At 42.6% G+C, this 288,358-nt stretch overlaps 4 protein-coding genes across 4 annotated transcripts in view; 2 read left to right on the forward strand and 2 right to left on the reverse strand.

Annotated features, from left to right (window-relative positions):
• Positions 1-4,547: 4,547 nt before the first annotated feature.
• On the reverse strand, positions 4,548-197,837 carry DYNC1I1 (dynein cytoplasmic 1 intermediate chain 1; the record flags this gene model as incomplete). The annotated part of the gene is made up of 17 exons (XM_082327082.1): positions 197,738-197,837; positions 181,459-181,573; positions 178,807-178,921; positions 176,041-176,131; positions 157,849-157,908; positions 153,730-153,845; positions 93,009-93,098; positions 83,978-84,140; positions 82,745-82,844; positions 77,636-77,761; positions 55,345-55,491; positions 50,954-51,067; positions 48,018-48,151; positions 45,173-45,317; positions 29,799-29,939; positions 23,346-23,471; positions 4,548-4,658 (listed from the first exon to the last, which is right to left on the reverse strand). Exons 2-17 carry the CDS (start codon positions 181,564-181,566, stop codon positions 4,548-4,550), a joined length of 1,887 nt encoding a protein of 628 aa, XP_082183208.1. The 5' UTR covers positions 181,567-181,573; positions 197,738-197,837.
• A 32,769-nt stretch (positions 197,838-230,606) lies between these two features.
• On the forward strand, positions 230,607-240,444 carry PDK4 (pyruvate dehydrogenase kinase 4; the record flags this gene model as incomplete). Its single annotated transcript, XM_082319431.1, has 11 exons — positions 230,607-230,754; positions 231,591-231,732; positions 232,799-232,870; positions 233,473-233,657; positions 234,094-234,183; positions 234,714-234,791; positions 235,452-235,528; positions 236,256-236,354; positions 236,642-236,752; positions 237,462-237,575; positions 237,853-240,444. 11 exons carry the CDS (start codon positions 230,607-230,609, stop codon positions 237,994-237,996), a joined length of 1,260 nt encoding a protein of 419 aa, XP_082175557.1. The 3' UTR covers positions 237,997-240,444.
• Positions 240,445-256,460: 16,016 nt separating this feature from the next.
• On the reverse strand, positions 256,461-267,337 carry ASB4 (ankyrin repeat and SOCS box containing 4; the record flags this gene model as incomplete). Its single annotated transcript, XM_082321914.1, has 5 exons — positions 267,094-267,337; positions 263,127-263,426; positions 260,152-260,642; positions 258,370-258,483; positions 256,461-256,649 (listed from the first exon to the last, which is right to left on the reverse strand). The coding sequence occupies exons 1-5, from the start codon at positions 267,305-267,307 to the stop codon at positions 256,461-256,463; spliced, it is 1,308 nt and encodes a 435-aa protein (XP_082178040.1). The 5' UTR covers positions 267,308-267,337.
• Positions 267,338-285,254: 17,917 nt separating this feature from the next.
• LOC309589946 (serum paraoxonase/arylesterase 2) overlaps positions 285,255-288,358 on the forward strand; it is a gene marked incomplete at both ends in the record, with an annotated part of 15,176 nt that continues 12,072 nt past the window's right edge. Inside the window, one exon of the mRNA XM_082310688.1 lies at positions 285,255-285,328. Within this exon, the coding sequence (XP_082166814.1) occupies positions 285,255-285,328 (74 nt within the window). The remainder of the gene's footprint in view (positions 285,329-288,358) is intronic.

Below are 288,358 nucleotides of genomic sequence, written 5' to 3' on the forward strand. Positions count from 1 at the left end.
TCTCCACCCAGCCTGTATTTGTGCTTGGGATTGCCCCGACCTATGTGCAGGACCTTGCACTTGGCCTTGTTGAACTTCATGAGGTTCGCACGGGCCCACCTCTCAAGCCTATCAAGGTCCCTCTGGATGGCATCCCTTCCCTCCAGTGTGTTGGCCGCACCACACAGCTTGGTGTCGTCGGCAAACTTGCTCCCACTGTCCATGTCACCAACAAAGATGTTAAACAGCCAGTACCAGCCCCGAGTAATGCCACTCATCACTGGTCTCCACTTAGACATCGAGCCATTGACTGCAGCTCTTTGAGTGCGACCATCCAGCCAATTCCTTATCCACCAAGTGGTCCATCCATCAAATCCATATCTCTCCAGTTTAGAGACAAGGATGTCGCGTGGGACAGTGTCAAATCCTTCCTCACAAGTCCAGGTAGATGACGTCAGTTGCTCTTCCCTTATCCACCAACACCGTAACCCTGTTGTAGAAGGCCACCGAATTTGCCAGGCACAATTTGCCCTTAGTGAAGCCATGTTGGCTGTCACCAATCACCTCCTTATTCTCCATGTGCCTTACCATAGTTTCCAGGAGGATCTGCTCCATGATCTTGCCCAGCACGGAGGTGAGACTGACTGGCCTGTAGTTCCCTGGGTCTTCCTTTTTTCCCTTTTTAAAAATGGAGATTATGTTTCCCTTTTTCCAGTCAGTGGGAACTTCACCAGACTGCCACGACTTCTCAAATGTGATGGAGAGTGGCTTAGCAACTTCGTCCATCCATTCCCTCAGGATTTGCGGGTGCATCTCATCGGGTCCTGTGGACTTGTGCACCTTCAGGTTCCTTTAGATGCTCTCGAACCTGATCTTCTCCTGCAGTGGGTGGTTCTTCATTCTCCCAGTCCCTGCCTTTGCCTTTTGCGACTTGCGTGGTGTGGCTTGAGCACTTGCCAGCGAAGACTGAGGCAAAAAAGTCATTGAGTACCTCAGCCTTCTCCATATCCCGGGTAACCAGGTCTCCTGTTTCCTTCTGGAGAGGGCCCACATTTCCCTAGTCTTCCTTTTATCACCAACGTACCTATAGAAGATTTTCTTGTTGCCCTTGACATCCCTGGCCAGATTTAATTCTATCAAGGCTTTAGCTTTCCTAACCTGATCCCCGGCTGCTCGGACAATTTCTCGCTACTCCTCCCAGGCTACCTGTCCTTGCTCCCACCCTCTGTACGCTTCCTTTTTGTGTTTGAGTTTGTCCAGGAGCTCCTTGTTCATCCATGCAGGCCTCCTGGCGTTTTTGCCCGACTTCCGCTTTGTTGGGATGCATTGCTCCTGGGCTTGGAGGAGGTGATCCTTGAATATTAACCAGCTTTCTTGGGCCCCTCTTCCCTCCAGGGCTTTATCCCATGGTACTCTACCAAGCCGATCCCTGAAGAGGCTAAAGCCTGCTCTCCTCAAGTCCAGGGCAGTGTGTTTGCTGTGTGCCCTCCTTGGTGCTCTAAGGATCTTGAACTCCACCATTTCATGGTCATAGCAGCCAAAGCTGCCCTTGAGCTTTACATTCCCCACGAGCCCCTCCTTGTTCATGAGAACAAAGAAGTCCAGCATAGCACCTCTCCTCGTTGGCTCCTCTATCACTTGGAGAAGGGAACGTTGTCATCAACACATTCCCGGAACCTCCTGGATTGCTTACACCCTGCTGCGCTGTCCCTCCAACAGATATTACTTCCCTACCAGGCAGATTCTGAAGAACATCTTGTCATATGGGCGCTTTTGGAAAGCCAGTAAGGTGGAGCTATTTGTTTCGCAGCAGGAAAATCAATCAATCAAACAAAAACTGTTGGAGATTCCTGGAAGGGTGGCAACAAGGGCTGGTCAGAAGCTCCACCGCATGGCGGTCATGACCAGCAGAAGGGGAGGAAATGCCTCTTGTTGGGTGCTCTTCCATCTGCTTCAGCTGTGTGTAATGGCCCCTTCATGTTGTTCTGTATACACAAAGCTGGTCATTTCGGTGGAAATCTGGATCTTTTCCTTGTTCCCGCTGTGTACTGCTGAACCCCACTCAAAAAAAGGGAGGAGAGAAAAATAAAAAAAAAAAGAGGGACTTTGGTCATATTCATTTGCACACAGCAGCAGACGCTGAAGGTCTTCTGAGGCTGCTCTTAAAACCATTTTACAAGCTATTAATGCCATAAAGTAGGGAGAGCTTGGAAGGTGAACATGCAGCTTCCCCCTTTGAGGTTCCAAAAACTGACCGGTAATACGGAAAAAGTGGAAGCAAATTTGCCAGCTGTTTCCACTGCACTGGTTACGATGAATGGCAGACAACATCGATGAAACACCCTTCCCTTTACAGCAGAGCGTACTCTCCCACGGTGTCCCCACACTTTCAGATGTTGCTTTGCACTGCCGCTGCTTTGCCCACATACATAGACAACACTCACCTATGCTTTTTGAAAGGAAAACAGGGAGAAACTGGGGAAAAAAACAACCCAGGGATGATGTTTAAACCACTGCTTTACAGGTGTCTCGCCCGGTTAAGGTGTCTCCACCTTTAAGCTGCAAGAGTGCTGGGTGTGCTACGGTGGTTCTTCAGGGCAGCTCCCAAGGTGGCCCGGGGAGCAGCGGGAACACAAGGCTCCCGCGCGCGCGGAGCCCCCAGACCGACGACGGAGCCATCTGTGCAGCGTGAACTCGTTCATCTGGGGGAAGGCCCTGCTCACCACAGCCAGGGCAGGACGCTTCCGCGGGCACTGGGAGATAGCTTCAGGTTGCGTGTCCACAGGCTCTGGGACGTATCTTCAAGTCCCACCGTGAAGAAGAAACTAGCCCATGCGCCCTCCCTGGGAGTTACTTCTGACCACGAAGAGGGTAAGGGAAATCCAGCTTCTCCAAAGGATTCATTTTCTTAGCCTACTCCGGCTTTTAGCAGTGCAGAGACTTCCCAGGGGTTCTGGGCTTGCCAATAGCTCTGAAGAGCATTAGATGATACATTCCTCAACAGGACTGCCCAAAGACGAGACGTGGTTCCCTGCAAGCTTAGGTACAAAATCTTTGTTGCTGTCTGACTTTCAGCATTTCTTGCCATAATGGTTCACCTGCCTGCCCAAGTGAGTGTGAACCACTTAAACCCAGGTGCCAGAGCAGTGCTCTGGCTCAGCATAAGGTTGTCATGCGGATGTAACTAGCAGCCTCGCAACCGAGGTGAGCATTCACCAACGTCCCTCTGGGCCACAGCACTCAATGAGATCAGTCTGCACCCTGTTTCTTTGCTCAGGCCACAAGTTTGCCATAAAGGAGAATATTCCCTTGTCCCCTATCTCAACCTGTCTCTCAAGGCAGTCTGAGGAGGCCTTGTCTTTCCTACTCCTTTGCTTTGAGCGCGTATGGCAGCACGGTGCTGCTCTGTGTGTACACGTGAGTGCAAGTGAGCAGCCACAGCTAGGGCTGGAGGAAAAAAAAATAAAAATAAATCAAGCCTAGAAGCTGACACGGATTAGCGTCTGCTCATGTAACATTTGTAGCAGGATCTGATGCGTGCAAGTCCGTTACTGGCCAGTCCCCGTAGCTGAAGGTACCTATTTACATAGCAGCTGCATGAGCATTCCGCGAGTCCGGGCAGTCACATTTTCCCAGCGCCTCGCCAGTGACCGGTAATGAACACGCTGAGCACTGCTGGCAAGGAGAGATTAACCACACTGCGACAGAACGGGCTTGATATACATTTTATTGGCAGTACTAGTGTCATACTCGGGAACCACGACCCTTTGTCAGACTGTTAGTGTTAACTTGCATGACAAGTATCAGTGACCAACTGTATTTGAAATATAGTTGAAGTGCCTAGAAATAATAGGCATCTTAAAAAAAAAAAAAGGAAAGGAAACTCATTCCACCCACTCAAGCCAACCTTGGCAGATCTTACATCTTAAGCACAACTGATGTACTGTAATTGTTACGTGGACTTTAATGTAACCTCTACAGCAGCACACAGACAATGCAGTTCTCTCATTATGCACATGCTTTAGGATCGTTTATTTTAATGCTTTCAAATAAATATGTTCCATGCAGCACACCGCAATAAATAAGGAGCAGCAACTTTCGTATAGTACATCCATTCATAATGTAAGTCACCATGTGAAACACCACATCTAAAGTCTTTGGCCCAGTCCCATACAGTGAAGCACACCACATCTGCACATAATCATATCTGGCTTCATATGGATTTAATAGGACTATGCCAGAAGGGCAATGTGAGCACAAGTTTAACCAGGGGTTCCTAGCTATTAAATACAGCTACTAAGTAGTTAAAAGGCAACAACTAAACCCATAAAGGGTTGATTTGTCTTTTCTTTCTTACTTCTCAGACAGAAATATAAAGTATGAAAATGCTCTGGATATTTTCAGCCTTGTGTAAAGCAGCGTGATTAATATGGAATGCTTTGAGCAATAGTGGCACGTACACTGGCATCAAAAGCCACAGCAAGACTGACTCTGACACAGAACACCGGCGTACTCAGCGGGGGAAAGCTGCTGTTCTTGCGACGGCGGGCGCTGCTCCTTCTCTGCCTCTAGGCCGATAGCTCCACCGCCCCTTCCTCTTCGCTGTCTGCTCGGTTGGCACGGATTTCCACCAGGGTCCGAGCGAAGCGGGTCCATTCATCGTTGTGCGGAACAGCCAGCTGGGGGAGAAACCGACAGGGAATTAAGAGGCCGCGTGGGGAGACCGGTTACCTCTCCGGCCCCAAACTGAGGCACCTCCTTTGAGGAGAGCTCCTGCCGCAATCAGTGCGGTTGGGCATGGTGGAGGACAGAGGCGCGGGCCTCACCAACCCGCCACGGGTTGGTTACGCTGTAAAGTGCTGCCCAGCTCCCAGGACAGATCTGGCGGCTTCCTATTCAGTACCAGCTAGAAAGAGCTTTTGCAGTCAGTGGCAGAGAAAAAAAATCTTTATCTGCTTGATTGCAAGGAAAAGTTTCTTGCTGGAGCGTTGTTGCAAAATCTACCCCTTGGTTAAAATATTCCAGATTTTCCAAACTAAGGCAAGGCCTTGATCTCTACGAGTATATACACGTATGTTTAACTTTACACACGTGAGCTGGCCATTTGAAGTCAGCGAGGCTGTGCCCAAGTGTAATTGTTTGCAGGACCAAGGTCAATGTGCACAAGGTAACAGAGCTTTTACAACACTCTATTGAAACTATTTTCCTGAAGTTCATTAAAGCTCTTAATAGTAAAATAAATATATTGTGTTATTTTAGTTACCCTCCTCTATGTTAAGGAATTCACAATTACAAGAAATGCATTATAATGGAAATGTTATACCGACTGGATACTGCATTACTGGCCTGATTTTTTATATCATCATGCAAGATCCATTTCCATTTAATACCATTGATGTTTCTAATGAAGAGCTCTTGAACATTAGGCTTCAAGCGGGACGTGTAATCTAAATAGCTAAACTTCCAGACAAAACGCTTTAGTGCTATGGCAAAATAATACTGCAGTCATTTCCAGCTGGATCCAACGCTGCAACTTCTGGAAGATAATGCACGCTGGGATTGAGATAATTAAAAAAAAAAAAGCAGCAGCAAGCAGTTTTCTCAACCTTTGTTTTCATTAACTCGAATTCCAGAAAACAGCAACAAGCATCCAGATGAACCGCGCACATGTTTACTGCCCTCTTAAAGCCCTGTGATCATGTCCTGAATATAATATGAAAAAATAACTGTTTCAAGATATTATGCAGTGCTTGGTACTGAAGAAGGCAACTGTTTGGAAACTACGGGGCGTATAATAACCTGCTGTCCACCTTAGCAAATGGATGCCTTTAGACTAAAGAATGAGTATGACCTTAGCTAATCCAGTTTGTGGTACCCAATATTCAATCTGTACTGACTTCTTTTAAAACACCACCAAAAATGTCATGCAGATGGCTGGCTAACTACGTCCATTTGGCACTAGCAGATTATAGGTGCACATGAGGCTGTACTGGGATACAGTCAAATTATTCTCCTCTCCTTACATCCCAACAGCGATACATAGAACTAGAGACTAAGAAAAGCATCTATTACATCAACCAGCGAGCCCAGCTGGGGAAAGAGCTTGTATGCCCAACGTTAACCACGTGTGAAAGCCCCGCATATACTGCTGCAAGTTCAGTGTTCATCATACGGACAGGAATTTGCAATACTGGATCTAAAGATCTCCTCCATATCTCACTGGCACCGATGAGTTTTTCAACTATTTTGTATCTAGCTTTGCCTCTACATCCAATATTTTGGGGTAAAACATAGCGTGTGTTTTAAAGCTTCCCATGTATAGTGTGTGTATCAGTGACTCAGTTACATTATGAAGGGCTGGTGTACAAGAAGTTTGGTTTTTTGCCTGGTGAAACACTGAATATAGTACAGTTCAGCATCCACTGAGGCTACAGACTGAGAAATGCAATCTGTGTGAAACCCACCTCAGCCCTCAATAATAGGTGTTGCTGCACTCTCTAGGTTCTCCCTTCTTTGTCTTCCACTTTTTGCATTTTTCTCCTTTACTTTTCCCAGGAACGGAGACCAGAGTTACAGGAATAAATCACTTGAGACAGCTGTCTCTCAGGCTCACGTGCGCAGATGTGGATCTGTTAGGGTCTTTACTTGAAAGACAGCTATGTTCTTTCAAAAACCTTCAGCAGAAGGAAATGTAACACCAGGCTGGAGGTCAGTGCACCAACACACAAGTACCCGTAGCACAGGTTTGGTCAAAGCCACACACCTGTACAAGCTACTGTATAGTAAGTTAAGGGACAGTGCAGAGATCCTTCCATCACAGATGCAACCAAAACCAGCTGTATAGCAACTTCCCTGTTACTATTGCTTGTATCCTAAAAGATTTTATTTCTTGTGATGTGTCACTATCATTTATCAAACTCTTGAATGAAAACATGAAATGAGTCTCACTTACTTCAAATAGTAAAATCATTAAAGTGGAACAATATCCTAGGCAAAGGACTTACTGAATTTAATAAAGCCTCATTGCTTCTCGTCTTTTAAAGTCCTAAACAGCATTACATTGTATTAAATGGCTGAAGAAGACAATATACCATTCTGAAGAAAAAAAAAAGAAATATATTTATGACATTGAGATAATTTAATTTTCTTTACTCCACAGCATGGCCACAGACAAATAAAATCGAAGTCCAGCCTGTTAAAGCAACTTGGTATCTCAAACTTGAAGAGTCCCCACAAATGTATGCGTTACATGCATTACTGTTAGCTGACAGCGTTAGCAAGACCTGGGCCGTTTTTCATGACTCAGTTCACAAAACAATTAATGATTGAAGTGAATACCTTTAGCATAGAGATGAAAACATTCAGTGCCCACACACGATCTAATTACGTAGAACTTCGTCTTATTTTACTTTATTTAATCATCTCACGTATTGCATCATGCTTTCAACAAGGGGCCAATCCTGCTAATAGACTGTTAGTAGAATAAACCTCTCTAATATAAATTCCTCAGGGATGCGGAGGGAAACATTGGCAATAATCAAGTCAAAGGAAAAACTGACTTTTATTCCCCCCCACTTCTTTCTGTGAGGGCCCTAATACCAAACCACAATAGTTATACAGCAAAAGACCACAAATAAAAACAAAAGCATCCACAAACTCCAATTCAAATTCTTGTCTGAATTAATCCTCCCCTTCCAGTCATTTTCCATTCAAGTTCCTTCAGCCGGGCACACTGACACCCACAAGTGTTGGAGGCCTGGGTCTATCTGTGGAATCTCCCTTTCAGCTTCTCTGCCTAAGTTTTTTCTGTAAGTACCAGGGCAGGGGTGGAAGAAACGAGGAGATACTTCATAGAGGAAGGGCAGAGGTTTAGAGCTATCTGGGTGTTCCTCACTCGTTTGGCATTTTTGCCATTTTTTTGTCCACTTCAGTTACTACAAAGCAGCACGCGCTGAGCCCCAGCAGCCATGATGTCGATGCAGGGTCGAAATGTTCACCAAAGCATAATAACGAAATGTAATAACTTATATTAACATTTGGGTCAGAAGGTTATTTGAATGAACCGACACTAAGGTATGGGGCAGAAAAAGAAAATAAATGCTATTAAGTGTTCTCCTTTGATTCCTTCACAATGGAAGGTAAGCGCTACCCGCACCTAATTAATTGACTGAATTATTCACACTGCTTTAACTTAAATACCATGGTACATTCAGGTTGCATCAGATAGTAATTCTAATGAGGAAAACCAGTATTACCAAAGCAAGGTGGTGACTTTAGCCAACCTTTGTCTGTTAAGCTGTTGGAAGAGGGGTACTTTTTGCTTTTAAAATATCAAGTGTTCAGGCTGCAAGCCTACTGACCTGCAAGTGCAACTACAAGTTTACGCATCCAAATAAACCTGCTTTTGCTTGTGAAGTTACATGTGCTCAGCTGGTTACAGGAGTGAGAATTTAGTATTGGAAAACATCTTCAAGATGTTAGGATGACTCATTTTTAATTGGGTGAAAATATTTAACTGAGGACAACTGGGGTCTCTCATTTCTCAAAAAAAAAAAAATCAAAGTTATATCACTATTTAGATCTCCTCTCCCAATTCACTTTCATAAAATATTCTTCCAAAAGCACTTAATATCTATGAGTATCTGTAAGCACTTCCTACATGAACGTGTAACAAATAACAAAGGTATGTAACATACTAAATACTAGACACATATAAGATTTTATCATTTAAACTAGTTCACAAACTGTTTTTCTTGCTGATATTAAAAAACTGATTTATGTGATGCAAACTCTCAGCATTAATTTTTCCACCACCTCCATTACTATGATTTTAGATAAGCAGATGTGGGACAAGAAAAGATAACTCCCCAGCACACTCCTCCTGGCTGACCGGTGCCGCCCAAATAACGTGGCTGGAAAAGGAAAGCCTCCCTGGGCAGCGCCTCCCAGCCAGCTGGCTGCGGAGCCCCACGCAAAGCGAGCTCAGCTGAGCCCCCAGACTGAGACTGGCTGCGTGCTGCACACGAGGGCTGATATGCCGCAGCCACAATTACCATTAAGCACTGGAGAGGTGGACTGCTAATTTCAGCAAGCTCAGGGGCGGCCTCCAGATAGTAATACTAAATAGATTTCTGCCTATTCCTGCGAGGTGTTACGGTTATCAGTTTACCTTAGTATAGATAAATAACATTATACCTATGTCAATCTTTCCCAGCCTGTGTGTACATATACCGAGGGAAGGCACCTCTTGACTGGACAGAACCGAATACATAGGGCCTAGAAAGTGAGATGATGGGATGCCACAGCAAAAGGATTGTAAATTAGGAGCTAAGCTCTCCCTCTCTTCTTGTTCTTCCTCCCATCTGCTAGAGGTGGCTGGATCCTGGCTATCTAGAAGCCCCTTGTCTCTACTACCATTCTCACCCTCTTCTTTTTTGGGTGATAACATGTTGAGCTGCGATTTCAAGACTGGAGAGGATCTAAACAACATCTAGATTTGGAGAGAAGGGATTTGTCTAGCTGGGCCACATAGGTCAACCACAGCAGGTCCCCCCGGTTCATTTTTCAGAGTCATGGGGTTACACAAGATTTTGAAGCAACAAGGCTTGTAAAGTTTAAAGGTAAGATTGTTCCAACTTGTGCCTATTCTCCACTGTAGATAAAGGATAAAATGACCAGACTCAAAGGGAAATGAGTGCCAGGATCTTCCTGGCAAGCACCTGGCTTTGCCTTGACGATGTGTCACAATTCTACGCGATTTATGCAGTGCACGACAGAACTATATCTCACGGTGCCACCACAGAGCCTTTGGACTTCTGAACCTTCTGAAGCTGCTCTGTGTTTCCTGGGTGATCACTCCAGCCAAGCACTTCACCTCCCTGTTAGCTTTCCAGCCCTGAAGCACAAACACATGCCCTCCTCGATGCTAGTACTGACCAAGGAGATGGTTTACTTGCATCTGGTAAGAGAGTAACAGAGCCCTGTTCCCCCGAGGCTCACCAGGCCAGCTAGTTGCAGGTAGCAGCATCAACATGAGTTTCACCAGGAACAGCCTCCTCCGTCTTCTCATCAAGGCAGAGATTACCTCTGTGTGCAGACCTTCCGATCCATACACCAGACATCTTACAAACACAAACTCTGTTTTCTATGTTTTCCCAGAAACTGTGCAATTAGCAAATTCACTGAACGCTACTACTCTTAAAACTGTAAGACAGAACTCAGGAAAAGGAGATGCTCTGACCAGATGACTCTCGATGCTGCCATTTGCGTCAGCTAGTGCTGGGCTCCCCAAGCAAGCAGAAAAGCAACAAAAAAACCAGTGCCTGAACACAAATCAACATAAATTTCTTTTAATTTCAGATCATGTAACACCTTCTAGTAACATTTGCTTTTTTAAGTTAGGTCTATTAAAGAGGGGAAAAAAAAAAAAGAAAAAGTGATGATTTTGAGACAAAAAAACCCCCAACTTTGAATGTGCCTTTTAAAGGAATCTATCCATAAAGTCGAAATAAGATATTACAACGTATTTCAAGATTTTTGTATATTCCCCTCCTATCCATCTTTTTTATGGCTGAGAGTGTTTCAGCTCAATTTGTCCAAATCTCTGTATACCTTCAGTTTCCCTGAAAAACCACTTTCCAGCAAATGAATTATTCATTGAGGATATTTCACTTTATTCCTGGCTCCTCGCCTTCCCTGGAGCCTGTAAATCTTTGGGATGGGAGCAGAGAAACTCTTCCTGCCTTCATCCCTCCATGCTCTTGCCCAGCACAGCTCTCCTCTGAGGGCTGGGGACTCTCCCGAGAAGGAGATCAAACGCAATTTCAGCAGCAGCAGCAGCAGCCGCCTCCACTCTGGAGGAACCAGTGCCCCATAGGCTCAAAGGGAGCACAGTCATCCGTGTTCAACTTACTGCGGTTCCTTTTAACAACTGTACCTCATGGGTCAGTCTACCTGTCACCGAGCCACGGGTTCATAACCTGCAGCACTGATCACTGCTGAAAGTATCCTGCAATCCCAATCACCAGGTTAGTAATCACCTTTTTTTTTTTTTTTGTCTTCACCTACAGTTCAGATGCCTCAAAGCAAAAATAGCTGTGGGAAGAACTTCCTCAGCGTTGTCTCTGACTGAGGGGTTGTTCTGAAGGGGTGAATTTTTCCAACCAGAGCAGTCTATAATCGCTTCTAACACACACGTCCCGTGGACACAGGTGTAAAAGGAGAATCTGAAAATGAACCGTTACACCACGACTTGGAACGATCTGCCGAAGTATGTGGTCTGCAGCCGGCCCGCGCAACCGTATTGCCACACACTGTTTTCAATTAGACGTTTGCAGACGAGCCTGCATGGTGGTCCAAGATACACTCTAAGGGTGACAGCGGTTCCCAAGTCAAAAATCTGCGACCCATGCAAACACGTTTCGTAGAAGTACAATGCTTTCTTGTTTTTGTATATAGAAAGCCTTGTTCTGATCTAAACTGATGGGTTTCTATAGCTAGTCACCATGCTCCTAGAGATCAGAAACTTTCTGAGTAACGCGCATCTTTTATTAGTTGCATTTGGGTTTGTTGCTGTTTGGAGGCAAAGGCTGACCTTATTTTAGACAATCCTGTTTATTGTCTCCGGTTCAACACAGCCGTATTTGCAAAAAAAAAAATCTCATATCCAGCAGGGAAAATAAAAACTATATGAAAATTAATGTTCCTCTGAAAATATCTGAAAATATTCAGATTAATTTGAGTGTGTGGAAAACAGCAAGCCTGGTAAACTAACTTTAATGACTAAAATCTCAGACTTCACACTAAGTTATTTGTGTATGTGGTTTATCACCATTTTTATATTCTTTTAATTTAATAGCATCATCAAATAAATGTAGCTTCAGGCAAATATCATTTTAGCTATTTTCTCTACGCAGAGGTTTTATCAGCCTATATTGTCCATATCGCCCTCCAAAATTAAGTGTTGTATTGAAAAGAATCTGCTGCAAATACTTTGTGCAATGGATTAACATCTGAATGCAGTTACGACATTGTAGGTAAAATATTTTTAACGATGATATAATATAACCACTTCAGCTTGATGTTTTCTAAAAAGTAGAACAGACAATCGGTCTAATTTTCTGGGTAAAAGACAGCACTTACAGAATGAGGATCGTAATACTTACAAACGAAAAACAAGAATTATAGTTCCACTTTAAGCAACTGATCCCAGCTTCCGGAGTTCAACAGATGTTTTATCACTATCATTGAGGTGAAAACAGATATGTAAATGTAAATATTAAATATCTCGATACGCACACATAGAGCAAGCAGGCATGCACCTATTCTGGCCCTGGTCTTGCCCCCCAGAATCAATTACAGACCGTCTTTGATACTTTTCTCAACCTATATGGATTTTTTTTTTCCTGAAAAAGCCTATATTTTTCTAGGCAACACCCTGTGCCACACACATGGATGGAAACAAAGTGGGAGGTAATATGCAACGAAATGGCCACCAAAGTAACCAAGAGCACCCTTTTCACATAACTATAGTACCACTGTATTTAACTCTTGGGAGAGCCGAGCATCACTGTTAACAATGGATGAAACCACTGGCAGGAACTCAAACCCCACATACTCCATGCAGATGATTTTAATAAGATACAGTGTTTAGACCACAAAGGATACACTCCAGAGTAGCTCTATATATATTTGTTTACTTAATTGAAGGGGTGGAATACCATAGGCAGCCTAAATACTGCATTTATTCTATGCACAGCAGTCAGTCTAGTGTCACAGACACAGTATACACCACCCTTCTATGAAGTTAATTACTTAGCCCTCATCTAGATTAATGTCTGTTGTGATTTATTTCTTTGCAATTCACCAGCAGGGTCTGATTTAACTAGTGCTGCCATAGTAAAAAGAAGACAAAATATTAGCCTATATGACAAAAAAAAGCTTAATCTCAAACAGAAGCTGAATCCATTTTCAGCAAACTTCGACTTTTTCTCCTAAGGAGAACAGTAGCTGCTGAATTGTTACATAGTTGATGGTAAATTATGTTTTGAATACCAAGCAAACAATGGTGTTATTTTAATAATTTATATGCAATGAGCAAAGATACACTGTATAAAGGGCCTACAGAGGAACTCAAACATTTGAATGCCCATTAATTCTTTTCTAAGCTTAGTCCTCTTTGTCTGCAGCAGTCATCTCAATGCCAGTCTAACAGAACAGACTAAAATGTAGTCCATAAATTAGACATACATGACACACAAATGCATATTAACAGAACATTAAGACTGCAGACTGTAACACTTCAAAGATAGGAAATGTCAGAGTTAAGGCTAACCCCCTCGATTTGAGCATGTTATTCATGTTGCGTTGTGATACTGTCTTTAATCTTTTAAAAAAAAAAAAAAAGTAAGAAACAACAAAACCTGTGCTGGAAGCAAACACCAATTATGGAAAACTTCAGCCTGAAGGATTAAAACTTGATAGGGCATATGGAAAAGAAAACAAGGAAGTGGAAAGTATCTTTAATTGTAAACAACGCTACAGTTCCACCTACAATATCAGAGTTGGCTCAGGCTCTCCTGAATTAACCAGAATGAATGATGTCCAAGCTATCAAACAGATTATGCTTCCCTCAATTAATGTATCAAAATGCTGCACTTGATATTGACTACAGAGGATAAAATACTGAGTAATCGACAGTTATCTTGAAAGAGATGACTGAAAGTTGAAATTTAATTACTTTTGTTTCCTAGATTACCTCCTGTTTTTAAAATACAAACGTTAAGCTATAAGCTTATAGCCTGTTCTTAAGCACACCAGAGTGCTTTCACCAGTCACCTTGTGGGGATCCTCTCCTAAGGATCTCGAGTGACTTTCAATGGCAGAGACAATTGGCCAGTTTAAGTCCTTGGAAACAAAAGAGATTTAACATAATTAATCAGCTAGGGGAACAGAAAGAGCATCTGCCATGCTTCAGAAAAGCTAACAATTTTGCTTCAAAAGACGTGGTGCCTTAAGCAGCAAAGTTCTTGCAGTTCCTACCTTTCCACTACTTGTGTAATCCCATCAATTTACAGGCTGAGTAAGAAAAACAACGAGGCACGCTCCCTGCCATTCGTCTCCCATGGGGATCTCAGTCCTGCTTTGATTGCCATTTCTCAAAGTCATTGAAAACTCCTGTAATTTTTTGCATGAGTTTCGCGACATTTAATGCTTGGAGCTAAGGGAACAGGAAGATTCCTCCTCTACCAAATTATGTTACCAGTTCTCATCATTGCACTAGAAAGCCTAAAAATATCAAATGGATCAAAACTAGAAGGTAAGGAGCCTTCAACCTCTTGTTCTTTCCAATATCTACATTTTTTTTACTGACAACTACATTGATTGGAAGAACTGTCCCATCATTTTTACTTTAAATACTAGAGCTTCAGCCTGTGGGGCAGCTGCACTGGCAAAGGTGCCTCCCTGGAAGTTCAGCTGAGTGAAGGACTATCGCCTCAGGGAAGAAATAAATCATGGTGTCTTCAGCTCAGCTTGCTTCCTTTCCAAACCAAGTCGGCCATGTCCATGCCATGATTCCTGCCAGGAAATCTGGCAGAACAGGAACTGTAAAGGACTTTTGCCACAGCTTTCTGGCTCCCAGTTGGCAAATGGACTCTCACCAAAAGTAGCTTATGAACTGGTCAAAGATTTTGGTTTGCAGGAGAGTTGCTGCCTTCCCTGAGACTTTGCAAAAAGGGGTTCCATTATCTGCAAAAGCTCATCCATGAAATAGCATGGGTTTTTTTTGTTGTTGTTGGGTTTGTTTTTCATTTCAGACATAGACTTTTCCATCACTCTAGGCACTGGAGGATACATTTCACATTTAAATTAAACATTGAATAAGGAATTTGAGCCGCCAAATAGGATGTATTAAGGCCCAGAGTTATCCTCAGTTGATATTTTAGGTTTAACCATTACTTTCCAAGTCACGAATTAAATATTTTTTCATGTTCAAAATACAGAGCATTTTGCAAACCATAAAAAAAGATTGAAAACATAGTTAGGGATTCTCAAAATGAAAACTGCTACTGGATGTGACAGGTTGAAACCACAGAAGCATCATGAAGAAACTGAATTATACAAAGCAGCTCTTGTTTCAGATGTGTTTTAACACCACAATGATAACACATGAATTTCAATGAAATTTGCAAATTGCTGCACACAGAGCTTAAACTAAATTTTGCATTTGGTACTTTTCCCCTTCCATACACTCCGTTACTTAAAGCTACGAACGTTTTTCAGTAACACTTCTTTTTTTTACATCAGAAAGGGGGTAAAAGCTTTCAGAGAAAATATCACCCAACAGACTAACTAGCTATTTAAAATACCTGCTCCGTGACACTATTGGCATGCATTGACTTCAGCTCTGTCCCCCACCGGTGTTCCAGGATGCAGGGTCAGGATGGGGCAGACCAGCTAAATCACTCGCTCAGCTTCCACCGCCTCACCTACAACTACCATGGAAAGCTTGGACCCAGATTATCTTTTCCACTAAGCCTCTTGAAAGGTTTTCAGGAGTAGCAGTAACTGAGGAGCTAGCAGTGAAACCACCAGTAGTGCCGATGCGCTAAACATACGGTGGATGGGCTGCTATGCCCGATCTGGAGCCTGCCTTTCTCCTTTCTCTCTTGCCTTTTACAGTGTTTCCCAGCTCAGCAGGAAAATACCTGCAGGAAGATTGTCACATACAGCTCTCCCTTCTCCCCCTCCTGCAGGCTTTACTGTGCAGAAAGGGAATGATCTCTTCCAGCTTCTCTTCTGCCGCTCTCATCACTTCGTTATCTGAGTGCCTTCTAATAGTGCATTAAGCTACATGATTAACTCCTGTCACATGTGGCTTGTTCTCTCTGATCCTCTCTGCAGGGGGAGAATCTGGCCCTTTGCAAGGGAAAAGGAAACATACGTCGGCTTTAAAAGTAGTGTGCAAATGAATAAAAAGGACTGGAGCCAGATTTTTGTTGCTTGGTTGACTGGCTTTCTTAAGCTTTTGATTTCATGTGATGAGGAGTTGAGAAATTCTTATAAAAGATATTTGTATCATATTAGAAACTCATGTCTTTTTACCCCATGAAATTCTCCAGGGAGCTAGTAAGCTATCTCTGGAGAACTACTGAAATACTTCATCATAAGCAACTGGAAGGTAAGGATAAAGAATCAATTGACTTTTTAGGATGACTATTTAACTTCCCTTCCCCCCCCCTTTCTGTCTGTTTTCACTAATGCCCATTTAATTCCGCTGTGTAATCAACAAATACGAGAAAGGGTATCTTCATTAAAAATCTGGTACTTCCTCCTTTAGTTTTAACAAGTAACATTCTGGTAGTAAAATGAAATTGGAATTTCATGTTCATTTATATATAGAACGAAACAGAAAAAACTCTGTTGTTACCAAGAACAAGCGTACATCTCGGCATAGGTAGGAGAGTGACCCTGCATGCCAGGTGCGACCCACTGCTGCATCACACACAAGCACATCACAAAATCCTGTTGACAGGCTCCACTTTGAGAGGCTGCTTGTCCCACTGTCCCTACCTGCTCTGGAACTTCAGCCTTCCGATAGTTAAAAATATTTTTCTAATTTTTGACTCGAATACATGGCCAGCTTGCAGCCACATGCACTGGTGGCGGCATGTCCTCAGCTTCACTAGTTCTCCCTCTCTGGCCCCAAGCACTCCTATCTCTCTAAGTACATGAATCATCTATATTGCCACCAGGCTCAGACTTGGCTAGTCACACCAAGTTCTTCAGCCTCTTTCTACAGGCCACTCTCCTCTTCCAGTAGCCCAGATCCACGTCTCTCCCTGATACGTTTCAAGCATTCTTTTAAAAAATACACATTTTTAAGCAAGAGGGGAAATGATTTTGAGGTCATCTTTTAAGTAACATCGTTTTTATGAAGCTGCTTCCTAAGTCAGAAAGCCACGACAAAGGTGACTGCGAAGGGCAGAGAGGCAGTGATGCTGCATGATGTGCAAGAGGTGGCAGGGAAAGGGAAGCGCAAGGCCCTAGACTGGCACTGGAGATAAACAGCTCCAACCCTCAGCAACCAGCCTTGGGTTAAGGCAGATTAGAGCACGGCTCAGCTTTCCTTCTGGAAAAGTACTTCCCTAATAAAGATTGTTATTAGGAACACAAGCCTCCATTCCAGCTTATTTAAGTACCAAAACAGACTGAAAGAACAAGGTAACTCATATCCTTTTCCATTTCTTATCAGACTAGTACAACCATACGGACAAGCACACAGCCATGAATAGGAGTGTACAGGGGTACTTACAGGCATAAGTGTATGTATTTCTGTGTCTGGATGTAGCCAAGCCTCCTTTTAAACTGTAAAAGTATATAAATGCTTGGTTTTAACTTATCAACATAACAACATTGTTTTTCTACAGGAGAATAAACCAGCGCTTACATAAAGACCTCAAAGCATTCACAGTAACCTAAAGTAATGAATATTGTAATGAGAAACACAAGTATTTAGGGTGATAATGACTGGACTTTGCTCTACTTAGATCGGCTCACCCCCTATGGAGGCTACCAAAGCTTAAAGATTTTATCACCCTAGTAATCAGCAATGGGTAATGGCCTTCATAAAACACAGTAATTAAATTGACTGATTTCAAACTAGTGCATTTTTTTCATTAGGGAGTTCTTATTTAACCTACTTCAAAAATCCTTTTGTGAATACTGGCTGTATCAGTCAAAATTCACATGACGAGGGATGAAGAGCTTGTTCTGTTCAATATTTCAGATATTATTAAAGTAAAAAGCTGGAGTTCCTAGCATGCTGTCATTCTCTTTTTTTTTGGTCATCTCTAGGAGCTTCCAGTTTTAAAAGTCTCTCAAGAGTGAACATTATAAAACTGGGGGCGGAGGGGAAGCAAATCAAAACCTTAGCTTTTTACGTTTTCCAACAACTCTTAAGAGATTCTGCTTTGTTAAAACATGCTTTTAAAATTCTCCGAGGCCAGCGTTCCAACCTCCCTAGCAAAAATATCAATGGTGAAATTCAGGCACTGCCTCACAATCCATTTAATTATCCTTTATGCCTGGATTGTGCGTCTTGTTGTAACTACTGTATCTTACTTGATCTTTGAATGCTTTTGAATAAAACTTGGTTGTAAGCACAACCCCTTATTATTGCTCAAATTTGCCTTCACGATATGTGTGTGAGCCATTTATCTGTGTTCCAAGAATACTTGTAACTCAACACAGATTTCAAAATAAAATATTTTATGGTGAGTCTCAACTCTGCTTTTGTGGCAAAAACATTTCCTAACCGAATATACACTCTACAGGAGCTTTATGATGGCAAAAGTAAACCTACTGGAAAATCTACCTGGATAACTACATGACACAAACCCCAGTTGCATATTTCTCTCTCTGGGCTACAGCAATTTTTAACTGCATGAGAGAAATTCTGGATATGTTTTCCATATGAAATCTATAGGGAGACACAGGGATCTCAAGATAGGAGTACAAAGTACCAACCCTTCCCCACTCCCCCCAGAAAAATAAGTGACTCAGTAGCCATGCTGAAATGTGAGAGTTGGTCACAAATACACATTTCTCTCTGTCTAGAACCCTGAGAATCTCAGAGCAGCTGTTAAAGGCTGCTGAAATCAAAGGAAATTATTTTATAGGTGCCAGCGGGATATTTCTTACTGTACCACTTCATCCACGTATTTCAGGCAGTTGCCAGCTCCTCCCTCACCGGTCATGTACTTGAAAATGAGATACAGGATTAACACCAATCATGGAGAAAATGTGGTAGTACACAAACAACCTAATGCAGCAGCCCTAGCCCTAAAAGGGCCTAAGGATGTATTAACTCTGAAACCTAACAAAGTCACATGAACATCAGTATGATTCTGATTTCACTGCAAGGAAAGGAGGACAGAGGTAATAACTGTGCAAAGAATCCCAGGTAACTGCTTTCTTTGGCAGAGCCGGCTTTCCTGGATGGACTAGGGAAAGACCTTTTCTTACTTATCTCCAGTTCCACCTGTCCTACTAGTCACCCTTTAAAAGCCTGACTAGAATCAACTGTCTGAAAGACCGCCAAACAGATGCAATAGTTTGTCTTGTAACTAGTTTAACAAAATAATGTACAGTAATAAGCTCCTTGTGGTTACAGTTTCAAACTCGCCAATCCTGTGCTGCAAACTTACTTTATATTTTCTTACAATCAAATAATAAATCATTGATTTACCGTTTCTATCTATTTATTCCCAGTGCAAGCAGAATATGACCTGGAAGAGATTAATGGAAAAAAAAAAAAAGAAATAATGGAAGGTGGATGAGAAGCTGCTTCTTTCACGACCAAAGGTGCAAAGAGCATTCTCAATAAGCCAGGTAAGCAACAAACATGGTTGTTAGAGAATATTTATGACAGCGGCAACTGTGTAACATCACTGAAGCATGCACAATGGGAGCAAGCTTTCTAGAAAATATATCTACAAAAGAGACATGCAGTTAGGTCTAACTATCAATCATCTGGACATGTGAATAAATCTATAGTCAGTGGTCCATGTTCTGTTAGAATCAGCTTCTACCATACAGAAAACTTGCTGCCCAGTAAATAAGCCATAAGGCCACAGAAGCTAAAATACGTTATACATACTATCACATAGTAATATCTCAACTACTAGACCAGCAGAGGTTGGAATATTTAGATGTTACAGAGAGTAAAGTGTATTTACAATGACCGGTTATATTTTCTGGTTAAGTTATATAGGTTTAAGATCCCATCACACTGAAACAATCAGATTTTTGTGTGTTTGTTTGGGTTTTTATTTCGTTTTATAATTCACATTCTTTAAATCAGTGGTTACTGATCCACAAGAGCACATCTATATGGACTATTTAAGTCTCCTCTTCCCTGGAAGTGTGTGTATAACTCCCATTAATGCTAATGGGCATAAAGCACATGCATTGAGGACAAAATAGACCCCTCACTGTGAAAATAAATGTGTTCAGTTATTTTCAGACACGATGCCGAAATCAAACAACTAAAAGTACATACTCTAAGGAGATAACATTATATAGCCTAGCTGAAAATGCCACCATTTTTTTTAACTCCCTGGTCGTGGGCCCTGCGACGTTCTTCGTGTTTCTGCCATTTCTTGTGTCATAAAGACTATGACTGGATAAACATATCTAAAAGGGCCAAATCCTAAATTCTTACACAAGCGAAAACAGCCCTGATCTCACACTCCTTGCCTTCACAAAGGATGCAAGGTTAGGCCTCGTGTCTTATGTTTTCACTTAGGCCACATAATGTTTTCTCTTTACACCATATGGGTTAACAGCAGCAGTAAACTTTACTGTTCTCTAGAATAGTTCCTTAAAACTGTGATGAATCTACCAAAGTAAAAATTCCTATCATTTAAATTTTTCCCTTAATGATGTGGTATCTTGATGTTTTCTGCTCTGATCAAAATTCAAGGAGTCAGTTCTGTCCAAATGGGTAAGAAAAATTGTTTATATAGTAAAAAAGACACTGTGCTTTATTATAATACAATCACAATTTTTTTCTGATGGAACCAATGTTTTATGAATTTACAGCTGATGTAATGTGATATTTGGAACAGTCATGAGAAAAGAAAGGTTTTAAAAAGGGTGCAGTATAAGTGGAGCGTTAATGTTTTTGGTGAGCGTATTTAGGGTCTTTGCAAAGCGGCCTGCTGACTTTCTAATGTGAGTAATCACACCCATCTTCCCAAATCAGAGAGATGCACCTTCAAATAAGTGGATGCTACTGAGTTACCAGTCAGGCAGGGATGAGTTCTTCCAGTGATAAGGCCTTTTCAGAAGTTGATGCTGCAGGAGACGGGTAGAGTGGTATTGCTGAAAGGTCAACTGTTGCAGCTTAGTGTCAGGCTTTGCAGTACTGCTGGGTCAAATATGAAAGCCAGGTCCTGCCAAGTCCAGTTCCCAGCTCCCTGCCCCTTGCCCCCAGCCATGTGCTCACTCATCTGTTCTCACACTGAGTCAGTTCATGGAGAAAAATACCCCAAGGAAAACAAAACGAAACAAAAAAATCAATACTTCTCTGTTGATCTATCTCCCTCCCCACAATGTGGGTGGTGACAAGCACTGCTACCAGCACAAAAACTGGGCAGCAAGGGATATGGCTGGGGATGGCTGGCTGGCAGTGGGAGAAGGACTGCCCCTTTTTCAACTGTCAGACCAGCCCCGTCATATCCCAGAATCAAACCCATACAAAAGGACCCCAGCTGAGCCAAGGAACTGAAGTAAAGACAGAGCCTTAAAGGCTGCCATATTTCTGCCAGACACTTCTAAAAGCGCATGTGCATGCTGTGTATCTCCCGTGCGTCATGCCTGAGGACAGCTAAGCACGGAATAACTCATCAGAGAGCTCTTTATGGACTGGCACAGAGGGTTAAAGACTGAAGAGGCTGTTACTCACTGTACAAGCCCTCAGTTCCAGGCTCTTGAGCGGCAGAGTATTTCTGCATCTCACTTAAGGCTTTATGGTGAGAAGTGTTGTGCTGCAGAATATATGAGCACTCTTCTTTTTTAAACCAGAAAAAGCCACTAACAACACAGCAGCCCTGGTAGTATCTGAAGCTGCTGCAGCCCAGACCACCTCTCCTAAATTTGGTACAGGAATTACTGCCGAGACTGATACTGCCAAAATGAACCAGGCAACAAATTAATGAGCTCCTTCATTCATTACGGCAATGGCACATGACCTGTCAGCGACCATGTGCACGGACATCCATCTGTTGGCCTAAGTGTGTATGGAGCTGAGCTGGAGACGCTGGGGCTCTGTACAGGCAGGGCATGCAACATCCGTGAAGCAGAACACTTTATGTAACGCTGAGCTGGACTCACACAAATAAATACTGTTGAATGACTCTCTTTTCTTTTTCCTTTTCAAGTAATAGAAGCTATCTTTCTTTTTGATCTGAGTGTATCACTGTGACTCATTTGCAAGTTGAAGTCTGATTATACAAAGGAAAGGCCAAAAACTTAAATATTACTTCTTCTGCATAGAACACTACATCTATTTTCTCCTGGGTGAGCTTGCATGGACAAACAATCCTATGAATGATTTGGTGTATGATGTGCAAAAAGAGACATTTCTACAGCCCTTCTAGACTCCCAGACAAGATCAGACTGTGCTGTCATCAAAGGCATTTCCATAGCCTGTTGTATCACTTGGAAGACACAAAAACCACCTTTTCGGAACAGTCATGCAAAAATGAAAAATAAATAAAAACAGCCTGACCTGCCAGTGTCATAGTGGAAATCTGAACGCAGTAACCTTAGACAATTTAGAAATTATGCTAACAATACGGCAAGAAGTTTCAGCAAACATTTGTGAGGAAAGGCAACTCCTGCACAAGTGAATGCAATCCAAAAATATGAGTCATGCACAAGCAATTTTGCTATGGGCCATAAAATCACTTTATGAGAGTTACAGATAATTCTGTATGTATTCTATAATGTTTCCCTACTGTGTAGAGATGGATATCTCAGTATCCTATCACAGATAATGATGGAAAACAAATTCTCTACATAAAAGCTGATTGCTCAGAGATTCACCCTTAACTGTTCCAAGGGATTGTAATGCCGACAGAACACTTTATACTGCATTCATCAACAAAGAGGTAGATTCCATCAGTGCCAAACACACTGCAGTTTAGATGTTTTTTATAAGATGTAGCAGGGTGAATTGAGAGCAGCCTTAGACACAGAACACGCATCCTGCTATTTCTCAGCACCTACATACTCTTTAACACACATGCACCTACCATCCTCCACAATGACACCTCTCATTTCCTCCTGTTAGTACTTTTGCACATATTCAGACATATTCGGCATTATTCAGTATTAAAAGAACAGCTGTATTCTGTACATGTCATGCTGAGAAAAATCTACAGCAGTAAGCCAGTCATGAAATAAGAGATACTGGAGTATAAAAGGTGAACCCTTCAGGACCAACTGCAGAACAGCACAGCTTCTTTTTGCATCTCTATTTTCCTCTTTATGTTCCTTTGTAACTTTTTCCAACTGTACCCATAGAACCTTTTAAAAAAAAAGTTTTAAAAACACTGAAAACTTTCAAAAAAGACTCTCTCATGAGACTTTAACTAGTTAATTCTTTTGCAAGGTAGCTTTACGACTATTACACTGTTGGCAACCCAAAATCAGTGGGGACTCCACTGAAAGAAATCTGGCTTATTCTGTGGAGGTATCCTACTCATGTGTTACGATACATCATCTTTTCTTATACTTGGATACGGCATTCTCCAGGAGCCAAGCTTTAAAAAAAAAACAAAAAAACCCAATAATAATACCTCTCCAACATCATAGATCCATATGCGGCCTTCTGAATCACCAACTGCTACCTCCTTCCCAGCCTGGGCCCAGCGGACACGGTTGAGGGCAGAAGCTCCTTCTATGGTGACGCTGGCTGTGGGAACCTGTCGAAACAATAGGAACAGGAAGGACAATAAAATCACGCTGCCTGCGAACCCGGGGATCAGTTTTGAATGTCCTGCTTAGCTGTGTGAGTCACAAGTCCTTTGGCATCGCTGGAAGTAACATACAACCATCATCGGGGAAGAAAAAAAAAAGGGTTCATTGTTTCTTTGATCACATGTGCTAAAAAGAGGAAAGAGTAAGAGATTTCTTGGAATGAGCAGGGAAGACTTTTCCACAGAAAAGGGCAGTAAATGAAACAGTTTTTTCCCCTTAACCTCGGAGACACACAAAACCACATCTGCTTTCTTCTCAGTAGTCACTGACTTATGACCAAGAACCAAATGAGGGTAGGACTTGGCCTCAGTCCCGCCCTGGCTTCTGGCCTCTGACTTGCACCCAGATAACCTGACAGTCAGCAGACACATCCCTGTATTCATGCTGACACATCCTTTAAATCCATATTCACCTCTGCGGCTAGATGCAGAGGTCGAAACTTAGGTATTACATCAGAAAAGTCCTGAGCTAATCACTTCAGAGCAACGACACAGCAGAAGTGAGAACAGCTGACCTGACGTTTAGGAACTCCTACAGTATATTCCCACAATTCTCTTTTACATCCCCAGGAGACGACTTCTGCTTTAAATACACCTGGATGCTGTCTAATTTCCAACCCCCCTCCCTGCCCCAAGTCAACTGACTAAACAGGTGATCCACAAGAATACATAAAGATTCTGGTTAATGCATGGGATGAATAAAGCAATGAACACGATCTTAAGAGAAGTATTGGTAATCTATGCTGGAATGAGGGCATCAAAAGATGCTGCAGGAGGAAGGAACTGTGTGGGTGTTTGTCCCAGATAGATAGATCGCTCAGTTGATTTAGGTCACCTCATAAGACAAATGACGGTAACCTGCAAGTCTGCTAATGCTCCACCCAGCTGCCTTTAATAGGAGAACCTGCTTGAGCAAGGAGCCTGTAGCTTGGCATGATGGTCTTCCAAACAAGGCCTTTTAGTTTTACTGCTTTTTAGGTCTGGGCAAACAGGATAGGGTAGCTGCAAAAGCAGCTCCTCCACCAGATCCATCTGTGGGAACAGGCCTCAGTCACACGGTGAGATGGGGACAAGGGGGTGTCCTGCGATCTATAAATGGACATAGAAGCCCAGGCAAGAAGAGGTAGTTGGACAGGAACCAGAGTCCGGGCTACCTCTGGAGGAGTGACAGGTACTCCTTCTGTCCTCGTTGTCGGCACAATGCAGCAGAAGCAGGAAGAAAGCTTGAAGATGGTATTAAAGCCTGGTCTGAACATTAACAAACTGACAAGATTAACAAAAACAGTATTTTGCTGACTTCATCTCGGTTCTCTGGCTGTAGCTTTATATTGTAGTTGTGAGATAGGTCCAAAGATCCAGGAGAAAAATAATTTTAAAACAAACATTGTGTAGCTCCCATGCCAATCTCCTTCTCCTCAGCTCTAACGCCTTCCTTGTGTCACACAAGATGAGTGACAGCAGGAAGCTGAACCTTTGCAGACTACCCCAGACTCTCATTATGGCCCCAGCCCGTGCGCAGCCACGGCAGCAGCAGGACAAGGACTCGGCAGCAGGGCTGCTTGCCTTGCCCCTCTCCCCTCGGAGACTCCCCGCTCATCCTCCTCCTCACCCACCCTGACACAGGGCTGCAAAACCAAACTGGCACCTCGAGCGCAACGAGCCTGCCAAGCTAAAGCGTCACCTCTGCAAAGGACCTCGCGGTACTGTCCTGAGCCCCACATGTGAAATGCAAGAGGATTTTGTTTCCAGAATGATGTAGAAATAATGCTGGATAGCAATCAGAAAGCAGATACCATCCTCCCCCCCCCCCCCCCTTAAGAAGTCATTCAAATGCAAATAAGCTACTGGACTCATCTCCCCATTGTGCAAGGCCTAGGTCCTGTCCAAGGCAGTGTTGCCCAAAAACGCTGGCACACTCTAGCTTCTGGTCCCAAGTCTGTTACTGCTTACTGGGCGAGAGTCAATGGCCTAAATCTGACATAGGGTCATTGATCCATGATAAAATCACAGTAGAAAACGAGCAAGTTTTACTCCTGTGATCACTTTTTTTTTTTTTTTTTAAAAAAAAAGCTATTTTAATTCCAGCCAAAATTAATTTCATAACATTTGGAAATGGGTTTATTCAAACAACAACTAAATGCCGCATTCTAGAGGACTAATCCACTAACCAGCTATGTTTCTCAGAAAACTGTAGATCAAAGATATTTGTTTCATATACAAATATACATAGTGTACATTTAAGGCACTGAATTTTCACAAACTCTTTCAGAAGGCTGAAATACCTAACTCTAGAGCTGGGCTTTTTCTGTTAATACAGCATTCTTTTGAGTGTTCCACATAAAAATAAGCAGCATGCATGCTGCAGACACAAGACACAACCCATGCTTTTTTTCCAAAACCCGATGGTTTTGTAAAATCCTGTTACTATTCCACAAAGCTATCTAACGAAATAAAAAGTAATAATGAAACAGTCTTTAAAAATCTAAATAAAAAGGCTTTTCTCCAGTGATATGGAGAGAAATAGTCAAACCATAGTATCTTAAAATAGATTCGTCTGCTCTCAATAGTGATAGGTTAAATTACTGTGCCTATTTTAGATTTCAAAGATAAGAGTTTATTTTATAATGGTAGCATTATGTTTTTAAAATCACATTTGAAACACTTTATAAATTCTCTGAAGTTGGTGCTTGTCAGATTTTTAACAATTTTGAAAGGAGATTTTAACAGAAAGATGCAGTCAGAAAAACCTGCATGATAAGAATATACCTTTTTTTACTTTTATTGCTTATGTAGTGTCAAAACCTGCTTGCAAATACATCTGTTACCTGTTTCTAGAAATAGACACCATCTTCACACTTTCAAAACTAAGGTACGGCATGCAAAAAAACCCAACAAATATTTGAATGGGATATAACACAGCAGAAATAAGCAATTTTGTAAGTTGGTATAATATCAGTTCATAGATAAATAAGACTCATCAATAACCTAGAGACCTCCAATCTTGATCAAAAAAGAAATGTTACATTCACAGAGGTAGGAAATCGGCATTTGGTGTCCTGAAACTATCTGCAAACCTCCATATACTGATCCATAAAAATAATACTCACTTTGCAAAAGAATGAAGGAGTGGGTAAGGATTTTTTGCTTCTTAAGTTTTTTTAATATTCATTTATCAAATATAAAATAAAATATGATGACTTTCATTGCTATTACAAAAACAATTTCTGGTATCCACAGATCAACATGAAGCACACAAATGCCCCTGTTAGTTTACACTGAGCTTTTGAGAATAATTAGATTGATTAAATCCGTGGTACAGTCAAATGATTTTAGTTATTTCGATCAGAAAGCACCTAGCTCTCAGGAGAAATGTTTTTAATAAATACAGGGAGTAACACTAGTGGAAACTGTGTTACAGTTCAAAAATTTGAAGGCAGCATATTGTAACTAAAACCAGGTAATTTCTTAATTGGTTTACAAAATAATACCTAAATAATAACGTATCATTTCCTAAATTAAACAAAACCAGGTCTCATCAATAACAATCATACCTAATTCTTACACAGAGATTTTTATCAGTAGCTAGCAGTTAAACACATTAATATACTTGTCATTTTCTACTGTCTTCACAAATACCTGGACATCACATATCTGATATCTAAAAGTAATAATGATCTAAAAAATAGGTGTTTCAAGATTTCTTATTACAAAGGCAAAAGTGCTGACAAAGACGACTTCTTAGCAAACAGCAGTGCAGGCTTAAAGGGTGTAATCAACTACAGAAATCTTGAAAATTATAAACTAATTATGACCTACCAGATAGAGGGTAAAAGCAAACAACGATCACTTTCAGTTACGATGTTTAAAAGAACTGCTTACAGTTCTCTCTTTCAGTGGTACTTCTGCTGCTTCTCCCGCATAACAAAACCTCCCATCTATTCAGAATCTGCCAGTTTATCATTTATAAAGATTTTTTTAATTTGTTTCATCAGTGCTCAGTAAGGAAAGCAAATGCTATTTCTGCCTCCAGAGACCCAAATTTGATTCTCATAAAAATACAAAGCACGGATACCATGGAAATAATTCCAGTCTGATCCTTACATGAGAGCTGATTTTGACCTCTCAGAATGGAAATCATTTGTGAAATCAGGGGTGGCCTTGCATGCAGAAGAAAAGCAGGATCGAGCTTGAAATTAATTTTTTTTCTGATGTTCCTATGTATTTATATGTAAACACACTGAAAATATATCAGCAGTTTTCTACATACAGCCTTATGGGAATGGGATCAAGCGGTCCATACTAATTTTTTGGAAAGAAATTATGGTCTCATTGAGTTAAATGGCAAAACATCAGTTGATTTCAAGCAGAGCAGGATTTCAGCCCTGGTATTTGGGGGGAAAGGGTTATTTTTTTTTTTTTCTTCTGAAAATGCTGGGGTTTACGCTCTGTGTTTAAGCCTGCATTAATGAGAACACCTGAAGGATATGTCCCTCCCTTCCCAAAATAAATTCTGAGGAGACTCCTCCTGTATATCCTCCAGCTGTATGTGCTCTAATTAAAAAGGCTGCGCTGCTTCCTGCTCAGAGCACTTCAAAAGGCCTCGCTGCTCCCCTTGACAACGCAGTGCCCGGTGCTGGTTCCTCTTACCTGTCCATGCTTATTTATGGCAAGCACCACTCACTGGAAGCCATAAACTGCGCCTGTATTTTACTCTGTCTGAAATGTATAGCATGTTTATGTGAAAGGCGTATTAATGATCAAACTAATCTTAAAAAAAAAATTTGTAAAAAATAGAGTGTATGGGGGAAATACTACCACTTACTCTTCAGTCTTACCTTTTTTTGGAAATAAAAAGAAACTGTCACTTAATAGGTGATTTCTTTTTTTTTTTTTTTACTGTCTGTTTGTTCTTAGGTTTACATGGCATTAAGTAAAAATATGCAAGACTTCAGTTGCGGAAAAATATTTCGATTGTTGTGCTGAATACTAATTGCTGGCCATCCAAGACTGACCTCAAGCGACATGACAGGTTTTCTCAGAACCATTTTTGGGGCAAACTCAAATCCAGAAAAAATAGTATTAATATGAGTCTGCAGCATTTTTTAAAATCTGAAATAACAGAAGGAAAAAGGGGTGTTCGGCATGTTTAGAAAAGGACTTTTTATAAAATACAGTATTTAGCATTCTCATTTTTGCAAAAATCTCTCCGATTAATCCTTTCTTGTCTGTGAAATTTAAAGGTGCATCACTTCCTCCCCGATGGTCCCCGCTATTTAGTTAATCGTGATGGAAACAAAACTTGTTTTTATTTTTAATTTGCACTTGTGCTTTTAAGTTTCACAGCAAATTTTAAAGAGGAAAAAAAGGTGAGCGTATAAAATCACAAATAACATGCGCGAGAGATGCCCTGCGCTTAAAAAACTCGAGCAGAGGAGCCAGCGGCTGGGAACGGCGGGAGGCGAGGGCAGGGGCAGGGGCAGGGGCAGGGGCAGGGGCAGGCTGGGTTTCTGTCAGGTTTCTGAGGCACTGGTGCGGGGCTTGCACGCTGTGATCCCCGGGGCTTTGGAGCAGAGGGTAAGTGCGGAGGGAAGCGAAGCCTCCTACCGAAGAGGCAGCAGCCCCCGGGCGCGGGCGGCTGGCGGAGGGCGGCCCGGCGCCTGGGCCCACGCCGCCGGCGGCAGCGCTGGCAGGCGGCGGCGGCCGGGCTGCCGAGGTGTGACCGCCCGGTGCGGGCCGGCATCGAAAGCGTGGCGTGTGAGGCGCCTGGCCCAGCCGCGGTGTGCCAGAAACGGGGGGGTGTGTGTATATAAAAAAAAAAAACCTACGAAACGGGCGCGGTGTAAAAGTGCACCTTAAAATAACAGAGCGGGGCGGCAGGCTGCTTCCCGAGCCGGCACCGCGGCTGTTTATTTGTGTTGGCTTTCTGCCGGGGGTGCCGGAGCCGGGCCTCCCCACCCCCGACAGGTACCCGAGAGCAGCGGCCCCGCCGCGGGGAAGGGAGGGAGGCGGCAGGGCGGGGGGGGAGGGCGGCGAGGCGCCCCCGGCAGCGGGACCTGCCCTCCCCGCCGCGCCCCGGGGCGCGGGCGGCGGCCGACGCCGGGCTCCCCGCGCCCTGAGGGGGCCCGGCGCCCCCGCAGGCCCCCGGCGGGGGGTGGAGGGGCGAGGGGGTGCTCGGCAGCGCCGCCGGCCCTCACAGGGTTAAGGTCTCGCCCGGCGCCCCGCCGCCCGCCCGCCCTCGCCTTCCCGCCACCGGCCGCCGCCGCGCCGCCTCACCTCGGTGTCGTTATTCAGGTTCCACAGATCCAGGCGCCCCATCCCGTCCACGCAGGCGAAGAGCGCGGGATGCACTGGCGACCACATGACATCGTAGACATAGTCGGCATTGTCTTCAAAGGAGTAGAGCGGCTTGTTGTGCTGTAAAGCAGAGAGAAGCATGAAGACTTCGTGGCGCTAGTGCTGCCTGGGGCTGTCTGGCGAGTCTAATTAAAAACTTTGCACATTTACAAAGTGTCATAAAACTTCCCCAGATGAAAGGTCCTCGCGAAGGGTGGGACCGCGCTTTAATGGGGCAACAACTGTCCGGTGGGATAAATGAGATGCCCGGCCGGAGGGGTGTGGGACGCGCGGGTGACGGGGCGGGGGGAGCGCCCGCCGCCTCTCCCGCTCCCGGCCGGCACCCCGGCGGCGGGGGGCGGTGGGTGTGCGGGGCGGGCGGGCAGGCAGGCAGGCAGGCAGGCAGGCACCGCCGAGCCAGCCGCGCTTGCGGTGGCACTCGGTAAGGACCGTGGGACCGGCGGCAGCGGCGCGGCGCGGCGCCCTCCGCGGCCCTCCGCGCACCGCGGGCGGCGCCTGCCACCTAGCGGCGGGCGGGGCCCGCGCCCGCAGCCCGGCCGGCCCCGCGTCCCGCCCGAGGGCCCGGCTCCCCGCCGCCGCGCCGGCAGCCGTGCCCGGCCGGGCCGGGAGGGAAGGCCGCCGCCTCCGGCAGGCGGGAAGTCGGAGGGAAGTTAGGAAGTGCAGCGGGAATAACGTGTAATTGTCCGTCATGAATTATTCATCGCATCTGGCTTGTCTAATTTCTGCATAATGGCTTCGCTAATCCCCGATCAATTAATGGAAAATGAAATTTGAATGATAATGAAAACTCCAGAGATGAAAGAAATTAAGTATTCCATGGCTTGTGACAGAAATCTAAACAATGGGGCTTCTCCGAGGGTCTCCCCCCCGCCCCCGGCAGCTGCCTGCGGCGGCCCGGCCGCCTCCCGGGCCAGCGCGGCGCGGCGGGGGCCAGCGCCCGCGGCCCCACCCGGCCCTCGCCAGGGCGGCCGCGTCGGGCGCCCCTGCAGATCGCGCTCTGTCCCTAGCGTACCTCGGCCAGGTCCCTCCCGAGCGCGTCCCCCTTCCCTTTACAAAGGAAACAATATCGGGAGCGCCTGCAGCGCGTCGCCGAGCATCGTTTTTCCGAAAAGCGGAGCGACCGATCGCAATTATTATATCGCTTTTCTTGCCTATGTTATTCATTTCGAACGACAGAGCAACCCGTTTAATCCCCCCGGTTTTGCTCCCGGTCCTCCCGCGCTCCGTGGTGCTTCGCGCCCCGGCGGGGCTGCGGGCGCCGCGGCCCAGCACGCGGACGGGCGCGCGCGCGCACGCGGTTCTCCGTGCTGCCATCTTTGTGAGCGTCCCCGTGGCACGCTGCTGCTGCAGTGCTGTACTGCAAATCATTTAGGTGTATTTCTGCTCATCTCGGGTATTACGAAAAACTATAAAAAGCATCCAGCGATTTAATTGCACGACTTTGAAAAAAATGCTGAAGGTACAAAGGGGTCAGGTTCTACAGGCCAGTTTTTGCTCTACTTGAATTGGCGGAAGACGCTTCGAATGATTACAGGATCAGGTCCCAAGTTTTCATAACCGGCCTGATGTTTTTTGTGCATTTCCTAAGAATAGAAAACATTTTCTTTTGTGCGACAATAAAATGAAATTAGAGCTTGAGCTTATTACCTCAAATTTATATAACATTTTTATTTCTTTTCCAAAGCTGGAGTTTTGCAAAGGCAAAGGAAAAAAAATTACAAGAATATTTTCTTACCTAAACAAGGTCTTGTTCTCCAAACATATGTATCTGCTTAGTATATTATCAGTACCAGTGGAGTTACTTACACGTGTTAATGGAATTACTTACATGCCTGTGCTAAAGCATTTGCAGGGTTGAGGGCCTAAGCTTGTGAAGAGGCAGAGGTATTTAATAGGAAATTTCAAAGTGAGTCTCTTCAGCTGTTAGCCAGGAAATAGTATTTAGAGAGGACCGTACAGATCCACTATGCCTATCTGCCGTATTGTGTGTTTATTTTCACTGAAAACATCTAATTTAGGTTCAAATACATCAACCATCTAAATGCTGGAAAAATGGGCACTGAACACAATAGTACACCAAAGGGAAAGGAAATCTGGTCAACTGCTAGGTGGCTGGTATTTTTCTTATTCATGGGAAATGTGCTGCACATATAGCACTTCAACATTTAATGTCATGGGAGAAGTAACAAAATTCCACGGAAGTAAGAGGACTATTAAGATATCAATCAATCCAGGGCAAATTTCAGTCAGCATTTCTTTTTTGTCAACATATCAAAACTTGTTTTGATTTTATTTATTTGGAGTGTGACCCTTTTATGCTCTTTTTAGTTCTGCCGGTTTATTTTCCAGTTCATGCCTAAAGACCAAAGCATTAGAAGGAAAGGTCAGGAGATGTGGTTCTAGTCTGTATCTTGCTGTTCACATGCTGTACAATCTCTGGCAAATAGCTTTAGCTGATGTGCCTCAGTTTCTCTGTTAGTGAAATAAAAACACTTCTGGAGTGCTGGTATTTGAGGTGAAAAGCACAGCAGATATGCAGTGCGTATTGCCTTTACCATAACAGTGGAAATATTCAGTCAGATAGGAAGTCAGAGGGAAAATCTGGACAGGAATAATACGGCTTTTGAGAAAGATCTCAGACATGCAAGGAATGACACGCAAACGAATGGAGATGAATAGGGAGCGGAGCCCTGTAAGGAAACAAGAAATTGCAGCCGTGTGAGCGGCCGAAGCAAAAGGCAAGATCAGCTGCAGCGTGGCTGGGAAAACAGGGAGAAATCATTCGGCACCACCAGGCAGTGGTAGTGGAGCTGAGCCTTCACAGTGCCCCCAGTATCTCTTCCCTCCCAGCTTGACTAGCCTGCAGTGGAAAAATAAAGTATTTCCCATGCTATGTCTTGTTGTCTTGCACCATTTAACTAGAGAAGAACGTAACAACTGCATCAGGTCAGGCTGGAGGTCCCTCTTGCTTAGCATCCTGTCTTCAGTAGTAAGAGCGAGTGACTTTTCTTAAAAGGTGGCATTTCATCCTGGTCTGATGTCGCCCACTGAGAGCAGTTATGTTGATTTCGTTGTGAAGACTCGATTTGTAAGGTTAAGTGTGTATATAAATGCTTGCAGGACTTCCTTACTGTAAGCCTGTTAACTAAGGGCCCAGGCCTGCAGATTCTTTTAATGTAAGGATTTATGAGTAAGGACCAATACCGACCACTTTTAGAAAATGTTGAAATGTGGAACCATGTAAAGGTCACTTTAAAGCAGTTTTAAATTACCAAAACTTCAGACTTACACAATCTATAACTAACATATGGCTATTATTATAAAACAACTGAAATTTAAACTTGATGAGCTTTCATTCTTAAATATCAACCCACTCTGTTATTCAGTAGAACAGAAGAAATAGTTTAAAGCGGTATCTTCAGACAAACTTGGGCCAAATCTACTTATTACTGTAAAAGAGAGTTTGGAGTGAAAATGTGGCCCTACTGAATCGATGGAGTTTTGCCATTGATCTCAATAGGATAGGATTTGAGCGTTTAGCAGAAAAAGTGAAAAAGCCAATTCCAAGACACGAGGTTTTGTCTCATTTATTTAAGCATGTCGTCAAAACCTATTGTTCATCCTCAGTGTTTGTATACGGGCATTGTTGAAAAGAACAATGCAGAGTGAACATTTTAAATACATGGGAGCTGTCTAGGAATTAGCACTTGTCTATGAAATAAGAAACTCACCTAAATAAATACTACATATTTATATAAAAGAGGTCTTTTTTTTTCCACATATAAATTTGACCAATGTATTCCACTTCTTATTTGCATAGAAGAATTTTCTTTAATCCAGGAGGCGCCACACATAAAGTAGCTAATTATCCATATAAAGGAATGTATACATATCCACAGGTTTTAACTAGCATCTGACTTCTGAAAAGCCATGGAAAAAGCTATTGGCTTTGCCTGTTTCATGAAAGGAGCGTTTTACACATTGGCACAATTTCTGTGGGTGTCAGCTCCACCTAAAGGTCCTTCCCTAGACTGTACCTCCAGCAGTACAGATGTGTGGTGGCACCTCACACTCTGTTGTCTCCCCTTCTTTCTTTCTACTCCATTCTCTTCCGTTCTAAAGACAATAAGCCAAGCCCGTACTTCTGGCTCACGCTGTATTAACAACAGCCATGAGTGTTGTGCCGTATTGTAAGTTGATTCAAGCTAATTTGATTTTTCCAGGTGTGCAGCAAAGATGACAGATTCATTAGTCCTTGGCATAGGAACTTTCCGAAGAAGGTGATGTGTTTGTTTAGGCCCAAGCTCCGGCTCTTGGGCACTTGGAAAGAGCAGAGCCAGAGCGGTCCTGAGCAGAGTGGCTGCTCTTGTGTCTGGCCCTTGAAGAAACCAGGGAATAAAGGGCTGAAGCTAGATGGTCCCTTCCAACCCAAATCATTCTATGATTCTATGAATTTGGCCCCTATGGGACCAAATATTGTATAAATAGCCTTTATTCATTAAGAACAAAAAAAACCTTACAAAATGGTGTCTCTTACATCTCTTCTGGCATAGGTAACACATACGGAAGCGAAACTCTGCTGTCTTTATTTAAAGCAAGTTTTACAGTGTCACACTGACCAGAGGGATGCAAAAGAAACCAGGATAGGGCACAGCTTGTGGGACTTCCACTCAGCTTAGGATCTCGGCTCTTTCACTCTTTCTAGCTGCTAGGCCCAGTCTTCTCCACCTTGAGAGAGACATCTTACTACTTCGCTGAATCCAGGCTCACTTTTCCTTTCTGACCCTGCCAATTAGCCAGGCCAACCCAAAAGATGCAGACAGTATAAGCAGAAACTAAAAGCTGCTGGGAATTTTGAGGCAAATACTCCTCAAATCATCTTTACCCTGGTTTTGACCTTTCATCCTTCAACAGTCTCCTTCGTGAGTCACCAAATGTTAGCTGGTTGGGGTTACTTGTGCATGCCTCTTCTGGTGGGGAGTAAGTCCTCTGCTGTGTATAAGGCTCTACTACTTGTGTAAGCCTTCACGTTCTCCGTTTGTGTGGAGTCAAAGAGGCCCTGGTTTTTATTCAGACTGATTGATCTCCACGGGAATCTTGCCAGTTCTGGACTGCCATGTCTCTCCCAAATCTGTTTTCTAATAGTTATGATAATTTAGGATAATCCAATAGCTCCTGCTTTAACATTATACTTGTGGGACTTGACTTAGTTCAGATTATGCTAGCTTTTAAAAGCTGCAGCAATCCCAGGAACTGTCACGAGATGCCATAAATCAGAGGCGCTAGTTACAGGTACATCCCTGATGGCTCAGCAAAGCCTGTCTGCATTCTCCCCGAAGGGTATCATTATCCCACAGACCCCGATACCATACAACTCACAACTTGCAGTCTGCTCCACCTTTTCCAGGACTAGCCAGACCTTCAAGGATGGCAATGGGAAAGCAAAAGGGGGATGTTTACGGTCTTCAGCTTCAGCCACCCAACATCACTGGCTAACTGAGGTGTCCTAAATTGAGTTACATGAGTCATAGCTCCTTTACCTGTCTTTAAATTTCTCCTGGCAGTCAGATTCAGTGCTGAATCACAGATGAGCCTCTGGGGCTCAATGGACATTTCGCTGGGCTATGACCCATGTACATGTTGTGTCATCTCACTGTCAGGTGATTATTAGGTCACTGAATCAAGTCTAAACTGGATTTTTGGACAAGGGAACAGGCTTCACTTTCAAATTCAGTAGCAACAGGGGGAGAGAAATGAGCATGGATACGATCCCTACACTATTCACAGCCCTGTTTTATTTAAGTACTGTAGTGTTACTACGCTGATTGGTTTTTGGCATCCTAAAAGTTGCAGACAGTCAAGGCAGAAAACTTCACTTTTAGAAATGATTGTTCTTGCAGAGATGCTGAAACTGTTGCCTCTCTTAATTGCCAATAATAAAAGAAAGTCCAATATTTTTGCATAAACATGTGGGAATTATTATGGATGGAGGAGGGGACAAGGGTGAGACCGAAAGGAAAGGGGCTATGAGAGCAGACCAAGTCTGGAGATAACATGATGATTACATTTTTGTGGTTTTCTTCAAAGTCAAAGTGTCACGGGTGAGCATACAAGAAGGAAGCAAAGGAAAAAAGGTTTGATGATTGGCACAGGCGGTTTTAATGAGAACCGATCTTAATGTCTAATACTGTGGCATGGAGAAAAAAAAATAAAAGAACTGGGGAAGTCAGACATCACCCGACTTTTAGGAGCGTCAGAAAGTCAGATAGCAGAGCTTTCGGGGTTTGTGGAGATAGTCTGGAAGCTATACTGACAGGTAAACTGCTAATTTGGTTAATCCTCCTTAACTGTTTTAAGTCCTCTGCAGAGATGCGACACCTTCAGGCTGTGCTGCTAGACTTCACTTCTTTGCTTTGGTCTTCCAGCTCTCTTCTACCCTGCCTTTCCACTTACTCAATGGAAAAAGACCTTTTTATTTTCTGAAGAAAAAAAGCAGAAAGTATGGCATTCCTCCTCACCACTGCAGATTAGCTGAGGAACTATTTTCAGTGAGTTTGATATAAATGTGTATTACTTGATGTTTAATGTAAATTTAAATGAATTAATGATATCTGCTTGCCATGGGTGAACTTTACAAACATTAGAAGGTATATAAGGCCTTGAAACTCTGCAAAACAGGCTTAGGAAAGATTTTATGAAGACGCTAATATGCAGAGTGGGTTATAGTTGAGGCACCAGGGAGGACAGTGTTCCCCAGCTCACTTTTCTCCTCAGTTCCTACTGGTCAGGCTGGTGTATGCTTGTTTCTGCGTTTTAGATCATCCAGTTTCATTCCCAGGCTGGAGCCCCTCTTACTCCACACTTGCGAGAGTCATGCCTACAGGTTTCCACTGCTTGAGGTTTAATACCTTCTGCTCCACTCACCCACATCAAGCTGGATGCAGTGTGGATGGCAACAGTGGAGAAGCCTGTACAGGTATTTGCCATTTGTTCTGTGTTTCCTCAGACTGCTGACTCCATCGCTAAATGTTAATCAAGTTTTCCACCTTTTATTTAAAACATGGTTTAAGCAAGCCAGCACTTCTTCCTATCCTACTAACTATGCATTTCAGTCACGAGATTTCTTTAGAAATACTATAATTTTCTTTTGGAATTTCTACCTGCTTCTAAAGATGGCTCAATTTCTTCTTTTAAGAAGCTCAAAACACTATAGAAGCTGTAATTGTCCCTGCCTAGCGAACTGATTCACAGTTTCTGTAGCTCATACTCCTGCCTTTATATTACTATATTCCTGGATTTTTTTCAGAGAAGCACTTGGGGGACTTGCTGAGAAATACGAGCCGGGTATGGTTTTGCTAGACTGATGGAAGAATCACCAAATCCTGGTCAGAGGAAACACTGAAGACAGAGTGAAATACTGAAGAAGGGCAGATTTGGTCTTCTACCTCCACTTGTCACTCCGTTTATATCCCACATAGGTGGGATCAGGAAGCAGAGCTAGAGAGTGAGTGGGATGCTTTGGGAGAAGCTGGATCACTATGCTAGTGCTCTCCCATCATGCAGGAGAGGCAGCGGCATGCACTTACGTCCTGAGCCTACTCCTGTTGGAGTCAATGGGACTGGTCTCCCTGCTTTGGGCCTCAGGTTCTTAAAGAGAGGTAAATTAACTCAAATTGTGAGGCAAGGAGGGGAGAGGGATAATGTAGCTGTGGTTTCAGGGGCTTGTTTCCCACCCCTGTGACTCTGACAGGAGCATTCAGTATGAGGCCCCTGAAAATTCAGTTTTTCTTTTTAATGGAAAATGCTGCTTCATCATGGCCCGGCATTGCATGTGGACTCGGCGAATTATCAGGCTTTCAAGCGACTCTGCTGCTGCAGTTCCAGCTGCCAGGAAGCGCAGGCAGGAGCATGGAGAACATTGCCGGACGGCTGACACGGCCTGATGTTACAGCACTGTCTGCTGAACAGTCGAGATTAGTATTTGTAGCTGCTGCCACCGGGATGCCCGCGAAGCTTTCATGGGTCAGCAAGCAATGATTTTGAGGCTAATTATTATTGAAGAGAACTCCATCTTGTAGGATTTTGAATACAGTTCCTTTTTTTTACTGATAACAAAAGTCCCTCACATAGCAGAGAAAGGATGGCTGCATGAAGCAGGTGGGAGAAAATTTCCATTAGGGAAGAAGTCCTGGGCTTTATATATTGATAATTTTCCTGAAATGTTTCACTATTACATGTGAGCCCAATCCTCCAGCGTAATTCTGCAACAGAACAGTCAGTGGGAGGTTTGCATTTTGATTTCAGGGGAAAAAGGAATCACGACTTTGTTTTGTACAGATTATATGAGCTCCTGAAATCCAGTTCTGCTTTCCATGTGCAAATAAAGCTTTCACTGGCTACAGCTGGATATATGTTAGGGTTTTCTGAAATAGAGTTTAGCCCACTGAGTTTTTCAGAACAGCCTTGATATTTTAGATGACTGTTTTATTTTTATGTGTGTGTGTGCCATTCTTCACGAAGCATTTCACAAAGCAGCAGCACGGTTCGCGTGAGTAACTGAAGTATGTTGGCCAGCTGAAGAATATTTTCCTATCACTTTTCAAATATGGCTACACCAAAAACCAAAATCATGAGAAACATTTCATGTGAAGAACTTGGGGCTGATTTCAAGCCACCTGACTTCACTTTGGTTTTGCTCTTTAAAATTACCTAGAAAATACCATAATCTTCTTTTTTGTACAGCTGGATGAGAGCCAGACCTCTGGCTCCAGAGGTAAAGGGCAAAAACTAAAAAAATCCTGTCTGAACAGGCAACTCCACCCTCTTCCCCAAGTCAGCTTGGCCTTTTGACAGAAAGTGAGCTCTGAAGCAAATTCATTCATTGCCTTGTTTTTGGACAAAACTCAAAATTCTGAACTCACACCACAGAAAGACCGTTTCCATGAAATCCAGCAAGCTATTTTATCACACTTTGTCTCTTCCTATAATCAGATAAAATTAGCATTTGGACAGTGGTTAATCAGATTAATCATTTTAATTGCTTTTATGAAAGAGAAAAGCCTGCCCTGGAAATGCAGTGTTGTCAAAGGAAGGTGATTGCCTTATGAGCAGAGTCAAGAAGGAGCTCCCCGTTGTGATGCAGCAGCGGGGGGGACCGTTCTAGCCAGGTATCCAAAATAAGAGGGGTTAAATCATCCCCTAAGCTAGATGTTTGAGCCCCACCAAAATCAATGGGAGGGAGGGACTAGTAAAGGAATCCACAGAGAGAAGAAAATAGGGAGAACTGTCTGTATTCAGTCCACCTACTCCCAAAATAGACTAAAGTTTTGGTCTGCCTCACAGTACATTGTTTCTTTTCTTCTCTTTTGTCTTGATGTTATTTCTTATGCCTCCCTAAACTTTCTGGGCCCTTTTGCGATCACCCACCATGGCACTAGAGACAGATGCAGATTGCATCCAGATTCGGTGGGGTGGTAGGTCCAGAAAGACAGAGGTCCTGACACCCCTATAATTTGATTTAGCATCTGGTCAGAGCACACCCTGGCTTTTTTCTGCTTGTATCTTAGCTCTTCTGGCTGCAGAATCAAGGTATGGCTCTGCGTGTGTGTGTGGTGTGGGATACAGAGGCTGATTCCCTCCTGGTAGTGGTTTGGGAGAAGCCAGAATAAGAAGACAGACCCAGGAGCTCAGAAGTGCTGCCACATCTGCCAGTTTAGATACGACCTGAGGCTGTCCAGATGCAAGAAAGCCATCAAAAGCTACAACAACTGATTGATTATCTGCCAGGCTTGGGCTCCTGTATAGTCAGTGGTGGGAAATAATGGTGGTACCTCCAAGAGATGCCTAATATATGCATTGCAATTACTTCTTTCCAGTGGCTGCATAAGAAACCAAGGTATGGAAGCCCTAAATAATAAAGGATCCAGGAGGATCCAGCTTCATCCGCAGTAAGAATCATCTACAATGCCTCATGTGCTAATGTGAGAAGACTGAAAATGGCCCAAAGGATTTAGGAAAGCTTAGAAAATAACATTGAGAATAAACAAGTTCAAGACTGAAAGTAGCGATACTTTTGAAATTTCACTAGGTCCAGGTCTCATCTACACTTAAGTGTATGCAAGATAAGGTACATGAGTAACCTCTGCATTTCACCAGTCCATTTCACTGTCAGAGACCAGTCTGATCCCGTTACAAACTGGAGAAGTAGAACTGGCCCCAAGTGGACAAAACTGGTTTTCATCAGGAAGCGTCAGCACATTGAAATCAAAGCTTTGCTCTGAGAAGATCCTACTTTCAGTGAAACCAGAGTTGTTCATAAGCACAAGATACAGCTCGGGGCAAAATGGCAAGATCATCACAGCACTTCCTCCCCTTAGGGAAGACACGTGCTCCAGTCCTACTCAGGCAGACCTTGGCAGCGTGGCTTGGTGCCCAAACCACTGGCTTACAGGATACTCTCGTGGCGCTCCTACACTCTTCGTAAATAACTAACTGCATATTCACTGGAATAGGAACGTCTTCCATAAGGCAGGGGAATGCTATATACCATTAACCTCTAACACCAGTGTCGCTCATCTGTTTTCCACTCTGATCACCTGCCGTGGGAGTTCACTAAATCAAGTCATTGACTCCAGCTTTTCCAATTACAGTTTACAATTTTCATGAGGGAGAATTCACCGAGTTGTTGTAATAGTCCTTTTATCATGACTACATGATTGACTATGTTTCTATGTGGATCTTTAACTTCAGGCAATGCTATCTGTAACACAAGAGGCTCTCACCCACTTAACGTGATTGAAATTATATTAGAAGAAATCTGAGCCAGTAACCAGATATCTTGATACATGGTATTTGTAATGTAAAAAATAGTGAGTTCTTAATCTTAAAAAAGTGACAACCTGACCCTGTTATTTTAGTAAACTTTAAAAATTGCCCATTTGTGAGTGCGTTGTTTTCTTGGTGACTAATCCACACAATCATGTAATGCTCTGCTTCATTCCGCTACACCATTTTCCATCACAGTAAGTTTTGTCTATCATCAAGCTGATCCTATCGGATCCTATCAGCCAGGCTTTTGGGGAAGGGGATTGGGGGAGTAGAGGTACCTGTCTTTAGCAACACCAACACCACCGCATGCTGCTTTGCATTGTTCTAGTGATAGGCTTCAGTTTGACCTCTGAGGAGACAGTGTTCAACCTCTAGACCAAATTAAAACCAGTGGAGTTTGAAGTTATTTACTGATATGAAGGTATGAAAGTGCAAAGTAAAATAATTTACTCCAGGAGTCAGGAGAACTGGGTCATACCACGATAATCAGCAAACAGATGGGCATAAGATATTGAAGGTACAGAAATGTACGTGAAGGCACATAGCATAGAAATGTGAATTTTTGCTGTTTAAAATGGGATTTCTCAAAAAGCACAACAGAATGCAGACTGGAACAACACAGGACACTAAAAGAGAAGAGCAGCATGTGAAGAGCATAAGAAAGAAAAGACAAAGGAGAGGGACTAGGAAGGAGCTACCGTTGATGCACATGCTAGTAAGGCAAAACTGAGCATGGGCACAAAAGTAGGTAGTCTGTCACTGAAGGCTCACATGTTCTCTGGCTCAATTAGTCCTTGCTAATGGTTATGTGGTGGTCCTACTACCAGTCTGCTCATCTCTGTCCCTCCTTCTCGTTATGGCACTCACCACCATTACTTAAACATTAGGCAAAGATGGAGATAAGTACGGATGGGGATACAGCAACGCTGTTATGGTTATTCCAGTCTCTCTTCTAGTCAACTCCCCACCTGAGCATGACTTAGGCATAGATGCAAAAGGAGAAAAACAGTCATTAGCACCTCCCCACAATGGAAGGATAAGAGATAAAGGAGACCCGAAGGATAAAAGAGCTAACAAAACCCAGCTCTCTATCCAGACCTTTATTAACTCCCTCAGCGGCAAACAAGCCATCTTCTAGGCTTTAGCTGAAACTAGCTAATGTTTTGCTACGCTTTAACAATTCCAAGCTAGCTCCTGTCCCTTGACACAATATCTAAAAATTCGCACTCCAAACAGCAATTGCTGTAATAATAACAATACTTACATTTCATTATTTAACCTCATGCTATTTGTTCATGAGGATTAGTGCTTAATTAATTAACAACACTTAGCAGTTCCACTTAGCGCTTTACCTCTTCAAAGTATCGTACAGACAATAGCTAATTAAGGGCAGAGCTCCGCAGACACTTCACATCAGGATTCCCTTCGACAGCTCTGCATCCAAGACTTGCTCACATGGTGTAGTATGAATTCAAGTTGAAAGCCCTATTGACTTCATCAGCAACCAGGTAATGCCCCGGCTATCAAGTGACTATCTTTGCAAATTCCTTTTTCTTTTCCTCTTGCTTCTGGTTGCTTACTATTCATCCGTGGATCTAATTATTGGCTAATGTGATGGGTGATAATGTGAACCTTGTATTAGTGTTATCTACAAAACCGTCATTCTTCCGTTAGTGAAAACCTTATTCTCAGTCACCTGGTTGAACTGCCTTTGGATAGAAAATGTGTTAACCACAAAAACAGATTATAAAATGTCAAGCCAGAGTTTTTAAGGGAGATGGTGCTTTCAATCCATCAGTCAAATGCCTGCTATGAAAGTGCCTTTCTTGTAAGCACCCCAGGGTGCTGAGCAACATCAATAGACAATACAAACACAGAGCTTTTATGGTTCACTTTACAATTGGACATTGACTCTGAACCTGTGAAACAGAAAGGAATTGAATTTCATGACCAAAGAGGATAATGTGCACAGGATTAAGTAGGCAATGCTGGTAGAAGCAGGAAAGCAATATGGCATTGGGTGCTGATAAAAAGATTAAATTTACAAATAAGAAGCCAAAGGAATAAAACAATTCTGAGTAAACTCTCATACACCAGCAGTAGCACTCAATGTTTCATATCAATCCACTGTTTTTTTCAGAGATTCAAACATGCTGATGGGCTTATTCGAAGCCCACTGATTGACCAGGCCCTGACTATGGGAACTGAACAAAGAGAGCCCTAAATATGTAATAGCTCCAGCCAAGAGAATTATCCACACAGTATGGAAAGAAACTTCTGCCGGAGTCAAACTGGAAGAAAACATTCATCACAGTTCAAGAACTTGTCTAATGTCTCAGAGGATGTTTTCCCAGGGCAGTGGCTGGCAGTGCTCAAACCTGCTCGAGAAGAAAGCAAGTGATCCAATACAGCAACGCAGCTTCCAGCTCCGAGTGGTGCTGTAGTGTGTCACGTGCACGTCACAGCTCACATCAGCTAGGTCAGACAGCCTTCTCAGGAAGCCCCTCTTGCCAGATGAGCCACAGCTTGATAGATATTAGAAATTTAAATGGTTTGGTTCTTTGAAAACTTACTGTATTGAACAGAATCTGACCTAACCGTTCTGACACTGAGTTCTTCCACAAAGATAGCTGTATACTGCTAACTGCAGTGTCTTTGTGCCCAAAATACGCTGTGCTAGTGTTACTGCTAACTTCTAAAATCCCAGGAGTTTAAAATAAAAAACAGGCCTTATTATCCCTTAACATAATTTCATTTAAGCTGCAGATGGATGAGACTCTTATTGCCATAATCAACCTCAAGCTGATGGTCAGATTCAGATACTCATCCTAGACTTTTCTGGACATGTATGTTTGGAATTCAGTACCTGCCTTTCATCTGCCCCCCAGTTCCCACAAATTCTTTTCCTCTTACTCAGCTTCAACTTCAACCCTCCAATATTCCCTTGCCACCAGTTACCACTGTCCAGGATTCCCCTATCTCAGACACCGAACAGCCCAGCCAGCCCCAACCAGCTAACACCTAAGGTCTCCATCACTTGGTTATCCTGCAGCCCTTTCTAACGTTTACAACCTAGGACCCATCCCAGACCCATTCCAGCCGGCCCATGACCCCTCCCCTGGGCCCCTTCTGCATTGGTTAAGGCTGGGTCCACTGACGTGTATGGTTACATGCGAATTAGGTAAATCATGCACCTTTCTTATAACGAGTTTCCTAAAATGCAATGCTCAAGACAAAACCGTCAGCTGTGGTCACTGTTGATCAGGAAAAGATTCCTGTTAAATTAGCATGCACATGGGATCAGGCCATTAACAAATGCATTGTGAAGCTACTGTGGAAGCTGGTTCTAGTTATTATCTAGGTAACTGTGCTTCTGTTTCCAGCACAAGGCTGTCACATGAGCCCTTCTGATCACTTTTGTATTTACATTTGCTGTGCATCTGTCCTAGCATCTCCAAGCCCTGATGTCTTGGAGGAACACACGCTGAGACGCTTCCTGACTGGGGTCAGCTTCCAGTACTGGAACTCGGCCAGGTGCAGCTCAAGATGTGAACCAGACGCAGGCATAAAAACACGGTTAAGACAAAAGCCTGGCATTTGGAAGGCAGTTCTCAGCTCTGCTGTATGACAAAAATAACTGTTCAGATGGCTTATATAATTAGGATCTTACCTCTCATTCTCCTGTTTTACTCGGCCTGTACAATGAAACAGGTTGATCTGTTTAGTCTGTCCCACAGTGTTCACTCATGCTATCATTACCCTATATTCATACAGTTCTATGGGGTGTTGGAGTTTCAAAGCTTCACGGGACTGTGTATTCGTTTCTGCTGTTGATGGTGCTCTCCCCATAAGAGGTCACGGGGACATGGCCACAGAGTAGTCAGCAACAGATCCATGGTGGTCATGAATGTAAATTCCAGCATGTATTTCCTCCCTGCTTCCAGCCATCAGTGTCTAATGTCGTTGGGAGAATTTATACTTTTTGGCTATCACAGCCTCCTACAGCAATGAATTTCAGGAGCGATATTGATTGCATTAAGTTGTATGTGTGCCTCCCCTGTTGCTTCATCAGAAGAAAGTGTTCCTGCTGCTGCACCACCATGGTGCATAGTATTAGCCTTGCAATTTAGCCTGCACAGGGAGTGCTGGATGGATTGTTTGATGACTTGCAGTACAAGACATCCTAATCTCTTTGCCTAGTGAAATTGCTTAGCACTAGGGTTAATACTGAAGTGCAGGCCAGCTGAAGCTACCTTTAAAGAGCAGGGTACGCTCCAGGGTGAATGTGGTTGACACGGTTACACTAGGTATGTATTTTACTTATAATTTTATTACTATGCCTATTCTAAGCACAGCCTTTCAATTAATTGATTCTTAGGACTTGATACAGACAAGATGGAAATATTTCTGACAATGCCATTTTCACAAGTAGCATTACCCATCCCACCCCAGCTCAGATTTCTCACCTTTGTGGTCCACAACTTGACTGTCCAGTCAAATGATGATGTGACAAAGAGATGGGAAAAGTCAATTGGACCCACTGCCATGTGACAATTGATTCCTGTGACAGGTCCTTGGTGGCCTTCAAAAATTTCACCAATGCCAGCTTTACTGCAGGAAGAAGAGACACATTCAGAGAGTGATTTAGCTTCTGGTGATTTAACATCATCTTTCTTTACTCTTAGGTTCCTGTTTCCTTTTAAAGTCCCATTTAATCTGTAAATCTCCCTCCTTTCAGTAAGGCTTTTGCCTGCAGAGGTTTACTGCTGTGGGTACAATTAATGCTCGGGATCTAGCACAAGAAGACTTTCTCTTACTTCTGAAGACTTGCCTTACTCACTTTTACATATGCTGTCTACTACTGTAGCTTGAAATAACATTTATGTATAATTATAAAATAATTCTAAATGATAATTATACTATAGCTTATGCCTCTGAGTAAGCCATTATCACAAGGGATAACCATTAAAATAAAAATGCAAATATGTTAATGACTTATCATGAGCAATTCTTTTTCTCTTAAGTATCTAAAATAACTTTCCACAGCAGTCAATCAAGTCACTAGGAAGCAAATCCTTTTTCACAAAAAGTGAAGGAACTGTTCCTGTGATCAGGTGTCATACAGTCATTACTTTGAACAAGAGGAGATGTGCATTTCATCAGCCTGGGGCTAGAATAGCTATTAGGAAGGAAAAATACAACGCTGTGTTAGAGAGAATGTGCGCAGTTTTCTTCTTCCTGGAAGCAAATGATGCCAGATCAGTTGTCAGTGCTGTCTCACAGTGTATACAGAAAGCGGAATCATGAAATTACCCTTTTAGTTATATTATAGACAAATTGCCAATGGAAGAAAATACGTTAAAAATAGCCACAGCTCTGACAAGGCTGTCAGCCCTGCGCCAGTGTGACTAGAGCGTACTCAAAGAGATGAGGAGCTGCACTGGAGGAAATTGGTCCCTCACGTTGCTAGCGCGGTGTCCCCTCACCTCTCCTGCGGACCCTGGCAACGTGGCCTCACTTGGGCTCCCCTGCCAGACCTCGCAGCGGGTGCTGGGGCAGCGGCTGAGTTCTGCAGTGCCGCTGCAGGGCTGGGTACAAAGCACACCTCTTATTTTATCCCCATCTGTCTGCCATGTAGTCAGCGGGATAAGGGGAGTTCTGGAGCACTGAAAACACCTTGTGTATCATCTGCTGTGCTTTGACACACCTTTTTCCAGAATAACATAGGGCTCTCCACTGGGCTGGGCTGCAGGACACAGGAGCCTCTGGAAATAAAACGGGGATGATAGCAAAAGGCTCTAGGAAAGACAGGCAGGAGCAGAAAAGGAGTGTGTTTGTCGATGGTCAGCAGAAGGTTTGCTAAAACGGTGGGCTAACAAGAGGATCTGGCACTTTCTTCCTCTTGTGAGGAACAAACCAGGCATGTCTAAAAGATCAGAAGTGAGAAATGCCCTTGGGCATGCTTCATTCATCCTAGCAGCCTAAGACTAATTCAAACCATCAGCCACCACACAGCCTATCAGTATAATGCCTAAATAGACACGATTTTGCAATACTGTCAGCAGTCAGGCTAAAATAAAAGTACTTTAAAATAAAAATTATATTGAACAAAATATATGTAAAACAGTACTTATACAACATTAGGAATGTGTAATAGAAGCCTTACAATCTTAAACCAGTGTATCAATGTCTATTCGGTCAACAGAAACACAGAATATGATAAAATGTGAATTCAGAGAATATTGTGAACTATTGAAGTGTGGGGGTGAGCTTTAAATTTATCAGTGAAAAAAGTTTGTTCTTTCCAAAAGCCTTTCAGGCATCCCAGGGGATGAAACTACTGCCAGAAGCTAACAGAGCATGCTAGCATCATGCAGATTTACAGTGTGCAAAATAAGGAATTTTCAGTATTAAACTACAGCCTGGGTTATGCGAGGAAGGGATACGACCACCGTGTGTGAGAGAGCACAGGGTACCAGTCTTGGGAGTGGGTCAGCCAGAGCTTGCATACCCACATGGCACACTGTGGCTCTGTCTGTGTTAGCAAATAAACAGCCCAGACTGAGGGCAAATGGTGTGGCCTGGCTCCTGGCTGTACAACAAAACCCTCTCGTCCTCCTGGAGAGGGTGGGCATGTCCAAACTGCCCCCCGAGAGCGGGGACAGGCAGGGCTCAGTCTCTAGCCTGGCTGGGCAGAGGCAGCCTGCAGTGCTGTGCGGGAATACCCAGCGCTGGGCGGCTGTGCATTGGGATATGCACGCTCTATTTCTCACATGCACGTGTGCCCATGGTGGCTCTTCCCTGATATATGCCTGTGGAGACCGAAGATGGAGCTGAGGATGGTGAAAAATAAAGCAGATATTACCATCTCTTATGAGTGGTTTAGGCCTGATTACCCTGCAACAATACTGTTTCCTAGGGCCTGATTCAACCTGCCCAGACATAGATACCTACATCTCAGCTAGCTGTCTAGACCTCCATCTCACCTCACGGGTGAGAAAGAGGCATTTCTGAGGTCCCAGTCATCTCTTCTTCAGGCAGATGTCTGAAAAAGGTAAAGGAAATCAAACCCGAGGAGCAGTCGTTGCTCCCCACCACCTACGCAGGGAGCCTGGGACAACCACCCCAGTATAACAGGCTGTAGCACAGATGCTCAAAGTCAGGCGACTCCTGTCCTAGCTGTGCAAAGTAGAACAGTACAGACACCGTTGATCCAAGAGAAAAAACACGAAACACTCTCCACACACACTTGGCTACCTCACGCCAACACTGGTACACAAAGTTATTTAAGTACAAAATGCTGAACATCACCTTCCATGACGACAGGCTGTGTAGACTGTTCCCTCTTCACTGCCAACGACAAAGTTATTGACATCTCCGGTTGGGAAAGCCATTCCTGTAACCGCCACTGGTTTGGACTTATTGTACACCAGCTCCATGCTCTCCTACCAAAACAGTTCTTCGTTATTATTCTGCTGTCATCCTTTTGTTTGGCTGGTGGTTTTTTTTTTTTTTTTTTTTTCTAATTAATTTCTAAATGTTACACAGGGTAGCAGGAGGGGAAGAAGAAATCATTTCACCCAGACACAGGACTTTGGTTTCTACATAGGACGTTGCAAGAAGATGCAATGTCACCAACTAGAATGCACTGCTCCTGCCATCCCCGCCGCTGTCTGTCACACGTTTGAGAGAGGCTGGAAGGCACTGGTCTTTGCTACATCATCTTAAATCAGGCAGAGATGACAGCTGAGAATTTAAAATTTAATGGTGCAGAAACTAAAGATAATACCTTAATGGTTACACTTGCCAGCCCCAGGCTCTAATAAAACATGCAATACCCTTCTATTTACAAACATTTTTGAAATCAGTTGTTTGTCAGGAAACACGTGTAATATCGTGTGCACCTGAGGCATTTATCAGACTGTGACATTTGTCCCTTTGCAGAACAAAATTTAAAAGTTGGGGTCCTGTCACTACCACCATGAGCATTGCTTTTCAGGGATTTTTTGAGGTAACCATAAACATTCCCTCTAGACTCCACCATCAAGCAACAAACCAGCAAGCATGTTTTCTTTTTTCATTTGGTAGCTATATTTCAAAGTAAATCAGCATGCCCATTTTTGCTATTGCAAGTACAACCAGCATGAACAGTTTGTGGCCTTTGCAAGATGTGTATGCTTTGAGCAGATTTTGCACAACTTTTTGGTTGTTCAGCCTAAATGGTGTAACCCAAGAAACCACAAAGGGGCTGAATGATTTAGCAATTTTCATTTTTAGCTATTTAAGTGGGTATGTTTTTTATGTTTAAAATGTTTAAGCTGCTATTCTTCTAGGGCCAAAGCCTGTAGCATTTTTCTCAGAAGGGCTTTTTGCTGTAGCTAAAGAAAGTGGGCATCCCTGTGAGAGGAGAGGGCTGCAAATCCATAAAGAAATACTTTCGCTTGGTTTATACTTTTCTTTGAAATGCATTTGGTTCTACTAAAAAGGTAAAAGACGACCTGGAAAATGCATTGGCAGAGCACCTGTGGACCATATATTTCTGTGAAAATCTTCTGGGGTGAGATCATCATTTAGTGTCTCTGTGGAGACATGGCCAGATACTGTGGTGGACTCTCTCCTCTCAGCACCTACACCATGGCTGTACATGAGTGCTCTGGATCTGTGTCTTCAGAAAGTTTCAGACTGACACATATCAGCAACCCTCCTTCCAATTTAAAGCTATGGGATGTAGCTTGACGTCAAGTCCTGTGCCTTTCTTTTCTAGATCATCATGAGCCACATGCCAAAATTCAGTGTAATGTGGGGTGTGTTCCCGTCCTTGTTGAAAGCCAGTTTTGGAGCAGGGAAATTCCATCTGAGTGATGAAGTACTGGAACTGAGATGTTCACAAATCTCTGCTGCAAAATTTAGTATTCCAGTAAGTGAATACATAAGGGTGGATTTATCTTCTTGATGTTTAAGTGAGAAACTGGGGAAGGGATTCAGGTGCCTAAATGTAGAGGTCTGGGCCATTTTAGATGCTTCCACTTCTACTCCAGAAGAGTTATTGGTTTCTCATAGTCCCAGGACGCAACTACCAGACCCATACTGTTGCCTTAGATGAGCATGAGCAACATGATCTAACTTTGAAGTTGGCCTCACTTTGAGTAGGGGAGTAGATGGGATGACTTCTAGAAGCCCCTTCCATCTTAAGATTTGACAGTTCTCTACCCCAGGGTGGGTATCTGAAATGGTTATTTCACACTGATGAAGTGTGGATGAGTTGTCCTCCAGAAGTGCCCAGTCTCTCTCTACATTGACTGTAAAGGAAACTCAAATTACTAGCTTAGACTTGATACGGATCTAAATTTTATATGGCTAAGGTTAGGATAGAGGAGTCCCACCTCTTGTGTCAACACTGAAAAGCAAATAATTCAATAATAATTGCATGTCGATGCATGATTAATGGATGATTAATGGAATCATTAAGAGGAGTTTCTATGCAGCATTTTGAAACAAGATCAGATCCCATGATGCTTAGTAAAAATGATATTAAATTATTTTTTTCTAAGAAATTATGTATAAAAAATGAGTGATGCGTTGGAATAGAAAATGTATTACTCCAGAAGATAACACTTAAAAGATGCTTTCCATAGACCTTTTTCAGCATCAGATTCTTTGTTTAGTTTCCATTATTATAATCGCTAGTGGTTTGGACAATATTCCTGGGCTTCCTTTCATTTCTGATACAAAGGAAGGGGCGGGGGGAGACAATGGTAGCAAACATTCCAGAGGGGGGAAATTAGTTCTAAAACTTTTGATTTGCATTGTTTGTTCCTTTGGCTACTGAAAGCAGGCAGCAAAGTAAGCTTCCTGACTGTGTGCCTTGGAAACCCATAGTGCCTAGGGTGTGTTCAGCAGCAGTGCAATCTAGTCCATATTTGTTAAACAATGCTGTAGAGTAAGTACAATTTATACCACAGGCGACTTCTGTAATTACCATGCTTTAAAATGGATTATTTCATTTTCACTTGAAACTGACCTATGTATTAACGTATTACAATAATTACATGATTTGCGGTAAAGGAAATGGGTTTTGGCTCTTAGCAGAGACTGCTGGAAGCAAGCTGTACTCTTTCAAGTGCATCCATTGGTTTTAGTTTGTATAGGATGGGAGATTTTGGCTTTTAGGAGCTACGTTCCATTAAGCAGGTATCCTGCTCTACCGAAGGTGCTTTTTTTCCCTGTATAGGTGAAGACAAACGCACCTGTGGAGTTGAGAGCATGTCCAGGCTCCAGGAGCACATTTTGCCATCCGTCGAGACGGTAATGAGATTGTGCGCATTCTGTGTTCCAACTACATTCACACAATACACAGGATGCTGAAAACACATTAACACTGGAAATCAGAGAGCCATTCTCACATCTGCACGGACAAAGTTCTAATGTCTCATATGTTATTTTAAAGAATGATTAAGTAGCCACATAATGCCTGGAAAATACAGGACTCGTCTTTTGACAGATAGGAATTGTTTTGGGTTTTTTTAATTTAAATTTTAAGAGGTACATTATGGAGGTGGAAATGTTTTCAAAGTTTCATTTTCCTCATAATAAAACAACCCAGCTGAGTAATGCTGTGAAAATACTGAATTATGTGGATGAGATTTCACCCACAGGGGCATGTAACATTCTGCTGATGGCTTTTGACACTGAAAATAACCGGCAGAAAGAGGCAAATTGTCCAAATGGAATCCAAATGAAAACTTATTAAAGAAAATAGCTGCATAAAACTCGAACTTTTCCAGAATTTGGCTTGCATGCTAAATATTTGCAAACATATTCCAGTTGAAAAACATGAACAAGTCCATCAGCGTTCTCCAGCACTGGCCAATATACTTTTTTAAATCTGTCATTATAAATGTGGAGTGACTAAATTTAGGGTGTTACACCTGGTTCACCATAGCATAGTCATTCCATGGAGGCTAAATTCCACTTAGTATGCAATAATGAAACTTGGCCTATTCCTTTTCCAAGGAACCTGGTAACATTTTGAGCCTAAAGTGTCATCTGATATCTGATGGTGACATATGAGGGATGGTTCATGTTCAGCAGTCTCCAGAGTGAAAAATCAGTTAGACTGAACAATAAGATTTAATTTCCTTTGACCAGTACAAGTGATACTGCTGAATTAAGGGTAAGACATGTACACAAGTCAAGCAAAGAAAAATTCTATTTCTCTGCCTCTTTTGCCAATGAATAGAAGACCCGCGTCTCGAGGAAGAAAAAATACTTTTCACTAATGCTTTCCTTATTTAAAAAAAATCAGGACCAACTTACAAGAAATCCCTATAGAGCTTCTAAGCCAACTCCATGTAGGGTTAGAAATGTAGCATTTGTCCTGCTGAAATGAATGGCAGACTTACTTTAAACTTATTTTAAACTACTGTAAGATCCAGCTGTAGGTCACCTACCCGGTCAGTAGGGAAGGGCAGAAATCTTCAGAGCACTGGCTAGCTCTCAGGATCGATACCTGAGCGGGCCCAGTAAATGCCCCCTCCCTAAGTGCAAAAAGGGCAGCACCTGAATGCACCGTCTGTGTGTGCACACACGGAAGACGGACTTGGCAATTGCTGCTGAAATGGTACCTTGTGCTTGGAGGCCAGCTGTACACACCAGTAAGTTGCAAGGGCCATTCTGATGCTGATTTTTCTCTTTCTCTCAAGATCGTCAGGCACCTGGTTTTGCCCAGATCATCAGGTGGACCCCAATCTGTCCCTCACATGTGTCTCACACTATTACCCTTGTATGATGGACCTTCTTGCTGCTTAGTGGTGAGCTAATGACCCCAGTGCTAAACATGATTAGCACATACTGATGTGTGAAATAAGCATAGACCTATTTTTTCACGGGTGTTTGACCTCTAGTAGTCCAAACAGACAGGGACAGAGTGGGTGGGAGGAACTAAAGCAAGCAGCGGAGTATCTAGAATATTTAGGGGGGAGGGAAAGAGAGAACCATGTCTTTCCAGCAGCACCTCAGTGTGCCAGGTCTGGCTTTAATCAGGGCTACCAGCCATCAATTTCATGCACAATAAAACTCGTGGCAGAAATGAAAAGACATAAGGAAAAAGGATGAAAAAGACAACCAACTGTATGTAACAGAAAGTCTAAACGGGCTCCTTCCTTTCAAAGGGTCGCTGCCAGCTTGCTTTTATTTATTTTGGAAATGAAATCATCATGCAAAAGGGTTTTGTCTTAATTAAAATTTCCTGTTGTCCCAAGTGCAGATGTGTGGTGGGTGTGAAAGGAAATTAGTGAATAAGCTGCGGGTAGAATCCTCTTTCCTGGTGAATCCAGGCGGCCATCAGTGATACTAAACTTCGGGAAAGTTTGTCAGTGATAACAACACACTCTGTTTCAAATAAACAAAGCGAGAGAAAGAAAAGAGAAAAATCCTTTTTTCACATATGACAGAAGTTCAAATTAAAAAATGACTATTCAGCTCACGTATCTAGCAGTACATAAAGTAACATTGCTCCAGCAGAGTTGTCTTAATTTAATCCTTTTTTTTTTTTTCTTGGCAGCTAGGATTCAAGCCAGCCTTTTGCAACCAAGGCTTCATTTACAGTTTATGTAAGTGATTCCTATATATGAACATAAAGTAAGCACTCTTTTGTAAAATCTGATCAGTCCTTAAAAACATCATGCTTCCTCATGTTAAACTGTGTAAACACTTATTTATACCAATCCATGACAGCACATAAAGTGCCCATCCACAACTGAGAGTCATTTATTTATATTTGTCAAAAGCAAAACATCACATATTCTTCTATTTGCAATAATAAAACTAGCTTAATGTATAATTCCAGGAGGTACAATTTTGTCTTAAACGTTTTTTGAGTGTAAACAAATTACTTCCCATTAATCTTTTCTTTTCCACTAGATTTTGAGTCCCAGTTGTTCAATTTTCAGTGATAGTCAGCTTCTTGCCACTAGTTTTCTGGTCTGCTACATCTCTAAATTGCACTTCCAGGAGAGACTGTTTTTTTTCATGCAGATTGAACAACATTACTGGTGACAAAATGAGCAAAAACATTAGGGAAATGAAAAGCAATGTTGAAGTTGCAACCCGTGGCACAGATCATTAGATTATTACATCAACATTCATGATAGCGGAAATTTAGGGAACAATATTTGTACTGCCTGGCCACTAAGCGTGTCTGTGCACACCTGCCATTTTTTAATATAAGAGACTTGCCATCATAATACTGGCCCCACGCTGAATCTTTTTTTTGCATTAATTCACGTGGCATGGCTTCTGGAGTTGTCTTTTAACTCCAGGGATTATGTTGTCACAGTCAACTAAAAGCTGAACCTTGATCTGCAAGTTCCAAAGATAGGAATCGCAGAACTGTAAAAGCTGGAGGTGCAAAAGACCTATCACTTTGTCTGATCCTTCGCTCTGCTAGAACAAGATTATTATCTTATCTCTCAGAGAGCTTTGTGTAGTTCCGTTTCTTACGTTTCAGGAAGTCTGCATTTTTCTGCATTCTTATATGCTACTATTACATTTTTCTCCTCCTTTCAGCCTGTAGTTTCTTCTCTGCTTCCCAGTCAGGAATGGTCCCAAGCCCACTGCCAAGATGAGATATGTTTACCATCCACAGAGTACACCTTCCAGCTCTTGCGAAGAGGCTGCCTGAGCCCAAACTGTGGAAGAGAAGAGCTCAAGAATGCACAACATCTTAGTGCAGGATGGACTGGAGGTCAGCGCCGTAGCAGAGTGAGGACACTTTAGCAGGCAATCCAGGCTTGTCTCTTCCTCCAGCACAATACGAGTACTTTGCAATGTGAGAGAGTCTTCTACCACAGACATCATCTTTGTATCACAGAGAAACTCTCTTCCTTCTCAGGCATTTTGTGCTACTGCTCTGCCTGTGTATCTCCCAGCCACCACCAGAGCCCTGTGCCCCCATCACTGTATCTGCAGGTATCTGTGTGTATCGGCAAAATGCTCTTCCACATCATGCTATTGAAACAAAGCCCCTCACTGTGCAAGCTCTGCCCTATGGCCCTGTCTGGAGTAGGAGACCATGACAGGCATTTATGTATTGCTCTACTGGAAAACAGAAGCAAACTGCCTCACTCTCTTCAAGGGCACCAGTACTCCACAGGACTCCATTGAGATGACCGTAGGTGCCTAATCTGGTTCAAAAGAGAAACTTGTGTATAACAAGACAACAATACAATTCAAATTGTACAAATTGTACAAATTGTACAAAGACAATTCAAATTGTCTGCCATGCTGGACTGACAGACACACACAGTCCCTATAGTGACCTGGCTCTCTTTACAGGCAATGGAGAGCAAGAGTCACAGTGACACCATGTTGGCACAAAGGTGCCTCACTCAAGTGTTGTAATTGATCCTGCCCTCTTCCTTGGAAAGGAGGATAATCTCCTGACCTGGCCATACGAAGTGCGATGGTTAAGCACTTACAGGAGGTGGTTGTACATCTCTCTTATCTATTTCTTTCCCTTCAAGGGCCACACTTGTGCTTTCATCTGTGTGGCAACCAGCATTGTAGACACAACTAGGCAGCTCCATTTCCCTGCTGACCATTTCCTCTAAGGAAAGGAGGAGGTGATTTTTATCCTTACCGTGTGAGCAGCAGCAGATAAGGGAGTTCTCTGAACCGGAGTGCGCCTGTGACTGCGATTATCCCACAAGACAATTTGGCCAGAGTATGTTCCACCAACGACCAGGTTTGGGTGAAAGCGGGCAAAACAGACAGACATCACAGAGGACTGCAGTAGAACAGGTAGAGAAGAAGAGAGGGGTTACACGGTCAGTCATCTTCAATCCTCTCCTTAAGGAATTATATTGTAATTAGCATTTTGTATTTTAGAAATCACTTTATGAGCTCTATTCATATTCCTTGCACACCAGTAATTCTGCTAAAGCCAACAGGACACATGCAAAGAGCTAATTTTGACCCTAAAATGTGTACTTCCATTGGTCCTAGGGAAAATGTGCACCACAGGATGAGTCTTAGCATGATGCTAAAAACCTGAGATAACCTCCCCATGACAGTGATGGGAAAGTGCTTAATTTCATTTCCAAAAGTGAAAACTTCAAGTAACCAGATGCCAACCCAACAGAGGTTGGCATCCTGGCCCATGATTTCCCATCAGAGAGAGCTCTTCCCCTATTGCTCCTCTAGCTTTTAACTCTCAAAGAATTTGAGATGAGTTTGTGAGAGACCCTCCAAACTTCACCTCAAGGTGCGCTGCCTTAAGAGCATCAGCTGACAAGCCACATCTCATTGTTGGAACAATTATTTCTCTGCTACAGAGAGGTCCTCTTCTAATAGCAGCGGGAATCACATTCTCCCTTACACTGTTTGAGCAGAAACGAGTTTTTCCTCATTTTAATGACAGCTGAGTTGCCTTTGTACGTTTTCTTTAGCTGGGGATGCTGAGGAGCCAGACTGGTGTAACAGTTACCCTGGCTATCGGGTAGAGTGCCCCACAAGCCAGCATGGAGATGGGTATCTATCCCAACTACTGCCTTCCAGTCTCTTTAAAAATAACATACAACATCTGAAGTCCTCAAAGGAACAGTCCCCAGAACCTTCATGTGCCAACAAGCTACAGCTAAGAGCAACAAGCTGTAACTCCTTCAAGTCCTCCATCCTCTTTCTAAGGAATTATTTCCCATTTTTATACAATTGGTCCTGGATGTTATGTCTTTGTTTTATGTAAATTGGAAAGCAAAGGTTACAGCATTCATGTAATTTCCTGAGAATTCACATACTAATAAAGACGGTTTGCAAACAGAAGCAAATGTCATTTTTTCATGGGCAGTTTTAGTGATGCTTACAAGCCACAGAGCAAGAATTGAACTGCTGCGGCAATTACAGTCAGAAAGTTAACTTCACTGTTAGTGGTCACATTCTTACAAATTCATTTTCTGGCTGTTTCCAACAAGTTTTGGTAACAAATCTTTGTTATAGTTTAATGACTGGATAGTTTGAAGTGGTGACATTCCTATGTGTGAACCCATTTTACTCAATGACGAAGGGTTAACTAAATTACCATATTTCAGTTGCATAAAAAGCATTGCAGACATTTAAGTCAACTTTGTTGAACTGGGAACATAGGAGCTGCCAAGCTGAACTAGACCCAATGTCTATCTAGCTGACAACCCTGCCTCTGGCAGGAGTGGATGGAGCTGTAAAAACTTTGACGTGGGCAGATGTGTTGTCTTCTTTCCTTACTGCACCTCATCCTGATTTCTAGTGGCTAGAGACTGGTTTGAACTCTTATACCAGAGATTTAAAACCCCTTCTGACAGGGCTAGAATTAATTATGCTAACTCTTGATGTCTATAACTAGGTTAATAAGAGTAAAGCAAAATGTGCAGTTTAAATAGTTTTTACTGAATTCATATGGCTGTGTGATATCTATTGTTTAAAGCCAGATTATATGCTAAATTAACTTAGTAGACATACTTATAGCATACAGCACTATACTCAATACTGTTTTTTTGACCTAATAAGATCTCCAAGACAATGAAATAAGCTGCCACTACCTTTTTTCTTCCCCATTCTCTCTGGATCCTCGTGGCTGTTCACGTGACATCTTCGGTCCCTTCCCTTCTTGACTAAAGCTTTTGCATATGTTTCTCTGATGTTATATAGTCTAGTATCTAATGACTAGATGATTAGTATATATAATTGCCTATTTTAGTCCATATCTATCTAAGCGCTTGAGCATAGTAATTACACTATGGTCAGTCGTAGCAACAAAAGGTAGCTTCCAAACACCATTTCCAAAGGACCTATTAGCTTTACAGATAAGAAAACCTACCTCTGAGTAACAGGACTTTGGTACTGCTAAGACAGTATTAAAACTCAGCTACAACGCAGCTGCCATCCAGTTTCCACAGATCCCCCATACATTATAACTAAAACGACCCTACAGCACATGTTCTACATTTTATCTCTTTGTTTAATGGCTTTGTGAGTTGTTTTAATCAACCCCTCTCATTCCTTATAACTAAGCTGACAGATATTCTTACATGAAGTAAAATAGCCAGATGATTTTAAAATAGTACAGCTCCACCACTGTGTACACCCCACAGCAGCTACAAGGCTCCACATGTATTTTAAGAAACCCCAACTCAAACAGTCATTCCACAACAAAGTTCTCAGTTTGTCCGAAACAAACTTGGGAGACTCTGAAGCAGGGCAAAGAAGCCAAGTGGACAGTGTATTTTTAAATGTTGTGTTTTCATGGTTAGCATGTTTTTGAATTCAGAATCCCAGAATACAGTTGAATGGTCAGGATATAAACTGACCATGTGTGTTTTTCATAAAGTTCAAAAATAACCTACAGACATGACACAGACTTAAGCCCTCTGCACTGCTTCTAGTTTTACGTATCACTCCAAAGTAACTTGCATTCTTCAACTGATGAAATGTTCACATCCTTTTAATTATGTCAATATTATTTTTCTACCGAGGAAAAACTTCTGTCAAATATTAGAATTTAACAATTTAAGGACTCCACTTCATAGCACTTAATATAGTGATTATTTTCTTAAAGTTAATGGCAGTGCTCAGATGAGTAAGGGCTGTAAGATCCAGCCCATTCATTTAACAACTTTAAAAGTATTCATTTCTTAGCCTTAATGGGAGAGAGCAGCAGACAGGTCTCCAGTCTGTCTGAACAGCTCTGTGCTCAAGGAGAGCAGCAGAAACCATTCCCTGTAAGCCTCTTCTGCCTCCAGGCTGCCTTGTTTGCCGATTCAAGCAGTCTTGCTTCTCTAAAACAGAGTTTTGCCACTGACTTCAAAGGGGGAGGAACCAGTGTGTGGTCAGGTTTTAAAATAACAGCGTACCCCTCTTTGCACTTTTACAACACCTTTCTAGGGAACTCTCACGGCACTTTCCAATAACGACAGTAAAGCTTCCCAGTTTTTCAGTCAGGCATATTTTATATGCTGTCGGTGCTTAGTTACCCATTGCAGAGGACAGAAGCAGCTAGTTTCATAGCATATGGCAACAGTGCATAAAGAAATGCAAGAGGGATCATGTCAGCAGGCAATTCCACAGGGAGTTTAGTGTCCACAGTATAAAAGCAGCATTTAGAACAGGAGGTTCCCAGCGTTATCTTTTTATGGGTGCCACAGAGCATCTGTGTCTGCAAGTTGTTGGGACCCGCAAGAGACAGGCAAACCCCAGTGTTCGGTCACCTTCATTTCTCTGAATTGCTCTGTGCAGTGAATCATTTCATTATTCACCTTAGCTTAATGCTTTGGTCATTTTTCCCTCTGTGCAAATACAGTCTACTGGATTTAGCTTTCTGTGTCTCTCTTTAGCTTTCTCAGCAACCCTACTAAAGTATTTCTGGTACTTCTGGCTTTGTGATCTTCCACCCAGATGTTCTACTCCTGTATCTTGGTGGCGGCTTTCTGGTGGGTGCCACCACGCTGGTGCTGCTGCCTCGCCCCCGCGCATGCTCTTGTCATGGCAAAGAGAGGGCTGGCCTCAGAAACCCAAGCGTTGCCCAGCCCTTGGAGAGGCCTGCAGTTGGAGGGACGGAGGCAGCGCGCCCCAGCCCCCTGTTTTGGCAGCCGTCAGGTCGTCTCAGCCCGTGCGTAGGGAGAGAAGCGCTGCAGGGGCGAGGGGGTGGTGACTTGCTCAGCCGCCTCTGCCTCCTCCCTCCCCGCTGATGCACTCGATTCAAACAGGCCCCGAGCCCTCTTCAAGTGGCTGGCAGAGCTGGTTTTTATTTTAGAAGCTTAATCCGGCCCAGATTTGGATTAATGATGGCATATCCCTCCAACCACAGATACACATGCTCGGGACAGACAGTCATTTAGATTCTCCTTACTGAGAAGCCTGACCTCAGTACCCACATCTGATGTGTGTAAGGCCCCAGAGACTCAGCTGTCTGTGCTCATGTCCGTAGATTCGGATGGCACTCTGCCCAGCCACCAGTTGAACAAGTTCACAAAGACCTGGGTGCTAAACAATAATGACTTTCAATAGGCAACGACTACTGCATTCAGCGAGACCTCTTCTGCAGGAAACCACCCCCGTAGGCTGTGCTGCCATACTGGTGCCATATGCCTGCACTTGACACCAGATGGATCTCGAAACAATACTTCGTCAGTGGGAAGAAGCAATCTGAGGAGTTCACAGGCGTCTCTAGACTCCAAAATACCAGGTTACATTGCAGCAAGCACTCAGGAAACTCCTGGATAGATTTTCTAGCTGAGCAAACACATGTGAAAAAGCACTACAGTCTGTGGCATGCTACTATAGGTCAGTCTAACACAGACAACAGCGGGCAATAAAATTAACTGCAGCTGAGATGAAGAGGCAGATCCTTTTCCATGCTTGAGGGAATTGACTTAGAGGGACTGAGAGCAGAGGGACAAAGCTGTGGTACTGTTTCTTAGCTAGAATCACAAAAAGGTGCCAAACTCATAGTCCTTTATCCATAGGAACTGAAGAATAGGGACCGGACCTCTGATCACATATGCCTGCCCTCCTGAGGAATAAATAAATAAAGACAAAGGCCAAAAGTACACGTACAATTTACTTATAACCTTTTGCGCTTGCCCCTGCTCATCAGGAACAGCATTTAAAGAGTCTAAGCACTCCCAGTCCCTCTGAGAGCTGCCCTACTTTCTTCTGGCCAGGCAATCAGGAGACCATCTCCTCACGCTTGCATTGCTACACACACTTACATATGGCCCCAGAACAGATACGGACGATACACCTCAACTGCAAAGGTGGATTAAAATCATCATCTAGAAACAAAACGGCAACTGAGTTAGTTACTAAATAAAGCCCTTTTTTCCTGCCAGGCCAAGGACTGAGAATCAGCATGGAAAGCAGTGGTATCAGATCTGAACACTGGTTTGTCTGGTTTAGTGCCCTATTACATCCTTTTTGCACCACAGAAGGTGTGAGATACCTTAAAAGAGGCAATTCTATGGTGACTTTGCCCTGGCTACTGAGATACCTGGATTTGTACACTGAAATAGAGACTATGTTCCTTCCAAGACTCTCACTTATTTTTAGTATCACCTATTATGAATCTGGATATTTCTGTTTTTCACATAAATGTCTACGTATAATTAATAGCAATAAGCAAATGGCAGAGAGGATAGCAACAGAATTACAACTGTTTTTTGCAATTAAATTTGAAAAGGTACCTAAAACGTGATTTATGTGTACGGAAACCTTTACCAAAGAGGTTAACTCTTAATTCTAAAAGCTTTAAATGCCAAGACTTCTGTATTGCTCCCCCCAGCTCTCTTCCTATTCAACTACGAAATAGCATCTGAAATATTTTGTGCTAGAGATGATTTGTGGTACCATACAAAATTCGTCTTCTACTAAAAATAAAATAAAAGCAGTTGACATCCTTCACATATTTAAAAAAATAAATAAAACCAAACAAACACTTCTTCAAACCAAATGTCTGAATCCTGTTTAATTAAAAAAAGGAAGTTTATACTTGGTTATGGTGTGTGTCGACATCTATCCCTTTGATTTACAAGAGTATGGACTGGAAAGAACAGATTGCTTTATTCAAGAGAAAGAAAGGAGGGAGGGGGGCCCAGTGTGACAGGAAAGAGTGTAGGCTGTATTAACTTCAGTGCTTGTTAAAACATGAAGGATTAATGGTAGAAAGGGAGGGAAGAATTGTGAATGTCTCCAGTTTAGGATCTTCAAAAATGTTTGGGGATTCTAAGAATGTCTCACCCGACCACATGAAAGCTGCACAGAGAGACTCAGCCACACGACTGCTCTAAATCCAAAGCTGGTATTGCTCCACTTATACCGTCAAACCAATGGAGCTGAAATGTAGCCACAAATTAAATTTATTTTTATTGAAAAAGTACTAAGTCCTTAAAAAGAAGGAAAAGAGTATGTCAGGAAATGCAGCTCTTTCTTAGTCAAGTTTACAGGGTAGGTAACTGACATCTAACCTCAGTGCTGACATCTGAGCATTGCAGCAGAATCAGAGAGCTCTGCCCAAGTCTGCAGGAAGGCAATATCCAGCCTCATGCCTTCATTTTAAGCAGGGCAGAAAGCTGAAGCTTTCTACTTTTATCTCTGTAACTGCAGGTTCAGCCTGTATAACTACAAGAATAAAATAATCAAAAGAAAGTCCACAAGCTGCCCTGCTGAAAGGGAATCTGCACTTCAGCCTTCTTGGGGAGTGTATTTGCTAATATTACTCATTCGGTGGTGTTGCGATGACACAGAAAAGCAGCAAAACTGTTGGCTGTATTGCAAAAGCAGATAAACATGGTACTTCTCAAATGCGATACAGGGAGATCCTGCCTGCCTTTATCCACAACTGCAACAACAAATCCATTTGGTAACCCTGAATTACTAACCCTGAATTACTACACATACGTGCAAGCCTAAGAATACAATCTTTGCTGAATGTCCTACTTTGTTTGTTAGACTGAGGATGAGAGAATTAAAGCCTGGACAAATAAGGAGCAACTTCATAACAAGAGCACATCAAAATCAAGTTTTCTCTCCACCCAACTGCTTACATGCTAAGTACCCAGATTCATCTGTTTTCTCTGATTAGGACCTGGCTGCTTATCAAATTGCAGGGTCAAATCCTTAATGTCCAGGTGCCTGCGTGTTGGAGAAGCAAGCACTTCCTTGGTTTGTCTGTTTTATTTAGATCATGAGACTCTAACAGTTATACAGGAGTACTCTTAATTGTTTTGATGAAATTATTCACAAGCCTGAAGTGACGGGTCCGCACCACCCTTGCAGACCTGGAGCCCTGGGGCATGTGTCTGCAGATGGAGAGCAGAGACCTTCTGCCATTCCCACTCATACTGCAGGCTGGCCAGAATTTGGAGCAGATGGTAGGTGTCAGACTGAGCATGGCGCTCTGGCACTCCGCTTGCATGCAGCAGGGCTCACGAGTTTCAGCACAGTATTAGCCAAAGGTTTCTGGACCAGAGCTTCTACAGATGCAGCCAGCTCAGGGTCACTGCCTGCCACCGCTCCTAACTACAGCTGCAAGTTCTTCAGGACAGAGACTGCGTTGTTACGATGGGTTTGTAACAAATTTCTTTCAAAGGCATCTCAGTCTGGTTGAGGCCTCTAGGATCGACCAAATAATAACATTACATGAAAAATGTACTTGGCACACAGGTCAGAAATGGCATTAGGTAAGAAGTAGTTCTTACACTGAAGAGCGTTCACTTGCTTTCTGAAAATATGGAGCCGGTGGCAGAATGTTCCCATCAACTACCAGCAATCCTTTAGAAATAAGTCATCACCAACATGGGACATGACAAAACAGAAGTTGTCTTGCGTGTTTCTACTGACACTTTTGATTCTGTTAACTCATGGTTGCTGTTTTCATACAGAGGGAAATTCCAAGAGATTTTAGAAGTTAAAATCTTCGGTGAATTGCAGCCTGAATAATTTTCTACTGATGAAACCTCCATAACGTTCTGCACACATTCACATTTACTCACTTTGATTTCTGTTTTAAAAAGTATCTCAAACACAAAAGGTGTCCATCCACACACTGGCTGGTCGGTGAGACAAAGGTATTTAGGTGCTGCAAAGTGCATTGGCAAATCCTGTTGTCTGCTTTTCATCTTCAGGCACCTAACCACATTTATAAATCTAGCTCAACATCATTGGAACATAAATTAATGTCTTAACACTTTTGGTCTGCAAACAGCCAAAATTCAGATTCAGCAACAATCAATTCCCAACTGTATTTCATTGATAATTCAGGGTAAGGTGCGAATCTTCTATTTTCAGCTTGCGCACTGTTTGCTATGGAGAATGTATACAGTTTTTCTTTCAACAGTAAGTAATGTCAGGTTGTAACTGTCACCCTTTTATTTTTTTTTTTTTGTCAGAAAAGGGCTTATGGGACTGGACTTCTAATATTAAAGGGATGTTTAACACAGATAGTTACCCCAAATAAAGAACCTCAACCAAACCACGACCTCCATCTCTCTGTAGTGTGACCACCCTTCCGTGGAAGCGGTAATGCAATCTGCATGTTAGCTTAGTTGTGTTTGGGTTTCATCTGGGCTCAGAAAATCAGTAAGATAAGTTACAATGAACTGTCTGCAGTAATTAATGAAGGGACAATAACTGAAGAGAAACAAAAGATTTTACATTCAACTTTTCAGCTCCATTGAAATGCTTAATTCTCCATTCCCTACAGACTCTAAAGAAATATGCTTAAGGACACAGTCTTTGCAGAATTTTAGGGACAGTTTAACTAAGACACCAACAATTGCTGTGGCAAATGCTAATGCTATGCACTAAGTCTTGAAAACTATACCCTATGCATAGTCTGCTGTGTATATATTAAATCTACTGTAAGTACATGCTGGTAATATAATAAAGAATAAAAGAATAAAACCTGATGCTTCCCTAATCCTTTTTCAGTCTCTTTAGCACTTATTTTGGCAAGCAAGGCAGAGATTGCAGCGTTCAGTGCCAGAAGGTCCTGAAAGAGGCCGAGTATTTAGTATAGGACAAGTTTTCAAAAGCTGTCTCCATCTGCATAGCCTTTAAGCACTGTTTACATCTCCATGAATTATTATCCACATGTGTGGATGGCAGAATAGAGATAACAAGATTAGAGTCCATAGTAAAAAAAAGAGGAAGAGTTCAGTTTAACTTGTTTTGGTCAATCTATTCGTCATCATATCTCTGCATTCCTATAGGTTTTTGGGGGGGAGGAATACTTTAAGCAGTGCAAAATGAAAGATAGGGCTTGAGAAGCACATATGCAAAACATCACACAAACCAAAGCCCCCTCTAAGCGTTGCAGTCAGGCAAGTCCAGGCAAAAGCATCTATGAAGGTGAAGCCAGTTCTGTCTAGCAAATGCCTGCAGAACCTGGCTGGGATGGACAAGTCCAGGAGTTCTGGTCACTTTTTCTGAATTACTTCTGCATATTCTCTGATATTATCTAATATAAAATACAGATATAGTCTTGGCAGCTCAGCCCTGTGCTCACAAAGTGCCCCAGCCACCGGGCTAAGGATTTAAGCTTCTTGTTGCTGCACATCTCTTCTCCCAGCAGAGTCTGCTTTCTGCTGGAACCACAACCTGGCCTCAGGAGTGAGGCCCGAGAGTCCCTGTCCAGGGTGGTCCCCATCTAGCACTATGCAAAAGCAGAAGAGATCCCCCAGAGAGTGAGGTATGGGCTAGGCTTGCCTGGCATCCTGGTGTCCTGGACTCTTCTCCTCAGAGAAAAAGCAAACCAGATGATCACTTGATGGCAAATTTTGGAAATATCAGAGTTGGGCTTTACAGAGCACGTAGAGATAGCAAATTCCAGGCTTGGAGAGCAGGAATAGAAACATGAGTTGTTCTTCAGCTGTGGTGGTAGCTTGGTGGTTTCTATGGCAGCAGTTCCCCAGACCACGCATTTAATCAATCAAACTACATGAAGCCAGAGATGAATTAGAAGCCAGTACAGATGCTGCAAGAACAATTATCTACAACTCAGCCTGTGAAGTTGGGCATAGTAGTCACAGCTGCTTATAAGGGAGTTGCAGATAAATCTCAAGTGTGGCACTCAGTCAAAACCCCGCCAATAAATGCACAGGCCTTGAGAACCCAGGCATAGTCAGAAGATTGAACATATTGGACCAAGAACACTTTAAGACCCCAGCTGAGGAAGGTATTTATCTATATACTTAAGTCCATCTTTTCTCAGAAGGATGTTTGTCCGTGAACTTAATTGTAGGTAATTCATCTAAGAAGTCCCCCATGACCTCAGTGATTCAAGAGCCTGCTTACAGCCAAGCAAATTGGTAAGCGCTTTCCTTAACATGATTTCTTGTTGTAGGACTTCTGAGAGCCAGTGACCTCCTTCCAGAGACAAAGGAAGGAGGCCCTCATGTTCAGCTGATCTTGGGAAGACTCTTGTAGAATTGGAGACAGTCATGGCACAGCTGGGTTCTGCATAACCTCAGAATTACAGGGAAGGGAAAAGGAGCATGAAGTGTCAGACTCACTGAATCGCCAAGGTTGGAAGGCACCTCTGGAGATTGTCTAGTCTAACCCATTGCTCAGAGCTGGCTCAGCTGGAGCAGGCTGCTCAGGACTGTGTCCAGTTGGGATTTGAGTATCTCCATGGATGGAGACCCCATGACCTGTCTGGGCAACCTGTGCCAGTGCTCAATCACCCTCACAGTAAAAGAGGTTTTTTCTCATGTTTAAATGCGATTTCCTGTATTTCTAATTTTGCCCATTGCCTCTTGTCCTGTCACTGGGTGCCACTGAGAAGAGCCTGGCTCCATCCTCTTTCCTCCCCCATCAGATATTTGTACACATTGACAAGATGCCCCTGAGTCTTCCCTGGGCTGAGCAATCCCAGCCCTCTCAGCCTCTCCTCATATGAGAGATGATCCAATCCCTAAATCATCTTAGACGCCCTTTGCTGGACTCGCTCCAGTATGTCCAAGTCTCTCTTGCACTGGGGAGCCCAGAACTGAACGAATCTCTACTTACTGGACCCCTCGTTACTTATCAAGGACCCTACAAGTCTTTGAATAGAGCTTTGCCTGACCCTGGAGATAGGTCACTTGATTTTCCAGATTAAGGCTATGACGTGACTTCTGCAGGAAGTCCTATGGGAGCAAAGGGACAATGGTGTATCTTATTTTACTTGTTTCTAAGCAATTGGCATTTTGTACTCTGTAGTCTGTGTCACTTGGGCAAACTACTATCAGTTCACTGTCAAAATAATTACAGTAATCTTTTCTTATCTTTTTGATTTAATTGCAGCTTCTAGTGAAGACTGACAGGCTATTATATTTGCCCAAATCCATCACTTTTACTGATGTATCATTTATACGTAGTGTCACTACATCATTGGAAATAATTGAAAATTAATTAAACATTGCACATAGATATGAGGATTGAGAGAATGAGAGGCACAGATAAACAGCTATCTAGTGGAAACGCAGAAGATACCACAGGCAAGTCTGTATTTAAGAATGAGGGCAGGAACACGAGTTGCCTTTGCACTGTTCATGTCTCCTACAGTGAATGACTGTACAAATTCTGGTATGAGTAGCCTGGCTCTGCACCCATACAGCATTAGGGAACAGCTACGATCATGCAGGAATAGATGACTACTTCCCATTATAGACCCAATTTTTAATCCCCCTTTCTGCAAACAAACCTTAGTTTCCTGAAATTTCACATCCCACTTTCCTCACCTGCAAGGTTCTGCTGTTTGGTTTCTGCTATTTTTTTCCATGAGTAGTCTTGGAGAGGAGGAAGGAATGAGATAAGTGTTTTTCCAGTCTCAAGGTCAAAGCCTTAGTTACAATAAATCAGCACAGTTATGCCATCTTACATTTGCCTACTCCTGGGGTAACAGAGGACCACATCTTGCTCAAAGCCAGCTCACCTGGGTCATCCACTCTCACCAGTGATGGGGCATTTTATAATGCATCACTATACTGCCAGGAAGAATGGATTTACCCCAGACAGCTCATGGCAAACAACAATTCTGCACAACTCCTGTACATTATTAACTCAGTCCAAATTGAGCTTAGTCTGTTTACAGATGTAAACGTGAGAGAGCAAATGTTAAGCATGTTCTTCTCCACATGAAACGACTGGTGATTCAGTGTATGTTCATGAACAACATGGAACTGAAGTGGAATTGATATTTATCTTAGCTACAAAACCACTAAATGTTGTTATAAGAGCAATCCAAATGAATTAATTATAGATCATAACGTATCCTGGCACATTTTGTTGTAGAGATAATGAAAACACTCTGATCTCTCCAGTATGACAAGTTTTTAAAAGCATATCGCTTCTTGCACGTAGGACATTTGCTTGTCATCTTACACTAAAATAAATGTACTTTAACTTTTCTTCTCTGATACTTTTCATGAGAAAGACAATCCTGTTTTAATAAAATTTCATGAGAAAGTTTTGCTTTGTGAAAGTTAAATCTATGGTATTTGTCATCATTCGTATTCTGTTATTATGGTTATATAATGGATTGTGAAATTTTTGCAAAACACTGTGAATGACTTCATATGGGCACTTATTACTAACAAAGGCTCACTTTTTATAATCATCATTATAGTGACAGCAAACGTGATATCAGTATGCAGAGTCGCGCTCGTACCGTAAGAATTCCTGGGCAGCCTCTAAGCGGGCTGACAGAGACTCCCCTTTTTGCCGCTTTCCAGAAGACTTTCTGCCCCACACGGGAAACGTCTTCCAAGGATAATATCAGTATCTCAGGCAGTCAGCACGTGCTTCGGCTTTCCCTTTGTGGGAAGCAGGGAGTGTTAATCATCATTAAATCAATGTTGCCTGTATACAAAAGTTCTTTTCAGGGAAGTACTTGTCAGTCATCCAGCCGTGGGGGCAGAGGGTGGAAAACTGTTGATTTTAGACCTAAGGCAGAGGACAGTTGTATCCCAGGCTGTAATGATGAATTCCTTGGTTTCTGGGGCCTTTTACAGCACTTTAGAAGAGTAACTGTTTTATATTTTGTGCCAGGTAACGCAGAAAGAGGCTTCACTCCTCACATAGAGCTCCCACAGAGACAAAAATCATGAGGTGAAAATAATTTTCTCGAATTTGGACCAAATGTAGTCTCCATTGCAAGTAGCTTGCACTGAGAACAGTTACATAACCCAAACAGAAAAGTCATGCTTATGGCTGTTTATCCATCATTTGCAGTGCAGCTAGGGAATTGCATGGTATTTTATATCCTTTATGGAAAAAAATTCCGTGGAAGGATCCCAATGACTTATTGATTTCACATCTGATCCCGCATTTCTTGTTCACCCAAAACCCTTTTAGCACTGGGAGTTTCAGATATACAAGAAAAACTTTAAAACTTAATGTTCACATCAACAAAGGAAAGTTATGCTCTTTTTTCCCTTCCTTCCTCCCTCCCTTTTTCTTAAAATATTTTACACTAGGTCATGTTGAAATGTAACCAAATCAACAACTACTAACCTATAAAACACCCTCAGGAACAATTGCAGGATTTGGTGATTTTTTTCTCTGCGATTTTGGGATAGTGTGACAAATTTGCATTTTTTATCAAGAGAGTTTTTCAAAATTCTGAGTCGAACGAATAATGTCATGTGTTTGTAAGTATCAATAATCTAAGCCATCTGCAAAGGAATGGTTTTGCAAAGGCATCTCTTTCAGGACACTCTGTGGATTTTGTCACTGGTTGAGGTTTTGGCAAACCATCAATATCACTATAATTTTCTCTTATGAAATATAGTTTTTGACTGAGATCTTTTTTTTTCCTTAGCTAGCTAAAGTTTAAAAATACTGCATGTCTAACTCTACAAATTCAAAGGTTAGGTTTGCTCCAAATTGCATTATTTGCATAGATGCCAGTAATTCAGAAAGGTACAATGCAAGTTATCAGTGAAACAAAGAAACTTAAAAAAAAAAAGAATGCCTGCTGTATCGAGTGGCCAACATATTCTTTATATTTGGTCTGAAAGGAAGAATATCTGAATGTGAAGAAGGGAAACAGCATCTTTAAGTACAGATTCATTGCAAATCACTATTTTAACACCTACAAAAAGCACAATGCTATTGCTAGTAGTGACAGCATATCATTTAAATGTATGATAATCTATCCCCTCCAAAAAAGTCTTAGAAGCAGGAACCATCTAAAATTTTCTATCCAAGACAAGCAAATTTGTCACTTCCTAATTCTTTGATTCATAATTGAAATCTCCATTTCAAATGGGGAAGATGATCTATGGTAAGCATTGCTCTAAGCAAAGGAGCATTCTGTTGCTAGCAGACTTTGTTATGTATAAACACAGTGCTCAAGTAATTCAGAATGTTAATTACTAACAGGGAAACTGCACCCACCTTTTGTATTAGCAGTCATTTCACAGACTGATGGGATATGACATACAGTTTTGCTGTTCTAGTGTACACATTGGCTTTGATGGGTGTGTTGCTCTTCAGGGTTCTGCACAAGAGAGCAATAGATCTGCATCATCATGGAAAAAGGAGCTTTGCTAAGGGCTAGGAAAGACACAGGTAGGCCCAAGGGAAGGCTCTGTGGATCCAGTTGACATCCCTTCAGTCTAAATAATAATGCTTAGTTTCTCTCCAGCCTTGCCTGGAAGAAGGTTTCCTTCTCCCAGTCCTGTTAGGAAAAATATTATGATTTGATTTTGTGTGGAAGTAAAGTCATTTTAAAGAGATTTTAGGACTGAAAGGCTATGTGGAAAGCATGGCATACTTTTTCTTGAGCTGCAGATGCTAGCAGATGCCACATTAACAGCTGTGGCATTTCAGCAATAAGGCAGGACTTCAGGCTCACTTGGGGCATTTCATATTGGTGGTTTCAGGACTGTGTAAGACACTGTAGCACCCAAGACAGAATATACATTTCCACATTTTCCGTGCCTTTTCTGTCCTCCCCCGGTGATGCCTCTGAGTTCAGTAGTATCTGGGAGACAGGAGACTCTGCCTTTTGTATATTTGGTCCTCTTTGTCCCCCTCTACAAACCTGCTGCAGGCAGCTCTCTCCTCTCAAGTAAGACACTGAAAACCATTTTCCAAATACTACATTCAGCCTTCAGATGTGTGGGTGTAACTTCTACTGACTCACACACAATCTCTCCACAAGTATTGGAGCACTAATCTTAGGCCAAATGATAGTTATTTATAATCACCAAAGGCAGAAATGGTGTAAACTCCAATAAGAGTAGCAAAAAAAGACAGTTGTCATCAACTGAGAACAGGAGGAAGAATCTAAAACAAAAGCCTAACAGACAAGACATGGGCTCTTGTTTACTGAAATCCTCACAGCGCAAATTGTGCTCTGCATTTCTATGTTCCAGCCTGGACAAACACAACAGGACAGAGGAAAAAAGTTTTAAAATAAGAACAGAATGAATAAGTCCTTCTATCACAAGCCACAGCTGAAACTGTTCTCCTCCCCCAGGAGCACAGTTGGAAATTCTTCCAAATTTTAATTCAAAATGGTCCACCTATACATCTGCATGAATTATTGAAATGTGCAAATGACCACGTAGTCACAAATGTAATAGCAGCAAAGTGTCCTGGAAAACAGGCAGGGATGAGCTCTAGGCAGCTCCACAAAGATCATCCTACCAATGATACATAGCAGGAAACGAAACAGAAATGAAAACAAAACAACCTCTGTATGTATGAAGAAGTCCTACCTGATTCATTTTACAACATTTTGGTATGTGTTACAGAAATTCTGCAACAAATTTGGGTCCCTGGGTACTGGAGCATTCCCAGTACGGGAGCTGCCCCAGCATCTTCAAAGGCAGATATTCAGAGGTCCACTTACCAGAGAACTGCCACAAAAACAGGCAGAATCTGATTCATGTCCAGGATCATAGGATTACAGGACAATTCAGGTTGGAAGAGACCTCAGGACCTCTCTAGTCCAACCTCCCATTCAAAGCAGGGCCAGCTGTGAGATTAGGCGAGGTTGCTCAGGGCTTCATCCAGCCTGTCTTGAAAAGACAATGATGGAGACTGCGCAATCTGGACAACCTGCTTCAATGCCTGACTGCCCTCATGGGGAAAAGCCTTTTCCTTCCATATAGCCTGAACTTCTCTTCTCCCATTGTCTCTCATTCTCCCACCGTGGACCAAGCTTCAGTGGTTACCCATCAAACCTACTTATCTTCTGTTGACCAGTTCTATTTTAACAACCGGACACTTTTTGATGAAAACACCTTTTCCAGAGCTGGCTTTTTTTTTTTTTTTAAATTTGCAGTGAGCTCAGAGCCACATGTCTTCTCTGAGATTTGCAGCCCTTTAAAGACTGACCACAGGTGCCCCCTCTTACTAGAAACTGAGGAACTAGACAAGTCAGCTTTGGAACTGGATATACTGCTGGTTCTTCACATTGATTTTGCTTAGGAAATTCTGGGAAGCTTGGAGGGAGTTTAGGGGCTGTCATTTCTTTTATGGCTCTGAAGAGCTGAAACCTTACTTGAAACTTAGATAATAGCAACAAAGTGAGGAAGCCTTTGTGGAAAAACACCAATATAATTATCAGAGAAAATTTTCTTTATTTTTTAAGTATTCCAAGCATACTTTCTTGACAATTAAACTTGTTGTAGTACTTTTCTTTTAAAGTTCTGGGACTGAGCTCTGTTCTGGCTTCCACAGCGAAGGAAACTCAAGGACAAGAGGAAAAGGAGGATATTAGTCATTCATGCTGTTACCTCAGCCTGCTCCGCACACAAGTCTCGTGGATTTGGGCGCTCAGCACCTTTAGAAGGCAGGCTGCTGGAGCAAAAAGCACATCTGAAGGAATTTATGTTGATTTTGAAAGAGCAGACAACAACAAAGGAACCAAACCAGGGAAAAAAAAAGGCAACTCTGGCCAATATCAGCCACTAAATATAGCCCTTCACTTACCTCAGTGCATCTAATTCTAAGATATGCATTTCTGACTCCATCCATTCAGTTGAAAAGGGAAAGACCACACCAGGATAAGCAATGAAGAGTGGTCAAACACATAACTTAATGACAGTGTATAGAAGCCACTACAAAAAAGCTAGGGGAGAATGAAACATTTTGTGGTGCGGCTGAGTGGCTGATCTCTGTACCCAATTCACCAATATTTTCCAAGCATGGACAGCTTTTCTTGAAATTAAAATAGAAAACACAAGTCCCATATCCCACAAAAAACTGACAGTTTAGTAAAGAGATGGAACCAACCAAGTAAATCTGGCTGCATGGCATTTTAGGAAAAGGACAGAAATAGCTGCAGCTATTAAAAGTGATATACTGCTGAAATCTTTTTGTCATTATGCTAAAAGTCGATCTAACTTCTTGAAAGAACTCTTAAATGGTTACTGCTTCCTCAAATAAAAGCTACTTCACATGTGCTCTCCTTCCTTAAAAATATGCTGAATGGAGTTACTTCTGTGTCAAATTTGTACTTCTCACTGCCCTTTTGAGACATTTGGAAAAGACATAGCTGAGAAAGAGGAAATTAATATATCAGGAAATAATCTATAATAAATCAAAATGCAGTCAATGTAGCAATTTTTTTTATTGCTGCTATCATTAGACTGGGTGTAGGAAAGCAGAATTCATCAAACTTTCTAAACACAATGCAGAGTCCTCCAAATCAGAAAGTAACATTCAATTTGGTTTATTTGCATGAAACTAATATCTTTAGCTGTCTTGTCCCCACCCCTCCTCTCCTGAAGCGATGAATGTTTGAAGCTGAGGTCCAGATACTTCAACCGACTTTAATAACCCCTGTTTGGTTCCAGAAGAAAGGAAATGGTTTGCAATAACCTAAAGCCTACTAGACCCACTGATTATTTCTTTCCCTTGTATCTTCCGTCTCTGTAGATCAGCTCTAACCCAAAAGCTATGAGATCTGGTATCTGGTATAAGAGCAGTGCTGTACCCATGCTAACAGGCCCTGCTGAAAGGAAGGGTATAATAGCTCAGACTTCAACTAGCCACTTTAGGGCAAAGACAGTCTGAGTTCTCATTTGCCTCAATCTACCAGATATGTTGGTGCAAAGTTTCAGATATTTCTTCAGGTCACTTTGGCTTTGAACGCTTAGATCAGCCCACCAGGAGAGAGAAACAACATCATGGGTAGAGGTGACCAGTAGTACATAAATGATGGGCATTGCATTGCAAATAATCCTCATAATTAATGGGTAATGTAGATTTTTATTTGTCTGTTCAGTGAAAAAACACATTATGGACATATAAGCACTTTCGAAGAAAAAGAGTAAGACTGAGAAATATCATTGACGCTACTCTATCAATCAATAGTACAGGAATATTCACATACAAGGCCAGCCCCATGCATTGCATAAATCAATATAGGATCGAGCTCATGTTGAGTCATATCATCAATAACCATGCCATACTATTTTCCTTTTTGTCACTCCCACCTAAAAGCAGACAATCAGTAGCTGAGAGAAGCAGTGTGAACCACTGCTTAAAATTCTCCCACCAAAATGAGGGAGAGTCAATGTGATTTCCATGTCTTTGCTGGAATTCATTCCCTCTCTGGATACTGCCAAACCAACGCAACCAGGGATGATTCATCCACAGGGCCTCATAAAGTACTTCTGAAAGGCTTGGGTTTTGCCTTTGGAATGCACTGGATTACACCAAGAGTTTGTGATGCTCCAGCGTGGGGGAAGAGGACATCCCTGACTCTTCCCTACAAGGACATTCCCAGTCTGCACTCTGCAGTATTAACTGCATGCTCTATTTATTCCTCACTACCTAAGGAAAGCATTGAGCTTTCATTCCTTTGGCAAATGATACCACTCTTCCACTTTGATTTTGCTTCTGAGACAACATTTTTTTGCTTGCATAGGAAAACAAATTAACAAATTGCCCAATCCCTCACTCTTCCTTGTTTTCCCATTTCTAACCTTGTGGTAAAGAGATGTATGATGAGCTATAGAGGAAAAAATCTGTGGGAGTCCCAGCTAAAATACTGTCAGCACATCACTGGGTAAAGTAGAAATATAAAAACCCAAAGAAGGGCAAAAATAAAACAAGTAGAAGAAAATAAATATTCCACAGGAGGAGAGAGTAGAAGTCAGGAGGACTGTTTTGTTTAGAAAGGATTTGATAGATCACATGGCAGTTCACATGAATTAATGAGTAAACAAGTCCATGTGGATGATAGTCATTTTTCCCTTAATGCATATTAACTAAAATTGAACCCACTATTTGTAGCACAACATATTGTAGAGCCGTGAAATTTACTACCACCTACACTGTATTAATGAGCCACCAACCTAATATGACTTTAAATTGGGCAAGAATTTCATAACAGTAAGATCATTAGTGACAACAGCTAAGATAAACATTTACATTACATCATCCCTCACATTTGAGGACTGAAATCAAACGTTTTGCTGATTGGAGTTAGGAAAAAACATCGTTGATGGTAGATTTTTGCCTCATTGTCTGCCATGGCTGATAGACAGCTTTAGTTGAAGCCCCTGGGTTCTGGCAACTTTCAGCAAAGGCACTGGGAAAGACTGTTGTTCTGATTATGACAATTTCAATGATCCTATGTAAGATTACAAAAAGTCATAGAAAGAGGTAAAGAAAATTAAGAAATTCATTGGTAATCATCTCACTTAAATCTGTATAATGCACCAGGAAAGACAGAAAAACATTATGGTTCCTACCTTCAGGAATTTACCAAATGTATACCAAATTCTCATATAGTTCTACCTCCTGAAGTTCAGCCAGCTCTTTAGCTGTCCAGAGATGTTTCACATATTTATTTCTATTGATGTTATCAGAACTCCTGAGGTGGAATTTCTTAGAAGTTCCTCAGAAATGGCTTCATAAACCTATTTATTGATTTGGCTTCTCAGAAGTGGCTTGCATTAGTTCCTTGACAGTCACATCTGAAATGAGTTTCTAATTGCTTGTATCTCATTCTGTGAGCCCAAAAATTGAAAGGCAAAAGGTATATTAGTCAGCACCATATAGTATTTATTAAGACCACGGTTTTACAGAAAGTCTTTGGAAAGGAAAACAGAGATCTATTCGGAAAATACACTCAAAATACTGTGTTTGTCCTATCTGGGCAACATAGCTGTAATGATAAGGTGTGTGTTCATCTCTAGCTGCTGGGCTGGTCATGTATTGCAGAAGAAAAACTGCGCCCGTCTCACAGAAGACCTAGAGAAATGACTGAATCAGGACTGAATAAGGGAATGTTTCTCTTGCAAAATGGTAATATAAATGATACAGGGCTGACTAATAATACAGTCGGTTTCCACTAACAGAATAACATGATGATCTACAGAACTGAATTCCAGACTCTGAGCTAAGATAATTTTTTTTTCTTATTTTCCATCTGAGTCAGTCAGAACAAAACCTGTGTTCAAGAGACCAAGTCCCATGCTTTTTGCTTCCCCCTTTAATCTCATGTGGGTATCCCCATCTGATCTGAGACGCAGAAGATATTCCACATGTCAGAAGCCCCATAATGGTGGTTCAAACATGGTTCCAACTCATCACGGATTTATAATGCAAATTATCTGTGGACAGTTTGACCAAGAAAATAAATATTTCTCATGGACAGAAGAACTGATTTCATTTAACTGAAAGATGATGAATCCAGGATGCATGTGAAAGCACAGTGCCATATGTGCCTCTCAATTTACAGGTTTTAAGGTTCCAGTTCTAAAAAGGGGGACATCCAGCTTAATGGGAGAATTAGAAGCTCAGCCAGGCAAAATCTCTGGCCACCACGTTGTCCTATGTTTATTTTTCTAATGGAGAGTATAGCCTGCCTCAATGCTTTCAATTTCGTGAGTGATACCTTCCCTGTTTAAGTGTACCTACTTTTAAAACTAGATAGAATTTTTAATTAATGGAGCACATCGTTGTTATGTCTGTAGTCGATCTCTCCTTTGTGTAGTCAGAAGGGCTACCCTAAATCTGGTTATTATCTTGCAAAATCAATCTATCTAGTTTAAGGATTATTCTTTCTGAAAATGCAATGGGCAATCTCTTCTCTTGAATATTTTGTTTAAAACATTAAGCTGCATGTACATCCTAGAAGAACTTGAACATGGGATCTGAGCTAAGATCTTAAGCAGTCTGAAAGAACACATCAGTCTGCCGAATATGATATCCAGAAAAATACAAGTTCTCATTTCAAAGGTAACACACACACACACATACATATATATGTATATAAATCTGTATGGCGTATTTGCTGTGCAGGCCTAGACTCCTTGTGAAGTTGTTTTTCAGTATAGCAAATTAGAAAAACATGCCCAGAATTAAAGGTTACTTAATCGGGTTGAAGCAGTAACTTCCATTCCAGCAACTCCCTCCCACTATGTTACATCTGATAATGTACCCAAGTCCAAACATAAACTTAGTTCAAAAAGATGTTTGGTCCTTGAATGTAAAATGACACTTAGCTTACACAATTAGCCAGGTAATACATATCCTTCCAAGAGAAGCAATTTTTACCGCAGAATAATCTGCATTTTACTAATCTCTGATTGTTAAGTTTTACTTGCTGAAACTTTTCCATATGGCTTTTTGAATACCACTGTCCTGTATTTAATTACCACAGAAGGATATTAATGAAGAGGTTGGAAATTTGGCCCAAGCCCTGTTCCACAATGTGGACAGTTTGATGGAGATAGAGCCAATGAGCAGAACATTTCTGTCCATACCAGGCTGTGCCATTTCACACACAAAAGCAGTGGCAAAAGAGGAGTAAACAGACCTATAGTAATACCTATAAAAGACCTATAGAAAGATCTATAAAACATCCAAATATTTTGAATTGTCCATAAACTTCTAAAACAGTATGGTCATAAAGTAGCATTGACTGAAGTGAAGCACCGGTTTGCTAACCTACAGGACAGTCAAACAGGAATTGGTGGAGTAGTCCTTTTAATCGAGACCATTTTTATCAAGCCGTAAGTAAAATGCATGCCCAGAAATGCAAAGTGTACTTCCCAATTTTAAAGGCAAAACATGATATTGAGCAGAACCACGGCAAGGGCAGGCAGCTTGGAGTGCAGAGGATGCGAGGAAGCTAACGTGGGTGGGAAAGCATATGTTGCTGCCTGGATGAGGAAGTGGTACACCACAGTTACTTCATAAGTGCAGGGGCTTTATAAACTAAATCTCCTAGGGACTGTTCTAAATAGACAAAGAATGACACGCAGCCCTGACAGGCTTTCAGTATTGTTTGAGAAGGCTGGTTGCCTTCTAAAAACATTGGACTGCTGCTTGTACTTTTTCCAAAAATGCTTATTTTTAACCTCAACCTCTTCATATAAACAGTGGGCAGATGCACCATGTAGTAAACTCTGTTTTGTCTAGCTTGAAATTAATGGCTTCCTCAGTCTTACCTGACAATGGAAAACATATTCCGGTGTGGTTTTCTTGAACTTCATGTTCCATACCAAGGCTACCCCATCAGGTTCATGTGGGGCATCTTCGTTATTGTTATAAGATGCAACCATCAACTCAGGGTACTAGAAAGGAAAAGAAAAAGTGAATGAAATAAGATGGATGATGAAGAACCTATGCAAAATCAGATGAGACAGAAATAATCTCACACTACGTGTGCAATATCTGGTTTTAATTATATTACACACTAAGTTCAATCATAGTATTCGGCTTCATTTTGGTTTTATATTTTACTTGTCCCTGACATCCTTAAAGCCCCGGCTCCTTGCTCTCTCTGAGTTATTCTCGGATACCACAAAGGCAATGTTCTTTTCTACAGGTAATTCTCTGAAAAGACAACTAGCAGGATATTCATAAAGGGAATGCAAAGCAAGGAAGAGGAAAAATCTGAAAGCTTGAGTAATTCTAATGTATTATTTGCTTAACCATTTCTTCAGGGACAAACTGTTGTCTTAATTGGTTTTGATAATAAAAAAACTATGACCATAGCGTTGACTTGCTTTTATTCCGAAATTCACATTTTTTTTTCAGCACCCCTGAAAACTATTCTTTCTTATTTCATTAGGCACTCTTCCTATTCAGTTATGTGTAGAATCAACTTGAAAGCTCTTCTTGATGATTCAAATAGCAAACGAAACATTTTCTTCACAGAAGCTCAATTTTGCAAGATGCTGAGGTCATCTTGTAAAGCACAGAGTGACCTCAAATTCCACTGACTCAGTAAGATTGATGCAATGAGCACTCTAAAATCAGATCCATATTTGCTTGTACACCCATTATCCACTGTTGTATAGAAGTAGATATGCAACACAAACATATGTATTTCCTCTGTTTATATATATATACACACACACATAGTATTATATATGAAAAATCAGATTTTCACATTCTGTTGATGACCTTCTGTTGTTTCAAAACACTATAAGAAGTAACAATTTGCCCACAAAACATCAATTACTTTCTGCCTATACAATAGCACCCAGTTCTCCACTCTCACATGTTTGACAGTAGGCACCTCTGGTAGCCTCTGTCCTTCCCTCTAAATAGTCAAAGTAAGGCAGTGGACCTTATGGCATGTCCAGAGAAAAACACGTGGCTTCTGCAGACCAATGAGCCAGCAGCCCAAGCTCTGCAGGACACACACCCTCCTCTTGTAAACTAGGAATGCTTTCCCTCAAAATTTCTCCATGATCTCCGCAAATCATTGTCACTTTTTGTCTTTCCCAGGTAAATTCCTGCCAAACCATTCACCATTTTATAGGGGAACAGCGCAGCTGGTAGATGTAAAGGAAGTGGGACAAAGAAACTGCCAATAGTACTATTGGGAGCTGTGAATTTGGTCCACACCAGGCATTTTAAAAATTAAAAAAAACCCACCACCCTTTATATCATTATTGTTGAGGTTTGAACCTCTCTGCTCTCAAAATCCATTTGGAAGAAATAATGTGCACAGCTATAACTTTTGCCTTCAGCAGCTGTTCTTTCCCACTTCCATGGATAATACATCATGGAGCTGATGATTTTTCTATTCAACCTCATCATTGCAAATGAGCCTGGACCCACGTGTGGAAGAACCAGCAATGACACGTGGCCACCATAGCTGCCTCTTTCCCATTTTGGGGCGGCTCTGACTGGGTTGTACCTACATCCCGGCAAACCCTGGCTGCTGGCAGAGCTTGTAAGGGCAATTTAGCACCCAAATCACTTGCACGGGATTTAGAGCATGCAGCAGACCAATCATCTCTTCTCCCTCCTCAAGAACCCGGGGAGACCTGAGGGTGGTTTAATCCCACACCTGAGACCCACCTCTTTGGACACAGTTGTGCCAGCCTGCCCTCCACTGCTCTCATCCATCTCACCCCCTCTTCTCTCTCTCTCCTGCGACAGAAATTACAACCACTTCTGAACAGCGAGCTCAGCTTCTCCTTTGAGCCTTTTCATCCCATGTTGGCCCAGGTCCAAGTAAACAGCGTGCACAGCAGGCTCTTGCCAGGGCATCTCGTTTTGGCTGAACAGGTTAGGTACCACTAGCGTGAGCAGCTGAGCCCGCAGTTGTGAAGGGGCAGATACCTTGGCAGGCACGAGCGACAAGCCCTTCCACCAGCATCACTGCAACCAGCTAGGGCATGCAACCAGGTGTGAAGCACCAGTTTAGAGGCACTTTGGGGTTGGGTCACACTCCTGGAAAGTTTAGCGAGCATGTTCTGGTTGGCAGCGTGTCTGGCCATAAACAAACAGTGACTCAAATCTTGCTGGTCTATATGTAGGTTTTGCAATCACAGTTTCTGCATCTGACTGGAAATAAATACAGTTTCAAGTTTACACACATGCTGGGGTCATAGCTAGCTGGGCAACACCATTATGAGGCTTTTTGACTCTTAAAAAAAGCGAGCTAAGTGCAGCACCCTAAATCTGCACTGGCATTGCACACTCGTCGCCTCATTCAATCTACTTGCATTTACAGAATTTCGGTTCTCACCAGATGCCCAGCTGTCCTGTGACTGCAGCTGAAAACAACGTGGAAATGGTGCTGTGGGAAATAGCATTCAAGGCTGCCGCCTGAGAGTCAAGAGAGACACAGCAGTACCCCTGAGACTGTGGTTTTCTTGGCTTTAGATGAGCTAAGTTACCTCCTCATGGACAGAGCAAGGTGATCCCACTCTCTATGTTTACACTGAGTCTGTTGGGCCTTTCCCTTAGATCCTTGATGAAGCATCTAAGCTGTTTTCTCTTTGCTCTGCAAAAGAATCAAGGGGCTAGCGGGTTAGCTTTAATGGTATGAATGATCCCACATGTTTGGGACCGTATTTTACATGTGACTGGGAACAGAATAACTTGTTTAATCAATGCATCAAGGTCCTTTGTTTGATTAAGCTTCTATTTGCCTCCAGGCTGTTTTGCAGCAACAGTTTTATCGCAGAAAATTGAGCAACATGTTCTGCAGTTCCCATGATTATTCAAGCTATCCTTTGGCATACTGGACACTGCTATGTCCTGGAGCGTGAGTGAGAAGCGGAGCTAGCAGTTAGGTGAAATACATCCATCCGGCTCCAGCTCCTGCCGCATGATACACCTCAAAGCAGGCAAGAGAGGAGGCAAGTCCCTCCTCCCAAGCCGGTGTGGGGTGGCGCGCAGAAGCCCCCCAGCATGGAGAAGCTGCCGGAGAGGAGAAGCCCCCGCTGGGGTGCCAGGGAGCTGAGTGTGAAGAGTTAACGGAGGGAAAGGCAGGAGGGGCCACCCTGGAACAAAGAGGTGGGAAGCAGAACATGCCTGCGAGCCCCAGGGGCTGAGCAATTACATTTGGCAGTGCTCTTCTGAGGCGGCTTTTTTTCTTGCTGCCCTGGGAATACAGTAAGAGCTGCCTGTTAGGAAAATATCAGATAAGAATTCCATGTAATTTCCAGCCCCTGAACAAGTGAACAACCTAAGATAAGTGTTTCCTCAGGCTTATATTTGATTTCTGTGGAAATCCATATGTGCTTAAAGGCCACCCACGTCACACCAGTACATACCTGTTGTTAAGCTGATATTTTGCATGAAAGCAAAGGGATAAATCCTTCATTTCACACACGGGGTGCGAGCAAGAAGCCTCTCTGCAGCTGGCTGTTGTACACCACACCTGGTCGGACAGCCAGGCCTGCACAACCTACCAGCAATGCTCGGTGAGACACTCCAGCTCCTCTCCTCCTGCTGCCTGCCACGTCCTCCCTGCAGTCAGCTGCCACCTTACCCGAGAAGTACCCGGAGGGATGGAAGCAGCCCTGCTGCCATTTCAAGGGGAAGGAGAGAAGGATGGATGCGAGAGTCACTGTGCTCCTTATCCACTGCCTCTCCCCAGCCCGCACGCACCATTTACGTACTTGGCCTTAAACACATGCCGTCTCCACACACAACACCTAACATGGTGCAGAAAGAGCAGCTACTTCTAAGATTAGGCTTGTTCTTAGCACTGGGCTGAGCTACATCTATAGCATCTTTGCTACCCACACCAGGCTGCATCAGGGCTCTGGACACACCAGGGCACGCCTGAGGCTGGATTTGGGGCCAACTAGGCAGACTGGCTTGCATTTGCATTTTTCAAGCCTATGTCCTCCTGGAGCAGTTTTGTTATATCTGTATTGTGGAGCTTGGAGCAGAGTATCCCTCGTTTCCTCCCCAGGGAAACCAACTGCTTTGCTCCAAGCTGGAAACTAGGAACAGGCTAGCAGGGACGAAGCAGAGAGAATGAGGGTGGCTGGAGTGAAACTGGGGCCGAATGAATTTGACAGGACCTGTGGTGATGTGTGTGTGTGCTAATCCCAGCTCTCCAACGGAGTAACTAATTAACCTGGTTTCTGTGCTTTGCTGATGTGGCTGTATTGGTTTTGGGAATCTTAAGCAGCTCTATCATCAGTTTTATTTTGCAATATGACAATGCTTTGCGGTGTGCAGAAACTGGATACGTTCCAGGCACGCTGCTTTAGCATGCCCCCTGGCCAGCTGCAGCCTCCTCTTCCATCGCTTTAAGAGAGGACCCAGCATTTTTTGAAAGACCTGTTTTCCATCTTTTCAAGTTGTTCAGATACTTTCACATTTTGAGTTTTAGTATATTAGAAAAATAAATTTTATTCCTCACTGTTCTTATTTTTTATTTTATATATTATTATGTATAACTATTTATTAAATCAACTGCTACATATTTAGTGAATTATTTTTAATTGGTTTAATTTTAAACCTTTTGTCCTAAAAAAATTTCCATGTGCTGAAGAAGTGGAGGGGGGGAGGAAAAGTAAAGACTCCTTCATCTTAGAAGGTTTGTTAACCTATAGTTTTAATACAACATCCTGGTTTTGAAGACCAAGTAACATAAAAAAAAAATGACAGCTTCATTATTATTGCCCACTACTCTTCCTTACAGAGAAACATGCATTTACTCATTCAGGGCCCTGCTGTTAGCTAAGAAATAACATTGTAGTCTGCAGAACAAAGGGCAAACTGAGGCTGGCCTTGTTTTTTGATGGAGAAGTTAGAAGGGATATGGAAACATATCTCCTGGCTTCACTTCTTACCTGAAGAGACCAATCCATACAGGTGACAACACGATGCTTTGACCAGTGCTCATCATAAAACTGACGGTTAAAGGAAAGGTTGGCTCCTGCTTGAACATCTCTGTGTGAATTCAAACAAAGCAACACTTTTTGAAGTACCAGCATTCCAATGCTATGAAAAGCAATGCAAAAGTTTCTGACTACTACTTCTCAAACCTCTGCTCAGCCTGGGGAAGTCTGCCACCTTGATTGCTTTCACTGAGTGTCTTGCTGATAACAAATCTGCACCAAGGAACAATTTTTACATCTGTTTCACAAAACCACATTTCTTAATATCCCACTGCCCTTCTGAATCTTCTGGGTCACCGTGGGCCACCTCTGCCACCTTTGTCTCTCAGGACCGAACCTGGATCAGGCATTCAGCTCCCCCTTTTCTAAATCTTCACCTCCAAGCTATAACCAAATCTCTGTTATTTTTGATTCCTGAAATCTTAAAGTTACAGCACCTCCTCCCAGTGATGGTGACATCAGTTGCCTTCTGGCACCATCAGGATGGGCTGAAGCTCAGTGCTGGTCCAACGCTGCCACACTGATGCATTTAGCCAGTCAGAGGGGTGATGCTCTAGACGAACCTCCAGTAAGTAACTTCAGTGCAACACAGCTACTGATTTGCCACGAGGCTTCAACAGATACGCAGCTGTTGAAATCTAAATACTTCCTCTCGTACTAACAAGTTTTGCTTCTTCTCCTCCCCTATCAGTTGCTGAATGCACAACCTGTCACCTCTCGTCTTATGTGTTTAGATTGCAGACAATTTGGGAGATCATCATTTTCATCCACACAATGCATAGCACAGCGGGATCCATTACAGACCTGAGGCAGTAGTAGAATATAAACAGCATCAGTCTGAATTTGTAAAAATATCATGATACAAGCACACTGGACCATACACATGCTCACCTACATATACATGTGTACACACACATTTCTGTATTTCTTCAGAATTTGAAATTTCATCCCAAAAAAATTAAACCACCTGCATAATACATCAAAGAAAAAAACCCAGAGCAATAAAGCATGAAGCTATTTTACAAAATAATTTAGGCTAACAAAGTGACCCAGGTCTTCAGGGAGAGGTTTTAAACTTTTCTTACCTATAGAAATGTTTAGTTTAGTTTTAAAATTAAGGCTCCCTGGCATTGGAATTATTTTTATAAAGGTTATTTTATAAAAGCAAACAAACCCCAAACTGACCCATCTTTCTCTTCTACATCTCTGCCACTGTAGTCGAAGAAGATGTCTGAATCTTCAGCCAAAGCTCGCTCAATTACACGTATTGTCCGGTCAAAAAATATCAGGAATTCTTCTGAATGGAGAACTTGCTGTTTTTCTTCTTCTGTCAGTTCTCTAGGAGGAGCTTGGAAAATGGAAAGATGTAGTTAAGAGTATGACATTTCACCCCTTTCCCAATGAATCAACATCTTCAGTGGGTTTCTTTTGACATGAAAGCTTGCCGTAGCAATGTCAGGACAAAAATCAAAGCTTTACTCTTAAAATCATGACTAAGAGGTTTTTAGTATATCTAAACATACTCCTGTATATTCCCAGAATGTAGCATTTACATAGAAGAGATCTTATATCATATATTTATTATTCTGAAATGGAAAATACTTAAACCCCCCAAATTAAATAAACGCTGTGTTCCTATTTCAGGAAATGGCTGTGACTGACGTTTAGGCGATACCTGACTCGAAGAAGCAGAACACTTATGTAACAGGGGACCTGTCAGAGGAGCCAAAGATAAAATAATTTCCTTAAGCTATACTACAGTTCTTTGTGTTAAAAGGGCTCACATAATCTCTCCCTTCACTTCTTCTCATTTCTCCTTGGTGTCACTGATAAATTCTGTCTCTGCTTTAGAGCTTTTGTGAAGCAATGAAGTAAATAACCAAAGATATTCTCTGAGGCAGCAAAATCGAAAGCAACTGACCAAACACCAGTTTCTTTAAGGCAGTTTTATTCCTTGGAGAGGAATCCTAAGAGCCAGAGCAAGAAATGCCACTGAGCTGTGGCCAAAGCTGCCCTGGGAATGGGGTAGGAGCTGCCTCCGGCTCTGGGCTGGGGAAGCTCACACCTCCTGGCACCGGTCAGGATAGCCTGGCCCCCACGAGATGAAGTTGTTTCTTTACACGTACGCAGACATGCTACATGTTTACTTCCAAACCAATATTTCCAGTATGGCCCTTCATTTGAAAAATACTATCTTTGCAGGATGCACCGATGCTACGTCTCCATCAGTTTAAATGACCTGTTGGTAAATTCCAACTCAAATGTGAGCATCAGAGGGAAAGGAAATTGGGATGCTGCTATTGCTATGGTGCAAAATTCTGTTCTCAGTTACACTAGCAGAGTCATATTGATATTGTGGCAATGCTGTATATCAATTATGCCTTTGCCCACATGTGCTTTTAAACCATCATTTTAGTTATATGTCAGAATTACTTGTATTTAAAAAAATGCCGTTAGTATCCTCACAGTTCCACCAAACCAACCTTGCAACTAGCTTAAATTCCCAGCATGAAAAGCTCTGTTGACATCACAGGAATTATGCTAACAGAGGGTTTTGTTCCAAATTTATAATTAGGTACACAAACAACATATCATAAACAGATTTATCGCAAAATTACAGAGACTCATACTTAAGAGTTTAACTGTCGATCAAAAGTCTCCTGCATTGGCTTTAGACTCAGATTTGAGGTGTTTACTTGTGAAAATGAGCTTGCAGTCTCCCTAGGCCATACTGGGTTAAAACACCAGCAGCCAAAAAAGATAATTCAGCATGGTGCCTCAGAGAACACCCAGTATACATCAAGGTTTAACTCCCAGCCCTGTCACATGTATCTTAATGTTTAATTAAACAAGGAGTGACACAGTTTAAAGTTGCCGTTTGAAATTATTTTCCAGTTGCTGTGCCATGCCACACAGCTACTTTCAGCTATCAGGGAGATGTAGCCCTCGCTTGCCATCTGATTTTCCCGTGGTTCACAGTACATTTGTGAGGTCTGGTGCCCAAGTACGATGCCACCACTGGCCCCAGGGGCTAAGATGGATTGAAAGGTGCAACAGGAGGCCGGAGTAGTGACATGGTCAGCACTACTGCAGTACTCAGCTCCCCCAGTTTTCAGCGTACTTGCTTTCAGAGCACTCCCTGTGGCTGGGAGAGGCTGTTATCACCACGCTTAGGTTTGCCTCAACTGGTCAAAGTGTTAGCTCTGAAAGACAAAATCTCTGCACTACACCTGGGCTAAATACAGAGGGCAGGAAAAATGCAAAAGGTGGGGGAGCAATTTGGCCCTCAGGAGACAAAGCAGCTAAGAAGTTAGAAACTTTAGCCTTTGATGATCTCCTACGGTCTTGGCCGTATGCCTCCTACTGCCAGGTTAGTGGTCCCTGTGGAACTCCACACATCCAGAGAATACCTACACCCCCCCGCACAGTCCCCCTGAGTAGCAGAGTAACAATTACCAAGGCAGGAGCACAATTTGCCTCTAAGTGCTTTAGACAGAAGCAATGCATATGAAAAAAAAAGAATGACTAGCAAAAAGTACAGGTTGACCTATTGCAGTGTCTGCTACTGAATAGTAATTGGCACTAAGGGAACTCATCTGGCAAGGAAGCCTGTAATGAGGCAATATCCCACTGTCACCACTAAAGCATCGCTTTCCGAGAATCAGAGACAACAAGCATGACAATGCAGCAAAATGGCATAAAAGGGGAGAAAATAACTGCAAAGGCAACTGGAAAACTCATTTTAAACTGCTCCAAATGGTAAAAATTATTTGCTAAATCAAATCCTCTCTACAGCTTGGAAATATAAATTTATTATTCGGCCATTTGCCAACTATAACTGGCAAAGAAAATACAACCAAAAATCAATAGAAAGGGAAAAGGCAAAAAATAAACAGCTTGGGAGCTGTGGAGTGTTCACAAGCAATGGAGACACACATGATTGCAGTTCTACCTCAGCAAAATCTCCCTTGCAGTTAGCAACGATCTGTGGGAGGCCAGCAGTCTATTAAACCCTCTTCAGCATCAGAAACACCTTGGCTAAAGTTTGTAGGGCATAAATCAGCTTACCTCATTCATCTGACTGACACACCAGATGCCCCCTGGTGATATTAAGCTTCATATTTTAACCTTATTTTCTTCTTTCATTCGGCTGCCTCTGAAGTTTTATTTGAGGCAATCTCTTCTTACAAGAATGTTAACATCATTACTTTTTCCAGTGTAAAACATTGCTGTAACTACTGCAAATACATGAAGCATAAGCAAAAAAAACCAAAACAGACAGGCTTGTTCTTTCAAACATAAAGATTTTCTAACCATTTATCTTTCAGAGCCACTTCCATTTCCCCTTGTTCCTTCTCCCTGTCTGTCCATTACCTCGAATAAAATAAAAAGAATCTATGTAATTTTCTGTAATTTTTCTTCCTATTTGGGAGCTTACAGTTACTTTGATCTCAGCTTTCAAGAGACACAGGCTCTCTTCAAGGAAAACTCTGAGAAACATAAGTAGCTGATCAAAGTATTTTTTGTTTTGTTTTGTCACCGACACCTATGTGATGTGACAATATCTTCAGAAATTCCCTGTAAGAATACAGCATTTGTCTTCAAGTATCTGCTTTCCCTGGCTTATAAACCAAACAAACCACATCTAACCTTCCATGTCTAACAAAGCCTAGTGCGATGCTTAGCTTACCAGTGCTAAAAGTTACATGCTTATTGCCTGGAGTGCAATAAAAGCTCCTGCAAAGGAAGACCCATACTTTGCTCTTGTTTCTATACCGTAGCTTCGTGATGAACTATTGTGCCTGTGCTTTGCTTCCCGCTTGGAGGAGCTGAACCCATCCGTGGCCCCGCACAGCTCACATCAGGAGGACCCATGGTGCAGCCACCAAGTTCTGCCCAACAGGGCCACTGGGCATCCCATCTATTCACGGACCCACTGAAACATCGATGGGATCACATACCCACAAGCAGAGCACTGTCCGGGTGGCTCTGGGGTTATGTGGTCAACAACATATATCAGAGAAGCCCTGTACTCAAGTTAATGTGTAATACTGTACAAAATAAAATAGAATTTACATTTAAAATTAAAACACTGTGCAGTTATATATGCACAGAGGACACCGCAGGGGAATAAGATGTGAGGTAAATCCATAATGAAAGACATTGTACACTTGTGCATGAGCAAAAAGGTCTAGAATATGTAACAAAAATTGAATGTGACATGAAAACAACAGATTTATTCAACACTTATTTCTGAAAAATAGCAGCATTTTTTAATTTCACACGTGATTTAACATGATCCTCAGAAATACCGTATTTCACATCAGGTCCACAAATTTCCTTGGACAAAACAGAAAAAAAAGTTGATACAAAAACATTTCCTTAGATCTTTAGGAACTAAGAGAAAAAATGCTGCAGACTTGTTCTTATCTGGCAGAAGCAGGTTTGTAGTAAATATAATGTAAATAGTTGTGATAACAGTGAAGGATCACCTTCACAAATATTTAAATTCCAGGACTCGAGTCTTCTCCCAAGGGAGCCAAACAGATATTTAAAAAAACCCCAAAAAAACAAAAAACCCAACCACCTGAAAAAAGAGCCACATTTAAATAAGTATAATAGAATATAAAAAATGTTCTTCTGGAACTTAAGCAATTGTAAAAACATGACAGAAAAAATGAAGTCCATTAAAGGCAAAAGAAAAAAAAAGAACAGAAAGAGTAAGCGAATGAAAGGGCGAACTAATAAAAACAGTAAAGCAGGAAGCAGCCTTGTTATGAGCCCAGAGATATAACGAGAGACAGAAGGAGATTAGTAAAACCCTTTTAAGAGCTGTATTATTTCTTTCAGCATGTCTTTAAACCCATGTAAACTTTAGATGTGCTGACGACCGAGGATAGTAGAAATGTACAGCGTGAGAATTGCAAGGTGCTAAAGGGCTCTCAACAGCTTTTAGTCCTTGTCTGCCGATAGCCTGCAATCCCCTTGTTGTGCTTCTCACTTTCCTGTCAGGCTTGATATGTGCCATACCCTGGTTTGATATGGGCCGTGTCCTGGTTGTGTTGAGTTTAAAACGCAAGTCCCTGCATGACACAATTGCTGACCATGTAAAGGGAGATTTTGCAGTGCATGTAAGGATTTTTCAGTTCTGGAGTAGCAGGGTCCAGAGCCTTAAATTCGAAACTGTGCCAGGCAGGGCTGTTCCCACTGATCGTGCTTCTCCAGGGGCCACGCCGAGCACCATCCCCGAGCACACCTGAGCCGGGCTCTCAGGAAGGGTCGGCACACCTGAGCTCGCTGTGGTGTTGGCGGCGGTGAAACCGTGGCGTTACAGGCTATTACAAACCTCAACGAGTTCACAGGGGCAAAGCTGGCAACCTGTCCTGCTTCTCTGATACTGAAGCCTGAGCTGATGAGAGCTAAAGCGTCTCCCCCACCACAGCCTGCTGTGTGGACACCCAAGCCCCATGCACACGGCCAGGACAAGAGGGGAGCACAGCAGGTCTTTGAAGCTGCAGATCCCAGCCTCCTCCATCACAGTCTTTCATGTAGGTTTCTGTGGATATATCCACAGCTTCAGATAAACGCAGGTTGAGGCTCACGTTCAAGACCCAGCCCATCCTGCTGTTCATGTGGTTTCTACTGACACAAAGAGGCACCTTAGGTGGCCCTCCAGAGCTCTCTGGCGGTGGAAAGCCCCAGCCCACTTGATGCCACAGTTTGGGACCAGTCTCTTGTTTACATGGTCAGGAGAGGCTGGGGACAGGCAGAGCCCAGCCCAGTTCACCAGCAGGTATCCCACACTTGGCTCTTCCAAGGACGGTGGGGAGGCCATGCACCTGAGACATGGGTGACAACAGGCAGCCCTGTGGAAGAAGCACAAAGGGGTCCCAAGGCTTTAGATGCTTCAAATGGTCAACAAGCCAGGTCTTCACCTCCCGCTCCAGAAACACTCTGGGGGGCTCAAGCTGTTCCTCTGCCCTTAGCACCTCCATGGCATTGAAGAGCTGCAAGATGTGTGGCGCCAGGCAGGCTGCCCTATTGCAGGTGCACTGCGTGCCTGCTGAATAATCCCACCAAACCCCGCAGAGCAACTCTGGGGTGTGCGGGGGGAAGATGAGGAAATTAAGCATGCAATAAATGTCTGTAGAATTAAATTGGGATACCTATAAACCACAGAGAAAAAAAAAATCACATTTCCTCTTAAAATACCATTATAAAAATAGAGCACTCCTGTCCTGCTGGCTTGGGGAGAGGGAGGCTGAACAGACTGGATCCAATCTTTATTTTTCATCCTGACCTATTTTTGAGTTGTATTAATGAAAAAATTGTCTGCCTTTCTCTCCCCACACTTCTCTCTCCCATGGTTTTTTTTCTTACGCTCCTATAACTCAAAAAAGGCCATGCTGATTTTTTTTTAATCTGTTAAAAAATGTGCTCCCTGAGCTGAAACCAAATTTCAGCCCAGAGCAAATTTTTACGGCTGGGTTATAAATCCCTGAAAAACAGGATTCATAATGGAAGTGCTGACACAGCCTTAACTACTATATAGCAGTGTGAATGGCGCCACTATAATATCTATTAGAGATTCTTTAAAAAGTTTGCAAAATATTGTCTTGCCTTGCAGAGAAAAAGAAGCCAGAGTAGTTAATGCCAACATAAACATGCTTTTAACCCATTATGTGCTAATTTGCAGAAAAGCTATTAATTCTGAGTAGGCACACAGAGTGCAGCACCGACAGGAAATGTTCTTCTAAACTCCTGTTTGACTTGTAACATGGTTTTAATCACTTCCATGAAACACAAACGATGGCTTCAAACTCTGAATGTTGCTCAGAACATGAGAAGGGTGATTACAACAGAGAGGAAAACAGGATTTTGTTGGCGAAAGGGCTAACACCAACAGGGAGAGAACGAGACCAAACGCTAAAAATGGGACTCCATTCCCTGTCAATTTGGGGATGACTGCTTCATTTGATTCACAGCATTTAATGCCAGTCATCAGCACGCCACTATTTTATCTGTCACAACATGTACTGCAGGTCAAGTTCGCTTTCTATCAGGCAATGAGCATGTTTTCTTCTTCCTTGAACCCAGTCAAATGTTAGCACCTCCCAAAGCTGGTTCTGCTAAAACAAGCTGTGCCTTGCTTTTACAGCCTGCAGTTTGTGTGTCTGAGACTAGTGCTAAAGTAGCCCAGTTGATCTACCGTTCCTGGGGGGTCTGCTAGGCAGAGAAGGGGAGCACTGCCCTGAGACTAAAACACAACAAAGAAATAAAAGAAGTTGGCAGTGGCGCTCGGTCAGCAAAGTATATAAAAGGCTAACTTGAAAGCCCACAAAAAAGTGAAACAAATCAGTTCAGGAATGTATTTAGATTTTTTCTTCTTCTCTTCATGCAGGAGTTTGTGGTTTCTCCCCAGGTATAAGCGCTAGCGTTACTTTTACATGGAAATAAATGGGGGTAGGGTCAGCTGTAAGCTGAATACTAGAGGGACATTCAGCAACTCGGGACAGTGCATAAATGTAGTGATAACTGGTTTTTATGGCTTCCTATTGTCATCAGTAAAAGAGAAGCTCTGTTAGGTCCAGTGACTGCTAGAGCCCAGGTGTGAGTTGACCCCACAGTTTTGGGAGGAAGGATAATTTTCAGGAAAAAGTAAGCTTTTCTATGTTGTCATGTTTCTTGCTCATGTCTTCAGTTCTGCCTTTGCAGGCTCTTGTGCGACTCCTGCTGCCGCTGTCACCGCTGCTCCCGCTGCTCCCCTCTGCCCACGGCAGCAGTGGCTGGGGGCAGTGAGAGAAGGAGAAGGATGAGGAGCTGGAGGAGCGAGTTCCCCCCTCCGTGCTTGTACAAGGACCTAATGAGCAATGGACGCTGCAGGATTTATGGCATGGGCGATTTCTATGATGCTTTTGAAAGGGAAGAAAGATCAATTTATAATCAAAACAGCATGGCTGGTACTGCAACTCACTTCAGTGTGTGAGGATTGCGAATGTGGGCAATGTACAGCAGACTCAGGTTTTTTGGACACTGATGTTAATCATGCTAGGCTCCCCTGGACAAGAAAGAAGCAGCCACTGCTTTATTCACAGCTAACTATTTCATGGGCTTCTCTGTAAAACGACTCCATGTTTTTCCCATAGTGAGATTATCTTGTGAAAAACAACACCAAGGTCACAGAATCATCCTGATGACCACCACAGCAAGAAGTGGCTTAGGCCCCACCTGAGGAAGTAAGTAAGTTACCTTCCAAGAGGGTAAACAGTGCTGTGAGCAGTCCTGGCGATACAGAGCTAAGAAATGCTGGAGAAGAAACTCATTTCCTCTCACACTGGAGCTGCTGCTATTTCAGCTCTTTTCCCCCACTCCACACAGAGGTGAGCATTGACTGCTCAAAGCAACACACCAGAATAGCCAATACTCTAGTAAATTCCCAGATGAGGAAGACCAAATTTCACATCTCTCTTCTAATTACAAAAGCTAGAACAGGTCCAAGAGAAGCAAATGAGACACGCAGCATATCTACCACGTCCAGTGCTGACATGCGCCACTTCAACAAGTGTCTCTTGTCTGCACCAGAAAGAAGTAGTAACCTGAATTTGTGTCTCTTGTAACCTTGGAGAGTGTCTGAATCCAGAGAAATGGATAGAAGGGCTGGACCTGCCTGGCTTCAGCTTTGACCTTAAGTTCCCTGGGGCAGCTCCTACAAAAAATTTTTATTTTGACAGTCAACATTTTCTAGTGAAATGGTTTTCTGCTAGAAGATTCCTGACCACCACCAGGTTTAAGTTTGCCCCTCTCAAGCAGGCAGTTACGGGCTCTAAGTACCTCTGAAGACCAACTAACTTTATGGAGCCGCTGGAATGCCTGGCATTCGCGTTTTAAATCTTTCATGTAAGCAGGCTATTTGAGCCAGAGGACAAGTAAGCACCAGCCCTGGAATCCAAGAATCCCTACTTTGTTCCCAAATTATGAGGACATGTTGCTTCTTCTAAACAGCTGAAGCCTTTCACAAGCTTCTCAGACCTACCAGCTGGGTCGCTGAGATACAATTTTCTGCTTTTATGCCACTCATGCGGTTCTAAATCAATAAAACTGGTGACTGTTTTGATTTCACAGTGTTCTCAATAATGGAAACTACCTATGAGAATAACTACTTGCAGGATTCAGTCCTTTAAAGCTGTAACAAAATCCTTTTCATTTTTTAAAGTACCTTCTTTCGCTTCCTGCTTCTGGTCTTGATTTTCCGTCTCCAAGTCATCCTCTGCTTTTGGCTCCACCATCTCTTCATCATCTTCATCCTCTAAAAAAAGGAAGAAAAAGATTTGTGAGATTTACCCCTTTAAGGGGGAGGGAAATAGCGTATCTTCTTTATGATTATAAAGTGATAGTAAACACAGGTAAAGCAAAACGCACAATGAATGGAAATGTCTACATTTATACTCAAAGTGACACGCTCAGAAATTTCCCCCCAGACTGCAAGATAATCTGCTAACAGAGGGCACCTGCCCCTTGTGCTCCCTGTGGCAACTTCCCATCTCAGATGTCGGCTGAATATCTCCCTGACCTCAGAGATGACTTCTTGGATGGCATAAGAACAGATGCAAACATGTTTCAGCCTGGCAGCTATTCCACGGTTGGGACACCTGCTATCCAGACACCTCATTTCCAATTCAATTCTCACCAGATTAATTTGTCTTTTGACCTACGGAAGGGGTTAAATAGAAATCTGACCTCAGGTCAGATGCCACTAGCAAGCAAACAAGCGTGGTGCAGCTCTGAAAAGTCATCACCATCAACTGAGGGAACACAGCAACCGAAAGTGGCATTTGGAGCTTAAGAACCATTCTTGCATTAATACGAATTTAATGAACACTAAAATTTGACACATGTCAGTTACTACTGCCAGATGTTTTAATGACCTTTCTTGACCTATGCAAATGCCTCTCTCCCTTCCCCTCTCTCCCCACACTCACATGTTCTCATTTTATTCAGGAGGGCAAACTATTCATTCCTTGATGTCTGTCTGAAGTTACAAGGGTTCTGACTGTCCAGACCAAAACATAATACAAGCAGAGCTGGAAAGACAGTGATGCACCAAAATAGCTCAAAGCCTACCTAACCCTCATTACTTGTTCCCAGTTGCAGCAACGTCATTCATTCTCCAGTGCCCAGGGCCGGCACCCAACCTACTCACACTTATGAGAGGGTAGGGATGCTCTGCCTTCCAGAGTCAGTGAACTATGAAGACTGAAAATAGACCTGGTCCTAAAAGAGTGAGTTACAGTAATTAACAATTAGGATCAGCAAATATGTGGGCTATGGAGGAATTATTCTGGAGTGATTGTGGAGCTTGACGCACCATCAAGGCATAGCAAGCACCACTGGTGCCCTGGGTCGGTCCCTTGCATGAGAGAACGCATGTTGTCCCAGCCCCGGGGCATTCAGCCGTCAGCAAAACCACTGGAGTTCCTTTGGGGCTTTCTCAGCAATCTGCCTGTCACCACCCGGTTCCTCGCAACATGGTGCTTCTCCAGGCACACTCCCTGCTCTAACACTGCCGTGTTAACATGGCCTGGAAGCGGGCAGGGGGCAACATGTCACACTTCTCCAACTGCTCGGCTACTGGCACCTTCTCCTGCGAAGGCTGGCTGCAATCAGTCCTGGCTTCTTGGGGAGATGTTGGTGCTGACAGGTTGTATTCAGCCAACAGTAAGACGCAGCTGTATTTTGTTTTCAATAACGTAATAGGCACCATACTATTCCCACCACGTTGCCTACCCTAGGACTTCTCCCCCCAGAAGCCCACAGAGCCGCATGTTGCTAGCTGACATCTTGGCTGGAGAGCATGGCTTAGCCACGTAGTGTAAGGAAGTGTCTCAGCTTGGACAGATATACTTTCCCTCTTGGGAAGAAGAGGAAATCTTGGCATAAGATCTGCCATCGCTCCCCTTACTGCTAGTGACTGCAGTGAGGAGAAGAGGGAAAGCTTGGCTACCCAGTCGTCAGGGAGGAGGGATAACCATGTGCTCCCCAGGCTGGGAAGGGAGGAGGAATCCAGCATGGATGGGGAGGCATTTCCAGAATTAAAAGCACTACTAACTAATGCCACCCCTTTATCAGGGATTTTTCAGACCATGAGAGGGAACAGCCACTCGGAGTGGGGTAAAGGTAGGGTATTCACAATGCCTCCCTTCGATGCCTCACTTGGCAATTACGTTTCCCTGGGTACCAAGAGCTTTTAGAGAGCAAGCCAGGGCATTTCAGTTCAGCAGGGTAAACACATTGCTCTGTCCACTGGCTGAAAGGTAGATAACATCCGACGCAGTCAGCAGAGAGTCAGTGAGAAAAGTTCACCTGCTGTACACACATAGGTGGGGTAAAAAAAGGTCCTTCTGCCATCAGTCTGCGGCACTGGCGGAGACGGGGATGTATGAAAGACAGCGGCACTCCCAGTTTCAAAGAACAGATGAGAAGTGTGAGAAGGGAGAGGAGTGACCGATGCAGCAGGGAGTGAATGCTCTGCTAACCTCAAGTACACATGCACCCACAGATAGGATCACAACGGTGTACAGATATATGCACACAGACACGCTTATGGCAGATACCTAATGAAGCCAGCTCCCACAAGAGTTCTGTGAGTCTTGCATTACAAGTTTTCATTCCCTAGAGCACCAGCTCTTGGAGCCAGCTGTTTACATATGGATTTCAGCTTCCATTTTTAACCTGTTTCCAACCTGTCTGATTGTGCAGGGAAGTTTCAAAAGGGGAATGGTTTCAGAAAACTTGCAGGAAGCAAACCAAAAATAAACCAGTATTTAATTGAAAATCTTGGGATTTTTAAGGCAGTATGCTATGCTTTTTAATGCCTGAGTTGCTAATAGATAGGGATGGAGTAGCAAATGTAAAACTTGAGATTTAGTAGCAGGTTTTCAGACTGAAGTGAAGTGAATTTATCCCTGTCCCCTAGAAGTCCTTGATCCCCTGGATTTTGGGTGCCAAATTGTTTGCCTGCCTATTGTCCGTTCCTGCTTCTAAAGCAGAGAAGGCATGAATGGCTGAGGCACAGCTGGAGCAGGGGGGGTGTACAGATACTTCAGCACCTATTAAGGGGGATCTTCTTTACTTCCCTTCCTCTGCTGGGAACAATCAAAACAAAGTTTCCCTAGCTTTCCCCAGAATTAATTGCAGCAGGAAAAATAGGTAAAGATTATTACAACACATGCCATGCCTTTTTTCCAAAGGCACACACATCAATAAATTAGCTTTACTGGGAAGGCAGTGCAAGAGTTTTTAGCAGGTTAGACACAGTTCAGATGTCGTTATTTATTTACAGAGAAATGTATACACACGCACAGAGGAACTCAGCTAAAAGAACGATATGGTTGTGAGCCAAATGCTAAAATGTTAGCAAATGCCAGAATTTGGATTGCCTGGGCACGATTAGCTCCTTCCCTCTCCCCACGTGTAGGCATGATGACATCATTCTGGAATTTCCTCCCTCTTGAGTGCTTGGCCTCATTTTCTGGGTGCTCAACAAGAGACACCTGGGGTCTGAAATGCAGAGGTGCCGAGAGCTGAAGTCAACTGGGCCTGTGCTTTGAGTGGAGAAAGTGCTAGGGAAATGCCACGCACGCGAAAGCTCCCACATCTCTCCCAGCTTTTGCTGAAAGTTGTCATTCTGACATTTTTGTCCCTTTTCTCCCTGTGCTTCAGCGTTTTTGCATGATGGCAATAGTATTGTGAACATAACAGTATTCTCAACCTGCACAGATGTGTTGCAGAGATATGTTCATCAGGATTTGAGGCATATTAACATGCTGTCATGGGAGCACCAGACAAACAAAAGCTTGGAAGGGGATTCATGTTTCCTGTGTTCAGCATAATGCTTGGACCATGTGCATTAAAGTGAGATCTGAGGCCAGAGCACCAAATGGAAGAAGATAAAAACCAGAAGGGTTAAAAAACTGACTCCTCATTGGCTGGCTGAAACAAGAATCTGTTAAGGAAAAAAAACCCTACACACTATCGTGTAATTAAAACTGTATCATCATACATATTCAAAAGGGCTAATTAAGGATGCCCAGGAAAGCAGCATTCTGGAACATCCAATGTCGCTTGGCTTTGCAGCCTGAATGTTTATTTGCCTTTTTTTTTTTTTTTGATATTGCACACTATTTAATGCCAATGTATGCATACTTAGTACATAAATTTGCTGTTGTGCCTAAGTATGGTTATGCATTTGTACATTTCACTGTGCAGATACACATACATTACAGAATAATAGGAAATGCTTTGGCATTCATTTTTCTGTGTTTTATTTAAATGTGAAAAAGATAACATTAATGGTACATTTATTGGAGAATCTGTGAGCGTCTACGTGGTTATTTGTTTCCATATGTGCCTACTCAGATTGGATGTGCCATTGCAGTAATTGTCCGGGGAGATGAAGACACTTCTGTAGTTCCTGAACACAAATAGCCTTTCCCTATTTAAGAGCATATCTGACACTGGGAAGTTTAGAGAAATAACTTTTTAATTGCTTACATCACAGTAGTAGGAGTAGGAGTCTTCTAGTCACATTTGGCAAACACAGAGCTGCTACTAGCACCAGTAGTGTTACACCCTGTTCACAAGATCTAAATCAGAACCCAACTGTCTATTAAAGGAACCACATGAAAAAGAGCTAGTAATGAAGAAGCGTATAGCTGCTGTGTAACACTTCTCCTTTGTAGATCTCAAAGGACTTTGCAAGGAGGCCAGTTTTACTATGCCCATTTACCACGCAGAAGCCGACGGATAGACCCACTCACTGTAGATCACTCAGTAGACCAGCAGCTGAGTGAAGAATAGAGGGTTGGCTTCAGAGTTTCAGCCTAGGATCGTGGCCACTAAGGCCACCCTGCCTTTTACTGTAAATAAACAATTCCTCAATGGAAATGATCATTGAATGCTTAGGTTAAAGATGTTTGTCTGCTGAAGCTGGTGGAGCCATATGTGAGATTAATATAGACTGACATAGCTGGACCAAATACCATTTCGTGTTAACTCAGAGCTTGATGACTCTCCAGGCTCTAGGAGGTGGCCAGTCAGTCCTAACAGTGCTTTGTTTAACATGATGAAGGAAAAGCAGAGCAATTGTTCTCAGCTTGTACTTAGCTTTGAACACTCCTGCCTCTGTTCCAGACCCGAAGTGGTCTTGTCTGTCTAAAAGCTTGCCTGTTTTTTCCAACTACAGAAGTTGCTCTAATAAAAAAGTATGATCTCTCCCTACAAACCTGGTTTTGTTTAACCTGCGTGTAAACTACTAATTTTCGAATGTTGCCCAACTACTAGCTCCAATGAGCCTGCTCTATGCCTGGCCTTTGCCTTGGCCTCCACAAGGACGGATCACCACTTTGCAATCGCAATAAATGGAGGGGGAAGCCCTGTAAACACATGGCTAAGCCCCTACCACCTGCAGAAGAAATGCCCAGATGTGCTGAATTGGACAAAATGTTCACAGAGAGCACAGATGATCTCAGAAAGTCAGACCCCACATTTCTACAGAGCTGGACTATTTATTACCTACTTGGACTTTCCAGGGTTTTAAATCACTGTATTTATTTTTACAGCATGGAAAAACATACCAGGCACATTTGGGACAAACTAGAATACAATAATTACATCTGAGAGGACTGCACATGACACTGGCTTAGGGTTTTAATTCTTGAGATGAATACTGTTTTGCTTGGGTCAACATTTTCTTTGTTGGTTGAGTTTTGGATTGCCAGTTTTAGGCAGTTAGCACTGGTACTGCTCAAATAGTTTACTAAACAGCCAATTTTTTTGAGGATTTATGTAATTATAGGCCTCTGCTCTGCTAATATATGTACCACCAGTTAAACAGCAGGCAGCATGTTGTGCATTCGTCTTGGGTGGAGGATTTACACCTCCTCAGACCTGCACCTCTGAGACTAGCTAAGAAATTGCAGCTTCTGTGTATTGTTTTAAGTATTGACAGCTATACTGCGTTAGACTGACAGCTCTGTTTTTAAGTCTGGGTAGGTATAAACAGTCCCTTTATTAAAGACATATCTTTAAAATAGCAATTTTATTAGCATCACAATTATATATTTTATTGCCTGAGTCACTGATATATGAGAAGCCAGTGGGTTATTATATGGGGTTTTATATCAGCATTGACATTCCTTCAGTGCATGAGAAGGATCAGCCATGCATATGACACATTCAATAAAATCAAGTGTCTTCACAAGAAGCAGACTTGATATTTGTAACTGTGAAATACCAGAAATCGTTGCATCACTTTTATACTTACAACTGTTCAAATTAATTTTGCTGTTTCTGTTAGGAAAGAATTACAAACTGAGCAAGGACAAATGCATTGTGTTTATATTCACATAAGCCTGGATCAAACAAGTTGAATGTTGTTGGCATTATCCTGAGAAGGAGTTAAAACACTATCTTTCCTTTTTGAACACATTCTTTCCATCACTAGCAAAATATGCAACAAGCAAGGAAACACATACTTTTTCAAATAGGACTGCTTGACATTTCACATTTTTAAAAATCTATGATTTGCAATCTGGCTGAATGACCTATTTTTCATATAATGTAATTTTTTGAAATATGTCCAGTTTTTCACTTTCATCTTTTGACTGCCCTTTGAAGCAAGAAGAGAATTAATTCATCAGTGGATTTTGTTTGCAGAGTGGGATGTGAGACTGGACGTACATTGGGCACATGTTAGTCATCCCAGATGGAAATATTCTTGCATGCGGGCTCTTCTTGGCAATAGGCAGCTGCCTCCTAAAATGTATTTCAGTTAGCCAAAGCAGGGAAGACTGCTCGCTGCTGAATACTGAAAAAAACAGAATTGAACAGATCTTGGCCTAAGCTCTGTGCAACAGGCAACAAATTTCAGATGAGAATTTCATGTGAGCCTGAGCTTGCAAGCATATTTGCACACAAGAATCATATGCATGCAAGGTATCTCTGCCCCCTACCCAGAAAGATACTTAAATGTGCATTGCAGGAACATCAAAAAGTTCCAGGTCATCCTTCTAGAGTTCCCCATCCCTGGTATGGCACATTCCCAACACATCATCTTGTCCTTATGAACTAGTACAGAGAAGTCGTGCTTTCTAATGGCTGTCAGATGAAAAGGGAACATTAGGAAAAGAAAGGGTAAAATCGGATGAATGAATGTGTGGAGCTATCATATGGCCAGAGCAGCTGAAGGACTTGAACAGAAGCATGTGACATTCTTCCTCCACTTTCCATCTATGCCTTTTTTAATTGTCTGAAAAAAATGGTCCGTCTGTATCTTCTTTGACTGCAGTTCTGCAAGACCAAGAATAAATCACAGCGCTACAAGAATGGACTGGCTAGCATCTTCAAACTCCCTTGATTTTTTTTTGTTATCTTGAAGTGCTGTGTTGCTCTTTTGTAAAAGAAAGGCTTCACATACTGATAAAATATAGGCTGTATGAGTCCTATTACTTTTACCAGACTCAAGTATATTCACTGAATCTTTTTGAAGAAAATATCATTTTAAAATTTAATCATAAAATAATATAGATAATGTTTGGCACTTACATATCACTTTAATCCAGAAGATTGCAGGGCACTTTCCCTGGAATTAACATATTTAGCCTAACATCTTCTACAGTGAGCAGACTAGTAATAATATACCAGTTTTAAAAGTGCAGGACTAAGAGAAAAAAACCTAAATTTTCTTGTTGCTTGCAATACGAAATACTACTCACGTATCAGTCTGTCACATCCCAAAAGGGTTTTCTGATCCTATCCCTTGTTCTGCAATGCAAATCTCTGCAAAGTTCACCCCTCATCCCATAAGGAGCAGGTGGTATTTCTGGGCATTTCAACCAGATCCCTAGAGTCCTCCTCTCAGGCTTCAGCCATCCTTGTACCAGTGCAATGAAGGAAATATATATTTCACCCTGAAAACAAACACTGTAGCCTGACTGACTGAGAGGAGTCATTTAGTTCAGAAAATTTATTTTGCCTACAGCATAGGCTGTGCCTGTACTATTGCCACTTAAAAAATTGTCCTGAAATTTACTACACTTCCCTCTTAAAACAAGCACCCTGTAAGTAATTTTTGCTCGACATTTCTTTTTAAAGCTCTCCTTAACAATTACTGCATTCAATTACTCCTGGTCAGGGGATTCTCAGGTCTCCTAGTGTATGATTTCTCATAACCATCTCCTGATCTAGGGTTTCACCACTCAGCTCCAGTCCCTATGCCTCTTCTTGACTTGTGTTTGCAGTCAGACTTCTTTTTGGTACATTATGAAGACAGATCTTATTTTTCCATTTTGTGACAAATGACAGACTATCACAGCCAAATGGCAAGAAAATGTCACAGAAAAAATTGTTCTACTGTAGCATTTCCCTAAGGTCCATATGAAACTATCCAAATCTCTTCACAGTCCTGAATGCAAACCTTTGCACCGGTTCAAGTGTTAGAATCAATGCTTCAGAATATAATAATTTCTTTACCAATTAAAATGGAAACCTGCCTCTGATTCTTCAGGGAAGCATTTCTCTAACCCAAGAAACTGATTTTCCAGTTACTTGGCCTGAGCACAGTTTTCAGTTGTGGTGAGAGTCTCAGAATTCAAAGTGTCCCTTGTTTTTAGTTTCTGGTCGGTCTAGACCAGACATGGATTTTTCTCTCCTCTTTTGGACTGTTGCAACATCACACTGGTTGAAAGCATTTTTCAGTCCCCAGAGAACTAAACTGCAGAGTATCCCACTGGAGTCATCATCTCTTCTAGCTGATTCCTTTTCTCCTCTTCCTCCCTCCCCAAAGCTCATGTTCAATTCTATTGTGCTTGAAAATATTCCAGTTGGAAGACGTAACACAAAAAGAAAAGTACAGAAGTTTCCTTTTCTTGGCCATGGTTAGGCCTTCAAATAAAAATGCCAACATGAAATAATGGTCGAACAGCAGAAGCCTTACAGAAGCATTTACAGACCTCTAGCTCCAAAACCAAATAGCATAAATTTAAAATATCTTGCTACAGTGTAACTGCAGTGGTGTTATCCTTGAGGAAGAAAGTGACGGAGACCCTTTGTTTCTGTGGATGAAGAAGGGGTTGCTAAACCATGCAGGTTTTCACAGCCTCTGAAACCTGTATGGATTTCTTCCTGCTGTGCTGCTGGAAGAAGTCACGTCGTGCCAGCAGTGTGAAACGACTCCTGCCCTGGGAAAGGGCACGGAGACACGTGGCAGACTTTGTGGATTGGGCCTGCTCAAGTCATTTTCAAACACTCAGATCATGTAATAGTGTTAAATCACAAAAGCCTAAGTATGTTAATGAAAACCAGTCCCCACAACCTATGGTACTAGCAGCAACTGTAAAACAAAAGCTGCTTTCATATTAAACACACACACACACACAGATGATGTATCTGGCATTCACACCGTGACTGATTCGGACGTCAGTCACAGAAGACCATTGCCTCAGCTGGACACTAGGTACTTAAAACCTTAAGTACAATGTAGACCAAGTAAAGTCTGTGGGATTTTTACTGCTGACATATAGGGGCTAGGACTTTATTCGTAGACTCATTTATTCCAAGTGCAAATGACTTTATACTCCACAGGCCACCTCTCCTATTTTTCACCATGCTTTTGCTTGAGCAAGATTACAAAATCTTGCTATTGTGGAAGAAATTAATTCTCCACTTCCATACTGTGTCTCCGCCTGTGAAGCCACACTAATACGCTTTAGGTCAAATTCTCCAGTCCCGACTCTGGGCTTAACTTCTCCTGCAGACGTTAGCATGAGTTCTGGCCTTTCAGACTTTCTCCTTTATTTTTTGGATATGAAATAATATTTCAGTCCAAGGCCCTGAAATTAGCTGTATGGCCACATAGTTGTTTATATGACCATGGTTTAACTTTTAACTCCACCTTTTTCACAAATCTCTCTATTCTATGGCACTTTATGAATAAAAATCAATGCTTAAGTTGTAGCATATACTTTTGTAACTGAAATAGCTGAAAGCATAAATCTCTACATTTACACACAAACCTCAACAGAGAGAAATGGAGACAAGACTGCTGATGTATTACAACTGGAAAGGATAATTGGAAAAAACAACTATATTCACAAACAATTACCACAGCAAATACACAAACGGTACCTCTCTGTCTCCCTGACACACACATGCATACGCTTTGCTCAGCGCTTTAAAAATAACCATTAGTCATATGGCAAATGCATTTTACATGAGCAAAGGTTCATTCCAACATTTGTCTTAAAAAAGTCAGGCAAAAAAATTGTTTTATTAAAAAATTAAACTACAGAAGAATGGCTGGGTCAGGGTTCGATGAGTGTGTGCTTATTACTTATACAGGCACTGAACAGACCCCACTTAATTCTGTTTCCCACTGACGCCAGTTCACCTTAGTCACTGGTGTTAGCCCTGATTTGCATCAGCATATGTGAAAAAGGAATTCCCTCTGACAGTTTTGAACTTGCCATGTTTTAATTTTAGTGTTTTTGTCCTACCGCACTGGGAGAGGAGAGGCTTCTCCTTCTAGCATCTCAGTTTTGGGGATATCAAGGTAAGCAACACCTTTTGTTGGTGGGGAAATCAAGGCGCAAGTGCATCAGCTGCTTGCCCAAAGTCACTCCTGAAATAGCTGCAGATGATGGAATAAAACCCTGGTCTCCTGATTCCTAGGCTGATCCTTCAGCCACTGCTTCCCCGGGGCATGTGATCAGGGCTGCTTTGGAGGCTGCTCAGCCTTCATTATGTCAAACCAGCTGTTAAAAAACACAGCCGTTTTCCCCCAACTGCTTGTTGCAACCTGTCCGGCGAGCACCCACCTCCCAGGGCTGCTGTCCCCGCTGCTGGGAGCCTCCCTGCCTGCACGCCCTCCTCCCTGACCCTTGCCTTCCCCTCCCTGCCTCCGCAGCCGCGGCACCCCACTGCCCGCCCCGGCTGCCCCTTGCCTCCACTCCCACCGTTCCCACCCCGGTTCTGCTCGGGGTCACACTTCAAAGTCTCCCGCCCCCCCAGGAAGGCCTCTTCCTTCCTCCTGGCCCCTCTCCAGCCTCCCTGGCATCGGTCTTCCTGAAGCAGATATCAAAAATCCCCTACTTGCAATCGGGGGTTTGTGCACGCCAAAAGCCATACCCACCTGCAGATACCTGTTTGACACAGAAACGCCCTCTGATTTGGATTCTCAGATCAACGCTTCAAGGTTTTTCTGAGAACTTGGGTTGTAAGACAGTAATTAAAAAAAAAAATATGCAAAAACCAGTCCCCACCCCCCAAGTTCCCAATTGCTATGGTTAAAACTCAGCTTATCTGCTGCAGCTTGGCAGATCAGGTATGTTATTCCGTGCTTAAGCTCAACAGACTTCAGTAGCTTTGGATGATCAAAACAGGCAGGCTGCATCTGCAGTTGGGGTACACGGGAAGATTAAACTGCACCGCAACCACTCACTGGATTATGCTTCCCTTTTCCCATTTCACAGTTCAGACTCATCAGGAAAATAATTTCTGTGGCTACTTTATACCTGTCACACTTGGGAAAATGGATGCTTTGAAGCAGGCTGCCTGTAAATCGAAATCCTCCCTTTTCTCCCAAAACACTGTAAAGACCCTCTCTTCAGCCAGCTTTCGGGAGCTCTCAGCCATAGAACAGGGGCATAAAGTCAGGAGAACCACATGAAAATGGAGATAAAATAAAGGGGGTTATACTACCTCATAGCCCTTCACTTGACAAGGCATCTCTGCATAGACTTCTTTTTAGAGGACGACAAAGGAAAGAAGTTGCTGGCTTCAGCCCCTACGTCCTTTCAGTTGTAACACAGCTCACAGCTGCGAAGTTTACATGTGTTAACTTGGGATGCCACAAGCCAGCCAGCAATGAGGTTGTCATCCTGATCTGAGGAAACACGATGTGCATACATGCCAATGAATTTACCGCAAGTGAAGCGTTTTGCTGAGATAATTCAAAGCACATTATATTTCATCAGTTGCCTGTTCCATCTACAGCCGATCACAAAAGCCAGCAACGCTGAAGCCATATTCCATCAAAAAGGTGCGGCTCCATAAAATCTTAAGTCTCTTGCAAAATGGTGCCACTTTCTTTGTGGAAGGCGGGGAGATTAAGAAAAGCAAGACGAAGAGACAGTTCTGGCAATATCAAAATGGCTTGTTTCCACATTTTCTGCATGGAGTTTTTGGGGCTTTCAATTTTTTACTTTTAGACTATGTTAAAATATGAGATGAAGCAATTCAAAATGAAAAGATTTTGGTTTTGTTACAACGTACATGTGTCGAGTGACTAGACTGGAAAATAAGGCAAAATTTTACTTAAGGTGGAGTTTCAGTACACTGGAGTCTTCTTTCAACCCGGAACAAAATTATATTTTGAAATTTGAAATTTCACAGCACTGCATGAAGACGGGATTCCTTCTGGGCCTGACTAATGCTGTCACTGCCTAAGGGATGCAGTCTTAGTTGAGGGGGATTTTCAAATCTGATATTAAAGCAACACAGAAGCACATACTGGGTTGGGGGTAAGGATGTCCTTCATCACAATAATGACAAGATCTCTTTTCCTGTGATCTGAGATTCCCTCTCCTATGACTTCAGGTTAATAATTTCTTTTAGACAGATCAAACTTAAAGTCATACTTCCAGTACTGAGTGCCTGAAGGCAAATTTCGCATCCATGTCCTGAGAACAAGATAACAGACACCAGTGACAAATCTACTTGGTGCACACTTGAAACACAGCCCAGCACACCAGACAGTGCCAAAATTAGGAGGATATGTGCAAATGGATATTTATCACTTTGGAGCCCTGATTCTGACGTCTTATTTTTGCATGCAGGTCTCCAAAAGAATCGGACAAATGCATTATGAAGCCAGCAAAGTACTACCAATCTGACTTGATTGCCCTTGCATGGAGAGAGAACTGCCCAAGCAAGTCTGACGAGCTTCTCAGAAACCATTGTCTTAGTCGCCTGTACTGTTATATAGTTGGATAAAAAAGGAAAAATCACCACAACAGAGGTGTTTGCTTTGGGGGTGAGCACAGGGGTAGTGCTAAATTCAGCAGCCACAGCAGAACAAATACAAACTGTGAGCTTTCCACCACATTAATGAAACTTCATTCAAAAGGTGGAGTGTAATGTTCTTCAAGATGGATAATTCACATAAGCTGTGTGATTCAAACACCCATGTCTCCACACTGGCTCCACACCACCTCGGGATTTATGTTTTATTTCAGTTTTCATCGGGCTGCTCATGAATGACCAACGACAAAAGAGCATGTGTGCATTTTTCTTTTTCACAGGTCCCTGTTAATGAGGACTCTGTTGCATTAAGACAGTCAAGACTGTCTCTGGCAAAACGTGTTGAACCAAGGTGTTTGTGCCTGCATAAAATTAAGCCACAAGTAAAGCACTTATTTCTGACAGCAGATTTATAATAGGAAAATCCCAGCAGGAATGAAGAGTTAGAAACCCCTGTTGTAGCCTTTTTCATAAACTTCACCTTGATTTAGTATCTCAAACAAGTAGCAGGAAAGGCTAACAGCAGAGGTAATCCTATCATCTTTTCTCTGACAGCACCATTCCATCTTTTTGACTTCCTCATGCTGCTAACACGAATTCAAATCATCTGTGTTTAAAGTTAAATGCAGTGATTGACAGATCTTTGTAGTCTCAGTCCATACTGAAGATTATTCTAGATACCTATCAGTTATTACTACAAGCCCTGTCTGATATTCAATACCTACAGGGAAAATTGTTTTTAACGGTGTAATGTCTGATCTATTTTGAAAGCTATTTTAAAATAAGAAACTAACTATAACCAGGTGGCTAAAATCCAGACAGGTTTTTTATGGGTTGATTTTTGGGGGGAGAAGGTGGAAGATAGCAGCAGAACTCTGTTATACTGTGGTAACAACCATGATTCAGAGCAAAACACAGACAAAAAGAAGCATTTTGTTTTGATTCCAGGACATCAATTTCTGTAAAAACACCTATTCCAATAACATAGGAAACAGGAAAGTTTAGGGGTTTGCTCCTGGCTCTTAGTACAGACTCATGACGGTGTACGCTGCTATGAAGTAATTGCTTGCTTTCATGAACACAAGTCACTTCAAAGCTCAGTCGCTATGCTAGAAAACTGGGATGCTGGAAGAGATCTCTGGGTGTGCTACATCTCTTACTGTGGACACAAATGCAAAATGCAATAGTGAACGCAGTGGTCAGACCCTCCACTGCACTCAGGGGCCAGTAGTGCCGAAAGGCAGAAGGATGTCCTCTCTAATTAATACCACCTGAGCTCAGTTCTGCCAACCCCACCGCTGAGATGCAGCTATAGCCTTGCCACAGCATTACAGAATAGGCTGGCTTAAGGCACAAGAATGATTTTCTATCCAGTTGGGTAGGAAAGCGCTCCAGTCAATGGCCCTGCACTCACGGGGAGGAAAGTGGAAGCAGTGCCCTCTCACAGGGGCAGCCCAGCGAAGGCAGAAGATGGAGTAGTGATGGTCAGGCAATGACAGCTGGTGCCCATCTTCGGTTCCCTGAGCTGATCACTCTACTCTGAGGCAGGCTCTTCCCTGAGCCTGTCCCATCCTTCCCCACCACCTGGTTTTGCCGCTGAAAGATTTTGAATCAGTTCTGGCTGACAGCCTCATGCTCTCAGTGCTTTCTCCCACAGCACTGAAATGTAATAGCAGGGAAAGAAGTACAAAAGAGAAGCAGCTTGGCACAAATAGCAGGCAGGACATTGCCCTCAAGCTCCACCACTTTTCAGAGCTCCTACTAACATGACTGAGATCACACCCAGATCTTTGTGCATCTTGATTAACTTTGTGCTCATGGTTAAATGAATCTGAAACTGTTAGACAAGGGCTTACCAGTGCTGCTCAGTTCAAGAAAGTCTTTCCTGGTTTTGTGATTGGGATACGAGGAGCGAGCACAGCTAGTGTGTTTTGGCTGTAAATCATGGTAGGAAAAGAATAAACAAAACTGGGGAACGGAGCTTGTGTGTCTTGGGTTAGATGGGATGCTTCAGGCTGCTGAATTCCTAGTGGCTTTTTCAAGATTTCATTTATCGCTGGTTGTTACTGTTGTGCTTAGCAATGAAAAAAGAAGTACAAAAGAGATGAAAATACAGACTTTATAAAGCCAAACTCAGCCCCCTAAAATCAAAGGCAGTAAAGGCATCAGTAAAGGCATCGGTAGTTTCGCCAAATCGGAAAGTCACAAAGATGGGCAAGTTCCATCAGCAGAATGACAGCTAAAAATAACCTCACATGGAAATGTGCACGGAAGTTCATTTTTCACGCACTGGGCAAATAAAATCCGACCGGTTTTTGCATTCTCAGTATTACCCCATTACATTACATGGGAGCCTGAAAGAAGATGACAATTTAAATAAAAAGATCCTCCCCTGTTTGTCAAGTTGTCGTTTTTCCATCTGCAAATAATGAAACATAAACTACTCTGAAAGGGAGAGAGATGGAAGGGAATGTGTTCCATGGATCTGTGGAGAACCACATAGAAACATATACAGAAAAAGAAGCTGCAGCACGGAGCACTTCCTGACCTCCTCTTGGCTACAACTCTAAAAGAAGTCTCCAAGGCAAGAAGCATGAAAGAGCTTAAACAAGAAACCCTTCAGAAGTACAGCTCTTTGCTGCATGAATACCACAACACAGGGAAAATCTGCTGTGTAGGAGTACAGTCCTCCCACTTGAAAAGAGCTGTAATGCCATCATGTCACGGAAAGATTTTCTTCATGGCTTTTGTGCATTGAAGGCATTAACAAAGTGGGAAAAGTGCGAGCTGACAATTGTGCGAAAAGAAGGGTTTCTTAATTACATTGTAAAGCATGTCTCATTTAAACATGCAGCAGAATTAATGTTAAAAATACATGTCTTCCCATATAAACAGATGCACAATCAGTGCAGGTTAATCTAGCACATGGTGCACTCCAGAGCTCTTTAAAAATATTAAGGAGATAAGCTTCATCAATGGCACATAAATATTACTACCACCCCAGCTTCCTCCTGTAGCATTTGCTGCAGCAGTACTCACAAGCCCCCAGTGTTATCTTCTGTCTGGACCCTGATACAAGTCAGTCCATGCCTCTGCATTTGGCCTAATTGCTTTGTCTGGCCTTTCTGTTCATCATTTCCCACTTCACAAATCCCCAGTTCAGGATGTGTTGACCCTTTCCTATTTAGCCATGTCTGGATGTCTGCTCATGTTCCTGGCTTCATGTGGCTTCAACCAGTTACAGCCGTCCTGCTTGTGGAGGTGAGATTTGAGCTCAGATCAGTGTCTTGCTATGTTCCCACCCAGTTGAGTTTCTCTACCTGGAGGTCACAGCTGGCTCACAGTTGTGCCAGACTGCAAGTCAACAGTCAGGCAATATGGAGCATCAAGGCATTCAGCAAACTGTGAACCCTCATGACAACAGAAAGACATAGTCCAAGTGTCAGAGACGAGAATTGAAACCAGGGCTCTGTATTTTGATCTGATGCCTTACACAAAAGGCTGTGTAAGTGACCGAATAGAGGTCTTTTTAGCACCAGGAATGCGAGTAAGATCTGCTGGGTTTTGAACCAGTACCACTGCCTGAAGACTACACCAGGATGATGGCAGCTTTTTTGTTAATGCCAGACTTGCTGGGTATGCTGAATATGAACATGCTTATTCACACTATTTCCTTTTGTTACATGTTGGTGAATAGCAGCCTTCATCTCTATGCATGTCATTTTTCTCATTTCAACTGGTGTATCGGTCACCCTGCTGAGCCTGCCTAACACTGTAAGGACCAAAGAATATTCTACACAGATCAGTGACCCAGACTACTTGTAGAGTACAAAATCCTAACATGAAATAAATACCAGAGATACACTTCCCTCCCTGTCCTGCTCATGGAATTCAGAATTAAAGGCCAGATTGCTTTCTTTCCCTGCCCTTGGAAAACTCTAAATAGCATTATTCTCCTTCTGCCCACTGATCATTCAAACGGCATTTTCTTCCACTAGCTTGCTTTTTAATTCAGGAAACATTTTTTTCTTTTCCTTCATTTGCCTTGGAAGTCCACTGTAACATCTATAAAGCATGGGCTCTGGCTCTTGTGATATGTTTGTACAATGTCTAATGTGCATGTGCAAGCATACACATGCACATTCAAAGAGACAGTGCTAACATGCACTGGTGCAGCTCAGCACTTCCCCTTCCTTTGGGCTATGCTTTAATAGAACAGGCATCAGGGCCTTGAAGTGTAGCAGTAACAAGCTGTTCCAAACATGCTTTGTGTTTTGTTTTCAGAGGAGGTGTGTGGGGGGGCACAAGGGATACTTAATCATAAAAATGCTGAATATTTAAGCCCTTTCCCCCTTCCACCACCCCATTTAAATCAGCAATGCAGTTGGAATGAAATACAACTCGGCTTTCAAACATTTTCGTATTTAATTCAATTTACTTCTAGATTGATAGCTAAACTCAAAACAGATTTTACCCCTTTTCTCCTGGATGGGGAAATAGAGATGACCAAGTTCCCTTTGAACTTGGTTTAGAATGTTTCTGTGTTTTCCTATTAACTAAAAACAAACAAACAAAAGAAAGCAATTATTAAAGTGGTCCGTAATCTATTTCCAGTAGAGGATTGCAATGAAATGGCGTGAAGAGCTGAGTCTGTCTCTCCAAGCCTAAGGCACAGGTGTTTCCAGCAGCTCACACATGGGTTGGTTGTCTCAGAAAAAGGACAAGATCTTGAATTAGCCTTTTATTTTTAGAAGCAAGCTTTCTCTACAAAAGTTAAGGTGTATCTATGAAGTGCTTTGGGTGCTAGAAACTGTGATTTTTGGGGTAGGTGGCTCCAAGAGCCACTGACATATGTGAGAAGCAGCAGCCATGGGCGTAGATCACAAGAGGTCAGACCGAGAGGTGAAACTACCCAGCCATCATATCTATTTTACCAGTTGACTTCTGGGGGGAATGACACCAAAGTAATACTTGATAACCTATTCTGGAAAAGACATGAGTAAAAGGGAATGGAAATTGATAACAAAATCACAATTTCCATTGATGTAAATGACAAAATTCACCAGCTAGACATTTCTAACACTCTAAACAGGGAATATTGAGACTTTTTTGGAGTGATCCTTCAGCAGAACAGAAGGCTTAAAAGGTTATGGACACTGGGCACACAGTTCACTTGAGGAGAAGCACTACCTCAGCCCAGCCCTGACTGAACTGCCAGCAGCTCCATTCTTAAGCAGAGATGTTTGATACCCACAGATGTCAATCTTGCCTCTTTCATAAACATTCATTGCATTTTAATACTCTTTTTTATTTTTTTTAAGTCTGGTTTTGGGGACTATCCCAGAGTTCAGATGTTTCTCCAAAGTTTAGAGGACTTCATTCCAACATCTATTTTTTTCTGAAAGTACACTGGAAATTTCACAAGAAAATCTTTTCGCTCTGAAATCCCCACATCATTCGGGTTTCATCCAGGTCAGAGACAGTATTTTGCAGCTTGCTCACATTTTTGTTTCACGGGTTTGCTCAAGCCCAAAAGGTAATAGAGGAAAATGATGAGGAGCTGACCTCCAGAGGTCCCTTCCAGCCTTGACCATTCTGCGATTCTGTGAAAATCAACTAAAAATGAAGTTAACTGGGTCTTCAAAAACATGACTTGTTTGAATTTTGGACAGAAGATGAATCTGTGGGATTTTTTATTTGAACATTTCTATTGCCAGCACTTACTAATAAAATGCTAAATGCATTTCTGAACAAACAACTACCCTCACAGTGTTTGTAGCTGAGGTCTCCGTCTCATCCTTTTTTGACAGCCTGAGACCAGCGTCCTCTCACTGGAGTTGCAGTTATCTGTATCTAGTAGAAGGAGAGTGGAAAGGGCTGTTCTTTTACTTCTGTAATTCTTCCAGAGCCTACAATAATGAAACACATCTAGAACCTCCTTCTACATTTCATTTCCATTCAGAGGCCTATTTTACACACCACAAGCACAGCTCCATTTCACACCTCTCTCATAATTTCAGTGAGTGCAAGTTCAGGCACAAAGCCAGCCCTGCTTCTGAAGGACTCAGCCCTGCAAAGTCTGTTCACGCTCCGTTCTCCTCTGATGTTTAAAAGGGCCCAGCCTCCCTTTAGAAGTACTTTACAATTCAAAAGTGAGGGTGAACTGTTTTCTGTTTGGAAAACTTTGCTCTGGCCTTGCTAGCAGACCCTGACTTTCCATGTGTACAGGAATGCAATAAACACACAGGGAGAAAAAGATCTGTGAGGAAAATAATTTAGAAATCAAAGGGTCATACTATACCACTTAAAGTATTTTGTGGATTAAATTACTGAATAATAATGAAAGATGAGAGATTAATGGCAACCTGGTCCAAAGCCCTCTATTTATACCCAGGCCAAATAAAATGGTAGGCAGGTGCACTGTATCCCTGACTCTACAGAGGACTTCTGTCTGCCCCTCACTTTTCAATCCCATTAAAGTTATTATACATGCTTTTGTAAAAAGACAAAAAAATGTTTCCCAGAGTTAATGACAAATATATTTTATCGTTAGTATTTACCTTCATCAATTACATTTTTTTGGCACTGCTATAGAACAATGCAGGGCAAAAAACTCTGAATCCATTCTAAGCAGAGTTCCCTCCAAAATTACTTTCATCTTTGTTTAGAGGAAATCCAGACAGACTATTAAAAGATCATCTTTTTTTTTCTTCCTGGCACTAACAATCATCTGCAATTTTTTTACTCTTTAAAGAATTTCAGGAATTTTAATTTTGTTCTCTGTTTTGCCACTGCAATGCCATCACAAAATTGCCAGAACAGAAGACTCTAACACAACAGCAAATAATTTCTAGAGAAAATGAAACATTTATTTCCTGCTTCCAAATAGCTGTTTTAAAGTTCATCCATAAATAAGGCCATGTTAATGCCTTCTATAGTTCCTCTTCCAAAAGCTGTTCCACAACTTTGTTATGCTACTTGGTACTTTGTTATGCTACTTGTTCTGTAACAAATAGAAAAGCCTGAACAAACCATTTTTTCTGGCAACAACGTTGTTCATTTATGAAGTCTTTTAAAAACAGGGGAAAAAAAGATGCTCTGTTAGAAATTTATGGCATCAGATACTTATTTTATTTCCCCTAAGTTAAGGTTCTTTGTGATAAAGAACCACACCAAACAGCATCAACAAATATCAAAAGATGGAACATAATGGACTTTCTAAGCTAAATCTTAAACAACAGAGTATTTATTCCAGTGTTCAAGTTATAAGGAAGCGTAATGACTGGGGAAAAGGATGAGACAAAGAAATGGTCTTGAGGAGCTTTCACTTCTATGGATCAAATTCTGTCCGATGGCAAGAAGGAATTGCTAGCTGAAAGCTGTTCACCAGAGTATACAAAGTAAGAAGGTGACCTTAGTCTAATTCCTAATAGACAAATACCAAAAGCATACACCAACTACAAGCTGCATATTGAAGCATGATGAGACCAGGATAATCACAAGAGTAGCAGACGTTTAGCTAAAAATGGGGTTGTCAGAGAATTTTGCTGAAATGAAGCTTTTGGTACAAAAAGGACATCATGTTCTGGCAATTGCAGGATACCTGCGATTTCAAAATCTGCGTGCAACATATTTTAGCGATTCACGTTGTAAGTGATATACAGGAAATGCAGCAGACATGACTGCAAAGTCAAGCTCTATAGAGAGGAACACAGTTTAAACCACTAAAAAGTGTGGGAGGAAAGGAAAGAATGGGAGCTCAGCTCTATAGGCCTTTTTTAGGCCAAACCCTAGGAAATCAACCGGAAAGGCTGAGTGCTCAGCACTTTGGGTAACCAGGCTATTTGTTTAAGTGCCTGTATACAGATTTATGAGCCAAAGTTCCAGCTCTTTATAAATCCTTAAGCACAAAGGCAGAGGGTTAATATTTCAAAAGTGCTCGGTTCTTAATTACATTAAAAAAGATTAGGTGCAAATCTACGTTGTAGAGAAGATTTTCAGAAGACCTCAGTACCAAACAACTCTCAGTATGGCTACCTTGAGGCTTGTAGAGAATCAATTACAGTCTGCTTATCTTAGACCTAAATAAGGCCCAAATGTATTTACAGACATGACCCTACGCCTCTATCCATAAATACACTAAAACAGTTAATTTCTGTGCCTACTACTATTAGATGCACTGCATAAGACTTGCCCCACCTCTGAGGCCTCAGCTCTGCCCCTTCCTCTCCAGTGAATTTCGCTAACAGACGGTGTTTTTACAATTCTTATTTCATTGCAAAACTGCCATCACTACGTGAGGGCAGGAAGGGCTGCAGAAGACATGGGTGCCTCAGAGGTGCCCTGGATGGGTTGCTCCTCCCCAGACCTGCCACTTGTCCACCAGACCACCCTTTCTGTGTGAATCCTTGGTCTTCAGCACTTCTCCAAATCAGGGTCAAGTTCAAAATGTGTGGTGCTGCTCGCATGGCACATCTGAGAGGAGACTGTATCGCCATTTGCCTAAGGACCACTGCTTTCTAAACAAATAGGTCGCTGAAAGAAATCTTGAGGAGAGGGGTGGAGAAAGGAACTAAGAGGGAAAAAAAAAAGATGAGGGGAATTGACTAAAACCAACCTAAGGAATATTTTTCTTATTCCAGCATGAAATGTTGACAGAATTAAATGTGGGATTAAAAAAAACAACCTTCTAACACACAGTTTCATGTTACCTCCGCAAGAGTTTTGATTCCACTTATGAGACTTCCCGAATGAAAACGCTGGCTGTGTGCCTGCCTCAAAAATACATTTTTTTCCTCAGCAGAGTGGATTTGCCAGTTGTCAATGCCATTTCTTTGCTAGCCAGCAAAATATGTTCGTACTCACAGCAGGCAATTACCATTCTTTTCTCTACTGGTACGGGGCATGACTTCACTCCTAGGCCTAAGATCCCTGGATCTTTTCCTTATTGCATAGTCTAGTTAGCCAGCGTAAATTAACCCTTAAAGCAAATGGAACAATTATTTCCTTTCTTTTTAAACTGAGTTCAAATGGTTTCATCTGAGAATGGTTTTGTAAACAGGCGAATCTGTTTTACACATTTGCGGCCTGTTCCAAGGGGCATCGGTTGCTGGGAACGCCATCGGAGCTAAGCCGCCTTGCACCACGGCTTGAAAACCGCTGTTACAGTCAGCTCTCCGAAAACAAAAACACCGGGGATCGGATCCAAAACTTCTTGAAGTTAATGGGAGCCTTTTAATTAGTTTCAGTGTCTTTGGGGAAGGCCCTTAGGGCAAATATTCCTTTTCGAAACTTGTTCTCCAACTCGTGGGGCCGGGAGGTGGTGTTTTTCATGCATACACAACAGTGCTGCAAATGCTCCCAAGCACTCCTATTACAAGCCCCAAACCATGCTGGGAAAAAACGAAAAAAAAATAACAGGTCTCTGGAATACAAATCTGATCTGCTTTGTCTGATAAGAGCAAGAATATTCCAGTGAACACGGAATGCGATAGTGCTAACAGATCTGGGCACCTCACTCAGAGGGAGCAGGCAGGGCAAATTACTGTTAGGGTCCTGATCTGTGTAAGTAAAGCATAACACGCTGACCACTGAAAGGTGCCACAGTAAAAAAAAAAAAAAAAAGAGGGAAAAATAGAAAAGAAAAAAAGGACAAAGAAAGAAAGAAAAAGTCAGGGTCCTTATATAAAAGCAGTTGTGAATTCAGCTGTATAAACCAGCTGCTTAAAAATGCTGGGCAGGGAGATTTGCTATGATCAGTTAGATCTTCCATAGCACAGCTGGGAAGTTTGGGGCTGAACCACTAGGCGTACATGTTTGTTTCTAGAGTACAAGGATTACATCTTTCCTTGTCAGACAGAAGCACGATCTCTTATTTCTGCCACTGCACAGCACTCATGCCAAAGCCGGCATTGTGCTAGAGACAGAAAGACAGACCTTGGTCACGCTCTGATATTCATGTAACACAGCTCCTTGCTCAAACGAGCAAAGGTAACAGGTTTACCCCACATTTACACCACAAAAAATGGGATCAGAATCTGCACCACAGTATGTGGGGTGCAACTTTCCAGCCCAAATATGGTCCTGAAGTGGAGTTATGTAGAACAACCTGTCTGTACCAGAAAATGCAGACAGCTTCTTAAGGGTTACATTTCCTTTTTACATACTTCTACATCAAAACCATATTGCAGCATAGCCCGGGATTCAAACACATCCTACAAAAACAGGCAGCATAACTCTGATATTGAACTCCAGCCCAGTTTTAATTGACTGCCAGCTCTCAGCCACTTCCTAAAGCTCCAGATAGCCAATACCAATGTTGTAATTTCTAAATGTGTGCTTCTCTCAGCTGGAGACCAAATCGAAGGGCTTTGGCTTGCCTTTTGAAATACAAACATGATATCTTAACACCCACAACGGACCCCCACCTTAGACACCTTTCTGAAGGGGGCAAAAAAAATTAAGGAGGGTGGCAGGCAGGCAGGCAGTCACTTATTAAGAGGGTATCCCTGAAGTATAGACAACCCCATGTTTTCATCATTCATTGACAAATAATTTACAGTGCTGCTGGTGAAATCCCTTAGGAACCTCTTCAGGCACTGGCAACAGAGTAGACTGATAAGTATTTTTAATTAATGCCACTGTAATCACGTGTTCCATATACTTAAGACGGTATTTTCATGCCAATAGTTAATAGCAAAATGGCTTTCACTGCATGCTACAGTTCCCAAAAGTCTGAGTCTACAAAATTCAGAGGCAGCAGTCTTGGGCAAGAGAAATGTTTAATCATGGGAATTTAGGTGAACACTACACACTGTACATCGCTACAGCCAGGACTGGCTGACAGTGCACAAACGTTTCATCCTAGCTAGGTGTCGAAGAGCAGCCTCACCAACATTTCTAGGCTTGCCATGGCAGACAGCGTGGTGGAGCAAGTCAGTTGAAGAAAACTGGGGGCTCATGAGTCCCTCCCCTCTTCAAACGATTACTCCCTGTTTTGAATCACCATATTTTCCCAGTTCTGCTGTACTCACTAGTGGCTCCGTACACCTTCTGAGAAAGCGCTTCCCCTGCAGAACCTTCTCAGAGGAACTGTCGGTGACATCCTGTCCCTTCCTTTCAAGTCAGAATAAATTTTTAAGCAGATGCTACGCATTAAAACAGCTATGCTGAGGTCTGGAGGCCCTCAGCTTAATAGCAGTAGCCCACAACAAGAAGCAACACATATTGTTTATTTATAGCATTGGTTGAAAGGTTTCAAAAGCGCAGTGAAAAACATAATGTCACTTCCTGAAGCAGGCATAAAGACATATGAAAACATGTTCTCCAGCCAGCCAGAGAATGCGATTTTGGTAGCAGCAAGGAGGCCGCCTCTGTCACTCTGGGAAACGCACTTAAACAAAAGCTGAGTTCCAGTCCCGGCTCCCAGTGTAAGGGGAGGGGTGATTTAGTAATTATTTCTCTTGTTCATTATAGCATCTCGTGCCTGCAAAGCTTGCAGAATACTGGCAATATCCCAAAGTATCTCCAGCGCTGATACAACATCACAAAGCACTAGACTGCAATGATGCATCACCACCTCCCCACACAGCAACATGACATGAACATCACTAAAGAACAAGACAGTGACTTTACCACTGAGTAATTTAATTGATGACTTGAGCTCTAAATAGCCACTTCCCTTCACCTCCTCAGCTGCATCCCTCCTTCTAAAGATGTCATCCACACTAAACTAGCACTTACTGTTGTGATACTGATTGATGCTTCACGGCAGCAAGTAACAGGAAAGAGCTCTAGTGAAAGTTCATTAACTTTAAGCTAATGCATTTGTCATGGTTTAACCCCAGCCAGCAACTAAGCACCACACAGCCACTCGCTCACTCCCCCCGGTGGGATGGGGGAGAGAATCGGAAGAGTAAAAGTGAGAAAACTCATGGGTTGAGATAAAGACAGTTGAATAGGTAAAGCAAAAGCCGCGCATGCAAGCAAAGCAAAACAAGGAAGTCACTCCCTACTTCCCATCGGCAGGCAGGTGTTCAGCCATCTCCAGGAAAGCAGGGCTCCATCACACGTAACGATTACTTGGGAAGAAAACGGCATCACCCCAAACGTCCCCCCCCTTCCTTCTTCTTCCTCCAGCTTTATATGCTGAGCATAACGTCATACGGTATGGGATATCCCTTTGGTCAGCTGGGGTCAGCTGTCCTGGCTGTGCCCCCTCCCAGCTTCTTGTGCACCCCTGGCCTACTCACTGGTGGGGTGGGGTGAGAAGCAGAAAAGGCCTTGACTCCATGCAAGCACTGCTCAGCAGTAACTAGAACATCCCTGTGTTATCAACACTGTTTTCAGCACAAATCCAAAACACAGCCTCATACTAGCTACTATGAAGAAAATTAACTCTGGCCCAGCCAAAACCAGCACAGTGTTTAATGAGAAACAACAAACTGAATTACTAGGGGAGGGAGAACAGCTTTGATTAACAGGAGATGATCTGTAAAACATCAGGAATGCCCAAAAGCCAGATGGAGCAAAGGGTGAAACAGAGGAAGATGGAGGAAGCTAAAAGAAGAATGGAAGAGAATACTGTCTCTGAGCACAGGACCAGCAAGACAAAAGAACAAGATGCAGGTTCCCTAAATGTTTATTGAACAAAGTAGGACCTCTGTCCCAACGGATGCGTAGGATGTTAATTTATTTTATTCTTTTTCAGGAAAAAAAAAAATGTATGGAGAAGCTGAGGGTAGAACTGAATATGAAACCAAGTCAGTTTATGACTATTTCGCATACCGTGACTGAAATGGTCTTTGTTGGTCAACAGTGGTTTCAAGATAACTCAAACTATCAGGTTTCTGCTCAGATTGCAGAGAAGCTGTGAACCCACCTCACAGTTACACCAAACTCCATGGCTGTATTAGGGGCAGGCCAGAGGTTACTCCATGAGTGCAAACACTGATGGAGCTACTCGTGCATCTCTGCCTTTCCCACACAGCTCCTTCTCCTTTCTACTCTAAAACTTCTTTCTCTACTCATGCCTTGAACCCACTTTGTCCCTTTGTGAGTATATTCTCTACATCCTGCCCTCAAACACTTGGTCAAAAGACTCGAGGGGGGTCAGGACAGAAACCAAACTTGTGACCCTCTCTATATTTCTAGGAATCATCACATAACAAGACTGGGGTCTCTTAAATCTCCTTGCGTAGGAGGATGCAGGCAAATTCCCACAGTTGGGCAACTCGGAATTGCACAGGCTTCTAAAATTCCTCCAAATTTCTTCATTCAGTCTCTAAACAGAGTAGGGATGTGGAACATGTCAGTACTTGAAGCTTAGAACTACCACTTGGTTAATTATATAGCTGATTATGTAGGACTCTGTTGGCTGACTTACACACAAAAGCTTGGGCATTTCAGGAAAAAAAAGTAAAATAAATAGAAAGACCTACTGCCACAACGTGGCAGGAGCTTGGAATGATGAGAAACAAGGTCCTCTGGCTTCATGTGTGGCATTTACAATATGGAAAACTCAATGCCACACATGAAGTACAGTAAAAGTAACAGAAACAACAAAGTAGCTCTTGGTTTCCTTATTTAAACACTTCAACTACAGCTGGAAGCTCCCCTTCTGCAAAAGCAACTCAGTCAGCACAAGCCCTCTGAACTTTTTCACCCAAGTTGCCTTGTAGAAAAAAATACAGTTTCTTGCTTATCAGTAACTAATTTTTAAAAGTATGTGCGTATATTTAGTGAGGTTGTTGAATTACGGAAACCAGAGCTACACCCGGCAGATACTCCGTAGAAAAATAAAAGCCTTTTGTGCATTTTGATTGGGATGACTGCTAAAAATACTCCAATGCAGCTGTTTAATTTGCTGTAGCTCGAACGCTAGTTTTATACTTTTAATTGCTACTATACAAAATTCTTTGATTGCATTTGATGAAATTAAGATTTTCAGTGTTTAATGATTAAACCTGGGGAAAAAAAATGTAACCACATGCGAGTTAAAATGTAAATTGTCTGTGCTAGGAAACCTAGGTAAATCTTTTCCGATAGTTGTCACATATGTACTCATACCTAGCTTGATAAACTTCTCAAAAATTGTTCACTCTACAGTCTCCTAACGGTCAAAAAAGGCGTACTCTTATTAGAAATCCTAGATCCCACTGCAGTCACGTAACTTTTGCACTTATTTCTGAGGATAAAATACATCTCTGTAACAGCAAATGTCACATTTTCAAAGACCCAAGATAGCCTGGTTTAGATACACATAATTTTGTGGGTGCAGTTTTTACACACTGTCCCTCAGGCATGCAAACACTGGGATTCACATGGACAAAACCTATACACGGGGAGTGTGCAAATACACATGTGTATAAATAAGAGAGATGTTTACAAGAGCACACAGAGCTTAGTGGTTGAGGTGTTTTGCTATGCATACAGACACAAGTTTTGAGTTCTTCTGGACTGATGCCGAAAGCCACCCGCAATTAACCACACGTTCTTTTGTGTGTTGTACCTTGACCACGTTAACGCGATGGCCTGCTGGGGAGAGAGCAGTTTCCACCTTAGAACATCAGAGCCCTCAATGTACGATCACTGTTTAACCGCTTTTTCCTTGTAAAAGATGCACGCCACAGCCCTTCTCTCTCTAAATTTTGGAGTACTCCAGATTGTTTAGCCTTACTGTAAAGCTGCCGTAAGGGCCGTGCACGTCATCTGACGTATTTCCTCTACCTGGGATAGGTGACTGCTGTGTCAACATCTGGGGTAATGAGGCTGATGTTCAGATTATCCTCTGGAAACTCGAGTCTATCACTCCAGACAGTGTTACTCAAGCATAGCTCTGGCAACAAACTAAATATATATTGTTCTTTTAAACAAGAGCAAGCCATATGAAAGGGAAAGCTGAAGTGCCAAGTTAAAAAGACAGTGGGTGTTATTAGAAGCATGTACCGCAGAAGCATTTGTTCTCACAAACTTTTTAAGAATACAGCAACGACTATAGCATGCTGATATCTATTGCAGAATCTGAGTCTTCATGTAACTGCACCACAAGGACTCGACTTTGCTGCTAAATAAAAATTGTGCACCTACTTCACAAGCTGCACAGGGACACCAGGAATTTAACAGAAGCCTCTGCTCCTATGCACGTATGCAGTAGGCTGTACTTAATTCAGACACACCATGTTTTTTCTTAGGCTGTTACATTTTTACCTAGTAATTATATTACAAAGGCACACAGGCAAAGGACAAGCACACAAAGCACACTCTCTTTCCATTTTCTTCCTCCCTGCAGAAAATGCCAGGATTTAAGACGATCTCTCTAACTGATTCTTATAGTACTAAATTCTACCTTCATTTAGCAATCTACTATATTTTGCACCTTCAAATTTTTAATTAACTTAAATATTTTATGTTAGGCATGGTTGATTATGCCTCCTGAACACTATACACTTTGTTCTAGTGTAATGAACTCGTCATACATACACACAGTAACACTCCAAAAGCTCTATATAGTCAATTCTTCTAGTACCCCAAATGAAAGCAGTATGAAATCCCATCTTCATGTCAGTTGTGCACCTCCCACAGATTACAGTAAAAGTGGCATGTACTATGTCTGGGGTTTTTTGGTTTGGGTTTTTTTTGGTTGGGTTTTTTTTTTTTTTAGGATGGGCAACAAAGGAAAACATGTTTCATTTATGGGGTGAAGAAAGAATTGGACTAGTTTTCTAGCCCAGAAATCTGAATGAGATGCTGTCACAAAGACTCAGAGCAAGACTGGGGTCAAGACAGAGACATGTAAACTCTGTCTCTGGCCAGCAGTTGATCATGGTATGCCTGCATGACATATTACTAAGGGTAGGCAGGGCATAAGTGTGGGACAAGAGTTCCTGTGTCTGCCCAAATTCCCTATGCAGCCACATGACCATGCATGATCCATGCTGCAACGTGCGCTTGTGTACGACCCAGAACATGGAAGACGTAAAGCCTGAGTTCCCGTAACCCTGTAACATAGCTGCCCTAGGTATGTCCCAAGGTGCACAACATGGATCGTGGGAGCACAGGTCAGGGAGAGCGCTGTGCTTCATAGCTCAGCCCCTGCCTCACATGCCCACAAATGGCACAGATGTAGTCAGTGTAGTTTCAGAGGTCACACACACTCTTTGCATTGCTTTCCCTGCTATAGAGCATATAGGAAAATCTTGACTTGTCTTATTTCTGAGTGTGTAGCCATGGCTAGAGTATTTTTAGGAAATCACACCAGAAATATTTCCCCTGTATGTTAATAGAAATGGCACCCGCATTAGGGAGTATGGACCCTCACGTTGATTTTGCTACATCCTCTAGCACTGATGCATTTAGGTCCTTAAAGGCTCATCATGACTTAAGTCAGTCCACTCCTATCCTGCTAAATATATGCTTGCAAAAGTTAAACAAATGTCATTAAGAAAGCTGTGATCTTCCCTCAGTCATCTTAGGCATTCGCTAAATCTGCCCTTTTCCATGGTGTTTTCTGTGATCATTATGATGCCTGCAGCTCCAACAGGGGTAGTAACAACAGGAGCACTTGTTTATACAAGCCACAAAGAGCTGTCTACATTTGAGTACTGTTCTCTTTTGATCTCACACACACTTACAGTTTTACCTATTGAGTCCATCTTTTTAACTATGGCCACTTTTCCCATTGTTTCCAGAAATCTCGACTCATTAACATTAAAATCAAATTTCTTCTGATGATAGACTGATTTTTTTTTTTGTGCCAATGAATACAGAAAATTTTCATGTTTCTAGTTTCATGTTTCTAGTTAAACAATTAAGATTGTATTAATGGCACAGGCTTGTTTTAATGACAATATTTTTTCATACAAAGCCAAAATAATAACCTGAAGAGATCCTCTCTCGTTATACAAAAGTCTGAAAACAAGCTGAATTGTAAAGTGGATACTGTGGAACCTAGGAAGATATGGGCCCTCTTTTTGTTAAATTGATTTTTACCAGAAATAAAGATTAAGAACGATTCCAGTCTTTTCTCCTAGTCTTTGCATTAAAGATAGAGGCTTATTCAAATTATAGTGAACAGCAAAACCCATCCACTCTGAGTCATGACTCATGTTTTTTTCTTTTGAACTCCTAGCCCAAAAGTGGCATGCGTGGTAGAAGGCATGGGTTCATTTGCCAACGCACGACATTTTTCATGCTGTCACAATACATCTTCTGCCAGCTAGTCAGCCAGCCAAGAGTGGCACCCACCAGCTGCAAAGGACGCTTATCACCTCCATGCCCAGTTGGTGGGAAAGTGCCATGTAGGGAAAAGTTTGGACACATGGAGAAAGGCTATTTCTAGTAACTTATTTGTAAAAAGGCAAACAAAACCCAAACCCTTATGACAACATCATAAAAGAGAATATAACAGTCTCACAGAGTCTTTCAGAAACAATTCATTAAACTATTTTAAATATTCTTATGCAAGCTCTGGCATGAAAATACTGCAATGTCTGTATAACCAAAGCAAAAGGCGATGAAAGATCCTGTACAACCTCAATTCCCCCTCCCTATCCCTCCTCCAAATACTGAAGTTGCCAGGGTTTCACAGATGTTTTGAGATCATAACACAGGGTCAGAGGATAACTGGTAAGGTCAGCTGGAAAAGGGGGAATGTAAACACTTTTTTTGGACCTTCATGAATGGGACTCTCAGAATAGGCACTTCAGGCTGAAAGAAAAATGAGATAATTTGACTCCATTGCTCTCCTATACTGTACTTCTGGCTTGGCGTTCACAGTGTCTTCTACATGACTCAAATCTGGTTTACCTGCTGATTTCGTGAGTGCCACTCCAGAAAAGGCAATGGTAAAGGGATATAAATTCTAACCCAGCAAGAATAATTTTACATTAAGGAATAATTAAAAGAAAAGATATTCAGGAGGTTTTAAGCAAACCAACAACTAATGATTTTTTTTTTTTTTCGTTTCATCATAAGAGAGCAGCACACTCTACTGGCTGTTTCCTTGCAGTTTTCTAGATAAACCCCTACACATTACTGTAAATCAGTATCTTTTACTGTTCCACTGATACAGTCAGAGACAATGTAGTCTAGCTGGAAAAAAAGAAAAATGGAGGACATGGATGGCAAGCCCTGCTTCTGCCACCAGCTCATATTACTCAAGGCAAACGACTTGACTTGCAGCACTGCAGTTTCCATGTTAAAAGAATGAGAATGACACCAACCATTGCAAAGCACACTGCCACTCCAAGTTTAAAGGCACAGACAGAGGGTATTAGTACTGTTCTTACTATATTAACAACGAAAATACAATGGTCGATGTTTAAATTTCATCTTTCATACCAGCTCAGTCGTTCAAGATTCTTCCACATTTTAGCACAGCACAGTCGCAGGAGAATGCATGTCTGTATACTTATCAAGATGTTTGTGGTTAAACTTTTTCTGTTCTTTAGCTTTGTGTCTCTGTGCAAATACACGATTTTGCCTGGAAAGCATATAACTGATGAAACTGAAGACTGCTATTTTGCTGATTTTGCATGGAGTACATTACAAAGAGATGTCATTCACCCTGATGAAAAGTCCATCTCAAAGGCATATGCCCTACATGCCAAGTTGTGTGTTAGACCACAAGAAACAGTTAAACTGATGCTCCAGTGTTGTGTGAGGTTTCTGCTGTTAGCACCCGGTACACAGAATCCAGTTTCATGTAACTGATTGGTTTAACGTGTTTTTACTTTCAAAATATACCAATTCAGTACATTCCAAAAATGTTACTGTTAAAAAAACAACTTGCATACTTAAATATATCACACATCCCTGAATGTCATATGCAGGGAACTCTTCTTTTAGGTTAAAATAAATTAATCTATTTAAAAATAAAAAAAAAAGAATCCCAGCTCCTAAAGCAAAAACATTGGTTTCGCAAACAACTATCAGTAGTCATTAGTGTACTGCAATAGTTTGAAACAAGTCTGTAACTTTCATTTTATGAAACTATTTGTAGTATTTCACTACTACGGATATCTTTGTTTCATTATCACAGCTCCACACTAACTTCTCTGCAATTCAAAAAGACTGTATCTTCATTCCCCAACTACAGCTTTGTATATGTACAGACTACTTGTAACACTATTAAAAGAAACTTCCTAACTAGCGACATAGAATTAAGCGAGAGAAAAAAAAAGTAACAAAAAGCCAGATCCTACAAATACTTTTGTTCATATTTACACAGAAACATTTTTATGAATAACCTATTTATTTAGTATAAATTGACTTAACATGATTTTGCCTTTTTAGCTTGCAGCAGGTAAAGAAATATAACCAAACTCTTACAGAGTCTACAACAGAGACAACGTGATTGCAAGAGACTTGCGGGCTTTTATTCTACAGAGAAAGAGACAATTCCCTGGGGTCACGGAAAGTCAAACTGGCTCTTATGTGCAGCTGTAATTTTTAGTTTACATGAAAACAAATCAATACTGTCTCCACAAAGCTCTGACTCTTTATAATGGCACTAAACTGAACTCCTCTTTATCAAGTTCTCAACAGAATTTCAAGTTGATTTTTCTATGTTTACAAGAGATTACATTCAACCAGTCGCACCTATGAATAGAGTACTCAGCTCTTTTATCCAGAAAACAGGACTTCATGAAAGTACTTCACTGTCTACAAAAGCATATTTGATCATATATAGTATCACAAGGAAAACAGGTAAGATAGTTTTCAGAGAATGGCATCTTTGGGGAAGCTGGCACATTTCAGACACTTCTTTCTGTCTCAGAGCTAAGGAGGGATGAAATTTACCCCTGTCAGAGAAGCTAAATCCTTTCGGTATTACAATTCAACCAGTCAGACTTCAATTCCTTCATCCTTAGGGCTTGATTCAAAACCTTTTGAAGTCAACAGAAAGACTTCCCCTGACTGCAGCAACTTTGGCTCAGATCCTAACCCATGCTCCTATACCTTTCACTCACACTTATGCCTTCCCTCCTTCCCAAACCTTGGAACCAGTGTGCATGTTTCATGGCTTAGAGGAGCCTCAGGGCTGCTCTAAATTACTTTAGCTAATATTATCTCCCAAAGAACTAACTGGGGGGGATACAGCATCAATCTATTGTACCTTCTCCTCTGGTGTATCTCCATAATGGGCTCAGAAGAATGGTTGGCTTGAGACAGCTAAGATTTTTAGTGTGCCAAAGGAGTTCATATCCAGAAACTAATTCAGCTGTTTTTATTTTACTGGCAGAAAATAAGGCCAGGTTCTGGCTGGAAACAACTACAATTCATCTCAGAAAACAACTTTCTCCCAGCCCTGCATTCCTTCCCAGCAAAGGGGACCTACTCAGAGCTGGGCTCTCGGAGCCCTTCACTGCAGGGGAGTGTGCATGGCGTAAGGCTCTCCGCATCCCAATGGCACCAATAACAGAACAGACACTTATAAATATAATAGTAAGGGTCGGATGCACAAGGACTCTCCTTTTATATGGCAATTACAATCAGTCTAAATTTACAAAGGTAGAATTCACAGTGCCCATTACATGTGTTTTAAGTGTCTCTCAATCTGGCCAGGTCCTAGCAGGATGCCATCCAGAACCCCGGGTTCCTCTCGGAGAGGTGCTGCCTTTCTATTTTTTCTTCTATAATCTGCATCTCCATGGTACTCTAGCATCCATGCATTATTCAGGAGAGCATTGAGTAGTGTGAGTGACATCTGTGGGTCCTTTTTCCCTTCATGTTCTCACCAGACAGAATTATATTTCATTGTTATCAGGCCCAGTGTAATGGTCAGATGGTACGGACCATTGGCAGAGCCATTTGCCAGAAACAGCTCTCCCATATCAAGTATGTGTGTCAAAGCCATTTGACCATATAAGCATTTCCTGAAATCACACTGCATCTCACTGTTACTGAAATGAAGGTACACCCCATAGGTCTAAATGAGCAACACAAAGGAGCTGACTGCTGAACTCCATAGAAATGCAGTCAATGCTCTTACAATTAAGGGCCTAACAACAGAAAAACTAGGATAAAATAGTACAGAAGGTTCATAAAGAATAGGGATAATGTGATAAGCATAAAATGTGTTCAGTTTGTACATCTAGAGAAAAACTAGCTTCATTAATTTATTGATGTCTTTTTCATATCCGGAAGAAGTGTGCAACTTTCTAGTAAAATAAGATGTGCAGAGCAGCTGACGGGAAGATTTTGCATTCAGTTCAGTACTGCAGAGAATACAGTGTGCAAAAATATCACTTTCCAAAGCAGAACCAAAAGGGTCTAACAGAGACAATCAATCTATAAAGCTATACAACCACCAAAGCCACTTTTTTGCTAGTTCCTGCTCACTATTTTTCTTCTTTTCCTCTTTCTCTAAGTGCAATAATTATACTGCATGGGTCCATTTTATTTACTTACCTCCTTGAGGATAATGTGACAGTCTACCAACCTGTCTGCATGCTTATACTTTTTCCATACTAATTAATGGATTGCCTGAACCACACAAAAATGAGACAAGCTATGTGCACTTTCCATTGTTTGTATCTTTTACTGTTTCTTTACCAAATTCATTCAAATAACTTTTTGCGTAATCACTGAGTGACACACAGTCACAAAATTCCTCTTTAGGACTTTAAAAAAGACGCCAATGTAGAGAAGAAATCTAATTATCACATCAACTCACCATCAAACACACACAAACACATTCTTCTAAAATAGATTCAGAATTACGTGTTAACAACTGTCTAAAATCCACGGAGTTATTTCTGTCTTATGACCTAGTATTTTTTGAAAGCTTGAGGAAACATAAGCACAGCAAAAGAGAAATGTTGCTACAACCTGCAATTGTATGAAATAAGAAGTAATCAGGGGGCTGTCTAGCATTACTTGCATCGTCTAAATGTGGAAGAGAACTTTGACCACTGGAAACTGATTACTAAGCAAATAGTCAGCTGCACGAATATATTCCTTCTCTTTCCCAAAGCATCTTTCAAACACTTTGCCTGCTGCGGAGCCTGCCAGACAACGTGTTGTACGTGATTGTGTTGGTGGACCAACGACCACTGCTGCGTTCTCCACAGTTGCTGCCTGCTGATATGGGGTGGGTCTGCTCCTACCTAAATTTAGTCTAGTTTAAGCAAGCTATCAGGGCTCTTCATGTGGACAACAGGCTGAAATAGGCATCTTCTGAAGGCAGTTCATCCCACTTCAGATTCTTATGTTGCTGCTCTCTAGAGATGTCCCTGACTATAGAGGCAACCCCAGCAACTAACACAAACAAGGCATTTCATAGCGAACTGGGTAAGACAGATGCTGTGTTCAGTGATCAGGCTGCAGCTGGGGTCTTCAAAGGGGCTGGCTCAAAGAGCAATAAGCACGGCATCCCTTGAAGCCTTCACCAGGAGCACCCAGCAAAAGGTTAGGAGAGTACCTTCTCCTAACTAACTACTGACCTGGTGAACATTCCCCGCTGGGCATCATCATTCTTCTCTCCTTAGGAGTGGTGTTTTTTCTCTCTTGCTACTTTTATCTATGTGGATTTGATCCACTGGTGAATATGAGAAAAGCTTATAATATTTGAAGGGCCAGCTCACAATGAGGGCACGTTTCAGGTACTGGTGTGTCTACGACACAGAGCTGCTACGCTGCAGTTTGAAATTCCTATTGAACTGTACAAGAACAAGAGAAAAGTCTGTGCAACTGAACAGCAGCAAATTCAAACTTGAAAGGAGGAAATACTTTTTTCAAATGAGGTGTAATTGGACCTTGGAGCTCATTACGACAGGATGTTGCTGGGGTTATGGTCTTACGAGAGCGTAGGCATGTACTGAAACAGTAGTAATATCCAGGGTTGTAATAGTTAATGCTAAAAGGAAGAGTATGGGAACAAAAATGAAACCTTATGCTTCAGGATTTAAAGCAATCTCAATTTACTAAGAGAGATCTTTTCTGAGTGTGATGAAAAGAGGGAGGAATTATCCACCTCTGCCTGCTCTGAGTTGCTGAAACCTTCCTCTGAAATACCTTGTTCTGGATGTTGTTGAAAATAAAAGTGCTACACTGGATGGATCTCAGACTTGATCCAGACTGGCATTTATTTTACCGAATATCTCCTGTATATTGCATTGTTGATTGTACGCTACAGTAAGATAGTACTGTATGCAATGTGCCTTTCTTTAAGGACATGATGTTCAGATGGATTAACTATTTGTTTATTTATTTACTTTAGTGTCAGAGATTTCTTTTCAAGCCATGTATATATTCATTTCACATAAAGTGTAATTAGACTGTGGCACTCATTATCACATGATCTCCCTGGGGGATAAGTATGTAAGAAAAGATTTTGTATTTTTAGCTGTCTCCGAGGCCCACAGAGATCACAGTTCTGACAGTTTAGGCAAGGATATTCCTCTGGGAAAACGGTAGGATGTGAACAAATCCCACTGACACTGGCAGAGACAGCACATACAAAATGAGGGTACACACAGCCCAAAAGAAACTGCTAAGGGCAACAGGGAAGTTTGTACACACCCACAGAGAAGGTTTCAGCCATGTTAAAATAAGATGGGTCATTGTTAGTATGAGGTGAGAAATTTTCCCCTCGTCAGTTAATAGAAGGTCTGGAGTACAGAACATGCTGACTTATGTATTTTGCTGGGGAAATAATTGGAAATATTTTCTTATTGAAAAGGAGACAAGTGGATTTAAAACATATCATGTTTTTAGATGACTAAGTTTCCTCTGTATGGAAGACGAGGTATAAATATTGCATTTGAAAAATGTCATGTTGATAAAAAAGCTACAGTTTCACCAATATAAAACATGAATGTAAACAACATGTCTGTCAGACATGGCTATAACATACTGCTTAACACTGCTAACTTATAATATGCACCTATTATTGTTAGTTCTCTTAATGAAAGAAAGTAAAGACACTGCATAAATTCTTGAACACATGTTTCACTTTTCCAGCTGCCTTGTGCTGTAGAACATCATGCTAACAAGAAGTGATGCTAACAAGAAGCTAAAACCAGTGTAGCAAATGGGGCATTTAAATATATATAAACATACAGACATTCATATATAAATAGAAACTGGCTATTTTGGGGAAATGAATGGATCCCTAGACAGACATATTTCAGTTTAATATTACCTATATTTTCCTACATGGTAACCATTACAGTCCTGCTTAATCAGAAGTAAAAAATGGTTATGCTCACTGCTAAAATGGAAAGTCAATATTCACCTATCATCTCGCTTAGGTTCAATATGAAATTTTGTCTGTCATGCACAGGGAGCAAAACGAGTATGAATTTTGACATTTTTCCTCAGTCACTTCAAATCGAGACTTGACACCTATACCTGCTAGCAAAAGGCGTGTGTTCATGTTCAGACCATTTCCATACAGACTGCCACCATGCAATGGCACTTACACTGGAAGTGTCAGAAACCCCAAATCTCTTTGTTCTAACATTATAAAAAAGCATATTTTAATACCGTCTCCAAATACGCTGTAATTGCACTGTCTCAAAGAGATTGTTTTTGTTTTTTCCTGCACCAAAATCCACGTTTTCTGCTATGATTTTCAATCTCCATTTTCAAGTACAAAGCATCTGTGTCGTTATTGACTGAGAAATGTGGCTCAATGTTGCAGCAGGGTGGCATACCTGTATCTAACCACTACATCACAAAAATGGTATTCCATTTGCACTTCGCGCTAAATACTTACTACGAAGTCATATGTAAGTATTAAGCTATACTCTTTATTTTGAAACAGAAACAAAGCCCTAAAATCAATCCAATCCAAGCAGACTGCATAAAACAGGTTGAGATGTTAAATACCTGAGGATGATTACTAAGAAGTCTGTAGGCTTGAGTATCTGATTAAACAGAGAGCGAAAAATGACCCTTTGAACTTATAACCTACTGGGGTGGTTTCTATTGCAATAACACCCTGTTTAAACCCTATGGCTACAGTACATCTGTGGTTCACTGACTATAATTACAGCTTTAATACTGTAACTGTAGCAAACAAGTCCCATGGTGTATTAGACTAAACACACGAGGCATTTTGTCCTCTTGACTACAGCCTGTTTAATGGCATTTTAGGCTCCAGCACATAAGTCTGCTCTTGGCCATGCACTCCCAAGCAGTTAAAGTTGGCCTGAGCTGGTTCCAGAGGAACACTGATCCAGCCCAACTGGGCATTGGACAATTACTTGAGAATATCATTTAGGGTTGAAACTGATATTTATCTAGTGATTGAAATCAGTTGGGAACTCAGTTACTGTTGTGTCAGCATTATGTCTTTCCTGGAGCCTTCGGCACTGTTGGTTTGGCTTGTTCCTACACTGGGCATTTACAGCTGGGCTGACGTGGCAGCTGAAGAAGCAGCATACCGAGTGTATTTGTTTGTGTTTTTTATTATACTTCACTCTTTATCCTGGCCCCCCTCCTGAAAAAAAAAAAAACCAACACAACCCACATCAGGAGAACTGAGCTCACTTTGACTGTCCTTTCCCCTCCTTTTCAGAAGTCTGCCCGCGCTCCTCTCTCACCATGCATCGCAGGCAGGAGTCCAGCCCAGAGCCGGAGACTCGCTTTGAACCTCTTTTGTCGAACATGTTGCAATGCGCAGCCTCATCTCTACAGCTTCTCGAATAGAAATCGGTGTCTACTTAGGGTGAGTAAGTGAGTGACCTATTGAAACTCTTCAAACGTGATGTCTCCCTCTGCCTTGATCAGATGCCCTGGCTTTATCTCCTCCATTAAGGACTGGCCAGTGGAGCGCCTGCTGCCGTGTCTCATGATGCATGCATGTGGACCTCTGTAATCCTCCCTTTAGTGAGAGGGTTCATCTATCCAGCCCTGCCCAAAAGGCCAACCTTTGAATAGCTTGAGTCTTCCTTAAATCCTGCACTAAAATGAGTCATTAGCAGGCATTAGGCTTGTCCTGACCCTCAGAGTAGGAGCCAATTTTTTTTTTCCAAGTAGGCTTTTACTTTTGCTTTCCGTCAGTAAAATATGAATTTTCCAGTTTTCTGACTGTATCATTGGGTCAGTGAAACCTCACAGTCCTGCTAATGCTCCTGCCTCCCACAGTTGGACATTTCTCTTACTGACTTTGTACCTTTCTTTTTGGCATCTTCTTTCAAACACATTATTCAGTATTTTCTCCTACATACCAAGTTTATCTAAACACAGAGTGACTCTGAATACAAATGAGACCTGACGCTTTGTCTGCGGGGTGGAGATAGGCGCTGGTCTTTAAAGCAAAGCCATTGCTTTGCTTCCCACTGTCTGTCCCTGAACCTCTGTTCCCCTGTAACCCACTCCCTTCCACAGCTCCTACTTTGTAACCGTACTCTCCCATCTCCATGAAACACCTGCATCCCCGTTCCCACATCTTCAGCTGGAAAGCCCAGGGACACTGCTCTATTCCTACAGGCACTGCAGAGGCTTGAAGGGGGCATGCTGTTTACTTGCCTCTGTGTTGGGTAAAAACTCCAAATTCCTGACCACAAAGAAAATATAAGGCAAGTATATTCTTAGGGCAACTATTTTGAAAAAAAAAAAAAAAAAAAATTTTTTTTTTTTAATGTAGGAAAAATGGTGGATTTCATAAATACCCAACAGTAGCTTACACCACCAACTAGAGTCTAGTGGGAGCTGTTTCTATTAGCTGCAAGTAGAGTGCAAATCACATACAGAGACTTATGATCTCATACCACCACTACCAGCCAAAATAGTCATGGTCATTTCCTTAAAATATTGGAAGAGTACTTGGCACCCAATCTGGCCAAGGAAAGGAGACTGCACATGAATATTTAGACTCCCACTACATCCTCAAAATAATGTAGGTTAAAACTAAAAATAATATATTGCCCCTAATAATAATAGTAATACTTTGCAGGGTTGTAAATACCTTTCAACCTAGGTTATCAAAACACTTTACAAAGGTAGTTAAGTATCATTATATATCTATTCTACTCTGAGGTGACAATGACTTTGTGTCAGTTATAACTGCAGAACAATCCAATACTTATCCATTATTCAGCTTCCCAAAATAACCTGTAATTCTCTAAGCAACTCTTAACAGGAAAACAAAGTTACAAATGGGGCAACTGAATGATTCATCCATCAGTGAATTTAATGACTTATTCTCATAACAGGCAGAACTACCACCACATTGCACTCATGCTGCAAATAATGACTTGCATCTATACAGCATCTTTCACCCTGAATGATCCCAAAGCACTGGACAAACTCTCTGCAGTAACAGCTGAGGACTGCCACATAGCAGCATAACACAGCCACCTCTGGGAAGGAATGCAGATAGCATACCGAAGGAGAAAATTAAAGAAAAAAACCCCACAAACATTAGCTTTTTTAAAGGAAAGCTGAAAAAGGGCGTAAATTCTCCCTAGTGTAGAAATATAGCAGAGCCCTTTTTGGTAGGCGACACGAAAGTTACGGTGAGACAATCAGTTGAAAAACTCTGTGGGGTTTCCTAAATAAACACAAAAGCCAGGGCCCCAGCAGGTGGCCAAGTTTGATATTCAAATCATTAACATTTTACATGTGGAGTTTTCATTAGGACAAGGTTACCACATGATGGACAATCTGTATATATTTGCAGATGTGGCATGCAGGGAAGGCAAACCTGGGCAAGGAGCATAATTCACAGCAATCTCTCTGCCCGAGAATAGCTGAAGGCAATGTCCAATCAAAGTACTGTCAGTGCACCGCTCGGCGAATAAATGAGTTGCTTTGACAGGAAATTCCAACAGCAATTTTAATTCTGATCAGGCTTCAGGAAGTGGAAAGAATAAAAACACATCAATTATAGTGACAGGAAGTTTTAAATCACATGGCAAGCAGCTGCTGCCAAAGGACACGTCTGCCAGCTTTGTTAAGAAGTATGGTATTTTGGTGCGACCAAAATTTTACACCAAAATTTTACAGGCTGACATCAGTCCCTAATTGTATGTTATCCCACTACAAGGGTAAAGAAAATGACACAGTGCAGACAGCACACCGTCATTACAACAAATCAGAGAGACCGCTTTTTTTTTTTAAATCCTGACCCGAAACGAGCATATTTATAACAACTCCAGAACACACCAATGACTAATGATATGAAGCCCATGCACGTCTACATCAATAAAGCAGGAGGTCCCAGCAGCAAGGCAAAGAGACCATCATTTCCTGAGTCAGCCTTAGGCTGCAGAACGACCAGCACTTTAATCATTTTACATACATTGCCTTTTTTCATTAATCCATGTTGTAAATGGTGACCACTGAGATGAATCAGTGGTGCACTGGGAGGAAGCCTGAAGAGCTGTTTGACAGCAAGTTCTTACTGTATGGTGCAGACTCAGAGTCTACTGAACAGCTTCCTTCAGTTACAGGGTTAGGTGCTTTTCCGTGTTCCCCGTGCAGTACCACATCTAACTTGAATGAATTCTGGGCTACATTTCTTATGACAGAACCTAATTAGGCTGGCCTGGGAATGGGATGGTGGGGCTGGGGTGGGCAGGGGGAGGAAGTCTCAGGCCAAGTTGCTGATTTTCCTCCTATGGCGTTATGGTTCAAATGGCTATCACTTCAGGGCAAATCATGCAAATGGATGCAAATTGTTCTGGCCTCACTTTCAGGTACACCGAAGCTGTTTTATACAGCACTGAGATTGAAGAAGGACATTAAAGCTAATGTAAATGTATGGTCTGACAAAACGCTGTAAAGCAGCCCAGCTACACAGGGGATTTAGATCCCTAGGTTAAATGCTTGATCTCACTTTTGTCAATGGAGATTTTGTAATTGGCTTCAGCGAGTGTTTCTGCCCTAGAGTCCAAGAAGGGAATGGCTATCACTGGCTACATGACACATGCCCACAGAAGGTTAGTCGGATGTGGCAAGTGCCATTCAATGCAAAGGGACTGAACAAGTGTGTTGAACTGCCAAAACAGTGACTGACTTGTATCCTACACGGATAATTGATTTATATCCTCCACAACAGAATTACATCCTCTGCTATGCAGCTTCCTGGCCTGAGTAACTCCTGCTGTCCCTTCACTGAAATGACCAAGAGTGTTAAAGGGCTCAAAGCTGAAGATTGTGTTTTTCAGATGGGTGGGTAAGTTTAGGAGAGAAAAATGTGCCCTCAGAAAAGGAGGTGCTCATGAGTTTTGCTAATCACATGGACACAGATAGGATAGTATTTTCTAAACTGCAGAAAAAAATACTCAACCAAAAGTGACTGAATATTTATGCAGATTTAGCAAAGGTCACCAAAAAGTGTGTTATTTTGACAATACTGGCAAGCTTTGTATAAAGTTTTGCTTTTCAAAGAGAATATTTTTCAATAAAAAGAATACTGGAGGAAAGATTTAAACTAATTCTACATAGAATTTTTCATTATGTCTTTGGAGACAGTGTGAATATTGGATTTCAAAACAAAGAAAAAAAAACCTGTCAAGATAAGACATGATACATCTTTTTATTTCATTTTTACTTCTACTTAAATAGTAAATGAAGCTAAAACATAAAAGTGCTCATAGTTTCCTGCATAATTATCTACATTCAAATCTCTCCTCAGGAGAGATTCTGTGGGCTTTGATCCAGGGATTTTCAAGCATTTAAGGAAGATACAGGAGCCAAATCTCATATTTTTTCTGAAAAAAATACGGTATAATTTCCTTATGCTTTTAAGGACAGTCCACACATGGACAATCTGGACTGAAGCCAGAGACAAAGAAAAATACAGGCAGACTTCTTAAATGTCCATTATTTTTGTACGTCTGTTATTTCTATTATTTTTTATCTTTTATTATAAGATTCCCTTTATATTCCGATAGAATCAGTGATTCCAATCCAAGAATATTTAAAGGATATCTATAGCATATCTTACTAATTATCTGTATTTTTCATCAAAATTACCCTATTTCACCCTAAAATGACATGTCAGTCTATGTACATGCAGATGTATATCTTTTCTAATGATCGCGCAGTATTTCAACTGCAAAGCTATGAAATAGTGCACCAAAAATCACTTAACTCTCATTGCATGCTGCTGCCCTGCAACAATATATATGGCAGTAACAGTAAGCTTAGAAGAGTGTGAGAAACTCATGTTTAAAGAATAGGGCTGAGTCCTAAGACACTCTTAAAGTAAGCAAAGAAAAAGGAATGGATATTTGTATATACAGACAGGTATGTAAAATACCTCCTAATGACGCTCTAGCACTAAATCACTTTGTGCTTCAATAAGTTCCTAAAATGAGTGAAAGAGTGAGCAGCACAGATTTCCTGTTTCTGTTTCCCAGTATTGTCCTGCCAACAGTTACTATGAACATATGTGCACAGATTTGCTTCCAAAATCCAACATTGGCCCAGATCACCTAGAAGTTTCCCACTCAGGTCACCGAGAAGCGTACCTTGAAGGACAAGTGTCTCCTATGGCACATCCTTGGGTGTGTACCTTGGCTGCACCTTGACTACCCACCACAATATTCTTAGTAGCACCACTTTCTACAATGCCCTTGTTCTGCATAAGGACTGTGGCAGGCTGGGTGGCACTTTACCCTTCAGCTGAACTGAGAAAGCTCCCCTTTTTCAAGCTAAGCTCATTCTTCAATCTTCAGTGTTGCTGTGACAGTTTCATGTGCCAATAAAACCTGCTATAAATCAGACTTTCATGCATCTTCCTCCTTTGTTAATTAGCCACTTTGTGCGAAGCATCTACAAACCATGGGAATAAATCTTTGGTTTCAGTGGTTTTACTTCTTTCCTACTTGATTTCTTCTCTTTCTGCTTTTAACAGCAAGACTACAACCAACACCTGGACTCGAACACTTTCTTATGGCCCTGCCTTTCTGCTTATGCCCGCAAAGGACCCACTGGTCCACTGTCAAAACTGTCAGTGTTCACAGGCTGATGAAATACTAGCAGTGCGTCATGGACATACGCAGCTGAAACTCAACCCTTGTAGTCCTAAGCCTTAGTCCTTCTCAGGTTTCTTTTACTTTGTTCCCAACGCTGCTTGCCAAACGTAACTCCAGGAACAAAGGGTACTAGTTAAACATAATGTTGTTTTAGAGCTGGAGACCAGAGGAATATAGACAGGAGCCTCAAAGCCTGACCACTTGACAACATTAACCAAAGGCAAAGAGCAGCACTGATTTACCAGGAGGTGAGTTATAGAGCCTTTGATGTCCTGACTGATACTGCTGAGTGAAATGCACACCTCCATGTTGCATGATGAAATTATGACCTTATAGCTGTGCGATCTTCCCTCCATCTGGCTCTGCCCACCTCCATGTTGCATGATGAAATTATGACCTTATAGCTGTGTGATCTTCCCTCCATCTGGCTCTGCCCACCTCCAGAGACAAACTTCTCATGCCGGGATGCACAGGGTGGCAGTTCTGAGACTGCCACCTTCACTCCCAGCCTAAATCAGGGTTGTTCTGATTTACACTGCGCAACATCTAGTCTACTAGCTGATGACACACCCCCAAAGACAGAACATCAGCAGATGCCCAGCTGCTTGTACATTTAGTCCAAGAGCTCTCTGTGCTGACTGACAGAAGCCTTACCTTCTCTGAAGGGTACACTGCAGCTGATCAGACCAAGTTTATTTCTCATTTACTCTAAAGAGGAAAACTGCAGTGGGGACTGCAATCGGAATATCTGGAATCAGGAGCAATGCAACAAGATGACTCATTAGTCCGTGGTCAGACCTCTAGAGTGAAGGATGTCAGCTCCTCACATCCTTTCCCTCTGCCACCTCCAGGAGCATTCTCTTAATTTCTTAGGAAAATACAAACATGTCTTCGTGATTTTCAGGACTTCCTCTACTTCCTCTTCATTATGTCTTCATTCTTTACAGTCTATTATTCATCCGCCTGCTTGTTCTATTCATCTTGATTTCTTGTCCATCCCTATCACCAGGAGTTATTCTTTAGCTTATGATGCTCCTGCATTTCTTCAGCTCTTTGTCATTCCACCAAGTGCCAAATGTAATCTTTTTCAGTATTTTCTCCAAAGACTTTTTCTGATTTAGCTTATGACTGGTCCTCTCCTGTATCATTTTGTTTCTTCAGCAGCTGGGGAACAATACATATGGTGATTTACTGTTGTTATTACTATTGGCTAATCCTTGGAAAACTGTGTTAAAGATCACAGGTGGGTTCAAAACCTGAAATCCCTCCCCCCCAAGAAAAAGGTCTTATCTCCAGGAAACCACTCATTATTGGTTTTCCAGCTGATACACTGAAGGTTCACCTCCTGAACAGCCTCTCCTCTTAGCCACCTTCCAATGAGGCCATATAAAAGGCTCTCCCCACCTCAGTGAGTTGGTCAATGATATAAAAGGGTGATGCTGGCACATGGTGATTTTGTAACCAGTCTCCTATCCAATTCCTCACAACCATTAGAACAAGAGGAATCATTTATGAAGATGCCTTTCAACATTCATCTAAGTTTTTCCGGTCTCTGCAAAACCACTGAATTTTTGTAGACTCCATTACTGAGACTTCTCCAGGGATCATGCTACTCCCTGTAGCAATGTGAGTTCTTCCTAAGTCCTGTTCCTTTGGTCCAAGACATCTTGCTTCGTTCATTCCTTCCCTGGGGAACTTGTTCAAGATTTTTGCACAACTGAGATCTCAGCATCCAAAGAACCACAAAAAGGCAGCTCTGTATTTCAGTTTGGCCACACCCAGACTCAAGATTTTGAAAAGCAAGTGCTTAAAACAAATCAACAGCATACCTCTTTCAGCAAGATCTTGTGTCTTGACAGAAGAAATATTGACTGAACACAGCTTGCAGGGAAGGCAGGCAGGCCATTGCCCTTTTTAGAGACCCTGCATGAAAGCCCCACCAGCATGAGAGATTTGGAGGACTAGAATTCCACCCGTAACTCTAACCAGCCATGGGAATGACCCAGCTTGTTGCAGTGTCTCAGCATGTCTCATAAAATGCACTGAAACATTTGCTAACAGGACTATCTGCATGTTATTGTTCATTTTTATTATGGCAGCACTAGGAGTGCCCATCAATATCAGGGCCTCGTGCCTGGTACAGATGTCAGTTTTCAGTGTGTGTGACCAGATTATTCAACTTCCTACTCCCAATATAAGCAGTTAAATAACAAGACCCTTTCATGTCAATGTGCCATTTGTACAGATAAATGCTCAGCAGCATGGGTCATAAAAACCAGCCCACAAGGACTGTTTCTGGGGGAAAAAAAAAAGATTCTTAAACTTATTTTAAGATTCATAATTCTTAAACTTATTTTAAGATTCATATCTATGCATTCATGCATGTGCATTTAACCATATACATAATTCACTTAAGTTTAAGAGACCTGCTTTTAAATACTTCACCACTGTGTCATACCATGGAAACTACCTCAGGGCTACTAGGAAGGGGGTTCAAACATCCCTCATATAAAACACATCATTATGCATTAGAGGAAACTTCATTCACCAGAGAAGAATGGCACACCAGCTGGAGGTGAACACCATAAACCACATAAAGTTTTAATTAAATTCATTAAAAATTCTTTGTCTCTCACTGTGTTTGGAGGCAGATAGAACCCTTTAACAATGGCCAGCACACAATCAGGTTTGTCAAAACTAATAATAATAATACAAAAGCATTTGCTCACTCTGGGACATTTTGAAAAAGTTGGAGTAAGTGTATTATTTTTAATACGGGCATTTATAAATTATTGCAAGATGTGGCCAGTCTTGGAGCAGAATTGCTGTTTCTATTGTTCATTGGATTGATAAAAGGTGTTAATAATAAAAGGCACATTTTTAGCAGTTGACAAAGTGAATTGACTTGGAATATAGGAAAGAAGCATATTTTCCCCCTAAAACATACATACATATATATATATATAAACATTTTTAATAATCAGTATTTATTTACAGCATGTCTTCTATATCCCATACTGATAAGTATGCTATACAATTACATTTCTTGCCTACATTTCAGAGCTTGCAGTCTATCAGCAAAGCAGGATACAACAAATGAATGTTACAGCACCAGACCTCCTCCTGCAAACACATACATGCCTAATGTCAGACAATCAAATATGCCAGGGGACTAATCATGAGCACAGAGCATGCATAAATATTTCCAGGATTAAGCCTACTAACTGGGGTAAAAGAGGATAGCTATGTGGTTGCTTAGCTCTTATGTAAATGACTTTGTTTTTCAAAGCTGGAAAGCCTTGCAAAATACTTTTATGTTTAATCAAATCCAAATAAAATGATTCTACAATGTACTGAAGGGCTTCACATGATGAGTCAGTGACAATGTCAGCTATTTAGACTCATGGCAAGCACTTAATTTTGGTCCCAGTCCAGGTCCCATTGAAGTCAGTGGGAGTCCTTTCCCTGATTGCAACATGAGCCTTTGTTACTAAATTATCTCAAGCCGATGAACTGTGAAACAGAAAAGTTACTTTTACTAACCATTCCTAATCCAGACTTATTAAGGATAATTGTAAACTAGTACTAACTAATTCAGTAATTAGGTCTGAAAACATACTCACTGCATAGCTAATACATAAGGGCTGGGTGTTCATTTTTCATACTTCATCAGGATGCTCTGATACAAAATATATCACACGTCAAATGAACCATCCCATGACCTATCTGATATGGTTGAAAATGAGGAAAGAGCAGACAAAAGTACATATTCCCCATCCCACACCTCAGCAAACAGACTTGAGTGCTTGTCCATTTCATAGTCACGGTGCTGTAAATTTTAGATTTCGATCTGTATCCACTTGATGCTCAGTGCTCTTTGGGACAAGGAGTTTGACGGGCTGTAGTTCTGCCTTTACTGTAAGGCATATGCCTTGAGCAAAATGTGACAGAAACATGCATTTGAGCAACTATAGAATACAAAAATTAGCTTGGTGGATCAAAATCAATGTTAGCACATCAAGTGTAGCATTGAGTCTACACAATAAAGTATCCTGACTAGTATGAAAACACTATTTAACTGAAGAAAGAAAATAGCAAAGTAATTTTTCTATTTTTTCTCTGTCCTATTGCCTTTAAATATCAGCTGTAGAAGTGCTGTCCTCAATTACATAGGTTTCAGAGGAAAATAAGATGCCCGCTTTTTCACTTTGCTTTCACACAGGCACAACAAACAACTTCAAAGGAGAACAGCTAGGAGATGAAGGAGCTGAAGAAAAGAAATAGCAATAATAATAGTCCAAGAACTGTTTCAGGGGTTGACAGAAAAACACTGCATAACGCATTTGCCCATATTCCCATCACAAAATGGTGTGAATTATCTCATCTAACCTCAGCCATCTAAAAATGAAGCTTATAATTGAAACGCATTGGCAAAGTCCTATAGGCAATGAAGAAAGGCACGAATAGAAGGTAATTATTTCAGTGTTAGGATAAATACAATAGGTAGGGTAAATTACCTTCTGGAAGGCTCTGTCTCACTCTTTTGACCATAGAAAGTCTATACAAATAGGCTATGCCCCTCAAGGTAGAGCTATTGCATGTGATTACACTGAAATATTGAAATATCTCAACAAGGATGTAACTAGTTAGCTTGGGTACTAGCATCTGTCATGCTGCCAGATCAGGTAGCTCTGTGACAGCTAAAAATCCTAGTAAATTTGGCTGCTGTAGTTCACTCATGTTTAAACTGTTAGTGGTCTCCACCATGGGTAAATGAAGAGATATACCTATGTCCCTGCGATGACTGTAACTCAGTTTGTGATTTGATCTGAATTACACATGTAGATTGTAACAAAGATAAGACTCCTGACATTCACTCCATTGCTCTGTCCCCAAGGCTATCACTTGTGCCTGCACACTCAACCTTAACTCTGTCCAAGGCCTTCTTGAAATGGAAGCACACTTTGTTCAATGGACACCCTTCCACGACTGCGTAACTGAGATGCAGATGTAAATTTATTGTATCTTAGCTTACTTAGCAACTCTTACATCCTTAAAATGTATGCAAACACTTCAGTGCCTGATACACAATCCTGAATCCAAGCTTTCCACATTACCCAATCTAGCGAAGAGTAAAATGCAGACAAGAAGAGATCCTTATTCCTGATCAGTCTGAACTGTAAGCACGTTATGTCATGCCCAGTTTACATCTGGACCAAATCAAGTAGTTCCATTGGCCTGGAAACTCGGGCGTAGACTGAAGGACAGTCTAGGCTACAGTTCATATCCCACCTCACAAGGCTGTGTTGGGTTCAGGTTTCTTGGCCTCAATCATCCCTCCAAGTGAATCTCAGCACGTCTCACACTCACAGGTGAGACCATTTGTACACAGACCATTTGGCACAGGCAGCATGGACCATTCACTGGGATCAACACCAGAAATATATAGCCTGTGTAGTTGACCTGACCAGAAACAAGCTCCTACCTCTGGTCTAGGCAAGCGTCTACCACTTCTCAGCATCCTCAGCAATGGATCTCCTCCAAAGCAAGGAATCTATCACCAAATTTTCTATTGCCAGAAAACACAAGAGGGACTCAAATTAGCCAGTAACTTTAAACTGTTGTCTCAGATCCCTAAATACCAAGGTAAGACAGGAGAGCTGCTCTAGATATCCAGAGACAGATCAGTCCTATGTCATGGTGATAATGAACATTCAGCTAGAATATCAAACGCTGCACTTCTGGTGCTTGGTCCAACAAATAACTTATCCCAGATCACCCAACACGTTACTGGTTAAAGCGTTTGCCTCTTAGGCAAAGCAAAGACTTGATCCCAGGCATGCCATACAATAAACATCTGAATTTTGGCTACTAAGCTATCAATTTTTCTAAATACATGTATGTATTGGGTATAAGTGGCAAGGTTTTGGTAGCGGGAGTACTACACGGGTGGCCTCTGTGAGAAGAGACCAGGGGCTGCCCCATGCCAGACACAGCCAATTGCATAGCAGACCCACTGCAAGACACAGCTGAGCCCATCAGCCACGCTGCTGGTGCCTCTTGGAAAACATAATTAAGAAAGGGTAAAACATCATATGGTAGAGAGAAGAGTGAGGAGAAAAAGTGTGAGAAACAGCCCTATGAGCACCAAGGTGAGAGAAGAAGTGGGGGAAGGAGGTGCTCCAGGGGCCAGAGCAGAGATTCCCCTGCAGCCCGTGGAGAGACCACGGTTGAGCAGGTATCTCCCTGCAGCCCACAGAGAGGACCATGCCAGAGCAGATACCCACACTGTAGCCCATGGAGGACTCCACACTGGAGCATGTAGATATTTTCTGAAGGAACTGTGGCCTGTGGAGAGCCCATGCTGGAGTAGGAGGACCCATGCTGGAGCAGGGGAAAAGTATGTGGAGGAAGAAGCACCCCCATCCCTGTCCCCCTGCGCTGCTCAGGGTGGAGGGGAAGTAGGGGAGCTAGGAATGAAGAAGTGAAGTTGAGCCCAGCAAAAAGGAGTGAGGGAAAGGTGTTATTTCAATTTTATTGTTGGTTCTCACCATCTAAATCTGTTTTAATTGGCAATATCATTTTCCCTAAGCTGAGTCTGTTTTGCCCATGATAGTAACTGTCAGTAACCTCCCTGTCCTTATTTCAACCCATGAGCTTTATCATCTTATTTTTTCCTGTTCAGGAAGGGGGAGTGAGAGAGTGGCTGGATGGGCAACCAAAGTCATCCCACCACAAGGTATGTGTCCCCAGCTTTCATTTGTGAAAACAGGTCAAGGCGATTTTGAGATTCCACTCTGGAAGGCTGGTTTGAGCTGTGTTTTCAGCCTACACATTATCTGTCATGCAGAATCAGCGCACAGAGAGTTCTTCATGCAGTCTCAGGCAAAATCTTCAGTGCTTTCTGTGTTTCATAGCAGATGAGTGGTTGTTTTGAACATGTCATTGCTGAGTAACTGGTGCCTAGGAGAGGGAGAGTAAGACCTGAACATTTCGGTGGAGATGACAAGAAATGAAATATGAAAAAAACATGATTAAGGGCTAAAATTTCAAGAATTCTCCAGTTCCACAGTTGGGGCCAGACCTTCAGAAAAGTTCAGCTCCAAACCAAGCAGTGAGACCTGAAGAGTCCTCAAAACCCAGCAGCTGCTACTGAGACCAGTGGGGCTCTTCGTAAGTGCAGGGATCTGCTTGTGCCAAACTTAGAGGAGCTGGACCCATTTTGAGCTCTGATGTGGCAAACTTTACAAGGCAAGTGGGGTGAGGAAAAAAAAGAAGAGAGTATCCACAGCAACAACATGCAATTATAAACTTATTATAATAAGTGTGAAGCTTGTTGGAAAAATAACAATTATATTCTTCCTGTGGGCCTTAAGTAAGGCATTAACTTTCAGGAAGAGCAAGCACTGTTTCGGAGGTTTATGGCTAGGACATACATCTAAATTAATTGTGGCTCAGAGTGAATTTATACTAAGTTTATTTAAAATAAGATATATGGGCAAGTGGCAGCCAGGGTCTGGTTGAAAAGTGACATTATTTGTGGAGACAGTCTATTGTATTGCAGCAAAAGAGAATTCCATCTTCTATTAATAGTGGCCAGTGGGAATTCAAGCTGAGACTTTTACTTCACTGACATATCCATTTCATTAAAAGTTTCTTCATCCAGATCCTTTCTTCAGTTTTCATAGTAACTCTTGAGAGTGTGTGTGAGTGAGCAAAAGGATTCTCTGGAAAGGATCCAGCTACTATTGATTTTGAAGGAGGGATTCTCAAGTACTTCAGATGAGATCTACAATTCCTCATTATAATAAATATAGCATGGCTTTACACAACCTTGGGGGCGGCTCTTGGGAGGGAGAAGGGGGGCCCAGGATTGCCATTGGGGGGCTCTGCCCAGGTGCTCGGGTCAGGCTGTGAAGATACACTTGGTGAACAAAGACCCAGCTTGGGGTGCATCCCCATTCATCTTCAAGGCGGGTAATAATGTGGCGTGTGGCAAACCCTCTTCATTTTACCCAGCCCAGCCACTTGGCTCCCTCTCCAGTCAGTCTGAGGGCAAGCAGCTGACACTCCTCTATCCAAGGCAGGTGGCCTCTCCTATGGAAATGAGCCAATTAAAGGAGACTATAGAGGGGCACAATTGGCCAGCTTCTTAAGCTGTGGCTCAGCTATAGAATTGAAGATAGAGAGGTGACGAACAGGAGAATTTTCAGCTGCATAATTTTTGACCCAGTACATTAGTAGTGTGGGTTAAAACAGAGGAGGGGATTTTGGCATGTGAATCTTTTTCCTTTCTTTGAGTCACAAGTGCCAAGAAACAAATTGAGAAGTGTGAAGTAACAGAGCAGTGTTTTTTTTCTGTACATCTTTTTAACACTACTAATGAAGGGCTTTCAACATTACGGCCTGTGTCTATTTCAGCACTGATTTTGTATCTACTTACAGGATTAGAAAGATTAAGTGCTAATTAGAGCACTGAGGATTAATAACTGCTACTTCTGCAATGCACATTTTTCTTAATCTTGTCTTTAATTCCAGGGGAGACTGGTCCATGTTACAAAGCCAGAGTTTGCCAAAGGTTACTAAACATGCAATAGAAGGTGCTGGGTATTAATTTTCTTGTATATACTGAATAGGCATCATCCATTAGGCTAAAGAAGGAATTACAGGGATGGTAGGAAAAAGCATGCTTTGTTTCTGAAGAAAACAAAAAGCTGTGTCTTCATTGTTCTGTTGGAAGCACTGTTAACCCAACTTTCCCCCTTTTTACATTTTCATATCTATAACTTCTAATTTGCACATTATAATATGTAGAACACATTGTTAATTTAAAGTATATTCAAATACTACTGAAATTATACATATGGTAAAGTGAGAACTAGGAACATGTGAAAACGGCAAATAGAGAAAAATTGGCCACTGTCTTTTCACTGACTGTTGACTGGGGAAATCATGGTGCTGTTCATTAGTGGGATAGTTTCCTTCTGTTCTCATGTTAAAGCTCCGTTGTAACATACTGATAGTCATATATTTGCAAATAAATTTAGAACTGTTTGGTTGCTTGAGGGGAACACATAACAAATCAGCTCAATACAGCAGTTGTTCACGTGTAAAACATGGCCAGGATCTTTTCCAGAGAGGAAAGACTTAGAGGAAGGTTTTCATTTCCAGCCAACAAAGGATTCAATTTGCATACAGGTGTTACAGGGCTTCTCTCTGAATTCATGGATCACTGCTAGTTTCAGATGTCAGGACACAACGATGGGTCAAAGGCACTGTGAGATGACTTGCAGCTAGTTAAAGGAGTTTGAGGTCAAGGCTGCTAACATCAGAGCTCTTGTTTTCCACCAAGTGACGCCAGATGTACCAGGATCTCATTCAATTACTTATTTCCCACTGCAACTAAAGGAGCAGGTTGGGTTCTGCACAAGGGAGCTGACTACAATATTTTTTGTTTTATTCGAGGATAGTGTTTTATTCAAATTTATTCGATTCCACCCTTCTCTTGGGTGGAAGATAGGATCCATTTGCTCAAAAGCACAGAGCAAGGATCATCCATTAGGATCAAGCAGGATCTGCAAGGAGGGGAGGTAGAGCATGGTCCTTCTCCATGCTGTCTGCAGAGGCTTTGACGCAGTATTCCTTCCATGCACAGAATGACGGTTGCACAGTCCTCTCCGAGGCAGCCACAGCCTCAAAACTGGTTCCTCGTTTCACTGAGAAAGGCAGTTAACTTTTCTGTTTTGTTTCCCATCTTCTGGAACCCGAATGGTTTAGAGAAAGCGTAGGCCCAGCCATGACAAGTCTGTTTTTCTCTTTCTGGCCTCGTAGAGAATTATTAGATGTGTTTCCTGGGCTTGTATTTGAAGCAGAGGTACCTTGCACAAGAGAAACCAGGGTCTGCAGAAGGCCTGAGCCACTCTGGAACAACAAACTCCCATGCATGTGGAGCTGGTTTTCAGAAGACCTTCCCAAGATTTTGTTGATTGTGGAGGAGCTGCAATGAGTCAAATTACTCTGTCCCTGTGTAATGACATGATCAGGGACGAAATCTAAGATCCCTAAAGAGTTTTCCTTTCTCAGGCCTCCTGCTGTGTGTGACCAGAGCCAATCTGTTAAATCGGTTCTTAGTAGATAATTCCCAGAGAATTACTGATGTTTAATAAATTCTCAGATCTGCCTGTTCAAAACAGTTTAGCATTAAGAGGGCTCTCTGCTGAAAACTATCTGAAAACCATCTTGAGTGTAAGAAAAACCCTTCTCCAGAAGTCTTTAGAGAGGACCTGGGAGGAGAAGCAGGGAATGGGAGCAAATACTGCAGCAATGATCACTGATAAATATACCAGTAGACTGTGGATGTAACAGGCCACCTTTATAGAAATGGAGTGGGACTGCCTTACAGAAATCCTATTTTAGCCCATGTATGCTACATATTTCAGGAGATTAGACATTTGATGTCTCTTCCTGCCCTCAAACACCAAACTGTGTATGACCACAGACTACGGCCTCTTCATTCTTCCTCCCAGAAGAAACCCTTGTCAGTGGCAAATACATTATTCTGCAGAACAAAAACCACAGAAACACATTTTCCAAAGCCAAGCCCTTATTCTAATTCCGTGCTACGTAAAATTGTCATGAGCCAGCTGGTGAAGAAAGCCTTTAGCAGTATACATCTAATGTCTGTAGCTTGCTAGGAGTGGAGCACAGCCCCACCACACCTGGTACCTGTCTGATGTAGCTGTCCTGGAGAATACGTCTTTTAACAAACTATACTTTACTAATTGGACTTTAAGAAGGGACTGGCAAGAACAACGGATTGCAGCTGATTTCACTAGCGTATTATTCCCCTGGATTTGTGTCATAATACCTATAACTGAATTTTTAAGGCTTTTATTTTACATTTCTACACAATATCTTTTTCTTTTTTTCCAACTTTTTATATAATAGCTTGGTCTCTTCTCACACTTCGTTCATCAACACTTACATTCATGCATCATTTCAGTCATACAACTCAAGCACCTTCTATTAAGTATAATTCTTGCCTAGGACAAAGGATGCGGCGAGTGTTTTTCTGCAGGTCACACCAGCATCCCTCCCTCACCTCCAGCATCCCTCAGGCACGACGCGTCGGTTCATCGCTTCACCACCAGAGGGAGCTGCCTGAATGCCTTTGAAAGATTTTTATGCCCAATTTAAATTAAAAAAAAAAAAAAAAATCCACCTTTGAAATCTTGTTATTTAGAAAAGGGGATGCAGTTGTGACAGGCATAAAGGGGAATTACTGAAAGACTGTTATACAGTGCAATGCCTCAAATCTTTGGTCTGCTTCGTTCTAGTCTCATCCAATCTTGTACAGTCTGGTACGACAGTACAAAATAAGCTTTGTTGATCTAATCAAACAAAGCGGTCTTGAATTAGGGTGTTTATGCCAGCTATTGAGATCCACAGTATGACTCCAATGGACTGAGGTTTGAGAAGTAAAGGCAAATTAAATTTTAATAGCTAACTAAAAACACTCAGTGATACATGATACTGCCTAGGAGAGACCATAACATTTCTTGCAAAATTAGTGTCCACTAGTAGTAATACTAAGGCTCTGTCTCTTTAAAAACAGAACTTCTGGCTTTAACACTGATTCATCTTTAGGCTGTCTCCTCTTTTTAGTAGTGATTTCTATCCCAGTTCTGCTCTGCTTTCCAACACCACCTTTTGTTTACAACAGAGGGACTCTGCTTTCCCCCTTATTATGTCCAATGCCTTTCCATCACACATATTTTCATGTATCCTGACACGTACGTTCCATGCATGGCAACGCACAAATGTGCATCTGCATTTCCCATTAAATGAGGGGTTCAAAGCTATTCTTGGGCCCAGACTTGTCTTCTTCAGACTGGAGCTGAGCTCTAAGATCCTCTGGAAGGGAAAAGCCAAAGTAAGCTCTTTAACTTAACCCCCAGCTTCTGATCCATGGGCTGTAGAGAGATTGGGCATTGGAAAGCTCAAGTATGATCTCACTTAGTTCTGGGACTGGCTTTTCTTAAGTACAGCATGCATTCACAAAGCTAGAGCTGAGCTACACTCAGACACGGGAAGGCACAGCAGGCCTGGTGCAGAATTCGTTGCGCTAGAGGTTTGATGCACTTCGTCTTACGGGATAGACAGAGCCAGAGCTCCACACTGATTAAACCTGGAAATCTTAGCCCCTAACAATCAAAGCAAAAATAGCTTTATCTATGGATTTTATCATGGAACTTCCAGAGGCCTGACTTGTTTTCACAGCATTGGGGCTTGTCACTCCTAGTCACAGGTAACTCCTCATCCGATTACCAAAACTCAAAGTAGGACACAGCCCTCACATGGTGTCAGCGTATGACACTTTTAGTTACACGCAGTTTACTCAATAATGAGAAACCTACATTAATATGCCTGCATGAAGCGCTCTGCTATCAAGCTAGTCAGTGAAGAATTAGTCAATGCAGTCAATGGCGCCTAGAGAGTTTTTGTAGTCACTTATATTTGCTGTTACACACAGATACCTAAACTCATGGGTCTTGGTCTCATGAGCCTTAGACTGTGAGCAGAATTCCCCTCTCCTCCCTCAGTGCTTGAAAAAGGATAACTTTCAGTTCACAGAATTACAGCGTCAGAGAGATGCAGAACCCAACCCAGCCTCTGGCGTTTCACCTCCGTTTTGCCACTTCATTCCAGTCTTCTTCCAAATTGAGCAGAGAGCTTATTTTTCCTCTTTCCCTAATAGCCAAAATATCCTCATTATTTGAATACAGCAGAGCATGGTCATACAGATGGAGCATGCGCCTGAACTGCGTTCTTTGCCAGAACTGGGCAAACATTTGTGATGTAGGATGAGGTTAATCTGCTCAGAAGGTGAGTATGGTAACACATTTGTTTTCCCCACATGAACAACCATTTGTTGAAGATGATACACAGGTGAAGTACATAGGACCTCTATTGTTCTAGAAAGTCAAATCTTCTTCCCCTGTATATGGGATCTACTTTTTCAGAAACGCATTTCAGAGTAACCTATTTGCAATGACAGTCTGGCAAGCCACAAAAGTGAGAACATCTCATTTTATCAATGAAGAAATAGTTTTTACTTCACAAAAGAGGAATAACAACATTCCTGACACTGGCCAGCAAAGCCAGAGAGCTCACAGACCTTCACCTTCTTGCTGCCCCCCTGGTTTTGAGAGGAGCCAGATCAGAGGAGTATCTCCCTTCTCAGTGCAAGTACAGTGTGATGTTTTCCTCACCGACATTTTACCTCCTGGCCCATTAGAGAGCAGGAGAACAGTAAGCTGGAGCTGAGGTGGGCACCCAGCAGAGCTTGACTGTGCAGGCTGTTTTCATATCTGAAAAGGTAGCTTGCAGGCAGACATACAGACCTCCTTCCACTGCTGTATGACAGTAAGAGATTCGTCCTGGGGAGAGGTCAGGCTACGGCTTTTCTTTTGCTGCTGTCTCCTAGGTGTGCCTTCAGCAAAGGGCAGTTCTGCAGTGCTTTGGAGGGTCCAGCCATCGAGGGCTACATGGGGCTGCCATTCTGGGGCAATGTGAGAGTCTGTACAGTGAAGGAATGTGTTCCAGAGACCTCTCAGAAAACATTTGGCATAGTCTAGATCTTAATCAACTCCAGAATGGAAAAAGCAGCACAAGTGAAATGTCTCTCAATGCCTACAAATACCTAAATTCAAGTCCAATTATAGAAGGAGGAGGGGAAAAGTAAAGAGCACTTTTTTTCTCAGGCTCCAGAGCCAAGATCTGGGTGTTTTTGAAGTCATCCTACAAGGAAGAAAAGAAAAGGCTGAAGCTTACTGTGACCTAAATAAAGCAAAAGAATTAGGTACTTGTGATCAAAGGGTTGAATGATGCATATACACATCTCCCTAAATAATAGAGTGGGTGGGTGAAATGACATGTCATTATTCCTCTGAAATAAAGTGAATTACCTGCTCTGAAAAGAGGAGTTAATCTGTTTTTATACAGTGAAGAATAATGCCACATTATTTCTTCTAAAATTAGCAGCTGACAAGCTGAGACTTCAGTGCTCACAGCATCTGGTTCTCTGGCACCACACTGTACTTACCACAATGAAGCTTTCCTTTCCCAGTTTTATAAGGTTTGGTGGGGAATAGCCATTGCCACAAAGGCCTACATCCACTGAGCTCCAGAACAGCAGGAGGTCCAAGGTACCTCAGAGTTTCTTTCTTTCTTTGTAGAGAAGCAATGTGCAGAAAACCTGATACTGACATTTCAAAAAAGCTGCAGAACTTTGAACGGACTCAAAGTCCTCTTTCAGTGGCTTAATAGTACAGGAAAAACCTTTCCATCCAGCTGTACACTTCATTAGTTGTCTTCCAAACCAGAAGCAAGCGTGACAATCTCATCCTAAAATTCCGCATTTTGACATTTCCAGTGTCCAAGGCAGGCAGTGAAAGAGTGAATTCTGAAAGCTGAAGTCAGACTCATCTAAGTAAATACGGGGTTTCTTTTTTTCTTTTCTCAAACTCTTAGGCTTCAGATACTGAATAACTGAGCACATAACCATAGTAATGGCTGAACAATTTATCTTGAAAAGATAATAGCTATATTTTATCACATGAATGCATAGGAACAGCATAGAGACTTCTCAAAACTGCTCTCCCGAGGAATTCCCCTCTGTGTGCTGTTATGTTTACAGTGACAGTAGGAAGGGCTCAGCATTCATAAAGAGGCTTGGGAGATTGAAAACCTGAGAAGTCATTTCCATCAGACCTGGGAGACCAAAATCACAGAGCTTATTTACCCCCTAGAGACTTTCCAATTAAATACCATTTCAATGGAATAACCAAACTTCCCTGACTCTCCTTTACTGGTGCAGGGCCATATTCCTGTCCAAGTTATGTGCAGAGAATTCCCTAGCAGCAGATTGGAAAGGAAATACAAGTTAAACTTTCTTTCCCCCATGCATCTGAGGGATGTGAGCAGGTGATACTTTCTCTATGTTTAAATATTAAAACTTTACTTTTGTTGATGTTTTTTCCTTGACTGTGATGACACAGAGAATATGAAAGATAATAAATCCAATCACCAAAACCACTTATCACCATTTGACCTTTCCCATCACAGGTTTCGCCTAGGCAGTTTAAAGTCCACCACTTTTTATGTTTGCATTTATCTTCTTTCATACAAGTGAGGAACAAGAGCTTCCTCTGTGTTGGGAGAACCAAGAAAAGCCGCGTTGCCCTCTGTGCTTGCTGTCCTGACTGCCAGGCTCCACAGCAGCACACTGTTTTTTTTTTTTTATCTTGAAGGGTAGGAGGTTGTCCTCTTATCTACCCAAGAAAAGGATTTTGTAATAGTTGAAAAACTCCTTGGAAAAAAGCAAGAAGAACTTATTGGAAGAAGTTGCTTCCTCAAGAGAGGCTGACCTCTTCAGAAAGGCGTATCAGATAATGAGTGCTGGAGTTGCAGGCCTGAGAGAGGCAAACACATCAAAGCCATGTCTTCAACTCCCCATATCCATAGGCTCTTGCATTGGATAAAGGCCCTGTGTCAGGGAGGAAGGGAATCCTCTCCATCTTATCTAACAATAAATCCATGATAACGTCCCAAGGTTGAGCACCTACTGGTCTCAAGCCAGGAAGGCAAGGCCTCAGGGGCAAACCCCATCTTCTCAATGCTTCAGCAGCCCTCAGAGAGACAAGCAGAGATGAGCTGGATTGAACTAGGGAGGCTTCTGAGGCAGCCTCTCCCTCTGAGACGGCACAGCTGTTGGGACATGCTGCTCAAGAAGCAGCATCCAAGCAACAGGGTTGTCTATGCTTGAAGGTGCTATTTCAGACAACAGATGACTACGGTAAACTTGTTGTCTGGGAAAGCAGAACCTGAGTATCTAGCTCAGCAGTTTTCATTTCTGGTTTCTTAAAGGCAGACCTGGTAACTCAGTTGCAGAAAAAAAGCTGGCTATGTTTATCACTCTATCCTCCCTGACAGTAACTTACATTTAGACAGATTTACTCGCACACCTTTTGCAATCTACTTGAATATTCTTCTTCTGTGTGGAGCCTGGTGAAGTTCTACACTATCTGCTGCAGGAAAGCACCCAATTGTCAAACTTTTCTTGATCCTTCGTTGTTAACAGCAAAAATTACAGTCAAGACTGTCTTCAGTTTTTCTTCTTCTACCTGCTTTGTAATAGCGTGTAAATTACATCAGGCTAATGTAGAGTTTTACATTCAGTTTAGATGGTTTCAGTTGACCTGCAGTCAGTGTTCTGCAGTCCGACACTGGCAAGTGTGTAGTCTAAGGAACAGACAGATCAGCACTCCCCTACTAACTACTCCACATATTTACTTATCAACAGGAAAGCCAAACAGCTCACAAATAGCTCCATAAGTACAGATAATATATTCGTCAGCAGAGAGAAAGCAGGACTGTCCACATCAAAGTATGTAAACCTCCTTTTTCAGCACATGGAGCTGAACTGTAACTTCTCCTAAGATTCACCTACTGGAGGGAGACACAATTACACTGAACAAATATCTGAGGTAAACTTTCCATCACAGCCTCTTTACAAAGCACGGTATGAATAACTTTCTTGAGAAAGCAAGAAAAATGGAATAAAGCACTATGTTAATTACATTCATAATGATTTATTTGAAAACATGTTCTCATTATACTGTTATCTAAGCGCAACCCATTGTAACGCAGAAGTGGTTTGGTTCCAGCTGAATTTAAAGTCATTATTATAATTATTCTCACCAGAACAGCCATTAATCACATAAACAATACCTGGCTTGCAGAAAATATGTGATAAGTAGCTATATTATGATTTACTATTATTTTTCTTGCATTCTTTAACTCTTACACAAATACTTATTTTCTGTGAAAATGTTTTTTGTAAAAAAAAAAACCAAATAAAAATCTTACCTTCAGATTGATGCGTGGCAAGAGGTGTCTGTGTCTCCTTGGAATATGATACCACCTCCCGAGGCAAGAAATCAACCTGGGTAATCTTTGACACCCCTAGTTTGTGCAGTCTGCGTCTAAGATGGAATACATGACATCAAAAGGTTAGTCATGTTAAATGTAAATCAGCAGCAGGAAGAAAAGTGTTTGCTTTTATGAACAGGATAAAAAAAATACTTCAGTGTTTGCTAAGATGAAACACAATACACTATGCATGAGAAGTACCTAACTGCAGTGAAGAAAACTAACCTGGGAACCATTTGCCATAATAAAGTACAGTTACTGAACTCTAGATCGTGCTGCTGAGAGGGACTGTAAATGGGAAAGAGAAATGACCTGCTTGTGCCCCTCGTAACATGCAACAAAATTCTCTTTCATACCACCATTACTACAATGCTCTGCCTGCTCAAAAGAGTTAGTCCTCAGCCTGAGATACACAATAGTGGAAAGGGCAGAGTGGGTGTAAACCAGGCTGGTTTAGGACTGGCAGATGATCACCTGAGAGCAATAATAGAGCATTTAATTTGCAAGGTGGGTCATTTCCATAAAGAAGGAGATTGTCCCTTCCACAGGAGTCATAAGTAGTGGAATTGATGTAGGTTTATGATTAGTAGAGTCCTAATGTAAGGGTTGGAGGGCAACTCTGAGACACAGCTGGAACAGGGCAAGTATAGCCTTCTTTTTCTACTACTTCCCTAACTTTAAATAAACTATATGAAATAAATCAGTAAAGCCAACTAACTCTAAGTGGGTAAGGGAAAAAGAAGAGAGACAGCTGAACGTGATCATGAACACTTTGAGTCATACACAGTTCACTCAACAGTGGGGGGGGGGGGGGGGAAATCAATTTCTTTCCTGGATGTTATTTGACTGTCTGTAGGGAGAGAAGAATAAACAAATGTTTACTTGCAAATGTTTTACTGGAAAAAATGCCAATTTTCAGCAGAGAAAAGAATATGCACATAATAAAAAAATCAACTAAATAAGTCCAGTTGCCTAGATCAACAACTACAAGCACGCTTTATGGGAAATAAATTCCTAGACATGATGTTTCTGAACTGCCATGTCATTAGAGAGAGCAATTTGGAAAAGCAGAAAATTCATACACGTTATCCATATCCGCTCTGTTTTCCAGATTGTCAGAAGAACAGAGGTCAAAGGTTTTTTGATCTAATTAATTTACAGTGGTTTAGGTATTCAATTAAGACTGATCTGAAAGGAAATGGGAGTCTCAAAAGGAAATTATCATCATTGGATGACACCTACTGAACTCTTCAGCTGGTTAATGCTACATCAGCTATATATTTTTCTAATCTATCTTACTGGCTGAGTTGTTATTAAGCTGAATGCAATTAGATTCAGCAGGTAATCAGTATGAATCGGCTGTATCACACAACAAACCACTAGAGCAGAAATAGTTGTTACAGCTCTGAGTCCTTCTTCTTTTCAAAGAGAAAAAATTAACAAGTCTCCCTCCTTACAACCATCTGTGACTTTGCCAATACGAACAAAAACTACGATTGTCTTAAAATCCTACGTGGGGGCAGAAAAACTTCTACACCTTGTGATATACTTCAGCTAACAAAAGTTTTCGTAGCATTAAATTTTTGTAGCTGCTTTAAATGAGGGTTTGTGTGAATTCAAGCTTTAATAAATATCCCACCCCAGCAAAATCTCATGTGCTTTTCCCTCCTTCAGCACTAGATGTGAAATTTCTGTTGCCTACTTGGTCAGTTAGAGTTTCCTGTGTAACCAGTCCTCCGCTACCCCAGGCTACTGGTTCCATTTACTGAGATTCTTAAGCCTTCTGCATTGAAAGAGCTTCTTGACTGTGGTCTTGGTTAAGTATAATCTCTAATTAATTATGTGTCTAATCTGGGCCTAATTAGAACCTCACCTAATTCTAACAACAGTTTCACATGAGGTCACTCCATATCTCCTCAACTGCCTGAGGATGGGGAACATTGATCCTAACGGAGAGCTGGATTTAACTGCTACTTGGGTTAGCCTCTTTGTAGACTGCTAACCAAGAAGTGAACTACATCTCGGAGCGCTGTTTTGACAGAATGTGGGGAGTTTTTTACCTAAAACATTTCTAGTTCAGGAATTGCTGATGCCTGTAAAAATGTCTAGTGTTGCCCATATCCTGATAGTTACTGGTGAAGACAGGGAGGTCTCTCTTCATCTGAAGGCATATGGTCTCCTAGTTCTTTTTTGCCCCTGTTAAGCAACATGTAATGGTTCTTGCGTAACTAAAAGTTGGCCTAGCTCTTGGTCCCAAGCACTTAGGGACAACTAGAGCATCCTTTCAGTATCTGGACTCTATCAAATATGGACTGTAATGTTCTAGTCTCCAGTTCTTTTTAGGGCAGCACTAAACTGTCTATTGCTTTCCCATCCCCGTTTTTCATCTGAGGTGCTCGTAATTCTTATAATTTACAGTTTGCTGACTATCCATCTTAGAGAGCACATAAGCTTTGAAGGATTCCTTTCAAAACTGCCTATGGGATGTCAGTAGGAGGACAGCAGCTGAAGTCCATGCATTAAAATTGATTTCTCTGTCTGTAGGAGCCAGAAGAAAGATGTATCTGCTAGATGTGTTTAACTACACATATCATTTGCATGCTGACTGCAGGATTTCTTTTGCATTGGTATTTTTTTTATCTAGTCTCATGATACCAGAGGAAAGTCTGGTTGTCTCTCTAACTCTGCCTTGGTTTTGAAGACAGTTTTCTTTCAAAAGGGGCAGGATTTTTCTGTTACAGGGTATACCTGTAGATTTACTCTTTGGCTTCTTTTCTGTCTTTGCACTGACCGCTCATAAAAGATTGAAGTCCTTTGGCTATACACAGGGTTATCTTTACATGAGTCAAAAAATCTCCTTGCCTTGCACAGTCATTTGAGGAACCTTGCTCCTGGGAGTGCTCATATTTTAATCCAAACTTCTGGGAAAGAGCAGCTGAGATTTCTAAAAGGTTTCTGTATATTAAACCAGCCCAAAAAAACTTTACCTTTTTGGTATGGTCCAGGTAAAGCTGTAGAAGCTGGATCTATATGAAGCCACACTCAGGCAGAAATTACAAACATTCCTAACAGTTCTGGATCTGGAGAAGCCCTGTACAGAAAGCTCTCCAGATGCTTTCAACTCCTTCTTTCCTGGTGAACAGCCCTAACTGCAGCTGGGAGCACTGAGTAGTTAAAGGGAAATTGTGTTTTTTCTTATAGAATGGTGAATGGATTTCACATGAACTAGTAAAAGCATAAGATGCTTGCCTGGAGACTCAGACAGGCAAGCCCATAAGTTTGTAGGTAGAGCAATTTATTCAACATAGAGATTTGGGTTTGCCTATGACTCAAGCTCTGAAGAACTTGAGAGACAGCTACCTATCCTTTTTAGAGGAACAATTTATCCTAAATATCTTTGCAGGTAGGCATTTCTAAATTATTTAAATTAACTGATTTTTTTTCAGATACTTTGGGTAAAGAAGTTCCATCCCAAACTAGAAAATATTAATTTTAGCTCTAGTACAATTTAAAAAATGCTTTATTGGCCTGAATTCAACTAAGATGGCAATCACTCTTGGACTATGATCATATTTAAGCACACAGTTATAAGCACATATATAGCTCCTAAGGAAAAAGGGGAAATTGTTACTGCATGTGGAAACAGCATGACTATGGCAAAGAGAGGAAGGAGGGGAAAAAGTACCTTGCAAATGATTCAGCACGAAAAGTCTGAATCAATAGGTACAAACAAGACCAATGTAACTGTACATGCACATTAAAGTGCCACAATAATAACATTTCATCTGTAATGAAATAGTTATTTGTATTGTGCTTCAGGCAACAGAAATAGCAGCTTATCTTTTCACGAGCTTCTTTAAATAGTTGTTTTTTACACAAAGATGGCTTTGCTGAAGCTTCTTATTGATGAAACTAAAAAAAGGAAACTTAAATTATGGTCTTTTTGAGTCAACACAGCAAATGAAAATCACATAAAACCAGCTCAACTGGGAAGCATTTTCAACATAATTCTTGCAAAGAAATGATAAACAAGTAACAAAAAGAGCTGACATATACCCAAGTTCAGAGTCAGACTGGAGCTGCAGCACTGAGGGGTCTGTGTCCCATTGCAAGGTCCTAGGGCAGTAATCAGCCGTGCAGCACAAAGGAGGGGGGGGGAAAAAGAACACACAGAATTAACTGAAAGGATGAACAAAACCCCATCTCATTAGTTACATGCTCTATGTAGTACATTCAACCTCCAAGTGCAAGGGACAGCCATAGTATGTCAAACAAGGTTTGTATGTCAAACTGTGACAAGGCAGGCAACTTATTAAAATCACATATTATTGCTAAACAAAGGGAAGAAGCTGGGTTTCCTTTCAGGTATTGGTTAATGAAACATTTTTTTTTTCTTTTTCTGAACGCCTTCTAACTCCTTAACTATGGTTGATGCATTCACAATAATCTGTAAAATCTGCAGGCAGAATTTATTGTAATAATGTTTTTATGGTGGGCTGAGCACTAGCCATGAACTCCACTGAAGAGTCTAGCCCTTCACACACTCCTGAGACTGACGGTAAGCCACCCTGCAGAACAGTGCTCTGGGCACGAACATCACGTAGCATATATGCCAACAAATGGCACACTGACACCAGCTCTGACATATTCTGGGGGCATTTGGGACAAATAAACAAATTCTTCTTCTTTTCCTCCAGACAAAATTTCTGGGGAAGAGGGGAATGATTCATCCAGGGAAATCAGATCTATGACAGTCTCTTAATGGACTGCTGTCATACGGGACTGTCACCAAATGTACAAATGCTCCAGAGGTGTGGTCTGAAGTGAAGACATTGTTCCTTGCATTGCAGTGCAACTTGCCATGCTACCATCTCTAAAACACTTTGCAAACACTCACAGAGCCTTTCTGGAGTCCTGTGAAATACTTATAATCCCCCAATTTAGAAATACAAAAATTGATATATTGAAGCCAACATTTTCAAAAGTGCCTACTCATACCCTGGCTCTTGATTTTACTTTATTTTTCCTCCCTTGGGAAGCCACATCTCATATGCAAGAAAACTGCCAGAATCCTTGACAGAATCAGGAATGCAAGTTTGGCTCTTGAGCACCTTTTCCTGTAGTATGAACACTAGATTATGCACTGCTCTCACTAGCAGAGGCTAAAGCAAAGGAAAGCACTCCTTCACTAAAGCAACCAAGTTATGCAGACACACTGGATAATGATAGACCTCAAAATTAAAAACTCCCCTCATTTCTTCTGAATACAAATTTTGAGGATACAGAGAACATAATATTACCAGGTTCAGCCGAAACCAGCCATATAACCAGCCATGCTCAATTTACACAAGCCTTTCTGCAACAATAGCAACCTCTGTCAATGAATCACTCATATAAACTAACAAGTTATTGAATTAGGTTAGAAATAGATCTCTTAAAGCCATATAATTATGCTACCTCCTGTACTTAGTAAACTCACCCACTCTGTTACCAATGTTAACTCACTCTCTGGAGAGACAGACAAGGGCATGTGCTGCGCTCTGTCATGTCAGAGTGAAAGAGAATCAATCTCAACACCCTGCATGTACAAAAAGAATGAAGAATTGTAATGCAAAGGTGCTTTCCCATGCAACATAAGGGCACTTATTCCCCTCAACTTCTTAGGACCCATAGTGATGTGTGCTGGCATGAAAGACTTGGCAGCAATACAGAAAGACTTCTCCAAAATGAAACTGTATTACAAAAGGGTCAGAGACAAAACAATACAGTAATAAAGAACAGATTTTTTCCTTGCAACTTGACTGTAGGTCAAGTACAATAGAAAGGAAAGTGACCATAAGGATATGAATGCCTGATCCAAGGCAAAGGCATCAGTGACTAATGCATTATAGATACTCCATTAAAAATGCCATCTATGTGAAAATGACTCTTGTAATGTCACTAAGGTCAGTAGCATATATTAGGACTTGCCATGTAAATGTCCATTTCTAATCCTATAGCTGCCTAGGGGCTACTTATACATGCATATCCAGGTTTTCCAAACACTTAAAAGAAAACATGCATAAGTCATTTCAGTTTTCTTCCCCCCCTGCATCCACTTTCAAACCTACAAAACTTCCCAAGGGATAAAGATTATTCCATCAGAAAGAACTCCATTATCATCTGATTAAAACAAGAGCTTGCAACAGGTCTCTAAAGAGGTATAGCCCCTACATTCCACCTCTAAGAATCCAGACCAAGTTACAAGAGAGGGCACATTTACCTCGTACTCAGCTGAATGCCTAAACAAAATAAATTTAGAGATCTCACACACTCAAGACAGCACTCAAATCCCCAAAATATGAGAATAGCAACACGTATGGTTCGGGCCATCATTTGTTACATGCAGACCATACACGTAGTGGAGACATATTCTTCCCTTAAGTACTTCATTATCTGGATTCTGACATAGAAACTTCACCATTCTTGACATTGATATGTACTTTTAACAGCAATGCTCCTGAGTACACCTGTTTTCAACAGTTTTAGTGCATCTGCAAAACGTTTCCTAGATTTGTGCTCCAAATGGTAATTGTTCTCTCTGCATCATTGTGTTACCACTTGCAAAGGCTTGAAAAATAGATAAGGAATCAATCTGCTGTGCGTCCTCTCAAGCTTGAAAACAGAAAACAAGGCTGCAGGTAGCAGATCTTCAGGTTTCAAGTCTCTTGCCCTAGGAGACACAGAATGCAAGTGGCTACACTCACACAGTGGAGGCTGGAGAGCACAGAGAGCGACTAGATGTTTCAAGGAACAATATTGATTTGTCCTTTGCCTCTTCCTGACACCTGAAGAATGTCTGCAGATCAAAATGAAAGTGAGTGAATAGATGTAATCCGGACCTGCAATTTAACCAGTTTCCATGGCAATAACATTGAAAAAGAAATAAATAGATTCTTTGAGGATTAGCAACCCAAAGACGATGTTGAATAGCCTGTGCTGTCATCCAGAGTAGGAAATTAAAGCTAATTTGTTTGTGATGAGCAGACATAGCGTATGACATTCCTTGATTGTTTGGATGAGCATCACCATTATGCTTGTTCTCCTGTGGACAGTTTTCAGTGGGGATTGTGAAATGCCATTGGATCTCAGTGAAAAAGCGGTGCCAATCTTTTTCAAATCTAGCGTATGACTTCTTTCTTCAGAGATTTCTTCATGAAGAAAAGGATTAGGTGCTGTTCCTCTTTTTTCTTTCTTCTTCATAAAATAAAACTGAAATTAGCTTTGGGACTTCCAGTCACCCAAAGACAGGGGCAGAGGGAGTAACATTACAGAGCCCAAAGCCAAGTGCGTGGCCCAGGAGAACTGCTTGACTGGTAGGTCAGCACTCAGGCAGAGGTGCTCCTACTCTGGACCCTTTCAGAGAGCACAAGTTGGTGAAAGTCCCCCTAAATTGATTCAACGGATTTTGGCACAGATCTATGTAGAAGCAATACAAAACATTTTACCTTAACATTTTTATGGGGAAAAGAGATGAGCATTAGACCAAGCAGGGAAAAGTAGTGCTCCCTTGCACTCTCCAGTCCTTCCACAAATCTGCAGACCATCTGAGCTGAGCCTCCTCCCGCGAGCGCACACGGCATGGGAAGGGACCCTGGAAACTCAGCGAGCATGAGCAGCATGGTCAGGGCTAAGCCAGATCAGCCCGTTCCCACCACCCAGGCAGCACAGACACTATTTTAATCAGAAGTACCCAACATTGTTTCAAAGCTCGTTGCTATATAAGTCTCCCACATAGTGACAAACAATAGCCCTGCTATCCATCTTCCTTTTACGTGCTTGGTGCACAACAGCTGCCCTTAGCTGATTGTAGGATAAAAAGCTGTAACTACTATCAAGTAACAGATTGTTCTAAAGCAGCATGAAGGGAATGAGAGCTTTTAGATCTTGCACCAAGTAGACAAGGTGCAAGTGTTATTACCTCTCTCTAAACTGATCTGCTTTCACTCTCTTCCTATAGATAGGCCTATTTTAGTATTCTCTATTTGCTCTGTATTATGATCTCATTAATCTTTTTTTTTTTTTTCCTTGAATTTAGGACAGTATTAGCTCTTAGTACTGAAAAAGTACCAGATGATTTTGATACAATGCACCTTCTCTCCCCAGTCAGTAGGGGAATAACCCTCAGAAAGAAACCAACAGGAGGAAGAGACCCAGATATCATACATTTATTAAAGGATTGGATGGTAAAGCAACTTGTTACATTTTTCTATTCTGAATACATGTCCAAAGCATTAGGGAGATATTCAGAGCACAGTTTTAAGAGGACAGAGACCACTGCAAAATTTAAGGTGGGAGATGAAAGGAATTTGAACAGAAGCATTCCCTTTCCTGTATTATTATTACCATGGAAAACCAGGCACTCTGCCATCTGTTACAATGGCCTGTGGAGCCTTACTTCCAGAAGATTTTATTCTGATTGCATAATGTCAATTATGTAGATTAAAAATGTGGAAAAGACTAAAATAAATAAACTAAAAATAAAATATTTGAACTCTTAGAAAGTTTCCAACCTCCAAATGCATTAATTAAGCATGGAGTCTGTAATCTAAAACCATCTGGAATCCATGAGAACTTCTCAGCTGATTTAAACAACTTTGGATCTGGCCTCAGTGATAGTATATGAAACACGTAAGGCATCAGTGCCAATACATATACTTATTAAATCACCATCATAAAATGATATTTAGTATCCAGAATCATGGTCAGATTGCAGTACAGTTTGGCTCTGGTAAGTGCCCCAATCCAACACTTTTCATTCAACGAGTGTGCAACATGCTGGCAGCTTAGTTCTGACTCTGCTTCCCTGAAGCTAAAATCAAATCCTCCCTCATCTGTTGCTGATGCTGCAGAACATGTGTTCTGCATGACTTCCTTTCCTCCCACCCTCTCCCTTCCCAGGTCAAGAGCAACCAGGCCTGAAAATCCATGCTTTTCAAAAAGGCAACTCACAGAAATAATAGCAAACCCTGCTTTCCCAAGGGGCCTTTTGCAGGGTAAAAATCTCTTTGCTGCATTGCAAATCACACTTTCAAGCAGAACTCAAGGAATGCAAACACCATATTGTGGCATCTCCTGTCACCAAGAGCTGTTGTGCTTTCCAGACCAGGAGAAAACTGCCCTGACAGTGTACTGAGTCCCGAGGTATCTGCTTAACTGAGATATCCATATGTGTCCCTAATGAAGCACCATTAGACCTGACAGGTCCCAAACCCAGCATCTTCCCTTGCAGCAACCCCAATGTCCTAAAATGACCCTTTGTGTGGGAAATAGCTATGCCTTCCTAACCCTAAAATACCGTGAAGGAGTGTGCCATGACTCCACAGATTAAGCTGCGCTGAGGTTTTCAGAGATCAAAGGCCCATCCCATTAAGCAGAGCACTGATTGTTACTAAACCGAGAGACAAGAATTGAAGGAGAGCCTCGCTCACAACATATGAAGTGGAGTCATCCACAGCATATGAAGTCGCATAGCACCTTTGTTGACCAGAGTAAAGCTTCTAAAATGATATGAATGCTAGGAAGAAATGACTAGTCTCACTTTCCCCATCTAGGGTAGCAGGGGGTCTCAACATTACAATGGGTATTTATACTATCTTCAGGTACCTAAATGAAGTGCTCCAGCAATGAAACCTGTCACCACGGGCTCTCTGCACAGAACAGACAGACAGGAAATTGCTCCATGCAGCAGTTGTGAGCACCCAACTCAGACTCCAACTGTGAGTAGGTTTCAGAGGTGGTTGTCCACAGAGAATTTGGGGGGAACAGCTCAAGTAACTTGGGTGGGTGACTTGGGAAGGTGAGTAAAGATGGAGCCAGCCTCTTCTTGGTGGTGCCCAGTGACAGGACAAGATGCAATGGATGCAAACTGAGAAAAGGACATTCCACTTAAACATAAGAAAAAAACTTCTTTACTGTGAGGGTGGTCAAACACTGGAACAGGTTGGCCAGGGAGTTTGTGGAGTCTCCATCCTTTCAGAGACTCAAAACCCATTTGCAAACAGACTGAGCAACCTGCTCTAGGTGACCCTGCTCTGAGCGGGGGTGGTCAGCCAGATGGTCTCCAGCGGTGCCTTCCCACCTCAGCCACTCTTGGCTGGGTGATTCTGTGCTCTCCCTTTCATGTCCCCGCTAGCACCCGATGAAGACCCAAGGGGCTACCGGCATTGACAGGAGAGCTACTTGAAAGCCTGCAAGGTTCAGTCTGCTTCTTGCTTTCTTTTATTCTAACTTCAAATGCAACTAGCAAAAGAAGTGAATTAGGAAAAAAGAGTGAACCAAAAAGCCCAAAATTGTGAAGAATAACCGGATTCTTGTTTTTTACTTTGATGCAAAGAGGACCCTCATGCTTAAAATGCAGGCCTGGATTACAGTCACCAAAAGATTCAGAATTGCTTACATTAAGAACTGTGCACCTGCACATGAATGATATACTGAAAAACAGGTTCCACCCAGCTCATATATTATAAAAAATACTGGATGCAACAACTGTGAGATATGAGAACTATTTTAAAATCACCAGTAGAATACAACACTTACTTAAGATGCGTTTGAATGCCTTTTTTCAATACAATAACAAATATTGTCACCAAATCACAACCCAGTATTATCTGCAATTTCAATATGTAATCTATCATGTATCCATACTTTTTTTTTGGAAGGTCTGAATATTGTCAGAATGAATTTAAGGCTGCATAATTACTTAACTATAAAATTTTAAAGAGTTCTACCTACTTGGTTGTGTCAGTTTCTCCAAAGCTCCTACTGTACTGTTGATGAATGAGAAAATCCAAACTAAGAAACTGTTGGTGAGAAATTACTGCAGATGTTTAAAAATATATGTGTTTATATCTAGATTTTTCTAATCTTAATTTTCTCCACTATAATTTTCACTTTCTGATATTTTTCATACATTTCAAGTGTGTCTCCAAAACAAAATACATCAAGAAAAAGAAGATTCAAAGCTACTACTCAGAGATGGAAAAGTACCACTTGCCTCAATTGATGCTTTGCATTTAAGCCACTATTCTGCTGCCATCTGTGCTCTGTTTTACAGATCTGTTCCACTTTGAAAGGATCGGCAAAAAGAAAATACCTTCCTTGTGCTACTTGTTTTCTGAAGCACATTATAAGCAAGATGGTTATCAGCAGTTAGGGAGGATTTGTGCCTCTGAACAAGACGCTCGCTTATGCTTGTAGAGTAGTATGCTCTGGCACTACCACGTGTTCTTGTGTTTGGAGCTGGGCTGCTAATCATAAGATAAAATGCCATAATACATTCAGCGAACAAGGATTTTGGCACCACTGTTGGAACACAGCCAGATACTTGCATTTGCATTTACACTTCCAAGCAGGCTGACACCTCTGACTTCCAGTCTTCCCCAATAAAAAGAGCAACTATGACCTCCCTGAGCACAGAGCACTATCTTTCAGCTGCCTGGCAACCGTAACAGCCCTTCTCAGAAGGGCATGAGTTTAAAATACACTTTTTTTTTTTTTTTTTTAAGGTATATTTATAAAAAATCATGGACAAATAATATTTAAAACACATGTATATTTCAAAATTATTTTTAAATCAAGGCTATGCTGCTGAATGTATTTAATAATTTTCAAAATCCACTTGACATTTAAATCAGAATGAACAATTCTGGCATGCCTTTAATTGTAAGGACATATCACAGGACCAACACCTTGTTGATTCCCATTTCACAGAATTCCACTAATTAAATCAGCAGTTAAATTCATCCAATCTGCTGAACTTACTTGATACATTTAAAGTTTGTCCTTTGATTCAGGTCTACATTACAGAATATAGTCTCCTGGCAATGAAATGAACCTCGTCATTCTCACAATTTATATCCTATAGCTACAGAAATCGAAGTCTGCAAATTTATGCTGGCTTGCCACGAGGGTCACTGTGAGCAGCAGGCTGGATCTGCGAGGACAGAAGGTCAGATAGCTAGAAGCTTCTGCTGAGCCTATGAACTGACACAGATTTACTCTAAGTGCTGGATAGCGTGAACAGTCATTTTGAAAGTGCAGCAATAAAAAACACGTTCAGGAGGGGGAAGGCACAAGTTGTTTTGTTCTTGTAGCAAACCCTGAAAATTCTTTTTCAAAACAATATTTTCATCTCTGTTTTTATACCAAAAGTAGGTCTATGCAACAAAATAGAACTCATATGATCACCAATGTAAAGAAAGAACTTGGCGGGAGAAGTTTTACACGTTATCAGCTCCTGTAGATGCTTTACACGAACCGCAGCGCTCACATCAGGACACTTTGATCCAGAGTCCATGGATATGCATGTAAGGAAAGTTTTCTCAAAAACTTCAAGGGGCTTTGGATACAATCGCATAAAAGACAAAGTTACATTTATTAGTCAAATCTAGGACAGATAATCCATAGCCTTTCAGAGGAGTCAAATCGGTAACGTGAAGGCTAGAAGCTACAATTTTTAGGTCTGGTATTATTCAGCTGAAGAAGAAGGTGAAAGATTTCAGCAAATTTTCATTTTTGCTTCAGTGCTAAAATCCAGTAACTACTAGCTGGAAGAAGAGTTGGTGTTTCCCTTCCTTTATACAATTTATTTTGTGCTAGAAACAGCAAAATCATTCCAGAAGGGGATGAGATTTTTGCTACAACTACGTTGAAACAAGAGCTCACTGTATGAGAGTTATCAAAAATTTTTCACATCAACAGTCAAAATGTCAAAAGTTTTCATGACCCAATTGTCTGACTTTTAATAGACCAGCTCAGAAGTTATATTCTGATTTTGAATTATTAAAGTAAATAAGTGTAACTAAAATTTCTGAATCAAAATCAGTTTTAAATGGAAAACCAAAATGTTCTGCTTACGAAAAATCTAATATGGGATGCTTAGACTGTTTCAAAACTCCTTGAAAAAAGAAAAAAAAAAAATTATCTGGAGATTTACCAATATCTTTCCAGTGGCAGCAATTCACATTTTACAGATTTGAAGAAAACTCCTAAAAAATGAGTTACTGAAATAGCTACTCAGAGCCTCTTTTTATTTTTCCAGATTAAACATAAAATTGTGAATGGGGATTTTCTGAGGGGCTTTTTAATAGGCTAGTGAAGGAGAAAACATCTACGTGCACAAACCGTACCAGTTTAACTATGTTAAACAGTTTAACATAGGAGGTGATCTCACACAATTTAATTAAATCAAGATGAAATTCTGTGCAAGAGAACTGTTTAAGCTGAGCTGGCCTTAGCAAGTAAGTTGTTTTGTTTTAAGAGGATTAGTGTTTTAGTCCCTAAAATCATCTGATTGTCTGACTAAATATATGCATGATATGCCTGGAAATAACTACAGAGAAGTAACTACAGCTGGGTTGATAACCTAAATGGTTAAGTGGGGCTTTATACATTAATATTATTTTCTTCTGGATGCAGCTGGGGCTCAGGTTTCCAAGGCATTTTATGAAGCACCCTGGGAATGGCAATCTTTCCTTCTCCTTTAATTTATAGCATGGAGATGCTTGCTAATGAGAAAAATAATCAAAGATCTGGAGGACTGAACTCTATCCATCCTTTAGGAACGAAAGCATGAAAATCCTTAATGATGCCACAGGCTCGCATGCTAAAAGGATTGCAGATGATTCTAATTAATATGGACCATTCTGACTTTGTAACTGGCATGCACTGAAAAACACTCTCTACTTTCTAGGTCAGATATACAGACACTTGAAAGCAACTGCCAAGTATCAGTCCCTAAGGTGCCTGCTTATGTTTATAGGCTAAAAAAAAAAATTGGCAGGGAGAGGCTTCAGATATCTAGGGCTAAATATACCTTGAATATAAAGGAGAAGGATTGTGGTTCTTCCTGTGCAGGGACAAAAGGAGAGAAAAGACTGCAAGAAATCTACCTTCCTCCAGCCTCGTATACTTACCTGCGCAGGGCAAGCCATGATGTGTGCAAGCAGCTCAATGCAGCCACTCATACTGAGCAGCCCCTGCTCCTGGAAGGAGGGCCAGCCAGCCCTGTTACTGCCCTGTAAATGGGCTGGGGGTGGGAAGCGTGAGAGATTTGCAGCATCGCTTTAAAAAGCAGCAGAGTTCCTAGGGCAAAGATAGCTGAGACAGCCAGGGTCCCCCCGGGCAAGGGGAGGAGACTGACGCTGTCACTCCTTCACAGATGCCAGCATGATTCAGGTCAAGAAGGCTTAAGGCACAATTTGGCCTCTAACAGTGTTGGAAACTGTAAGATAAAACACATGTGCCAAGAGATCCTGATGATGGTGTCATGGTAAATTATACGGGAAAAAATGTAACAGCTGGGGTGTGTACTTCTGCTTTACCATGTAACGGTAAACATCCCATACCAAGCCCAAAGCCACCAAAATGGAGTGGCAACGCCAGCATCCCACAGGTTAACCCATTTGCCTCTAGCCACCAAGCAAACGTTTCTCTTGACTCTCCACTGTGAAAGACTCATGTCTGCACTGCACAACGGTCCCTAGGGTTACAATCCTTCTTTTCTGAATAAAACACCATTCAAGCGAAGGTCACCATAAAGTAGTTATTTCCCCTCGGTCTTTCCTGTAGCTCCCTCAGAGTCTTTACATTCTTCTGTGCTTCCCTTTGGCTCAGCCCATTTATGAAATATGTATGCCACTAAACCAGCCATTTAAAAGCCATTTTGTACATATAAACTGATCTTTAAAAAACCACCATAAAAAAAAAAAAAATCTGCTACTAATAAATGTTACGGCTGCTACTCCTGAGGCAATACAACACAGGCCCACTTGTACTGGTCGCAATTGAAGAAGGATCCCTATCATTTGTGAACATAGCAACGCAATGAAATGCTGGTGATGCAAAGCTGAGCGGCAATGATGAAACAGCATCATTGCACAGAACCTGTCAAATGCGTTTACGTAATGATAAAGTAGCTAAGCCCTAGGCGATACGGTTATGTTAGCAGTGGTTTTAGCAGATCTTACAGAAACGTGTTTTTGTTAATGACTACGAGAGATGTTTTCTATAGCTAAAGAGAAGGTATGAAACATGCTGCATGGACTGCAAAAGATGATCTACTACAATAATCCAACCTTCCCGTATAAATGGAGCAGAGACCAGGATCCACCTTCTTCTTTTGCCTTCTTTATCTGCCTAATTAAACAGCAAAGCAGACATTTAAAAGGGAGAATGGCATTCTGATACCCCTTCTTCAGCTTGTCAATGTGTTATATTACTGTACTAGGTAAGGAGCTGCTCAAAAATAAAACAGTGAAAACAAAAGCTGAGTTGCGAAGTCTGATTTTTCAGGCAAAAAGCCTAAAAGCACAGAACCTAAAGACTTTGGTGACATTTAGATACACTCATGAGAGATCATCAAACAAAATCTTTGTGATTTTAAATATTATGTGGTAAGAACACACTAGAGATGCCTTTTTTTTTTTAACTTGACTGACAGTGAGCAAGATTAAATACAAAACTGTAAAAGGGTAAATACAATAATGACATGCTCTGACTCACTCGGTGCCCAGATCATAGAATCATAGAATCATAGAATATCCTGAGTTGGAAGGGACCCACAAGAATCATTGAGTCCAACTCCTGTCCCTGCATAGGACAATCCCAAAAATCACAGCATACGTCTGAGGGTGTTGCCTAAATGCTTCTTAAATGTTGTCAGGCTTGGCGCTGTGACTGCCTCCTGGGAGAGCTTGTTCCAGTGCTCCACCACCCTCTGGGTGAAGAACCTTTTCCTAATGCCCAACCTAAACCTCCCCTGGCGTATCTTCCTGCCCTTCCCTCAGGTCCTGTCATTGGTCGTCAGGGAAAAGAGATCAGCACCTGCCCCTCCTCCTTCCCTTGTGAGGAAGCTGTAGATGCTCCAGAGCTACCTCTTTCCTTTTGATTGCATATCTGAGAAGCAAGAAATATTTGTGTTTGAGAGTCAGACATGAAGCAATGCAGGATTAACACAAGTCGTGCGTGCGTGCGTGCGTGTGTGTGTGTGTGTGTTCAGATATTGCATTATAAAGCAGAACACCTAATAACTATACAAAAATGAGTAAATAATACGCTGCAGAGAAGAAGGACTGGAATTACATCTGTTTCTCCCTGCACCGGCCCAATACAAACTGAGGGTGGACATCAACACAGTGAAAGAAAACATATCCATATATTTCTTTTTATACCCAAATGACTCAAAGTGGCCATGGTAGATGGACGCAACTCAGAATCACATCTGATGAAAACATACATGAACTCAGACTAATATTGTCAGCAAACTTCAAAACAGAATGAGAGAGAAGACGTGCTCTTGACTCTCTATCAGTAAGGACATCCAACCTAATGTGACAGCTGCTACTGTGTTCTCTGGAAGACAACTGGGAACACATTCAGAGGTCACAGTAACTGCAAGATGAACTGACATAGTGGACAAAAAATTACACCAACAGCCAAAGCCAAAGGTCATATTGCTCCTCAGAGGAAAAGTCCTCCAGTATTACAGACAGCTGTTCTATTTCTAGGATTGCTCGTGTACTGTATTTTACCTAGAAATAAAAAACTGTAGTGATGATGAGGCAATCAGGATTCCAGAGTGGACTAACTTCTATGGCATATTACTGCTACAAAAATGGCATATCACTGCTACAAACCTCTTTGAAAAGTCTGGTTTCCCTTTATTTTTTCTTTTCTTTGCTACCTAATGCTATGCTCAAACTTGTTCTCACTGGAACTTTCGTTAAATATTTACAGCTTCATCTAAATACGGACTAACCCTGCTTTACTGCAAATAAACTTCACACACTAAAGGAAGCTAACCAACTTCAGTGCATCAAACACATCTCAAAACTGTGATATCAATGGAATGACAACATAATTCAGGTAAGAACCATTTAAACTAAGTATTATGTAGTGCCCTAATCCAAGTAAGATCAATAATTATTGAATGAGCAGCTGTAGCCAGACAAACCCACCAAAACCAATGGACTGTGAGAGAAATAGTACAAAATAATCCATCTTGCATTATTTTACAGCACATAAAACACAACATTGAAGTAACTATCCTCTGGAAGAAGCTACCAGAAGATGAAGAATGCTTCCTATCATCTTTGTCTTTATGGAAGCCCACAAAATAATCAGGTACCTAAACATATGGGCAGCAAAATATGCAAGTTAGAAAGTACAAGAGCACAGATGAAGCTGTTGCAGAAAGAAAAGCAACCATTAACCTTTACACGTCCAAGGCAGCTGAGCCTGGTGCAGTTTACTGAGCAGATGGAAGGAGGGAAACCTTATACGCAGCCTAATGGGATTCTCATGTTCCAGCACTAAACACAAAGAGGGAAGTGTTGCATGCATGGGAGTTCACCGCATGTGCGCACACACAACCAGCTCAACAATAAATGGGATGCTACTGTGCAAACCTACCATTGCAGGGTAATGAAACTACCTGGGAACATATAGGAGCAGTGGAAGATACAAGGAGAAAATGGGCCACACAGACAGATCACACCTTGGTCCACAAATGCAACTCCTCCAAGCGTGCAATATGCCCGGGAGAACACACAGACACCCTGTGGGTAATACAACAACACATAGCAATGCAGGCTAGTATTAGCACGAGAGCTACCCAGCCACAGGAGCACATCCTTCCAGCACAGATATATTTCTGCTATCTTATGTTGAGCTGGCACGCAAAGCACAGGCTGACCCTAGTGCTCTGGCTCTACCAGTGACAGGACACTGGGGCTTTTCCAGAGAGCTGACTCAGCCCACAAGACCTGGTATTGCACTGCCTGGCTCTGAAGCACTGTACAAGGTGTGTCCTTGTGTACTCTCCCAGATGACACAAACATGCTGTTCATGGGTGTGCGTGGTGAGAAGATTAGATTTATGAATGTCCAAGGTATGTTGAGTAGTAAAACGTGCGTCCCCATAGGCACTGTTTCATGACAGTTGTACTACGATAGCTAGCATCCTCTCTGGCACACTAAGGTAGCAAAAGTTCAGAGTATCTACTAGAGAGGGCTGAGATGCATACAGTTATCGTGAAGAAGCTCCATATTGACAGTCTCAAAGAGGCATATTTGTGTTTCACAGCACGTTACAGCACAGCAGCTCTCAGCCAGTGCCTTTAACTCAGCCCCTTTCTTCACAACATTTACTGAAATCTAGCTAGCTGAAGTCTACATTTCAGTTGTGCATGTCTGTATAAGCTGACCATCAGCAATACGACACTGGGCATCGATGTCCCTAAGCAAAATACTTATCCTGAAAGAGCCAAACACACTCTATTCCAAGGAGGATCTTCATGGGATCCTGCAACACTGTCTTGTGGAAAATGAGTCATGTCTGAATACATCATAACAGAAAGCTCTGTGAACCAATAACCCATCTATCCAGAGACAGGTATCTGTTCAGGCTGTGATGTCATTCTCCTGTCCTATCTGTGTAGCACAAGCAACACTGCCATCAGAAAAGTGAAGTGGGGTGTGCAAAGCAATGTGAAGACGGGCAAGTTGCTCTCTGTGCAAAAACAGGGCTCTAATGAATTGTTCAGTGCAGCCTGAAAACAAAGAGCAGCACACACCCAACCCATTTCTTAAGCGCACAGTTATGGTAAAATCTTCCAGAATCTGCCTACCCAGAACTGATCCCCAAGACCACCAAATAAAAAAGTTGCCTCTCCTGTCCAACTGAAAGCATTCAAAGAAAACTGTCAGTAGTTTCTAGCACTGTTATTCATCTAACATCTCCTCATTCTTACTGTTGCTGTCATGGCTCAGGGGGAAGCTGGAACACTCCCAAAACCTAATGTTATCCCTAGTGAAAAGGCTATGACAAATAGCAATGTGGTACTAAATGTCAAGCAGCAATAAAACCCATAAAAACCTGGCCTGCACAGGACAGAAATGATTCCATAATTTAGTGCTATTACACAGTCCGCCCCACACCTTCTCCTAATAAGCTTAATGGCATCCGGGAAAAGACAATGTTGCTTTAGCTATTGTGCTGGAGATAATGGACAATGGTCCTGCAGGATAGCGGCACTCCTAGTCTACAGCTCGTATGGCAGAAGGGACCATTGTGACCATGCAGCTTTTCTTCCTGTGCAACAAAAAAGCTGTATGACTTTTCTGAATGAATTATTGTTTGACCTATTATCTGCCTGTTGCACAGGCACATTATCCTGAATGAGAAATGCCCAGCAATAGAAGATCCAAAAGAGTCTTTAAGTAAATTGCTTTAGTGATTAATTTGTCTCAACATTAAAATTTGACACAGTTTTTCTGGTTTTATATTTGTCCAGCTTCAATGCCAAACAATCTGCTGCTCTTACACATTGCCTGCTGGAGGCCTTTTCCTCCCCATATAACTATTACACTTGGTGAGCAAGTTACCAGTTAGTTTTCATCTTGCAAAGGGAGGTAGAGTGAGCTCTGTCGTTCCAGGATAACAACTACTTAACACTGCCCAAACTCTCTCCAATTTATCAGTTCTCCTTCCTGAAAAGTGGATGTCAGAAACCTGGATTTCTGGCTAAACTACGTTCACCATTCTGTTAGAAATCGCAGGTGCTTGCCAATCAAAACATAACTCAGATATACTTGGCGATATTAAGACCAACATAATAAGTCTGACAACTACCAGAAGTGCCAACAACTCACAGAAGTATGAACACAACCAAGGTCTGCACCAGAAACTGCTGCCTCAAATTGGAACGTACAAAGATCTCTTGCTTTCTTCAAAGCTTTCATCAGGGCCTCTCTCCTGTAGTGAACCAAAATCTATGACTTCACAGTTTTGGGTTTTTTTTTAATATCCATAGCTTCCTCTGGAGAACACTTCAGCAATAAGTAATCAGACTGCATGCAGGATTTCTGGCAGCCTGTACAAGCTCGTTATTCCTGCAGCAGTGTTAGCAGCAACAACAGACAAGCCATGATCTCTGAGACTGGGGCATTAGCAGCTCTGGAACTAATCTGCTCTCCTCTAATGCCCGTGCTCAGTCTACCGTTGTACAGCAAATCTGCAGCAGAATGGCGAAAAGGGGAAGATCTTACAAGCACGATGGCATGAGAGGGGATCTGGGGAAAGTGCCCTCTATCATAAGAGAGCAAAATGGAAGGATACATTAAAATGAAGCAGAGTAGCCCTGCTTATACAGATAAACAGGCCTTCATATATGCATAGCCAAAATAAGTCAGAAGCATGGTCTAGGCATGTCTCAGAGAGAAAACAGCCGAGGTGGTTTCATCCTGTTTACCCAGTGTGACAACAGGTCTACCAACATCTTCCTCTCCAAGTTTGACTGCTCTATCACACATGCACGCTTGAGTATACTCGTTCACATAACCACATGCTGAGCACGTCTACCTGCACCTAGTGACAAACTAATTGCCACCCAGTACTATCCACAGGTTACAGAGATTCCCCAAGGCCTGGATCAGACATTATTGAATTTCCATTACCACAAACCAATCGCTCCAGGCAAACACCCTCGGCCTTCCTGGCACACAACACAGCCCTTTCAATACCAAAGAAGATGGCAAGCAAACTGATGGACTACAAACGAGGTCTTGGGATTCCCACTGAATTACTAGTATGGCCACAAGAAGCCAGAAAATGGATCCAAAATGAAAGCCCACAATGCAGTACATCATGAGCTTTGAAGAGGACAAACTGTTCTCCTCTGCAAGGACATGTGGTCATGTGCTTTCATTGCTTGTTGCTGACAGAGTCAAAGTGCTAGTGTAGGTCACAGTAAAACACATTCTTCCAAGGGCAGTTCACTATCTTAACATTAAAAAAGCTACACCATTAAGGTTCAGAAGAAAACCAGGAATTTAGAAGTCTCCAGCCAGTGTTGCCATAGCTTCATGTAGGACTATGGGAAATAACTTTATTCTGAAGAGCAGGCTATACTTTGCTTAAAAACAATTTTTGTTCTGCTCAAAGTACTTTGATTTGCTGAAGTCTATTGCATTTATTTATGAATGTAGCATTACACTATTATCTATGTTTTGAACTGCCATATCATACAGGATAGGGCTTTTCTACTTAACAACCTCCATTTCTTCTAGAGGGTAGACCTGGGAGAAGGGCTGAGCAGATTTCAGCAGCAGCTGTGCAACCCCCATATCACAATGGACGGTGTCTGCATCCAGCTGAAGCGGGACACAATATAATTTCAGCTTACAGAAATGTGAGTTTTCTAAGCAGAAGGCCGGTGTGGTATGAAATCTGGTGACCTGAAGCTCTGTGACATTAGTGTTGGTGTCTGTAGAGGTATGGTGTCTACTCCTGACAACTGGTAACTGCAGAGAGCAATCACTGTGTTTTGAAGCGATTAGCAGAGTCTTGGCTTACAGATTTGGATGAGCTGGCAGGTCAGCTTTATGCTGCATTACTTTGATACAAAAAGAGCTATTAGGACCGGTGTTTCACATTTCTCAAAATACAAAATATAGTTACTTGAACCTCTTCTTACTTGAACATATGCTCTTTTACCAGCAGCATCCTCCTTTCTTTTCTACTCCAGACTAAGAATTATTTTGGGATTGCCACTTCATTTCCTATTTTAGCCATACAAACAAAGATAAGGTTGCTCTTGTGCCCATCCCTTATACACACCCCACCACCCCTTTCCAACAAGAGGAGAGCTGCTTCCCTCCCATTCTGCATGCAACTCTGATTCCTGCAGTCTCCAAGGCAGAATTGCCAGGGGATCCTGGGGTGTTTCAGCCTGTTTCTGTACGAGCTCTTCCCTGCCACTGTCAGTGGCACACACTGCGATGAGCAGCCACGCAAGAACCTGAGGCAGCCTGACGTTACACCTGGAAGGACTTCAAAGGGGACTGGTTATCTGAACAAAGATAATGCACATGAGTAGCAGGTTCTGCCACCGGGCACTTCCCTCTGTTTTAGTATATATCCACACAGAATTAACAGCTTTCTGTGGGCCATTTTAGAACCATAAATTCAGCTCTTGCTTCCAATATGAGGTGTGGGGCTCATAGCTTAAGATCTGCTTGCTGCATGCATTTATTTATCTCACATCTGAGACCAGTCTTACTGGATGGTAATACACAGTGGAAAATGCAGAAACAAAAGTACACGTTAGATACAGCACATTCTCATTTACAGAAGCAAAGGTAAAAATGGGAAGGTAAGAGCAAAGCGAAGAAACCACATTTATTCAATGCTATCAACTCTGTGTCTTACCTTCCTATGGGTCCCAGATCTCCCGAGTCCTGGCTGCCTGCATCACTGGGTGTGCTCACTGATTTCGAAGAGGGAGACATAGGGGTTGGGACTAAATAATGAAAATAACAGGTATCCCATGTTAACACATGCAGCGACTGCACTGATGAAGAGCAGTGTCAGACAAATCAAAACCAATGGACCAAAATGATAGTGGATGAGTGAGTAGGAGAGTTTGAAATGGTGAAAGCAAATAAGGAAGGAAAGAAAAAGAAAAGGAAGAGAGTCAAGTGAATTTTAAGTCTTTTGGAAGTGTTAAAACTGACATGAATTTAGATAGGACTGAAAGCCTAACAGGAATCTACAGCTAATCAGTGGAGGAGATATCTGTGGAAATAAAATGGCACTTTTTTTCTTGGGTATAGTTTAAAGTTGACTTGCAAAAGATTTTAAAAGTATGAAGAAATATCAGGGGCTTGTCTTGTCAAAAAACTAAGTGAACTCTTCTGGTAAAGTCAAGTAGGCAATAGAACAAGCATACTTTTCAAATTTTGGATTTAAATCAAAAGCCAGTGTCCATTAGGTATGGTCTAAGGCTGCAGTGTGGATATGACATCAAAAATAAAAGCTAAATAAGGAAATCCAGCTAAGTTAAAATCATTTCCCAAAGATGGTGAGAATACATATCAGTTTGCTCAGCAATCACGTTTTCTTAAGTAATTTAGGTCATATAAAGTTTCCATTTTGGGTGGGACATGATTTCAACACTCAAGGAAAGTTTTCCCTTGGTTTAGATGCTATTTGCCCAAGTTCTAGAAATGATTTTGATTTTGGCTTGCAAGGGCTTTTGAAGCATATTTCATGCAAAGGCAGTTTTGTTTCCTGAAACAGGAAAGGAAGTTCATAGCTCAAGGTCAGCCCGAGTTAAAGCTCTTCAGCAAGGAAATAATAAATAAAAAAGTAAAAATATCCTGATTTCTTTTAAAATGGTTTCTCAAAAATATTTAAAATGCAGAGATAGCTCCAGTCAAGATTTAATGCAAGTATTCTTCAAAGCAACCACATTGAATTAAACACAAAAAGGGGGTTTAATGCGAGAGCAAAGTTTCCCATTTGGTTTAAATCATGTGCATTTCCTTTTATAGATTTAACAGAGTAAAACTTTAAACTATTTTGTTATGGTCTATAATGTATAATGACAGACCTGTCAAGAGATTTGGATTTTCCATGTGGTCAAACATTTCATGCAGATTCTCACTAGAGACTGTCACAGAAATGACTGCAGCATGAAAAGTGAATTCATTTTCGTGACAGCCCTTTGGCAGGTTACAGGTATGTCGTGGCTGTTTATGTACTCCATATTCACAGCGGGATCTGGGTATCATATGCGCATGCGAAGGCAGAATTAAAGCCTCCTTTGTATTTTAATTGTGAGTGTATATACAGGGAATGAAAGTGGACAAAATACTATTGTTGAACTAAAACGAATCATCTTATATGTGAATTTTCATGTTCTTTTGATAGTATCAAATACAATTATTAACTAAGATAAGAATTGATAATTTGCAACATGAATATATGTGTCTAGTTGATAACATGGTGAGGAAATATATCCTCATTTTTAGATAAAAATGTATCTGATTTTATAATACCACAATATAATTTACAAAACATATTTTATGGTACATAAAAATAACCTAACCATTACTTGTCAGACAATTCTTCTGAGAAGTGGTATTCAAAAGCTGCAGTCACTATATCATAACTTATAAAAATAGTAACTTTTCTCAATAAATGCTGGTTGATGCAAGTTATGAATTGAAATCCCAATTCAGAATGTCACAATCTACTTGCATATGCACCCAAGCATCTGTTAAGGTGCTTTCCTAAATCAAGGATTCAGTATTTTGTGAAATCTGGAGTTTTTCCTAAATATTACAGGCAAGAATATCTAGGGGTAAAATCCTAGATTCAGCCCCAATGAATTTAATGACAAGGCTTGGTACTCCCAGAGGGGTCAATATTTCAGCTAAAATAGTGACAGTGATTCTGGATTCAAGGGAGAAAAAAAGCACAGGAAGGAAGGAGAGAAAGAAGGAAGGAAGGAAATTTCTCACTTTAGGGCCACTCAGTAAGTGAGACAGAACTTAATCAAGGTAACCAATATTCAGATACTATAAACTTTGCCACATGTATTTTTAAACTGAGGACTGCAGTTTCTAGAACTGAAACATCAAAACCAAGAAAGAGGTCAAGCACATGAAACCAGATCTAAAATCTACAATAATGATCTGATGATAAGCTTTTTGCTAGTTGCGATTTGTCTTTTTATTTCCCCTCTCTAGTTTTGCTTGATTTTAAAAGAAAATCAATGGGAGTTCCCACATGACTATGCTCCTCCTTCCTTAGCAAATGCTTAATCAGAATTTTTGGAACAAAACTTGGGGCTAATGAAGTACAGCATTTATAATATTATTTTGTGGGTCATTAGATAGATGTGAGAGAAGATAAAACAGTCCATCAGAAAAGAAATCACTGCTGGTATGCCAAACCAACCTGCATTATGTTCACAAAAATTTCTTGAAGAAATGAAACAGATGTTTTTGGCAATGACAAGTACTCAAAATGCCATGAGCTGGTATATGTGAATGGTATGGCAGGCATTCAAACAGAAGAGTTCACTTCACTAATACAGCCAAAAATCAAAAAAGCCAAGCATGCTTTAATATAAGGAATGCATTCATTGTGGCAGAGCTGAATGCTTTACAGTGTGCTTCTCTTAAATACCTAGAGGTGGTTCTGGGGATATACCGATGCTCTGTAACAAAGCTTCTGTCTCTCTTCTTTTGCGGTCTAGGTCCGAATCTTCCTGAGCTGGCTCCTTCTTTTGCTGTAGATCAGCCTGAGTTAAAAGAAAACAAAACAGAAAAGTTTCATCCACTTATCATCAGGTCTAGCAATTACGTGTGTGGAAAATATTTATATGCATCACTGCTTAGGTACACTTTGAAATTCACTTAGATACGTTCAGATAATTTGTAACTTAGATAATTTATACTCTATATATCAGTAACAATATTTTTCCCTGAATGCATGGGAAAACTGATCTTTGCAAGTATATTTGCAGGGATTTTTACACTGATGGACATCATCTGCCTCTCACTCATCAGATGCAACTTATTCAGCTAATATAAAAGCTGACCATAAAGTAACAGATATCATAACCCTGAATAAAAATGGCCCCTTCCTACTTACTCAAGGATCAAGAAATAAAATTCCATTGGACTTCAGTGATGTAGCTTAAGGGCCTACATTTGGTCCCAAGCACTTGGTGACACTAAGAATACTTTGTCATAAACATCAACATCTAACAGGAGCAAAGGAAAAGACTAATGTATCTAAAATAGGATTTTGGCAGCCCTGGGCACTAACAGCCAAAACTAATGGTCCACAAGACCCCTCCCTCTTTGCTTAGATATCTGTATCTACTTGGAGCTTCCACACATTAGCCTCCTCCCTCTCTGGCCTACCGGGACCTAGAAACAGGACAGCAACAACTACATTAGCCAGAATCCCTTATATTTGGCTCATCATTCCCCCATTTAGTAAGGTGGAAGGAAAACACAGACACCCCAGCCTAGTGGTTAGAGCACTCCCTTGAAAGAAACAGGCTTGCAGTCCTTCTCCCAAGCAGGTGAGAGAACTGAACCCATGTCCCACTTTGTAGTCTGGTGCAGTAACCAGTAATGCGAGTGAAACAAAATGCAAGTGGTCGTGTCTATCATTTTATCATGTCTTAAATACAGCAATCCCAGCATAGTTCTTACAGAGAATGTCTGGCAGCATCAGCCTCTATACTTTGGATCCTAAGGTTGCTTCTAAATTGACTGATCCTATCTAACCTCCACACAGAGGGGTTTTCCTTTCTGCTGAAACTAGAGTGTGGGGCACAGGGGACTCGCACAGTGCCTCAGCCTGGTGTTGATGCTGGTGCAGGCACAACAGAAAATCTTGAACTTCAGAAGCATCCTCATGTTTTCCAGTTTGGACATGGCCAGGATGCGGAAGAACATTGCTTTCACAGACAACAACAAAGTTCAGGCATATTCCTGTGCTCAGCTCTTCCCATGAGCTAGCTTGAAGTATCTCACAGTACCTTGGGTTGTAGACAACTCTTCTGCACCAGTTTACATGGCTAAGCACCTAAGTGAATGTTAGACCACTCCTGGAAGCCATCAGGCATACCAGTGGATCCCATTTACAGTGCCACTGTTAGGCACCATGGCGTAATCTGTAGAGCTGGGTGTCCCGAGCTGGATCTGGCAATCGGGGCCAATGGAAAGTTCCAACCACCACAAGATCTCCACGAGGCATGAAATCAGAGGCAGGAGACAAAGGAAAGGACTTAACAGCTTCCTTGAGCCATTAGCTTGGCTCCCTTCCCTCTAATTCATTAACAGGCTAGTAATGAACACTGAAAATGTTAATGTTTAAAGTTCTGCTTACAGAGGACTCCCCTAGTGACTCAGAGAGCCTCACTGGGGAGCATGCTGGTAATTGCACAAAAATGGCTCAAATGAAAAAAGATTTAAAAGACAGCCAAGACTGGAACGCTGATTTCTTGGATCACATCACATTTCCACAGTAATTCCATGAAATTCATGTACAATATTAAAGTGTCACTTTAAAAGGAAACCAGTTATTAGTAAAGGATAACAGGTGCTTTAAACTATGGTAAGTGTTGACATTTGAAGGAAAGGAAACATAATCACTTAATGCTTCTCTGACTTTGCATGAAAATGAATATCCACTCCCTGTCAATTCTCACCTCTATTCCACTAAGTGACTGAATAAAAAGAAGTACAAATCCCTTAATGAAAAACCTAATGCATATTGTCAAGGACAAATAAACTAATATGTCAATCAAACTTTAACAGAACTGAAAGATGCACCCATGCCAGAAGATGAAAATGCAATTGCAATTATGTTTTACTTTACTGGAGAATGATAATTGTAAATCTGTTACCTTAGCTAGTAATCAAACTAGTCTTCAGAGTACAAAAATACATATTTTGATTGTAATGGCTTGAAAAAAATATAAGCCCTCTTTCAGTCTTTCCCCACTCTCCACTCTCTTTCCATTGAAGGAGAGCCCAGGAAAAAGCATTGTGGCAAATCAATTTTTCTTTCTACACACACATACACATCATGTTGTCTAAACTGCTGTCATCTGACAGTGCGTTGGTTTTAAAAGCAATTCCCTCACCCCAACTTTCTTGACTAAACATAAGCATTTTGATTTTAAGGTTAGACTGATGTGGGTTTGAGGATCTATTCCACATGACAGATACCTTGGGGTATACAATACTGAGATGTCAAAACCTCGGCAAGCCCCTTCTGCAAGCATGAGCCATCTAAAAGGTGCTTTTGCATATTTACCTCTTTCTTCTTCCTTTCTTCCTCCTTCCGTTTCTTTTCTTCTCTTATCTGAGCCAAACGCTGCTTTTTGCGCTCAAGTTCTGCTTTTAAATCGCTTTTGTCTGACATTTTGACTCTGCTGGAAACAAAATTATGGAAATTAAATGTTTTCTCTATTTACTGGAAAAAGATACTTAATTACATAAAAAATAGTGCTTCTAAAATTGCTACAAATATATTTCTATATAAATGCTGGCCCTTGGACTACACTAACATTGTAGAAAGCAGGATATTTGTTTCACAATTCTTATTTCAGCAGCCCTGCCAGACTGTAGGACCCAGATCCACAAATGGATTTCTATTTTAAGTACAAGAACTAGATCTGCCCCAAACAGCCCCATATATCTTAGACAAGTAACAATCCTACTTGCGAAAACTGGAAACACGATAGCTTTTGCTTCTGCATGTGCCTTGAATGGCTGCCATCCCAGGATCCCCTCCGGTTCCACTGGTACAGCCCCACGCAGACCACCAGCTCCATCTCAGTATCCTTAGCATATTCACCCCTCGAGGCAGCACCTTCACCAAGCTATGGGCTATCCTGCGCAGGAATCTCCTCCACCCTTTCCAGGGAAACCTGGGCCATTCCCCCAAAAAGCTGCCTATGAGGCACAAAACCAGGCAACCCAGCAAACCTGAGCTTCCCTTTAACAAAGTAGCACATTGCTCCACCAAGTCTCGTGCTCAGATCATCCTTCCAAGAGGCAGGAGACATGCCTAATCTTCCTGATTTGACTCTAATCACACAAACTTGGCAAAAGCATTTCTTCTGAGCTACTGAAAGACCTCCTCCACCCTTTAGTCTTAAACACAACTCTCTGTAGGACAATGATGTGAAGCCATGTACACTTTTTGTGATTTAAATCTCTGTCAACCTATGCTGTTGTTATGTGAGCCTTGAAAATGAAGGGTAAAGAGATAAAGTCACATCATACAGAAACAGAGCCAGATCTCTCAAGAACATATGGTATCAGTCTTTTTCTGCAGTTTTAAAACCCCGCCAGTGTTGCACAAATCTATAACAAGTCACAGATAATTTATTTGTTTTCTAACATCATCACCATTGTGGGCTGTCATCTAACTGTATCAATACTGATTTTCTTATTAGCACTTTACTGCAAAGACAGTCCTGACTAATATAGACATTCATGAAAAAGAGTTAACTGTGCCTTTCCTATTAATTCACACATCACTGACCACATCCACCACTGCAACCCAGAATCAATCAGATCAATGGCAGTGCCATGTATACACAATGGAAGTCTATTGTTTGCTTGATGCATGGGAAATTTAAAGGCAACTCTCTGTTAATAGTAATGGGAACTCCACCCACATTACTGCCTGGGTGGGTGGATGACCGGAGAGTAAATCTATATGCTAAAAATTATATGGCACTTTCATCCATCATAAATTCCTCTGCAGTCATCAGCTTCCTCCTCAAAATGATAAAGGCACATTTAGTCCATGATATGGAGGATATTGCCAACAAAACATGACCTGCACATTAAATGCAATCTTGGCACCAAATTCTTCATTGTCTTTGCAAGCATTTTCTTTTAATAAAAGAAAAGAATAATAAGTGGAATCAGAAGAGGAAATCGTTCAATGAAAATGGCAGGCATAAGAGCAGCATGAGGGATGCCAGAGAGGCCAGTGTAGTTGTATCTGTGTGTGGGCCACGCCACAGATGCTAACACTTGCCAATCAAACTCCCAGCTGAAGCCCACCAGCAGGAGTTACACCAGTCTGGCTCACACCATCACAGATTCTGCACTTACTTCAGCAGAGCTGCCCATCCTGGCAAGGTACCCTGCAGCCCTTTCGATGCCTGGGGACTCCCAGTTCAATCCACAACAACTCACAGTAAATGGTATAGCTAGGAAGAACATTAAACTTTAACAAACTGGACCACTGGGTGCACTGGCTGTAGGCAGAGGACCATAATTTCTTTATTCTCAATCACTCTGGTCCTAATTCATGGTGATATTGTTTTCAATTTGAGAAAGAGAAATCAAAACTGTCAGAAAAGCTGCATTTGATATCAATAAAACTAAGCAGTAGCACCTTAATCAACATTAATCTGTGTGACCAGTTGACGTCAGTGAGCTATTTTTTACATGAGAAATGCCCAGAGAAGAAAACAAGCTTTTTAATGGCAGTGTAGGTAGTATTCTGCCTACCGATCTGCTCAGGATTTGTGGGTCTCTCTCAGATATGGTTGAAATCCCATTTGAAGTCATTTTCCTAATCTGTTGCACACATTTGAATTCTGATTATGAAGTTCCCCCTCAGAGCCCTTCGGACTAGATAGAGTTTTTGCATCCTTTTAGTTCTGCAGTTTGGCAACAGAGAGCGAGCTCCTGTTTCTATGCAGAAAATATGCAAATGCGTTTTAAGGCTCATGACAGAAACCCTGAGGGTTTGGCATCCCTTTCAAGCTGTTTGTCAGATATCAATGAATGGCTTTCTAAAAATTCGTTCCCTCAATGTCAGGAAAACTAACTAGCTTTTTTTCCTGATTTGAGCATCAACGTTTTAGCGCCTGGCCCCTTCTTTACAATGCTCCAGTCAGGGTGATCAAATCCTATTATAACTTTGCCCTATTTATAACAAAACTGATCTTACATACAACAAAGAGGATGTATTAAATTTCCTTCAAAGAATGTTGCCAGAGCTGAGTTATAGAAAGAAATTAATCTCAAATTACTTTTGTCCTGCATATGTTATACCCATTCCTTAGCCCCTCCCCCCAACAGCTTATTAACCTTCAAACTGGCTGTTTACTGTTTTAGCACAAATTGAACACCAAGGGTATGTAACCACCTTTCTCAGATGTCAGCATGTCAGCAGTGAGCAAGGAGGCAAGCGTACTCGTCACCTACTTGGCATTAACCACAGAGTTAACACTCTGTATTCATTAGTGGGAACAAATTTCTGATAATTTCCACCCTGTGTGCCAAAAGGCATGCCACACCAAGACAGATAAAGGCAAACAGTAAAAAAGATTTAACATTCTCTGTGGTGCACAATGACAGCCAAAGGCTTATGTATGAGCTAATCTCCTACAGCCTGGAAGAAGGCAGTGGTCAGAGGGAAACAGTAACAAGCACATTTTGTCCTGAAGCAATTAAATCACCTATCTGGGAGAAGGAACACCTAGGATCAAACACACTGAACACTGCATTAAATGTAGAAATAATTCTTGTAGCAGGGCAGCAGCCTAGGGCTCCCCTTGTCAAGGGACATGCATAATCTTAGATCAAATTTTATTTTGTTTGGCCCAGTTTACTGTCAAGTGACACGGTTTTAAAAGGAGAGAGTCCTCCCACTCCAGAACAGCTTACACCCAAGTGCTAAGAAAGGTTCTTGAGATGTAGCAGGATACACGGATGTGAACCACCTTGCACAGAGAGCACTCGCGTGCGCTCCCCATACTCTGAGGGAATTCCCCGTTCTTTGAGCTACTGGAGAGAGGAGCCTGCTCCTCCTGGCATGACTTTTAATGAAACGGACTGTTGTATTTCAAGATGTCAGTTTTCCCCATATGCATTAAATATGCCTCAGAGCCCCCTCTTAGGCTTGGAAATACAGCCAATTCCACTTACACATCAAAGGGTCACCAGACCCATCAGGATGGCAGTGACCTGGCCACCTGCAAATGCAGCACTGAGGCTTCTGAGGACTGCCTTCTGGGACTTCACCATCTACTGGACTTATCTCACTAAATCTGGATGCCCGCAATATAGACGTAGAGGTATCCTTACCATCGATGCAGGTAAAGTGAAAAGAGTCTGGGTATCCTAGGATGTGATTCCACTTTTCCTAAAGCAGATGTCTAAAAGCAGTTAAGCAAGCCCCAAAACCACCAGTTCCTCTCCAATGATGATAAAGGGCCCTGGATGATCAGTTAAGTTCTAGAAATCTCCATTGTAAAGGTCTCAGACTGGGTGAGAAGAATCCTGTCCTTAATATGCTCCCAGCAGTTTCTTTTACCTTGTCAGTGTATGAAACGAGATCTTTGAAAGACCATTTACATTTGTCTTAAAATAATAATGGTGTCTGCACAAACTTCTCTGCTGTACAGAACATACACAGAACTACTCCGCTAAGCTTATCACAAGGTAGTAACATCGCATGACCATTTCGTTAGTGGCAGCGGTAAGCACATAAGCATGGAAGGTGCAAACAACAGCGTTTTACTGGACTAAAAGCCATGCAAGTACTTTTACAGGTACAAGCCAATAGACTTATTACAGTTTTATAATAAGCTGCAAGGTCTTTATCAATGATCAATATATGAGCAGATATTTTTTCAAACCATTTATATGAGTGCTTAACAGCAGAAACAGCCACAGGCATCTAAAAAGGTTGACTACAATTGCAGAACTAATAAACTGATACTTGCCAAACTAATAAAACCACAGAGTTACAGAGGTACAAAGAGTGGCAACACATGTATGTAGCTTGGACCAAATATAAGGAAAAATAAGCATGAAGTGCTCAATGTATAATGAATAAAATAAAAACAAAGACAAAGAAAATGACGATAGTGCACACTTTTTATAAGCAGAAAAAGAAAATAAGATGTAACATCTCCCTCCTCTCAAGGCCTGTTCTTTATATCTCCTACAACAGCATCTTGTCTGTATGCTGTCATCGAGCTCATCTAAAAAGAAACCTAAGTTTTCAAATCTGGTAGGAGATAAAAAAGCCTACAGATTTTATTGTTTTTCGGTGTTTGGGGGATTTTTACATGCTGTTTATTCAGTAGGCTGCACTAGAGTAGGACTATATTCACCACTTCATGAGCCTCAGTGTCTTTCCCGTTTTGTGACTTCTATGTTGTCCTCTTCATTATTATCTCCATTGCAATTACCAAAGGGGTTCATTAAATGCTGTTACATATGGCATTAGTCATCCTATATAACTAATTATAAATAATTGATTCATTAATATACTTTTCTAAAATAAATAGGCAGCATCTAGTACTTGTAGATGCTGTACATGTATTATTCATATGCCTTCATAAAGAGCTAGTTACTCCTGAGCCCAAAACTGCAAAATGTCTTTAGTTTGAAGGCAAAGGAAGTTGCACAATAAAATAGATTACTCAGTGATTTTGGGTTTTAAAGAATGAGTTTATAGAGTGGGAGTACTATTACTATTGAAACTATTACATATGGAGTTTTCTACTGGAAAAAATGATTCATTTCTATTATGTACCATGTCTCTATTTTGTACAGACTAACACATTTCCTACAGTTAGAAGTATTATACATTTTTACAACAGAAAGCATTCCCATGGGATCTACCTATGGCTTTTACAAGTATAAAGTGTGCATGCATAGTATGAAATTGTACAAAGCGGATAAACATCTTTGGTCTGCAAGAAAACAGAGGGAGCTGTTACCCTAGCATAAATGCATTCTCATCCATTCATTTGAAAATAATGTTTGAAACACACTTCAAATGGGCCAGAGGGGCTAGAATCATCATCATCTTGACAGCAATTTTTAAGTAAACATGTGAGTACCTCTTTTCATCATGCATCAGAATTTGTACTTGACTTCAGTCAAATAACATAAATACTTTTGCTAAGTAGGCATATCACTGTTTACAAGACCACAACAATGGGCAAATATTTGCAGCTGCAAAAACTTAGCATTTGCAGTATTTTAAGGAATCTCCTGTGTGATGAATTCAGGGAAACACTAAGTAAAATTGGAGACACTAAGTATTTTTTTCTACATAACCTTGAGGCAAAACTGTCAGGCTTTTTACACTGCATCTGGGTATTTATCTATAAATAAAAATGGTTGTTAAGTGTTAGATTTCAGGGAATGTACCATTTTTATCCTTCAGCTTCTGAACATTTCTAGCAGATGGGCAAAGGTCTTGTACTTTGTTCTGTAAAGGCTTACAAATCACAGCATCCAGAGATTTGGTTCTGTGCTGCCTCCTGGTTGCTATGCAACAGGTCAGTGCATCTCTAGCCTATTTATTTTGAGGCTGACAGGGTGTAAGGTATGTACCCACAACTGCTCAGTTATACTCCCTTTATAATCTCTTACCATTTAATCTTCTCACTCTTGTTTTTCCATAATGGCCCTTCTACAAAATGAACTCAGTTACAGCAGAATTATAGGGTCCCTACAAAGCAGCACATAAGCAAAGCTCTACTATTGCCCATTCATCCAGCACCAGGTGTAGTGGCAATGAAGCATCACCTGCTCATCATCCCATTCTCTCATGCCCCCTTAGCCTCTTAAATTTACCATGACCTTTTCAATTCCAACAAGCATAGTTCCATGGAAGAGCCATCAAGGTTGAAGAGAACAAGCTGCTGGCAACAACTTGCTGGAGATAAGTAAAAAACAGACAACATTCCAGCTAGGATTAGAATGAATTTAAGTACTACATACTAACAGGTTGCTCTAGCAAAGCTGCTGCACATCTCCCACCAAATATCCTCCCTTTATATTGAGTTCCCAGAACTGACTGCATGTATGACCTCAAAGAAAACTAGATTTTAAATAGGTCTTTTCAAGTGTCTTCGAGTTTTCCTCAATAAGCATTAATGAGCACAGTTATAACTGCATAGTGATCTCAGACATGGTGCTGGGAGATGATCCTCAATGATGCAGCCAATACTGATTTGAACCTCCTCAGGATCTGACTCAGCAGTCGTGCCCCAGTTATGAAGAGCGGATGTTTTTAACAAAACAACCAATTGCACGCCTGACAACATTTTGATCTTGTAGAATACATGATTTCTAGGTATTCTTGGTCAGTTCCCTCTCTATCAGCTTCTGGTTTTGTTATCTTTTACTCTTTGGCTGCAGTAAAACACAGAGCTCCATATGTGGCTCTGCATATGGCTGGGAACGGACTTAACCACCATTCGGAATCTCTGTGACTCTACATTCCCCACACATTAACTGGTCTTACTAGTTGTTCTATGTTATCTTCTGTGAATTTCCCAGCTTGCTTCAGAAAGGAACTGCAGGACCTCGCAGGATAGTTTTAAAAAGTTTTCTGACATTCAAAGAGAACCAAATGCAAGCTACAAATTGGTAAGATTTTAGAGATGGATAACGTGAGAGAGATGACAGAATCTAATCCTCAAGCTGCAGGTCACTTACTTACCTAGAAAAAAAAGAGCCCTGTATTTCATGTTTCTGATTTCAATTTCTTTTATATGTACTTCTTATATAATGCTCAGATTTCAATGATATCTGCTGCTATCATTGATACCACCACTTCTTCAAAACCTATATAAAATATCTGGTTCATCATAACAGTGCCAAAGTGCCTCCCAGGAGTATATTTAATGACTTACTAAGACCTAACGTAGAATTTCACTTCAAGATGTCTGCTAGTCTCTCCTGAAGTGGAACAAAGACTCATTTTCTCCATCCTGCAAACATTTCAGACATTAAAACATGTACTTCCACTTCTTATGGGGGGTAAACCTGACCCTTCCGACTTTTCCACCCTCCTCCTGAGATAACCCTAGTGGTATATGGTCAGCAAACTGATACTTAAAGCCATTCACCCAAACATGAAAAATGCATGCTCTAGTGTCTGCTTCTTAACCCAGTTATGACAACTGCCAGACAGACATCAAAGAACAAGTTATGCTGCCAACGTACAGGTTTTGCTGGAAGGCTTACCCAGATATCGTTTCTTTCTTAAAACAAAAATATGCTTTGCTTTGTGGCTGATGTTTGCAAGGATGTAATTAGGCTAAAAATATTACACATCAATTTCATCTCTTAAGTCAATACACCTAAAGATTTAGAAAGTAGGGAAGAGCCGTGGCTGTAAAAAATACACAGAATATCTCATATGAGTTCTCTAATTTTTAAGGAAGCAAAGTGGAAGAAACAACACTACATTCCCCTCGTACTTCCCAGGGCTGCTTTGGCTGTAGTAATAAAGCAACATGAATGATCAGAGCTTGCCTTAGCCAATCATCCCTGGTGATCCACATAAGTGGACAAAGATATGCTAAGATAAAAAGGCAAGATGATACATGCAGATGTCTAACAGCATAATTTAAAGGGCATATAAAGAACTGCAAAGAATTTGAATATGAGAAAGGACTGAGAATCAAGAAGCCTATGTCTTCTACTTATCTTCTCTGTGGTTAGAGTATTCCACTCAAATGCGAGAAACATGTTTTTTGGGGGGGTGGTTGGTCTGTTTGTGTTTTGGTTTGGTTTTGGGGCGGTTTGTTTTTTTTTTGTCTTGAGAGGACTGAAACCCGCCTCCCTAGGGTGACTGTTGGCTAATGGGTGAGAAAGACTAGAGGAACGGAGATTGCATTCTTAACCATTGAAGCTATTTTCTATTCTTTTCTTTTCAGCAAAGATTCATTGGACCAGAAGAAGCAGATGCAAGAGAGCGAACATTAGTCCCTAACTGAGGCCCCTGGGTTCTAGTCTTTGATTCAGGGTTAGTTTATATTATATGCAATGACTGTTTAGTTTAAAATACAATGCTATATTTAGTATCTGGAGCCCAAGATTCCTCTTTCTCACTGGGTGCTTGAAGCAAAGCGCTAAAGAGTCCTTTCTCTTTTTCCCACATGTTCTATCACACCCAAAGAATCTTTAATACTTTAGACTTACGAGTAGCAGCTTCAGTGGGAAAGACTGGGAGGCTGCCTACTGCAGAGTAGCTTGTGGAGTAGAGCATGGGTGAAGGCAAAAATCTCTTTAAGCAAAAGCAAAAATTACCTGAGAGTCCTTTATCTTAAATGAGTCCCATTAAAACCAGGGTGCACTAAAAGAGGGAGCACATGCCATCAGCTGCAGCTTGGCATGGAGCACACAGTCTGACAGATGGGCTCATGAAATACAAACTAGATGAAGCAGCCCAGAAGAGACAGACAGCGGGCACCCAGGCAGTAGAGTCTGGGGGCTCAAGGGTAAGAACATACCCAGAAGCAGAACTCTAAAGTGAAAAAGGAGGTTTTTAGAGACTTCATGTGCTTTGAGAGCTAGGGGACAGCCAAGCAGCGATTTTTGAGGATTGCAATCTGGGATTCTGTTTCTACACCATTTTGTTGGTCTAGATTTACCTGAGCTTCCTAGGCATCATAAGAAATTCAAGTCTGGGGAATTCAGGTGTGTATCCCAGGTTCAAGATGTGGGCATCCTCTGCACCTTCATCACAGCTTCCTACCAAGGCAAGGCTGGCTGCACACGAACTCTTCTCTCCCACGCACACACGTACCTCTCAAGTGCCCTGGTTTCCACAGAGAAGAAACTCTGGCAGATGGACTGACTGAGAGCAGAAGCAAACAAGTCCCCAGGCTGAATGGGGCATCTCTGGAGTGCACTGCAGGACCCCTCCAGAAGCAAGTCTCAGTGCACAACCCTCAGCTCCAGAATTTGAGCCCAGGCCACTAGTTAGATGCCACCAGTTCTCTTCAAATGAGGAACCCAATGCTATAGACATTTTTGGAAAATAAATCAACTTTTACTAGTGGTTCTCAAAATATGGGACCACTGGTGGTCCACAAGGCAATCAGAAATGGTCCGTGTCTGGTTTCCAGACACATTAAACTGTAAAACGTATGGGCTTATTGGTTCCAACAGAAAGTCTTGAGGATTAAGAGGGGAACGTAGTTTAAAAAGTCTACAAATTATTGCAATACCACAAGAGAGAATTCAGGCGTGAGTAATACAGTCAGTCCTTTAGCAAAAAGGCACAACAGTCTTATTGCTTTATAGATACATACAGTATTTTAAGAAAAATAATACAAAAAATGGGAGGCCACTGACTTTAATTATACTTATGCCTAATTCTTCACTGAGTTTAGTGAGATCAGAAACATTCTTGGGAAGAACTTGTAATTAAAGAATTAAACCTTAAGCTGTTTCATTAGAAATTTACTGAGACAACACCGAGGAGACATGATCTTCATTTAAATACTTTAAAATCAATACTAGTATTGACTAATACTAATACTGCATTATATTACAATTTTGTTTGAAAAGACTCATATGTTTGTATGTCAATGTGGCTGTCTATAGTTTTTTATTTCCCTGTCCTCTGATTCATTGATACATGAACAATAAAAACCGATACATGTTATGTACATAAAGGAAGGGCTGCTGTAAAAGGTGTGGAGAACATCTGTGTTTTCCATCTTAGCCCCTTCCAGAGAATATAATTTACTGTCATCTTTTGAGTTCTAGGCTTTAAACATATGGGAAAAACCTAAAGCTCTCTAATTTATAATTATCAGAGAAAAATAGTGCTGAATTTGCACAGGGTGGTTTTAGTATATTTGAAGAGGCCCATAAAGGCTGAAAAACTAGGCTTTCCTCTGTTTTCTTGCTATTAATCAACTTTCTGTGAAAAAGAAAATATTGTGGGAAATAATGGGACAGTTTTCCCACGGGCTCTTTCAGTACAAACAGAGAATGGCATCACTGTTTTTTTGTCTCCAGTACAATACCCTCCTATCCCATCAGCACAATTTTTTTGTATGATTATTACTACTATGGAGATAGTGAAAGGCAGGAATACGACATTCACAGGCTTTGCCAAGTGCAGCAGATTACGTACATGAATAGCTAACTGCACACTAGGGGGTATGATTTAGGTCAAATTTCTTGTTTCATTCCAAAAGGTTATAGATTTGTAAGCCATTCATTGTTTACCGCACCACACAGCTTACACCCATACATATATATAACATGAATTATCTTTTCTCTGTTTTCTCCAGAAGTAATTTGTGTTCCTAGGCAATGAAGACTGGCAGAAGTTGATAATCTGTAACAAACTGCTATGAGTGTGTAACAAAGCTCTATGAGCAGTCAGAGCTAAAAAAGGACAAAGAAAATAAGAATTCATTTGGGGCAAATTGAGATCTGAAATTCTTCAAGATTATGATAAAAACCACTTTCTGGTTCAGCAGCTGCTCAAAATGTAACTAGAAACAAACTGATGAAAAAAAACGATGTCATACAACTTTGAATAGCGTGATTAATGAAAATGGTGATTATTTTATATTACTTAAAGAGAAGACAAACATGTATTATGAAGCAAGTCACGAGTTTAGATAGTCCCCCGACTTTGTTTGTGCTGTGAGAATCAGAGAAAAAATTCTTTTAAATGCTCAGTCAGTGGAAGCATTCTTAAACCAGCACAGACAGGTTCAAATACAAGGAACCATATTAGATGGCAGTCTGGGTTTGTGAGGTTTTTTTTGGTGGTTGTTGTGTTTTTTTTTTTTTTTCTGTGACCCTGTTTTGTTAAATATTTTAATTTCTGAAAAAATACAATAGCAATCATTTGAAATGTCTTTGCCCCAATTACCAAGTGACCTGGTAACCACTCTGATCCTAACAGTGGTGGCCTAGTGTGCAAAACACGAAACAAGGGCATGCCTTGAATAGTATGGATTTAATACCACTGTCTATGCACTTTAAAAGCTAAGATCTGTGTTAATGGATAGAGAATGGAAGGGCTAAACAGTTTAAAGCAAGATATCCATATTTTCCCTGCATGTGGTCTAGGACCTACAGTGATTAACTTTCAATACTAACATAGCATAGTTTGGGGGCTAGCTTTTTCTGCCAAATTCAGCCTAAAAATATTAGAATCAAGCCTTAGAAAAGGCTTGGAGATATTGATATAAATAGATAAACAATATATCCTCCATTATACTTACTTATATTTAATCGTACTAGGCAGTTTTGTGTCTTTGCCTTATTATAACTCCCCATTGTTTGAACACAAAATGAATAACTGAGGAGCAGGATTTGGTATTGCTTGTACCACACCACAGATGGAGGGAGAAAAGAACAAGGAACTAAAACCAGTTCTATCCCAGGGAGAGAAGACAAAAGGGAAGGGAAGACCCATGAGGAAGGAACATAGCGTTAAGGCTACTATTGAGGAAGAGAGAAAAGGATAACAGAGAGTGACAGCAAGAAGGAAAGGAAATGTGAAGAGAAGAAGATCTCACTGGAAACAAAAAGCTGTGTCCTTAAAAGATTCCCTCTGTAATTGTTTTCTGCTGAGTGGCAGTAAATGAGCCCTCTTCCTCTGCCGAATTACTCATTAATTATTCTAGGCCAAGCAGGGACAGTCAGCCAGCACCTGGGGAATACACAGGGTAGAACTGCACTGGTCCAGGAGGGCTCCGGGCAGGTTTGTTCCTCAGGTTGATGTAACCTGTCTCTCCAGGTCAGTCAAGCTGATCCACATGCACGGGAGCAGTGTTAAATATGAAAATGGGATAACATATACTTTTATTCTAAGATTAACAGCCAAGAATCACATCCGAGCGGCGATTGTTCATTAGGTAACACCGGTATCTGCACACAGGTCAAAGCGGCAGTTACACAGGACATCATTCAAAGTCTGTTAAGTCAGCGCAAAGATTCCCATTGGCTTCAGTAAGGTTTGCAGATGTCTTATGGCTTTCAAACAATGTACATAGCTGACTCCTGCCATCACCACCAGAGAAGTCACAGAGAAACTCCTATTACTGTCAGCAGTGGTAGGGATGGGTCCTCTGCCCTTAAAACTTCAGCATGGAGTTACGGTGTGCTGCCCACAAAACGCTTCCAGAACTGTCCTTCCTGCTCCATGCCTTCTGCTCCTGCAGTGCACTCCTGGACACTCACCAAAACGCTTTTGCCTCAAAAGGGAAAACAAAAAGTGCTGAAGAAGCACAGTAAAAAAAAAAGAGGGGGTATAGTTTTAAGCTCAGGAGATGGGACATCATAGCTCTCAGATGATCAGAGGTGTCTTGTCTTTATTGAGATCTAGCAGCTCCCACATCAGTCTGCTTCACAGCTTCCTGCAGCTCCTGCCATCTGCCTGGAAGTAGCCATTTCCCAGGAAAGCTGGCAAGATGATACTTCACCTAAATGAACAGTATTGGGGGAGCAAGCTCATGTATCCTGTATACTGCCTTATTTTGAGTGCTTGCAGATGGCCAAGTGAACAACAGCTCCCAATGTCATGTCTGACTAAAAGGAGCTATCATGGTTTTAGATGGATAATTACCAAGTAGCAAAAGGGACATATTGTGTCTATCTGAGATTTAGACTGAGCCAGGGTCTCAGGCTGCCACTGCAGCTTTTCAGACACTTTTTTTCAGATTTTTCAAATTTTCTGGTTTTTAAGGAGTATCATTCCTGCATTACCATTTCTGCCTGCTTGTATAGGTCAGCTGAGTGGAAGACCATTCGATCCCTCATCTGGAAAGCAAGCCCCCTTATGGGCACATAAATGTGTATTCACCTGTATAACTTGTGTTACTCAGATGAGCTAAAATAAGCTGCACTGGCAAAAGCACAGTTTTACTAATACAAAATGCATCTGTACTAAGGGCACTTTGCCAGCATACTCCATCAGTATTCCTGCCGGAAAATGTCCCTTTTACACACAGACTACGTCTATGGTCATTAGGGTTTGTTGCATTTACGGTTTTTAAAATAAAAATATGAAAATATCAGATGAGTATTGCACTGAGGTCATGATGCCTGGCTACGGCTGCAGAAAGTCTGAGACCATACCTCTGCAGACATGAATTTCCCCATGCACCTCAGTGGATATTTCAGTGTTAGCTCCCTTGGACTTCCCTGAAAATTAAAGCCCATGGGTAGGACAGGGAGGATCTTTCTGTTAACATCCCACCACCACCTCCAAGTAGCGGCTCCTTTTGGCACTAGGCATCAGTGACTCTGAAAGATTCCTAGTTACTACTTCTGGTTTTGGTCAAACCAAGCAAAGGAACTCAACAGGGCACTCGAGGCATAAGACTAGTTAATAAGCCTGAGTAGTCCTAGGGAGAGACCATGAACATATTTTAAACCCCTGTGAGAAGTCAAGTTTGAGGAGCTGAAAGATCCCACATGATTACCTGAATCATTAGCAGGACCTGGTGAAGCTCTGAAAAACAGCAATGCCTTCCTATACCTTCATGTTTTTCTATTTTGCTCCCTTGTCTTTTTCCCTCCCAGCCCATTTCACCTCATTGTCCAGTATCCTGCAATGGTGAGACCTCTACCACAACCCATCACGTCCAGCTCTATCTAGCATTCCCTCTCTCTCTTCTTGCAGACTGGAAACTGATGGCAGCAAGGAATGATTCTTGAAACCTGTCTTACAAAAGAAAAGGAGATCAAGACACTTGATCTGTGAATTTATTTGAAAATAAAGCAGGTAAGTTCTTGCCGCATCATTTAGAGTACCTGCACTGAAGGCAGCTGCTAAAGCAAGGCTTTTATCTATGAGAGACGACATAACAGGAACCAGGAACCTGAAGCTGGAAAAACACAAACTGGAAAACAAACAAATGCCTTTCAATAATGAAAAAAATAGCCACTGAAAGGCATCACAAAGGAGGGCAGCTCACTGCCCTTCCTCCTATAGAAAGAGCTGGAAGGTCAGCTTCTTAATTTAAGATCTGCAGGGTACAAAAGAGTATTTGCCTGACTATTCTTTGAGTAGTCAGATTTCCAAATTCTCAATAATCACTGCATGCGTAGGGTGTGGTTTACTGCTGCTCCTTTAAAGATGCCTCTCTTAAACTGTGGATAAGGCAGCCCTGCAGTTAATGCATTTTTAGAATAGACTAATTTGAGGCAGAGGTGTTTAGAGCTAGGAGAAATCTAGCTACTCCAACTCTAAACAATCTCTTGGACCTCCACATACCTGGCCCTCAGAAGTGTTTCACATATCAAGGAAGAGGATAGCACGTCCCCATCCTCAAAATAGTCTGTGAATACAGAAGAAGATGCAGAAAGGGCAACGCATTTTGTATTTACATGGACTATAAATGGTTCTGGGAAAACAAAATGAAGCAGATGATGGTTATCAGAGTGAACACTCCCAGGGGCAAAGACCTGGGTGCAGCCCCAAGGTTTGTGTTGAGGAAACCCATTGTTGCAGAGAAATGCAGAAATTATAGAAGGAATTTTATCCACCTTCACTAAGTGTGGAGACAGTTACTAGAGATGTCCTCTCAAACGGAAAGAAAGTAAAAAGAGGAAATTAAAAGAATCAGAAAAGAAAACATATAACTTCTTCCCATTAACTTAGCAAGAACTAATGAGGCACTTCAGCAAAGCACATTGGTAGTAACAGAAATGAAATTCCTTGGTGGCTCTGATAATACCAACTATCAGGAGACAGATGGTCCTGGGACTTGGATTTCCATTCTGAAACAGGTTTTGCAGCACTGTGCTTCATGATATTTAGAGCCATTTCAGAGGTGCCTTAATGTCCTCATGCAGAAGCGAAGAGCTGACAAAAGCCTGTATGTCAGGATAAATTACCAGGTGCAAGTGCCAAAGCCACGTGCCAACTTCACGTCAGGTCTTTCCATCTCATCCCCCCTGTAATAGCAGGTTTGATTGCTTGGCCTGCTGAGAATCCCTATTTTATATGTATTTATAGTTGAAATTTGTACTTTCTGTCAATGCCAATATTGACAGACAAACATACTTTGTTCCGGTCAGTAAGACAGGGGCTTTGTCTAGGAAATATCTAGGGGCCTTATGCTCTCTGCTGACCCGGGGGATTCCCGGGGCGACATAACCATAATGACATACTTCTGAAAACGTATTTCAATGGACTATTAGTGAAAAAGGCCTCTCATTGATTCCCTTCTCCTCTCACCCTTTTGGGGAATTACCTTAGGAATGGGAAAAGATCTAATCCTCTGTCTGCTGCCGTCGTGGACTTGACTAAACCCGCTGTTGCTCACGCTGTGCAAAGAATTAAAGACGGGAAACTTTTTCCCACCCCCCTTTGCTTTAAGCTGAGAGACAAACCGGGGAGCCTGCGGCAGCCCCTCGCGGCGGAGCGGGACGGCGAAGGGGCCCTGCCGCTGCCGGGGCCGGTGCGGGAGGAGCCCCAGGGACCGGAGCAGGTGCCGCCGAGGCCGGCGGGGCTCACCGCCGCCCTCCCCGCCCGCTCCCTCCCCGGAGACGAGCCGCCGGGGCGGAGAAGCCCACCTCCCGGCGAGGGCCGGCCGGCTCCTGCGGGGCAGCCGGGGATGCCCGCTGACCCAGCCCGGGCCGGCTGCCCGCGGAGCGCCTCCGGCGGCCGCGCCGAGGCTCGGCGGCCGCTGCGCATCCCCGGGCGCGGCCCCCCGCCCGGCTCCTCCGCCGCCAACGCCGGGCCCCCAAGGGGAGCCCCCGCTCGCCCCCTGCGCCGCGGCCCGGCCCCGGCCCGGCCCCGCCGCCCCCCGCGGGTGCCTCACCTCCGCCGGCGCCCGGGCGATGCGGAGAGGCTCCCGGCGCCGCGCAGCCCTCACCGAGCCCCCGCCGCCGGGGGAGCGAGGGACGCCCCGCTGCCCGAACGGCTGCTGCCCGCGGCGCTGCGCCCTGCCGTGCCGTGCCGTGCCCTGCCGTGCCGCGCCGCGCCGCGCCGCGCCGCCCGCCGCTGCAGCAGGACCGCCGCCGGCGGCTGAATGTGCTGTCTCACGCTGGACAGGCTCCTCCCGAGAGCTGCTGCTGCTGCCTTCCTCCTCCTCCTCCTCCTCCTCCTCCGCCCGCGCGGCCCCGGCAGCGGCACCCCCGCCGCCCGCCAGCCCCGCAGCGCCCGGCAGGGCCGGGGGGGGGGGCGCGGGGCAGGTGGCCGCGGCGGGGCCTCCCCGGGGGGACTGGGGGCGACGCCCCCCTGGGGCTCCGCCGGGCCCGGACCCCTGCGCCTGCTCCCCCCCCAGCATCTCCGGCCTGAAGTGGGCCCCCCCGGCTGCTCCGAGGTCCCCTCGCTGTCACCCCCGGGTGTCACCCCCACATTGGCAGAGGTGTCCCCCCTGCAGCAGCCTAGGCGGCAGCTGCACGGCAGCCTGGCTGTCAGCCCAGCAACGGCTTCGCCACCAGCCCCACAGCAGCCCGGCCATCACCCACCACCACCTCCGCAGCGTCCTTGCCACCATCCCCATGGCAGCAGCCATCAGCCCCACAATGGCTTAGCCATCACCCTCAAAGCTGCCTAGATATCCCCCCCATGCCAGCCTCACCATCACCCGTACAGCAGCATCACCATCACCCTCACTGAAGCCTCACCATCAGCCCCACAGCAGCCTGGCCAACAGCCCTACAATGGCCTGGCCATCAACCCCATAGCAGCCTGGTCAACTGTCGTGAGGGCAGGAGGCTCGTGCCGAGGCCCTGTCCCTTTGGGGAAGAAGGGGGAGAGCTCCAGGGCAGGTGAATGACACCCAGCTTTCATGGTTAGATGAGGGCAAGGCTGCCCAAAGGCAGAGGTTTTCTTTTGTCCCTGTTTCCTCACACCACTCCTGTGGGGACAGGTACCAGAGAGGAGGGCTGGAGTCCTTCTAGCAGCACATACTGCTCCTCTCCTCACACCGACACGTCCATCTCCTGGGGGAGAGCAGCCAAGCAGAGCTGTTGGAGGCAGTCCATGTCCCTGCAGATAACATCCCCCTCTGGCAGATAACCCAGCTTCCCTCTCCCTCTTATTGCACACAGGTGTGTTGCCCCACACAGGAGGAAAACGCGCACCCTTTGGTACTAGGGTTTGTTCTTTAAAAATGTGATGTCCTGGACACATGACTCACTGTTCTCCAGCCCTCTGGTCTGAGAGAGCAGGAAAGGTACCCTTCCGAAACCTGTCCCTGGAGCCATGTTTGGTTTGTTTTGGTGGGAAGCACCAACTGCAGCCGCTGTCATTCCAGGTCCAGGGCCTGTCCTGGGAAGAGTGAGGTATACCCAGACCACTGAAAAGCCATCAAGGATTCATATCACCTCCAGTTCCCGCCAGACCCAGCAGGACTACACCTGGCCAGGAGACAAAGAACACTGAGGAGGAACAAGGGCATCCATTGCGGGTGAGGACACAGTGACGAAATAACGGTTTCTCAATTTAATTGGAGCTGAAGCAGGAAAGATTCATATGTTGCTCTCCTGTAAGAGTCCTTAAAGAGCAACATCTTCTGCTTGTGCAGGCTGGAGCACGTGGAAAAGAGCCCGTGGTTTTAAATGCACAATTTGGAAAGTTTTCAGTTTGGGGCACTCAGTTTGCAACTCTTTATTAAAATAAGGCCCTTTCAAAATCAGACACTCAGAATTAAGCTTCAGAAACTGCTCTTTGCTTTTGGAAGTATTGGCCTTAGTCTCAGCTTTAGCATAAATCCCGCAGGGTTTGTTTAGGCTTCGCTGGATTGTGCATCATTTGCAAATTCCCTGCAAACTCAGCGGATTCCTTTAAATTGTTCCTGACCTAAGGGGTCATTTAGTATTCCTGAATCGACAGATCAGACTGGTTCTCCACGGTGTCCGATGAGGTTCTGCTATTGTTAACATGCTATCATATCCATATAACCATGATGCCGTGGTATCATATACGTGCAACATGATATCATAGACTCTATCATGCCATCACATTGTATGATGATATCAGGCACACTGATATATGCCATAAATAAGTCTTCAAAGCTTACTAAGTCCTACATTTTTTGTTACAAAATAATGGTATTTTATGTTCTACCAATAACTCACATAGGACGTTTTTAAAAAAAATACTGTAAACCCCAGTTCAATGGGACACAATTTTTATATTTATTATATTCACATTTGCTAGAGGTGATCCGCTCTTTTTAAAGTAAAAAAATAAAGCACAAAAATGGAAATGTCAAGGAAAAACTGTAAAAAACCTCTCATGAAACATAATGACAGATCTGGTAAAAATTATTGAATACTGTGGAATCCTATGCAGAAGAGTTTGGAAAGAACTTCAGTGGCCAGGGCAGTATAAAAAATACACAATTTCTCCTCAGAATCAACCATGGTAAGGAAATTTGGACAGAAGCGAGCCTTGCTCTATATTCTTAATAGGTGATCCTAGGACCGACAAACTTTGGGAACACAAGAAAAATACACAAGCAGCCCAGTTAAGGAGTTCTCTGAAGGAATAACTAATTTCCCCACAAGTGATGCTCTGTTCTCTCTGACCTCATTCTCACCATTGTCTTCTCTAATCTTTCCCAGCAAAAGCTCTCACCATTTTTGTGGATTTCTTCTAGGGATGCAAATTGTATTATCACTCATTTTACAAGACAAGGATAAAATCTTTATACTCCAAGAAGATACGATTGCATTCATTTTTACAAAAACAAATCATTATGATCAATAATGTCTTTTTAACAGCATTTCATGAAAAACATCCAGTCATTTCAGTACCCCCCAGGATGTGTACTAATTTTACATTTTCCCATTAAACACAAATCCATAATATTATCCAACTCATTATGTTCTGCCAGTAGGCATTATCTGATTATGTATCTGTCCTAATTATCAGGTGAACGTGCAGTAGGGCAGAGTTAAGATTACTTTCAAAACTTTAAAGTTCTCACTCTGTGAATTCAGCAGGTAGTTACTGTAGCCTCAAAGTGCTTTATTAGATCAACAGAGGGCAAACCAGGCAGCAATTACGCGCATCTGACAAGCTGCCTTCTCTCCAGCAGAGGTCAGCTGCACAGGGACAGGCAGCAACCATGCTGTCATCTAAAGAGAAATCAAAGATTAAGGGGAGGTTTGGGCTCTTCATAGCCCATGGATTGTGTGGAAAAAGGGCTATTGATAAAATCACAGAAAGTCAGTGTTTGCCTGTCTCCCCTCTTCTATCGTACAGGCACACATATAAAATTTAGAGGTTTCTGTGGATATTAAGTGCAATATGTGGTTGATTACTAGATTTGAAAAGGGAAAAGAATTTGACATAATTTTTGTGAAGTTACTTTATATAGAGTTGTTCACATGTAAGTTATTAACGCAGATTGGCATAAGTTGCTCTGACAAACCAATAACCATTTATGATGCAACAGGAGACAACTAATTAGTAGTGCATTGCATTTCCCTGCCTTAGGCACCAGCAACTCCTACTTCACAAAGGGCAGTAACAAACAGGCAAACCTGCTTGGAAGTTTGTGCCACTGGAGGATTAAAAATGAATTTCAAAGCAGACATTTCTAAGGCTTAATGGAAATGGCAGCACTTTTTAGACACTTTGCATGATAGGCTTCACCTGGGCTCTGCAAATAACAGAGGATGTTACAAAATGCCTTCCAGCTTTTCAAAGGCAATGATTTAAACAAAGGATCAAAAGACAGAATGAAAAATGAAAGCAAGCTTTAAAAAAAGCGTGGAATATCACATCTGAAGTCAGATTTATTGTTATGGCAGTAAAGTGACTATAGGGCACTATTCCACATGGCTTTAGAAATCTTTTCTTCACAAATGAACTAGTTAGTTAGTCTTGGAAGAAATACATGAGTAGTTACTTGATTATGAAAAAGTTAAGCAGAAAGTATCAGAGAGCTTTTCTTACTGTTTGCTAAAACCAGTTAGTTCTCCAGGCAGATCATTGAGTTGAAACTTCTGCAAGCCTGGATTTCCACAATAGGTGCAAGAATATAAATGAAGAGTTTAAATATATCTGGTACACAGTCACTCATAATTTCTCTGACAATTGATTTGCTATTGGTAGATTGCCAGTTCCAAGATCTTTGCACACACACATGTACAAAGCTAAAAAAGCACATATCTTAAAAAGGACAAATTATTTCTCAGAAAGAAACAGCAAAAATAAGGTATACAGGTACAAGGTAAAGGGAGATCTGTGGCAGATGGGCGAGTTCCATGTTGTTCCGGATTTGGGTTACTCTTCAAAGGTATTGCAACTATGTGCTCTTAGAAACAATTATTTTAGTGACAGGCTCTTTTCTAAGCCTCTTTTCTTGCTTTGTTCCTCACTTTGCTACAACATTGGCACCAAAGGGATTAGTTAGAAGGCCAGGAAATAATAGTCTCAACAAAGTTCTATGGAACCATGGGTAGGTAACTGAGAGACTTAGAAGATACAAGGTACTGGTTTCAGGATTTGCAAATCAGCCCGATTGCAGTGGCCCACACAATGCCTGGAGCGTCCAGGGAAGGAGTAGCAAGGCTCCAGCAGTATATTTTAGTTTTGCTGCTATTCAGGCAACAGAAAAGGAAATTAAGGGGAGCCAAGAACACATTCCTGCTTGCAAGAGAGGAAAATATGTCCATGCTCAAACAGAGCAGCATTTGACACAACCATTTGGATCTAGTGGCTTTTCTTTTTTCCAGAAAGCCTCATCTCCATCCCTGCTGTTCATACAACTAGCACTCTGTAGGCCTGACGTGTATCCTCTGACTTTCACCTTGAAAGCTCTCTCAGCTTTTTTCACTTGTGGAGATACAAAGCTGAAGGGAGGATAATGTATGGCCTGTTACCCTATAGAGGAACCCTCGTCTGGGTCAAGAGAAAGAGGAATAGCAGCATGCCCTCCTTTCCATCCTACTTTCAAAAAATAAAAAAGCTTACTGCATTCACAATGTTAACTATATATTGTGACTGATGTACACTCTGTATTTGTCATTTATATGAGACTATAAATTCTTCAGTCGATCTACCTATACAGTAGTTAGTAGATTAATGTGTCAACTGTGATTGAAAAAGCTTGGTGAGCTGTAGTATAAATGTTAAGTGATAATAATAAGCACCAACTAAAATAGCAATTAGCTGGAAGTTAGAGCCACATTTCTACAAATTGATCAAACCTTAGCAGAGCATCACCAAGCAGGATTCAGGACTGTGGATTCAGCCTGGTTCTTAAGATGACAGAATTCATCCTAAGGAATCCTAGTCCTTCCATAAAAGATAACCATCGTTCTCCAAGAAACTGTCTTTTTTGTGTTGTCCTAAAACTCAACAGTACTGTACATCTGAAATAGGAATCATCAACATGACTTCACCTTTGAGCCTCTGCCCGTTAAAACACATCGTTACCCAGGCTTCTGGTTTTGCACTTGTAACTGAGGTACGGAAATGGCATCCAAGAAAGAAACCCTCTGGAAATTTTGTTCCTGCCTTTGTAAATAGCAGGTGCTTGCCACGTAATGCAGCTGGTTCCTTTTATTTGAAAAGGTTCAGTGTACTGGCAAGGGCTTGGAAACATAGCAGCAAAGCAGCTAACTTGGGAAGGAACTGAAAGGTTCTGGGAGATGCTTCCCCAAGCTTCCTGGCAGTGGTCACGCAGACTCAGCGACCGGTAGAGGACTTAAGGCTTGAAGGGTTTCACTGTGCTTTGCTACTGTGCTCATGTTCTGAACTACTGAGCAAGCTGCAAAAGGAGAGAGCTTTGTTGAAGGGAGCAAAAGAAATGGCTGAGTTTACAGAATTACTGGCAGCACTCAGAGATCTTTACAATTATTGGGTCCTTTTTGCAAAATGCTGTCTCATGTCCCCACACCACCTTTGCTTTGAAATCCAGTCCTTCATGTTTGATTTAAAACAACAACAATTTGCATTTTTACAAACATCAAAGGATGCCACATTTCTTTATAAGATTCCTGAGACCTCCCAAATATTAACTTGAAGCTTAGCTTTACCAGTCAAAGTTAAAATCAGCAGTATATACAAGGTGATCCATGAATGTAATGCATCATGAAGATGTATTAAAATGTATGAAACCAGCTAAGTGCTATTTTTGACAACAAACTGAACCTTATGGCAAATTATTCATGTGATTTAAAGTAGAAATGCATTATGGAGAGATCCTAAAAGAAAGTATTTCTCTAAAATGTCTCTTTGAAATGTCCCTTATTTTTCATACTTAGTTCTGCCCAAGACAGTCATCTTTGTGGGCCTCTCCATTATGCCTTAACCATGAATTGCATGGACTAACTGGTGTAAATTAATAGGAAATTGTGGCCTTAATGTCCCATCTACAGAGACAACAATAATAGGTGCTAATTATAGTAGTGATCTGGATGTTTTTAGAAGTGACTATCCATGTGTCAGTGCATAATGTAAGTTTCCAAGCAGTGTCCTAGCTCTGAGTTTATGCTGTAGTCTTAGAAAACCACTTACCTGGGGCCTGTGACATCCAGCCCTGGCCATGGCTTCCATTCCTTAACCATGCTCTTCTCATACATACCCATCGCTTGTTGACAAATAAGCCTGTATTTTTTGCTCTCTCTCCCTTTTTTTTCCTAACTTGAAGTCTCCAGATGAGGATAAGCAGTTATGCTTGCCTGGAGGCCTGGATGACACTCACAGAGGGAAGATGAAAGCAGCAGCAGAGAAATATAACAGCTTAATCTTCTTAAAAGGGACAGCTGATAAAACAGTTCTGGGGCTTGCTCCACTGCTTTGAATTGCTGCTTGGTTAAGGGAATTTAATGTTGCAGTGTGTGAGAATGATTATTTCGGCATTGCTTCTGATCCCAAAGAGCTGTCAGTGCCTAGAGTTGTAGATGGGTATGTTTTTTCTCATTGAAATCTAAAAATAAATAGTGGAGGAGTTGGGGAAAATTACTACTGGATGCAATGAGCTTTCAGACACAGCAACCATCTTAGTAAGGAAGCCTAAGGGAAAAGATATGGCAGCACAGACTGTTCCACCAAGACAATGCAAATTAAAATTCAGCAGACAAGTGGCCTTCATACCCAGGCTTTTGGAAAATCAAATCACTTATGCATTTCAGTCCAGAGTTAGGAGGCTGCCTCCATGTAGCCAAAATGAATAGGACTGCTTAGCGTGACTTGAACAGGGCTATCTGTCCTCACTTCATGCCTGAACAGAGAGCTGCGTGCCTGTGGCACAAAGAAGGTAAGGTGATTTGGGATCCCTTAGCTCACAGGACACTGAGATTATGACTTGGGACTGAAAGCAGGCAGGCATCTAGTGCCATTTTAGACATTGTGGTGCACGACAATGATTCATCTTGACTGCTTCCCCACAATTTTTTAACACACCTATCTCCTGCATTGAGATGTCTATGCTTGGTAGGCAGCTCAATTCCGACACTTTTGCTTTGAGGGATGCCTATGTCACTCTCATGTGTATACAACTGACACATCTCCTCTAACCAATCCCCTGTGATGTAGGCATTTCATGCCCAGTGCCGTTCTCAAGGTCTGCCCGCCTGCTCTTTCCAGGCATGACAGAACTATGTCTGCACCAAAAAGGCATCTCTAGAATGAGGAGCCAGTGGCAAGAATGAATCTTGTCCACTGGTAATAACAACTCCTACCCAACTCTGCTTAGCCTAGATGTTAGTGGAGACCGCAGAAGAGACAGAGGCAGAAGGCTTGTTTAGGAAATTTTACACTAGATGGGTATAAAGCCAGTGTCAATTAGAGTAAATAGGGATTAGGGAGAGTTAAGGCCTGGGACGAACTTTAGGTCTGGACAGGGTCAGAACAAGCAGCTCTGCAAGATATAGGTGAGGTCCAAGAGCAATAGAGCTAAGGAGTGAGGAGGATCTGAAAGGGATCGCTGCACCTCCCTTGTCTCCTGGGATTGTGGTGGAGGAACTCACCCCTAAGCCTTTTGAGGAGGGAGGGTCTGGCAGGAGCTGCAGAGGCTGAGGTGGCAGTAGGTCCAGGGGTAGTTCTCTGCGAATAAATGACAGCAGTCACAGCACAATCATTCCCTGAGCAGTGAAGGGAGAGGTGGTGATAGCCAAAGATGTTACTGCTATGACATCAAGTCTAGGCGTCCCTCTAGCACAGCCCAGATGATGCTGAGACAGTGATGGAAGAAGGATAGATGCTGTGTCTGTGTCTCTACCCAAGAAAAAGGAGATATCTGCCTGAAATTCATGGCCCCAAGCAGTGGCAACTTGTCTTAGCTCTGGGACTGTGTTCATGAAGTACAACAGGGGCTCATTTGAGTGGTGGCTTTCCTTCTGCACACCAGATTGACATAGTTCATTATTAAGAAGGTACTGGGATAGTAATTGACAGTGGGAAATATATTCATGAAGGATCATACTGTTGCAATAGTGCTCTTCAGTGCCAAAGTGCCTCAGCACAACTTAATGTGCAATAGTTGCTGGCCTCTGTCTTCTGGAGCACATTGGACATCTTCAGAAGACAGCCCAAAATCTGAGACACTGATTGAGAAGAGAAGACCAAGGTCATCTTTGAAGAAGAGTTCTTTCTGCTGGAAAGCTGGGAGTGATGGGCTACAGTGGAGACTAGAGAGAGGAGGAGAGTATTAGGGAGGTCGAGGTCTGTGTACATAAGTCTCTCTTACCTCTTGGACTGTTGAAAGTCTCCAGACTCTGTGATGGCCAAATCCTGTAAGTGCCCATCCACAGATCATATTCCCACGTAGCTTGTGAGACGTCTGGCAATGGTCTGTACAGAAAAAGGAAAAATGTATGGTCTGGTCAGAAGAGAAGTACTGTGCATTGGCTTGGTGGTGTCTGAGTGATGAAAGATCAGTAGTAAGGTGTCATTAGTAGATGCCTTGTGTCTGCATTGGTACCTTACTGCTGGTCATGCTGGAAGCAGCCAGTTGTATTAAATTACCTGTTTCTTGCCCTATGGACCTAGTCCCTAACTGCTGCAATGCAATCACATCCCAGACCCCTGCCTGTATGCAGGCAGCTGCAGAGTGGAGCATCAGTTAGGCACCAGAGGAGGAAACCCATGGGCCCATGTTCCTTGTGGGACTGTGTGAGCACAGTGAAAATGTGACAATGTGACAATCCCCAAACTGTCTGTCTGTTCATGATGCCCAACGTGGAGGAGGAAAGGGAGTTCTTGCCAGAGTTATGTCATCTCAGAGGCCTCCCACCACACTGTTGTCCTCCTGGAAAGGGTTGTTTGCTTGTGGAGGAGGCAGAAGCCATGTTTCGGAGTGGCTAAGACAAGCACCGATTTAATGTGTGGACACTGTTTGACCTGCTTACAGCAGGGCTATTTGGCATCATCCACCAGGGGTGATGCAGAGCTGCTGTGGGTCTAATTGGCTGTATGGTGCCAGGAATCTGGGGAAAGCAGGGAAGGGGGGACCTCTTAACCCAAACTGAGGATCACATTTTTTGCCCATGAAATTTTGTGTGTCAGCAGAGAAATCTGTCACTGTTGTCTTGACTCTGCTGCAGTATTTGCCCAAGGTGCTGCTGTGCCTCACTGGAAGCCCACCCTACCCCAGCCATTCCTGAGATAAGGTGTTCCTTCTTGCCACTCATATAATCAGCAGAAGGCAGCGATGTGGCTGAGGTGTGGGAATGCACGTGAGGCTGGAGATCTGCTGTCCCTAACAGTGCTGCTGCCTTCCATCCCCGCAGCGATGCTGGGACTTCTGGGACCTTGTGTTACACGGGGGTCTCATCTGTCGGGGAAGATCATGGGCTTCCAAGGCCTTTTTGCAAGGGGGGAGCTATGTATGGTACATGGGGGAGGGGGTGAGGGGTCTCTCAGCAGCTGCCTTGCAGCCGCCTTGGCAAAGAGCTCGTGGATGCTGGGGCACTGCACAGCTCCACCTGCAGCCTTCAATGCCTCTAGGCTTCCCTCTGAATGAACAGGGCAGCAAGATGCCTGCTGCATGACTGAACGCAGGCTTCGGCTTTGGGAGATGCCTGTAGCCTAAATGTGGATGACATCTTTTAGTCAGATGAGCTACACATCAACTATACCCAACCATTGTAAAATATCATGTAAATGCACACTGTGAGAGAGTCACTTTTAGCTACTTCAGTTCTCACAGCCTGCTCCTGAGTAGCTGTAGCTAATAGCAAGGTAGAGGTTTTACTGCAGCCTTGGGACTGTGTATTTCGTAGGGCGGCCATGATGTGCCACCAGTTCATATCTCAGCAGCCCTTCCCATTTCTATGTTAGGGGCTAGTGTTGCCTCTTCTTCCTCGGGCTGCACCTGCTGTGCAGTGTTTTCTAGAATACCTTTTTTTACATAATTGCCTGTCAGGTGCCTGCAGTCCGTCTGTGCCTCCTGGAACTCACGACTTCCAGCTGGCAGGTCTGGCACATATTTTTAATGCCTCTCCAAAAGCATCCAGGAGTAGTAACTCATTAGCAGGAATTAGTCTGTGAAAATTAACTGTCAGGCTCTGCAGTACAGTACAGATGTAAAGTCCTACTCACCACCAGCAGCTTTTATTAATGTCGTATTAATACAACTATACCAAGGCAAAATGATGATAACATGGAATTATGTTGAAAGCATTGTAAGTAGCTTAGGAGTAAAAAGGTTACAAAGGTGCTGTAATTGTCCCCCAAACTATTACACATCCAAGAAATCCTGTTCCAGGGTTACACAGGAAAAAAAAAAAACCAAACAGATCATATAAAGATCTAGAAGGGCACTGCTGATTTTACACTATAACTATATTATTACGACAAAGGAGTTTTGTGTTTGTAACCACTAATTAGAGTAGATGGATTTATAAAGGCATACTGCTTTTCTCCCCATCCCCTAAAAAAAACCCAAACCCTTGTGTTATTACTATAAAGGAGACATAGAGTTAGTAGAAAAGTAAATATCTGTGAAGAATGTCAAACTGTGCAAGAGGAGCCATTGCCTATGTGTCACACTCCACACTAGGAAGATGAATCTATCTCCACCTCAGCATGGGTTTCTCACCATGACTATGATGAAAACAAAAATAGTTCTGTATATGTGTCTAGATGATATATATACAATTCTATCCAGTAAATATAAATATCTTTTGGGGTCATGACCAGATACTCTGCTTTCCACTGGTTCATCCTGGTACTTTTTTTAACAACTATCCTAAAGAAAGACAGCTCGTGTTCTACTTTTTAATAAAGGCTTTATTATAATATCTTCCCTGTTTACCTGAAGAATGTTTCTCTATGTATAAACAGGAAATTTAATTTCAATGAATTTCAATGCATGCTGAGATATTTCTCTTCTTTTATAGCACATATTTTGATTTTTATGGGTTTCCTTTGTATTTGGGAAGTATCCTATCCTTATCCCAAAACCTCTGGCATACCGGTAGGCTGCGAAACAGATGATTGTGCAAAAAGTTTCAGTGACATCCATGGGACATGTGAGCGTGCAACACTGTTGTGACAAGCCCAGGGCCTATGTCCATGTATAGGAGCTGATGCTGATTACACTGAAGTCAGTGCCAAAATCTCCCTTGCTCAGAGTGCATATAATGTGCGTTGGGAAAAAATACACACCAAACAGATATATAGCATCACCATCTAGGTGTCAAGTCGAAGGAGAAGCTTTTGCATGACATAGCACTGCCATGCCGCAGCATTTATTTCAGACCACCATGCCCCTTCAGGACAAGCTGAACTACACACAAAGTGACTCTCGAGCTGTGAGATCAGTCTGGCATGGCCATTCACATAGCATAAAGGAGGCCTGCATTTGGGAACTTCGTAAATGGATCACTAGACTCATGCCATTGATATCAGTCCTGTGTTCTGCTACCCAAAGCTGCAGCCTCTCACATTTTGTGATCTCTCCCCATAGAGATGCCCAGTGCAAGCCTTCCACTGTAAGTGCTTTTGCTACCTCTGTCTGAATAGTACATTTTCATAATCATCATCTTCAGATAAGTCAGGATCAATCAAGTCAGTTGATGGGAAGCCCTCGGATGTTCAGTCTCCAGATGAAGTGGCTGGGATCTTTCAGAAGAGTGAGCTGCTCCACAATGCCAGCCCCTGAAAAGCCAGCATCTCATCCAGTTGATGATCTGGCTCTCCATCACCTAAACCATGGATTCTGCCCCTGTGTACTTGCATTACGAATACTTCTTTAGTCCATGAACACCTATCTTCTATTACATTAATTCTTACATTGTACCATTAACCATCGCACTTTTCAGGAAGATATCATGGATGGATGAAAGGGTATGGGTATATTCCAGGGTAGAGCATATACATGATATAACAGAATGATTGTAAAAGCCACCATTCATTTTTCTTTTTTTTTTTTTTTTTTTATTTTATTAAATTCTTGTTGAAGCACTAAGTTTTATGTCTAATTTAGGAGATCAGAAAAACAGCCCTAAATGACTTATTACAAAAATACTACTTTTGTTTCCTTACTCACCTCTGTATTTTGAGTTTGTTCAAATATTGGTCTTTTGATGTGTTTGATACACTGCTAGTAAAATACAGTTATTCGGTATTCTTGATCCTACTATTTATTCAGGCTTCTCATTACCTATAAGAACTTTCATTAATACTTTTGACATTGATCGATGCTTGATCTTCCATTAGTACAAAGGGGTTTTAATACATAGAAAAGAAAAAAAAAAAAAACACCTCAAAGAAGTGTGAGAATCATAATAAAGCCAGTATCATAAATGGACTTAATTACTGCTACACAGTGACATATTGCCACTAGGTGGCAGGGCAACAATTCACTCCATCAGGGCAACAGGTTAGCCGACTTAATTCCTACTCACATCCTCCAAGGATTTAGTGATAATATTGTCTACTCTCTTACACTTCTCAGTCAAAGGCTTTAAAACTGTAGTGGGATTGATCCTCTTTGACGAGGTCGCTTTTCTGAAAACTCTGTATACTGGTGCACTTAGCTCTGCCACTCTGATAACCATAGTGAGGGAGTCACAAAGAGAAATCAGATGCAATGTATGAAGAAAGTATAAAGATTAGGGGACACTGGTGGATATTGTCTACCTGGACTTCAGTAAGGCCTTTGACACTGTCTCCCATAAGATCCCCACACAGAACCCGATGAACTACGGCCTGGATGAGCAGACAGTGAGGTGGACTGAAAACTGGCTGAATGGCTGGGCCCAGAGAGCAGTGATCTGTGGCACAAAGTCTAGTTGGAGACCAGGAACTAGCAGTGTACCCCAGGGGTTAATGCTGGGTCTAATCCTGTTCAACATCTTCATTAATGACCTGGATGATGGGGCAGAGTGTAACCTCAGCAAGTTTGCAGATGACACAAATCAGGGAGGAGTGGCTGATATGCCAGTAGGTCGTGCTGCCATTCAGAGGGACCTTGACAGGCTGGAGAAAGGGGTGGACAGGAACCTCATGAAGCTCAACAAGGAGAAGTGTAAAGTCCTGCACCTGGGGAGGAACAAGCCCATGCACCAGCATATGCTCGGGGCTGCCTGACTGGAAAGCATCTTGGCAGAAGAACGTCTGGGGTTCTGGTGGACACCAAGTTGAACATGAGTCAGCAATGTGCCCTTGCAGCACGGAAGGCTAATGGTATCCCAGGCTGCATTAGGAGGACAGGTCAAGGGAGGTGATCCTTCCCCTCTACTCAGCACTGGTGAAGCCGCACCTGGAGTATTGTGTCCAGTTCTGGGCTCCTCCGTACAAGATAATATCTTATGGGAGAGAGTGCCAAAGGCCTTACTGAAGTCCAGGTAGACAATATCCACTGCTCTCCCCTTATCTAGGCCAGTCATTTCACGGTAGAAGTTTATCAAGTTGGTCAAGTATGACTGCCTCTTGGTGAAGCCATGCTGACTACTCCTGATGATTTTCTTGTTGTTCATATGCCTGGAAATGGTTTCCAGGATCAGGTGCTCCATCACTTTCCAAGGGATCAAGGTGAGGCTGACAGGCCTGTAATTCCCTGGGTCCTCCTTCTTGCCCTCCTTGAAGATAGGAGTGACATCTGTTTTTCTTCAGTCTTTGGGTACTTCTCCCAGTCACCATGATCAAAGATTATCAAGAATGGCCTTGCAGTGACATCTGCCAGCTCCCTCAGAACTCATGGGTACATCCCGTCAGGCCACATGGACTTATGTATGTCCAGTTTGCTTAAGTATTCCCTGACCTGATCCTCTTCCACTAAGGGTACATCTTCCTTGCTCTAGCCTTTCCCCCTGGTCTCTGCGACCTGGGATTCCTGAAGGTCAGGCTTGCTAGTAAAGACTAAGGTAAAGAAGGCATTCAGTACCTCAGCCTTTTCCACGTCCCATGTAACCAGGTCCCTTGTCTTTCTGAGCAAGGGGCTCACATTTTCCCTAGTCTTCCTTTTGTCCTATGTACTTATAGAAGCCCTTCTTGTTTTTGACATCCCTGACCAGATTCAATTCTATTTGGGCTTTAGCTTTCCTAACTTCATCTTTAGATGCTCGGACAAAGTTTCTGTATTCCTCACAGGTTACCCATCCTTGCTTCCACCCTCTGTATGCTTCCTTTTTGTGTTTCAGTTTGGCCAGGAGCTCCTAGTTCATCCATGCAAGCCTCCTGGTGTTTTTGTCTGACTTCTTATTCACTGTGATGGAACTCTCTTGAGCTTGCAGGAGGTAATCCTTGAACATTAACCAGCTTTCTTGCCCTCCCCTTTCCTCCAGGGCCTTATCCCACAGGACTCTTCCAAGCAGATCTTTGAAGAGGCCAAAGTTTGCTCTCCTGAAGTCCAGGGCTGTGAGCCTGCTTTTCACCCTTGTCCCTGCCCTCAGGATTGTGAACTGCACCAAGGCTGCCTTTGATCTTCACATCCGCAATGGGCCTCTCCTTGTTGGTGAGTATGAGGTCCAGCAGAGCACTTCTCCTCATTGCCTCCTCTGTCACTTGGAGGAGGGAGTTATCACCAATGCATTCCAGGAACCTTCTGGCTTGCTTATGTCCTACGGTGTTGTTATCATTGTTATTTTGCAGATATTACTATCTAAATTTGTGCTGTATATTGAACCTGTTATACAATGTGTTTTATTCTGTTGACATCAACTGACTTCCATGGGTTTGGCAATCCTTTGTACAGGATCCACAGAACTACCCCAGATTCCTTTTGCCAAGTCACCTGAGGGTCCTCTCTTTGTGCGTGGGGACTGGACTTGGGACTTGGGACTGGGCTCTTTCTACTGTATTTTTAATACTATGTGTGCTGTAGCTAAGATTCCTGTTTCATTTTAAGCCATCACTGCCACCATCAGAAACATGAGCTGACCTGCAACTAATAAGGAAAACAGTGCACAAAATGTTCAGGAAAAAGAAAGATTCTTTTTCTAGAATTTGCAGTAGTCACCTCCAAAGCTATTACAGACTTTCCACACCCTGTAGGGCTGCATGTTGGTCATATATAATAATGCTATGCTAGGCTGGGTTTTGTATATCTGGTGACAGTAATGGAATTTAAAAAGCAAAAAATAAGGGACTGTTGAAGCAGCTTGAAGATTTTTCTTGAAAATTTGTTACTTCTGCTCAGAAATCTGCAATTATGATTCAAAGAAACTTAGAAAAATTGATTCTTTAGTGTACTCAAATGACCAAATATAAACATTGAAAACAAATAAAAATAAAAACTGGAAACAGGAGTCTTAAATACGGCTGAAAGCAACCAGGCAAAATAAAGGATCAGCATTATAAGAAGACAATATTTCACGATCTCAGCAAGCAACAGCCTTGAGCTCAGACAGTTCCACACAGGCATATCTCCCCCAGCCTGGGTTAACTGTCGTGATATCCTGCACCTCCACAGAAATCTGCTGGGGTGGGACGACTTGAAGAACATAGCCAGAATTCATCCATTGTAATAATATCTACCATCCATTTCAAAACCTTTTGCTCTCTAGACAAAATAACACTGTTTTTACAAAATTTTGCTTCTTCTCATTAGAATACAATTAACTTAGGGAGTTAGCTGAATTCCAAGTTTTCTCTCTGATTATTTACCAAGAATGGCTACAACATACATTTCTTCTAACAGCCACATAAATCATGTTTGCAGAATGCACACCAAGATTTTCCACACTTCAGGAGTAAACTCTATTTCAAAGCACTTAGCGGAAACTTAGTTTTCCTGGGCTAGGAAGAATGAGGCTTTACGTTTTGCAGCAGCTTCCCTAGCAGATATTTCCACTGTGCCAAAGACTGGGGTCACAGTAGTGTCTGGTTGCTCAGTGTAAGTCTGGAAGTCAACTTTCTGAAAGAAGGATTAGTTGTTCATTTAAGATGCTTTGAGTTGCACTCCCAGAAACTCGGGTGTGTAAAAGGCGTTTATCAGTCCTAAAAACACTTCCATTTTCGCACAAGGAGCATACACAAAGATTTAGTGGCAATACTATCCCCTATTAACTTCTTAGCTGTTATTCATTTGAACAAAGGGATAGACTTTCAGTTAGTGTGAACTGGCACAGCTTTGAAAATTTTAGATGGAAAATTTGAATGCATAGAATAATTTCAAAAGAATACTCTTGAATTTCTATGGAAGTTTTCATTTTCAACTCTGTAGCATTTTCCCCCAAAATATTACAGAATATGTCTGTGTTAAAAGAGAAAAGAGGTATAGCTTGTCCAGAGGCCTAGACTGGATTTGACAATGACTTGTTTTGAATCCCAAATACCTAATCTATTTCTGTACAGATATATCATGTTTTCCCTTACCAGCTCTTCTCAGAGCCAAAACACAGTCATGCTGCCTATGGATACTTGGTCAAGTGTAGGCATTCCAAGCTCTCGGACAAACGCAGATGAATCGGGAACTCCTTCTTTCCAAGGTGGGAAAAGATTTATGTGTTATGGAAATGTTGACACTTTGCGAATGAGAAAAACAATGCGTCTTCAATGAATTCAGACATAAGGATGGGGAGAAGTCCATGGAATAGTAAATAATATCTCTCATTTTATTGTGTTCAGTTGCAAGGTGATATTTAAATACTGTATCCCAGAGTACAATAGGAATGCTGTGCTGTTGTATTGCTGCCTAGTTTTCATGAACAGGCTGTTTCTAAAGAAGCAACACCTACAACTGCCATGTTTCTGACAGAAACTAATTTGTCTGAGCTATGTTTATACCTCTTTCATACCTTTCTTAAACTAAATAATTTCCATTTATGTGAGCTAGTAGCTTTGCGTTTATGTCATGCAGCAGATGTAATCCAGGCTCTAATTTCATCTAGGCTTAGTTCAAATGCTCACAGCCTGTTTGCTTGGAAACTAGACGATAAAAATATACTACCTTGCTTGTTGTCCTACCCACATTGTATCTTTAGCACACAATTGCACTGAAGTTCCTTGCAGAACTAGGGTCAGTTCTCATCAGTATTCTGTCAAGGAAAAGAAGTTATGTGAGTTCAATACTTATTGAAAATTGATATCCTCAAAAATCTTACTATTCACAGAATGGACAGTGGTACATCTTTACCTATTAGCAGAACAGAACCTGAACTGGAGAAACCATACTGTTACATCAAAGGTTGCTCATAACCCACAGTAGCTCAAACTTTATAGATTTGTTTTTGACATTATTCTTCTAAGTGCTGCCTGTTATGTTACATGGTATGATATTTATATAATGCAGCCTATCAATTTGTTTCGTACAAATTATCACAAATCTAATCTTTAACCAGGTAGTTGAATTCTGACATCATTTGCAAAGATAAGTCACTTCTAGTCATCTTCCTTTCCCTCCACAAAAACTTTTAATCATAAAGCTTTCCAGATCAGAAGGACGGAATTTGTTTCCCTGTCCATCAGAAGAATATGACACACCAGAGAAACCAACCACAAGCAGTACATAAATGATCCAGAGCTTTTCGGGGTTGATTTGCTGGGTTTGCTGGTTTGGGGTTGACTGGTTTGGGATTTTTGTAGAGGTGAAGTATAGGGAAACATTACTAAGTACTCAATAAAATAGATAATGTTTGGGGGGGAAAAAAGGACTAAAACATTAACATTCATAGAGGAATGTAAACCTTTCTGTGAGAGTCATGATCAACCAGCCTGGTAGTCACAGGTATGAAATACCAGTGCTTCTTGGAAACAGCAGGCTGGTACACTAGCCTCTCTATTTGTGCTGCTAGCCCGACAAACAGGTTGCATACAGAGACTTTTCTTTTGCTTCCAAAGCAGAAAAATTCTTTTTTCCGTTTCACCGGCTGTAACACTACTCTACTAGGTGATGGGAAATTTTCTCTGGGAGTCAATGTTCAGAAAAGGCCTGGAACTGTTGGAGAGTGAATGAACACAGGTGGCAGCACTGCCTCACCCCGGAGTCACATTATCGCTCACTCCCGGCGACATCTGGGCAGGCAACCTTTCACACAGATAATTTTTGTTCCAAAACTACAGACAGGGGAGACCATAAAATATGCTTCACCATGAGACAACCAAGTATTCTTTGTGCAATGAAGTGAAACAAACATTATAAAAGAGCATTTTAAAATAAGGTTCCCTGATGTTCTAGAGAGATTTTTGTAAGTAGAGAGGAAAATGAACAAAAGTAAAAATCACTCTTTTACCCTTTTTTTAAAACTGCATATTTTCTAGCAATAGAAACAAAAATAAAACAAATGAAATATTGCTTAAGGTCTTGAAAGTTTTGAATTTAGGATTCATAGTATGCAAAAAGACCTCGGTCACTGGACCTGAATTCTTCAATTTACAAAAATGATTGTAGCAAAAGAACATTGAAGTCACTGAGAGTGAAGGACAACAGAGAAAAGAAAAAGGTGGAATAAGGTAAAAGTATAAGGGAAGTTAAATAAAAACAAAAGATGTAGGGAAGAACACATCAAGGAATCTATTTCCATGTCTTCCTTCCATTTTCTTTCTTCCATTCTATCTCCTCTTTGCCATCACTTTTTTTTTTTCCCCCCTTGGTCATTCTCCCTTCTATCTCTCCAACATTTAAACAGAAACGGAGCCCACAGGTACACCCCTTTCATCTCCCTGTTTGCTATCAGAAATTAAGGCAAAAGTTCATGCACAATTCATACATTGTCAACACGGGTTTAACAGAGAACTTGTTTCATAAACATGTTATTTTCTGAGACAATTCCACCATTTTCAAAGCAGGTTAGAGGCTTCTTTGTAATAATACTTGTAGAAACTTCTCTGTAATAATGAACTGAAAAGGAAAAAGATGGAAGGTATGCATTCAAACAACCAGTGAAAGTAAGTAGAATAAGCAGACAACATCTCCGAAATATACACTGTAGCAGCAAGCTCTGGAAGAGCTGATGGAGCTGATTAATTCAGTGCTAAGAGCCAAAATGCTTTACTTTGTCCTTTAACATTAGGGAACAAACTGTATTTAATGCTCTCAGCAATGTGAGTAGTAAAATGACTTATGTCAGTCAGTCACTCCTTGACATGGAAGTTCTACCCTTCCCTGTCACCTTGGAACCACAAATTATGATTTGATGAAAGACTTGACCCAAAAAGCTAGGCTATACCCTGGGACCAAACAAGAGGTGTCAGTGCTAACTTTATGCCTGGAAGCATTATGAGATGCTCCTCAGAACAGAACTTGCTGCACTTCATCAATTAAATTTGGATTATGGGCTGCTCGCTCTGAAAAGCTGTATAACAGACCACAGATGTGGGGAGAGAAGTGTGTTTTGGAGGAAGATGCATGACATGAAGTGTGGAAATTATGCACTTTGCAATTGTCCTGCCACCCTCTACCAGTTGGCATGACTTTCAGGGCTATAGGAGCAGGGTTCTTTCACAGAAGGTTACCCTCCCAGAAGAGTCTGCTAACTATCATCAGAGCCTCCCCTGAAACAGCCCACTCCATGGATTGATTTTCAGGACTGTAAATTCCCATTAAGACAGTCAGTTTGATACAGGCCTACAGCAAAAATCAACCTCAAGATGGTTTTTTTTTTTTTGCAGTGTCACTCTCAAAAGTCCCAATATATTAAATATATTATTGACAGTTTTTGAAGTAAGTCAAAAAAGTTGGAGAAATGGAGCCAAAGTGTTTCATGTTGCTTCATATTCAAGCCATTGTAAAGACAATGCCACCTCACTGATAATACTGTGAAGGTGGAAATTAGAGAGAGAAGACCTTTGGCTTCCATAATCGTTGCCATTCATAATCCCATTCTGAATCCAAACCATCGCCTTCAACATCCTTTGTGACTAACGTTTTCACTTAAGTCAATCATAGACCATTGGCCTGTATGGATACCAACCCTCATCTGAACTCTAAATTATACAGGCAGTACAAAACCACTCTGGGTTTCTTTCATTCCCTAAACATAAATCTGAAATAATCCTTAAAGTAAAAATAGCAAAGTGACTAGTGCCCACAAGAAAATACATGACCTGAGTACATAAATGAAAATGTTGTCTAAACGCACTATCAACACCAGACATGTACATGTCCACGTAGAGCACACAGGACACGATGGTATCTAGGTTCTTTCAATTTTCCTTGCATTCCTCCTTTCCCTAACTGTAACTCTACCCTGATTCTAACACCACTATCCTCCCCAGTATGAAGCATAGGACATTGGCTCTGAACACAGTGCTGAACACTGCCCATGGGCAGTGAGAGCTGGGACTGAGGATTTAGTGTCCACCTGAGACCCACCAGCCTTGTACACTCTTCAGTCCAACCTCATCCCAATCTGCAAAGCCCCTGACACACAGGTTCATTCCCAAACATGCGTCCAGTGCCTCCCAAGCCCAGCCCTTACTTCAGCTATGCCTATTATTCTCTCTCCACTGCCGAGCAGAGCTCACCCATCCCTCAACATCCCCTATGCCAAATGGTAAGCATCTGTGTGCAGTTGACTGAAAAACGACCTCCCTAAAGGACAAGGCATGAGGTGTTCTATTCAGGCATCCTTGCCTCTTCCCCAAATTAACCTTATTCCCTACCCTACTCAGAGGTGCATAGAGGTGCCAAGCTTCAAGCAAAACTCAAGGTGTGGGCATTGGCCTCTCTGGACACCAACTCTCACAATATCTCAGGGACCATTCCTAAGCCAGCACAAAGAGAGGGGTCAGCTATGTTTGTGTCTTCTCCTCTAATCTTCTTAAAGAGGCAGTCAAGCCACCTTCCAGAGTCATTCTTTGTGACAATCTGCTCAGACTCCTTTTTCTGAAAACCCTTCAGCTTCTGATCATTTTGGATACCATTCTACGAGAGATGCCTTCATTGACTTGGATCTTCAGACTGGATGTCTGCAGGCAGTAGCAAATGGTAGCTTTGGGTTGTTCTCTCCAGATGTTGACTAACTGGGCAGAAAGCTCACAGTCTTGATTTAGGAGCTAACACAAAAGGGCAGAGTGGGGTGTGAAAAACTTACAAAGAATTTTGTGTAGCTTAGAGCTAGAGGCTGTTGCTATAGGACATATAATTTACACAATTCTTTGAAGGGCCATAAGGACTTTTGCCCATGTTTCACCAAGTCTTACTGTCTGGATTGAGGTGGCCTGCATCAGATTCTCTGCTGAGCACCCAGTTTCAGAATTTAAGGTAATGCAGGCAAGAGAGTTACACCCGTAAAATGTCTAGGGAGTTTTCTAAACAGCTATACATCACTGAGTCATGGAAAAAAAACCATTGTTCATGCTGATAGCAAGAGCACCGATCCAAAGTCTGAAGGAGTAAGAAAAGTAAAGATGTTTTGATCTGAACAATGCAGGAGGCTTGCATGCTTGCTAGTTATAAGGTGTGCAGCACTTACAATCCATGTCTCCTCTTCTGACTAGTCTTGTTTTGAGTATGGGTCTTAAGTCCACTTTCTCTTCCAGTTCCTCTCCCTCCCCAATACCAAAAAAAACCCAGCAAGATCATCTCTTCTCAGTCATTAGCTATGAGGTGCTGAAGCGTAATAGCAACAGCTAATCAGAGCCCTTTATATCGTAGTGGTATGAATCCTAAAAAGGCCTTGATAGGACCACTATATGGGATATCTGTCCTAGAAGGAGTCTGTACTGTATGGACACAACTGGTATGGCTTAGTGAAGCTACCTAACATGTCGTGCATGTCTAGTCTGGGAAGCTCACAAGACCTATCTAACAGAACACGGTGGCCATGGCCCCAACAGCGGACTGAAAACAAGAAGGAGGCTCTCTTCACTGTAATCCTGCATAAAGCAACATTCAATGTGTTACAGATTTCCATGCAGAGCTCCATCCTGCCTTTCTAATATTTTCTTACTACTTAGTACAGGACATCTAGAGAAGAGACAGATAACACTGCTGTGTCATTCAGCAGTTCCAGGGTTAGGTGTCTCTCGCTTCCCTCCTGATCTGAGTGCACTTGCATGTTGGTGCTCACAGTGGGGATTCATCAGTTCATCCTCCTCTCCTGCCCCTGGTTCCTGGCACCAGATCCCAGATCTCCTTGCTGGTCTCTCTCAATTCAGACATCCCATGCTTCTTTTCTCTGACAGTGGACACAACATCCTCACAGCATTTTTAAAACCACATTTATTTATTTATTTATTTATTTATTTATTTATTTATCTACTTATTTTAGCCAGAAAGAACAAAGCATGCACAGAAAAGGATTTCAAAAGAAGAATACGAATGTCTCTCTTATTTTTCCTTGCTGTAAAGGTGGCCTAGGTCATGGTCTTCCACAAGTTAGACAGTCATAAGAAAACAATTTTCAACTCATTGAATTAATCTATGTGCAATGTAGGAAGCTGAACAAGGGACAAATAAGTCTCCAAAATACTTTTCTGAATGTTGTTAAAAATGATTGAAAATTTTGAAATATGAAAGCCTAAAACTGACTTTTTCCTTTCACTGGGCATTTTGGCCTCTCCTGTCTTACAGAGGTTTGATCCAGTTCCCACTGAAGACTACAGCTGAAATGACTGGAAACCTTTAACTGAATGCAGCGGACATTGGATTAGGACTTCATTCACAGTCATTCACACACTATCCAGTAACTGGAAATAACACATAGACAACTTCCCTCCGGCTGAGAAGTTAACCCATCATTTCAGGGATATCCCAGTGATCCCCTCTGACATCTCACATTGCAACACCTCTGCATAATACTTAATACTATTTGCAGCTGGCAAAAAGATTTCATACCATCCTGCTGAAAATCAGCCACTTTATTTGTATGTGAACTCGTCAGTCATTATCTGAACTCTGACGAGTACAGAACATTACAGCAAGTTCTTCAGCAATGCAGTAGATAGTGAGCACACCAAGCCTGTCCGTCCCTGTAAACAACTTTTCCTTAACCTATTTTCAGACACACAGCTGTCACATCCCCAAATACTTCGAAAAACATTTGAAAATCTGGGTTGAATACTGCTGGTGACAGCTCAGTTTCCCAGTCATAACACAGAATAAATCTGGTCTGCAAGCATAAAAACTTCCTCTGAGGCCAAACCAAGGCTATGCAGCAAATACACGCAGCACCTGGGATCAGACAGCCCATACACTTCTACTAGAGCTGGGAAATACATCCTTTTGGCGATGCTGTAAACAGGCTATCAGACATAAAATCAATTTTAAAAAAATTAAAAATTAATAACTTTCCTAATGGTAAAAATTGGAAGAATAAGGCAATCGTGTATTTCAAACACTAGTCACATTTCTCAGTGTACTTCTGGAAAACATGTTTATTAAAATGAAAATCATAGGATAGGACAGGACCAGACAGGGTCCCTTTCCAAAGGGAGCTGTGGACAAAATAACTCAACTGACGTGACTACAGGGGAATTCTTAGAGGTTATTTACATAAAGGAAAGCAACGCTTTTCTGTCTCTGGCCTGGGCCCCCTACAGCATTTCCCAGCATCTAGCACACCCAGGCAATGTCTGTGTCATGGGACATACCCAATGGCATGCTACTGCATTTTTGGTCCCTTATCAAGATGACGAGTGACACTTAAAATGCCACCCTCAGAATGCTGTGGTAAGCAGCACGCTGACTCTGTACAACTGTGAGAGAAGGTCCTAAGGAGAGTTAAAAGGTCACCTGCATAGCTAATGCATTTGAAATGTTACCTGCTATATATTGATGTAATGCCAGCAACTATGATGTTAAAGTATTAACCATATCCTGCAAGCTGATCAATACCAGTACAAATTCGACAATGCTGGCAGGAGTTTAGATTACATTAATATAAACAGCAAACAAAGAGCCGCCAGAAAGATACTCAAAAGTGGGGAAGATAGCAAGGCACCCGGACCTTATCACAGCACTGAAAAAAGAATGAGGAGAAAAAGCTTTGGATGATCTGCCTTTGTGCCTTTGTCTATTCCTGTTGAAATGTTGGAAGGTGTTTCTTACCATAGAGGGGAAAGTTAATGGAAGAGGTAGTGAATGGATGGAAATAACCTGCCGTGATTTATGTTCAGATGAGGGTGGTGAGTCACGACTCCCTCGAGCAGGAGCATTTAGTCTCTAAGGTATATAAATAACATACTTGGAAAACCGCAAGTTGCAGGTTGTAGCCTTGTTTTATTTGGCTGTCCTAACTTTTAACTGGGGTTCAATAGATCCAATTTTTCAATTTCAGACCATTAGAGAGAAGAAGGAAAGGAGGTTGTAATTTTTTTGTCTTGACTACCTCATGATCTTTTCAGCACATAAAGGTCACCTACAGCAGATATCAATAATCACACTCTTTATAGTTTCCTTAAAGTTCATCATTTTAGTGAACCACTTCACAGGTTACTAAACCAAACCAAATTACTTCTCAGCAAGAGTGAATTGGTGCCTTTCCTATATAATTTTATGTGTTCCCTCTGGGTCTTCTCTACTCCAAGGCATTCAAGCATTTGGCACAAGATTTGAAACATGAACTGACTGTAAAGGGCTGGAATTATCTGGATGTTTCAAAAGTACAGTTTTAGATAGATTTCTCCAGGAATGGTTAAGCAGGGCACAGACCCCCTTTTTATTTGAAAGAGAAAATTCTAGGAGTCAAAATGCTGTAATTTGTCTCTCTGAGTGACTTGGGGTGGAAATTTATCCCACATTTTCAACTGCACAGTTAAATTCAGGATGTCGGTCAGACCTAGCACCTAATTTTTCAAGGTGATATGGGTTCACAACTCTGAGTGAAGTCTCTCAGAGCTGCAGGGTCTCACAGACTTTATTAAGCAACCAAAACTGAGTCACACAAAATTACAGATTGCTTTTCAAAATGCAGTCCACCACTCCTTCAAGGCGTTCTCATGGAAAGTGCAGATACCATATACATATACTGTATTTCACAGAAAGAGTCAGAAGTGTAATAAAGGTTTGAATAAGATTTTTTTAATGGGAAATGTGATGTAAGTGTCTTTATTAGTTTGCTTTTACAAAATAACTGATTTTTTCCCAAGGTCTTAAAGAAGGTCACTTTCAGTAAAAATCACATCCCAACTAGGATTCTCAGCACTGATTTGAATCCAGCAAGGATTTTACTTTTTAACTTAAATGTCTACAATTTAAAGATGCTGTGCTTCCATATATGAGAGGAGATTACAGCATATACATCACTTGATGTGCATGCTGTAAGACAGCCCCAAATACCTGCAGGAATAAATACAGGTATCCTTGTTCACTTCAGTGTGGCAACACCCATGCAATATCAGTTTACTGTATCGTACTCAAATTATTACTCTGTTTTTGCTGGAACTACATATGCATTTCTGAATTCCAGGTTGCTTCTTTGATAACTTCGTTATCAGTGTTTCTTAAGCTTCAGCATATAGGGAGCTGCAAATAAGGAACGGGTTTTCAGGCTTCCACATAGCATATCTGGAATGGAAAGCCAGAGGGAAATCCGGTGCTCCAGCAGCTGTCCCGGGAAAAAATACTGCCCTCCCTCTCAGTGCTCGCTGAAAGCTAGCAAGGTCTCTTGTGGTGGTTACCAAGTTTTCTCTTGGCTAGAGTATTTTCTGGTGGTTTATAGTAGATTTATTGCTTGATCTGAATATTAAAATTTCATAACATTTCTCCAGTACTGAATGAACCAGAGATGAAGCTTATATTTCTTTCTGGGAATGAGGAAATCCCCAAGTATTCAGTCCTACTTAAATATGTATTAATAATGACTAGCCATGAAATGGAAGACTTGACAATTCACACTTCAGCAGTAGTTGTGTGAGTGTGTAAGAGGAAATTACAATGTTTCCTATCAGGAGATCTCACACATTTCCATGAATCTAATTTTGTGCAGTGAAAAGCTATCTTATTAATAACAGAACTTTTTCCATTTAAATTTATAATTCAATTGGTCTCACAGGAGACAAAGACATTTTTCATTTCCATATCACAGACTGTATCCTACTGTGAGTATATTAAAATATTTTCTTTCAAAAGGTGGCTTTGTGAAACCAATGCCTGCAAATATATTGTTGATTATTTGTACCCAGGTATTATGTTCCAGATAGCAGGGAATCGAGATTTGTATTTGCACACATTTTGAATTCTTTAAAAATAAGTAAATATGTCAGATTAAGCTCTGCTTTCTTCATTCAGTATTTTTTAATGCCTAGGGGCCTTTTCCCAAGTAGAAACTAAATAACATGTATGTTTCTGAATGTTTGCATATAAACATAACCACCACAATTCATTTAGAATATTGATGTCATTTAAATGAGTGAAATGAAGAAATATTAAACTAGTGTGGGTTTTTATGTCACTTTAGGTAGATTGAAATCTTGGAAACCAAGTACCAGCGTAGCTCTGATTGATTATTTTATTTTTCAGTTCAGTGACTATTAGATGAGCACTACATTGACGAATTAATTTGGAAGTGCCCATGTGGATAAAGTAATAAAGAATATTAAAAGAATTAGAGTTAAAAAAATCCCACATACTAATACTGCAGAGTGAAACTCTGTGTATTTTGCTAGAGCCTAGTATATAACAAGGTTAAAACAGTTCCACAATTAATCGAGAGCTTCCCATGTTTAGGCTGCTCTTAATGTTCCAGCAACATTGCATTGAGGATTTACCCATAATTAGATACCTGTTAGTCATATGACACAAATATATTGTTGTACTTATTCGGACCCAATGGCAAACACTTTTAATTATGCACTGCAACATTTTTGATTGTACTGGTTCTTTATCAGGACTATTTTAATACACACAATATTTTCATATTTAACTGCAGCTATTATGGCTTAGCCTGTGGTTATACATTTCACCAAATAAGAAAACTCCCATAGCCTTACTGTGTGGATATCTTCTGTAGAGCACGTTATGGAAACTCAGTCTTTATGAGATCAACTTATTAATATCTGTGAGTTCACACTTCAATAATAATAGTCACAATGTTGCAAATGGGAAACACGCTTCCCCTGGGTAATCTGAAGCACTAGGAGGAAGTGGCATTCCAGTAATACTGTAAACTCCACATCTCTTTTGAAAGGGTGGCCAGATAAAACACCGTAGCAAGTCCTCTTCTAGATGATGCCTCTTGCCTTATCTCAGTATTTCCTAGGCTAAATTTCTCATTCAAGTTCCTATGCTGGACACTAACAGAAAATAAATTCTTCCAGTTCTGATGAAAGAAATGCTGAGAGGGAACAACTGGAGAAAGAGGGTGCTTTCTAAGATCAGCCTCATGCAAAATAACCTGGAGTAACGGTTCAAGGCTATCGTTCTGAGCAGAAACTCAAGCTACCACATCCACTTTACCAAGTGTCCTGCTACAGTCAACAGTATCAAGTTCAGCTGATATAAAACAATTAGCAAAAACATCTCATCTTCACCTAGAGCGGTCCACACTGAAAAAGAAAAGCAGTATGTGTACCAGTTCAAAGCCCATGACTTATTATAAGGGTTACAGGTGAAGCTAGAGCCCCTTCTCAGGGTGAGGTGTTGCTTAAGATGTCTAATCCAAAACTTTTGAATTGATTCATCTTGTTCCACTAGCTGCCTTCCCATATTCCTACAGAAAAATGTAACTGTTTTCTGATTCTGCTGAAACATATCTAGGCCATGAAAGTTGTATTCTCCTGGTAGCATTCACTTTTTTGTGACTTTTCACAGGTTGTCCACCTTGTCCCAGGAGCCCTTCTCCAGAGCAGGGCTGCTGACAGTCAAGGCAGCCGTAGCCCAGAGTGGCGGCTGTCCTGACGATACCTTTCCTCTTTTTTTTTTCCTCTGCATCAGCAGCTCTCACAGAGTATGCCACATGCTCTTCCACAAGAACTGCCATGGTAGCCAGCTGAGGCTAGAGGAGGACTTTTTTTGCCTAGCTGTATACTTTAGCTCAGTGCCAGCCCACACTGAGAGTTCACCTCTATTTCTTCTGCAGTGGTGTACTTGGCTGGAGATTACTACTCTCCTACATAGTAAGCAGCCTCCTGAATTGAACATGCTCTAGTGACAAGCTCTTCAAGATAAATACTTTTGAGTGATATTTTATCACAGTTTGAGTCCTAGCTTTTTTCCTGAAGGGTACAGCTATACTCCAAAACCATTTTCTCCCTTTCTGCTATCTCTACACTCCCAGTTTGAAACACCCACAGTTAATCTCGTGCAAGCCTCTTGCTATTTTTTGGAAAAGCAATTTTGAAACCAGAGATCCATTCTCCTTCTCCCTGATTTTAAAGCAGTTAACACACAATTTCAGACATGGATAACAAAGGCAGGGAACGAGGAAAAAGGGTGTCTCCTGTTCGGGGCGGCCGGGTTGCTGTGCGCATCCTGGTGCTTACAGCTCCAAGCAGGCTGCCGGCCGGCCGCAGCTCTGGCAGTAAAACGATCCACCTACTGTACTCTTTGACTTTTGCAAACTATGAGCGGGTGGAGGAGATTGCGCAAGTGCTGGAGCAGCTGCAGGACCTTTCCCACACTGAACTGGCGGCGGGGCTGGGCACGCCAGCCTGTTTGTGTGCTGCTCCACAACCTTTCACCTACTTCGGCTATTTTGGCCGCACTGGGAGCCCTCGGCAGCTTGACAACTCCTGCAGCTGCAGTGTCGGGTGATAGAAAGCTGAGAACAGGAAGATATGACCCTTGTTTGTAACGCTATTTCTGTCTTTTTTTTTCCATGCAAAGGGCCACATAAATATTTAGAAAACAAACGTGTTAGTGGCTTAAAGTAGCAACCCACTTGCATAAATGCAGACCCATCTGCAGGCGGAGGGTGAGCACTTTACTCATGGTACTGCTGGAAATTTCACGAAGTGCTGTGAACACGGCTCATGCCCTTCTAGTCATCAGACCATTCCTTACGCTTACATTACAAACTTTCTAGTGCTGTCATTAATTTCCACCCTGACTTATTGCTCCTCCTGGGTCATCGTTTACCCTTCCTTACAGAAGCTGAATTAGAAGCTGCCTTTGTCCCTAGTAGAAAATATTAGTCTGGTTTCCTAAGGGAAAAAACTTGAAAAATGTTGCCTGTTCACCTGTTTGCCAAACCATCCCTCCTAACCATTTCAATAGATAATCAGCTTCCTACAAACTTTGTGCAAACTGGCGGATGGTTTAGGGAGGAGAGCTTCAAATTTTGGTCCACACTGAGGAAAAGGCAGGGGAAACAGTCAAGACTCATTCTACTAGAGAGCAGCAACACCACCAGTTGTCGTCACACTTAATCTGGATGGTCAGGAGAGGGCACCCACCCCAGCACAGCACGCTGTGCCTCCAGCATTAGCTGGTAGGTGGGTTAGGAAGAAGAGCCTTAAATTTGTGTCCCCACGGAGAAAAAGGTAGGGCAAAATCAGCCAAGACACCTTCTATTTGACATCAGCAACACGGCCAGTTGTCACGTATTCTGGCTAGGCAGGAATGCAGCTCTGACCTAAGTACAGCACGTCTTGTCTCTGGCAGTGGGGAGGACATAAGGAACATCAAGGAGGGAGAGAGCCAGTTGCAATGGATAGTATTTAGGGGACAAATGGACAGGAATGGGTTTCATTTGTTCCACTCTTCTGGACCCAGCTGTTGTGCAAAAAAGCAGAATGTTAACACAGCTCCATTTTATTAAGGATAGTCGGCAAAACACTACTGTGACTGAGCATTGCTACTGCCTCTTCAAAACTTGCCTGAGGGCAGTTCAGAAGAGGAAAGTTAAATATTAAAGCAGCAGAAGTCTCATTTCTACTCATCTGATGAGTGCTGCAGTTCAGAATCTGGCACTGTCCTTCACCATCAAAACACCGTTCTCCGACGCCTGCACTTAAAACTGTCACGTGCGCTGGGGCTGTAGGAGGCGGAGGGAGATGGTGGTTTGGAGAGGAAACAAAGTGAGAACAAACAGTACTGCAGCCAGGACAGATCGTGGAGTTATTTGAAGTGGTCACAATTTTCACAGCCTAGTCTTCTCCACATGCAGCTTGGCTGACAATGAATCCTGATAGCTACTTTTGTGCCTAATACTTAGCTGTCTTGCCCAATATTCAGGACACGACAGTTAACAATTATTTCCCAGATATATCATTTATGTTTACAGGACTGGAAAGTTATGTTGTTCAGAACCTACTGTAATATATAACCCATCATACACAGAGGGAGATGCAAATCTGCATTATGAAGAAGACACACTTCTTCCAGAAGCCCATTGGAGTAATATAACTTCATTAATTGTTGCGCTGCTGATGCGTAGAATTCTTGTAGAAGTTTGTTTTGTTTTGACAAGCACACAGGTTTTGAGTTACTGGAGCCTTTTTAATAATTGGGGAAGGCAGCACGCTTCCTATACTTCCTGCAACCACAATGGTAGTTTGTTAAGAGCTAAACTGAACACGTAAGATTTTTGTTCATCCCTTACTGCATATAACTGCCAGGGAAACTATGAAAAAACAACTTGCTGTAAAGAAAAGGAATGTAAACAACAGGAATTATTCCTAGTAGGCTCTTCCCCTATTCAGAGTAGAGTGTGTAATACGACTACTCGCAAAGGTTATTCAAGTTACTTATATTAAGCAGGGTCAGCACACCAGCAGAATAAAAATGAAGTATCTCAACAGGAACAGAAATAGTGACCTTATAAACTAAAATAACGGCCTAGTGCGGAGGAGTTTCTTGACTCGGATTTTATTGCAAAGTGTTAATCTTGAGATTCTTGCTTCCCATTGATTAGTAGCTTCAGGAAGAACATGAAACAAAACAAAAGCTATCATACTCATGCTCCATAATTTAAACAAATTTGTGGGATATTTTTACTTCTGTGAGTCATCCACAACTTGCAGGCAGACAAAGTTAAAAGAGTAAAAAGCAAACCCCAACATCTATTCTCATATTTTCAACTTCTGGCAAGCACAGGAAAAATCAAAATGGTTCCATTTGTTATTATAAGATGTCTTCATTTTGCTTCAGTTCACATTTCATACGCCAACATTCAGTCACTGTGGTAAAACCTAAGATATCCGATGGAACAATAACAGAGTAACTCTCCCAATAAAATAATAAAACAGGGAGCAATAAAATAATAAAACAAAGTACTGTGGAAGTAGAACAGTAAGCAGGGATAACAGATATAATGACTAGGAAGACAAAAATGAGAGAAAGTTAAAAAAAAATCTAGTGATAAGCTAAAGTGTTCTCCTCTTCCTATTAAGCATTAAAATACTAATTTCTTTTTAGGAATGTATCTTTCTTCCCATGAAAATGTATACATATTTGTGTGTGTGTGTGTAGAAACATATGCATATAAAATTGGATTGAGGAGTTATATGTAAATGTTAAGGCTATAACATCTTTTCTATCATTGTTACATTTCCCTGTGGTCCTGCTGTTACTGACCAAGATTTAGGATGTCAGGAAGTCCTTTGCTGACATTAACGCCATTCTTCAGTGCATGATGCAAACTTTAGTGAGGTGGGCTTGGCGTTTTGGGAAAAAGCCAGGCAGCCCTGGAGATCCAAGTTCCCGCTCCAGCAGCGAGGAAAGGTGTGCAGGCTTCCCCCAGCTCCTCCGTGGCCCTGGGAGACGAGCTGGCGGGGAGAGAGCCGCTCAGTCACTCACCTCGCGGGTCGGCTCTAGGGAGAGTAAATAAGGGTCACAGGGCGATTTGGGACTCGTGCGTCACCAGAGCAGCTGTCTGCAGATATCTGGTCACTATCAATCCAGGTCACAGCGGTGACCTACATGTCAAGCACCCTGAACCCTGTGGCTAGGATCTGATTTTGCACCTCCACGTACCCTCTGCGCCGACCCTGGACTTTCAGTAACTCCACCGCTCGCAGTCAGCGCAAAGAGACGGCTTCCCCTTTGGTTCACCCACAAGACATCGGCGTACCCCTCAGGGCTGGCCATACAGCTGGCGCGACAGCTGCCAGCCGCCACCGCCCGGGCCCGGGCCCGCTCCCCACAGCCCGGGGGATCCCGCCGGCTCCCTCCGGCTGGCCGGGTCCCCCCGAGCCGCCAACGGGCCTTGGCAAGGCCGCCCAGCCGCTGACATTGCCCAGCCCCTGCCCGGTAAACAAGGTCGCGGGAGGCGGCGCAGGGCCAGCGGGGCGGCGGGGGGGCCGGGGGAGCCCCGCCAGCGGCTGTCACGAGCCGCCCCGCGCGGGGAACGTTCCGTCAGGGGCGGCGGGGCGTGGCCGGCCGGAGCCCCGCCCCCCGGGGACTGTAAATAGAGGCGGCACGTGAAGCCACCCGCCACAGGCGAGGGGACAGCGCGAGCCCCACCGGCACCTAACGGATACCCACCGACCCACCCACCCACCCACCGGGAGCGATGAAGGCCGCCCGGATCGCCCTGCGCACCGCCGCCCCCCTGGCAGGGGCCAGCGGCAGCAGCAGCCGCGGCCGGTTGCCGCGGGAAGTGGAGCAGTTCTCCCGCTTCTCTCCCTCCCCGCTCTCCATCAAGCAGTTGCTGGACTTCGGTGAGACGCGGGAGGGGCGGGGGAGCAGTCCGGCCGGCGAGGCTGTCCGCCGCCGAGGGTCGAGGCCGGGGTCTGCGGCGGGAGGAGGGGGTGTGGGCGCGGCGCTGCTGGGGCGGGGGGAGGCGGCGATCCCCGCCGGGAGGGGTCCGCGCTCCGCCTGCGCTGAAGGCGCCGGCGCCCCCCGGCCCGGCTGCCCAGCGCCAGCGCCGAGGGAGGGGAGCGGCCCCCGGGGGGGGCGGCGGTGGGGAGGTCGCCTTGGGCGAGCGCCCCCGGCCTCACACACCCGCCGGGCGGTTGCCAGGCGATGGTGAGCTGTGACTGCCTCGATGGAAGCTGAAGATCGGCTACAGCTCCGTTTCGGTGGCGTTAACGGGATGGGGGCGGGCTAAGAGTTAAGTCAGCTAATGGGTGTTTTCGTGATCTGCGGTACACGCTATCGGGGAGGAGTCGTTAGTCTTGTCCCGACGGAGTGAACAAACTGTACCCAGATCCGATTACCGCGTTGGCAGCTGTGAAGTCTGTGCGCACATGACATTTTCAGACGTCACCCCGAAGAAGCCCGTGTATGCAAAGGCTGGAGCGCTTCTTCCAGAGGATTACAAATAAGTCCCGTGTCTGAACGGGGAATGTACAAGTATTCCTCCCAGGAACATGCTGTGTTTTGCTGTCATGTAAACAACATTCAGCACAAACACATATGTACACTTAGGAGAACTGGCCAGTAATAGCATGATGATTGCAAAGGAATATAGTACAGAAGTCTGTGGCAAGACTGCAATTTGTACTTGTATCTTGAAACTTCCTAAACAAGATTTTTGTTTTGGATTTATTCGTAGGCTCAACTAATGGATGTGAGAGAACTTCTTTTGCATTTTTGCGACAAGAACTTCCTGTGAGGTTTGCAAACATACTGAGAGAAATTGAGCTTCTTCCTGATAAATTACTAGGCACTCCATCAGTACAATTAGTAAAAAGCTGGTAAGTAAGAGCCACTTGATTTCAGCCTGTAAAATAACACAGCTTTGACAACTTGGTTATAATAGACTTTTTTGAATAGTAGAAGACAATAACAAAATACACTAGAAATGCAGGTCCTTCATCAAAGCTGAATTGTGGGATGTTACACACTGTCCTTTTCTAGCATACTAAAATTAAATTGACAAACAACATGGTTGTATTGGTTTTTTTAAAATAGTATTTTTTTTAAACTAACAGTTTGAAATAGCTGGTAGAGCAAATCTCACTTCTTATCCTTTAAGAAGGGAGAGAAGAAAACGTGTTCTGTTTTCACGTGGCATTACAGACCCTCAGAGCTACACAAAAATGGGAAAACAGACTGTATGCTTGTTTGGGTCTCTCACTGGTGGAATTACTAACAGTTTCCATTCCATAGCGTATTGCCTTGGCCTGTGCAGCGAGTGTTTGGAATTCAGTTAACATAATCTCTGCAGTTGACGCAGTGGTTGAATCTGATTTAACCTTTTGTGGTTTAAGCACCTTAATGGTGCTTTACTAGCACCATTGCAGCATTTGCAAGGATGACCGACATAAAGGGCAAAAGTATTAGAGTGAGATCCAGAAACTGTTCTTAATCTAGCAAACAGTTGTGCCTTTGCAATATGCGTCAAGGTTGTCAGATGTTAGCACAAGAGGCTCAAGTACTTAGCTTGTGCCAAAGCTGATCAGATTTGGAAAAATTTTGCTCAGATGGCTTCCTGAGCAGTACTGTCATTTGGATCTTCTTTTGAAACACCTCTCTTCTCAAGAGTTGTAAGGGGATCCTACCTACCTAAAGTGAGGGTTTAGATGCCTTTCTGGGTGGCAGGCACAAGAAAAGACTTTTAAAACTTCTAGGGTTCGGACAGTCAAGAGGTGTCCATCTGTGATTCCATACTTGGATGGAACTTTGATACTTCAACGATACTTCAAACTTCTAGCTGACTTGTTAAGAGTAATGATTTGGACAAGACAAAGTATTTTTTCTGTTCCTAGACTAATAAAAATCAAATGAATAGTATATATTTCCTGTGTTCTTTTTCAATAGGTACATCCAAAGCCTAATGGAGCTGGTTGAGTTCCATCAGAAAAGCCCAAATGACCAAAAAGTCTTATCTGAGTAAGCTTCTCATTTGTTTCTTTGAACTTCTGATCTCACATTCCACTTTTCACAATGTAGTCAGTTTAGAATGACAGCTGTCATGAACTGAATTTGATAATCTAGCATGAAGTGCTCTGCATAGAACAAGCTGGTTTAAATCTCTGATCATTTTTAGCAATATTGCAAGTAAATATGACCCATTGCAGCTCGGTTTCAAGGGCATGCTGCCCCTTGAATTGTCATGACAGAGAAATATCAACAAAAATTATCTGTGATGTCACATCCCCGCTTCTTTCCAAGATATCAGCTAAGGGTCTTTTTCCCTTCCTCACATTCTCCTCTGCTCAAACTACGACGAATGAGTAAACAGGCAGTGAATTTGACATGGCTGATGATTTAACCTTTTGTATTAAAAATATCAAACTCTTCTGGTTTAGGTCAGTGAGGAATTACTTTTAAAGGAATGAAAAAATAGACTGTATTATTAAGACTGTATTATTAATATTTAGATTGTTGATGCACTTATCTGTGCTGCTGATGGATTAGATGATGACATTGTACAAAGCTTGCCTCCATGTAGTCTTAGAATAATGTTCTAAAAAGATCTCTTTTTGACCTAGCTTTATAGATACATTAATTAGAGTCCGAAACAGACATCATGATGTGGTTCCTACAATGGCAGAAGGAGTAATTGAGTACAAAGACACTTTTAAAGTAGATCCTGTCACCAATCAAAACATTCAATATTTTTTGGATCGCTTTTACATGAGCCGTATTTCCACACGGATGCTAATGAACCAACACAGTAAGTAGAAATTTTTACCTAAGGAAAAACTTTAACCTAATGAGAAACATGTTGATGTAAACATTCCTTAAACGTGTTGGAGATCTGCCTCAGATGATTTTGTGTGACAGTGAAAAGTTAGAAACTGAATGTATGACTTACTTAGGAAAGTAATGGGAAAACCTGTTTTCTAGACTACAGACTAATTGTAATGAGTCTTGTGTGGAGTATGTAGGGATCTCATTCCTTACATCTGAAAAGCCTTTAGATACTGAACTACAGGAAAGCCAACATAGTTTGCTGCCAGTAGATAGCATTTTTAACTTGCAAAAGACATAAAAAACACTCAGTATTTTATGTGACTATATGCTGTGATCACACTGTATTATTCTATATCTAAGGCTTTTTATAATATAGTATTTGGGATTAAATATAGTATTGTTTTTGTCTCAAACAGCCCTTCTTTTTGATGGTAAATCTGGCTCAGGGCACCCAAGGCACATTGGAAGTATTGATCCTTGCTGTGATGTTGTTGAAGTGGTGAATGGTATGTATTCTCACATCCTTAGTGTTTCTCTTCATGATCAGTATTTATATCTGATTGCAAGCAATCTGGGTAACCAACATGTGTTGTATAGGATGCTGACTGTTTTTTATTGAAATAGCTGAAAGCAGTGTCAGAACATGAGCTTTTATAGGACAGAATTTAAAATACAAAGTAGCAGTAAAAAAATGTGTTGGAATAAGGCCTAGCAAGTGACAGATGAGGTAGGAATTAAAGTTGTCTGTGGTGTTGAGATTGGCCTTACCTACTGGTAGATAACAGATGCATCTGTTTTACAGAATTATCAAATTGTACTGAAGATTTACCCCTACTGCTGTAATTGCCCATTTATTCTCAGTTTTTAATGCACACAGTGGGTGCAATGTTATCATTCCTTTGAAACACAGGCTTAGAGTCTGTAACACCTTAGCAGCTGATGCATGGCAAAGTATGATTTTTTTAACTGCACTAGAATGAATTTCTACAGTATTTGACATTACATTTCACATATTTTATTTAAATAAATATTTCAGATGCTTTTGAAAGTGCCAAGATGTTGTGTGACCAGTATTACTTAACATCTCCAGAACTGAAACTGAATCAAGTGAATGGTAAGAAGAGAGCTTTTATGTTTGTCTTCCAGTCGGTAGCCAAACTGCTGCTATTACTGAACCAAAAGGCTCCCATTTCTATAGCCGTAATGGTACATACCAGTTGATCTGTCTTGGGCTAGTTCCTCTTCATAAGGAAGTTATGAGCACCTCATTTAATCTCCTGTGTTAGAACTCAAATGTCATTGTATCTTAACCACTAGATTTCTTGAGGTAGTATTTATGAATTTGAGAGAAGTAAGACTAACTTGTACTTAAAGTAACATGATAAGTTGCTAGAGCAGAGCTCTGTACCTGGGGTGAGGAAGTGGGGCTGACTGAGAAACACTGGTTCTGGCCCAAGCTACCTGCATGGGTCTGATCTCAGGCAATCTGCTGAACCTCTAAAATCCTTTACTTACTTATAAAATGGAATTAATACTTGGGTTTTTTTCAGTTTATTTGCAAATAAACTGTTATTAAGCAAGTGGTAATTACAATCTAAACACTGTTATGAGTGCATAAAGTTGATTGCTCATTTCGGGGGGAAAAAACAAAACTGAGACTTGACTTATTTTCTTGTTTGTTCTGGCATGCAACTTGTTTATTGCAAAATTTGGATACAATACAGAAAAATTCCATCACCCTTTTAAATCTTGTCTGTCTCTTTCCTTCCTCTAGGAAAATTTCCAGGAGAGCCAATTAACATCGTATACGTTCCATCTCATCTTTTTCACATGCTTTTTGAGCTCATTAAGGTACGTCAGTATAAGCTGTTTCTTTCCTTAGTAGTCTGAGCTGGAGTGTCAATATTTAAAACGTCTAGCTAGGTCTGAATGAAGTTAAGCTTTGCATAGGGCAGTGAGATGTCTAAAATTTTCTTATTTGGGAAAATGGCTTTGGCAGTTGGGAAAGGAATGATTGCAGTTTGTAGTAGAGTGTTTGGACACTTCCGTGTGGTGGTAAATGGGACAGGGCAAGGGAGAGAGAGAGTAAAAGTGGGACACGGGGTTGTCACCACCGCTAGCCGCCTACTTTTAGGGATTACACCTGTAGTGCAGGTTTGCCCTGGTGCCTTTTCTGTGGAGTGGGTGATATGTCTTGAAGTAGTGAATGGGACCCAACTAATGTGCTGCCAACGTGGGGTGCAGAATTCTGGCAGCCTGCAGCAATTGCTGAACTCTGCTCTTCTGCAGAAACCTGGTGGCTCTTAAGGGAGTTAGGTTATTTAATTTACATTGGCCGAGTTAAATGTTGGGCAAGAACAGTGTAGTCTTTCAAGCATAGAAGAGTCTTGGCTATGCTTAGTCACTTCTAGGTGTGAGACCTCCTCTGCTCCTGCTACACTAAATTAAGTGTGTTCCTTGGAAGCTAGACACTGGTAGGAATGGAGGGTAACTGTGCTCAGCCTCTGCATAACAGGGGTATGATTTTAAGTGCAATAGATCCAACACTTCATGATAATGGTGATCTTCATTTCCACAGAATTCGATGAGGGCAACTGTTGAATTCCAAGAAAACAGTCCTTCCCTTTCTCCAATTGAAGTGACAGTTGTTCTAGGAAAAGAAGACCTGGCAATTAAGGTATTTTGTTGGCCTACTACAGTATGGGCTTAATGTAACCTTTATGATTGCATATGCTGCAGCAAATTCTATTAGAAGAACTTGCAGCCTCTGACAACAGATCAAAGATACTATGCATGGGCCTTTTCTTGATAGCCTCCATTTAGCACAATTATTAACTGAAAAATAACATGCTGCGAAACAAATGTTTGGGTGTATTACTGTTAGAAGGGATTGTTCAACTAACAGCATTTTAAATCCCATTCTTAGTACATGATTGTAGTTAACTTTATTCTCTCTTAAATCAGATCTCAGACAGAGGAGGTGGTGTTCCAGTAAGGAAAATTGAGCAGCTGTTTAGCTACATGTATTCCACAGCACCAAGGCCAAGTATGGATGGTGGTCGAAATACCCCTCTTGTAAGATATTTTCAATATTCATGTTACTAATAAGGTTGCTATAAGTGTTGGACAGATTGGGAGGTTAATAAATTATGAAATGCTATGTCCACCCTACTGCTTTGTGGGGTATGCAAAGATTAAGCCTCATAAATATAAATTAACACTTTCTGAATCAGATTTTTAATATCTAGCTTAGTGGACAAAAATATGCTTTCAAAGGTATAAATGAAGAAGAACATTCCAATCTGAATCTAACCCTGGTTTTTTTCTTATACTCCAAAGACAGTAATTTACTTGGTCTTCACTCCCGCTCAGTCCTCAAACTTATTATAGATCATGCTCTCTTTATGGAGGCAAGCACAACTGGAATAGGCTTAGACTATGGTTGTTTATCTACCAGTAGCAAACTCCTTTTATTAATCAAGCTGTCCAAAAAAAAAGCAGGGAAAATACAGAAATGTAATGTGTAAAAGTAACATGTGCATGTAAACCCTCCCTCTTCCATGGAGATTTGTTTTTTTTCTTTCTTGTGGTTTTGGTTTTTTAATGGTCAGTTTCAACATTCTGTATGAAACTGATGAGAGATTTCCATTTTCTTTTAAGAGATGAGTAAGGGCAAAGGACTTTCTAAGAGTTTAAAATCTCTAAACACTTTCCAGCTCTTTAATTTTAAGTCATAAGAGCTAGTAAAAAAATAAATTAATTTTGTCTTGTACTTTATTTTTAGGCTGGCTTTGGGTATGGCTTGCCAATTTCTCGGCTGTACGCTAAGTACTTTCAAGGAGATCTAAATCTCTACTCCATATGTGGTTATGGAACAGATGCTATTATCTACTTGAAGGTATGTATTTTGATTTGGTTGAATAAAAGATAGTGTTGATAACTACCATTAATGCAGTGAGGTAACTACTCAGTATCATTTTAAGATAAACAAATTCACTGCTCATGAGTAGAAAAGCTCTCATTTTTATTAAGAAATGCCAGTAAGATTTCTAACTGGTACCTAGAATTGGACATTTGAAACATACTGCATGAGTTTTTGCAAAGTGGCATTATTGAGACGTAGAAACCAAGTAACTTTTTTCTTCTTGTGTGGTTTTTTGTTTTTTTTTTTTTAGGCCCTATCAACAGAATCAGTAGAAAAACTCCCAGTTTTTAACAAATCGGCTTCCAAGCATTACCAGGCTACCTCAGAGGCGGATGACTGGTGCATCCCAAGTAATAGCCCAAAGAATGTATCAAAGCAGAGTGCAGCTCTCTGAAGAGAAGTAGGTATCCAGGCACCCAAGGGGATCAAGCTGGCTTCTCAAAAAAGACTAGCGTTTGGAAGTATTCATCTACCTCCAAACAAGCAAATTCTTCAGCTTCAGGACTGGCAGAAGAGAAGGAAGATAAGGATGTGACAGCCTAGGCTGTATGCACTGAATGTGAAATCTTGCTGTGGACTTCAGGATGAGGAAAATAGTAGCACATATGTCTTTAAAGAAGAGATGTGTATAGAGGAAAAACAGAGGGTTTTTTCTTGTGATCAAGACTTGATGTGGTAGAGGTGTGCAATTTTTTGAGGCCTGTTTAATGCTTTAATTCTGAATACCGACAAATGTCAGTTACGCTGGTGTATATTTTTCTCCTAGAATAGTTATCAGCAGTTCATCTTATTACAGAACTTCTCAGGTAGATAGACAACACCTGTACTTTAAAGCTGTATTTATAACATTTGGAAAAGATCCACTTAATGGGCAGTCTTGTAGCAAGATACAAACAGCATTCAAATACAGCCTGACTGGGAGGGAGGGAGCCCTGGGAGGTAGGGAGAAACTGTTTTCTATATATAAGGAAGTCCCGTTTCAAAAAAACTGTATTCCAGTAATAATTCTTATGTGATGCCTTGCTCTGTGGGTTACATTGCTAGATTTTTTTATGTTAAGCTGTTCATGGAAAAACTAGCCAAGTAAGGCTCCTATGCATAAGGTAACTGAGAAGGAAATCGGGATATTTTAGAAAGCTACTGGAAAGAAATGGAAAGCTACTTGGTTATAGCAGCTGTAAGGTTAGGCTACATCTAGCCTACTTCCCGGCACTCCAGAAAGCATGTGCCAAGTAGGTAGGTTGGGATTTTCCAGGAACTGAAGTCAGAAATGCAAGTTGAATGGAAAGGTTTCAGTGATGTGTATTATGTAAGCATGATGTGGGAAACAGCAGCATGTTTCAAACATGGTCTTGTGGTTCCTTTTTGTCATGCTGTTAGAAGATTAGTGGCTCAGTACACTGAACCAAAATCTGCCTGTCATCTTTCTTTGTCAAATTTGTATTGGACCACACTAGCTCAAAGAGGTGCATGGGGATTCACACCTTGAAAGCTGTGATGAGCACCGAAGGTCTGTTTGAAAGGTTTTCAGGAAGAGTGCTGTTGGAACTAGAATTTTATTCGAAGAACTGTTCATTGCAACGGAAAGGGCTTAGGAAATGAGAAGTTTCAAAATATGAACAGCACTGAAAACTGTAGAATAACTTCTATGAACAGCAAAATAATGGGGAATTGTCACAGGAACAGTGCCAGTGGGAGAGAGCTGTTGGGAAAATATTCCATTCTCTATAAGCTTCTTCCTTTCCCATCATCTTTGTGCATTTTCCCCCTTGTAAGCAAGGTAAACTTAACAACAGAATAGAAGTTAAACTATTGGACATTGCCAAACTGGCCAGTCAAAGTTCATCTGGGCTGTATAATATGACTTGAATATTTTTTTTTTTACTAATTAGCATATTATCTTAAGTGTATATGATCCTTTGCAAGAAGTTGCAAATACAATATGTAAAGCATCCTGCTCAGTCGTATGACAGTTTTCTAAAACAGATTTGTATTTCTTGGACAGAAAGCCACTCCATACTCTACTGTGAATATCAAGTTTGGGGTTTTTTTTTAATAGGAACCAGAGAAAGCTGGAACTACCTTTGTGTTCTAGAAGTCCTGTTGGGACAGATTTCTCAATCAAAACCAAAATCGTATTCTGATATGCTTCACTTCTTTTAAAAACTAAAGTTAGCAGTATTGGTGATAACTACCAAGCATAATGACTTCAGTACTGCATCAAGGCTGTTTTTATCCCAGTGAATAAGCTGCAGTCACCAAAGGTCACCAGATCATGTATCTGAGCTCAGCTCAGTGAATGAAATGGATAATAAAAATAAAATGTCCTTGTCTAGAATATACAGGTGTGAAAAAGCTGCCTTCACTGCCATAATATACTTGAATATTTGTTGATTTTGTATTGAATACAAGGTCACAAAAACATACCTAGGTAGTCATTGTTGTCAAGTAACACAAATTATACCTCTCTGTCTGCACCCAGTAATGTCTGAACATGAGTTACGATCTCATGTACATCTGTAACATAGCTGCAGTTACTCCAGGTAGGAGCTGCAACTTCTCTCTGACGGCAGCTGATGCACACGGGTGCTGTAAACACATCTGTAATCTTGCTTGCAGAGAGAAGCTGCAGGACACGTTCACGGTGCAGACAGAGGTGTGTGCCACTCAAGGAACCCACGGGGAATTTGTAGCGTTAAAAGTTACTTAAGGGCTAGGTACCTAGATAATACCTTTTTCAGCATTTACTGAATTTTTATTCCTGAAAGTAGAACTGTGGTTTTAAGCCTTTTACTTGGATGTAGATGTTGAAATAATTTTATAATAAAATCTTCTAAATGGTTGTCTAGTATCTTTATTTTCTTCTAAGAAGTCTAGTGCAAGCAAGGGCCTTTTTTATTTTAAGTCTTATCAAATGGAGTTGAGCAAAGCAACTTTCCTGCTGTGTCAAATAGGCGTAGCAGGGGAGAGAAACACTGAACGAACAGTCTGCTTACGCTTGTTGCATCTGCTGAGAGTTCACATAGTGCCTAAAATCAGTGCATCACCTCACTCATTCTCTCTAATTAGGGTAGCATCCATCTTCAGAGATGAGAATTGAGAGTCCTTCGTCAGTGCACATTCTACCCTCTAAAATATCTATTTTTTTGTTCAGCTGTAAAGCGTGAAAATTCACCATCAGTGTAAGTTTTACACAAAAAAAGACATCCATCATCAAGTCTATAACAAATAACTTTTTCCACAGGCTAAAGGAAAGCCTCTTTCCAGCTTTGAAGCAATGGGACAACTGGCTTTTAATAGCTGGTTTGTTAGGGAACAGTAGCTACCAGACAGACCAGACCGCCCTGATAAAACACTCCTGCACAACTGGTGCTTTAGCAGACTCGTGTTTGCCTGGGAATGTCTTGCATCTCCCTTAATTTTAAGGAGATAGAGTAACTGTAAAAATTTCTGTAGGTACTTCACCTGAAAAATGAGAGGTGAAAAACAGCCAGACCCATCTACAAGTGACAGCCTTGTGTGCTGAGTTTCCCTTTCTTAACAATGTTTTCTCACCTTCTTAACAATGTTTTTTCACCTGTAAGGCCAGTGAAGCAGATCAGGTGGTGTTAACTTTAAGCATTTTGCAATTACAGAAGTGTACCACTCTGACATATATCAGTATGTCAGGTGTCTTGGGAGAAACAACACAGAACTAAAAGCACACCAGGGACTTCACTAAGCCACGACAGAAAACAAAACAAAACCACCAACAAAACCACCCACTGTGTTTTCCCCATCCACCTTTACTGTCTTGCAGTCCCTGGAGACTTTGAGGTTTTTCCAGGCAGAAATCCGTACTCACGCACTCCACGCCTCACCCACGGCAGGCTCGGGAGGCACGCACGCTGCGCCCGAGTGCCGGGCATGCCGCGGATGTGGCGGGGATGCACCCGCCTTGCCGTGCGGCCCTGGGCAGGGCGCGTGGCCCCAGCAGGCACCGCGGTCTCCCCACAGCACGCTGCTCACAGGCCATCAGTTCCAGCCGACCTCCTCCAGTCCAGAAGGTGCCAGAAGTTGAAATGTTTTTTTTTTTTCCTTCCCCAGCACAAACCCAGTGAGTGGCAGAGGCCGTGCACCCGGCTCCTGATTCAGCAAAGCACCGGAGGTACAGGACTGGCTGGCTTCTAGCGCGGTCAGAGGTTCACTGACATCAGCAAGTTTACTCACGGCTAAAAGGCGTTCTCGTTTCACAGGAGATAAGCAGATGTTACACTTCCCCCCTTTGCCCCCTGATCAGGACCTTACACAGCCAGGTTCTTGATGTCAACAGAAACCATGCCAAAGCAACCTATGTTTTCTCTTCCAGATCGTTAGCTAAAACATGTACACTGATTCTGTTACTGGTGCCTTGGGCACACATCCAGATTAATCTCCCTGGAGCCTTGATAAGCGGTTGTTCATTATCATCTTTTCCCTATCACTTAACCAAGCTTTCAAATCCACCAGACTTTGCCCTTAGTGTGCAATCATGTCCTTCCCATAGCATTATTACAAAACAAGCTACCTTTGATAAGAAACACTACTGGACTGGAAAAATAGATTGTTTTTTTTTTCCCCCCTTACAGTAGTGATGATGACTTGAGAGGATGAGGTTATAACCCCCAAGAATTGTCTGCCGTTAAAGTCTTGAGCAGTTTTGGCCAACGGAGGGTAGAACTTGGCAGTTTATGATCCCTCAGCTCAGCTAATTTGGAGAGGTGAGGATGGTGAAGAGAAAGGGGCACAGTTCTGGGTTAACATCTTTGGGTTTGCGTTCCCTAAAAGCTGGCAACACAATTTTAAGTGCCTGTATCTCAATCCTGTATGACAGTCCCTAAGGTGGCTTTGCACGTCCGTACTGGCATGCATATTCAACACAGAATGACTGACTCAGTAGCTGGCCAGATGCTGCTCCTCCTTGCAGTCAGCAAAGAGAAAGCAGGACACCCCGGTGGGCAGTCTCACTCGGCCCTACAGCTCTTCACTCGCTTCATAGGGAGGAAAGGGCAGAAAATCCCTGTGGGCAGTCTGAATTCTTCCCTGCCGTCTAGAATGGTGGATGGCACAGCAAGAGGCTAGAACACAACCCTGAGAATATTCTGAGGCCTCTTAATAAGGTAATCTTTTATATAAGTAGAAAAACATGTATAGGCTATCAGGAGCTGCTCCTCACCAGCTCTCTTCTATATTCCTGCTGCAGCTATGAAAGAAAACCAAAACAGTGCAACAAAATGGCCAACATAGAATTAGCGCAGATTTTCCTGTGTCACCCCCTTGCTTTGCTGTTCCTAGCAGCAAGAGGCAAGAAAAGAAAGGGTCTACCTGATCTCCTGCTGTGTGAGGGGGAGAGCCTCGAGGAACAAGGCTCGCGCCACCTTCCTGGAGTCATGTTCTGAAAACCCAGACAGACCTGCGATGCCAGCAAACACAGCGAGAGGAGTGACCACCATTCCCACCGTTTGGGGCTGCAAAGCATCCTCCTGGAAGGTGACAGAGAGTTTCTAGTTTAGGACAGCCACACTTTAAGTTACGTTAATACAATACATCCAGATATGCCCTGTCTGGAAGGCAAGTAAGAAAAGCAAGTAAAAAAATATAATTGTTTCTGTCGTTGTTTATAGGTTGGGCTTTCTGTACTATGTTGCCTTAGGGGACTGGGCCTAAAAACCAAGAACCTTGACGTGGGATTCAGCACACCAAGTACAACACCTTATAACGACACTACGTACATGTCTATGTATGTGCCAATGTGCTAGTTGGATATCTGAGCTTGCTCTCTAGTGACCAAAGTCGATATATCCAGAGGACCCCAGAAAGCTATCAGCTCCTCCTGAAGCAGACACCTACACGTGGCCAGCTGAATAGCTCTCCTGTCTTCAATGGCGGAGTTCAACTAACTGCAATGGGACCCTAGACACCTGGGGCATGGGTAGGTACCTGCATTTAGATGGTTTCAGCTGTGAGCTGACTCCCAGCTAATTCAGTTGCCTAAAAATAGACACCTGATGCTATATGAGGAACCCTGGAGTATTCTGCCTGTCTCTCATCTGCCACTCCAGCAGAACAGACATCTTCCACAGGTCCTTTGTCACGTCTGCCAGTCCCATGCAAATACCTTGTATGGACGCTCTTGGCTTTCTCAATTTTCAGTGAACGTGTATGTTTAGGTAAATGACTCAAGTCCCCTTTCAGTGAACGTTTATGTTTAGGTAAATGACGCAAGTCCCCTTACTAATTCTGGGTGGTAGCGGGAGGCTGGAAATACAGAGCTCAAAACAACGTCACTGCTGTGTCATTGCTGGCCAGGGTGGATAGATAATGGAAAATCCCAGACAATATTTCTCCTGCAGCAAATGCTAGTGGGATTATTGCAGAGGAACCCCACTGGCTGCCGGCACAAGCTGTGTCAGTGTGGAGCTGCCTCTGCGCAGCTCGTCACCACTGGCTGCATTTACCAGCAATGCAGGTCTGTCCGGGTTTAGGGCCGGCCACGGTGCCACACGACTGCAGGAAAAGACATGAGGCTCGTCACTCGGGGCTCCATACCCCGCAGTGCAGCAGCGCAAGCACCTGAGAGCTCTGTCTGAGCCACACTTACTCCTCCTGGGACACCCAAATACCACTTAACTTGCTAACTGAGCAGACCTTTTACAGAAGATTAGGAGCTAACTGTAACTGATGCTGATATATGAGGCATACCAAGAAACCAGATGTATTAAAAGCTCTTTTCTAAGTGTTTCTGCTTGTGGCTTTCTCTTTTCTAGCAGCTTTACTGTCCCCAACACTCCTGGTTGATTTTTAACAAATTAACTGGGAAACAGGGTGGAATACCTGGCAGGGATACCTGTCCTTTCCTCCAACCGCTGTGGCATGCAGCACAACGAGTAACATGCATTGCAAAGGGTATTGGCGACCCAGAGTCACTCCCCTGCTTCCAAAGGGTATTACTGGAGGAATTCAACCTTCGTGCAGGGGTGGATCAGATGGTTTATACCACTCAGGATATTAACAGGTATGTGTCGTTGCTTCACAGACCATAGGAAGCTGTTTGCTCAGGCATAAAACTTAGTTTGTGTTGACACAGAAGCACTTGTTTGTGCTTAGTTAGGGCCTGTTATAAAACCCTCTGAACTCACGGGACAACTCTCCCTTGTTTCTAATCGACATTGCCTCAGGTTTTACACAAATACATGATGAAGAAAGGTTCATTTTCAAACTCTGACTGGGGACACTCCTAAGTTTTCATTATTCACGTTATTTGTGGAGATGCCCAGAAGCCTTCTGCTGCTCCAGATCACTTCATGAGCTTTGCCTCTGTGGCCTTGCCCTCCTGTTCCTCTGTTCTTCCTACTCCTGCTGCTGGTGCCAGGCTGTGCACGCTCTGAGCATATCTTCTGCAGCTGAAGGATGGGAACAGTGCTTCAGAGGCATGTCATACTTCCAAAAGCTTTTGATGATTTTTCAAGGCCACTGGATGATCAGTTCACCTGAGGAAAAAAAAAAAAAAATCATAGCACCTTCTGCATATTCCCAGGTTTCTGTCTCTTGAATGACAACATCCATGTCAGAACAGCTGGAGAATGGCAAAACTACTCACTGGAGTACCATAAATTGATGTAGGCAGACCTTGGAAATGATATTACAGAGATTAGTATTCAGGGCTGACTGAAAGAGATGTTTTCATCCTTCTTCAAAGAGTTGTCCTTGCCTTCTCCTTTGCTCCACAGCAGAATAATGTTCTCCACCTGTGAGCACTGGTGTTACGGGAGAGGATGTGTCTTGACTTTAAATCTGCACTATTGCAGTCAAACAGAGCAGAGAAGAACTGCAGATCCTCCCATTTCTTCCCAGGAATGAACACACCCATGCTATAGGAAACGAGCATTTTGGGGGAGAAGGTCTATCCTCAACAGCACACTCTTTCAGAGGGGGGTTGTTTCATTTCATAGGAACAGAAGGGAGTTTCCAGCAAAGCTGTTGGCAATGAAAGGCTAAAATAAATGCTCTTCACCATTTCTTTAAAGTATATTAACACTGGAAGGTTTCTTGGTTTTTTTAATGTAAACATATCTAGCAGAATAGCAGTATATTGGTGTACATTATGTTAAGCTTTCACTTACAAAAGTTTTTTTTTAAATAATAGATTCAGAAGCAGTTATTCAATTGTTCTCATTTTTATAGAGTATGCCTATAGAATACAGAATATAGGTAACGGATCAATAGGTTGTCTATAAGCATGTCTGAGAACTTCTGCTGATGTAATTCACTTCTGTAACGTGCTTCTAACATGCTAACCCTTTATTTTCTTTTTCAAGCAATAAAAAGTGTAATATAATGTGGGATCAACATATTAACCAATGTAAATGATAAATACTAGATTAGTAATAATTCATCTTTAGACCCCGCACCACGTCCACTGAAATCTCTGACAAGCTACCCATTGGCACCAGTGAATTCTGGACAATTGTCCATTTTTTGGACAAAAAAGCCAAAATGGTTTGAGCTGCTCGTCAGTAGAGGAGGCACATACACTCCTGAAGGTCTCTAGAAGACAACAAGCAAACTGATTTTTAACTCTTTCAGAGTGCAAGACCAGACAAGAGGCTGGCCTCGCTATGTTACCTGCTACGTGGTCTGCAGGACAGCATGTGTTGTGCTGGAGGAATTTACGATCGAGCACCACACCTAGGGGAGGAAGAGGAGTATGTGACATACATTTAGACATTCAAGACATGTTGGACAGAAACATGTATGTGCACATATGGCCAATTTAAAGGTACTGCACTGGCTGACAGCTCTTGCTGCAGCCCCATCGCCCTTACCCAACGCAGTGCAGCCCTTATACTGGAAAACCCTGAGCTCCAAACACCCCAGACCAGAGGGAGGTCAGCTCTCAGCCTTTCTGTTCAAGCCAGGTGAGACCAGGTCCAAGCTGGGGAAGTGTGGGTGCAGAGATGCTGTTGTCTCTGAGGTGTGTGTGTGTCCCCATTTGGCAAAGCGGACAGTTTATCCTTGTGTCCCCGGCCAGCAGAGCTCAGCTGGGATAAATGGGCTTTGCCCATGCCTGGAGACAGAAGGACAGGAGTCTCTAATGGCACACAACAGTGACCAGCCACAGCTTGTGCTCATTTCACACAGCTGAGGCTTTTTTTAAAAAAGGATTAAGAGTGCCCAAACCCTGAACAATGTGAGGGCCTGCTTCAATACGGCTGGAAGATTATTCCAGCTGTTTGGGGCTGGGAGCCTAAAAAAGCAAAGCTTGCCTCCCATAGTCAGTGGAGCTCCAGACACTTGGATGTGAATAGCTTGGTTTAAGCAGAGGGCAGACTGGCAGCTAGTGCTAGATAAAAGGACACAAAACAGCAGTGTAAATAAGGAGTGAACGATTATAAACCTTAAAAATACCCTTCAGGAAATGCATGGCTGCTCTTCAGTTGCTAGCTGCTGGCTCTTTTGTTCTGCTTACAGCTTTCCATCCTTTTTTTCTTCCTCTTTTTTTTTTTTTTTTAAGGACAAACACTTGCTAAGTATACAGCACGGCCTCCTCCAGTCGGGGCTGGGGGCCGCGGAAAGCAGCAGTGCCTCTTGGCGTTGTTCTGGCAGCCTCCCGAGCGAGAGTGTGATCCCCGCCGGCTGCACCGGGAGCTTAAAAACATGTTTATGTCGAGTCAGCGAGAGCCGCCTGGGCTGGTCATGCCACTGCTCTCCCTCCCTTTCAAGGCTGCTGGAAGGAGCAGCGTCAAAGTTCAAGCCCACGTTCGAGTCTGTTCCAGGCGCTGCCTGCAGTTTGCTCCTGCCTGCGTGGAGCCACTTACCCCCAGTCTCACCGCTGCACCCAGGTCACCTGAAAATGAAGGGGAGCCAGGGCTGCCTCTCTGCCCCTCTCCCTGCCCTGCATCAGAAAGGGCAGCTCTCCCTGTGCTCGAGTGCGTGCCAGCAGCCAGGCAGGACTTGGTGCCATTTAATAGCAAACCCTCCCACACTCGCGGCATGGCTGGGCGACAGAGGATAGCATGTCCTGGTCAGCTGAAAAAGGAGTCCTCCTTGATCTTCTCCAGGCAGAACCAACCCTCTGTCAAAGTTCTTGAGCAGATGGAAAAGGGACAAGGTTGTTAAGGGGACACCGGGTGTGCAGCTCAGGTATGCCCCCGAAGCACAGAGGTGCGTGGGTGCTGCACGAGGTGCCCTGCCAGAGGGGACCGTGATGGCCGTAGCGCAGTGTGCCCGGTATCGGTGGAGTTTCAACCAGCTGGAAAGAAAAGTAGGAGAGTTGAGTTACAGAGGCCTCTGGCACCCGGCTCCCCGCAGCCATGTCAGGGTGTCTTGGATGCCTCCGTCTGAAGCTTGCTAACGCCATGTGTCTGCCTGGGATGGGGTTGTGTATTCGCCTGTTTGTTTGCCCGTTGTTAAGGTCACCTCAAGAGTCCTCAGCTGCTCCTGAGGACAAGTGCAGGAGAAAATGTTCAGGTTTGCCCTGCACTTGCAGTCACTGCGGTGGACAGCTGCTCGCCATGGAGAGGCTGCGCTGGGGGGAAGCTGCTCTCCACGGAGGGGCTGCAGCCCACGCTGGTGGCTCACGAGTCCTTTGTGCCAGGGACAGGTTTTGGGTGTGCCTGTGCAGGGGAAGAGCACACAGAAATGTTGACTGTGACCCAGTGGAGAGTCTTGTGTTCAAAATAACATTGTCACCTTCAAGTATCACAAGTCACAGTTCACAGCCCTCAAAATGCCAATTCCCGTTGTTAAATGAACAATGTTTAATCTTTTTCTTTTACATCGGATATATTTTTTTCTTCTTCTAGTTTGCTGTTGGTCTTCGCCTGCTGGTGTGCATGACCACTCTCCCTGGTTTATTGAGACATTTAGTTTTCACCATGTGAAAATCCACATCACTTCTAATGCCGTTTCTCCCCTTTCTCCCGCAGTTCTCCACCTCGCCACCACTCGGATCGGCTGGGCTCCTTCATCTCCCCTGCACAGCTCCCTACCACGTCTGCCCATTTCCATCCACCCAGACTGAACTGGCTTGGCCAGGGCAGGATGCAACCACCGCTCCAGCGGCGCAAAAAGAAGCTGCCAGAGATAAATGGCTTCATGGACAGGGGCTTTGCTGATAAACCCCAGATGTCTAGAGGGTCCTGGTGTCATTGGAAGCCAAGGTCGCTGGTCTGTACTTACTCCCACACCACTGGAGGATGCAACATTTGATTTCGGGGAAAGCTGGCAGAGCAAGGAGTCTCTCCCGTGTTTCTGATTGCAGGGTAGGAACCTCCCACCATGCCAGCAGATGAAATGTGTGAGCACAGCCCACCTCAGCTGGTGCTGAGCAAGGCAAGGCACACTGCCTGCCTCCCAAAATCCACCCAGCATTTGGGTTTCATCCACCCACCATATAAGCAAGGGGCATTTGACTGAAGACTTTGTTTCAGCAGGCTGGGTAAATGAGTTCCTGTGGGTCAGGAAATCCAGACGTGGTGGAGCGTGGCACAAACATGCAGAACTGCAGGGGAACAGAGAGGGGTAGCGGCTCCGCACCCCAGCGGGGCCTTCCAACCACCCTTGCTAGAAGAGGGTGCAGTGATGGTGCAGCAGTGGGGATCAGGCACCACCTCACCTGCCAGAGGCTACACAGCCAGGGAGGGGAGGACACACGGCTCTCTCCCATCCATATCCTCAGGATAATCCAGCTGCCCAAGCCCTGCAGCCGGCGCTTGCCACCTTTGGTGGCTACTTCACCCACCCTCAAAAGCTGAGCACCTGAGCGCCAGAGCACACAGTCAGAGAAACATTGAAATAATATGCAAATGTTGTAAATTATTGCAGGAACTAAAGATTCCTGTGTTAAACCCTCCAAATAATTTCTAAAGTAATCCAACAAAAATAGTAAGGCAATTGAGTCTCAGTTTTAGACCGGAATGCTGCATATCCTGCAGGTCACACCGGGCTTAATTGTGTTAGAGACCTTTAAGACCAGGGTAATGCTGTAATACATACTGTACTCCATCTACCCAACAGCTGCAAATTACACCGTCAGTGTACTGACATATAAAAAACAAATGTTACATATAAAAATGTATTACTTCTTTTCTTTCCGGCCGGTTGAAGCTCCTTTAGATGAGAAGAGTTTGACTTTGTTCATATCTTGCTGCTCTGTGTGTGTGCAGGTGCCTGTGCAACTCATTTCAGATTATTTTTAACTGAGACAAACTCCCTTCACTGTATTCAAAAAATTATCCCAAACAAAAGCTACCAAGAACGACTATAAGGTGGGAAAGAAAGAAAGAAATCACTGAAATTCTGTGGATTTACAGTGGAGGGAAGGGCAAGGCTGTGGGAGAAATGGACCCAGATGACAGACTGGGGTCCAGATTTCCAGCAAGGCAGAGTTCAGAGCTGCTGGCACCAAGAGGTGTGCTCCCCATGGACATGGGCAGACAGCATGCCCTTGAGTTGAGGGCAGCCACGCACCTTTTCCCCAGCAGTGAACCTGGAAACAGCAGGATAGACTCACCAAAGGGTGGGCTCACCTTTGGGAGGTAGATGTAATTCAATGGACTTCACTGCAACTGGGTCTTTAGGGTCAGTTTTACTCTGCATGGATGTTAAAATACCTATATTATTATTTGTCATGAAATGGCTTTGCCCTGACCGCAGTGATGTCTCTTCACCTGTGCTCTCCAGCACGCTGTGTGCTTGTAGTCAGCCCAGGTGCTGCCTTGCCCTTCAGCAATGCCTGCGTTTTCGTACTGTGTGAACCAGTGCCCATATATTTATAGGGCACATAATTCTGTCCCCTCCTTTATAGCACGTTATTATAAAGTAGACTTTCTGTGAGTATTGCTACTCTTTTGTTCCTGCGCCTTTTTCCTCAGGTCTTAGCAGTTATTTATTCTTAGTCACTGGCCAACTAGTGGTGTTTTTAGGGTTATTAGGAATAGGTAAAGATCCCTATTCTTGACCAAAGTTGTCTGGATTCAACCCTCTTTCCCCCCCACAAATAGCCAGCAAGCTTATGGCTATATGCAGGCAGTGCAACTCCCCTCTGACAGTTAATACAATCTAATGCAGTGGTAACTGCAGTATAAATAGCCTAAGCAGCCCTATCAATTGCACTCTTACAAGGCTAAAATGTGGTGTGATTCTGGCACTAGGCAAAAGGCTTGAAAGAAGAGAACTGTTCATCAGTGGTGTAAAAATCATCATGTGCACTACTGTCCTTGTTTCAAACACCTTAATTGTAATTTAGCAGCACTCTATAGGATGCCTGTGCAAGGTAGAGGGCAACACACGGCAGCCATGTGCTAAGAAAATGTTAACTGTGTATTAAAATCAAACAGGTAATTGAAATGAGTAATATCCATAGTCACCTTTCCACTTTGTGTTTTACGAAGCTTAAGACGCATTTGGAGAAATAGTCAGAAACACATTTCTGAGCAGCCAAGCAATTTCATCTGCCAGTTGCTGTATATAGCAATCTTTTCTGGCCCACTCAGCTGCTGTACCAGAGGTCCCTGCCGTTCTGCAAATAGAGACTGTGGTAGATCTTTCCACTACTTTAATATAATTCTTGGGGAGGTTAAGGTGTCAGAGGCTAGCTAGGCTTTGGCATCTCTGCTAACAGCATGTTCTGCACTGTCATTTAGTAGAAGAGCAAACCCTAGGGAGTACAGGGAAATTCTACTGCCATATCCTGAAAGTAAATGGAAATATTGCTGTGTCTGACCCATCTATATCTTGTGCCATTTCAGAAAAGCAGCAGCAGCCCTTCAAGAGCCCTACAAACCTTCCAGTGCACTGAAAAGCTTGCATGTCTCTTTGGCTTCTCAGAGTTTAATAAAGGTATATAATAGCATAGGCCACCCCAGACTGTTTCAATCTTCCTTCCAATCTTAAAGACTGAACTCTTGTATGTTTAATTTAAAGGTACTTTTCCCATGAGCAAAATCTGCTGCCAAAAGCATTAGCACGTTTTCAAAGGATGTTCCCCAAATACGAATGAGCCAAGCCTCTCTGATCATTTTAGTTGGCCCAGCAGTGCTTGCAGCTAAAAATAAAGCTGCTACCTTTCACGGCAGGCCATACCTTTTCCCCTGTCCCCTAATATTTGTGTGTCTGACATTTTACAAAAATAGTTGTCAGTCTTGCTCAGTCTGGGAGATTTATATACATTCATGATCACAGCAGTTAACTTGATTCTGTCAAAACTCCTGTATGGAAATATATAGATATTTCCCCATGGAAAGCATAGAAACAGTCTTTCAAGATGGTAAGTGGTTTTGAATAAGTAAAATTTCATTGATGCCAAAACACTTATGGCAATTTATTGGCTTCAGCTCTGATGATACCCTGAATCAGAGTTGAAAAACTCTGATTGAAACTAGAGCAAAGATTTTGACTGGGATCTCTCTGCAAATCTCCTCACACATGCCCATGCACACACGTGCCGATGCACACACAGACCCATGCAGACCTGCCAGAATTTATATGGACATTTCAACACCATCCTGCTTTTGTGTAGTCAGGAGGTTTGGTCCAAAACTTTTCAAGATGATACAGACAGCATCATCAGCCTCCATGCAGCCCTAGTGACAATGCCATGTAAGAGCATGAAAAGGGGTGCTGGCAACTCATCACCTTCCCTTGCTGGCTTTTCAAATATCAAGGGTAAAAAGACATGGAGATCCTGCCTGCCTGTGCCAGGTGGCCCCAAGACCCCATGTTTATGGTCTGGGCTTTGAGCCTTTTCTTCTTTATAATGCAAACTCTTCTTAGTGCAGTCTTATGAGAGGAGTGAGGGAGGTGGAGCCACCACCCCTTGTGCTGAAGGTACCGAGTTTGAGTATTGCTGCCACTCAGCCAAGCAATAGGCTATCATCAGGTAGCCTGTTTTTGGAGTAGAGGTGTGTGACGTTGACTGTTGAGTATGGTCTTAAAGTACCAGTAATGAGCACATCATTAACAAAACATGTATCACGCTCTAGGAACAGTCCGTATGCAGACAGTTGTCGATACTCATCCAAAGCCACCTTTGTGGAGAGAAGACGTACTTATCACATCTCTAAGCCTTGTGCAATCAATATGGTCTTGATACCACTGCACACAGTAGGACGCAGCTGAGGATATATCCTTCCCCTCCTGCCACCAGCAGCACTGGAAAACTAGCCTGTCTCAAGGACAAATGATGAAGGTTTTAAGGACATGTTGGCTGGAGGCTGAGCAGGAACTGGTCAAGATTTACTGCTTCTGCTTCCAATGCCCTATGTTTCTGCTTTGCAGTCTCTCGCTCCTCTTCTTGGCATTAGACCAGCATGACAAGCAGCAGTGTTGGAGACCTGACCCAGCCATGCTGTTTTGGGCTCATTGTCCTGATATCTAAAGGCTGACAGAATACGAATAGACGTTTAAAGGTTTTGAAGGAAAATACATTCCTGAACACTGTTAGATTGACTCTGACTTCAGTTTCGCATACATGCTCTCCATGGAGAAATCAGTGGAGTTTTGAGTCAAGCTGGATCCAATCAGACATCAGGGGCTAGGTTTAAAATTATTGCAAGAGCACTTTACAAAGAGGATGCCCGTATTTCCATGAACAGATGAATTATGGCTCTGCAGTGCCCCACAAAAACATGCAGAGTGTCTCTGTGTTCATGGATGGGGTAACTTCTTTTGTCAACAATGCATGTGGCTTAAGAACATCTCTTCATATACACCTCTTAAAAAGCACAAGGACCAAAACATGTAATCCCATTGCCACCCATTGGGAAGTCATTAAGGGAGCTGTGGGAAAGGACTGCCAATGGGAAAAGATAGTTCATTCTTTGTGCCTATCTGTGCTTTAAATATTCTAATAGGCTGTGAAATGCAGTGGAAACGTCTCAGACATGGCTACATCTCTACTAAGAAGCCAAATGGCAAAAAGCAACTTATTTCACTGAAGACACAAAACAACCCTGAAAACAATTTTCTGTCATTTTAGGTCATGACTAGGTTTAAACTTGCAGTGTAGGGGTACAACTTGGTATCTCGTTATTTCCACCTGCAGCCATCCAATCTGTTGCAGCTTTGAAAATACAAAAGCATGATCAGGAGTTATATGACAGTATGAAATTTCAAGGCATTTGCACTAAAATTGTGCATCCCATAAATTTAATGAACGATGAGCTTATTATCAGGTACCCCCATGCCTCACATGAGCAACTCCATCCAGTGCACGGGAATAGAGTACAGTAAGAGAAAAAAAAGAAAGAAATGCTAAAAGGTAACAAATAATAACGTTTGCTTACTGTTGGTCTTTCTAACTCCAAGAACAGAAGCAATTAAAGTGCATCAATCAGGTCTTTTTTCTGTGATAGGTATGTTCTCCAGTGTTTCTAACAGCTTGCAAATTCCTATGACTATAATCAGCCTGATCCCACTGTGCTCCCTGTCAGCTACCACAATGGCTATAATCTGGCACCTGCTTGGTACAAAGCTTGGAAGTGGGGCTGGGTGCCCACAGAATAAAAATTAAGTGTGTTCACTGCCGAGGGGGAGGATCAGAGGGAATTTAGGAACACTGGTGACAGCCTTTTTTCTTCTCTCTCAGCAAGAGAGTCCTGACTATGACAGGTCAAAAAACGCTGCTATTGTTCTGCCTTAAACCTCCCTCTTCCAGATGCAGAATTTCACTCCCAGAAGCAGCCAGCGCAGGGATGTGTTCCCAGTAAAATCAGCTACCTCTATCTGTCTTTTCTGGACTACCCAGCTTGCCCCATCGTCAGACCATTCAGAAAGCAACAAACATTTTCTTGCCTTGACCGGTTTGCAAATCCTCTTCCTCGTGCCTGACTTACATAGGTACATCGCCTAGAAAAGCATTGGTTTTAGATAACCCAAGCTTTCTCTGTCCTTCCAAATTCACTGGGTTTCCTCAGTGCAGAATTCAGTGGATCCCATTGACCTGGAACCGCCTCAAGCAGACTTTTCTGTAGACAAACTGCCCCAGATCCTCGGTGTTCTCCCCTGTAAACAACTGTAGTGTCTCTGATAGAGATAACTCTGCAACTCTAGAGAGATCTTTCATCTGTTTAGTAAAGTACAGGGACCTATATTACAACTTCATTCATATGAGAAAGCATTCTCTCATGGTCTGTGTTGTCTTTGAAATTCTCCATTGGAACTGGAAACGGTTAAATAGCAATCTACTTTGCTGTTTAGCTAAACACAAACAGACCCACGAATTGGATTCTCTCCTAACACAGCGTACAAGCTTTGATTCATGAAAACTGAGATGAAAAGAAAGAGAAGTGATTTATAACACTAAATTATCTGCACATTTCTTCAAGTGCTGTTATTGCCACTTTGCGAGACATGGAGACACTGAAGAGCTGGGCCGCTCCTGTCCGGATGGGAAGAGCCTAATGTGCAGTGGGCTCTCTTGCAAAGAGATAATAATAATGATAAGGACTGACAGCTTCACAGTCAGAAATGCAATGAGAAGTCAGGAGTTACAGGCTCCCAATGGTGGGCACAGCTCACCTCCCTTTTAACAGAGCCCAGAATTGTCAGCGTCTAAAACAAGTGGAACGGCCTAGATGCATTGTATCAAACTAAAAAAGGGAAGAAAAATGGGTTTTATCGGTAGGTCAGATCACACACTTGCCCTTGCTGCAGGATACTTGGTGTGTGAACTGCCTCTGCCCTGCATTTCATCTTCCTGAACTGGAGACAGCAGCTTGGTCAGGAGCAAAGGTTTCCTGCGAGCCGGGAAATCAGCGCTGGCAGGTCCAAAAGCAGAGGGCCTGCAAATCAGGGGGATGGGCAGGTCTGTAACAGCACAGCCAACACATCTTCATCTTGGAAACACCTTTCGGTTAAGGTGGGATTCCTCTCACCTGCGCTTCGCTGCCAAAAAATGAAGTGTATAGACCGTGTTAGCAGGCTAGGTTCCTTTTAGAGTCAATGAAGAGAAGGATTCATATTCTTCCCAGATCCCATCCAACACCATCCTGAGGGATATATGGATGGGTGTAAGCCCAGCTGTGCACGTTACAGGGGCAAGTTCGTTCTACCTGCATTTCTCAACACCAGGACATGAAATTATCATCGGTCACAGTGAGAGCAGAAACAGAGACAGCAGCTGCTAAAAGCTACCTGGGCATGAATAGCAATGTACAGAAATTTCAGTGCTGCATATTTCAATATTGTGACTGACAATCGAAAAAAATTCTTGCAATTAAAAAGGATATTATTATGACAAAGCTTTATAAGATACAGACAGGTGTAGTGAACAGTGAACTAGGATTGAACTGAGAGTCAATCCACAGGAAAATATGGAAACTACTGAAATACTGTCTGTGGTCATGATTCAAAGCAGTTCGCCCATTTCTTTCTGGGAAAGCATTTCTGTGACGCTAATAAATGTCCTATTTTTTGATGGTATCCTTTTGTTTACTCCCAAAATGACAGCTGAAGAAAATTACAGTGAAACAGTATCAAAGGTTGTTCAGATTGAATCTAATGCTATCTAGCAGGCAGTGGAATAAATACCAAAGGCAGCAGAAGCATCATTTAAGCTAGGCTGAACAAAGCACGGAAGTATGCGCCCCTGTGTTTGTTTGGAGGGGGGCCTTTCCAGCTCTGCCTCCCCCAGCACGACCCACAGCCTGCAGCTGCAATTCCTCAGTGCAGGGAAAGACAGCAGCTCCGGGGAGAGCCAGTAAATCCCAGCCCAGCATCAGGCTGGCCTGCGACCGTCCAAAAGCGAAGGGCTGCGTCAGGGTTGTGCCTGGACCTCCAGCACCCTGCAGAGGCACGCGGATCCGGGAAGGGAGACGCCGGTGCCCACGCCGCTGTGGGTCAGTAAATGATTCCTTCTGGTTCCAGCAGCAAGTACTTCTTCATGGACGGGGGGATGGAGAGCAAGGGGACTCCTCGGTGGCACCTTTCTGACAATATTGCCCGAATAGCACATCTGCATAAATGCATGAGTGACCGTGGTGAGTTGTTGCACACAGTGAACAAAGAGTCATAGAAATCTTGGTGCCGCTGTAAAAAAACACAAGCGTGTTTTAGGGCAATAAGGCTGTTTTCCTTCCCTCCCTTTCCCCTGCCCACATGCAGCCCTTGGCAGAACAAGGTATAAAGCATAGACAGCCGTCCTGTCCCTTGGAGGCACATCAAGCACCGGGGATTTGGTTTAGCCAAATGCCTGCACAAAATTCTTATGCTTGCCTCAAACATTCAGTGTTAAGTTAAAGACCATGCTGAAATCTTCAGGCTTGGTATGTCTTATATCCATCAGTTTGAGGTGGGGGTTCTGCTGTGATGTTAGTCCTGATCTGAACAGATGCTGCAGCCAGCTCAGGGGCGGTGCACGTGGATGAGTTAATCCCCTAAACCTCACCGCGGGGCAGCGAGGCAGCGTAGCGCCAGCGCTACCGATGAGCTCGCTGGGGCTGCGAACGGCAAAGCACCTGTGGTCTTGCTCATCGCCCCAGTGGCCTTTTAGAATAAATAAAATTGCATCCCCACGAGAAGAAAAGTGCAGATGCTTACAAATGATGTTGAAATAAAAGAAGCAAATGGTAAATCATGCGACTATGCGTGACTTGACCTTACTTTATGTTCTTGCTACTTCACAAATCTGGTTACCCTTTTTTTCAGATACACTTTATGTATTGAAAAGTACAGATTTGTGCCAACAAAATTTTTTTCTTCAATTTCATGTCAAATTTGGCAGCTTTGACAACAAAAATGACAATCTCAACAAAGAAACAGAGGAACAGTAGACTTTTGCAAATAAGAATGTTTCAATATTTCAGATTAAGGTTTTTGTTTGGAGAAAAAGAACTAGTTATTTCCTTTCTAATCACACTTGTAGCTCAGCAAAGCTTCTATTTATTATTATTATTGTTGTTATTGTTGTTGTTGTTATTATTATTAAGGTGAAAAAGGACCTTTAACATTTAATTTTGTGTTCACCCAAAATTGTTTCTTTTAATTTTTTTCTGGACAAAGCTGACCTGAAAAAACAGTTAGTCTCACAGTTCCTCTGGCTATGTAACTCTGCATTATAATACAGATGGGATTCTCTAAACATCAGTGATAATGCATAGCAGATATTGGTGCACTTCAGCACTGATTTGAAAATTTTGAAAAAGCCCAGTATTAATAAAAAACTAGTTTGAAACTGGAATATTGGGACTATGCAGATTTCTGAAGTAAAGGGATAATATGTCAAAGCATGTAGTTTGTCCCACAATTTTGTCTTTTGACAACTTTTACTCTTTGGTCTCTTATTTTTCATTTAAATTCTACCTTGTATTTGCAGGTACCCAGTCCGGCTCACAGAAACCCAACCCATGCAACAGAACCTAAAGATATATAGTCATTCACATGTAACACAGTACTTTTATGACATTTGCTGACTTACGAAAAATACAAATATATGCATTGACAGATGTGAAGAGACACCAATCACAGCCAGAATCTTTGCACTTGCTGAGTGCAGGGACAGCTGAGCTCCTGCCGCACCCCTGACAGGGGGTGCTCCAAAGGATAATGTTGCAATGAAAATGTCTCAAAAATATGTCTTTTGTCAGTGAGTGGCATGCTTTTGTCAAGTGAGTGATATTAAATGGGGAAGTCCCAAATCCTCTGAGGTGTTCTTCTCCTTCAAAAGCATTCTCCCTTTTCTTTGGCCAGATATAGAGAATGCAAATAATGAGCTTGGATTTTACTCAGTTGCAACTCATTAAGAGCTTACCTCAAAGACGTCATCAGGTATGGCTGCCTTCCACTTCGATGTTGATTTGATGTGTTCGTAGGTATTGACGACAATCTCCACAGCTCTGGGGTGGGAATGACAGGCTTGTAGCACCTGCAGGCAGGATGCACAGAGACCATGAGTACCACCAAGAAGCTGGGGCTAGCCTGGATGCCTGGCACTGTGCAATGGGATACTGAGACAGACCCAGCCAAAGAATTACAAGAGGATAAGGTTGAAGACGCAAAAGACAGAAGCCCTGTGTGCACTGCTTAGTGCAAACGCAGCAAGAAACCCCAGGCTAGCCCTCAGTGGAGCTGTGCACACCCCAGCTTAACACCATACAGAAATACTGCCCTGGGTCTCCAGAGCAGTGTAGCTTGCTGATGGGGGCAACTTTATCATCTGAATCTGGAAATAACTTGTTCATAGCTAGGTTGAGTGTCTCGACACCAAGGAAAGCCATGCACAAAGTCCTTGCTCCAGATCATGCAGCACAGGAACAGAAAAAATCCGATCATATTAATTAAAAATGCATTGTTACAGGAAAATTTAAAGAAAGACTGCGAGATAACATAGCTCAGAAGAGAGGCTTCCAAGCCACACGAGGCCCCAGAAACAACCGCTCTGCCCAGTAACTTTAGCTCAGTAGGAAAAAAGCAAAGTCTACTGTCACTCACACGCATGGAATAACACTTCACATTCACACTGTATGGTGCCCAATTTTGTCCCACACAGTAGACAGGCTTTCACAAACAAAACTGCGGAACATCCCTCTGGGATAAATATCATCCTACGTATTTTACAGATGGCAGATGACGGTGTGGAAGGGAGACCTGCTCCATGCAACAGGAGACAGGCGGAGGCAGGAAGAGGAGACCCCAGGCCTGGCTCTCAAACACGCTCTAGGAGACTAAGGGTTGTTCTGTTACAGACAGGGCCAGCTCATCCTGGGCTCAAGAGGGCACAACCAAAAGTTTGGTATTTTTTTCAAAGGCTTCTGGTTGTTTGGCTTGTTAAAACTTTTTATGTACAGTGGAGGAGCTGCAAAATGTTGCTCAGGGCACTGGATGAGAGAGAGTAAGTCCTGACTACAGTAAGCTTACTTAGTTGCCTGGTATAAGAAGTCTGTCAGCTACTTATGTCAGTGCCTTGGGCTTTGCAGACCTTTAGAAATTCTTTGGGAGGGATCCTGCAATTATTTTTCCTTTTTTTTTTTTCCCCATCAACTATGAGCCCAGGCACAGCATTTCCCCTTAATTTATCACATTTCCTGGGAATGAGCCAAAGCTTTACTGAGATCCATCTCATTTGGAATAGATTTTAATAGATTTTTAAAGGTCAGAAGTGACAAACTGAATCTACTGGTCTGATCTCCAATCCTTGGTAGAGGCCATGAGATATGTATTTCGTATAACCCAGTTAAGCCTGTATGGAGCCAGGTTTGACAAAGGCATGTAGGTTTTCTGAAATGGGAAAGCGAATCAGCTCTGAAAAATTAGGCTTGAACCAGCATTTAGAGTTTGGGGTTTCAGGTTGGTTAAGAACAAAAATGGGATCTGGGTCTGGTTTCTGGCATTAGCAACTGTAATTTCACTTCAGTTAAATGATACCACTCTTACACTAGGCTGGCTCACAAGGTTTTGGGCATCCTGGACCCATAGTTTACAAGACTCCAGCAAATCCAGATACTACCAAACCCTGAAGTTTGGATCTCTCATCCCATTCCTGTTCAAGACATCACCTCTCTCCATATCCCTACTGCAGAAAGCCATCCTTAACCTTGTGGAATTGCAGCGGATATATCCTAGCTGCTCCATGATTCAGTAGCAGCTGGTAGCAGATGTCAGGCTGGGCAGCTGGCCGCACAGACGTCACTTTTATGATATACTGTAGTGGTGCACAGCCATTGACATCCATGATGTTTGCTTCTGCGCCTGCCTCCAGCAGCATATGCAGCAGGACGTGATCACAGTTCCAGGCAGCTTTGTGGAGCGGTGATTTGAAATCCTCATCACGAGTGTTCACTTCAGCTTTATAGTCTAAGAGCATCCGACAGATGAGGTGGTGATCCGGGCTGTATATCTGATCCTTATAGTGCAGGGCCCAGTAGGCTGCACAGGCCAGGGGAGTCTCCATGTAGGCATTGAGAGCATCAACGTCCGCTCCCTGTTCCACGTAAAAGGCCACGAGCTCTGGGACACCCAAACGCGCAACGATGTGCAGAGGAGTCTCCTCATCTTGGTTGTTTGTTTTTATGTTCACATTTGCTCCTGTCAAAAAAAAAGATGATGGGAAAAAAATGAAGGCAACGAAATCCCGGTTTGACCCTCTCTCTGCTTGAGCCCTGCTACCCAAGGAGAAGGTGAGGGTGGGCAACTGGCTTGAAAGACACACATGGAAATGCAAATAGCTAGGGACACAGATTCTGCATTTCTTAAGCCTCCAGGAAACCTTTAGAAACTTCAGGTTCTTGGATCCAGCTTGGATATGGTAACTTGGCCCCAAGCTGACAGAATGCCTTATCTGAACACTGTTTGAGAGCAGCATGCAGGTCCAAATCTCTGTGTAAAATGCTTTTTCCTATAAATGAAGAACTGAAGGAGAAAGGAGAGCTTTACTCCTACTCCGGAGAATAGCTCTGCTCAGGTCTACACCCTGAGAACCCTTCCTGCAGCACCTCATTAACTGCGAGCCTGGAAGAAAGGACATTTTACGGTAGATCCACAGATGATATAAAAAAGCCAAAGACCCCAGCCGAGGGTCCGGATCCTGTTTTGAAGCTGGTAAGGGGACCGGTACGGCCGCTCTGTCCCTGCCGAGCGGCTGCCGCAGCTGAGCCAACAGCTCCATCTGCCGAGCAGCGAAGCGGGGCCGCGGCGGGGGCCCGAGCCCCGGCCCCGGCCCCAACCCCGGCCCCGGCCCCGGCCCCGGCCCCGGCCCCAGCCCCGGCCCCGGCCCCTGCGTGGCCGCCCGCCTCCCCGTTTTCCAGCTACCGGCAATTTGCTCTAAAGTAACGCAAGTGACAGTAGGAATGCTACTGAACACTGCTTACTAGAAAAGAGGGAAGGTTGGCAAGAGCCCGCTCTCCAGCGCCCAGCAGAACCGTAAAACGGCAGCGGAGGCTGGCGGGGCGCGGGGCTCCTTCCAGAGAGGGAGGGTGCTGATGTCGAGGACCGCAGCTGGGCAGGCAAGGGCCCTTGAACCCGGGGCCCTGGCAAACTGCCAATAGAGTACTTGTGCAAGGGCAAGCGCACGCTGCGTGGCCACCCCTCTTCTCTCCGGGCTCAGGAAAGCCCTTACATGGCCAGACTTACACTAAGACTGAGGTGTAAGGGCAGGGAGGGAGGAAGAGGAGTCAGAAACTACCTTTGGGCTGGAAAACCTGAGTGCTAATGTCATTAGGCCGTGTTGAGTGTTAGTCGTGTTAGATGTCTCTGAGAGTGTCAGCAATCTAAGTTTGGAGGTGATAAAGGAACGTGGGATCACTTTTGCTTGGTTGGCAAGTTGCCCAAACCAGAAGTGGTTAAACTGCGTTTACCTGAACTGACCCACTGTGACACCACTGAGTGGAGATGGCGGGGCGGGAGATGATGCATCTTGGAAACCTCGGTGCAGGGACATTAACCGAAACCCTGGCTTCGGCTGTTGGGTGGTGCTGTGGTGTGTATGTGCACACCTGCCACGTTTTGCTCCAGACCTTTCCCATTTTGTTGGAAGTCTCGGCATTTAGGTCAGGTGGAGATGTGAGTTTACCGAGTGCGTTGGGATGAAGGGTGGCTTGTAAAGTATTATTATTCTGTTGCTGATGGGTGGGTGGAGAAAGCCTACAGAATACATCCTTTCATTTGCGTTCATCCTGTGCTACATTTTATAAGACTACATTTGACTTTTAAGCTTTTCCGTGGTAGCAAATTCAACTCCTGCTGTCAGGACTGTTTGCTTTGGGCAGGATAAAACTGGCAGCATTTATTTTCCTTTCTACCAAACAAAATATTATGTATCTTTCCAGCAGAAGAAAAGCGATGCAGTTATTCATTTGGGATTGCAGCTTGCCTTGCCCACAAAGCATGCTTGGGCTCTGCATCTCAGGAAAAGCCTTCAATAACGACACATGTAGCAAAAAAAAAACCCAAAAGCATTTGTATTTGCCGTGGCCCAGTGAGATAAATAGGGGAATCTGTCTGTAACTTAAGACTTCAACTGCCTGACTTTGCTGTACCTTTTATGTCTGTCTTTTACTGTGTCCTGAGTCAGCATCCTTGTGTTAAGGAAACAGTGTGTGACACCAATACATTTATCCAGCAGTTACATCATTCATAGCTTCATTTGTTACAGATGACCAGCAGCACAGTGTATCTTACTTCGGGAAAACAAAAATCTTATATCGGTAGCCTTTTTTCCCGAAACCCTACATAGATGCAGGAGTTTGGCTGCTGACAAATGAAGAGATGGTATGAAAAACTGCATCATTTTTCAGGGCCAGGTCTCAAAAAACAAGAGGTTGGAAGAATTTTACTGAGATCAAGGAAATTTGAACAAGAAAGAAGAGGAAAGGGGTGCACTTTTATGGAATGGAGAAACTTCCTCTGATAAAAGAGATCAGGAAAAGGAGTCTGAGATGAAGACATCAGTCAGCTGTGGATGGAAGGGATAAACACACATGTACTTTAACAAATTGCGTCCGAAGACAAACCACAGACCATGCCCACCATCTCTGGGCATGCCACAAGAGACCTTCCAGAGCTTTATCTTACCTCTCGAAACCAGCTGCTGGGCACAAGGCATGGAGGTTCGTGTCGTACAGAAGTGCAAGGGCGCCTGCCCGCTCATTGAAAAGCAGTTCAGCTTAGCTCCGTGGTTGCAAAGGATCTTGAGACACTCAACATTTGCCATTTCACACGCTACGTGGATCGCAGCTTTTCCATTGGGCCGGCAGTTGATTGTAGCTTTGTGATTGAGCAGGACTGAAAGACTCTCCAGATGTCCATACATGACAGCTAGATGAAGTCCAGTTGCCCAGGATATTTTTAATTTGTAGCTAGGAAGCCAGTATCCTGTACAAAGTGAAAATGTATTACCATCCTTGGCAAAGGCTTTTCTTTGGACTATCAACCTACTGAGAATAATTGAGGGGGAAGGAAGGGTTGTAGTTTTGCTTTAATTTACTGTAATTTCACCAGATACAATTTAGTGCACACAAAGTTCTCTCAAGCATAACTTAATTTTCATTAAGTACTTTTACTACACGTGCTGAATAGCCTGCCTTTTGGAGAGATAATTCCCATGTAGATGTACTCTGAAGGCAGCTTTTATTTTTCTTGTGACCTGTGTAGACTCAATCAAAAAAAAATACACTTAGAGCATTTGAAACATCACCAGCTAAAACATATGGGGGAAATGGGATCTTCAGCCCGCCAATAGCTGAAGAGAGGTGGTGTTGGAATAAGAAGGCAGCATTTGCTTAGGCCGGTGACTCAACAGGTAGCTCATCCTGCTGGTTCTGCGTGGGAGATTGCAGGATCTTGCATGTCAGGAGCTGGATGCAGACCTCCAGTGATGCATTGCACATAGATGACCCCTGGCAATGTGGCTGCAGCTGTATCACAGACCTCCTGCCAACTACTGCCCCTGAGGAGCATGGAGTGAGGAGTTTGGAAGCTGATGTAAATTAGGTTGAAGAGCCAAATAGAAGCAGTGACACTTCAGCCTGAAAGCTGGCTCCGAAATGTTTGGATTTTTCTCTGGAAATTTCACAGTGACTTTTTTTTTTACTTACAAACAGGTGTCAGACCAAATAACACTTAAATATTTGTTCCCAAAATAGGACTACATGCTTAATGACTGCACAGAGACAGTCTCAGAATTGATTACTATAATTATTTGTTTAAAAAAAGTAAAACACAATAATAATGTGTAGAAGGGCAGGAGAATTCTAAAACTTCTTTTCTCTTTTTTTTTTTTTTAATATACAGCAGCTGCATCGTAGCTAGAATGTGCCTGTAAAAATTTCTGGGTTTGATTTATCTATTTCTCCTTGAACAAATGCCTGGTTGAATACTGTTATCATGTGAAACACACAGCAAAAAATACTAAAGATGTATAATGAGGTCAAATTAATTTGGATGTTAATCTTTGAATCTCTAGTTGTATATAGTTTTTCAACCTACATGTCATATAGATACAGTTTTTACAGTATTCATGTGTGTTGTATTAGACAGAAAGAAGACAGAGAGGAAGGAAAGAGGTAGATAGAAACAAAGTGGTGGTGGCAGGCAGAAACTTGGATTAAAGTTCTTCTTCCCTCCTACTTAAATTGCAAGTATATTCTGAGGTAGATGCCAGTAATGCAGTTCTTTTACACCTCTAGAAAATGCTAGATTTCCACCAAAAGGTTATATTTATAAAATGGACAGTCATGACAGCAGCTGCACCTCCTGCTCTGGCATGGCTGCACTGACTTGTTCCTGACCAATATAAGCATTTATTAGTGTCAGCGTGTGAGATGTCAGGGGTAAGAAACTGTCTACAGAACGTGGCACCCACTGTAGGACTAAATTTTGGGGACTACCAAACCCAGTGCCCAAGGAACCCAAGCCGCGAATGGCAACAGCAGGCAGCCCTGAGGCACCTGAGTGCCCAAGCGGGGCGACAGGCTCCTCTGCAGCTGCTCAACCCTCTCTCAACCTGCTGACTATCCAGGTTACATTGGCAGCTTTGGTAAGACAACTTTTTCATCATATGCCCCCGAACTGGGCACAAAGTAGGTGGGCTATATCCCAGAATGTATGCATATAGCAGAGCAAATTTCTTAAATCAGCTCGCTGTCTGAATACACATGCGGCATTCCCCCTTGTTACCAGTGAGCTGTGGAGCACTGCTGGCTTATCCCACACAGAGCTGGGTTTCACATTTCTGGCCAGATGTGAGCCATAAATGATATGCAACAGCAGGAAAGTGATCCTTAAAAGCCAAGTTATCACTTTATATAGCCACAATTTCCCTGCCTGAGACCACTGTTTATTTCCTTTGCCTGTGCTGCTGCAGGTGAGCTGTGCTCAGACGTCCCGAGGGAGCATCTCCCATGTCCTCTGCCCAAACCTGCAGACATCTCTGAGCCCAGAGGGATGGGGACCAGGCACTGAGCAGAAAGCAGACATGGGCTCCATGGGAGGCCTCCTTCAGCTTGCCTGTTTCTTTGGTTAGAAACATGAAAAAGCCGTGGCACACACGAGGTCAGTGTCCCTGGGAGCTCTCAGCTTCTTTGGAAGAGAGGAAGAAAAGCCACTCTGTCACCTGTGGCATTTCCTTTCCACTTCATCACTTAGGGCTGTGGCAAAGCTCAGGCTGTCTGAATGGTGGGATGGTGGGGCTTAATTTTTCTCCCCTGTCCCTCTTCAAGGAAACCCCCCTCTCAAATCACCATTATCTGGGATTCAGAATAAAAGTAGAATTTTCGCGAGAGTTGATAGAGTGCCTTCTGCCTTTCGGACAAAAAAAGTGAATACACTGCTGTGATTTAGGCCATAGGCTGCATTTACCTCTCCACCTTTTGGAGAAAGGAGAAACTTCTCCAAAAGAGACAGGTTCATGTTTGCAGTCAAATGATCTGCAATTAAAAATCTATGCATTAGTCCTGTAGTCTCAAACCACAACCAGAATGCATCTCAGCCTGCTGAGGACAGAAGAAAAGGTATTTTAAGAGACATTCATCACTGTGTCGATTAGTTCAGACACTGTCCCCAGGGGACGTACAGCATGACTGCATTATCCTCACCCTAATGAAATCAAAAGAACAGAAGCCAATCATTAAATAAGAGGTAAACACAGAAAATGAGAAGAGGTGGGATATTGCCCCTTCTTTATGCCAGAGGAAAGAAAGTGCGTTGGCTGCGCTGCTGAGGCTGGAGGTGTTTATCTCCACATATGATTAACTTCTGGCAAAGGCTGATCATTACTGTTTTCTAGAGACACATGAAGAGTCTGTTAGCAAGTAGGTCATGAAGTATGCTGATTTTAGCAGAGAGCGAATTTGCTTTATTGCTTTAAGTTTTAAGTTTTTGGTAATGAAACCAGTGTCTGGCTGAGAACTGGTTTGGGTTTTCTATGCTCCAGAATAGATGTCTTCTCTGGTGTGTTTTTCCAGATGATTTTTCTGTTTTGATGAACTAGCACACCCTCGCTTTCTGTCAGTTTGAAAAATAAATCTCCTCCCATCCAGCAACATCCAAGGTCCACAGGATTTCCTTAGCTCTCCTGAACTAGGGAGAATTCACTCTACTATTACTGTAAACTGAAAAATGGAAAAGATTTAATATTTCATGTTTCTAAATGGTCTGTATATGTGACTGGGTACATGCAAGAAATGTATATACCACACATAGCCCGCACGTGTCTATTCTGGGCTTTGCACCCAAGTTCTCTGCAAGGAAACGGCAAAGGACTCCTCTTTCCGGACTCCTCTTTCCGGACTCCCCTGAAGCTGCAGCAGCTGCCTCGGCGGCACAGAGGCTCAGGCTGGTCTCTGGCCTGCCCTCCGCCAAGCCCGGTGGGTACAGCTGATAAGCTCCCCTACTGCGGTGACCATGGCCCTATGAATCTACTGAGACGTTACTGCCTATGAATCAGCTTACGCTGCAGCTTCAGAAGAGACAAAAGGCCACAGTTTCTTGAAAATCACTCAAACCCATCTACTTTGTGGCTGGTGAATGCTGCCACATTTACCTTGTTTGTAGGATGCCAGAATCAGGTTTTCATCTTCCACTTCAAACACCGTGTCCACGTCTATTTTCTTTTGGCTCAAGAGCTCTTCCAGTGTTTCAAAGTCATTGGACTTCAGGGCTTCGAGAAAAGCCTTTTTCACCAACTTTGCAGCTGCAGCTCGAGTCATTTTCTCCTCCGTATTCTCTCCCTCTTTGTATGTCTCCTCCAGATCCATTTCCAAACGTATTTGTTTGTGCTGTGAAGAGGGGTACACTGAGATCACAGTTGCATGCTGAAGTTCCTGAAGACCAGAAGGTAATTTTATCACTCGGTCATGCTGATCTGCTTGTTCTATTTATATGAGGAGCATTTCAGGCATCGAAATGCCACTCTTAGATATCACCACACTCTTTTTATGAAAGCGAGGACAGACACACTAGCAATAACACCAAAATAAGAGCTATCTCCATGGGCTTTATACACATTAAGCTTCATTAACCACATGGTTACCCTCTGCTCCTGCCATACACTTACATTAAAAGACACTAGCCCCAGGTGTTGTTTCTCAGCTAGAGAAGCACTCACATTTCCTTTCATCGTTACCATTGCTGATTTATTGACTGCAATGATGTGATGCTCTGTCTGCCGATGCCTTGTAATTAGTGCATTTCAGAAAAAAAAAAAAAAAAATCCCCAAGGCAGTCTTTCTGTGGGAGGTAGCTCACTCTTCACCAGGACAGCGTTCAGCATGTTGGTCCTGCTTTCATTCCTCCAGCCATCAGGCAGGCCTCCACAAGAGCCCCCCACCGCACAGGTCTCACAGGTACCCTGAGCTGTAAAGCCCCAAGGGATCATGGTGTTGATCTAGCCTGGTCTCCTGTATAATACCCTGAGCAGCAGGATTTCCCTAGTTTGCTCAGGGGCACTGCCACAAACAGTGCTCCCAGGAAGGAGAAATGCTGGGATGCGGGGGCTGCAGAGCCATACAGCCGTGTTTTGTGGTGGGGGACCTCGCACACCGCAGGGGACTAACACGCGCATTAACTCACGTGCAAGCACAGGAGGCCACAGGGGTCCACAGGCTCTTCTCCTTCCCCCTGCACACTCTTCAGCTAAATTCAGACCCTTCCCTGTGCTCCAACTACCTTTCCCTCTCCCTCGCAACCCCATCACCCACTGAACACTTCTCTATTTGACGGTCTTGTCGCTGTGTTGACAGCAGTCTGTGATGATGCAAACCCACACGTGGCCATCATGACCTGCTGCCATGTATCATGTAGAAGTGGTTCACACCTGCACCCACTTGGGCTGCTTTATGAGACCATAGCTAGAAGAAGACTACCCACCCTTGATTTAAATCACCCAACAAAGCAGACATCACCACAACCATTAAGAAGAAATTTTCATGTTTATCCTTTCTGGGAGTTTGGCTGCCAAGTGGGCTGATGGGGAAACGTGAGCCAGGTGATACTGGAAGCTGGAGCAGCCTCTGTGTTTGTAGGGTTTCCAGGGGCCAGGCTCCTCAGGCAGCCCCATGAGGACCTGCAGGACGCCCATCCATGGGAATGCTCACCAGCTCTCTCCTAGAGCCAGTGCTCAACAAAGGTGCTACAGGACAGCTGTACATGGAAAACTATGGAATTTGTGAGTACCTTCTACCTGTGTACTTTTGGATGAAGAATAATTTATAAAACTACTTCCCTGAGGTATTGCACTTTGTGACAGACACAGTGGGAAGGAAAACGGCTTGCCCTGGTGCTATAGGTCCCAGGCAGCTCATCTGGGTGTTTCTAGGCTTACTTAAGAGGAGAGTCAGCATCAGGCTCTCCATACCTTTGCATTCCCTCCTGCATGACTGCCTCCCTCTCTGTTACTTTCAGTAGTGGATGACTCCACTTCATGATTTTAGAAAGTGATAATGCTTGTCTGGCATGGGCAGAGGGACAAGGTATGAACTCCAGATCTTACAGGCTTCTTGTTACCTACACTGTATTTTTTAAACACTGTATTCCCGAAAAGTCACGGATGCACAAAGCACTGATACGTGGCTGCAATCAATTGTTCGCCTCAGCTACGCTTTTTGAAATGGACTAGCTTTTCATCTATCATCTTTTATAAACAGGCATAGATGACACAAGGATATTCAAGCTAGCTGTATACTGAAAGGATCGTGCCAGCACATCTCCATACTGGTGTGCTGCTTGAAGGTCGAGATGCACAAGCACGTTGCTGTAACAGATTACTGCACATGTGCTGATCCATCGTGCTTGCTCTTGGTTGACAAGCAAGGTGAAATAATTTGTGATGGCTTGGCCCACAGTGAAAGAGAAAGCTGATTAAAATTACCTCACATCTGTCATGGTCCAAGAGGATGCACAGGGACAGCACCTCAGACCAGATGATGCACTACAATTTGCTCATCTTCAGTAATTTGTGTGGCCCTGCTCTGACTCTCATGGAAATTTTTCTTAACATTGATTAGCTTAAAAGAGAGAAAGGAAACAATTATAGATACCTATAGCCTTTATAGTTAGTGTTTTTCTGTAAGCTGCATTAGGGTCTAATCTTGAAAAGCCTACTCATATGAGTGCACCAGTGGTTTCAGTACAATTACATACAATGAGGAAATGGTTTTATGTTTTACATTGAAAAATAATCACAAAAAGTTAGATTGACTTTTTAAAGCATGACATACGAATTTTTATTAGTTTGCCTGAAGTATGGTAAAAATATATTTAAGAATACTTAAATGGTATAAGTCATTGGTGGGGCAAAGGGACCAGTTTTTACTATGTATCTAAATTTTTGCTATCCACTTAATTTCCTACAGACTTCTCCCCCACCGTACCACAAGGTGGCAGTTTGATTTTGAAAGTCAAAACTGATGTCCTCCAAGCCCTAAGGCTGCCAGATATCCTGAACATCTCACTGTGAAACAATAGCTCATCGCTTGTTTAATATAAAGAACAGTACTAGTATTTACAATATTTATAGGTTAGACTTGAGGCCACTGTGACGGGTACTGTGCACTCACACACTGTATCCACTAAGAAAACCTGGTTTCCACATTTAGGATCAATTGTCTAAATTACCCAGCTAACGCAAAGGCCCATTTTTACCAGGGAGGCAACTCCTGCCCCCGAGGTTTCCTTCTGCCCCACACAGTGCCACACAACACGCTCCTGTTCACAGGACAAGCCGCAGGCGCACGAACACCTGCACCTCCTGGGGACGGGCTGGATCTGCCCCTCGTACGTGGTTACAGCAGGTCAGAAGAACCAGGTGTGAAGGGGCACAGCAAGCAAGAGGAGAGCAGGCAGTGCTCTTGGGGCGCACACTGCTTTCCACTTCAGGCGATGGGACTGTCGTCACTGGCTTCAGATGGGCTGCTGAGGACCCTCTCCAGCAGGGTTATCACTGGCTTGTTCCAAAGTCCACAGAAGTCAAGGGAAATATTTCCACTGATGTCAGTGGGCCATGTCCTTTATTGGGTTGGGCACCAAGCAGCAGAGCTGAGCCAGGGAAAGCTGCCTGGAGGTGAGTGCGTGAACACCATCGTGGTGGGATTATGAGACGGATGATAGGTAGCACAGGAGTTTGTATGAAAATCAGAGTTGTGACTGCTCATGGAAGACAAAGACAGCCTTAAGAAGAAAATAAGAAAGGATATACTGGCAGGCTGTGCAGAGTGTGTCTCCTGAGGAGCCAGGGCCCCTCCATTGGCGCTTGCTGATGCAGAGCAATGATCTACTGGCAGCTACATAACTCACAGCAGTGCTGGGAACAGCTCGAGCAGAGTTTTGGAGGTGAAAATCAACATCCTGAACTCTACGCTGGGGCAGGCAGAAAGCCAGCAAAAGGAGAAATGCTCCGAAAGGACAGCAGTGATGCAACCGGGGCAGTGGAGGAGCTGTTGCTAGCTGCAATACAGAAAAGCCTGGCAGCTCCCGGCCAGCTCCCTGCCAGACAGCCTATTCTGCAGCAACCCTGTCCCAAAGGCAGCGCTGGTGGGGGTGGGTATGGAGAGCAGGGTCACCTACCTGCAGCTTTAGCAGGGTTGTTACAAATCTTCTCCCCCTGCCACTTAAATTGGGGACCTTGAAACACTGCCTGCAGCCTCCAGCCCTGAGCCTTGCAGCAGTGCATTGGCACGCTTGGCTGGTGAGGTTTCAACTCTGCCCTCTCCTTCCCTCAGCAGGTCGCTGGCTACAGCGGGTTGCTTAAGCAGTAGTAACACATGCGCCGTGAGAAGCTGTCTGTCCTGCTCTGAAGCCTTATGTATTAAGGAGGGAAATGTACTGAACATCAGATCTGTGGGCCTGAAGCAAAAACAGATCCTTGAGTTAATCCCACTCTTCTGAACAGCGCCTGCTTGTAAAAATACTGTCGCAGTAGTGATCATGCTCCCCGCGCTTTGCTGTGGCCTTTACAGCATCTGCAGCATCAGGCCAAGTCTGCCACACTGCTGCCCACTCTGTGGGCCTTGTATATCCCTTGTGTTGCCAAGTATATCCCTTCTTTCTTCTTGACAGCTCTCCCTTCCCAAGCTTGATTAAGCACAGCCCTCTTACTTATTCATATCACACATCTTTTTGCTAATATTAATATTGACTTCTTTTCACTGCTGTACATCTTTCTGCCTGCTTTAGCCCTCACTATATTTTATCTGATTTTCTTCTTCCAGAATGCTGACTCTGTGTGAAGATTACATAAATCTTCTCCATGCTTCTTGCTTTATTTCTTAGTAGGAAAAAAGCTCTTTAGCTGTGCCAGGTGCAAACTATTTTCTCCAGGTGCTCAGCTGTAAATCATCTTTTGAGAAAAGTCCTCTCTGTAAATTCATCCCTGTGGCTGGTTAACCTGAAACCTTCTTAGTATCATTAGTTTGGAATCCTCCTCTTGTTCTTTGTTGTATTATTTCACTTTTGTTCTCCTTTGCTAGGGATAGGGGAAAAAAATAGTCCCTGATCCTCAAAGGCATTTAGACATAAACCCCTCAAGTTGCTGGAAGTCAAATTCCTAGGAGCTGGGAACCTATGTATCTATGAGAGTCTGGGCCTTCTGTTTTTGTTTTCAGTAAAGCAAGTATAAATTAGAAATATGGATCAAGCAAGGCGCTTAAGCCTTAAGGTACATACGTGTTACAAAACCAAAGGTTGATGCCAACAATCCTGAATTTTGCTCTTATGGAACTTCATGTCTGAAGACTTCATGGCAAAAACTTAGCCCATCCTTCCGTGGGTTTCATTTTGGCTTTTATGCCTGGTATTGCCATCTTCAGCTACAGGGATCCATTTCCTTCATTCCTACACATTGTTCCAATTCCTGCTATCAGTGCATTTATTAGGATGTCCAGAAGCTCAGGGTTGGATTAGCTATTGATGTTAGGGTATTAGCTGTTGAATTGAGGATGTTTAAAAATAAGGAATAATCTCTCAAAAATTACTACTAAGATAATATAATTATTAGTTTGTTGCTCTATCAAAACTATGCACAAAATGCACTTATTCTGTGAAACAGTTAAAACAGATACCATATTTACCGAGACATAATGCTTGTAGGTTCTCTTTGATTCAAAGGGTATGAGTGTTGTAAACAGGCTGCATGGACACAGACAGAAATTACAATCAGGTGGACAGTATTTTCAAGGCATGGAAAAAACAAATCTTGCCTATCTATGCTTAGTGGAAAATTCTTCTCATATATTTTGCAGCTTGATGTCATAATATCTGACAGTATTTAAAACAGTAGGATTTTGCAACCAAACTTAAAATGTGAATCTCTTCCACTTCTTTCCTCCTGGTGAAGTGAGGCATGGACTATGGGTTTAAATGAAGCCTGTGGAAAGCAGTACTTTAAAGACAAGTGTTCCTTCACAGCAGCGAGACAAAAATAATTCATTGCCCATAGAAAGGGCCCCGCAGGCGGCTGTGTCTCGCCTACCCTCTCTCATGCCCGGCTGCCCGCTGCTTGGCCGCGCTCCCTGGCAGGGCTGGCCGGGGCTGAGCGCCGACACTGGTTGGCCGAAGATGAGACGTTCTCAGCAGGCTCTTCCCAGCAACTTTTGCCTTGCCTGACGAAGTGAAATTTGTGCAGAGCTGAGATGGTGTACGTAAGATGGGTCCTAGATATTAAATTCTTTCCCATATATTAAATATGTATCAAATAAAGTGACAGGGGTTTAGGGTAAGCAAACAGCCAAAGTGTGAAAGGATCCCCAGTTTTGCAACTGCTCTAAAACACCAATCTTTTTGGATCAAAATACCAATATATGAAGGAATATGAACACACTGAGCAGAAGCTGTACTGGTATTCTTTGAACAGCCGTCAAGCAGCCTAGGAATAAGACTATTCCTGCTCTGAAGGACTGAACCTGAAGTGATGCCAGAATAAAGCATGTGGAAAAATCTGCCGAAAGGGTGGAACATGTGGAGAGGGAAGATGAGCTATCATGAAATAAGCAGCACATCACGAACAAGGCTGGACGCAGTGGTGAGGCAGACAGGGACCGTGCAGGTCTGTGGTGGCTCCGTAATTGAACCAGACAGTCCTGCGCCAGTCTGGTTGTGCCAGTGCTTTTGATGAATGTTTTCAATCTCCGCTGTTGCCTGTGTTTCCCACCCTTTCCTGATAAATCAGTCCCTGATACACAGCGGTTGGTTTGTCACATTTTTAAGCAATATAAGCAGTTAAGCTTGCTCCTTCAGAGTATTGCCATCTACCTTCCCTGAACATGACAGACCAAGCCCTTAGGTGCAGAAGTGACAATATAGTTACGTTAGTCTAAATCAGAATGTGCATATTAGATGCTGGTTTTATTGGTATAATACTGAATAAATCTTGCTCCAACTGCAGGAATTCCAGCTCTTATTGACAGACATCCAAAATTTGTGTGAATGATGCAAGGCCGGCTTGGCCTCGATGCCTTTGTGAGGGGTGCAGCGCAAAGGGGGTGAGAAGTGAATCGCCTCCGACAGAGCGGAGGCTGTACGAACAAATTCATACATCACAGAATAGAGCTCAATATGTTGATTCACCAACCCGAGTCCATTAGTATAAAAGCCAAGAAAACAAAAGCAAATATTTCAAATTTCAGCTTACAGTTGCCTTGATTTATACCAGTTACTAAAAGACTCCCTGAGGAAAGAAAATAACCAATGTTACCATTTACCTCCTGAGTGTCTGAATGACTGAACCAGCAATATGGTAAAAACATCAACATCTTATAGCTATTTATATTTTGTTTCTCTGTGTATTGGTGTTTCTAACATTATATAGAATACCTATTGTAAAATTATATTCACTCTAATGAGGTCTGAGTTCATTTACTAGATCTGTATAGAAAAATGTGCTTGCAGTATTAAAAACATTTTGTTTCAATTTAAAAATCTGTTGCCATAGTGACCAATCACAACTTTCTCAGTAGCTTTGTCGAGGAATTGGATGTAGGCTTTATTTTTGCTTTGTTTTTTTTTTCTCCTGCATTCTCTGGGCCAAGTCCTCGTTTAACTCATTTTTATTCTTTTTATAGTCTGTTCTTTAACAACCATATTCTCAATTAAGTCAGTAAGAGTTCTGACTGAGTTTAAAATAAAGATCATGACTTGGGCTCTTCCTTTTAAATAATTATGTAAGAAAGTGGAAAATACAACGCTGTGGGCTTTCTTTATCATCGACAGATCACCCAGACCTAACATAAGATGGAGTCCTGAAGTATCAAAAGCCTTGGGAGTCTGATACCTTTTAGTATCAATATAATAATCATATCAAAGATATGGTGGATTGCATATAAAACTGAAAAGCACTTGGAGAAAACCCTTGATATTTCAAGAATATTCTTTATAACCAAACCTTTAAAAAAATCAACCCACTTACTTACCACTCTGTTGCAGCCCAGACCTTGTCAATAATGTACCTCCTTCTGAGAAACGATAACTTAAAGTGGTGGTTTTATTCCTGCTTGAAATATGTATCTTCTCCAAGAAAAGAACAGGCTAAAGAGCACGCACACCACTGTATCCTCTCCTCCTGAGGCTGGTGGAAGATTTTTGCGTGGGGAGAGGCAGTGAGAACATTTCTGAAGCAAGGGTAAGTAGACAGGGGAAGATGCAGTTACTCGTTTTTGCCATCACCTTTCTCAAGACCAGACTTTTGTTTCCTTGATAGGCACACAGAAGCGTAAACAACCTATGCAAAGATAGATACCAGCTGGAGTGAGGTAGCTGAACAGATTATGTGACTCTTACAGCATGACAATGCTCAGATCAGACAAGAAAACTTTTTTCCTCCTTTATCCAAACGTAGATACCTACAGTGTAGACATCTGACTCTTGGGCTTGTCACATCATCTCCTGGAGATGGTCGGTGGAGATGGTTGTAGGGTGCAATTTCACTTTGAGGATGGAAATCAAAAACAGATGAGACATACTCTAGAAATATGAAATTTTTCTCTGTTAAGTATAAGGTAAGCCAAATATAATCTGATTCTGTAGGAGGGTACTTCTTTTAAAAGTAAATTATAGATGATTGTCAAAGGCAGTAATTTAATCAACATTTAGTTTAACCAGTTGATTTTTAGAACATGTTTAGTAAAATTAAGCAGAAATAAAAGTTGATTAGTAAATAAGGTATGTGCTGTGGTGATCCTAGAAACTACTTTCAAGTACTATGAAGAAATAGAACATTATTGTTTTTCTTTTATTATTTACATTTATTATTTATCTAACATTCAAATCAAACTTGTTATACAAACAATTGTTGTGCTATTCAACAGAGGAAAATGTTTTTCTTAATCCATCTAAATGCTCATCGCTGAGTGCACTGAAGGAGTTAGTCATCTTGCAAATATGCCTGATTCTTGGAGGACAGGTCTGCAGAAGAAATCAGAGAATTCCCTTTTGAAAAAAAATCTTACTACTTTTCCTTCTGAGGACATTTATTTTTGGTCTTTTTTAAAATGACCCAATAAGAGGTCAATTGCCCCAAACCCTTATTATATAATTCTGAATTATTTCCTTACAACTGTTATTTATTGTTCACACATTAAAAGCTCTGAGAATGTTTTTACTCTCTGCAAAAAGTGAGAGTAAATAGCCAAAGTGCTTGCAAGATCTAATGAATTCCAGAGGAAATACTTTGGAGAAGATTTCTGCGATAACATTCAGTTCTGTGAGTGCTGTTTTGTAACTGAAGCAGGGTGGTTCGATGAGCAAAAGCTACACAGGTGCGGAGGGGCCCGAATGTTTGGGTTTGACCCAGTTTGGCCATTGATGCCTATGGGACTGAGTGCAGGAGATCCCTGGGGTGGGTGAGGGATGGAAGGAAGCTTGTGGCAGGCAGCAATGAACCCCCTGCCCAAACTCTTCCCTCCCAGCACCCAAAGCCTACCTGAGACCAGCACCCTGGGGGTCATACATGGCACTGTGTTGGCAATCTAGTGGCACCTGCACCTAAAAGTGCCTGGTGTACTCCTAGGGGAAGGAGATCAGTAGGAACGTAATCTGGTCTTCCTGAGACAAATCCCTGTACCATCGTGATAAAACACAGGAGACTTAAGGGGTTTTAGGACTCAGAGCAAAACTAGACTCTCAACACAAAACTAGGAAGCAGCAAGCAAGAGCCAGTTGTGTGAGGCTCCAACTCGGGATGGCAGGGATGATAGGTCTCCTTTTCTGCGCTCCGTCTGAGACAGCCTAAGTGTCCACGGTTGCATCTGACCTGCTGTGCAGAGTGGCCCCTAGGCCAGACTGATGCCAGCAGACTCATCTGTCCCTATTTTCTTTCAAGCTTTGCAAAACACTTAAGTGTCAGTGAAGACACTTTACACAATTCTTGAAGCCCCACCTAGGCTTTAAGGAGGAGTGCTGAAGGTTTTAACCATGTGCAATTTTATTGAATTACAAAATTGTGACACTAAGTTATAAGAAAACATTAAATCAACAACTTTTGAAGCTACTAGTATGAAAAAAAACCCACTTATATGGAGAATATAACTTAACTTAAAAAATCAGAATATACATATTAGTAGTAGACCACAAGAACATTTTAACACATGGTACTGGAGTACTCTACAGCCTTCTGATCGTTGTATGTAAGATTTCTGAAAGGCGAAGGTAAACCAACCGATTTCTTGTTCGTTGTGCTGAAATTTATAGGTGAAACTAATGTGGTCAAAACTTAGAACACAACATGTTCTGCCCTGTGTATACCTCCACACAGTGATCAGAAAGTTTAAGCTTCCCTCAGAGGCACTAATCAAAGATTTAAAATATAATAATTGCTCCTTTCTTATTATAATATAGAAATTTGCCTTTGCTTTTAGAGTTTAAATTGATGTTCATGTTAGAACAAAAAGTGAACCACAGAAAAAATTCAGGCAATGTCTCCTGAAAAGCTGTTGGCAGCCAAATTCTAATAGTTTTGATACCACAAAGCTCAAGCTGTCTACCTGCTGGAGGGCTGCTGGGACCAGCCATCCAGGGTACTCCAAGGAGATGAACAGAAATATCAGTGTTTCTGGGTGTCAAGTGTGGAACACTCCGCTCTGCACCTTCTAGCTCATCTTGTGTTTTCCTTGTGATTATACTAGGCAGAAAAGACAAAGTCTAACTTCTTTTCTAGAAGATCCATCATGGCCTAATGGGATTAATGTGCAGCCTGCTCTTGAATTAGGTTGAGAGTAGGGTGGATGTCCACACCTGGCAGTGCTCTATAGCATCCCATGGGTGCCTTCTCTATCTGCCACTCACATGCCACCTCCTCTACAAAAGCAGAGTGCATAAGGGGTGGTTTTTGGACACCGCTTCGGACACTTTGGCTCCACCAAGGCCACATTCTTTACTCCTTGGCACATGTTTGCAGAGGAGAGGCTATGATGTAGCAACTCTCAATGATTTCAGCGAGTGTTGGATTAGGTCCTAGAGTCTTTTTCAGATTATCTCTTCACAGTTTATGCTTAAAAGAAAAGTAAAATAGCTTATGAATCCACATGAATTATACCTTTATATGGTTATATGCTGTTATAACAGTGTACATCCATATATATCCATATACTGTTATACCTGAATGAAAAGTATTTTTAAAGCTAAATATTAAGAACATAACCACAAGTAAGTAAACTGTCTGTATTTAGCTGTATAACTGCAGGAATCTTTTGGCATTTTCAGACTTACTTGAGTATAATTTAGACAGCCTGTTCTACAGGGATATTATTGCTTTCAGTTTGTTCTTATAGCTTAAGTACATCTTAGCTGAAAGATTTTACACTTTATTTTCATCTTAATTCCAGTGGAGGGTGGGCAATCATACTCTGTGTAGGGAGCAGATGTTAGGTGCATACTCTATATTCTTTCGTTGTCTGTTCCACCGTATATACCCAAAGGATTAGATAACAGTATTTTTGCAAGTCATAACTTTATGACTGTATATTTGGTTTTCATATAATTTTACCAGAAGGGTTTGAAAATTCAGAAAACAAATCCAGACACAGACAAAAACAATCAAGCAGTACCTGTGTAAAGTTCTTCCCACTGAAAGCAATGATATGTCATTCCTCTTGCTTGTGCTTAGGCAGGCTCATGGACTGCGTTTGCAATAACCCAGTCTAACTGCCAAATATCTTTTAAGACTGCAATCACTCAAAGCTGCCAAAAAATATAAAAGTGAAGTTGATTCTGTTACTTCTCATGCACTGACTCTTCTGTCTTGGCCTCCAGACTACTTCTCCTGCTAGGGATACTTCCCATGCTAAAAGAAATGGCTGCTAGTTGCAAGGCTGCTCTCAGGTTTGTGAACACTTTGCTCTGTACATTGGTAATAAAATGAATGGTGTGGATGTGTGTGGTTTTATCTATCTATCTATCTATATGATCTCCCTACCGCAGCAACTCTGGCTTCTCTCTGCATCTCTGAGTCCCTCGCTAGTAAGGGAGAGACCTCAGCTCAACCTCCCTGAGCCCCCTCACAATACCCCTTGCTTCTTCCTACATGATTACAGCTGAACATGAAGCTGGACACGAAGCAATCTACATGGTAAGAGTATGGCTCGCCTAGCTCAGTGCACACAGGGTGATCAGGCCAACTAGAACCACCAAACCCCCAATGCCACCTCACCTGGAGGTAAGGAAGATAATTTGGGTCTCTCTGCTGCTCCTGGTTGCCTGAAACCCCAAATATTCCAGCCGCACGTTGCATATAGTATCAATCCACTTGTACAGTTTCAGGTTGGGGCCACCATCCCTCCAATCGTGAAGTATGAAGTGTTTTCCACAGCATTAGAGTTGATCACTCCAGTAGAACAGTCTGGTTTGAAGGTCTCCTTACCTTTGTGTCACATAAGAGCCTCCATAGCCAACATCTACACTTGTGTATTTGAAGCAACTCCAGTAACACCAGTACCAGGACTTGGAGCTGTGAGATAAGGTTTAATTAATCTTGGTGGTGTTATACTGGATTTACGCTGATGTAAATCTGAAAGTAGGCTGGGGTGTATGTGCAGGGCAGCCCAGAAAGTGAGAAACCAGGTGTAGGAATCGTAGTTCATGAAAAAATGTGTACTTCTGTGTTCATTCAACACTTCCATTTCCTCCTGTTTTCTTTATGTTTCATGGTGCCAATACAATTTTAAGAATTGCGCATTTTATAAATAAACTTTGTATACTAAAACTCTTAGTCACACTTGTTTTTTGCTGTAGCACAAAACGTCATATCATAGTATAATAGTTTTTCTTGTTTGTTACTGTATTTACAAGTCAAGGCTATTTTCTCCCTTTCTTTGTGTTAAAGTATTTTGAAAGCTGTTGAATTTCTAAATCTCACTTTGTATCCTTTTACTGAGGTATTGTATGCTGAAAATTTAGCTTTCATGATCTCTTTTCTGAGAAATTTCCCTGATATTTGCAATGCATAAATAAATGGGGGTAGTATGGGTGTAATGCTTAATTAGGCATTTCCCCCTCATTCCTTTTCTGTCATTGGGTCGTTCCGCTTCAGTGAGAGGCTGCAATGGCATCAGTGCATCATCCCTACCACAGCAGCCAGCGGTGAGTCTCCTGTGCTCACCGAAACCATGAAACGAATGCCACAACTGAAAATGAGCGTTGGATGCCTGCTTGTAAGGTTGCGTTGGACTGTACTTCACCTTCTACCCCAGAACACAGCTACGCGCAACCCTTTGCTTGATCCACGCACCAATGCTCACACCAGTGCAGCTAAGCTCGCAAGAGTCTTTGGCAGTGGTTAATATTTGACAGTGGTTCAAATCTCAGCGTTCAGGACGTTGTCCTGACTTTTTTTTATCTGCAAGGGCATGAAAGTCGTGCACATAGACTGGGCTGAGACTCGGAGCAATTGTTGTGTATCGCCTGAGAGTCCTACTGTACAGGAGGGTGATGATAACAGGAACATGGCTCTCCTTTACTTGTGTTTGAAGTCAGGAGCCTCCTTCATTTCATACACAACTTTAATCTTTCAAAAGCCACATGGCTCTCTCCCTCCTTTGTACAACTGTTATCAGTCATGGTGTCTGAGGAGCTTGCTGCCAAGATAGCAGAATTTCACCTGCAAGACTTAATCATTGTATTGCCAAAGTATGCTACTGGCTCAGCATGCTTCTGCCTGGAAGAAGACATCGTTATTTGCTTTATGCTTGTGACAAGGCTGAGCCGTGGCAGTGCAGTCAAAGCCATCAGTAACATTCTGCACACCCAGCACACTGTCAGCAGCAAAGGGCAGATTGCCTGGGAGGACCTCTCTGACTTTTGATTTAGCCTGGCATCTCTCCAGTTTAGCAATTCTGCCGCCTATAAAATAATTAAAGCAACTCCCTTCGCTGCTGCTTCCAGATGCAGCAAGAAGCACTGCTGCATAAAAGACAGTAAACAGGAGTTGGGCTAGGACATAGCCTTGCTTGGGGCTGGTTTTGACAGTGACATGTTCTGACATCTTGTCATTGCTGAGAACCTTTGCATTACCTCACATCATCATGAAATAAGCAAAATATGCTCACAGACTTATTTGGATATCCAAATTCATGTAGATGCCTCTGGGCTGCCTGTGGCTGACAGTGCTGGAGTCTTTGGTTGCTCTGCAAAGGCCAGGTAGAGACCTTTGCTTGCTTTCAAGTAGGACAAGGCTGAAAGCCAGATTGTTTCTGCAAGAGCCTTTTCGACACCCTCACCAGCAAATCCATTGATGTACTTTTGACACAAATTTTTCTCAGCAATTGAGAAAATCAATATACCCTGGTGTCACTGCAGAAATGTTTTTACCTTTTTCTTTGTAAAAGGCACTATGCATCTGTATCCTTGAACCCCTTGAGGTACCATCTCTTTTTTAGGTAATTACAGTGCACTCCAGTTTTCCAACTAGTTGGTGACACTGTATTTATGTATAGTGGTAGGGTGTGAGCAGGGACTTTGCCTTGCCCTGTGGCAGCTGCTCCGCAGCTGTAGGAATCTCTGCTCCTTGTTTTGGAGTGGGGAGCTGAGAAGTGGTTTTTAACTCCAGCAAAGCTGAAGCATGCAGGGCTTAAGAAATTGCTGAGGTCTTTGAGCAAGCCATCTGCAATTTCCCTTTGATCAGCTAACAGGGTTAAAGTGGTTTTAGGCCACAGCCTTTGTAGAGAATCTTGTAATTTCTATGATCAGCAGCTTTTGAAGCTTTTTCCCTCATCTTTCAGGATGCTTTGCTTGTGAGTTCTGCCTGGTTTTGTGGTAAGCAGCTTTCTTGCCTGCCAGTTTTTATTTTTACCTGAAGGCGGTGCAGCACCTGCATGTCAGCAGCAATCTGATGGATGTGCCCTTTTCTTTAACCCACTCCTAGGCTCTGCATGTGGCAAAACCAATGAGTTCAGTTTAAGATCTCATCAGTCTCTCTTTAAAACTTTCCACACTGTGTTGACATCTTCTGCTTGTTTCTACAGTTAAACGATAGCAGCATCGAGGTTGGTCTCTAGTTGCTTCCTCTTGTCTGCCCTGTCTTCATGCCCGCACGTCCTCCTCTGAATTTGATTCAGGATGTGTACCGCAGCTCTGGGTCGATGAGCGCGCTCTGACTCCTCACTGGCTGTCAATCAGATTTGCCCTTGATGCCTCCATAGCTTGGGTCCCCCATAGCCCTCCATAGTCTGAAGGGTCTAGTTAATACTATCATTGTAGGCTTCTGTGTTTAGTCAGATCAGCCCCGCAAAAGTGCTCTAGAATAATATTCTGACCTTTAATCTTTAGTGTAAATTCATTGTAAATACCTTGGCAATGCAGATATCAGTGAATTTACTTCAGATTAACATTGGTATAAGAGAGAGCAAAATCTGGATAAAAAGAGAGTTTCAGCTTTTTTAAAGTTTGTTTGGCAAAACACATTGTGTTTAATTAATAACTCAAGCATGGTGCATTTTGAAATAGTTTGTCATAAAATCCAAATCTGTGTGTACATAGCTTCTGTATCTTGTCTCGTAAAAAAAATGATGGTACGGGATAGAGAAGCATATGTAAAGGGCATATCTTTCACAAGTGAAAGATTTAAGACTTCCAAAATGTTTGGTAGAAATGATTCCCTATATCTTTAGCCATGTAAATGCTACCTTTTATTTTCTTAGAAAGTTGTCTAACTTCCCTCTGTCATGAGTGGAGAGAGAGAGAGGGAGGCTAGGCATCTACAGAGTGCTCCTTGTCCTACTGCACCCATGCTTCTCCCGATGGAATAAATACACACTTGGGCATGTTTACAGAGGGCTGCTTTTCTTTCCTTGTCTGTAGAGGAGTTTAAATGACTAAATTAGAATAAGACTTATCCTATCTCCCTGCTCTGCTCACTTCCTCCACTCCCAGGCTTGGTACACATCCCTCTACAGCTGATTACGTGCACACAACTCATTCCTGCTTTTAGTCATTACACCACGTGGCAGGAGCCCACTCCCAGGTCTCTCCTGAGTGCCCCAAAGGCAAAGAGCTCAGGGGAATCTGTAACAGACCGAAGAGCAGCCATGTGTTTTCTCGCATTGCTGCAGCACTCAGCCAGCCGGTGGGGTGCTGGCGAGGGGAAGCCGCAGCGGGTGCTGACAGCGCCAACGGGCAGACCCCGGGCTGGCGGGGATCGTGCCGAGGAGGTCGGCTGCTGAGAAAACCAGGCTCTTTCTTCAGTCAAGGGTGACTTGATGAGCAGCGACTTCAAGGGGGATTCACTCCATCTACCTTCAGGCATCTACAGAGCAGATTTCTGCACTTGAATTAATCACTGTAGTCGCCTTTTCCAATGAATGCAGAGAAGTAGCCACTTCTTAGGGAAGATTTCTTGATCTATTTTAGACGCCTTTCATATGAATTGCTACCTCAAAGTAACCCTTTTCCTGCCCTGACTACACAGGCTGCCTAGGTGGATCAGCATCAGTGAAAAATATGGTAAAAGCACAACTCACTTCAAGGGAAGACAGGAAAGTACTTGAAAGATAGATCTATTAGGAGTTACTAAATAGGTAAAGCTGGTCATACTGAGCTGAAAATGATTAGTAGCTGGGAAGGAAATTTGGGGGATTCATCCAACTTGCCCCCCATTTCCTTCCTCTTCCCTAAGCCCCTGCCTACCGCCTCTGTTGGCTTTTGAGCTGACGAACCCTTGGTCTGACACAGTGTGGCCACTCTTCAGATCTTATGACCAATTCTGGTGTCTGCATCTCCCCTGTAGACATTTACTTTTTATTAGATGAATTGCACCCACCTTGTGCCAAAAATGAGACCCAGACAGTAAGCAGTATGTGCTCCTGCAAATTAAACTGTGGTGGAAATAAATAAATGAAACAAATGCCAACAAAGCAGTGCTGCAGCAAGCTGAGATAAGAAATCATTCTTGTGTAAGCCTTTTCACACTATTGAATGATACATTCCAAATAAAGCACAGTATGTTTCGTGATCTTCTCTATGCCATGGAATATATTTTCGAAAGGTACATGGGTTCATAGGGAAAGCAAAGCCTGTGGCTATAGGAGGAGTGGCAGCATTAATAAAGGCTAGTTCTGAACAGTGGCTACTGAACTTTATTTTGTCATCCCAGTATCCCAAAACTTTAAACACTGCTTCCCACCCATCCCACCATGTACTTCTAGGATTGAAGCAGACTTCATTAGAGTGTGATTTGTATGCACAGGCAAAAAAAAAAAAACCAAACCAAAAATCCCCCTACCCTCTCCCAAAAAATCCCAATCCCACCTATCTATACTTCCAAAGTAATCAAGGACCAGAAAGACGAAAAACAATATTCCAGAAATGAGGGGAAAAAATATTTTAGTGCTGTTGCCATAAAAGGTGATGATGACCTGTGGTTCCTCCTCTTCCCTGCCACACTTTGCTGGAAGGGTTACTAAGTGTGGAGCATCTGCTTGGCCTTGAGGGCAAGGGCAAGATGAGCAGAAAAGCACTTTTTAGCGATTTCTCAGTCATTCAGAAAAGTGCAAAGGAATGTGAGCCTTGCAGGTGAGGGCATTCGCTGTGCAGAGAAGGGAAAGAGAGCTGCCTAGGGAGGGCACGGACCTGGCAAGGTGCGTTCCCCAAAAGAGCAGACAGCACGGGGAGGCCAGTGCTGCCGCGGATGCAAAAGCAGACTGCTGCATGGGGGACCCTGCAGCCCCAAAGGCAACCACGGTGGGTCCTGTAGCCCTTGTCCTGCATGGAGAGGAAAGCTGTTGGTGGGAGCGTGGCAGTGAGAGCAAGCATCATTATTTTTGGAAACTCTGGTATTAATGCATACGTATTAACATGTATATCTCAGTACAGAGGTGTACATGGAGTACTTGTACACTCTGCGTCATGCAATCTTTGTCTACCACATGTATTTTTATACAACACTTTTTTTTTTTTTTTTTTAATGACAGAATCTGGACCTTAGTCCGCTTGCCTTTCACACGGTGCTGTAACACGGAGCCTACAGAGCGGCGCTGACTCCGGCTCCTTCTTCTGCCGTTCTCCCCCCTGCCCCTGCCCCCGGACCTGCAACTTGTTGGCGGGGGCAGCGGGTTGACAGAGCCCCGTCTGCAGCAAAACTCACCCCGTTTTCCGCCACCGGTTCGGGCGGCCCTGCTCGGGGCGGGGGTGCTGCCGGCCCTGCGTGCAGCGCCCTGCGCCGGGGGCGGCCCGGGCGGGCGCGGCGGGGCGGGACGCGGCGGAGCCGGGAGCGGGGAGCGGGGAGCGGCCATGGGGAAGCTGCTGGCGGTGGCTCTCGTCGGCATCGCGGCAGCCTTGGCGGCGGAGCGGCTGCTGGGCTTTCGGTGAGCCGCCCCGCCACCGCGGGGCCGTGCGGGGCCGCCGGACCGCGCGGGCGGGCGCCGCTTGCCGGGGCGCGGAGCGGGGGGCGCGGGGTGCGGAGCGGCTGCCGGGAGCGGAGCGGCTGCCGGGAGCGGCGGGCGCGGCCCCGCCGTCCTGGGGGATAACGGGGTGCGGGCAGCCGCGGGGCACCGGCGGCTCGGGCGGGATGGGCTGCGGCGTGTCGGAGGTGCGGGGGTCCGGGAGCTGCGGGCGCCGGTGCCGGCGGTGCGGGACGGGGCTGAGGCGGCCCCGCAGGTGGGGGGCCGAGCCGGGCGAGGGGCGGCTGCAGCCCTCCTCGCCCCGAGCGAGAGGGCACTTCAGCCCCTTATCTGGGGAGGAACTTTAGGGACTTGCTGCCCTTGCACAAGCACGGTTGCGGCCAGAGGGGAAGGGTTCTTCATCATCATCGCCATCATCGCCATCATCATCATTATCAAGGGAACCGGTTTCCCCCAGAGAAAAACTAGGCGCTGGCTTGCTCAGTGGTGCCCTTCTCGTCCTCTGTCAGGCATGAACTAACTGCAGGAGCATTTGTCCGGCGGAAACACCCTTTGCAGTAAGGGGGTGTGAAACCCTCCCCAGGAAGATGCTGGGGTCAAGGGGGCCAAAGGAAGAGGGTGCCCTGGGGCAGGGGTCTGGTACCTCTGTTTTGGCAGAGGCTGCAGTTAACAGGGATGTGCCAAAACTGATACCTGCGAATTCACCTCATCTCCTGTCGACTGGCCAGTGAGCGGAAATCAGGTTGCCAGATCTTGCGTTATTTTCTACCGAAGCTGACCTCTGGATAGCAATAGCCCCTGTGCGCATGAGGTTTCCTCTGAAGGAGCACAGACTTCTGTGATCGTACGGTGGGACCTCACTCACTGTGAGCTAAAATACCCAGCCATGTCCTGCTCCATATCCTAAACCTCATATCATGAATGGGGACACCGGTGTTACAGCAGCTTCTGTCCTGAAAGCTACTAACAACGCGTAACTGGTTGTTTCAGGCCAGAAAAGTGATGGTGAATTACTGTGTTGCAAGGCAGCTACGTCATTATAATTTTGTTCATGTCCACAGGGACTCCAAATGCCTGACTTCAAAGCAACAACATCCAGCTAATCGATCTTTGGGTAGATAGTAATTGTAGCTAATTACAGAAGGAGGGCTATACTCCCTGGACCCAGGGACCTCACATAGATGCATTTGCGTCTTGCACTAAATCCACGGCGAGCGTTAGTGATGACCACGGTGGTGACAGGACCCTCCTGCCCTGGAGCTGCACAAGCTGGGATGCTGGAGCTGGAAAATGCTCCCAGGATTTAGTGGGGGACCCTGCACCCCCCAAATCAAATGAACAAACGCAATATTGGGCATCTGATAAAGCAGAATCTCCTGACGGCCACAGGATCCCCCCAGTCTCTGTAGCTCTCTGTGGGTTTTTCCTGTGTGCTGTGTTTTCAGCAAGCTGCAGCGTAGCCGCGGTCTTAAGGCAGTTGCAGAGTTTGGAAACACACAACTTCAGATAACAAAGTACTCAAAGATAGTTTTATACAGCCTTGAGAGGAGAAACTATGGGTAGTGTTAACTCTTCCCGGGCCTCGCTGTTATCCATCCCCCACCCAGAAGGCAGGAATCCAGCAAAGACTTTTTGCAGTTCCTTCTGAGTTTGCTGTTTTGTATCTAGACAGTATGACACAAGAATCCCTGAAATGCTTAAAAGATAAGGCTTGAAGAATTATTACAAATTTCTTACAAACTTAGTTCTTCTTAAATCAGGTTTGTTTATGCATCTATTATACTGTTGATAGCTACCAAATGGACTTAAGTAAGGCTTGTGTGGCAGAAAACAGGTGAAGTTCTTGTGTGCTACCAACTGAAATTACACCAATTCCCCTACTGACATTTTAAATTGCTAATTCTTCTCTGAAGAAAGGTCTGAGCTAATTTGTACAACTCGAATGTGAATTATATTGTGTTACTGTTTTCCTCAGAACAATATGCATATGATATTATTGTTCATATATACTTATATGTATACACACAGTGCTGCAATTTCCTAATGCTCTGTACTGATACGGTCCTCAGATTGCATACTCTGTTCAAAACAGCAGCGTCCTTCCAGAAAGATGCTGACAGTTTGAAAAGAATTGGGAGCAAAAAGAAAAATAAGAGGTCCTGTAAGGAAAAAAAAACCAAAACAAAAAACCCCCAAAGATCCAGGACTGGTTAGTCTAGAGAAGAGGAAAACTGAGAGAGAAGTCTTTGAATATGCAACAGGTTGTTGCTGAAGGAAAGGGAATGCCTGTGGTCTGTGTCCCACGAAGCGGGATGGGGGTGGAGGACTGACGCTGGAAGAGGAACCGGGTGGGAAAGGTGCTGTGCACTGGGGTTGCACCAAGTAGCAAAATTCCTGCTTTTTTTTGAAGTTGCACCCCGCACAGTTTGCAGGTCCACTGTGTTTTTAGTAAGGCCGGTTAGTTATCTAGGCCATCTGGCTTAGTAGCTGAGGCTGGCTGAGCTAGATAAACTGATACATTTTGGAAAAGTCTCTGTATATGCTGGACGCTTGTGACCACTGTCCTTTTGAATTACTTTCATTCCAGCCCATGAAGTGTTGCCCTGGGAAAGCTGTCGGGATATCATCATTCCTTGTTGGCTGCTGGCTGAGTTTCTGCTGTGCTTTGGGCTCTGGGTGGCTTGCAGTCTGCCCAGGAAAAGCTGATGCAAATAGAAAAGGGAAAAGCCCTAAGCAGGCAGCGGTGCAAACTTTGGGCATGATCGCCCCGAGCCAGCGTCGGGGGCCGGGTGGGTTCGGCTGTGCCGGGATGCGGGGGGGCGAGCGGGGAGCTGATATCCCTCCTGTGCTTCTTGTGGGCTGGGAGCCGCTGTGATTTGCTGTCGGGACTCCTGAGCTGGGGGAAAGGGCTTGGGAGACTTTAACTTGGCTCCTTTCCCTTGCTGTCCTCTGCCCTTTTTGCCCTTTTTTCTTCTTTTTTTTCTGGCCTTATAT

This window comes from Platalea leucorodia, assembly GCF_965183815.1.
Source record: "Platalea leucorodia genome assembly, chromosome: 1".
NCBI classification, from domain to species: domain Eukaryota; kingdom Metazoa; phylum Chordata; class Aves; order Pelecaniformes; family Threskiornithidae; genus Platalea; species Platalea leucorodia.